Genomic DNA, 288,358 nt, shown 5'->3' with positions numbered 1-288,358 from the left:
GAGATCAGCCTGGACAACATAAGGAGACTCCATCTCTAAAAATGTAATAATACATTTCTTATTTTGTGTGTTTTATCATATATGCAATATATTAGTACATGGAATACATGTATGTACCTTATTACATGAGCACACGCATGGCTTGTCCTCAGCTTTGTTTCAGTGATAAGCAAACAGGATTGAAATAGTTTGGAGACTGTTTGCTCTAGTAATTTCCCTGGGTTCAACGTCAATGTGAGGAGTTTGACAGGGAGTTATGAGAAGCCTTGGAGGCTGGTCCATGGCTAGCCACACCCAGACCTACGGGCGCGATGTCTTCAAGATCTGATGAAGTCTGACTCTGCCTCCTGAAAGAGGCACCCTCAATCCTGGTCATCTTCCCCTCAGCTATTTTTTGGGTGGAGCAGAAAAGAGGTTTAACTGTCTGGCGGGTGAAATTAAACATACTTCACAGGTGTTGTCTCTCTTCTTTGGCTGGCAGTAAGGGAAGGAAGGCCCTCTGCAGCATAAAGCACGCTCATCATGCCGAATCAGCGTAAGCAGGCGGGAAACAAGTGGAACCTATCAGAAGGCGGAGTTGGACAGTCCTAGCATGAAAAAAACCATTCAAAATATTTATTCATTTATTTTATTAGAGACAGGGTCTCAATCTGTTGCCCAGGCTGGAGTGCAGGGGCATGATCATAGCTCACTGCAGTCTCAACTCCTGGGCTCAAGTGATCTCCCTGCCTCAGCCTCCTTAGTAGTCGGGACTATTGGCACCCACCACCGCTCCCTGTTAATTTTGAAAAAAATTTAGAGATGGGATCTTGCTATGTTGCCCAGGCTAGTCTCAAACTCCTGGCCTCAAACACTCCTCCTGCCTCAGCCTGCCAAGGAGCTGGGATTATGGGCTCAAGTCATCATGCCCAGCCAAAATACTTATATTTAATGTAAGATTTCAATCAGTTCTATCCGAGGACCTAATTGGAGAGGGCCCTGGGACTTAGGAAATCCAGTTCTATAAAAATTGAAGCTGCAAACTCCAGTCAGGATCCAAGCTTCCATGATCCTGCTCACCAGATTTCTACCATGGGAAGCACATTCTGAAATTTGCCTCACTGCTTATTCTAGTGGCCAGTCTGAGAACTTCCACAAAGCTTCACTCTAGAGATTTAAAAGGTTATAAATACAGTCAAAATAAGCCAAACCATGAGCTCAGATGTGCACATTTAAGTTCCTTTAACTCAATTTAATTCTTTCCTGCAAGCTCCCATTCTGCCCAATGCAGAACCCATAATTTAGGCAATACCAGGTAAATGCTACATATTCAGGGCTATTTCCCTTTGGTCTCCACCCTCCTTCCTACCCTAAGACAGAGGCTAAGCTCTAAGAGGCAGATGCAAAGAGCATAAGATGGGGGGAGAGGGGTGGGAGGTCAGTTTGGACTTCTCTCTGTCCTGATTCTAAGCCAGCAGCCTTTGGGGTGTGACTTACCTGGGTGGCCTTCATGTGCTCCCACCTGTATGTGGGCTGGGAGGCAGGGGCTTCCTCTGTGATCTCTGTGGGGATGGGTCCCCCAATCTCTGCCATAGGCTGCCCTTATCTCAGCTGAAAGGCCCCCAAAGATGCTTCGGGTCCCTCATATTATCTCTCTTTCTCTTCCCCTTCTTCCCACTGCTGCCTCCCCCACTCCCCACCATTTCCTGTGGCAGGTGGAAGGCCTGGCTGGCTTCCTCCACACCCCTACAGCTCACTCTGGATACCTCTTGCAGCCTCTCTGTGAATGTCACATGAGGGTCCTGGTGACGCTGCCATGTCCACTACCTGAGTTCTAGAAAGACCAACCAGGTGACAGGTACACTCTGCATGAGGATCTATTAAGAAAAAATTATCCAAAATGTGGATGTCAGGCAAAAACAAACCACATGACTTCTTTTTTTTTTTTTTTTTTTTTTTTGAGACAGGTTCTTGCTCTGTTACCCAGACTGAAATGCAGTGGGGCACAATTGTAGCTCACTGCAGCATCAAACTTTTAGGATCAAGCAATCCTCCCATCTCAGCCTCCCAAGTAGCTGGGACTACAGGTGTGCACTACAATGCACATCTAATTTTTTAGGTGTTTGTTTGTTTGTAGAGAAGAGGTCTATGTTGCCCAGGCTGTCCTTGAACCCCTGGACTCAAACTCCTGGCCTCAAGCCATCCTCGCACTTCAGCCTCCCAAAGTGCTAGGATTGCAGGTGTGAGCCACTGCGCCCAACCCACATGACTTTCATTGTCATACTGTATCATTGTCTAACAAGCTCACCTGGAATCATTTTATTTTAAGCCAATATAGCTTTGATTGGCTTATTAGTTTCTACCGATTAGAGGCCAAACATTTTACAATTCTGTAAAGTTAGATGTTCACTTTTTGAAAACTGATAAGATGCAAATAATTGTTGTCCAATAACAATGAAAATAGCTCTTGCTCGTAGGAGAGGATAACCCCAAAGCCTGTGATTTTATTGTCCTATAGGACACTAACCAGCCTATATGTAGCTTTGCAATTTCCTTCTAGCATTCTCTTTGTTGTTTTTGTTCACTTACCAATCCACACTTCAGTCTCTCACCTCCCCTTTAAACTGGTTCCCATCGTTATTCTGAGGCCTGGAGGTGCCTATCTTCATTCTCACTCCTTCCCTGCCCAATGCCAGGGATCCAGCAACAGACAAAAACTTAAGTTTTCCTAACTCTTTCCTGGCTCCTTTTTCCTCCACCTGAAGTGGAGGCGCTGCAGGTGCTGCCTGAGAAGCCAAGAGGCCAGGAGGAGAGGAGGAGGGAAAGCAGTTTTGTTGAACAGGACAACCTTGCAAATCTTTCCTGTTTTGTTTTTAACTTAAAAGCCAATAACTGATTTCTTTGTTTCTCTAGTCGTCCATTGCCCACCACGTCTAAACGAGAAAGTACATATCGAGGCCACCATACAATTGTCCAAAAAAGGCCTTTGATATGGAGTAATCCTATTTATTATCCCGTGGCTGCCCTCCTGCCTGGCTACCCAGATGGGGTAGGCGGAGCCTACAGTAAACAGCACATGAGAGAAGGAATATATCAATGGATCCTCACATAACACTAATACATGAGATTTGTATCTGAGAAGGCCCCAGGCGAACTGTTTTCTTCTCAATTTCATTGCCATTGGCCAGGAATTTTCTTGAATGCCCAACTGTCTTTATCAAGACAGGAATTGGGATACAATTTACTCAAACATTAAAGAAAATTGTTGATTTGCCAGTAAGTTGGCAAGAGAAGAAAAACTTTTCTCTATTTCTTTATTTGTAAAATGGCAATAATAAGGTAACAGGATACATTTTAGAGATTTTAAAGCTGAGGTTCCTGCTCCTCCTACCACAGCTCTTTATCCGCCGTAATCAGGAATATTAACTGTCCCAGGGGATGGTAGGCTATAGCCTCTACCAGAAAGTCAAATTCTTGGCTTCTGAGCCTAATCTATGCAGGATTTTGGAAGACAGAGCAGAGGCAGCTGTATGAAAGCCAAGGTGCTTTTGATTTGCAAAAGCTGACTCTTGAGAGAGGTTTTAGTTTATGTTTTTCACAATTCTGAAAACTTGGAATGGCATATCCCCAGCAGAGCCTCCTGGATGCTGCCCAGTTTGTGAGGGAAATCATGGGTAGAAAAATGCACGATGATAAAGGAACCATTTTCCATCCAAGAAGAGAGACGTGCTCAAGCAGCCAGGCTGGTGGGAGGCCAGGGCTGGAAGGCCCAGGGTCTCCAAGGAGCTGTAGAAAAGAAGCCTGGAGGGACGGACCCCGGAGCAGAAAGGCTACTGGGGGCTTCCCAGGGAGTGATTGGGACCCCACAACAAACAGGAAGGGGGAGGCATGGCGTGGGGCAGGGGCCGGGGGAGTGCGAGGGCAGGAGCGGCCAAGTGTCCTGCGACTTTCTATCAGGCAGCTTCGCATCAGGAAAACCGAATCCACATGAGGCAATTGGATGCGCTGTTTCAGTTCTACAGATGATGGAAGAGCCAAAAGGCTGCACAGGGAACGAGATGGGCCCCAGAGCTTAGTAATACCCGAAATCCCGATGGCCCCCTTGGGAGGGCTGGGAGGGAGGAGGGTGCTGCGGGGGCTGTGGAGGTCCTGCAGGTGTTGCCTGAGAAGCCAAGAGACCGGGTGAGAATGGATGACATCATCTGGCTCCCCCATTCCTCCTGCCCCCACCTTCCCGCAGGGCGTCCCACTGACTGAACCCAGCTGAGGGTAGCTGGCAAGTCACCCAGGGCGGGCGGCCTGGAGGCAGAGCATGGGAAAAGTGAGGTGTGGCTCTCAGGGCGCAGAACTAGCTCACCCCAAGGGAACCATATCAGCTCTGGGGAACCAACGATGCAGGAGGGGAACGCCCCGCAAGCAGGAGCCCACGCCAGGACGTAGGATCTCATCAAGGAGCCAGTGCATGACTGTGAGGACCAGCAAGAAACAGATTTCAATAAAAGCCAGCAGAGGAAGCCAGAGGACCGGGTGCTCCTTCCCTGTGGCAGGAGTAGAAACCACCCGCCCTCCCCAGGGGACTGCCATCACCTCCAGGGAGACGGGGAAGCGTCGGAGGAAGGGACTTCTGAGAAACTGAGTTCTGAATGGGTAGGACTGAATATTTTCCACCTCACCACCTGGGAAATGGAGTTATTTTTAATTCTGGAGAAATTATGAAGGGACATTTCTTCACATCCCAGTCTGTGGTTGTATAAGTAGTGCCAGTAGTGTTAATATGAACCTTGTCGTTTTCGTGTTTGGTGAGATGGTGTAGCTAAGATGCTTATAGTGGCCGGGTGCAGTGGCTCACCTTGGAAGGCCGAGGCAGGGGGATTGCTTGAGCCAGGGAGTCTGAGACCAGCCGGCACAACACAATGAGACCTCCATCTCCACAGAAAATGTTAAAAGTTAGATGGGTGTGGTGGTGCACGCCTGTAGTCCTAGCTACTTGGGATGCTGAGGTGGGAGGATCTCTTGAGTCCAGGAGTTGGAGCAGGCTGCAGTGAACTATGTACCACTGCACTCCAGCCTGGGCTACAGCGCGCGATCCTGTCTCTAAAAAAACAAACATGCTTAGCACAGTTGCATAGAGTGGTAGTTAGCATCCCTTTCTAATCACCTAAAAATACATTTCATGTGTGAGTTTGTTACTAAACACCAGGGGTTCAGTCTACGTCCCACTGCTTACTGCCCAGAAAGCTAATACTGAGGCAAAAAGTGTTGCCAGGGAAGAAGGCTCTAATGTATTATGGATGATACCAGCTGTAGAATCCAGAGCCAAACCTCAAATCCATCCCTCCCTCCCAACAAACGTCAGGGTTTATACAGCCAGGAAGAAAAACAGGCAGGGCGAGGAGGATAAGTTGGTTAACAGGCAGGAGGTGGTTGAATGAGGTGGGGGTCTAGCCTCTCATTGTAGCTACTTGTAGGAAAACAGGAACTAGGGAGTAGTAAGGAAGAGGAGTTGGTCAATAGGCAGCAGGTGTGTCTTGTGCAAATGTAAGTTTCTCAAACTTCAGTTCTATGGGCATCCAGATTGTTTGGAAAATTGGACCTGTTTCAATTTCAAATACAGCCTATGATGCTTTTCTCTCCAGGCAGAGTCAGTGCATGCAAAGCCCCATTCAACCTCCAGGTCTCAGCCTAAGTGTCGTCTCCCCAGAAGGGCTTGCCCTCCTCCCCAGGTCTGCATTACTCTCATTACCCTACTCTGTGTGACAGCACCTTGTGCTTTTCTTTCACCGAGTTTGTCACAGTTGGAAATGACTTGTGTGTTAATCTGTTTGACGTTTATCTTCCATCCTCCTGTCCTGCCACTGTAAGCCCCATGAGAGTGGCAACCTGGCTGATTTTGTTGTTCATGTTATTCCTAGTGCTAGCCCAGGCCTGACACAATGTGGGTGCCTAATATTTGCTGAATGGAAGAAATGAATGAGTGGAGGAATAGGGGTACTGTGAAGATGGAGTGAAACAATCCCACAAGGCACCACACAGCACACGCAAGTACTTACTAATAGTAGCCATGATTATTAGATCTGTTGTGTGCTCAGATGAAAATTCTCAGGATCCTTGGATAACATAAAGCTCTTAAAAGAAATTAAGAGATCCTCGAAGTATCTTATTCTTCTGAATCACCCTATGTCATCAGTTCAACTCTTCGGTAGGGATGACTCATAGTTAGGACTTCTGTGATAAGAGTTAAGGTGGTAAGACAACAGTCTCTTCTCTAAAGTCTGGAGTACCCCTCTAAAGAAAGATCATAGAAAGGGTCTAAGTGTATTATAATCTAGACAAGGTCCCCAAATTCCCATTTTGCTTTTTTGTTTCTTTTGAGATGGAGTCTTGCTCTTTTGCCCAGGCTGGAGTGCAGTGGCACAAACTCAGCTCACTGCAACCTCCACCTCCCGGGTTCAAGCAATTCTCCTGACTCAGCCTCCCCAGTAACTGGGACTACAGGTGCTTGCCACCACGCCCAGCTAATTTTTTGTATTTTTAGTAGAGACGGGGTTTCACCGTGTTACGTGTTAGCCAGAATGGTCTCGATCTCCTGACCTCGTGATCTACCCGCCTCGGCCTCCCAAAGTGATGGGATTACAGGAGTGAGCTGGCCCCATTTTGCTTTGAATAGCTTTCTCGGCTTATTGTGGCAGGTAATTTCCCAGATTTAATTAGTCCACATCCAGTAAGTAAACTAATGTATTCACTGAGAGGTTCATTTGCAACCTATTCATATTAATGGGTTGATCTGGAAGTTACATTCTCAAATTCCAGCTTTTCATGGGTGCGTTAATGTTTTTCTATGATAATGGTAGGCAACTGCTAACTGCTGCTCTGAAAGTCTTCAAGATCAAAGTCATCTGAGCGGGGCTTTAAGCCGTGCAAATTTATTTTTCATTCACAAGCCGTGGAAGACTCAGAACAGTTTGTTTGTGTGTATGTGTGTGGGGGGGGGGTTTTGTTTTGTTTTTTGTTTTTTTGTTTTTGTTTTTTTTTTGAGACAGAGTCTCACTCTGTCACCCAGGCTGGAGCACAGTGGCATGATCTCTGCTCCCTGCAACCTCTGCCTCCTGGGTTCAAGCGATTCTCCTGTTTCAACCTCCCGAGTAGCTGGGACTACAGGCGCGCACCACCATGCCTGGCTAATTTTTTGTATTTTTAGTAGAGACAGGGTATCACCATGTTGGTAAGACTGGTCTTGAACTCTTGACCTCGTGATCCGCCTGCCTCCACCTCCCAAAGCGCTGGGATTACAGGCATGAGCCACCACGCGCAGTCCTCAGAACAGTTTTCTAAGTAAATCCCTGTCTCAACCTGCCAGGGCTCCCATGACCTACCTTCATGCACAGATGGAATGGTTGTCTTTCTAAGTATACATCTTCATTAGGGTCCTTAATTTTCACAAAAGGTTCTTTCTTCATCTCATCTGATCAGTTAATTTTTGACATTTGTGAGTCAACCTTCAGTCTGGCTAAGCATGTGTCTTGCTTGTCCAAGTCTTTTTAGTCAGTATACTCTTGGGCTGTTCTCCATTCAATTTTGATTGACTATTCCCCTGGAAAAGTTTAGGAACATAATTGAAGAATTTGTTGTACATCTCATCTCTTAGATATTCTGTTAACTCCATGGGACCCAGCTGGATTACCAGAAAGTCTGCCCACCCCGACCACCCTAGAATTACATTCTCTGTGTAACTTTATAAGAGACATAAGACAATCCATATGGTAGAATATTATTTGGCAATTAAAAGAATTGAAGTATACACATGGTAAAACATGGATGGAAAACACTGTGCTAAGTGAAAGCCAGTGACAAAATACCACATATGGTATGATTCCATTTATATGAAATTTCCAGAATGAACAAATCTATAGAGACAGAAGTGTGTGGTTGTCAGGGAGTAGGGAATGACCGCTAATGGGTACGTGCTTTTTCCTAGTGGTGATGAAATGTTCTAAAGTTAGGTTGTGGTAATGGTTACACAATTCTGTGAATATGCTAAAAGCCACTGAATTATACATGTTAAATGGGTGAATTTCATGATATGTGAATTATATTCCAATCAAAATTGTTTAAAAGAGTCATAAGAGGCTGGGCGTGGTGGCTCACACCTGTAATCCCAGCACTTTGGGAGGTGGAGGCAGGTGGATCACCTGAGGTCAGGAGTTCGAGACCAGCCTGGTCAACATAGTGAAACCCTGTCTCTACTGAAAATACAAAAATTAGCCAGACATGGTGGCACACACCTGTAATCCCAGCTACCTGGGAACTTGAGGCAGGAAAATCACGGAGGTTGCAGTGAGCTGAGATCATACCAATGCACCCCAGCCTAGGTGACAGAGTGAGACTCCATCTCAAAAAAAACAAAAACAAAAACAAAAAACTATCTGGGTACAATGGCTCATGCCTGTAATCCCAAATCCTAGCACTTTGGGAGGTCAAGCCTGGTGGATCCTCTGAGGTTGGGAGTTCTAGACCAGCTTGGCTAACATCATGAAACCCTGTCTCTACTAAAAATACAAAATTAGCTGGGCATGGTGCTGTGCGTAATCCCAGTTACTTGGGAGGCTGATGCAGTAGAATTGCTTGAACCCAGGAGATGGAAGATGCAGTGAGCTGGGATCGCGCCACCGCACTACAGCCTCAGCAACAGAGTGAGACTCCATCTCCAAAAAAAAAAAAAAAGTCATAAGAAACACCATCTCAGGCAACCCACTTGGGTCCTCTTCCACGCTGTGAAAGCTTTGTTCTTTCGCTCTTCACAATAAATCTTGCTGCTGCTCAAAAAAAAAAAAAAAAAAAAAAAAAAAGAAAGAAAAGAAAAGAAAAGAAAAAGAAATACTATCTGATGACTCCAGAGTCGCACTTACGGTAAAGTTGATTTTGAAGCCTTCGTTCACTACATCCCTAGGCAGATCCATCGTAGAAATTCTATTCTGACTGAAGTTGTGTGTGTCTCCTTCCTGTTCCTACTATGTCCCCTGGTCAGGAATGACTGGGCTCAAAGAGATGCAGGTCACCAGCACTGCTGTGGTTTTCACTTTGCTTTGACTCTAGGAAGCTTAGAGCCCAGAGACTGGTGCAATGGTCTGCGTATTTACTCCTATATTTCCCCCGCGGCCTTCATCTCCCGTTCTACCTAAGCTTTTCTCCTTTTCACTTTTATAGCTATCCACATTTTCATTTATTTGTATTAGCCACTTCACATCCTTTGCCAAATAAAGGCAAGTAAAAGAATCAAACACACACCTATGGACATTCCTTAGAGATGCCTACAGACCATGTCCTCCTTCAACCTTCCCCATTATCTTACAATGTGCCTGGCAGGTGAAACACTTACTCCTCTTCAACAGTTGGACAGAAAAGAACCACTCTCACCATTTGGTTTTGGAGTGACCACTAGATGACCTATTTTAACTAGCCACCAGGTGGCCTATTTGCATGAAGTTTCCAGAACCTTCTGGACACAAAGAAAGGGAGATTAGATGACACTCCACATTGAATGGTCAGGTAGGTCTGGCTTGGAATCACCACTCTGGGGTTCGCACTTTTGACCAAGAAACAAATAATGAAATGCCATTTAAAAAATCTAGTAGGTTGACAACTTTGTATAATGTATACCAAATATTTTCGTTAAACATCTGACAACTCTACTCCTAAAATAAATAGCTACCTCCTAGAAAAATTCTGTACTTTTAAGAAGATCAAAATTCAGGAAGGGGTAATTTCATTAACTTCCAGAAGGAGTAGAAAGGTAACAATAAATACAGTAATGAATATAATCATTAGGACCATTTATTAAAAACAAAAAAGACACATAATAGCACCAAAAATAAGGAACTAAAAGCAAGTTTCCACTGATCAATGTTGCAGTTGCTGTAAACACAATTATTTTCTCTTTTGTGTGTCTATAGGACTTTTTTCTTTGTCTCTCTCTCTCTTTTTTGAGATGGAGTCTCGCTTTGTCGCCCAGGCTAGAGTGCAGTGGCGTGATATTGACTCACGGCAAGCTCTGCCTCCCGGGTTCGTGTCATTCTCCTGCCTCAGCCTCCCGAGTAGCTGGGATTACAGACTCGCACCACCACACCCAGCTAAATTTTTGTATTTTTAGTAGAGACGGGGTTTCACTGTGTTGGCCAGATTGGTCTTGATCTCCTGACTTCGTGATCCGCCCACCTTGGCCTCCCAAAGTGCTGGGATTATAAGCGTGAGCCACCACGCCCAGCCTTTTTTTTTTTTTTTTTTTTGAGGCGGAGCCTCACTCTGTCAGCAGGCTGGAGGGCAGTGGTGCAATCTCGGCTCACTGCAACCTCTGACTCCCTGGTTCAAGTGATTCTCCTGCCTCAGCCTCCCAAGTAGCTGGAATTACCGGCACATGCCACCACACCCAGCTAATTTTTGCATTTTTAGTAGAGATGGGGTTTTACCATGTTGGCCAGGCTGGTCTCAATATCCTGACCTCGTGATCCGCCCATCTGAGCCTCCCAAAGTGCTGGGATTACAGGCTGTGAGCCACAGTGCCCAGCCTTTTTCTTTTTCTTTTTTTTCTTTTTTTTGAGATAGGGTCTTGCTCTGTCACCCGGGCTGGAATGCGGTTGTATGACCCTGGCTCACTGCAGCCTCTACCTCCCAGATTTAAGCAATTCTTGTGCCTCAGTCTCCCAAGTAGCTGGAATTACAGATGTGCACCACCATGCCTGGCTAATTTTTGTATTTTTAGTAGAGATGGGGTTTCGCCATGTTGGCCAGGCTGGTCTCGAACTCCTGACCTCAAGTGATCCACCCATCTCAGCCTCCAAAAGTTCTGGGATTACAGGTGTGAGCCACCACTCCTGGCCTCTATAGACCTTTTCTGTAGCAGTATCCTCTTAAAAACATTCAGTGAGTATATTAATATCCCAAAGTTTCATTTTTCCTGCCTGGTTTCTTTCCAGATTATCTTCAAGAAAGATAACAGAACAGGATTCTTTTCTTTCCTTCTCCTCAATCATTTTCATTTGACTTTTCTTTGCATTTTATTTTCTTTTTATTTTCTTTTATTTTTTTTGAGATGGGATCTCACTCTGTCACCCAGGCTAGAGTGCAGTGGTGCAACCATAGCTCACTGTAACCTTGATCTCCCCAGGCTCAAGTGATCCTCCTGCCTTGGCCCCCCAGCGTAACTGAGGCTACAGGTATGTACCACCATGCCTGGCTAACCTTAATTTTTTTATGCACAGTCTTTCTATGTTGCCCAGGCTGATCTCGTCCTCCTGAGCTCAAGCAAGCCTCCCACCTTGGCCTCCCCAAGTGCTGGGATTACAGGTGTGAGCCACTGCACTTGGCACATTTGATTTCCATTAACACTGTCCCTTCCTTCATTACTACCCATGCAGAATGCTTCTGCTACTACTGAAATGGTTTTGCTTTCTGTTGAGTACAAAGCCAAGGCCTGGAGTGGTGCTAGAAGGGCCCTGGGTGGACAGTGAGTGATGCTCTGGCACCCAACTCTTGCCACTGCACTCCAGCCTGGGTGACAGAGTGAGACTCCATCTCAAAACAAAACAAAGCAAAACAAAACAAAAAAAACCAACCACCACTGGTGATTCTTATAAGGCTCTTAGATTAAAACTTTTAAAATTGTTAACAACAGTGGCTCTCTTTGCTGACAGTGGCTGTGATAAGGCCTTCCTGGGACTGACATGTGATCCCTGTGCTGGGGTTGGGGGGCAGGGGGAAGGCAGGGGCTGTCGGTGTCCCCTTCTACCAAAGAGGGACTGAAATGTTACACACTCGCGTGAGTTTCTCAGGGCCACAGAGCCAGTGAGTCTGGAGCTGGGAAGGATCTGAACCCAGGACCTGCTGCCCTGGTGCGTGGGGACAGGGCGTGGTGGCATTTTCCTCTCTGCGTGGTGATCCTGAGGGGTCTTGGGCAGACTGAGGGCATGAGGGGCTCTTTGCTTCCTCTGCCTGCCCTCCCCAGGCTGAGAGGTGGGGTGTGGCCATGGGACAGATTTGAGACTGGGCTCACCAGCGGGCAGTCCGTGGTGTCTCAGTCCCACAGCCGTATGTGACTGGATCATGTGGACAGCAAGCTTTCAGGCTAGATTTTCAGTGCAGCTGTTTGTGACTAGGTCGCGGGGACAGCAGGCTTCAGGCTAGATTTGAAGTGTCACAGTGTTACCAGTTCAGCCTGCGGTCGGTCTGTAAAGGGTGGCACAGCCATTTCCAACACCTGCCACCTCATGAGTTCAGAATCACTATCTACCTGCCCTCACCCGCTCAGCCCTACCCAGAGCTGGCCATCAAAAGTTGTTCTGTGTCAGGCAGTCACTGACTCTGGTAGCTTTGTCTCTCTAGGGCCTTGGATGGAGACATACTGGTCCTCTGTGTCACTCTGATTAAGGGAGGGGGATGGTTGGGCTCTTGGCTTCTCCCTCTTATGAGGCCGTGGGATCCTTAGGAGTTTGCTTCACCCTTTCCCCACCCCACCTTCCTCTTGAGCCCTCCATCCTGTCCCCTAGGCTGTTCTGGTGCCATCCAAGGGGCAGAGGCCCATTGCCAACTCTCCTGGGAGGCACAAGGCCTGCAGTGGCGCCACTCTCAGCCCTGGGCTTATGGCCTGGCCCTGCCCGCAGCCTCCTGGCTCCAGCTCAGCTGCCCTTGGAGGCGCCCTTCTATGCTGGGGTGAGAGGAAGGGCAGCATTCTTTACAGCAAGCTGGGGGTGCTGTGCCCTGCTTGGTTCAGTCCTCCTCCCCCTCCCCGGTGGGTGCCCCTGCCTGGGCTACTCGGGAAGGGAAATTGCGGCCTGCATTCCTGGCAGATGTGCTCCCTCTTAGGAGCTGAACTGTGTCCCCTAAAAGATATGTTCAAGTCCTGATCGCCACCACCCCCCCGGTGAATGTGACCTTACTTGGAAATAGGGTCTTTGCAGATGTAATTGGTTAAGATGAGGTCACTAGGGTGGTCCCTTGGTCTGGGCAGTGAGTTTGCAGGTTAGGTTTTAAGTGTCCTGGTGTTCCCAGCTCACGCCACCTCCTTCTCGCTCCGGAAGCTCAGGAGCGCTCTGGCTGCTCGGAGACTGCACCTCCGTCTCTGCACCCCCGCACCCCTAATGCACATCCTTGCTTTTTCTCTTTAGCTTTTCCCCATAGCCCAACACTGCCTACGTTATCTAATTATTTCTTTTTTTTTTTTTTTTGTTATATCTTCCTCCATAGATTTTTTTCCCCCAATTCAACAAAAATTTATTGAGCACCGACTGTGTCCACAGGAACTCCCTAGGCTTTCAGTTGGGGCACTACAATGAATCGGTCATGATTCCCCAGGTGTCCCCTGAAACATCCTTTTTTTGTTTGTTTAATTGTCTTTCCACTGGAGTTTAATCGTTCTGCAAGCAGGGATTTCTGCTTTGTCTATCGTTGTGTCTCAAGGGTTTAGGGCAGCATGTGTCATCAGTCAGTCCTCAGTGCGTACCTGTGGCTGAGTGGACGAATGGCTGTGGGAGAGGTGCTTATGGGGGCTTCCCGCTTCCTCTGGGCACTCGGGAGCCCACCTTGCAGCTTAGTCCCAAACCTCCTCGATCTCAGGACTCTATGTTTTTAGGGCCTCTGCTGGGAGAAGCAGCCCTCTCCCGGAACAGCCAGTGTCTCCTGACTCAGGGACTGGGACCTGAGGAGTACCCACACAGGCCCAGGCCAGCTCTTCCCTTTCCTGTGCCGGTTGGGGGCAGGAGGGCACATCTGAAAAGTGCTGAACACTCTAAACAGTTGGTCAGTAGTTCAACCTCTCCGCCAGCATATTCTCATAAAGGGAAAAGCAAGAGAGGTGGGGTTGATGCCACGTTTTCTGTCTAATCTACCATGTATCCACTGGGGCAAAGGATTGTGGAAGTGAAGAAAAAGATGGGAGGAGGGGCAGGGACTGGTTAGGCAGTTGGAATAAGTGAGTTTATCCAGAAAGACAGTGATTCAGGCTGGTACAAAATCACAATGCTGACTTAACGTGCTGTGCTTTGTTTGCACTGTGGTATCTGACAGTATTTTTATCTCCTATGGTATTTTGTTAAACTTATGTATGTATGTATTCATTTTTAGAGACAGGGTCTTCTATGTTGCCCAGGCTGGCCTTGAACTCCTGGGCTCAAGGGATCCTCTTGCCTTAGTTTCCTGAGTAGCTGGGGCTACAGGTGCGTACCACCACACACAGCCATGCAATTATTTTAATCCTTATCTGTATGGGAGCTCTTACATGGCTATAGTTTCCAGAAATTTTGGAATTGAGAACGTGTATCCAATTCTTGGCCATCGATTCTCAGTGTAGCTCCTAACTGCGCTGTGTGAACATTGGTCTCTACTGAGCTCTGCAGTTGGTGTGTGATTTTTGGGTGCTATAGCTGGGTATTTTTCAGACACCAGAAGCAAGGCTAGTTAGAAACACCTTTACCTTTGTAACCTGCTGCCAAAATCATTTATTAAGTGCACACTGGGAGGAGAAAGGAAAGTTAAATGGTCCTGGCCCTCTGCAGCTACTACATAAGACAAGCAATAATGACAGAGACTTCCAGGGAATAAAATGCAGAACATTACGACTGCTTCATTATATGTGAGCAGAGAAGTGTTACGAGCTAATGACCATCAGTAGTGACAAACTGGATGCAGAAATTAATTTATTCATGGAGTCTAATAAGTTTATTAATAATTCTGAGTTAGATATTTACAAAGCACTCAGTAACATTTTGCGGTGCCCCTGCTAGCACAGTGATAGATATATAGGTAGGCAGGTAGGTAGACAGATACTAGCACTGGACAGCTGGATAGAAACATAGATATCTAGGTAGATGTAATATGATTCCTGTCCTCAAATAGCTTATTGTCTACCCAGGAGGCTGTGCTAACACTCATAAAACAACAAGCAAACAATAAACGAATATATGGCACTAACTAAATCAATCAGCAATGTAATGGGAGATGCCAGAAGGCATGATATGTTTGGCTCTGTGTCCCCACCCAAATCTCATCTTGAATTGTACTCCCATAATTCCCATGTGTTGTGGGAGAGACCCCATCGGAGATAATTGAATCATGGGGGTGGTTCCCCCCATACTGTTCTCATGGTAGGGAATAAGTCTCACAAAATCTCGTGGTTTTAACAGGGGTTTCTGCTTTTGTATCTTCCTCATTCTTTCTTTGCCTCCTGCCATCCATGTAAGACGGGACTTGATCCTCCTTGCTTTCCACCATGATTGTGAGGCTTCCCCAGTCACATGGAACTGTAAGTCCAATTAAACCCCTTTCTTTTTTAAATTACCGAGTCTCGGGTATGACTTTATCAGCAGCATGAAAATGGACTAATACAGTGAACTGGTACCAGTAGAGTGGGGTGTTGCTGAAAAGATACCTGAAAACGTGGAAGAGACTTTGGAACTGGGTAACAGGCAGAGTTTGGAACAGTTTGGAGGGCTCAGAAGAAGACAGGAAAATGTGGGAAAGTTTGGAACTTCCTAGAGAATTGTTAAATGGCTTTAACAAAAATGCTGATGGTGATATGAACAATTAAGGTCCAGGCTGAGGTGGTCTCAGATGGAGATGTGGAACTTGTTGGGAACTGGAGCAAAGGTGACTCGTGTTATGTTTTAGCAAAGAGACTTGCAGCATTTTGCCCCTGCCCTAGAGATTTGTGGAACTTTGAACTTGAGAGAGATGCTTTAGGGTATCTGGCAGAAAAAACTTCTAAGCAGCCAAGCATTCAAGAGGTGACTCGGGTGCTGTTAAAGGCATTCAGTTTTAAAAGGGAAACAGTATAAAAGTTTGGAAAATTTACAGCCTGACTATGTGATAGAAAAGCAAATCCTATTTTCTGAGGAGAAATTCAAGCCAGCTGCAGAAATTTGCATAAGTAACAAGGAGCTTAACGTTAATCCCCAAGACAATGGGGAAAATGTCTTGAGGGCGTGTCAGAGGTCTTCACAGCAGCCCCTCCCATCACAGGCCCAAAGGTCTAGGAGGAAAAAGTGGTTTTGTGGGCCAGGCCCAGGGTCCCGAAGCCGTGTGCAGCCTAGGGACTTTGTGTCCCGCATCCCAGCCACTCCAGCTGTGGCTTTAAAAAGCCAGTGTAGTCTGGGTGTGGTGACTCATGCCTGTAATCCCAGCACTTTGGGAGGCTGAGGTGGGTGGATCACAAGGTCAGGAGTTCGAGACCAGCCTGACCAACATGGTGAAACCTCATCTCTACTAAAAACACAAAAATTAGCCGGGCGCAGTGGCATGCGCCTGTAATCCCAGCTACTCAGGAGGCTGAGGCGGTAGAATCACTTGAACCCAGGAGGCAGAGGTTACAGTGAGCCAAGATTGTACCATTGCACTCCAGCCTGGATGACAGAGTGAGACTCTGTCTCAAAAAAACAAACAAAAAAAGTCAACGTAGAGCTTGGGCCATGGCTTCAGAGGGTGCAAGCCCCAAGCCTTGGCAACTTCCATGTGATGTTGAGCCTGCGGGTGCACAGGGGTCAAGAATTGGGAATTTGAGAATCTCCACCTAGATTTCAGAAGATGTATGGAAACATCTGGATGCCCAGGCAGAAGTTTGCTGCAGGGGTGGGGCTCTCAGGGAAAACCTCTGCTAGGGCAGTGTGCAAAGAAAATGTGGGGTCAGAGTCCCCACACAGAGTCCCTACTGGGGCACTGCTTAGTGGAGCTGTGAGAAGAGGGCTACCGTACTCTAGACCCCAGAATGGTAGATCCGCTGACAGATTGCACTGTGTGCCTGGAAAAGCCACAGACACTCAACACCAGCCTGTGAAAGCAGCTGGGAGGGAGGCTGTACCCTGTAAAGACACAGGGGCAGAGCTGCCCAAGACCATAGTAACCTACCTTTTGCATCAGTGTGACCTAGATATGAGACATGGAGTCAAAGGAGGTCATTTTGGAGCTTTAAGATTTGACTGCTGGCCGGGTGCGGTGGGTCACGCCTGTAATCCCAGCACTTTGGGAAGCTGAGGTGGGCGGATCACAAGGTCAAGAGATCGAGACCATCCTGACTAACACGGTGAAACCCTGTCTCTACTAAAAAAAAATACAAAAAAATTTAGCCGGGCGTGGTGGCAGGCGCCTGTAGTCCCAGCTACTCGGGAGGCTGAGGCAGGAGAATGGGGTGAACCTGGGAGGCGGAGCGTGCAGTGAGCCAAGATTGCACCACTGCACTCCAGCCTGGGGAACAGAGCGAGACTCTATCTCAAAAAAAAAAAAAAAAAAAAATTTGACTGCCCTGTTGGACTTCCAACTTGCATGAGACCTGTGGTCCCTTCATTTTGGCCAATTTCTCCCGTTTGGAACAGTTGTATTTACCCAATGTCTGTACCCCTGTTGTATCTAGGAAATAACTAGCTTGCTTTTGATTTTACAGGCCCATAGGCAGAAGGGACTTGCCTTGTCTCAGATGAGACTTTGGACTATGGACTTTTGGGTTAATGTTGAAATGAGTTAAGACTTTGGGGGACTGTTGGGAAGGCATGGTTGGTTTTGAAATGTGAGGACATGAGATTTGGCAGAGGCCAGGGGTGAAATGATATGGTTTGGCTCTGTGTCCCCACCCAAATCTCATCTTGAATTGTACTCTCATAATCCCCATGTGTTGTGGGAGGGACCTGGTGGGAGACAATTGAATCATGGGGGCAGTTTCCCCCAAACTGTTCTCATGGTAGTGAATAAGTCTCATGAGATCTGATGGTTTTATCAGGGGTTTCCACTTTCTCATCTTCCTCATTCTCTCTTTGCCTGCTGCCATCCATGTAAGACAGAACTTGCTCCTCCTTGACTTCTTGCCATGATTGTGAGGCTTTCCCAGTCACGTGGAGCTGTAAGTCCAATTAAACCTGTTTCTTTTGTAAATTGCCTAGTCTCGGGTATGTCTTTATCAGCAGTGTGAAAACGGACTAATGCAAGGCAGGAATCACAAAATTATTATATGTGGAATCTAATAATGCCAAACTTACAGAAGCTGAGAGTAGAATGATAATTTCCAGGGGCTGGATAGGGGCTGGGGGGATTGGGGAGATGTTGGTCAAACAGTACAAAGTTTCAGTTAGACAGGAGGAATAAGTTTTCAAAGTCTGTTGCACAGCATGGTGACCAGTTAATAACAATGTATTATGTACGTCAAAATTGTTAATAGAGTAGATTTTAAACATTCTCACTATAAAAAATTATAAGTAGGTAAGGTGATGGATATGTTAATTAGCTTGACATAATCATTTCACAGCATATACATGTATGAAAACATCACATCATACCCCACAAATGTATATGATTTTTTAATCATTTATTTATTTACTTATTTTTGAGACAGGGTCTCACTCTGTCACCCAGGCTAGAGTTCAGTGGCACCATCATGGCTCACTGCGGCCTGAACCTCCCAGACTCACTCAACCTTCCACCTCAGCCTCCCAAGTAGCTGGGACTACATGCCAGTGCTACCACGCCCAGATAATTTTTGTATTTTTAGTAGAGACAGGGTTTTACCATGTAGCCCAGGCTGGTCACAAACTCCTGGGCTCAAGTGATCCACCTGCCTCAGCCTCTCAAAGCACTTGGGATTACAGGCATGGCCACTGTACCTAGCCTATAATTATTATTTGTCAATTAAAAATAAAAATTTTAGAAAAGAAGGCAAGAGTTATAAGATAACATTTATTGAAGGCCTCTGAACTGCCCAAAACTGCTTGGTGCCGGAAATACAAAGGTGAGTAAGACATAGCCTTAGCCTGAAGGGTCACTAGCCTGCAGGGCCAAAGGGACCCAGACTCCTGCAAAGCTATTAGACATCTTCCCAGAGTCTTGAGCCACTGTCACAGTAGGTGCTTGAGATAAATTTGTTGAATAAGTACAAACATAAATGTAACAATAATACAGTGTTTGCTATCATTATTTTCTAGAAGGAATAGAGGTATTTTATGGATGGAAGCTGCTACTTAAATAGGCAATTACTAAACAGAAATTAAAATATACATTTAGAGATGCCTTAGGTTTTTTTGTTTTTGTTTTTTGTTTTTGTTTTTGGTTTTGGTTTTTCAGATGGAGTCTCATTCTGTGACCCAAGCTGTAGTGCAGTGGTGTGATCTTGGCTCACCGCAACCTCAGCCTCCCAGGTTCAAGTGATTCTCCTGCCTCAGCCTCCTGAGTAGCTGGGACCACAGGCCACGCCACCATGCCCAGCTAATATTTTTGTATTTTTAATAGAGACAGAGTTTCGCCATGTTGACCAGGCTGGTGTCGAACTCCTGACCTCAAGTGATCCTCCCCCTCAGCCTCCCAAAGTGCTGGGATTACAGGCGTGAGCCACTGCGCCCAGCCAGATGCCCTAAGTTTTTTATATCCCCCAAAAGTACTGAACATGACATAAAGTATTTGCCCTAAAAATGACACAGAATGTCAGAAAAAGAACAGTCTCAGTTAAGAGCTTCCAGATATGATCTGGGATTTCCAAACTTTTTAAAAAATTCATTTCCAAACTTTCAAAAAGCCTCCTTTGACATCCAATTGGAGCTTATGAGTTTCTTTTGATAGTTTTAATGAACGTACATTTACTTATACCCCTTCCATCATTGCTGTGGTTCACCAAAATAGGGTGAATACTGAAGGCTGAAATAAATAACTGCAGACTGCAAGCTTAACTATAGCAAGGAATTAAAACCCATATTAGCAAACAACAAAATTACTATATGGTCACATAAAGTCACTTGAGGTAATTCATAAATTTGTTTCTGAGCTTCCTGGCAGTCAAAGCAAAAAGAGAAAAATGCTTAGCTTTAAGGGTCATACTTACCGGTTCATAGGTATTCAGAAGAAGCATAATTTTCCTGATCCTGAGGTTTCTTTTTTTTTTTTTTTTGAGATGGCGTCTCGCTCTGTTGCCCAGGCTGGAGTGCAATGGCATGATCTCAGCTCACTGCAACTTCCACCTCCCGGGTTCAAGCAATTCTCCCGCCTCAGCCTCCCGAGTAGCTGGGACTATAGGCGCCCACCACCACGTCCAGCTAATTTTTATATTTTTAATAGAGACAGTTTCACCATGTTGGCCAGGATGGTGTCAATCTCTTGACCTCATGATCCACCCGCCTCGGCCTCCCAAAGTGCTGGGATTACAGGCGTGAGCCACCGCACCCGGCCGATCCTGAGATCTCTTAGAGAGGACACGCCACATGATGTGATGAATGACATTCTCAACTCCATCTCACTAACAAATAGAGCAGGAAAGTTACTAGGGCAATTTCGTACCATGTTTCTCAGGGCAAGCCAAATATACCCCGTCAAAGGGCCATTTTGTAAAGGCAGACTTCAAGAGAATGAAATGGTGCTTTCTGACTACTCAGCTCTGAAGTGGCCTGGTTTCCCTTCAGAGTAAAATCTCCAGTGTCTGGAGACACAGAGAGATGAAGGCTTTGTTCTTCTGTCAGGGATTTATGTTTATGATTTCTCCCGTTGCCTTACTGATGAGGACGGGATTCCAAGAGTGCAAGGTAGTATTCGCAGTTGGGAGTTTGGAGGGGACATACTCTGTGTTGCTGTGAAGACATCCTCTTCACTCTGTCAGATGGGCAAAAGTCAGGTTAAAGTTCTCTTCTCAACACAGAGGAACTAGCCCAAGTAGCTGTTTATTCTCCTATCAGCAGTTTTTGTCAAGGCCATTCTTGCCACCCTCTGGCTAGCTACAAAATCACAATTTTGTTTATTTTAGGCTTTGCTGTTTGTATAGGTTAAAATTGTGTTCTGTTACTCTAATTTTACATTTTTGATTACTAGTGAGTTACAACTTTTTTTTGTGTTTACAGACCATTTGTTTTGCTTGTGTGTTTGTGTGGTACGTTTGGGTTATAAATTACCAGGCCCGGTGCGGTGGCTCACGCCTGTAATACCAGCACTTTGGGAGGCCAAGGCAGGTGGATTACAAGGTCAGGAGTTCCAGACCAGCCTGGTCAACATGGTGAAACCCCGTCTCTACCAAAAATCTAAACACTTAGCTGGTTTTGGTGGCACACACTTGTAATCCCAGCTACTCAGGATGCTGAGGCAGGAGAAACACTTGAACCTGGGAGGCAGAAGTTGCAGTGAGCCAAGATTGCACCACTGCACTCCAGCCTGGGTGACAGAGTGAGACTCCAACTCAAAGAAAAAATCAATGAATGAATGAATCAATCAATAATCTACCATGCCATTTACCTATTTAATCTGTTGGTGTCCCAATGTTTTTCTTCTTAATTTAATTGAGCATTCTATATTTTAAGGGATATTAACCTATTGTCATATTTATTAAAAATGCATTTTCTAATTTATGTCTTACAATGCACATTCTCATCTTATGTTAGAACTGTCCAAACACCACCAAATCATAGAACATTCAGTAAAATTCCTGGTTGAGTAAATTAATTTTTTTTTTTGAGATGGAGTCTCACTGTGTCATCCAGGCTGGAGTGCAGTAGCACAGTCTTGGCTCACTGCAACCTCTGCCTCCTGGGTCAAACGATTCTCGTGCCTCAGCCTCCCAAGTAGCTGGGATTATAGGCGCACACCATCACACCCAGCTAATTTTTTAATTTTTATTTTTGTGATTTCAGTACAGACATGGTTTCACTATATTGGCCAGGCTGGTCTTGAACTCCTGATCTCAGGTGATCCGCCTGCCTTGACCTCCCAAAGTTCTGGGATTACAGGCATGAGCCACTGCACTCAGCCAAATAGAATTAAATTGAAGAAGGCTTTATTATGTGACAATCAGGTTGGACCACAAGATTATCTCAGTAGGAAAATGAAAGGATGAGCAAAATCTATAAATAGTCCTGGAAAGTGCCATGGACTCAGCTGGCTTAAAATAGTGAAGTCCATCAGTAGTGCCTTGGGACTGTGGCAGAATGTTTTCTTTGTGATTAAAAAAAAAAAAAAAAAAATCAAGAGCTCATTCCAAAAAGAATTGGCAGCATTCAAAATCTGCTACTCAGTAATAAATTGAGGAATGATAGATGGTGGGCTAGAGAGATTGTGTAATAGCTGTTTGCCAAAATACTCTAGAAAAATACATGACTTTGTTTTTTATACACTTTGCAAAGAAAATGTTTATTAGTGCTGTATATTTTATGCATGGATGTATACATATTCCATATTAAGAACACCAAACAGAAAGAAAAGAAGTGAAAATTTCCATGTTCAAGTCAAACTACAATAATTCTTTTTGAAGCTCCTTGTCATTCTGATGGGAGGAATTTTTTTTTTTTTTTTTTTTAAGATGGGGTCTTCCTCTGTCACCCAAGCTGAAGTGTAGTAGCGCCATCATGGCTCATGCAGCCTCGACCTCCCAGGCTCAAGTGATCCTTCCACCTCAAAGGATGACATTCTTAAAGGACTTTGGGACATCTCATCTATTTCCCACTCCATCCCAGGATGAGTTCTTAACAAGTGCACAATAAGGACATCTCTGGAGGATGTTCCTATAGTCCTTCCACAAGTATTAATGTGCACTCTTGTGCTCCAACAATAGTTCCTATTCCTAAGGGGAAAAAAATGGTTTCCCTCTGATGAATAGTGCAAGATTTAAAAAAGAGACATGAGTGAAAGAAAGTGGGGAGTGGTGTCAAAGGCAGCATGAAAAATAGTTTACAATGCTACCTCTCATGGACTGTCCTGGGCATTATGGTTGTAAGCATGGGTTTGGGGGTTGGACTCCTTGGGTCCCAGCTTGGCTCTGTCACATCCATGCTCTGCAACTTTACTAAACCTTTCTAAGCCTCACTCCTTCATGTCATGGTAGAACAACAATATTGGCTCATAAGATTGTCAAGAAGATTAAACGAGACAATATAGGTAACACATAGCTCAGTGCCTGCAGTAGAGTAAGTGTTCAAAAATGTCAGCTCTTGCAAAACCAGCAATGGCAAAGTAGAACACATGAGCATCATAGGGTATTGTTAGTATTAATTCCTAGGAGGAACTGAGGAATTTCTTTTTTAATCTTAGATGAGCCACCAGGAAGGAAAATAGAGAAGTGACATCAGAACCGTGTTATCTTTTCCCACACTGAGATGACATAGAATAGTCTTCTCCCAAGGACATCCTAGCTGAAGGCCGTTGAGGGTGAAGAAGGCTGTGCAACGTTCTCACCCAAGTCTGCCACTGGTTTTTCTTCCAAGACCTTTTGCAGTGCTTCTCTTAGGGACTTTCTACTTTCTTTCTCCTGATATGACCTACCACAAAATAGACAATTGGATTGACACTGCAATTGATAGTGGACAAAATATTCAAATAAGGATATAATTTCCACACCAAGTTGTTACTAGGATTAAAAAAAGGCTATGATGCGCAGGACCTTTATGGGCATGGCAAAGACAAGAAACAAGACCACAGTAGCTATGATGATTATGTAGAGCTTGGCAGGTTGGCGTGGCTTCAGGTTACAGCAGACTTGGATGAAGAGCCTCAAACTGGTGAAGATCATGAGAGGAACAAAGACAAGGAATGCCAAGATACCTAAAAATTTATAAACGTATGGACGTTTTGGGAATCTAAACTCATCTACCTGGATGCAGAAGAAGTTTTCTAATCCAAATACAAGAAGAGAAAGTGCCCACAGCAGAGTGCAGGCTACAGCAGATTGGTGCTTTGGGAGTTGGCACTGGTACCAGATTGGGTAAAGCAGAGAGACACTGCTCCACACTGATGATGGTGAGAAGGTGCAGACCTGCGTTGTAGCCAAAAAGTATCAGGAAGATGATGTATTTCAGTAAGGTGTCATCGTTGAGGCAATCACAAAGCAGGATTATCAGCGGGAGGACAGATGTGCAGAGGACCATGAAGTCAGCGATGACGAGGTGTAGGTTGTAGACAGTGAATGGCTTCCTCTTTACATAGAAGATGAGAAACAACATCAAAAGTCCATTCCCAATTACTCCCAGTATGCAAATGAGCAGGGAAATGTAGATATAACGGTACTGTTCTCATGATTCTACTGGGGGCTGAGTCGCTTGCTCTGAGGACCAGGTTGTGTGATTCAGGGATTCATTTCTGGTACAGAGTGCAGATTCCAGAGGGCTCACGGTCACTGCCGATAGCGCCATTCTTGGGGAATCACCGGTTTTCTCCTGTAGACCTGTTGTCAGAAACGGAAGGTGGAGTTTATGGGTGTCATTTGCTCTGCATCTCAAGATGAGCACAGTTTTATGAAGGACGCTCCTCCACACAGTGGCGTAGGAGGGAGGATGTAAGACCAGAGAGGCTCTTGCTATATTTCATCTCCTTCCCTCTGTTCTCTCCTTCCATCATTTTCCCGCACGGGCAGATTCCATTATGATCTCCATGTTTCCTCCCCTGAACCCAAGGGTTGGCTCCTAATTCCAGCCTCGGCTACTGTCTCAGACCAGGGTCCCCTTCCTCCTGGCCCTGTAGGAAAGCCCACTATGTCCCCAGCTTGTCCTCTGCCTTCCAGAAAGAGATTTCTTTTCTTACCAGAACTAGGTGACAGATTCAAGAAAAGGATCAAAGATAAACTTATTTAAAAGGCACCAATGAGCAAAAACCAACACACAAAAGAAGTAAAGAAAATAAAGATAGTGCATTTAGAAATCCACCAATCATGTCTGTCTTATCTCTCATCACTATTCTCGTTTTGCCTTTGTAACATCCCCCGGAAGTTTATCCATCCTAGATGAAGGTCATTCCCTTGGGCTTAGTTGATAAGAGAATCCAGCCATTGATGGGAGGATGGAAAGGAACAGGAGAGAGGAAGACAAAGAGGGTCTCTTGGAGTTGGGGTCCAAGGAGCAAAAGGCTACTCAGAGTTGGGGACAGGCAGAATTGTAATGTCCAGGCCCAGGCCAGTGCGTGGTCCCCAGGTGACCCTAGTGTTGTGATGCCTTGATTGTCCCACCACTTTTTCATCCTTATCCCATGTTCTCTGCTGCCTTAGTGATGGCCTGACCCCAACCAACTGAGGTGGGAGGGAGCTAGGTTCCGGGAAGGGCTTCTAGAGCAAGACCTTCCTAGGTTTTCTTTGGGGATGCTTAGGCAGCACAGGACGGGCCTCTCCTATGTACAGATGAGCACAGTGTTAAAAGTCACTTGTCAGGCCCCCTTAGAGCTCAGAACACATTTTCTAGAGGATTGGCTGGGTTTCCCAGGATGGCCGATGAACTCTGACATAACCTTAGTTGTCACTGGTGTGCACAGTGGAATCATTCCTGTTGCAGTGGCTGCTAGAGAAATTAAAAAACAGCCTCAACCAGGCCCTTTCTTTCCCTTGCTCTCTCCTCCTTCCCGTCCTGGGCAGACTCCGCTCTTGCCCCATTTTTGTCCTCCTTACTTGGGCCCAGGCCATAGCTCTCTGGTTTCCCTCTCCTTAGCCACCGGCCAGAGGCTGATGGGACTGTCTCTTCACCCCCAGCCCCTGCGAAGAGGGATAGCCCTCCCTGGGCTCCTCGCCTCTCTGGAGCAGGTGCAGGAGCCTTGGGGCAATTCCTTTGGTTTACATTGTAGAGTTTCATGGGGTATGAGAACAAGCAAGAGAGTCACTGTTTCTGGAAGTCTCAGGCTCCCAGGCACAGTACATGGCACAGGCCCTTCTCTCAGTCATCCTTGCCCCATTCCCAGCATCACTCTGACGGCCCAAATCCTCTGTAGTACAGGGGCCTCTGCTCAGACTTCTTTTGCGTTTTTTAAAATAAAATACATGGCTTTTCTTGCTGATAAAAGTAACAAACTAATTTCAAAAACTTTGGAAAATGCAGAAGGATGAAAAAATCCACCTGTTTTCCTATTTTACCGTCCAGATAATTTCTATTAATGTGTTGATATATTTCCTAGAAATGATAGTGTATATGGTTTTACACCTATCCTTTTTTCTCTTTCTTCCTTCCTTCCTTTCTTCCTTCCTTCCTTCCTTTCTTTCTTTCTTTCTTTCTTTCTTTCTTTCTTTCTTTCTTTCTTTCTTTCTTTCTTTCTTTCTTTCTTTCTCTTTCTTTCTTTCTTTCTTTCTTTCCTTCTTTCCTTCTTTCCTTCTTTCCTTCCTTCCTTCCTTCCTTCCTTCCTTCCTTCCTTCCTTCCTTCCTTCCTTCCTTCCTTCCTTCCTTCTTTCTTTCTCTCTTTTCTCTCTTTTCTCTCTTTTCTCTCTTTCTTGAGACGGAGTCTTGATCTGTCATCCAGGCTGGAGTATAGTGGGACAATCTTGGCTCACTGCAACCTCTGCCTCTCGGGTTCCAGTGATTCTCCTGCCTCAGCCTCCCAAGTGTCTGGGATTACAGGCATGCACCACCATGCCCTGCTAATTTTTGTATTTTTAGTAGAGACAGAGTTTCATCATGTTGGCGAGGCTCGTCTCTAACTGCTGACCTCAAGTGATCCGCCCCACTTGGCCTCCCAAAGTGCTGGGATTACAGGTGTGAGCCACCGTGCCCAGCCCAATACCTACCCTTTAAACTTAATAGTATGCCACCAATATTTTACAGTCTTTAAGTTTTTTCAAAAATATGATCGATGACTACATAATATGATGTTTTGTTTTATCTTTTGTTCATTCTTTTTTTTTTTTTTTTTTTTGAGACAGAGTTTCGCTCTTGTTGTCCAGGCTGGAGTGCAATGACATGATCTTGGCTCACTGCAACCTCTGCCTTCAGAAGTGATTCTCCTTCTTCAGTCTCCCAAGTAGCTGAGATTACAGGCATGTGCCATGATGCCCAGCTAATTTTGTATTTTTAGTAGAGATGGGGTATCCATGTTGGTCAGGCTGGTTTTGAACTCCTGACCTCAGGTGATCCACCTACCTCAGCCTCCCAAAGTGCTGGGATTACAGGCATGAGCCACTGCACCTGGCCTTGTTCATTCTTTATTTTACAATTTCTCTATTACTAAATATCTAGGGTGTTAATAATTTTCCATAAATGGCAATACAGAGGACATCCTTGTGTATATAACTTTCCTGTATCTCTGATTATTTCCTTAGGATAGATTATTTCAAGAACAGTTACAAGGATTTTAAGGCTTTGAGACAGAAAAACACTGTGGTCCAGAATATGAGCTTTGGGGTCAGAGATGTGGGTTTGAATTTTGGTTTCAGGTTTCTAAGTATCTGACCTTGAGCAAGTTATTTATCTTTTTCTTTCTTTTGAGACAAGATCTCGCTCTGTCACCCAGGCTGGAGTACAATAGTGCAATTATAGCTCCCTGCACCCTCGACCTCCTGGGCTCAAGCAATCCTCCTACCTCAACCTCCCAAATATCTAGGACTATAGGTAGGCACCACCACACCCAGATAATTTTTAATTTTTTTATACAGACAGTGACTTGCTGTGTTGTACAGGCTGGTCTTGAACTCCTAGCCTCAAGCCATCCTCCCACCTTGGCCTCCCAAAGTGCTGAGATTACAGGCATGAGACACTGTGTCTGGCCCACATTATTTATCTTTAAACCTCAGTTTCTCTGCCTGTAAAATGGAGATCATGGTAGTGTACTTCCAATGATTATTAGAAATCAAAATGACTTCATCCTTTGAAGGGCTTTAACCATAAGTGCCTGACACAGAGTGAATGTTTAATGAACGTCAATTACTAGTACAACTGTCTTCAGAAAGGTTTGTTCTGGAAGCAGCATAGGAGAGTGCTTTTACAGTTGAACCTATTTCAGTATTGAGCATGTGTGTGTGCCAGCTTGATAACTTTGCCTCCTTGTTGATGAAATCATGGTATTTAAAAGTTTTGGTTTGCATGTGTAATCATTAGTGAGGTCGTATATTTTTCATGAGTCTATTAACGTTTTATATTCCTTGTTGTGTAAATTGTTCTGTGTTCTTTGCTCATCTTATTCTAGTGGGAATCAATGTCCTTGCTGACTTGTAAAAGACTTCGTTGATCTTGTTTGCATTCTTCTTGCCTCTCCAGGGCAAGCCCCAGGCCCCTGGGTCAGCCAATTTGGCCTCAGAAGGGTGGGCCAGCAAGGAGATGAATGCAGATTCTTTTCTCACTCAAACTCCCATTCTCTTTCCCTTTCTTGTCCTTCCTCTTCCCCTCCACTAAGTCACCTTCCACTGCCCTTCCCAGGGACCTGGGGTAAGCTGAGAAGCAGGATGGTGAGAAAGCACTCACAGGGGTGTCTTTTTTCCGCCAGGCCAGACCCATGGGGGGCCTCCCTGCAGCACCCTGTGCCACGGTGGGTCTGACAGCAGCCTGTCTACATCATGGCTACAGATCCAACCACAGGAGCCTATAGATGGGTGTGGAAAGCCAGCTCATGTTCACAGCTGCAGTTCCAAAGCAGAATGAACAAATAAGGGAACTGTGCTCTCTTTCCATGGTATTTCCCAAACTGACCTTTCTGCAGAATTCAAGTGCATTTGTGAACAAAAGTGTGCTGGCTCGAATTTTATGTCTTATTACTCCTGGCTGTGGGAAGCCTTGTTTTAAAAGAAACACAGGTTGGAGAGTATAAATAAACTGATAGGTAAAATGTGGCTCAACGTGTGCTAGGCATTCCATATAATTCTCAGAGGAGGGCTGTGAGGTAGGGGTCATCCCCATTCCACTCGGGGCTTTGGGGACCTGCCTTGGTCCCACAACTTGTCACACCCTTTCTGGATGCAGGTGTTTTCCAACCTCATGTCTCCCTCCAGATGGTTCCCGTGTACCCCATTCTCCCATAAACATAGCCTTTTCCTGTCCATAGAGATTCTCCTTGCGAAGAGGCAGGAACCTGTGGTGGGGAAGGGTACTTCCAAGGAGAGGTGGGGTAGAGTTTACAAAACCTTCGATGAGGCCGGGCGCGGTGGCTCAAGCCTGTAATCCCAGCACTTTGGGAGGCCGAGGCGGGCGGATCACAAGGTCAGGAGATCGAGACCACAGTGAAACCCCGTCTCTACTAAAAATACAAAAAATTAGCCGGGCGCAGTGGCGGGCGCCTGTAGTCCTAGCTACTCAGGAGGCTGAGGCAGGAGAATGGCGTGAACCCAGGAGGCGGAGCTTGCAGTGAGCCGAGATCGCGCCACTGCACTCCAGCCTGGGCAACAGCGTGAGACTCCGTCTCAAAAAAAAAAAAAAAAAAAAAAAAAAAAAAAACCTTCGATGAGATTCTGGTATGTTCCTGTTGTTGGAGTTGGGGTAGTCACCCTTTTTCCAGAGGTATCCTCTGTTTCTGCTTTATATCATGTTGTGTGAAACATGTTAATTATTAGCTTTTCCAAAGATTACTTTTAGCTTCTCATCATGGCCACAGATCCAATCACAGGAGCTCAGCAGGGGTTAAATGTGTTAATATTTTTTATGACAATATTATAGTAGATAACATTAAATAAAGTCATACCACATTTTATTACTGATGCTGTGTCATTTCTCTAAAGCACACTGACACTGTGTGTGTAGCCCAAGTACCAGGCACACACACCATGGGCACACACACATACACGAGAATAGGAGGGGACACACATGGAAGGGGAAGTGCATTAAGGGGAACCTTCAGCTTTTAAAGCTGTTCTTGGGAGAGGGTCCATGCTCCCCATTGAAACAGAATGCCTCTGCTCTAGCACACAGATGGCAGAAGGTGTAGGTCCCCCAAGGTGGCTTCTGGAATTCGGGATCCCCTTGAAGGAGGCTGTTTCTTCCCACCCAGTGCAGCCCTTTGCAGAGGGATGGGGAAGAGGAGAGCTCGCTGCAAACCCAAGTCACAGTGGTCTTCCAGGAAGGAGTGCTTGGGAATACTCACTGTCAAGTGATTTGGTCCTGGTTGAGTGGAGCCTTCTTAGTGATTCTTAGTGCTCCCCTTCAGGTGTGTTGTTTCTGCAGATCGTGACCTCTTATCTAGCAGATCAGGGGAGCCAGGAAAAGATTCTTGCAAGCTGAAAGAGCTCGTGTCAGTCTGGCAACAGTCTGTTCTCAGGGTCTTATTTTGGCCTCATCTGGCCAGTGAGATCTGAGTCTTGTTGGCAGCACTGGAGGCCAGAGGGTGGGACTGGCTCCCCTCTGAGACTGTCGATCAAATGGATAAAGAATCACTCACCTCCCAGGGCAGTCTGCTTCAAGTTTCAGCTCATCAGAAAACACCTTGTTCAGCCTCTAACAGTGAGCTTACAACATTTCATCATTTGAGACTGTTATTAGACTAAAGCAAATGTGGGTCATTCCAAGTACTTGGTGTTGATACTGCTGCCTCTGGAAGACTTTGCATTTCCTAGCATCTATACACAGATGGATTTGCCAACCTTCAGGCCTGAGGCTACTTAGCTGTGGTTGGTGCCATGGGTTGGCCAGACCCACCGCATTCCAGGCCCTTTCCCAGCCACTTCCAGACAGATACTCACTTCCCCACCTCCCTATGGCTGGCAACGGCCAAAGGACTTGGCTGTGACAGGAAGCACGGGGAGGCAGGTTGCAGAATGGGAGGTGGTATTTCTAGAAAGATCTTTGCTGGAGACTGGCAAAAAGGGGTTCCCAGCACTGTCCTTTCCCATGTGTCTTCTTTTGGGGCCACGCCAGCTGTCTTGTGGTCCTGAGATGCCAATAAGAATGATGAGAAGAGGCATTACGGAAAGATTGATGGAGACTAAGTCCTGCAGGTGTTGGTGGACAGCTTGAGCAATGCTGGCACCTCCAATGCTGTTGGTGCAATGCAAGAAAACTCCTCTCATTCAAGCCACTGAAGTCAGACAAACCATTACTTCCTGCTGAAATCATACATAGCAGTTGATTTTGAGGGATTTATTTATTTATTTATTTATTATTTTTTAAAAATTATACTTTAAGTTCTGGGGTACATGTGCAGACTGTGCAGTTTTGTTACATACATGTGCCATGATGGTTTGCTACACCCATCAACCTGTCATCTACATTAGGTATTTCTCCTAATGCTATCCCTCCCCTAGCCCCCCACCCCCTGACAGGCCCCAGCGTGTGATGTTCCCCTCTCTGTGTCCATGTGTTCTCATTGTTCAACTCCCACCTATGAGTGAAAACAGGCAGGGTTTGGTTTTCTTTTCTTGTGTTAGTTTGCTGAGAATGATGGTTTCCAACTTCATCCAAGTCCCTGCAAAGGACATGAACTCATCTTTTTATGGCTGCATAGTATTCCATGGGGGATTATTTTTTAAAAAATCAAAAAGCACATGTAGAAGACATCCCCCCCGCCGCAAGAATTGCTGCCTTTGTAATTCCCTCCCCTTGAGTGGAGGGAGAACCTGTGACTTGCTTCTAATGAATAGCATGTGTTTATTCTAGGTGATGGGATGTCACTCCCTTAGGTTACATTATGGCAAAGCCGATGGAATGCTGTTTTAAGGGTTTGTTTTAATCAAGTATGTAAGACACACAGACATGGACATGACTGTCATAAAGCAAGAAGTTCATGCTCACAGTCCGCTGGAAGAAGGAGGCAGGGCATGCCATATAGGGCCACAAGGGGAAGCACTAGGGTGGGTTGGGAGGCAGAGCTGCGGGGACTGTGGCAAGAATCTTTATTGTGGTTTCTGTGGGAAGAAGTGGGCACAGCAGGGACAGCAGACTGAGGACTGGCTAGCTGAAATAATTTCAGCAGGCCTTGAGCACAGGGGCTGTCCCAGGTTGTCTAGTACCTGGCTCCAGCGTGACTTGGAAAGGTGGATAGTTGCCTAGGGTGTGAAAGCCTGATAAAGAAGGAGGTCGTAGGTATGCGCTCTGGATGAGTTAGTTTGCATTGGAAAGGTGCACTCTGGGGTGAGTGTGTTTATTCTGTCTTGAATTTGGTCACCCTGGGAAGGACAGTCACTCATGGTGAGCAAGATCTCAAATGTCAAAGCATCAGAAGACAGAAAATAAAGACATGGTTAATACAGATGCCACTCACATGACTCCACTATGCTATGTGAGACTGTCATGGCAGGCTGGAGCGAGAGGCTCCTGCTGGCCTTGGAGAAGCAAGCTGCTCACTGGGAACTGTCCATGGCAAGGGCTGGGGATCTGCAATGTGGCCTCTAGGACCAAGGACCTCAGTCCTACAGTTGCCAGGAACTGAATTCTGGCAGCAGCCATGTGAGCTCAAAAGACGTCCCTCAGCCTTTAATGAGACCCCAAACGCAGTTGACTTCTTGTCCCACCTTGTGACACCGGGAGCAGAGGGCCTAGTTACGCCATGCTCAGATTCCTGACCCAAAGAAACTGTGAGATAAATAAATGCATGCTGCTTTAGGCTGCTAAATTTGTGTGGCAACTTGTTATATAACAATAGAAAACTAATATGCTGTGTGCATATAGTTAGAAATTAAATAGTACTTACAACACTTCATTAAAAAGCCCTTTCCCTTGTCATTTTCCGGTTCCACTGCTTAATAACAGCTACTGTAAATTCTTCTAGAGATTTCTTCCGGGCTCATCCCCCAATCTAAAAATAATTGGTAGATATTTCTGTTCTTTACAATAAATGTCCAACATTATCTACTTCCAGTTTGGATGAGCATTTTGCTGTCTACCCCACTGTCCCCTCCAGCTACCATCTTCTCAATATACATGGACCTGATTTTTAATTAGGTTCATTTTTCTTCATTTTTCCCTTGTATTTTTAGTTGACACAATATAATTATACATATGTATGGGATACAGAGTGATATTTTGATACATGTATATGTGTAGAGAGATCAAAACAGGGTAATTAACATATCTATTACCTCAAACATTTGTCATTTGTGTTGTGAAATTCAAAATATTATCTTCTAGCTTTTTAAAAATATTGAACAAATTGGTTATCTATATTTACCCTATAGTGCTGTAGAACACCAGAACTCATTCCTCCCATCTAGCTGAAATTTTGTATTCCTTAACCAACCTCTCCCTATCCTCCTCGCCCCCTACCCTTCCTAGCCTCTATGGTACCCACAATTCTACCCTCTACTTTTATGAGCTCCCACATATAAGTGAGGACATGTGGTGTTGTGGTATTCTTGTGCCACAAGAATTTTGCTTGAATATAATGTCTTCTTGTTGTGCTCTAATTTAATGTCTCCAGGCTCATCCATGTTTCTGTGAATGACAAGATTTCATTCTTTTTATGGCTGAATAGTATCCCATTACACACACAAACACACACACACATACACACACACACACACACACACACACACCCTATTTATCTATCTTAGATACATAATCTTTCTTAACTCATTCATCTGTTAATGGATATTTATGCATTTATGTTGATTCCATATCTTAGTATTGGGAATAGTGCTGTAGTAAATGTGGGAATGCAGTTATTCCTTTAATATACCAATATTCTTTCTTTTGGATAAATACTCAGTAGTGGGATTGCTGGATCATATGGTGGCTCTATTTTTGGTTTTCTGAAAAATTCCACACTGTTTTCTATAATGTCTATAATAATTTGCCTTCCCACTAATAGTCTGCTAAAAGTTCTCTTTTCTTCACATCCTTGACAGCATTTGTTATTTTTTGTCTTTTCGATGTAGCCATTCATTTTTTGTTTGTTTGTTTGTTTTTCTCAAGACCAAGTCTCACTCTATCACCGAGGCTGGAGTGCAGTGGTGCAATCTTGGCTCACTGCAACCTCTATGTCTCAGGTTCCAGCGATTCTCCTACTTTAGCCTCCCAAGTGGCTGGGATTACAGGTGTGTGCCACCACACCCAGCTAATTTTTTGTATTTTTAGTAGATACAGGATTTCATCATGTTGGCCAGGCTGGCCTCGAACTCCTGACCTCAGGTGATCCACCCATCTCGGCCTCCCAAAGTGCTGGGATTACAGGCATGAGCCACCGTGCCCAGCCAATGTAACCTTTCTAACTGGGGTAAGATGATATCTCATTGTGGTATTAGTTTGCAATTCTCTGATGATTAGTGATATTGTGTATTTTTTCATACACCTGTTGGCCATTTGTATGTTTTTGTTTGAGAAATGTCTGTTCAGCTCACTTGCCCATTTTTCATTGGATTATTTGTGGTTTTTTGTTTGTTTTGCTGTTGAGTTCCTTGTATATTCTAGATATTAATTACTTGTTGGATGAACCGTTAGCAAATATTTTCTGTCATTGTATAAGTAGTCTCTTCACCCTGTTGATTGTTCCTTTGCTGTACAGAAGCTTTTTAGTTTAATATAGTCTTATTTATCTATTTTTATTTTTGTTATCTGTGCTTTTAAAGTCTCAGCCATAAAATCTTTGCCTAGACTAATGCCCTGAAGCATTTCACCTGCTTTCATCAAGTAGTTTTATAGTTTTAGGTTTATGTTTAAATCTTTAATCCATTTTGAGTTGATTTTTGTATATTTCTCATTTGTGTATCCCCACCAGTGAGTTTTATACTTTTGTGTATTTTCATTATGGTAGATATTGTCTTTTCTCTTCTAGATGTTATTCCTTAGGCATTTTTTATAGGGCTGGTCTAGTGGTGATGAATTTCCTGTTTTTGTTTGTCTAAGAAAGACTGTTTCTCCTTCATATCTAATGGATAGATTTAGTGGGTGTGGAGAAGTTTTTCCTTTTTTCCTTTTTTTTCTCCTTTTAGCACCTTGAATATATCACCCCATTCTTTCCTGTAAGCTTTCTGCTAGCCTGTAAGGTTTCTGCTAAGAAATCTGCTGCTAGTCTGATGGAAATTCCCTTAAATATGTCTTGACTGTTTTCTCATGCTGTTCTGTCTTTTACTTTTGACAGTTTGACTATAATGTGCCTCCAGTAAACCTTTTTGGATTAAATCTATTTGGGAATCCTTGAGTTGGCTGTCTGGATATCTTTATCTCTTCTGAGACTTGTGAAGTTTTTAGTGATTATTTCCTTAAATAGGTTTTCTATGCTGTTTCCCATCCCTTTTCCTGTGGAACAAATTTTATGAAAATGTGTTTAGTTTACAGTATCCCAAATGTCACATAGGCTTTCTTCATTCTTTTTTTTTCCTTTTTTTCTTTTTTCTTTCTTTTGTTTGACTGAATTATTTCAAAAGACCTATCTTCAAGTTCAAAAATTCTTTTTTCTGCTCAATTTATTGTTGAAGCACTTCAGATCCAGGATTTCTGTTTGGTTCTTTTTTATATCTATCTGTTTGTTCAATTGCTCATTCAAATTATGAATTATTTTTCTGATTTTCTTGTATTGTCTATCTGTGTTCTCTTGTGACAACTGGACACTATTTTAAATTCCTTTTCAGGCATTTCATGTATTTCCTTTTCTTTGGAATCTGTTACTGGAGAATTATTTTGTTCCTTTGTCAGTGTCATGTTTCCTTGCTTTTTTTCTGTTTCCTTTGTCCTTATGTTAATACGTGTGCATCTGGTGTAATACTTGCTTCTTTAAATTTTATGGAATGGATTTCATAGGGAAATAATCTTTCCTGTAAATGTATCTACAGTGTTGGTTGGGTAGGGTGCTTTGGCTTTGATTCTGGGTGGGCACAATAATGTAGTCTCTGTATGATTTATTCAGCTTTAATCAATGTCAGTGGGGTCTGTGAGTTCTTCAGTGACTTGGGCTGTGGTTATTAATGGAGGCTGTGGCAAGACTTTTCTGGGGACAAGGACATCAGGTAAGTTGATCCTTGGTCCCCTGGGTAACATAAGCAGCCATCAGTGGTAGTAGGAGGGGGCCTGGGTATACTAGTTATTGGGCCCCTAGGCAGTGCTTACAGCACTTGTGGTGGCAGTGCTAATGGCAAGCTGGCCCTCAGGTCTGGGCCTCAGGGCCTGGACAGTGCTCGTGGCACTGGCAATGGCAGTAGTGATGGCAGGCTGGCCCTTGGGCCCTGGGTGGCACACACTGGTGCTGGTGGTTAGTTAGGTTTTTATTTTTATGATAACAATGTAAACATTTTCATCTAAGAGGCAATTGGTTTATCGTGATTATTTTACTTTTTCTTGGGCAAATTCTTGTTTTCCCTAGTTACATATTGCCTTGTATTTTTCACTTTCACAGTTTCCCATGTATTTATTCTTATTTTTGCTTATACTATGCTCGTTTTTTCCATTTAGTATGTCATGCGCCTGGCAATACATATTTTTTAAATACTCAAACATATAGAGTAATCTGTTTTGACTTTTCCTGGCATGGAGAACCTTGTCAGACTTCCTCCCTCTCAGCTAGCCCTCTGTGGGCCCACGTCCCTTCCATTACTCAGGCTTTTCTTGGCTGCTTTTCGTGTTGAGGATTCCATGGGTTCTTTCCTGTAGCCAATCTATGAAGGACTTTAAAGGTATGAGGGAGGTGACTTTTTTAAAACTTTATATTATGATAAATTTTCAACAAAACCAGAGTAGAGAAAAGAACATCAGAAGCTCCTATCTGTCCTTTTCCAAGTTTCCGCAATCATCAACATAAGGCCAATATTGTTTCAGCTAAACTCCTTCCCACTACCTTTAACCCACGGATATTTTAATGCAAATCTCAGATACTATATGTTTCATCTGTAAATATTTTATTATGCATTTCTATTTAAAGACCTCTGGGCATGGTGGCTCATGCCTATAATCCCAGTACTTTGGGAGGCCAAGGTGGATCACTTGAGCTGAGAAATTCAAGACCAGCCTGGGCAGCATGACGAGACCCCCACCTCTACAAAAACTTAAAAATTTAGCCAGATATGGTGGTGGGTGTCTGTAGTCCCAGCCAGAGGCTCAAGTGGGAGGATCACTTGAGCCTGGGAGGTTGAGGCTGCAGTGAGCTGTGATCACGCCATCACACTCTAGCCTGGGTGACAGAACGAGACCTTGTCTCAAAAAATTAAAATAAATAAATAAAACTTACTAAAAAACACCTAACCACAATGCCGTTATCACACCTGAAAAAATTAGCAGTATTCTCTAAAGTCATCAGATATTCACTTGATATCATACATGTGTTGGCTTTTTAAAATTACAACTAGTTTGTTTGAATCAGCATTCAGATAAGGTTTGATTGTGATTAGTTATGTCTCCTAAGCCTCTTTTAACTGATAGGTTTTTCTGCCTTCCTTTTTTCTGGCAATATTTTTGTTGAAGAAACTTGGTCATTTTTGGCTGTGTCTCTACATGCATTTAACCTGTTCCTCTGTCTTGGTGTTCTAGAGCCTCCATCTATTTCAGGTCTGATTTTATTTTGGCAAGATTATTTCACAGGGATGTACTTCCCGCCATCAGATTGTCTCCTCTCTTTCTGTGGCACTATCAGCCATTGATGATTACCTGAATCAACCAAAAGCAGTTTTACCCCAACCCCCACCCCACCTAGGGACATTTGATAATGTCTGAAGACATTTTTGATTGTCATGATTAGGGAGGAAGGATGCTACTGGCATCTGGTGGGTAGAAGACAGGGATGCTGCTATATATCCTACAACAGTCAGGACAGCCCCCCAGCCCCCAATAAATACAATCATGTGTTGATTAACAACAGGGATACATTCAGAGAAATGTGTCATTAGGAGACTTCATCATTGTGCAAACACCATAGAAGGCATTTAGATAAACCTAGGTGTCATAGCCTAGTATACACGTAGGCTATATGGCATAGCCTACAAATCTCCTAGGCTACAAATCTGTATAGCATGTTACTATACTAAATACTGTATGCAACTGTAATACAATGATAAGTATTTGTGTATCTAGACATAGAAAAGGCACAGCAAAAATACAATATTAAAACATTATGGGACCACTGTCACATATGCAGTCCATCATTCACTGACATGTCATTTTGCAGTGCATAAATGTAATTATCTAAATTGTCAATAGTGCTGAGATTCAAAAAGTTCTATAAGATCTGTTTATTCCTTAGAGTTTCAAAGGGGGTTATGTTCTGCTTCTATTATGTCTTCTTTACTTATTAGCTGGAACAGGGCCAACATATATTAGGATTTTGACACATTTACTTCATCTATACCCTCCCCCTTTTATGTTGTGGTTGAAGCATTTAAAAGCAAATCCCATACATCATCTTATTAATCCCACACATACGAAAAAATATGGACATTTTCTTACATAGACATAATGCTTTTATCACACCTAACAAAATTAACAATAATCTTGGTATCCATATTCAGATTTACCTCAGTAGATCTGAACTACAAATGTACAAATTTACGAATGCTGAACCACAGCGTTTTCCCTTTTCATTTTATTTTTCAAAATTAGGATTCAAAAAATTCCACATGTTGTATTTGGTGGTTCTGTCTTAAGAACTTTCTAACCTAAAGCAGTGGAGGTGTCTGTGTAAGCACTTATGTGTCTGTAATATTTTTCTTCTACCCTCTTATTTGACTCATAGTGTACACTGTGGCTGCCTCCCTAGGATTCATTTAAACTTCCCCCTTCCTGATGAAATCCTGATCTTACTTGGATGTCTACTCCTCCCTCTTCAGCCACATGCCTCAAGACAGGCTCATTCTCAAGGAGAGCATGGGTAGTATATGCGTATTTCACCCATCTGGACAGATTGGTTTAACCATGAGCATGCGATTCTTGGCTCTAAAACCTGAGGGGATACATATATATATATATATATTTTTTTTATTTTTTTTATTTTTTTTTTTTTTGTTTTGAGACAGTCTCTTTCTGTCGCCCACGCTGGAGTGCAGTGGTGTGATCATGGCTCACTGCAACCTCTGCCTCCCGGGTTCAAGCAATTCTCCTGCCTCAGCCTCCCAAGTAGCTGGGATTACAGGCGTCAGTCAAAACGCCTGGCTAATTTTTGTATTTTTAGTAGAGATGGAGTTTCACCATGTTGGCCAGGCTGGTCTCGAACTCTTGACCTCAAGTGATCTGCCCGCCTCAGCCTCCCAAAGTCCTGGGATTACAGGCGTGAGCCACTGCACCCGGCCCAAAATGTCCTTTATTCTAAAAGAGAGACACTCAGAGATGTTTCTCTTCTGGGCATCATCAGGTCTGGATGAGACGCTGGAACTGCACCTCTCACCTCAGGACCCATCTCAGGGTTAGCCTGACCCTGAAGATGCCAAAGCAGAAACAAGGAGAGAACCTGGCTTAGCCACTCCTAGACCTGGTCTGTCTTTGTGCTTATTGGTGTAGCAAGACAATATAACTGTCATTTTAAAAAACCTGTTCAAATGGTGGCTGCTGTTATCTGCAGTGGAAACATCCTCATGGATAGACGTGGGTATAGAATTTTAGGTTGAAAATATATTTTTCCTTAAAATTCTGGTACCACTGGTCCAATGCTTGCTTTAAAAAATACTTCTATTTCAAAATAGATTAACAGTAAGTTGTAAAATTAGTACAGAGAGGTTCCATGTACCCTCCCCAGTTTCCCCCAGTGGTTACATCCTACATAACTATAGTTAAATATCATACCAGGAAGGTGACGTGGGTTCCAATGCTTTATGTTCAGTATCATTGTTGGAAAGTCAATGCCATGGTGAGTCCTTTTCTCTTTGTAATGTAACCTGATTTTTCTCTGTGGAAGTCTCCAGCATCTTCTCCTTAGTCCTGATGTTCTGAAGTGTAATAATGGCATCCCTTGATGTGGTCTTTTTTCATTCATTGCTCTGAACATTCTGAGTCTGGAGGCTTGTGGCTTTGGGGTCCTGGAAAATTTATGGTATTATGTATTTGACAATTTCCTGCCCTCTGTCTTCTCTATTTCTTCTTTGAACCGTGTTTTGGTGCTGAGCTCCCTGGATTGCTCCTCTGATGACTTTATCTTCTGTTTTCTGGTTCCCATCTTTGCCACTTTGTTCTTTCCTGTGTCTGACATCGCCTCCACCTCTGTTCTGTCCCTCCTCATCCTGGTTCCTTATTTTCTTCCTAGAGGGGTCTCAGGATGAACTGGCCCATGTATGAGTTTTCTGTTGTTGGCCTAATAAATCCCCCTAAAGTCAACAGTTGAAAACAGCACATGTTTATTATCTCAGTTTCCACCAGTTGGAGTCCAGTTACGGGGTCTCTGGGCTGTCTACTCAAGTCTCCCCAGGCTGACGTCAAGGCATTGGCTGAGGCTGGGGTCTCCTCTGAGGCCCAGGATCCATTCAGGTTGTTGGCAGAACTTGGGTTTTGCAGTTATAGGGCTGAGATTCCCACCTCCTAAGGGGTGCCCCCCATTTCCTGGCAGGTGGCCCTGTCTACCTGGGTAATTTATTTCTTCAAGGCCAGCAGGAGAAGGAGAGTATCTGCTGTGTTTCCTGTGTCTTACCTCTAGACACACCAGGACAACATCCCTTTTCATCAACTCAAAGTCAACTGATGAGGGGCCACACTCCAGGGGAGGGAATGCTATAAGGTGTGTACACCAGGGGGCGGGAATCGGAGGCTACCTTAGGATCCTTCAGCCTACAGCACTCTCATGTGCTCTTCTCATGCATCTCTGATTATAGACTTTTGTTATCACTCCCCAAATTTTGTTCCTAGTTCTTGTCTGCCAACTTTATCTCTCCTATCCTTTCTGTCTTTCACTTCATCTTAGTGGGGTTTTTGTTTTTTATTTTTTTTTTGCATGGGGTGGGAGGAGGGGACATGAATGTGGTCTGTTTACAATGTTTAACTCAAAGGCCTTGAGCAGTTAAACTTTTAAAGGTGTGATTTTTTCTTAATGAGTAATGCAGAGTGTTTCAATGCAACACACTCTTGTCTGAGAATTTATCGCTGAACAGCCTACTTTTAGAAAAAAACCTACCCGAGGAAAAAAAATTCAAGTCACCACTTGATGGCACCAAAAAACAAGGAATTTAAAGGGGCTTCTCTGCCTGCTGGCGAGTCACATAGAACTTTGTTTTCCCAAATGTGAGGGAGAAATGCTATTTATTTATTTATTTATTTATTTATTTAGAGACAGGGTCTGGCTCTGTTGCCTTGGCTGGAGTGCAGTGGTGCAATCACAGCCCACTGCAGCCTCAACTTCCTGGGCTCAAGCAATCCTCCCACGTCAGCCTCCTGAGTAGTTGGGACTATAGGCACGCACAACCATGTCTGCCTAATTTTTTCTATTTTTTTGTAGAGACACAGCCTCACTATAATGCTGGTGTCTAACTCGTGGGCTCAAGTGAACCTCCCATTTCAGCCTCCGAAAATGCTGGGATTACAGGCCTGAGCACGGTCCCTGGCTGGGGATGCTATTCCTTGAGATAATGTGTTGATGCGCTTCTGTTAGAAGAGCTTGTTACTGTGCTCTTTACCCTGAGGCTGAGGCTCCCTCCCCTGAGAAGCAGAGCTCACCACCTGGGACAGACATAATTGCTGGGCTGGAGTCTCACACAGGGTTTTTAAAAAGTTCATTGCAGCTGGGTGCAGTGGCTCACACCTGTAATTCCAGCACTTTGGGAGGCCGAGAAGGGCGGATCACGAGGTCAGGAGATCAAGACCATCCTGGCTAACACGGTGAAACCTCATCTCTACTAAAAAACACAAAAAACTAGCCAGGCGAGGTGGCGGGCGCCTGTAGTCCCAGCTAATGTAGTCCCAGCTACCCGGGAGGCTGAGGCAGGAGAATGGCGTGAACCCGGAAGGCGGAGCTTGCAGTGAGCTGAGATCGGGCCACTGCACTCCAGCCTGGGTGACAGAGCGAGACTCCGTCTCAAAAAATAAATAAATAAATAAATAAATAAAATAATAAACAGAGATCAAGACCATCATGGCCAACATGGGGAAACCCCATCTCTACTAAAAACACAAAAATTAGCTGAGCGTGGTGGTGCGCGCCTGTAGTCCCAGTTACTCAGGAAGCTGAGGCAGGAGAATTGCTTGAACCAGGGAGGAGAAGGTTGCAGTGAGGTCATGCCACTGCGCTCCAGCCTGGCAACAGAGTGAGACACCATCTCAAAAAAAAAAAAAAAATGTCGTTGCAGAGACCATTGAAGGACAGGAGTTCTGGGAACTTCTGAGGCCGGGCTGTAAATATCAGACTATCTGGCCTGAAGGACTAAAGCATGGAGTGTTAATTTTCAGACAGACTGTGGGGATGCGGGGTGAGGAGGGGACGAGGTCCTAGAAAAGGAAAACCATCTGTGCTTCGTTCTACTGTCACACATGCCACATCAGACGCCAAATGGGTAGGGTTTTCCAACACCAACCAATTCTCCATTTTTCTGTGGATGCCAGCTGGATGTCCTACGATTTAATCCAGTTCTGACACCATCTGCCTGGAGTCAGCATCAGATCCCACAGGTGGAGGGCTCAGCCCCACCAGGCTGCCCCGCTTCAGATGCCAACCGCAGGTCCGGGCCTCCCTTCTGACTCCTGACTGGCCGGCTATGAACTGTGGATTCCCATGGCCCTCTCCTTGAATTCGATCATTTACTAGAATGGCTCACAGAACTCAGGGAAACACTTTACTTTTGTTTGCCCATTTATTATGGAGAATACAACTTAGGAACAGCCAAACTGCACCGGGCAAGAGGAGGAAAGGGGCACGAAGGCCCAGCACCTCCACGTGTTCATCAGCCCAGAAGCTCTGAGAACTACGTCCTTTTGGGTTTTTACAGAGGCCTCATTACATAAACATGATTGACTCCATCATTGCCCCCTCAGAGGCTGGGGAGTGGGGCTGAAAGTTCCAGTCTCCTCCTCACCTGGTTGGCTTCTCAGGTAATCAGCCTCAACCTTAGGCCTTTCTAAAAGTCACTTCACTCACACAAACTCATGAAGCAGGAATGGGCTCCTTGTGAGCAACAAGAGATGCTCCTTTTTCACCTTTGTAGCTCCAGAGCTGTTCAGGAACTGGAGACAAAACCCAAGTATTGTAACAAAAGCTGCACCTGTCATTCTTATCACTCAGAAAAGTACAAGAGTTTTAGGAGCTGTGACTGGGAGCCAGGGACATTACCACAGTGCCTGGCCAACATGGTGAAACCCCATTTCTACTAAAAATACAAAAATTAGCTGAGCATGGTGGTGCGCGCCTGTAGTCCCAGCTACTCAGGAGGCTGAGGCAGGAGAATTGCTTGAACCAGCAATTTTTTTTTTTTTTTCAAGACAGGGTCTTGCTCTGTCACCCAGACTAGAGTGCAGTGGTGCGATCTTGGCTCACTGCAACCTCTGTCTCCTGGGTTCAAGCAATTCTCCTGCCTCAGCCTCCTGAATAGCTGGGATTACAGGTGCCCAACACCATGCCTGGCTAATTTTTGTATTTTTAGTAGAGACGGGGTTTCACCATGTTGGCCAGCCTGATCTTGAACTCCTGATCTCGTATTTGTTATGATCCCACAGTATCACCAGTGCTGCCAGTAGGCCCTGGAGAAAGGAGGCCGTGGCCGAGGGGGACTGGGTGCAGACCCTCCCCATGCTCAGATACCAGGCAGTCGGCCTGGAAACTTCTAGAGTCTGGAAGTGACGCAGCAGTGTTCTGCTTCCTGCCTGGAAGGCCAGTGGAGGGCCTGAGGAGCCTTGAGTCCCTGGGGGCCGCAGGGTGAGGCTGTTGGAGTGTGTGTTGGCAGGAGCCTGCAACAGTGTCCTGGGAGGCTGGATCTGCCACAGTTCACAGAGAAGATTCACATGAGGTCCCCTGTGTCACTGTGCAGGGGCTCCGGAGGTGGCCGGGATTGAAGTGCTTGTATGACTGTCTTGGAGAGATGTCGGGTGGGGCAGGGGTGGGCTCAAAGCCAGGAGGACAGCGGAGGGAAAGCAAGCTCTGGAAACGGGGGCGCCTTAGCCCTGCCTGTTACCTCAACTGCAGGGGCCACGCTGCCCAGGGCCTGGCTGTGCCTGGGGTCCACCTCTGCCCACCTTCCTGGGGGCTCCCTCCAGGGGAGGGTTCCTGGGATGCCGCTGACGGCCAGCCCGGGCTCAGGGACACCTTGTGGCCTCTCGGAGCCTTCTGTGGCCTCTCAGAGCCTTCCATGGCCCACAGGCAAGCCAGACCCCCATCACCAACCCTAACGCTTCCTGCCCCTGCCCCTGGCCGGCCTCCCCGGCTCTCTGGGTCCTGCGCGTTCAGCCGCCTCTGTGTAAGCACCCCAAGGACCAGGTCCCCACTGCCCCTGATGCCACAAGCCCCCCAGCTGCCGGCATGCAGACCGCTGCTCTGCAAAGGGGAAAGGAGAGGAAAGACTTCAGAGAGAACAGCCCTGCATGGAGTCGGAACCTTGGAATGACTGAATTTAGAACCAGAGTTGCTGGCTTACCAGAAAGGAGCTGCTCAAACAGAAGAGACAGAGTGATATTGAGGTGCCAAGATGAAGTATGTTTCCCCAACAAAGTGGGTATGGGAATTTGAGCGCAAATAGCTACACTCTAGAAAATTAAAGACGGGCATATTTCTGCATATTGGGGCCAGAGCGAAGGAACCTCCGCCGGCTTCACTGCACATTAAAGACCCCCTGGGCTGCTCTTGCCTCATGAATCTGATGCCCCGTGAGCGACCTCTCACCCTTCAGCACTGCTCAGGTGGGCTCTGTGCTGCTGTGCAGTGGAGCAGGTGGGAAAGGAATCCGCTGTCCCTCCAAAATTCACATCCACCCAGAACCTCAGAATGTGAGTTTGTTTGGAAATAAGTTCCTTGCAGATGTGATTAAGGCTCCAAATGAGGTTATCCTGGATGAGGGCAGACAATAAATCCAAGGAGAGAGCCCAAAAAAGGACACACAGTGACAAGAGGAAAGAGACCAGGGAGATAAGGCAGAGACTGGAGTGATGCTGCCACAAGCCAAGGAATGCTGGAAGCCACCAGAAGTGGGAAGGGTGAGGAAGGACCCTTCCCTAGAGACTTCAGTGGGACCATGGCACTGCTGATAGCTTAGTGTTGGGCTGCTGGCCTCCAGAACTATGAAAATAAATTTATGTTATTTTGAGCCACCCATTTTGAGGTAATTCTTATGGCAGCCCTACAGAGCAAATACACAATTATGGTTATAAGAATTGACCCAACCCTAACAATGTGGGGTCTGGTATAAGAGTACACATCCCCCATGTCTAAATATTTAAAAATTATAAAACACACTGCTCTTCATACCCATTAGGAGGGCTATTATTTAAAAGAACCCCCACAAACACAAAATAACAGGTGTTGGTGAGTATGTGGAGAAACTGGAAATCTTCTGAATTGCTGGTGGGATTGTAAAATGGTACAACCACTGTAGAAAACAGTTCCCCAAATAGTTAAGCATAGATTACCATTGGATTCCCTAGTTACACTTTGGGTATGTACCCAAAAGAACTGAAGGCAGGAACTTGAACAGATACTTGTACACCAAGGATCACAGCAGCCCTGATTCATACTAGCTGATAGGTGGAAATAACCCAATTGCCCATGATGGAGGAATGGATACACAAAACGTGGTGTATAGCTACAGTGGGACATTATTCAGCCGTAGAAAGGAAGGAAATTCTGACAAATTGATACATGCTATAATATGGATGAACCTTGAAACCGTTATGCTGAGTGAAATAAGCCAGATAGAAAAGGAAAAATAAATATGATTCCACTTACATGAGGTACCTAGAATAGGCAAATTCACAGAGAGAGAAAATACAATGGTGGTTATCAGGGGCTGGGGAGAGAAGAATGGGGAGTTATTGTTTAATGGGCACTGAGTTTCTGTTTGGAATGACGAAAAGTTCTGGAAATGGATAGTGGTGATGGTTGTACAACATTGTGATTGTACTTAATGCCCCTGAATTGTACTCTTAAAAATGGTTAAAATGGTATATTGCATTTTATGTATATTTTACCACAATAAAAAAATTAAAACAAGCTACTCAACTGTTAAATAAAATGTTCTATTCTTTACCTTGACAAATATACATTTTTCCTTTATAATTATTTTTATTTATTTATTTACTTATTTTGAGACAGAGCCTTGCATTGTTGCCCAGGCTGGAGGGCAGTGGCACAATCTCTGCTCACTGCAACCTCTGAATCCCGAGTTCAAGCAATTCTCGTGCCTCAGCCACCCAAGTAGCTGAGATTGCAAGCATATGCCACCATACCCAACTAATTTTTTTGTATTTTCAATAGAAACGGGATTTCGTCATGTTGCTCTTGCTGGTCTCAAACTCTTGGCCTCAAGTGATCCACCTGCCTCAGCCTCCCAAAGTGATGGGATTATAGGTGTGAGCCACCGCACCTGGCCCCGTTTATTATTATTTTTAATTGACACATAATAATTGTAGATATATATGGGGTACATTGTGATTTTCCATACACATATACAATATGTAATAAATCTGTGTAGTTAGCGTATCTATTACCCCAAACATATTTTGTTTCTTTGTGTTGGGAATATTCAAAATTTCCTCTTCTAGCTATTTGAAAATATACAATGAATTATTAATTATAGTTGCCCCATAATCCTATAGAACACTAGCACTTATTCCTCCTGTCTAGCTGTGTGGTTGTATCCCTTCATTAACCTCTGGCTTTGCCTCCTCACCCTTCCCCGTGTCTAGTAACCACTCTTCTATGCTCTACTTCTGTGAGATTAACTTTTTTAGCTTTCACATATGAGAACATGTTTTATCTTTCTGTGCCTGTCTTATTTCACTTAACATAATGTCCTCCAAACTCATTCATGTTGTTGCAAATGACACAGATTTTTGTCCTTTTTTATGGCCAAATAGTATTCCGTTGTGTATATATAGATATATATACCACATTTTCTTTTTTCAAATTTTCTTGGATGCGTAATATATGTACATAGCATATCACATTAAAAAATCTATTCATCCATTGATGGACACTTAGATTGATTCCACATATTCACTAGTATGAATAGTGCTGCAATACACATGGGAATGAAGCCATCTCTTCAACATACTTACTTCCTTTCCTTCGGATATATACCCAGTAGTGGGATTGCTGGGTCATATGGTGGTTCTGGTTTTAGTTTCTTGAGAAAACTCAATACTGTTTTCCATAATGACTGTACTAATTTGCATTCCTACCAACAATGTATAAGAGGTCCTTTTTCTCTTCATCCTCACCGACATTTGTTATTTTGAAAATCTTTTCATGCCAGCCATTCTAACTGGAATAAGATGAATAGTTCATTGTGGTTTTGCTTTGGATTTCCCTGATGATCAGTGATATTGAGCAATTTTTCATATACTTTTTGATCATTTGTATGTCTTTTAAGAGACATTAATTCAGCTCATTTGCTCATTTTTAATGTTTTAATTTGTTTTAATGAGCAAAACAAATACATTCTGTTTGTTTTGCTTTGCTGTTGAGTTGTTTTTGAGTTCCTTGTATATTCTGGATATTAATCCCTTATCAGATGAATAGTTTGCAAATGTTTTCTCCCATTCTGCACGTTGTCTCTTCACTGTGTTGACTATTTTCTTTGCTATGCAGAAGATTTTTGGTTTGATGTAATCTCATTTGTCTATTTTTGCTTTTGTTGCCTATGCTTCTGAGGTATTCTCCATAAAGTCCTTTTCCAGACCAATGTTCTGAAGTGTTTTCCATATATTTTCTTCTAGTAAAGAAAATATTTTGGGGTCTTACATTTAAGTCTTCAATCCACCCACTTTGAGTTGGTTTTTGGATATGGTGAGAGATAAGAGGTCTAGTTTTATTTTTCTGCACTTATTTATTGAAGTAACTGTTGAAGAGACTGTTCTTTTTCCAACGAATGTTTTTGATGTTCTTCTTGAATATTGGTTGGCTGTAAACACGTGGACATATTTCCGGTTTCTCTATTCTGTTCTATTGGTTCATGTGTCTGTTTTTATGCCAATACCAGGCTGTTTTGGTTACTGTAGTATATTTTGAAGTCCAGTAGTGTGATACCTCCAGCTTTGTTATTTATTTATTTATTTTTTTGTAATTTTTAGTAGAGATGGGGTTTCACCATGTTAGCCAGGATCTCAGGATTGCTTTGGCTACTCAAGGATTTTTGTGATTCCATACAAATTTTAGGATTACTTTTTCTGTTTCTGTGAAGAATGTCATTGGTATTTTGATAGCAATTGTATTAAATCTTTGATTATTTGCGGTAGTGTGGTCATTTTTACAATATTAAATCCAATCCATGAACATGATCTGTTTTTTGTGTCCTCTTCAATTTTATTTTTTTAGCAGTGTTTCATAATTTTCCTTTGAGAAATCTTTCACCTCCTTGGTTAAATTTATTCCTAGGTATTTCATTTTTTGACAAATATGCATTTGAAACAATTGGAAGGCCAGGTTCAAGTTTAGAATTCTTAGACTCCTTGGAGTTCCTTGACAGAACATAGCCACAGAGTATGCCCCGGCCTATAGCCCAGCCGTCTTCTCTTCCTGAGTTTGGCTCCGTTCCTCACTGTGAGGAGTGTTACTTGCAAATGAGTGGCTACCCCTGGGAACATATCCAAGTTCCAGGCACATCTTTTGAAAACAGCCCCAACTTGGCCATCCCTTGGCCCAGGAGAATACCCACTGGCAGCATGCATTGCCTTCAGGAGAACAGACCCAGGGACAAGGCCTGCGAAGGCCCTGGAAGCAGGCTCAGAGCTGTTTGGCCCCAAATACCAGAGTCCTGGATATGTAGAGTGCAACCAAGACGGGAGGGCCATAGGCTGCAGGCAGGCACATGGCCTGGGTCCCACAGACTTTGACCCTATGATCGAGGAGGCCACTGTGGGCCCATAAAGTGTGGGCTCAGAAGGGGCCCCACGTCATCAGGCCTAAGGCAGGATTAAATAGTTTGGGATGCTTACTACCTGGGATGGACTGAAATGGGGCTGGAGAGGTCATTAACGCCTGAAGCGAATCCTTTTGGCCACCCAGAGTCTGACATCCTTTCCATGTTGGGGGAATTCTCCACCTCTTGGAATCTTACTTTCCCAGCTTCCCTTCCTGTGGGCCATGGGCTTTGACCTTGGTGCAGCCAATCAGATGTTTCTGGTCCTGACTTTGCCTTATCTGCTGCTGCCAAAAAGGGGCAGGCCACAGAGAATGCTTTCCGTGGTGGGGGTGATGGTGGCAGGAAGATAGGCTGCAGGATAGCAGGAGCAGCACTAACAGCGTGTCGGTGAAGGGTATCAGTGGTAATAGGAGGTGCATCTGAGTCATCGTGGCTTGCGGGAGGTAGCAGCAGTGTCTTGATGGAGCTAATTATGCTGCATGATTTTAGCTCATGCAGTTGTTTTTGGAATTCTAACTTAGCCTGGATTTTTTTTGTCTTCCTGGAGATTCTGTGAGCTAGATAATATCCTTTTAATAAATCCTCTTTCTACTCAGCTTAGTTGGTGTCTGTTTCTGTTGCTTGCACTTAAGAGCCCTGACTGATACAGGTTCCTTGTCACATGTGTAGTTTGGGGTCAGAAGTACCTGCAAAGTACCTTCCATTTAGCTTTAGGTGAAGCATACCAGCCTATTGATTGCAAGAGGGCTCCTGAGAGCTAGATAGAACAAAGGGTATTTGGGAAGTGATCTAGAAGCATGTCCTCCAATGCAACACTCTTTAAAAAGATGCCCTCTAGCAACCCAAGTGCCCATTTACACATGAATGGATAAACAAAATGCAGTTATGCATACAGCAGAATATTATTCAACTTTAAAAAGGAAGGAAATTCTGACACATGCTATGACATGAATAAACATTGATATCATGGATAAACCATGATAAATCATGCTAAATAAAATAAGCCAGACCCAAAAAGACACATACTGTGTGATTCCACTTACATGAGGTCCCTAGAGTGGTCAGATTCTTCAAGAGAATATAGAATGGGGATTGCCAGGGGCTGGGTGGAGGGGGAATAGGGAGGTATTGTTTAATGGGTCCGGAGTTTCAGTTTAGGAGGATGAAACAGTTGTGGAGATGGATGGTGGTAATGGCTGCACAACATACTTAATGCCACTGAACTGTACATTTAAATGTGCTTAAACTGGTACATTTTATGTTATGTATATTTTACCACAGTAAAATCAATTACAGGCCGGGCATGGTGGCTCACACCTGTAGTCCTAGCACTTTGGGAGGCCGAGGTGGGTAGATCGCTTGAGCCTAGGAGTTCAAGACCAGCCTGGGCAACATGGTGAAACCCTGTCTCTATAAAAAATACAAAAATTAGCCAGGCATGGTGTGCACCTGTAGTCCCAGCTACTTGGAAGGCTGAGGTGGGAGGTCACTTGAGCCTGGGAGGTCAAGCCCGCAGTGAGTGGAGATGGTGTCACTGTGCTCCAGCCTGGGCAACAGAATGAGACCCTGTCTCAAAAAATTAAATCAATTATGAGAGAGAGAGAGAGAGAGAGAGAGAGAGAGAGAGAGAGAGAGAGAGAGAGATCCTCCACAGAGAAGGTTTTGTGTGTCAGAGTCTGCAAGTGAGACTTGAGCCCCACATCAAATTAGATTTCCTAGCCCTCAGATTGGCCCTTATAAACTGGCTTCAGGCATATGGTATGGAGTCACCTTTGTGGTGAGGTCTGACAATGTTCTCTTTAGGTAACCCCTCATTGGAGCCAACACAGGTGCTGAGGTCCCAGGTAGGTGTCCATAACTATGATCTCAGGGTTCATCATGGACCAAGCTGCAGCAGCGAAGATGTGGATGCCCATTCCTGCAGATCCCATACATGGATCACTGAAAGTCTTCCCCAGGAAGGGCTTGAGGAAATCTGGACTTAAGGAGGTCAGGAGATATTCCTGGTGGAGGTCTGCCTAGAGATTCACAGCCTCCACTATCCAAAGTGGCAAACTCCATGGCACCAGGCAGGCAGCTCTGTGCCACTGCAGTTGAGGGAGGGAATGGAGGAAGAGGCAGTAGGGTGGCCCAGAGCTGAGTGAGTTATAAACAGGAACAAATCTTTCATTCCCAAGGGCCTCATACTTTTACTGTGGAACTAAAATAAAATGAGGTGTTGTCCTGAGTATTTCAAAGTCATGTCCCAGACTAGTGGCAAACAACGGATCTTTCCTCTTGAGACGTGTTCACTGGTTCTAAAGGCATTAAACAATGATTCCAGTGAACAATGGACTTCTGGGGAGGGCACATTTAGGGTCCCAGTTGGCAGAATATGGCAATTCTATTTGAGAGCCTTGGGCCTGCTGTATCCAGATGAAGGTGACTGATGTCAGGGACAGCTTAGCTGTGGACTCTTCAAAAGCAGCAAGCCATGGGTGTTAATGTCTCTCAACAGCATGTCCTTGGACCTTGAGAGTGTGAGTCTTGGGAGCACACTGGTGTGCCTGCCAGACCACCCTCAGCACACCCCGGAACAGAAGGCACAGCCCACCTCTGGAATTCCAACATGGAATTTCAGCATGTGGGCTGCCTGCTAGGACCGTCCCATGTTGAGTCATATACACAGGACATACCTCAGCTCTGAGAAGGACAGAAATCCAGAACTGTCTATCAGTCACTCTCTCAACTGGAGGCCTGAGCTGGAGAGATGTCACTGAGCTGTCTAAAGATGCTGGGCCTTAGGATGTCCATATGTCTCTAGGAGTGAGGCCGGAAGACTTCCTCCTTTTGCTGGGGAACTTGAGAGGAGACCTAGACTGCCCATCCGCCTCTGGAAGGAGTTGAGTGCAACTAATTTCAGGAACAAAACACAGGAACTGTAACAAGCAGCCACCAACACATCTTGGAACAACTCAGACTGGATCAAGCAGTGGCTGGTTGCCAGCCTAAGGATGTGGGAGCTTTTGGCAGACAAGAGTGTTGCTGGGAACCAGGGGCTGCAGGACAGGAAGCAAAATGATCAACCGCTGAAGCCTCTCAGTGTCTTGTGCTACAACTGTTTAGGACCTTACCCGCTGTTATGACTGAATAGTGTCTGACTGCACCCCAATTCCTATGCCGAAGTCCTAACATCTGGCACCTCAGAATGTGACTGTATTTGGAGATACAGCCTTTAAAGAGGTCATTAAGTTAAAATGAGGTGATTAGGGTGGGCCCTAATCCAGTATGGCTGAGGGTCTTTATAAGAAGAGGAAATTAGGACAGAGTCATACACATATGGAGAAAAGATCATGTGAGGATACAGGGAGAAAATGGCCATCTGCAAGCCAAGGAGAGAGGCTGCTCTCCCAGCACCTTGATCTTGGACTTCCAGCCTCTGGAATTATCAGAAAATACATTTCTACTATTTCAGCCTCCCAATCTGTGGCACTTTGTTCTGACGGCCCTATAGCATGTGAATACACCCAGGCATAAAGTAGGGGAGGAGAACGAGATAGGACAAGATAGAGTAACCCAGAGGAAACATCTGCCCAGTGGGGAGCTTTCCCTGTGTACACAGGGTTGGCCAGACAGAAGGTCCTGCCAGTTCTCTAGGAAGGTCAGAACCACTGCCCCTCTGCTATTGATTGGATGTGGTTTATTTGTTTCCACCAAAACTGGTGTTGAAACTTAATCTCTTAGATGGCAGTGTTGGGCGGTGGGGCCTAGTGAGAGGTGTTTGGTTATTGGTGCGGATCCTTCATGCATAGGTTCGTGCTATTCTCAAGGAAATCAGTAAGTGCTCGCCCTGGGGAGACTCGATGAGTTCTCTTGGGAATAGATTAGCTCCTTTGAGAGAGGGTTGTTAATAGAGCCAGGATTCCTCTGGGACTTTCTCCTCTTCCAATGTGTTCACTTGCCCTTTGATATTCTCCACCATGTTATGATGCAGTTGTGATAACCCTCTCTGGAAGCCAGGGCCATGCCCTTGAACTTCTCACCCTGAAAGTTGTGAGCTAAACATATTTTCTTTATACATCACCCAGTCTCAAGTGTTCTTTTATAGCAACACAAAATAAACTAAAATACCCCCTTAGAGGATCTAAGCTGGGGATGGGGCAGTGGCCTGTCTTGGTGGAGAAAGCTCGGCTAGGTGGGTCTAACCCTTGCATCAGAGCATGTGTGGCTGAGTGGCAGGGCTGAGGCCTTCAGCACAGGGGCAGGCACAGGGGCAGGAGAAGCAACTCCACGTTGGGCAAAGCAAGAAATCCCTTCTGCTCTGTGGCTTTGCTGTGTGTCACAGTGGGAGACAAGTGGACAGTGTCACACACACAGCCCATTGCTGACTGGTAAGGGGAGTGGGGAACAAACCGTTCTGGAGGAACAGATTGAGGACAGAGTCCTAGCACCTCTCCAGTTGAGGGAAACCTGGAAGAAAGAAAGTCTTTGTGAGGACGCAAAGATGTTCCAAGTTCTTCCATATTCTCACCATTGGACCCCGAAGGCTCCCCGCTGCCCCAGCCTGCATTGCTCAATACAATCATCCACTGCAGTTACAGGGGAAAATGAGGCTGCAATTCACCCAGAATGGAAAGATCAGCCGCATATTCCCAGAGCAATTTTTTCCACTGACAGTGACTCGATAAATAACCACAGGCTGGGAGAAGGAGAAGACCGTGTGGATGGGAACTGGGTGGGGCATGTACTCTGGTCATCCTTCTACCCTTCAAAGAATTAGAGGCTGCCCAGCAAGACTCAGCCTCAAGCTGTCCCTCATGCTTCTGACTGTCCCTAAGGTCAGCTTGTTGTCCACAGTGCAGTGAGGCAGTCCTCTGTGCCGCAGACCCCACCCAGCTCTACCGCCCACCTTGTGGAGTGGACACCTCTCTACTGCACGATCCTCTAGAATACAGCAGGAAACTTGCACATCTTTGGACTAATGAGGCACACAGGGAAACCCTGATTCCTGCTGGAAGGGCACAAAATAGAGCAACTCTGTTATTACTCAATGTATATGCTTTAAAAATTATTAATTTTTTAAAATCGTAGATTCAGGGGATACATGTGCAGGTTGGTTACATACATATATTGCATAATGGTGAGGTTTGGGCTTGCAGTATACCTATCGCCCAATCAGTGAACATTGTACCCAATAGGTAATTTTCCAATGCTCATCCCCTCCCACCCTCCATTTATATACTGATTACATGTTTTTGATCTAGCAAAGCCATCCACTAAAAACACCCAGTGGCTAATAATGTTATGCCTATGTTTTCCACTCTCATACTCTTTTCTGGACATTTTTTTATGGACATAAAATTTTTATACAGAAATATTAACAAACTTCAAGTGTACAGGTCAATGACTGCTGATATAAGTATATACCTGTATAACTACCACCTTACTCAAGATAACAGGAGCAGACATTTTTAAAAGGATGACAACAGAGAACTGTTTCTTTTCTTTCTTTGCAAATCGTTTCTTCCCCCTAGTCACCATCCCTCAACATACATGAGAGATTTTTGAATAATGTTGGAATGCTTCTGGTTGCCTTGGACACACGCCAGCAGTGGGCTGGTTTGGGGTCTGGAAGGGTACTGGTGGTCAGGGAGACCACTCAGGGTTCACAGGACACCCATTATTGCCTGGAGCTCCTTCCCCAGAGCTGCCTGAGCACGGTCTGAAGAACAGGTTCCAATGCCATCCCAGTGTGCAGCAAGGCAACACAATTCAACTTCATAAAGTACCTGTTACAGGTTGAACTGTGTCCTCCCAAAAAGGTACGCTGAAGTCCCAAACCCCTGTACCTCAGAATATGGCTTTATTTGGAAGTTGTTGCAGGTGTAATTAGTTAAGATGAGGTTATATTGGAGTAGAATGAACTCATATTGAATGAATCCAGTGTGACTGATGTCCTTATAAGAAGACAGTCATGTGAGGACAATGACATGACCACAAAGGCAGAGACTGTGCAAACTGAAGAGTGCCAAGGATGGACCGCCAGCCACCCCAGAAACTGGGAAGAAGCAAGGAAGGGCTCCACCTAGTCTCAGAAGGACCTAGGTTCTGGTGACACCTGGATTTGGGACTTCCAGCCTCTGCAACAATGAGAGAATACATTTCTGTTGTTTAAACCACCCAGGGTGTGGGGCCCTGTTGCCGCATCCCTAGGTGATCTGGTACAGCAGCATGCTGTGCACTGAGCACCACACAGCTACAATGTCTCACACTCCATTTTCTCCATCCCATGCCGCCAAGGTGACTTTATTGAGTCCTACTCTTTAAAGTTTGTATTATGAAAACAACTGACTGACTTATCAAATATTTAGATAGAATTTCAAATTACATATCCTATGGGCCACACTGGTATGTCCCACGATAGCTGTAGAAACAACAATGCAATGATGGCTAAGATTTATCAGCGCTTACTAGGAGTCCTTCTTGCATCATCCCCTTTAATGATCCCAACAGCCTTTATTAGGTGGATACGTCATCGTCTCCATTTTACAGAGAAGCTGAGGCTTTGGGAAGTGAAGTAACTTGCTCAAGGTCAACGGCGGTGAAGTGGTTTTGCCGTACGGACACACAGTGCCACATGTGGTGTGAGGTGAGCTGATTTCCCCCCAGCTCCACCAAGAATCACTGTGCAAGTGTGGATGAGCCTCCTTCACAGCAACTCAAGGTGCGAAGGTCCTGTCGGAGGTGGATATGGGGAACGGGCAACCTTGCTGCATCTTGGGGTAGAACAAGAATGAGCAAGTCCATTTCCTGAGTGTGGTGCTTAAAGCCCTACCTCCTGGTAAAGGCAGGCAGTAGGTCCTTCTGGCTCCAAGGCTCCTTGTTGTGGCAAGGAAGAGAAAACCTCAAGTCTGGCCTCTGGTAAAGCAGCTCCCAGGGAGGGCCCACCTGCCCCGGGAAGCAGAGAGTGTGGTGGCATGGTATCGTGTTGAGACTGCACACCCAAGGCAGAAGCACACTGTGTTGCAGGGTTTATCCCTGTAGAATCGCTTGGGAAAGGTCTCCAATCTTAGAACTTTCCTATTCTAGAGTTTTCTCGAATATTCAGCTCAGCTTATGCCTTTTACAATCTCAGGGTATCAGAACTATTTAAGGGATTTGAATGTAACTTGGATGAATTGTGCTGTGAACCTTGGTTAGCGTGACTTCACCTATATCAACAGGTCTATGCCCTCTGACCCTGACCTCTCCCCAGGGATTCCCTGATTGGGGAGGTGTACTTCCCAGGAGCCACTCATTTTTTGCCCTGTGCATGGGAGCCTTCTGCTTTCCCCATTATCCCCATTATCCATTCCCTTCCCGTCAGCACTTAGGAACCCAATCCTCACCTCCACTTCACTATGGAAGAGATGCCATGTATTAGTCTGTTCTCACACTGCTATAAAGAAATATCTGAGAATGGGTAATTTACAAGAAAAGAGGTTTAATTGGCTCATGGTTCTGCAGGCTGTACAGGAAGCTGGCAGCATCAGCTTCTGGGGAGGCCTCAGGAAACTTACAGTCATGGCAGAAGGCAAAGGGGGAGCAGGTGTCTCACACAGCCAGAGCAGGAGGAAAAGAGTGGCGGGGAAGGTGCCACACATGTTTAAACAACGGGATCTCACAAGAACTCACTATTGTGACGACAGAACCAAGGGGGATGGTGTGAAAGCATGAGAAACCATCCCTATGAGCTAATCGCCTCCCACCAGGCCCCACTTCCAACATTGGGGATTATAATTAGCCAGGAGATTAGGGCAGGGACACAGATCCAGACCATAGAAGGCCATATAAGGGCTGGTGTCTTCTGGCTCAGGGTTAGTGGCCTGAAGTGGCTACCAGATGCCCATAGTCAACTGTTAATTTTCCTTGTCAGCAGAGCACAGTGGAGAACACTGAAAATCCCTTAGTCTCATTTTGGCCAGTGGTACAGGCTCCTTCTCCAGCACATTCTCATAAGAACACGAGTATGGTGAGCTTGCCCCATGCTGGTCCTCTCGTTCCCTCTCCGTGGCGGTAGGTCTGCGGAAATGAAGAAAGAGAAGCATGGGAGGAACAGGTCTTCCGTGCGGAGAGCCGCACACTGTGTGGGTGAGCCTGAGCCGTGGGAAGGTGACTGTATTTTCTTCTTTCCCCTGAACAATGTTTAAAGTTGGGACAAAATTAAGAAGGTCTATTTTATTTATTTTGCTGTATTGTGTGGGCTGGACACATTTTTATTTTTGTCTACTATAATTTTATTTTATTTTAGAAACAGCATCTCCCTCTGTCTCCCAGGCTAGAGTGCAGTGGTACAATCATGGCTCACTGCGACATTGACCTCCTGGGCTTAAGAAAGCTTCCCATCTCAGCTTCCTGAGTCCCCGGGAGTACAAGCATAAGTCCCTATACGTGGCTCCTATAATTTTTATTATTAAACATTGGGTAGCTGAATAGCTCTTAAGCAGCTAACAGTTGCCAGAAATCATTAAGCTATGATTTTCCTCATTGCAGATGCCGAGTGCACCTCATTAGAGCAATGTATGGACACTGACTTACCAATAATGAGTCCAGCAGATGGTGTGGAATTTGGGTGATGTGCAGGCTGTTTTCAGATAAATGAAGCAAGGCTAGTTAGATACATTTTTACCTTTGTAATCTGCCACCAAAATCATTTAGTAAGTACATTTTATGATGCACAGAATACCATAATAAGGTATTCTGGCTTTACAAAAGAATTAGCAAGTTCTTACCCTCTAAAATATGACAAGCAGTAATGACAAAGATGTCCCAAGCATCCCCTAAACATATGTAAGTTATTAGTATCATACCATGCTATATTCAGGGAGAGGGTTTGCTAAATGCTAGTTATGATCAACAGAGACAGATCGGTTCAGCAAAATACCAGCGAAGGACTCTAGTCAGTTTACTGACAGTTACAGATGTTTGTCAAACCACTTAGCAGTGGCAGGCGTGGTGGCTCACATGTGTAATCCCACCACTTTGGGAGGTTGAGGCAGGAAGATTGCTTGAGACCATCCTGAGCAACATAGTGAGACCCCCATCTCTCTCTCTCTCTCTCTCTCTCTCTCTATATATATATATATATATATATATGTATATGTATATTATATATATATGTATATTAACCAGGCATGGTGGCAGGCTTGTAGTCCCAGCTACTCAGGAGGCTGAGGTGGGAGGATCACTTGAACCCAGGAAATCGAGGCTTTGGTGAGCCATGTTCATTCCACTGCACTCCAGCTTGGGCGACAGAGTTAGACCTGTCTCCAAACAACAGCAACAATGCAGAACAGTGTTCAGCCCCTACTGTGTTCTCGGGCACACAAGGAAGGACTGATGTCGTTCATTTCCCATATGACTTACATACAGTCTAACTGAAGGAATTAGACTAACATTCAAGAAATAATGATAACCAGTATTTAAAAGTGTGGTAACAACTCTAAACATAATTGATTTTTTCAACTTATTGTTAGGCTCAGCCAATACTAGATGAGTTAGGCATGACTCTTGCCTCAAAGAGCTAATTTTAATCAGGTAAACAGACACATAATGAAGTAACTCTAATAGAATTTAGCGAGTACTATTGAGAATTTGGAGGGCTCCTTTCTTCAGGAATTCAGAGTCACCGCTATTTTGTCAGCTATTTGTAGTATTCCCAATATACAAGTTATTATCATTTGGAGGTGACTTATTTTTTTTTCAGCATCTTTAAGTATATTACAGGTGAAAAACCATTGCCAAAATCTATAGTTACTGACAGAAAAAGGATGATACAAATTTACGGTGCCCAGATTTGACCTCTGACTAAATAATTTCAAGTATTTTTATTTTAGGTAGCCATATGGTACATTTGCAAAGACAGGTCAAATATGTATCTTCAGGTTTCTTAGCAGGAAAAGAGAACAAACATTCCACCTACCCAATTTATAGTTTTCTGTCAATACAAACAGATTGGCTACCGCTCAGAAGAAACTCAGCTACTCCAGATGTAGAAATCTCAAAAAGGAAACTTCGTAGGTACTGTGGGAAGGGTGTTAGCCAACCTTTATGAACACAATTTTGATCTTTTTGTGTCTCTCTTTTGTAGAGCCCTGAAATGCTAGCTGATGAGTATCTCCAAAGGAGAATTAAGACGGTACAGTTCCATGAAGGGCCAGGTATGCAGGGCTGAACCCGGGGTAATATTTAGAACAGCTAGAGGAATGGATAGATTCCATGACCCAAGGCAATACTCCAAAAATTCTCTTTCTCACAATTGGATTTTTTTTTTTTTCAAGATGTTTGGGTAAGAAAGAGCACGTCATTATAATCTAGGTAAGGAATTAGAAGACAAAGTGTCTGTAGAGCAGATTAGGTGCCGATTCAGGGGACAAGAAAACGTTTCATTTATTTTAAAAATCGCATCACCATCACAGTGCTCATGTCTGCCTGGATGGTCACCTGACTGTGGCCCAGGAAGGCTCCAGGGAATTCTGCCACCTTGCATACCAGCTAGTGTTAGTAATATCTGTAGTAGCAATATGAATGCCTGCCTCTTAGCACCTTTACCAGCACTGAGTGTTTTAATTTGTAAATGTTTGCCATCCCAGTGGGTGAAAAAGGGAAATATGTTTTTTAAGTGTGCGTTTCTTTAGCTAATAAGAAGGTTGGATATTTTCCATGTGCTTTGACCATTTTTCTATTTGGAGTCTTACTGTTTTTTTCTTATCAATTTGCATGAGCTCTCTATATATTAAGCCTGTTCATTCCTATTAACCTGGATCTTGAATCACTCCTTAGTGGAAATATAAAGCAGCCAGCAGTATCCAGGACCAGTTTTGGAAAGTGTGGTGGGTCTAGTTGGTTTAAAGTACCGTAATGTGGCCAGGCGCAGTGGCTCACACCTGTAATCCCAGCACTTTGGAAGGCTGAGGTTGGCAGATCACCTGAGGCCAGGAGTTCGAGACCAGCTTGGCCAGTATGGTGAAACCCTGTCTCTACTAAAAATACAAAAATTAGCTGGGTTTGGTGGTACATGCTTGTAGTCCCAGCTACTCAGGAGGCTAAGGCTGAGGCAGGAGAATCGCTTGAACCTGGGAGGCGGAGGTTGCAGTGAGCTGAGGTCATGCCACTGCTCTCCAGCCTGGGCAACAGAGCAAGATTCTGTATTTAAAAAAAAAAAAAAAAAAAGTAAGAAGTACCATAATGCTATGATGCTTTAGGCTAGTATCAAAACCTTTTACTTGTAATTCATTTTTAAACCTATCCTTACTCCCCAAAAAACTAGCAGCAGACAATATAAGCTGCTTTAGTAATAATTTTGGTGTGAGGCAGTAGGGGAGAAGAAATGGGGGCCACAAAACAACATGTAACTTTAGCACATAATTTGAAATTGTTGAAAAAATGAATTCAGAATTCCATTTCCTATCATAGTTTGCAAAGAAGACATTTCAGTTTGACATTATGTAAGTATATGCTTCTGTATGCGTGTGTCTATGTGTATTTTGTAGTTTTGTAACAAATCACTTTCCTTAGCCACTAGGGGAAAAAAAAGTGTGAAGATTTCAATGACTAAGCTCAGCTATAATACTTTTCTTAAATTAAGAAATAGTGAGGTATAAAATTTACATATAGTGAAATGCACAAATCTTTGTTATTGAGTTTGGCGAGTTTTGATAAATGCATACATCTACATTGGCTATACCTCCAAGATATAGGACGTTATCTTCACCTCAGAAAGTTCCCTGGTGCCCTTTCCTAGTCAATCTTCCACTTCTAGTAAAAAATGATCAGATTTCCATCGCCATAGACAAGTTTGCCTCTTTCAGAACTTCATATACGCATATGGATTCAGATAATATATATGTACTCTTTAGTGTCTGGCTCCTGTCACTCAGCCTTATGCTTCTGAGACTTACCCATGTTGTTGTATGCAACCGTATCTGTGGGTTGTTCCCTTCTGTTGGCAAATAATATTCCATCATTCCATTGTATGAATGATCTTCACTTTGTTGATCCAGCTTCCAGCTGATGGACATCTGAGCTGCGTCTAATTTTTATTTATTTTTATTTTTTATTTTATTTTATTATTATTATTTTTTGAGATGGAGTCTCGGTCTGTCGCCCAGGCTTGAGTGCAGTGGTGCGATCTCAGCTCACTGCAACCTCTCCCTCCCTGGTTCAAGTGATTCTCATGTCTCAGCCTCCTGAGTAGCTGGGATTACAGGCACGCACCACCATGACTGGCCAGCTTTTGTATTTTTAGTAGAGACAACGTTTTGCCATTTTGGCCAGGCTAGTCTCCAACTCCTGACCTCAGATGATCTACCCACCTTGGCCTCCTAAAGTGCTGAAATTATGGGCGTGAGCCACTGCGCTCAGCCCTAATTTTTATTTTTGTAAATAAAATGGTCAGGAGCATTCTTACACAAGGCATTTTGTGGCTATAGGCTTTAATTTCTGATGGATAAATACCTAAGAGTGAAATTTCTGGGTTGTAGGATAGACATGTGTTTAATGTTGAGGAAACTTCCACGGTTTCCCTAAGTGGCTGTGCTATTTATACTCCCTCCAGAGCTAAGTTAGAGTTCTAATTAGTCTACATTTTCACCAACATTTGGTGTGAACAACCTTCGTACCCACATTTTGGTAGGTATGAAATGGTATCTCATTACAGTTTTAATTGACCTTCCTCTGATGATTAATGATATTGAATACTTATTATTATTATTTTTTTTTGAGATGGAGTCTTGCTCTGTCACCCAGGCTGGAGTACAGTGGCGCTATCTCAGCTCTCTGCAACCTCTGCCTCCCAGGTTCAAGCGATTCTCCTGCCTCAGCCACCCGAGTAGCTGGGATTACAGGTGCCTGCCACCACACCCAGCTAATTTTTGTAATTTTTAGTGGACAGGGAGTTTCACCGTGTTAGCCAGGATGGTCTTGATCTCCTGACCTGGTGATCTGCCTGCCTTGGCCTCCCACAGTGCTGGGATTACAGGCGTGAGCCACTGCGCCTGGCCGATATTGAATACTTCTTCATGAGCTTCTTGGCCATTTGCGTATCTTCACTTATAAAGTATTTGTTTAAGACTTTTGTCCATTTCACACACACACAAAAAACTGTATTGTCTTTTCTAAGTTGTAGGAAGTCTTTATATATTCTCGATACAAGTCCTTTGTCTGATACACGTTTTGGAAGAATTTTCCCCAAGATTGTGGCTTGCCTAGAAATTTTGTGCCTTTGATGAACAGGCATTTTTACTTTTAATAAAGCCCATTTAATCAGATTTTTTTTTTTTTAACAGTTAATGCTTTCTGTGTCCTAAGAAATCTTTGTCTCAGTATCGGGAAGATGTTCTCTTGCTCACTCTAGAAACTTTGTAATTTAGCTTTTACACTCACATCTGTGATCCCTGGCAAAGTCACTCTTGTGTACGGTGTGAGGTAGCAGCTGAGGTTCACTTATTTCACTGTGAATATCCCTCTGCTCTATAAAGACTTGCCTTTCCTCGTTGAATTGTTTTGTCACCCTTTTTGAAAGTCATCTTGTCAAATGTGTGTGTCATAACTGTGCTCATTATTCTATTTCATTAATCTATCTGCCTATTCTTTTGCCAACACCAGCCTGCCTCGGCCTCCCAAAATGCTGGGATTACAGGCATGAGCCACTGCGCCCTGCCTACACTGTCTTAATTACTGTAGTTTTGTAATACATCTTGAAGTCAAGTGGAGTATCATACTTTAACTTGAAATCTTCCTTTAATAAACTATAAAGCTTCAGACATCTATCCTACTTCCCAAATCAGAGATACCATTAAAGTATCTATGGGTGTGCACCACCAGCCATTTATTCTCATATTGAGCTGTGAGCGCCGTGAACGTCATGAAGTCCCTTTTGCTGTGAATTTAGTACGAGCACATACTTTTGAACATCTCCCACTCCACAATTATCTCCAAACTTGTTTCAAGAAAAAACTTTCTAGTATGGTGTTCTGGATTTAGAAAAAGGAGAAAAATGAGATTAAAAAAAGAAGAGGAGAATGAAAATGAGTTTATACTTTACAGTTTTTACGCCCTAGGTATAGGTGGGGATTGCGCACTCTGGAGTCAGTCTCTCCTTGCTCTGATAAGAGTTAGGGCAAGTTACTTAAACTCTGCAAGCCTCACTTTCCTTATCTGTAAAATGGGGATAAAATATTGAGCACTTAAGAAATGTCCTTGTGACTCCCGGGGACAAAAAAAAAAAAAAAAAAACACACAAAGGAATTTTGAGGCTTTCCTCTATAGCTATATTAATCCAGATGGTGCTGGACGGGAGGAGGGACAGACGGGAATACACACACCCGAAGCGCAGATGAGCTCTCAGATCATTTCGAGCGAGTCATCCACAAAGTGCTCGTACATTTTCACCTGTGACTCAATGCGAACTTTCTCTAGGGATGTCCCTATGAGCAAGATCATCTGTTCTGGGCAAAGGGTTCTGGCACTGGTTTTCCTCAGGGGCCCTTTTTACAAAGATTCCCAGGGAAATAGAGGAGAGGAAGGGAGGAAAATTAGTTGGGGTAAAGGTATTTTCCCAAACCGTCAGAGCGTGTGAGCCTCTTCAGGCAGACCCGATCTCCCCCTGGGGGTGGAGTGTGCTCCTCTCCTCTTCCCTCCTTCCCCACCCTGCCCAGGCACCCGGTGCCACCCCTGCCTCCTCCCCATCTTTATTATGTTGCCCCAGGCTGCCTCACACCATGCTCGGTTTATTTTCTAATTATTTTCTCCTGCTGCAAACTTTAGCCAGCCCTGTAGATGTGATATCTGGTGATTCTGGGGGACTTAGAGAGGCATTCATTTATTTTCTTATTTATATGAGCTATATTAGTTGGGAGTTCTCCTTTTGGAACTAGTGAGGTCTAGTTTGTCCACTGTGATGATCACTGGGGCGGTGGGCACCATCCCAGGCTCTCCTGCAGGAGGGAAGCAGCTCTCTGAGCCTCACCCCGCCCCTCAGTGGAAGGGCTGTCCTGGATTAGGGATGCCCGACTCTTTCTGGGCCACTTCACATCCTCCTCATTGTTCCGCAAAGGCACTTGTGCCAGATGAGAAGTCTCCTTTTGGGCAGATTCCTGTGATTGAGGGGAGGTTGGGGGTGGGGCGGCTGGGGGCTGGAAGCAAAGCCTCCCACATGATGAGTTCTTGTCTGCAGCCATGCTCTGGGCCCTTCCCAGGGTGCGTCTTGGAGGGCTACTTGCACTGTGTCCGGCGGGTTTGCTTCCCCGTCTTCATACCTGTATAGTTTCTGCCCTTTGTAGTGCTCTCACTGTGCTCCCCGTTGTGGACCTGACTAGTTGGAAGAAACCAAGCACACGGGGGAGAAGATGTCTTTTCTCTTTCAGATCTGATGTTTAAGAAATGTATGCTGAGTGTAAAGAATATTACTGGGAACAGACCCAACCAATTCAGGTCAGAGTTGGCTAGCAGAAGCCTGGAGAAGATTCCCTAAGACTGATGGGGATCCGATCAGCCTGGGAGAGTTCTGTTGTCAGGGTTTTATCTTGGACTTTCATCTGGCCAATGAGATCTGAAGCCTCTTTTGCAGCTCCAGGGGACAGAGGGCAGACCAGTTCTACGCTGAGACTCTGTCAATCAAACGGATGGGATAATCACTCGTCCCTCCCGTCAAGTTTGCAAGTCTAACTTTCTAGCTTACCTGAAGTTGTTCTGCTCCTGCATAGTGAACTGAGACCATGTGTCCTAAGCTAGTTGCCTGCCATCTGTGGACCTTCCATGTGTTTCCACTTCTTACTCGAGCCCTCTTCTGTGAAAGCCCTCTTCTCAGGCACTGACCGTTCCCTCTGTTGGTGCAGCCCAGCCCCCTGCCCTCCTGACTCTCCATCTTTCTAACACGCAGGGGAGTGCTGGGATTTTGTGAGGCACTTAATGGTTATCTCCCCAGAATATAGGCTTGGCATTGAGGGCGTAGAAGAGTTCCGTACAGATGAGGAACACATCTTAGGATGTGACTTGAATTCTCTCGACTTCCCTGGATTTAGTGCTGAGTGAAGACCCCATGGCAGGGAGAGGGTTTGGAGCTTTAGGGTAAAGCACTGATGGAAGAAAGGAATTCTACCACGTACTGGTGTGTCTATGAGCTCTCCCACTTATGGTCTACTTAGGGATTCTACCACTGTATCCTACTTAGTGGTTCTACTACTTAGGGACCTGCCACTTGTGTGTACTGCCACTTATGGGTCCACTGCGTGGCCGTGGGTAAATAAGCTTCCTTCTTCCCTGCTCCCATAAGGCCCTTCGCCAGGCACCCTTCATTATGGTTCTCGGTTGTTTGATGGGAGAAGGAGAGATGTTGTTTCTCTAGGGAACTTTGGAAGGTGTGACTTGGAGGTGGATGCTAGAACTTCCGCCGGAAGTTGGAGCTCCAGACCCTCCACTTCCCCAGGTTCAGTTGCTTTGTTACTCGCTCTTCCCCTCAAACTCTGCCCACCTCTCAAGAAGAGAATGATTACTCACAAAGACAAACCAAGCACAGAAATAGCCAACCTATTTGTGGCTTAAATGCAAGCAGTTTTATTTTTACAGTGAGTTGCTGTATTTTCTCTAAGGATAAATCATTATCTACCACAAATGCGACTCCAGCTCCATCTGCGATAGTTCCTGCTTTGTTAGTGGTGCCAATTAGTCACCAAACAACTGGGGCCTTCCGCCACCCACTCAAGCTGGGGGCAAAGAGAGCCACCTCTTTCAGACTCCCCTGGCCGGCCACCAACCCCTTTGGAGACTCTCCCCCTACCTAGAAGCCATCAGGCCACCGTGGCTTCCTGGTGGCTTGCTCTTCAGTCACCTTGTGACCATTATCAATTTCCAAATTGTGCAGCTTGTTGTCCTCTGCCCATGTGGACAGACTTCTGTTAGGCACTGGAAAAAGCAAATTGGTGAGGCCCTCTGTTCTGTTGACTTACATAATGACGTTGGAGTCCTCCTTCTAGTTGGTCACTCTGAGCAAGGTTTCACAGCACCCATAGGGACAGGGTGAAATGTTCATAACAGCTGGACAGCCCCTGATCCGAGAAGCAACGAATGTGGAGCAGAGAGGATCCCTCTGTCCCATCCCATCTCCTTCATCTCTCGTTTCCTTCGGGATCAATTCCTCCCCTGCTGGGACTGGAACCTTCCTGGGCAGCCTGTTATTTTTCCCTAATCACATTTTCTTCTGTGGGTCTGATCCTTTCCCACCAGGTGCTCCTTCTTTTCTGCCTTGCAGTTTGCTTTAGATGGTGCCTGTTTCCTTTCTAGTTTCTGACCGTCCTCTGGGAAACTAAAGTTCTCCAGGAAGCTGAACAACTTCTTCCTTGGAACATCAGAACCAGGTAATGAGAACACCTTTCCAACTTCAGGACTGAGTTCCCCTGGTCTGTTGATTTGCTGCTCAGCACTACCTACCTAGTAGATGCCCGCTGGCTTCAGGGAAGCTCTCTTCTCTCCCCTTTCTTCTTCCCACTGGGAGGACTGAGCTGCTGGTCAGGCTTCCCACAAGAGTAGTTTGGCTCTGCCCTGGGACTATGGTCTTACTGCTTATGAAAACAGTTGGAGGGAAACTTCATCTGTGGGTTCCTATGTCCGCTTTCCCACAGAGTCTGAAATTGCCTTCTTATCCCTTTTGATATAGTTGGTCCCTGGGGTCTCTTAATACTTTGGCACAGTAACTGTGAAGGATCCCTTTGAACAAGAGAAAATGCTACCATGAGTGAGGGGCGGGTCTTCAGGCTTGGGATCTCAAGCTTGGCTACCTGAGGTCCAAGAGATCCAAAATTCTCAGCCTTTGGGGCTTCACATTGGGTTCTTTGAAAAATGGGTAACATATTGAACATTTTTGGTTTTTAAAAGATAGAAAAACAAAAAACCTAACCAAACAAAAAAAACTGCAGAACAGGGATCGGGGAAGCTTTCATGTTCCCGACTGCACGGGTGAAAGTCTGCATCTAACAGAAACAGCTACTCCCAGGAGGAGTCCCCGGACCAGGCTGGGAAGCAGTCTGGGCATGGCCAATGGTGCAGACCCCTGCCTCCACCCCTGAACACACTCCTTGGTTTGCTTGCTTTTCATTGCACCCTATGAGTCTTATATACTACACTGAGCAGGATACTCTCTGAAACTGGGTTGTGAGAAGGGAACAGATCCTTAACTATCTAGCCATGTGTCTCTTGCATGTCTCTCTGGGTCTATACATAGACTCATCTCATCATTACAATGTTTTGAGTTAATATTATTAGCTCCATTTTACAGGTGGGAAAACCAAGTCTTAGAGAGCTTGGCAGAGGTCACATGACTTATTAGACGCTGAGCAGGGCACTTGAGCTGGTTCTATCTTTCTACTACACATGCGGTTTTGCCCTTCCATGTGGCATTTCTCCAGGTCATCTTTCTCTTTAGCCCTGCCTGGCCTTAGTGGTTCAAGGTGGTCCACCGCCTTGCATTGTCACCAGCTCACACCCTGCTCTGGATTGGCGTGAAGATTTTCACTCGAGTGTGTCACTGAATGATGCCATTGGAAGCTTCTGCTGATAAGCGTGGGACCATCTGCTTGGCACATCTCAAATATTTTCAGCAGTGGGAGAGCAGCTCTAATTCCTTCAGAGATGAGAGGCTGCAGCCATCCTTCGAGATGTTGGGACCGGAGACCCTGCAGGCTGGCTGGGCATTGATGCCCCAGATGCGAAGAGAGAGCCAACCTGTGGCCACCTCTGACCCTTCCTGAGCAAATGACACCAGCGAGTCTGCTTCCCAGTTTTTCATTGCTTAGCTGTCCTTGACAACCAGAGTAAGATTTTCTCTCTTTCAAAAGCTATTTCTTGGGTAACTCTTTTCTGTGCTGGTTTTTCTTTCTTTCTTTCCTTTTTTTTTTTTTTTTTTTCCAGTGTGTTGGATGTTTGCCGTTGGTGTGTGTTGGCAAAACTTCTCTTTCCTCCTGCCTTTGTTTTGGAAAATTTACTTCTTTGCTGCGTTAACTATTCCCAGACATTGTTTTTCAACTTCAGGGTTGAAACTTCTGCAGTAGCGTTTTCTTTTTTAACTCACTGCAGGGGAAAGAATCTTAGGATCAATTCACGGTTTGAATGGTGGACTTGGAGGTTTTCACGGTTGCTTAATGAAAGCTTATAAAAGAAGTTGAGGTTTGAAAGGGTTGTTACTGAATTTGATTTCTCTGGAGAAATCTCTTGGCTATCGGCTCTTGGGCATCACAGGGGCAAGCTGTATTGATGTTTCTTTGTTTTTCCTTAGTGGGCCCTGGCATCAGTATTAGCTTCTGTTGCTTTCGAAGTCATGTGCAGTCCTTTGGTGACAAGGTGTTTATTAAAAGGAATCTCCTGCTCAGTCTTGATCTTTGGTATGAGCATCTTAGCAACACTTCCCAGCAAGGATACTTAGGAGTAATTTGGTGAGAGAATGTATAGTGTGTTGTTAGAGTGCTGTGGGTGCAGCAGTAAAAGGGTGGTAACAAGCTGGCCTCTAGCAGAGTGCCACGGCCTTGGCACCATTGACATTTTGGGCTGGGTAATTATTTACCATGTGGGCTGTCCCGTATATTGTAGGATGTTTAGCAGCATCTCTGGCCTCTACCAACTAGATACCAGTAGCACACTCCTCTCCGTTGTGACAACCAAAAATATCTCCAGGCATGACAAACATCCCTTAGGGGACAAAATCACCTTCCCCGCTTTTAGACCAAGGCTCTAAATTGATCCAGTGGTATGTTTGGAAAGGGAGCAAGAAGTGTCTGCTTCTGCATGCAGATGGCCCCAGTGTGGGGAAGACGGGAATGATGCATTTAATACCAGGACAGATGTTCCTGCCCTGCACATTCCCATCAGAGCCCTTGCCTGCCATGGAAATTCCATCTCACAAATGGGTTTCTGTTTGTCCAGGTGACTGCACACGCACACAGGGAAGAGTTTGCTCTTTTCTCTGGATCTGCACACCTAGAAAGTCCAGCCTAGGGTCAGGCTGTCTTTAAGTTGCCTGGGAACAACAGGCAGTTTCAGATGGCCCACTCCTCCAACCTGAGTTCTGCTGGCTTTTTTATCTTTCCTTTTTTCTCCCTGCCTTTCTCCCCAGCCCCCTTTCTTTCTTCTAAGAGTGATGTGCTAGGCTGGGAATCTGGGGCCCTGGGAGGACTGTGCTCAACTGAATGGGAATGTGGAAGGGGTTGTTTGTTTCTGAGGTCTCTAGAGAACACTTGAGCAGCATAAATGTATGGCATTTAGAACTCTCTGCCGACTCTGAGTCTCCTTGTTTTTTCTATCAGCTCCGCCACCCATCTGCTGCTCTCACTTTCATTGAGAGGTAAATGCAGCCAGCAATCTCAAGTGGACCTGCCAGGACACAGGCTCTGCAAAGCCCACATCCTTACCCATCTATGGAAACCACCATGCTTGTTTTCCCTGCTTGTTGATTCATTATCTCAGTTTGGCATTTCCATGAGATTCATACTGGCAAAGTGCTTTCAATCTCTAGCATTTCTTATACCCCAGCCTTTCAGAACTACATTAAAATGCCAGTATGTCAAGCAGTTAAGGCCCAGTGGGGTTAATCTGCTTGATGGAGGACTTGCTTCTCATGGTCAGTTTGACTGAAAGTGCAGCTCCCAGGCCAAGCAGCCGTAGGCACAAGCAGAATAGGCAGTGATCTCTGCACTGTACTTTGATCAATGTCAAAACCCCTCTTCTCAAAAGTCTCTTCAGGATTCAGATGCGATACTGCCTACAATTCTTTGAGTTTTGCAGGAAGGTGGTGGGTATTAAGTCCTACTTTCCACCATGGTCAGCCTGGCTTGTGGTGGCTTGCGTGAAGTGCTGGAGCCTGAATAGGCAAGGATCATCCCCATGGGGGCAGCCATGCCAGGGTGAGGGCAGTGGCAGTGGTGACATGGCAGGGGATGTCAGTGCTTGGCAGAGCAGGATATCTGCGTGGCAGGTACAGGGAACTGGTGCTGGGTGTTGGCGCTCCTGCTGCGTGAGGTCTGTGTCTCAGGGTGGGGGGCAGGGGCAGCACTGTTCCAACAGGAAGTAAAAGAGTCCAGCAAAGTGAGGAGGGCATCTGTGCAGGGCAGGGGAGGAGCTGTGCCAGACATAGGCAACCGTTCATAGGTGGGTTGATCAAATGAGTAAATGCATAGAGGGCCATGGAAGCCAGGTTTCTTAGAGAAGGGAGTTACAAATGTGGAGAGGGAGAAAACTCAAATGAATTCACTGGCGGTGGGTCAAAATTGGAGATATTGGGGTCAATTCATGATTATATGTGTATATTTTATAAAGATATACAAAGATACCAAAATACAGCTGTAGGTGTGTGTATGTATGACTATACATAAATGTATCTATGTACATATATTCCTTAGCCCTACCCCTGAGAGGCCCTGGGAGCAGTGACAGCCTTCTAGCAATGAGCACATTTTACACCCAGATCTTGGCTTCTAAATATAATTATTTACTGAAAGGAACCAGGGCTCCTTGGAGAAATGGCTGATTCTAGGCACTGGTGCAGGGGACATACAAGGTTATGGTAAAGTGTCCAGCTTTTTGTGTTGGAAGGCTATTAGGCATATTGGAGGAAGTGTGGACCAGTGGGGAAGGTTGGATTGCTGTTTTGGCCCACTGAGGCTGCTGTGCCACCATGAGACACAGTTGGAGAGACCCAGGGCTGTTGGTTATATGGGTCTGACATGCTGGGGAGATGTGTGAGCTAAAGCTGTGCATTTGAATTTCATCAGCAAGTGGGGATGGTTGAAACGGTGGGAATGAGCAAGACCACCCAAGGAGAATCTGTAGAGTAGGAAGCGAAAAGGGTCGAGAATGGAGCCTGCAGACTGGCCAACATGGCAAAACCCTGTCTCTACTGAAAATACAAAAACATTTGTCAGGCGTGGTGGCGGGTGCCTGTAGTCCCAGCTACTCGGGAGGCTAAGGCAAGAGAATCACTTGAACCTGGGAGGCGGAGGCTGCAGTGAGCAGAGATGGCGCCACTGCACTCCAGCCTGGTGATAGAGTGAGATCTTGTCTCAAAAAAAAAAAAAAAAAAAAAAGAGAATGGAGGCCGGTGGAACTCCAACGTGCAAAGGGCAGTGTAAGAAGGGATCCACCAAAGGAGACAGAAGAAGAACTGCAGGCAGGCAAGAGGAGAGCCAGAGGGAAGAAATATGCTAGGCTCTAGCATCATCTCAGAGACAGAGGCAAGGAGACGTAAAGTGGGGTTCCATAGCAACACTCACGCATTGGGGAGGGGCTCGAGCCCCAGATCTTGTCTCATCCCCCTTCTGGAGGACTTGGCTGAGAGCACTGTGCTGTTGAATGGATTGGCTCCTTTCTCTTATTTGTTCTGATGAAAGGACGTGCCTGAATTTCCCCCTCTGACATCAATTATTTTTACACATCATGGTGAAGCATGGTGTCCTTCATCAATAGATGTGTTTATTGATAATGATGATAGCTAGGAGTCACTCTGTTTCACAGAAGAAAGTGACAACAGAGACAGTATTTCTGAAAACAACTCATTCCTGTGTGTTTGTGTTGTTTTGGTTATGGGTTTGGTATTGGCTAGATGGTGCTTTAATAAATAAAAATCCATTCTTTGATAAATAGATCCATCCTTTGATAAATAAAAAAATCCATCTTTTAAGGATTTTAATTACTGACAACCCAGTTGATAGTGTGGTTGCTTCTGGTGACATAAAAGCCATTAATAAATGTTCCAAAAGTCTTAAGAGCCCCATGAATGGGTGTGTGAACTTCACACACAGATGGACTATTGACAATGAGCTGGTGTGTGTGTATGTTGGGTGGGGCAGGGGAGAGCTAGATATAGCGCCAATTTGGACCTGGGGCAATCCAGGCTCTGCTGCTGCCTGTGTTACTAAGTAGGCAACCTTGGACTAGTCCTGAGTTAATTTCCTCACCTGGAAAAACAAGGGGGCGGTCTGCAGTATCTGCATGATTTTTTCAAGCTCTAAATCTTAATGATCAGCACAGGATGGTCTTTACCAATAAGGAAGTGTTTTTAAGAAAACTCCAAGCAGCATCCTTTCATGTCTTTTATAAAATACTCCAGTTTCTGGGGAAAAATAATTGTAACATATAACATATAACAAATTGCCATATTTACAAATGTTTCTTGCAATTCAATAAAAGAAATGAACATAGAGTTTGAAAAAACAATCCATCGAAAAATACAAGTAACTGTTAACCTAAAAGAATGTCCAACCTCATTAGGAATCAGATAAATGCAAATTAAAACAAGGTATCTTTTATCACCTATCAAATTTGGGAATTTAAGAGACTGAAGATGTTGTAGAAAAAGAAACATATATGCTGTTAAAAAATTTATATACTGTTGATGTTGGTATTAATGTAATTGGCATGGTTATTTTGGATGACGGTTTGTTAATGCACATTTAAATCTTGAAGAATGTTTATACCCTTTGGTCTAGCAATTCCACTTTTAGAAATATGTCCTAGGGGAATAATTAGAGATGTGCACAAAATTTGCATCCATGTAAATTCATGACAGTGCTTTGTTTTTAAAAATAGCGGTGAAAAATCAGAAGCAAATGGTATGTCCAAGGCTAGGGGATTACTAAAAATAAATAATGAAAGCTGGGCACAGTGGCTCACGCCTGTAATCCCAGCACTGTGGGAGGCCAAGGCAGGAGAATCAGTTGAGTCCAAGAGTTCGAGACCATCCTGGGCAACATGGCAAAACCCTGTCTCTACAAAAAATACATAAAAATTAGCTGGCATGGTGGCATGTCCCTCTAGTCCTAGCTACCTGGGAGGCTCACTTAAGCCCAGGAGATTGAGGCTGCAATGAGCTGTGATCTCGCCACTGCGCTCCAGCCTGGGTGACAGAGTGAGACCTTGTCTCAAAATTATAAATAAATAAATAAATCATGATACCTTCAGTTAGTGATATTAAAGTCATACTTTAAGAGTGTATACTGACATGAGAAAATGTTTACAATATGATATTGAGTGAAGAAAAGGTAGAAAGGATACCAAAAGATTATAAAAATGCAATCTCAATTTTAAAAAAGAGTGTGTATAAAACACTGAACAAAGACTAATGGAATATCCTAAATGTTGAATCAGGTTAATTTTTTAATAGTAGTTGTATGTGTGGACTTTCTAAATTGTCTTCAATGAGCACATACTGTTTTAAAATTAGAAGAAAGGTGATAAACGTTTAAAAGAAAATACCCCCATTTTGTGTTAAGATTAAAGAAGCTATAAAATGAGCCCTGTTGGGACTGTAACTGCTTAAACTTCTCTTTGCCCCCTGCCCAGACAGAGCCGATTTATCAAGACAGAGGAATTGCAATAGAGAAACAGTTTAATTCATGCAGAGCCAGCTAAACGAGAGACCAGAGTTTTACTACTCAAATCAGTCTCCCTGAAAATCCAGAGACTGGGTTTTGTTTGTTTGTTTGTTTGTTTGTTTGAGACGGAGTCTGGCTCTGCCGCCCAGGCTGGAGTGCAGGGGCGCGATCTCGGCTCACTGCAAGCTCCGCCTCCCGGGTTCCCGCCATTCTCCTGCCTCAGCCTCCCGAGTAGCTGGGACTACAGGCGCCCGCCACCTCGCCCGGCTAATTTTTTGTATTTTTTAGTAGAGACGGGGTTTCACCATGTTGGCCAGGATGGTCTCGATCTCCTGACCTCGTGATCCGCCCGCCTCTGCCTCCCACGGTGCTGGGATTACAGGTGTGAGCCACTGCACCCGGCCCGAGACTGGTGTTTTTTTAAGGATAATTTGGTGTGTAGAGGACCAGGGAATGGGGTGTGCTGATTGGTCAGGATGAAGGATGAAGTCACAGGAAGTTGAAGCAAGTTGTCTTGAGGTCTGGGTGGGATCACAGAACTGGTTGAGCCGGATTACCTGTCGAGTGGCACCAGCTGGTGCATCAGAACGCAGTGTCTGAAAAAATATCTTGAGCCCTAATGTTAGGTTTTACAATAGTGATGTTATCCCTAGGAGCAATCGGGGAGGTACAGAATCTTGTGGCCTCTAGCTGCATGACTCCTAAACCATAATTTTGAATCTTGTGCCTAACTTGTTAGTCTCACAAAGGCATTCTGGTCCCCAGGCAAGAAGTGTGCTTGTTTTGGGAAAGGGCTGTTACTGTCTTTGTTTCAAAGTTAAACTATAAACTAAGTTCCTCCCAAAGTTAGTTCAGCCTATGCTCAGGAATGAACAAGGACAGCTTAGAGTTTAGAAGCAAGATGGAATCAGTTAGGTGAGATCTCACACTGTCAAAATTTTCTCATTGTTATAATTTTTGCAAAGGTGGTTTCAGGGTAATCATTTATTTAGTGGCAGAGGTCTCTGAACAGGCAGGAGTGGTTTGATCAGTCCCTGTGGACTACTTCACATGCAGAGACCACATAGTGGCAAAGTCACAACTAGAAATTAAACAAGCCTTTTTTTTTTTTTTTTCTTTTTGAGATGGAGTCTCACTCTGTTGGCTAGGCTAGAGTGCAGTGGTGCAATCTGGGCTCACTGCATCCTCCGTCTCCAGAGTTCAAGTGATTCTCCTGCCTCTGCTTCTGAGGAGCTGGGATTACAGGCATGCACCACCATGCCCAGCTAATTTTTGTGTTTTTAGTAGAGACAGAGTTTTACCATGTTGGCCAGGCTGGTCTCGAACTCCTGACCTCAGGTGATCTGCCTGCTTCGGTCTCCCAAAGTGCTGGGATTACCAGCGTGAGCCACTCTGCCCAGCCTAAACAAGTCTTAATAAAAAATATTCCCTACAATATGATGACTTTAATTCCTTAAATAGGAAAGGTTAGAGGCAGACTAGATTGGAAAACTTAAGTATAGAGATGCTATAAAAGGTAAAGTCTTAAAAATAGGATTGGGCCCCAGAGTGTAGTGGAGAGAGCTCCGGACTAAGATCAGGCACGCTGGGCTACAGGGCTTCTCAAACCAGTTGTGAAGGTTGGCTTGCCTCACAGGCTCTCCAGCAACCACTTACTAATCTGCAAAGTTGAGGTGTTTGATAGAACAGTGATTTCCAGACTATGACTACTCCTCCTCCTCCCTCTTCCTCCTCCCTCTTCCTGTTCCTCCCTCCTCCTCCTCCTCACTCCTCTTCCTCCTTCTCCCTCCTCCTCCCTATTCCTCCTCCTCCCTCCTCCCCCTCCTCTTCCTCCCTCTTCCTCGTGCTCCCTCCTCTTCCTTTGTCCTTCTTCCTCCTCCTCCCTCCTCCCCTTTCCTCCTCCCTCCTCCCCCTCCTCCCTCCTCCCCTTCCTCCTCCCTCTTTCTGCTTCCTCTTCCTCCTCCTCCCTCCTCCCTCCTCCTCCCTTCTCCTCCCTCCTCCTGCCTCCTCCTCCGTCCTCCTTCTCTCTCCTTCTCCCTTTTCTATTTCCTCCTTCTCCCTCTTCCTCCTCCTCCCTCTTTCTTCTCCTCTCTCTTCATCGTCCTCCGTTCTCCCTCTTCCTCTTCCTCCTCCCTCCTCCTCCTCCCTCTTCCTCCTTCTCCTTCTTCCTTCTCTTTCTCCCTTCTTCCCCTTCCCCTTCTCCTTTCTTCTCGTTCTCCTCCCTTCTCCCTTCTTTTTTCTTCTTACTATCTCAGCTTATGGTCAGAAGTCAAGTGACCTGAATTTCTGCCTGGCCAACACTGTGATTAAGATCCGCATAAGTTTCTGAGCACTACAGCCCTGCAGGACCCAGAGAGCACTGGACACACTGGAGCAAATGCAGATGGTAGGTCCTTTGGGGCTGTGCAACACGGTGGCTCTGAGCCTGGCGTGGTTATTAATCCTTAGGTTTTTCCCTCTAAAAAGGGGGCAATGACATCATCCTTATCAGCCTCCCAAGCTGATTTCAAGGCTCCAAAGCTAGGATGGAAGGAAAGGTGCTTTGGCCTCAAGAGCCCCACACCACGATATTCTCACAGACTAACTTATTTCTTTCGCCCTAGACGTCTCTTTTGTGAGAAGAAAGAGAGGAGGGAAGATGCTCTGTGATGCTTCCAGTAATGCTGACCAGTCACGGTGCTGTCACCTCCTCGTCTGTCTTTGCAATCTGTTCCCAACTGAGGTTTCCGTTGCAGTGTAACTGACACTCCAGGGGCCACTGAGGGCTGTCAGGATGAACTATCCTTCCACCCCAGGCTGTCACTGCCAGGTAAACATGCATCCCTGCAAATGCAAGTGCTGTGTAAGAAAAATGATTGCTGGCCGGGCGTGGTGGCTGATGCCTGTAATCCCAGAACTTTGGGAGCCTGAGGCAGGAGGATCGCTTGAGTCCAGGAGTTTGAGACCAGCCTGGGTAACATGGTGAGACCCCATCTCTGTAAGAAATAACAATGACAACAAAAATTAGCTAGCATGGTCATGAGTGCCTGTAGTCCCAGCTCCTCAGGAGGCTGAGGTGGGAGGATCACTTGAGCCCAGGAAGTCAAGGCTGCAGTGAGCTATGATTGCACCACTGCACTCCAGTTTGGGCAACAGAGCAAGACCCTGTTTCAAACAAAAAAAAGATAATGAAAAATGTTTGGCATGTCTGGGCAGAGAGCCTCTGGTCCTAGAACTGGGTTGACACAGAGAGAAGTTACCTACTGATTCACCCTGCAGTGCAAGTGCCTACCTGTCTGCATGGTTTTCTGAGATCTCAACTGTGTGGTCTTCTCTCTGCTGTTGGGGAGACTCACTGAGCCAACACAAAATTATTCTGAGCTAGACTGTTTTGTCAGCTAGCAGCAATTACCGTTCTATTCTCCTCACACTTCCCAACTTCAGATATCCCCGTCAGTCAACCACCGGCAGAGATGAAGAATACACAAAATGACCAAGGAGCTGGGGGAGGAAAGGGTTGGGGTGGCGAGCACGTAGGGCCGGCTGTTGTCAAGGCACTTCTCGCCATCTGCTATTTCGCTTCAGAGACCGAAACTCAGTTGGTTGGGTAAGACTGGGAATGTGATTTTTAGCAATGTGTTCGTTTAAATAGAACCCCGCTATAAAAACAATTTGGAGGATTATGATTCGTTTTTAAATGAGAACTAGTTTCAATGGAATTTTTATATGCATTCCAATCATGACTAAAATCCACATCATGATCAAAGTCTGCCTGAATGCTGTATGTGCTTCATGAGTTGTGCTCTAACGATTCGAAACCCGTGTTTATTAAGTGTGATGCCCTGCATGGAAAGTGGTGGTTTTCTCTCGTGGGGAAGCGGAGTATATTCTTAGAACTGTTATAATGGGCTTTATTTGTTGAAACAGTTTGATAAGTATTTATTAAATGCTTACTGTGTGCAAGTGTTGGAGATTCAGACACAAAAAAGATGAAGTCCTGGTTTCAAGGAGTTTGCAGTTTAGTGGGTGTATTAGGCTGCTCTGACTGCCATAACAAAATACCATGGACTGGGTGACTTACAAACAGAAATTTATTTTCTGACAGTTCTGGAGACCAGAAGTCCAAGATCGAGGCATCGTCAGGGCTGGTCTGGTGAGGGCTCTCTTTTGGTTTGCAGACGGCTGCCTTCTCCCTCTGTCCTTACCTGGCTTTTCCTCTGTGCCCTCACAGAGAGAGATCTCTCATGTCTCTTTCCCTTCTTACAAGGACACCACTTCTATTGGATTAGGGCCCCACTCTTAGGACCTTATTTAGCCATAATTACCTCCCTAAAGGCCCTATCACCGAATATAGTCACATTGAGGATTAGGACTTCAACACATGAATTTTGGAAGGGAACACAATTCCATCCACAACAGTCAATAAGATAGAATTTTAACTCTGACGCCAGGCACAGTGGCTCTCACCTGTAATCCCAGCACTTTGGGAGGCTGAAGCAGGAGGATTGCTTGAGGTCAGGAGTTTGAGACAAGCCTGGCAACACTACAAAAAATTAAAAACAAAATTAACCAGGTGCGATGGTGCATGTCTGTTGTCCTAGCTACTCAGAAGGCTGAGAGGGGAGGATTGTTTGGGCCCAGGCGTTGGAAGCTGCAGTGAGCTATGGTTGCACCATTGTACTCTAGCCTGGTCAACAGAGTGAGACTATCTCTAAAAATTTTTTATTAATTAAAAAATTTTACCTCTGCTCTGTTACAAGGAGAGATGTATTGGCTATGAACATAACGAGACCCCATCTCTACAAAAAAAAAAAAAAAAAAATTGAGCCAGGTGTAATGCCATGTACCTGTAGTCCCAGTGATTTGGGAGGCTGAGGCAGGAGTGTCACCTGAGCCCAGGAGTTCAACCTCCAATGAGTTATAACCACACAACTGCACTCTAGCCTGGGCAACAGAGCAAGACCCTATCTCTAAGAAAGAAAGAAAGAAAGAAAGAAAGAAAGAAAGAAAGAAAGAAAGAAAGAAAGAGAGAGAGAGAGAGAGAGAGAGAGAGAGAGAGAGAGAGAGAGAGAGAGAGAGAGAGAGAGAGAGAGAGAAAGAAAGAAAGAAAGAAAGAAAGAAAGAAAGAAAGAAAGAAAGAAAGAAAGAAAGAAAGAAGATATAATTTGAAACACCTTTCCCAGTTGACTTTTGTGAATTTATTTGGAAACTTTTGGGGAAAAGGAGAAAAGTTGAATACAGAAATAGAAACTGGTATTGTAAAAGGAAAGGGTAGGACAGGCCGCCTCGAAGGATGGGTCAGTGGTGAAAATAGAGCATGCCTTGAATCTAGGATGAGCAAGCAGGGTGACAGAGAAGGGGAGGTGACCTGGGATAACTGAGAGCTCTCTCCACATAGCAAGAAGCTGCAGCTGAAGGACGTGGTCCATGAGAGATCCCAGGGAATGGACCGGAGGCAGAAAGACGATCTTGTCAATGTTCTCGAAAACTTGGATTAGGTCCTGAATTTATATTTCTGGTCTTTGGTTTAGGTTAGTAATTAAAAGATGAAAGCACTTGGCTTCCTTGCATAAGTGACTTTGGTTTTGCCATGGCTGTTGACCTGTGATGGCCAACACGGGAGCCCCAAGTCGCATGAGGCTCCTGAGCATAGGGAACCAGGCTCATTGGAAGCGAGAGGCCCTGCAAGAGTGAAATACCCGCTGCATCTGGGGCACTTAATGCATAGAAAATAATATTAATACCTCATCCATATTTTTTGTATTGATGATGTGTTGAAATAATATTTTAAACACATTAGGCTAAATAAAGTACATTATTAAAATGGATTTTGTTGGTTTCTTTTTACTTTCTTTAACGTGGCTACTAGAACTTCCCTTACACAGGTGGCCCACGTTGTGTTTCTGTTGGACGGCACTGGTCCAGGCCCTTGTTACCCCTACCTTTTGTGTACTATGAGTTACTTTTCTTCCCTCTCTCCTCTCTCTCCAATACCACCAGCAGCAGGAGCAACAAAACACCAGGCTCCAAAGTGCATGCTGGCCACTGTATGGCCTCCCACCCTCCTTGCTGTGGTCGCTTCGGACCTCTGGGCTGCTGTCCCAAATTCCTTGATGATTTTAGCACCTGGATTACAGCCAACGATATTCCTGGTCTCCAACACTATTTCTCAGCAATTTCAGCATCTGTGGATAATTCTTCCAGCCCTGAGGCTCCAGGTTCTGCTCTCAACTCAAATGATCTTGTCCTCCACTCTCCCTCAGCCCTTCTTTTCCATGGTCATGCTCTGCACTTAATACTGATAACCCCAAAACTACACTGCCCCAAGCTCAGTTTTAAGCATCACGTTCTCCAACCCCCACCTCCTCCTTCCCCTTCAGTGCGTTTAGTATGGGGACTTCAATGATTTCTTGACACCGCTGGGACCTCCAATATGTAGCTCCTATTTCCTGTTCACGTCTGTTACCTCCCTCGTGCCCTCACTTTTCTCCTAACCCTGTTGAGCTCTAGAGTCCATTATCGTAGGCCTTCCCTTCTACATGCTTTGCTTCCTTTGGCCCCCACTCTGTGTCGTACCCGCCTGGTAAAACTCAGCCCTGGTTAAATCCAACTCTCCCCTTTCTCCATACCAGCACCTGGACAGCTGAACCGAGCTGGAGAGAAGCACGGGTGAGGCTGAGTGGTCTCTCCCAGGTTCCCGAGCACTAGCCTGGGCGGGCTCTAGGTTAGCCTGGCTGGAGATCCTGCACTTTGTGTATGTCCCTAGCCCTCTCTTTCCCTCATTTATTTCATGTCTTGCCCTCTCTTCTTAAACCCTTAACATCGGCTGGGCGCGGTGGCTCAAGCCTGTAATCCCAGCACTTTGGGAAGCCGAGACGGGCGGATCACGAGGTCAGGAGATCGAGACCATCCTGGCTAACACAGTGAAACCCTGTCTCTACTAAAAAATACAAAAGACTAGCCGGGCGAGGTGGCGGGCGCCTGTAGTCCCAGCTACTCGGGAGGCTGAGGCAGGAGAATGGTGTGAACCCAGGAGGCGGAGCTTGCAGTGAGCTGAGATCCGGCCACTGCACTCCAGCCTGGGCAAGAGAGCCAGACTCTGCCTCAAAAAAAAAACAAAAAACAAAAAAAAAAACAAACAAAAAAAACCCTTAACATCTCCTCACTCTTAGCTGATGACCTTGCTTCTTACTTTGCTGAAAAAGAGATACTGTGCATTCAGAAGACAACTTCTCGCCTTGGGCACTCCCACAACCACGTCTACCCACCTCACCGTATCTGCAGCCACACACCCAGCCTTCCCCTTCACCGGGTATAAATCATGCTCTGGCAAGGCCGCCACTCCACCCAGCTCTAGACCCCTACTTCCTGACTCCTCAATTGTTTGCTTTCTACTGGATAATTCTTATCCGTTTATCACCTCTCAACCCCACAGCCCCCAAGAGGGTTGTCTACACTCACTGTCTCCACCTATTCTCCTCCTGTTCTCTCTAAACCACTTGCATCAGGCATTCGTTTTGTCCAGTCTACTGAAAATACTCCTACCAAGGTCAGCAATGACTCCACCCCCATGGTCAATATCAAGTTCCAGGTCTCAGCCCACTTGAACTTGCAGTAGAATTTAGCCCAGTTGATCACACTTTCTTCTCCTCCAACTCATTCTTACTTGGCCTCCCGGGAGCCCTTCTTCCCCAGTTGTCCTCCTGCCTCTCTGTCAGTTCATCCTCAGTTTCCTCTCCTTCTTCCTCCTCATCTCCCCAGCCTCTAACTTCCAAATGCCTCGAGGCCCAGTACTTGAACCTCTTCTTTTTAATTGTATTTCACAGATACTGTCATCTCACTCATGGCTTCAAATTCCCCCTGTTTGCATACAACACCCACATTTATATCCCCAGGCTACAACTGTCCCCCCGGCTCCTGACCTCCCCTGGACATGGCCTGGCTGCCTCACAGGCTTCTCAAACTCCATAGGCCCTGCTAATCCACTTCACCTGCACCTGTCCATTCAGCAAATGGCTAAACACGTATTCTCTCTTTCTACCACAACACATATCTCTTCCGTCGGTGAATCAAATCAAAGACCTCCCACCAGATATTACTACCTCTGCCACAACCTAGTTTATGCTAACATCCTCCCTGTGTCTAGGCCAGTGCCTTCACCTCCCACATGGCCTCCTCCTTCTTGCCGTGGCCCCTAGAGTGTCACCTGAACACAGAGGCCATACCGAGGCTGTTCACGCCTCAGTCCCCCAAGTTAACCACATTCCTCCTCTAAGAACCTCCTGTGGTTTATTGGCTCATTGGGAGTAAAAGCCCCAGCCCGCAAAGCCCGTTTGGACCTGGCCACCAAAGACCCCTGCCTTCAGCACCTGACCATTCTCCTTGCCAGGCCGTTCCTGCCTCACTGGCCTTTTTTGTGGTTCTTCACTCTTGGCTGCCTCCTGCTTCTGGAACTTTGAACTTGCTGTTCCCTTTGCCTGGAATACTTTTCCCCCAAGAACCTGCAGGCCTCGGTCACCTACTTCCTTCATGTCTTTGGCCAAGTGTGACCTCATGAGTGAGATTTTTCCCATCACTCTATGGATGATGGAACCCCCAGGTCCCTGCCACGCCTTTCCTTTAATGCTGCTTTACTTTTTTCCATAGCACTGTTTATGCACTGACGTCAGTTTGGTGGTTGTTGCTGTTATTGTTTTTTGTTTACCGACTGCCTCCCCACTGGAATATAGACTCCAGCAGGCCGGCACTTTGTCTGTTTTATTTACTGCTGTGTCCCAGTGCCTACAACAGTGCCTGGCATGGGATAAATGTGTGGGGGGAGAATTGGGGGAACATGGTGGTCTTACTTGCAAACTTCTAACAAGGTCCGGTCTCTACAGCAGGCCTTTGGTTAGCCATGACAGGGCATGTGAGCTCTCGTCCTGTGTGGGTTCCTATCGGGGTCTCTGTCTTCTAATTATGAAGTAAAAGGAAGCTCTCCTCCAGTGAAAGTGATTTCCTGCATCCCATTAGAACAGCTGAGGGAAGTGTCAGTGGGAGAGGTGTGATCGGGCCCACTGAGGCAGAGGCCTCCTTGGAGCCTGGATCACATTGCTGGAAGGAAACACCTGTTTCGCCAACCCAAAGGCTACCTGCTGGCCCAGGATCCAGGCCCGGCTGTACTGAGATCACAGCTCAGGGCCCTGCACATGCTGGGGTTCTGCTGACTCGATTCTGGAAATGTCTAATATCACCAGAGCCATTCGAGTGCCACGAAATAACACATTTATGTATTATTCTGCTTCCGGTGAGCTCATGAGAAAAGGCAGATATCTACTAATTAAAAATATTCTTTTGATCAGCCAGCATGGTGGCTTATGCCTGTAATCCTGGCACTTTGGGAGGCCGAGGCAAGCGGATCACCTGAGATTGCGAGTTCAAGACCAGCCTCACCAACATGGTGAAACCCTGTCTCTGCTAAAATACAAAAAATTAGCCGGGCATTGTGTCGCACACCTGTAGTCCCAGCTACTCGGGAAGCTGAGGCAGGAGAATTGCTTGAACCCGGGAGGTGGAGGTTGCAGTGAGCCAACATCTTGCCACTGCACTCCAGCCTGGTGACAGAGCAAGACTCTGTCTCAAAAAAAAAAAATTATTTTGATCAGCTTCCTACCGACAAAGTTCAGAAAACAAAGAACAATGTTTTACTACATACATATGCATATGCATGCACACGAACTAGAAAAAAAAATTTTTTTGAGACAGGGTCTGCTCTGTCACCCAGGCTGGAGTGCAGTGACATGATCACAACTCACTACAGCCTCAACCTCCCGCGCTCAAGCAATCCTCCGACCTCAGCCTCTCAAGCAGCTGGGACTACAGGCATGCACCACCATGCCTTGCTAATTTTTGTATTTTTTTGTAGAGACGGGGTTTGCCACGTTGCCCAGGCTGGTTCTCAAACTCCTGGGCTCAAGCAATCTTCCTGCCCTGGCCTTCCAAACTGCTGGGACTGCAGGAGTAAGCCACTGTGTCCAGCCTAAAAAAACTTTTTAAAAGCCAAGGACAAGTTAGTTTTGGAACAAGGGAAATGATCTCTGTTGACAGCCTCCTTTTCCTTCTCAGTGGTAGGGTATTTTTGTTTTAGCAAGAGGGCAGAGCTGTGCATATATTCATTTTGTAATTGGTAAAATGTGAGGGAAAGTTTCTGAGAATCTTTCCTTTGCAGCCTCAAATGCTGAGCATTTTTCCTGGTTCGGGAGAGTGCTTTGTCTGGCATCTGGCGATGGTGTTTCCTGCACCGTCTGGCCTGTGGTCTGTGGGGACGTACATACGTCTTGTTAGGGCTCTCCATCTACTCCACACATGGCTTGCCTGGCTTATGTAGTCTGAGCAGGTGCCCAGCTTTGTCCCAGATATTGAAGCCGTGTAAAATAAATGCCTTTTGATTGTTCACACTGTAAGCAATATTGGTACAGTATTGTCCAATTGTCCCAGGCGCTCCCTCTCCTTCCTGCTTATGGCACTTCATGTATTAAAAAATGACAATGGCAGCATTGCCCAAACATGCATTTTGCCATCAAGTCTTAATGCAGTCAACCTGGTCCCTCAGGAAAATGAATGGAGGCCCAGAAGATGAAATGATTTTCAAAATGCCATTAGGAAAGCTCGGGCCAGAACTGGAAATGGGTCCTGCACAGGGCACTCGGCCACTCTTGCCTGGCCATCTCCTTTTTGGCGCTAAGCCACAAGCACACAGTGATATAGAATGAATGGCTATCACTGGGGATCCAAAAGGGTCATTCAATCGCTTCTCTCTTTTATCAGGTCTAAGTTCTCTTTCTTATCAGATCCTAAAGGCCTAATCTTATCATTGGGAAAAAGATAACTGTACAGTCTGTTAAACTTTTTTTAATAACATGAAGATTGTGATTTATAGCTGAATTTCTCCCTTTTATTCCAATCCAACAATTTTCATGGATTTTTGTGTTTGTTTTTGTTTTGGATATATTTACAGAAAATTACCTGAAGAGTTCCAGCCTGAGACCTCCTCATGGATGGGTTAAATGTGACATCATCTGTTGTTGAGGAACCCACGAACATCTCAACTGGCAGGAACGCCTCGGTTGGGAATGCACATCGGCAAATCCCCATCGTGCACTGGGTCATTATGAGCATCTCCCCAGTGGGGTTTGTTGAGAATGGGATTCTCCTCTGGTTCCTGTGCTTCCGGATGAGAAGAAATCCCTTTACTGTCTACATCACCCACTTGTCTATTGCAGACATCTCACTGCTCTTCTGTATTTTCATCTTGTCTATCGACTATGCTTTAGATTACGAGCTTTCTTCTGGCCATTACTACACAATTGTCACATTATCAGTGACTTTTCTGTTTGGCTACAACACGGGCCTCTATCTGCTGACGGCCATTAGTGTGGAGAGGTGCCTGTCAGTCCTTTACCCCATCTGGTACCGATGCCATCGCCCCAAGTACCAGTCGGCATTGGTCTGTGCCCTTCTGTGGGCTCTTTCTTGCTTGGTGACCACCATGGAGTATGTCATGTGCATCGACAGAGAAGAAGAGAGTCACTCTCGAAGTGACTGCCGGGCAGTCATCATCTTTATAGCCGTCCTGAGCTTCCTGGTCTTCACACCTCTCATGCTGGTGTCCAGCACGATCTTGGTCGTGAAGATCCGGAAGAACACGTGGGCTTCCCATTCCTCCAAGCTGTACATCGTCATCATGGTCACCATCATTATATTCCTCATCTTCGCCATGCCCATGAGACTCCTTTACCTGCTGTACTATGAGTATTGGTCAACCTTTGGGAACCTACACCACATTTCCCTGCTCTTTTCCACAATCAACAGTAGCGCCAACCCTTTCATTTACTTCTTTGTGGGAAGCAGTAAGAAGAAACGATTCAAGGAGTCCTTAAAAGTTGTTCTGACCAGGGCTTTCAAAGATGAAATGCAACCTCGGCGCCAGGAAGACAATTGTAATACGGTCACAGTTGAGACTGTTGTCTAAGAACTGAGAGGGAAGTTGTGGATAACAATGGTGGAACACAGGTCATTTTTAGCTTGTGCTTGGAATATAACTTAAGTATCTCCTAAATGTGATACAGAGGGACATCTCATCTAATATGCATGAGATACTAATTAATGATGAAATTGAACTCTTGTACTGTATCTTCTGGAAATGACCTGTCATTTCTGTACTTGATAAAGACTCTTTCTATTTCTTTCAGCTCTTTTGGCAGCATCTTACCATGAACCATAAAAATGACTCTAGCAGGAAGATTTACAGATATGTACGGGACAAGGTAACAAAAGTATTTGTTGGAACTTGAGGAGGCAGCTTGATGTAGCAGGAAGAACAAGGGTCACTTCCTGTGTGACCTCAGGCAAGTTGTTAAACCTCTCAGAGCCTCATTTTCTCACTCATATAATGGTCATGGCAACAGTCTATACCTCCTTGGTCTGCTATGAGGATGAAATGAGAAGATGAGGCTTGCAAAGCACCTGGCACATTGTGGATGCTCAACAAACATCAGTCTCTCCTCACTCCCTTCAATGGTAGACAAAATATAAATTTTTGTTTCGTAAAGCGCACACACACACATACACACAGCTCTATCATGTACAGAAGTTATTATGTGTTTTTACACATTGAATGTAAATTTACGAAGGTCTTCTTTTTGCTTGCAGCATGAAAGCTTTTCATGGCATTACCCCTCTATTGAAAAACATCGCGGATGTTATGATCTAAGCAGCTATGTGCTCGTGCATCATTTCAGGTTAAGAAGAAAAACATTTGGCCACCAGTAGAGGAGTTTCTCATGGCTTCCCTTCCCTCTGTGGGTATACTAGATGAAATGAAAGTCTGTGTTTTGAAATCCTTTGATTGCATATGAATTTTTATGAATGGAGTTGAATTTATGACTTCCTGGTGGTGACTGGGATCCTCCTCCCCCATGAAACGGTGGGTTATTTATAGCCAGAGTTCTCACCTGCAGCCAAGTGCAGGTATCTGCACCTGTTTGCCTCCTCGCCTCCTGAGGCTTTTTTTTTTTTCTCATCATACCTGGAAGGAGGCTCAGTGTAAGGGCTAATGAGAATGTGGACACATCCTGGAGGACTCTGATATTTTTGCTCATGGCAGATCCTTGCATGACATCCTCAGCATCTTTATTCAGCACTCCAGGGCAGGCTCTGCCTCTTGCCTGCCACAAGTTGCCCTCCAGACACCACATGTCCTGGGTTTTAGCTGTGAAGCCCGTCTCAGCCTATAGACTGCATAGCGATGTTTATTTCCTTCTGTCCCTTCTAGGAGTTCCACAAAATGCCAATATGTCACATGATTCTACAGGTTGTAAAATGTTCAAGTCCATAGAAATGAGCCCGATAGTATTTATTTTAACCATTTGCTCTTTAAAAGGTCAGAGAGGCAGTGATGAAACGGTTCTCTGTTGCTGCTGGTCCTTCCCCATTCTCTTCCTTTCTCAAAAGAAACGATGGGGGGCAGCTTCGCTGAGGGAGCTGAGTCTCTCCCATCGAGCCAGGACCCCACTACCAGCCAAGCTTGGATGCCGGAGGCTTTTCAGTGGGTGACAACATCTGATTCAGAAACAAGGCAGCTTTGCTGTCAGGAGCCCAGATGGGGTGTGGAGCAGTGACATTTAGAATGATCTTGGTTTTGGTTGAAAACAGAGCATCTTCCCTGGGAAAGAACAGAATACGGAGATCAGAGCGACTCCCCTCTGTTTCCTGTCCTCTCCTGTGTGTGCTGCGTGCTGGCCTCTGGGGTAGGGAAAGGGGGCCAACCTCATCTCATTTCAAAGGGGATCTTAGTCTCAAAGAGGACCCTAAAGACTATCAGATACAAGGAATTTCTACCTAAGGAAAATATGGTGAACTAATAGGAAGCCCCCATTTATTGTTTTTCTGCAGATAAAGTTGGGAAATCAAATGTGATAATGAATATAAAAGTTATTCTAACCTTTTAAAATGATGCCTTACCAAGAGGTAGGATTCAGAGTTTGGCAGGGTTATAAAGACTAATTTCTTTCTCTCTTCCCCCAAATCCATTCCTAAAATGAACTGTAAGGTTAAAACGAAAACAAGAAGATCTGAGTAGATTTGCAAATGTGTAGAGAATACTAAAAAATTTGTACCCTTTAGGCATTCAGACAATTTGCCTAAGTCACTGTAGGTTACTAGGTGCCGCTTCCAAGAATTCCCTGGGGATGGGGAGGAGATTGTTTGGATAATGCCTGTCCTAACTGAAGAGGAAGGGTTTGTAGCGTTCCTACTACAAAGATTCATGGACAGCCTTCTCTGCAGAACGCCATGATGTGGACAAGGCAAAGATGGGGAAGTGGAAGCCGCTGTCCTGTGTTGTAGGAGAGAGAGACACCGCATAACTAAGACGCCAGGCTGCACACAAGTTTGTTTGACAAGTGTTAGGAACAAAATTGTGTGGCAGAGGTCACCGCAGCAGGGGGCTCTTCCTGCCACCCCCACACTGCACACAGCCTCTTCTGTTCCCTCCCCTGCCCACTGGCGTTTCTCCTCAGCAGTCGTCATGCTGTGTATTGATTTGCTTATTTGCTTGTTCTCTGTCTCTTCACGCTAGACTATAAGCTCCTTGAGGGCAGGGATATAACTTTGCTCACTGCTATAGCCCCAGCTTATCTGCTGTGGTGGTCTAATCCACTGCACCCCTCTCTGGGATGTTTCCCTTGCACATATAAATAGGCTCAAATTGCTTCCACCTAACCACAAGCCATTCCTTGCCCCATAGTCCTTTCCTTTCCAGTTTCTATCTCTCCTCCCTCCCTTCCATCCAAACCACCTTCTGGAAAGGCTCTTCCACACTCACTGTCCTGACTCTTGCCACAATTCACCCCTCAACATCCTACCAGTTGTCTTGCAGTCTGACCATCACAGAGAGATTGGTCCAGATAGGAAGGTGAGTAACTTCCACAGTGCCAAATCTGATGGGTTGTTTTCTGCCTATGCCTTTTGTGGCATTTAATACCCACAGTCTTCCTGAAATTATCTCTTTTCTTGGATTCTAGTTTGCTACATTTTTCTCCAGGTCTCTTTTTTAATCCTGTCTTCCCGATTGGAATCTTCTCACTTCTTTCCTCCCTCTTCTACTGCTCCTCCCTTAAATGGACACATTTTCCATAATTCAGTGGCTGGGCCTCCACTCTCCTCTTTCTGAGAACTCTCCCTGGATCCTGATCCATAATCATCTGCTTATTAATGAACCTCAAATAGACATTTGCTGAGCAGAACCCTTTGCTGGCCTCCAGTCCTGTGTGTGCAACCATCTAATGGACTTTTTGACCCAACGTCCTACAGGTGCTTGTAACCCATTCATTTCTCCACCATTTCTTTTTTCTTTTTTTTCTTTTTCTTTTCTTTTTTTTCTTTTTTTTTTTGAGACAGAGTCTTGCTCTGTTGCCCCACCTGGAGTGCAGTGGCGTGATCTCGGCTCACTGCAACCTCCACCTCCCAGGTTCAAACAATTCTCCTGCCTCAGCCTCCCAAGTAGCTGGGATTACAGATGTGAGCCACTGCACCGGACCCACCCCTATTCATTTTTCAGTGAAGGACACCGCTGGTCACCCTGTCCCCCTTGCTATGCTATTCCCTTTGCACAGATTGCTCTACCTTTTCTTAATCTAGCAAACTCCGTTTATCCATCTACATCCAGCTCAAGCGTTAGAGTCTCAGGAGAGCCTCTGGAAGCTGAGTTCCTGGATAACAGTGTCATACCTTTTCATTCACAGACTTTCCACATCTTTCCCTTCCTCACTTTCGGCAAATGATGGCTGGTTCCCCTTTACACAAGGGGAATAGAAGCAACTGGAAGAACTCTTCCAGACATCCCTGCCATCCCCTCTGCTGACCTAGCTACATCTCCTGCATAGTGGCCTCTCCCCTCTGTGCTCGGGGGAACTTGCTATGCCCCTCCCTGGCTAAGGTGACACCCTGGCTGAGATGCTCCAGCCCCTTCCGCTGTTGCCTGCCCAATGGCATTTCTCCAGCAATTCTCCCTCTCTGTCCTGCACCATCAGTTTCAGTCCAGGATAAGGGAGGATAGAATTTTCAGGAAGCAGGATGGAGGAGGGTTGGTGAACAGCACCACTGGCCTTGACTAGCCTGCTCCCGGCCACACATACTGGTTGTTTCTCTGGAGAGAGCACTGTATTCACTGAGATGAGCAACTGGAGAACTACCAGCAGCCATCCCCTCCCTTTGTGCCTCACAGCCCCAGTGACTGATGGAGATGGAGACGGGATCCTTGGCTGCCTTCATGGAGTTGTTTAAGGAGCACTTAGAAGATGCTTTATGGGGCTGGGCGCAGTGGCTCAGGCCTGTAATCTCAGCACTTTGGGAGGCCGAGGTGGGCGGATCACAAGCTCAGGAGATGAGAGCATCCTGGCTAACACGGTGAAACCCCGTCTCTACTAAAAATACAAAAAATTAACCGGGCGTGATGGCGGGCGCCTGTAGTCCCAGCTACTCGGGAGACTGAGGCAGGAGAAGGGCGTGAACCCGGGAGGCGGAGCTTGCAGTGAGCCGAGATCGTGCCACTGCACTCCAGCCTGCAGCCTGGGCGACAGAGCCAAACTCCATCTCAAAAAAAAAAAAAAAAAAAAAAAAGAAGAAGAAGAAGAAGATGCTTTATGGGTGTCCCTACAATTTCACCATCAGAAGAGTAGTTCCGTTAGGTTGAAATTTGTCTTTTTACTCAACCTCTTCTAAAATTACAAATCATCCCTGGAAAGGATAACACATCAAGTCATACATACTTTATCCTGTGCTTTTTCTCATGGAGTGCAGTGCAAGACAAGACATCCAGGTGTCCAGGCTGCTGAATGAGATGGTGTGGAGTGGGTGGTAGAAGTGAAGAAAGGAGTAGGTGGGAGCAATCAAGTATTTGCTTGCTTGATTCCACAAACAGGAGGCTTCTTTTCTCTTTACCTAACCTTTGGCTGTTTAACTTTGCAAGGTTATGTGGGAAACAAAAATCCTTAATATGGAAACATTAGCAAATGTATCACTTATAAAATGCGTACCATCAGGCCTTCCCCTGCTTAGCACTACAGTCTCTCTCCCTGCCTCATCTAGTTTTGTGGATCAGTCTTGTGATGCCTGAGAGTCAATGTAAACACTATGCAAACTGTCCTCAAACTTTAATTGATGATCTTGACAAACATTCAGGATTCCATGAAGTTGGTAAGAGAGGTGTCACAGAACTGCTAAAATAACATTTCAATTATTGATAAAAGAGCATGGAGCAGAGTGAGACCGGTTAGCAGCTGAATCAGAGGAAAATAAACAAGGATGATGATGAGATGGGAGCTTCCAAAAAGAAGCGTTTTAATATCAAATGTTGAAGAGAGGCTCTTGGGAAAACTGTTGAAGTCTTTAGATATTTTTGCAAAAATTACCCACTTTTTGATATGCAGCAAAAGTAACCATTAAGTAAAGACAGAAAAATTGGCCGGGTACAGTGGCTCATGCCTGTAATCCCAGCCTGTAAACCTCAGGCCGAGGTGAGCAGATCACCTGAGGTCAGGAGTTTGAGACCAGCCTGGCCAACATGGTGAAACCCCATCTCTACTAAAAATACAAAAATTAGCTGGGTGTGGTGGCGGGTGCCTTATAATCCCAGCTACTTGGGAGGCTGAGGCAGGAGAATTGCTTGAACCTGGGAGGCAGAGGTTGCAGTAAGCTGAAATCGGGCCAGTACTCTCCAGCCTGGGTGACAGAGTGAGACTCCATCACAAAAAAAAAAAAAAAAGAAAGAAAAGAAAAGAAAAAGAAAAAGAAAAATTATGCCAAAAAATTAAGTATTTTTGTGGCTTAAAAGAACAATGTATTATCATTTCTCAAGGCTCCATGGGTTGATTGAGCTCAGTTTCTCATTGGTGTCTCTTGTAGTTGCAGTGAGTTGTTGGCTGAGGCAGAAGCCACTTGAAGGCTTGACTGGGCAGGGCAGTCGAGGTGGTGCACTCACAAGGCTAGTCATTGCCTGAGGCTCAGCTGGAAAGGTGGACCTGGGTTCCTATACAAGGCCCTTTGATGTGGTTTGGGTTTCTTGCAACATAGTGATTGTGTTCTGGAAGGAAGTCTCCTGAGAATTAGCTTTTCCTGAAGGCCAAAAATCAACTATTGGGGTCTTATTAGCTTAAAATTATTGGCATGTTGTTGAAATTATAATGAGTTTTAGTAAAGCAAAATTAAAACAATTTTCCTGATTTTAATTTGACTTTTTCCACAATTTTCTATGAAATTTTGGCCCTCATTTTAACAAGATTCCTTTTTAACAATCTTTTACTAAAACTGATCATTCATGGATAAGAAGATCCTCTTACACTAATTATTTAAATGTGTACATATACATGTTAATACAAAGGGTCGAATGGTTAAAGCAGATTCAGAGTGACTTACAGATCTTACTCAACATGAAATTAATGATTCAAATGATAAGAGCCCAGTGCCAGGCACAAATGAAACACCCTTTTCTTGAGGAGACCAACAATTTTAATTGTTTCTGGGTTTTATTTTATTTTTTTTTTTTTTGGTCAAATTTCTCATTTTGTTTCTGGATTGTTTTCCAAATGTCATTTAGTTTTCTATGTGTGCTTTTTGTGATTCCCTGAACTTCTTTAGTAGGATTATTCTGAATTCTCTGCCAGATGTTTCATAGATCTTCAGTTCTTCTGGGTCCATTGCTACAGCTTTGTTATCTCTTTTGATGGTGTCGTTTTCCCGTGAGTTTTTGCAGTCCTTGCACTTCACGTCGATCCCTGTGCGATTGAGAAGACAGTCACCTCTGCCAGTTTTTCAAGTGTTCTTCGGTGGTGTCAGAGCTTTGCTACTTAGTATTGGAACTTAAACTCTGGTCTGTTGTTTCTTCCTGTTCTGAGTGAGACTTGCGCTGAGCACTGGAATTTAAACATTGCCCTGGAACTATCGTGCTGCTCTGTCAACATTTCCCAGTCCGGGGAAGATGTAAGTGGGTATCAGAACTTAATCTTGAGCTTTTTGTTGTTTCCAGGCCAGGGGAGGGCTCTCGAGTATACCTGGGCTCTGTGGAAAATGCAGCCAGGATTTGGACCTCCCTGTGGATTGTGCCAGCGAGTCCCTTCACCATGGTGTCCCCACTGATCAGAGCTCAGAGTACACCAGTGCACCTGTTGCTGCAATCAGCACTTGGCTTTGTGTCCCCAGTTCACCCCAGGTCATTCAGCCATCCTGGCATTCCCAGTGGTTCCTGTGGGACGGGGCCAGAGTGGGCGTCCCATGAAGATTACCAGATCAGTGGGGAGATAAAATGTTTACCTCTAATTCCCTGCTGTCACCTTGGAAAACATGGATCTAGAGACATTCTCTGAGTGGCATTATACCCACTGGGGGTGGTGGCACAGTCCAAATTGATTGTTTCTCTTACCAGTTCTGGCCTCTTTCAATTCTGTGGACCCAGGGTTTTTCAGCTTCTCCCCAAAGTTCTGGTGAATTTAGGCTGGCGTTCTTGTCTTTGAATAGCTGGAATATATTTCTGTGGGGGAAATGGTTCCGGAGAATCTTCTATTCTGTCATCTTGTTGAGCTCCCCCAAAATGTCCCCTCCTCCTACACTGGCACACACTTTAGTTTCATGTTGACTGATGAGTTTTGAGCAACGTATATAAAGAAACATTGTTCTCAAAGGAAACTGGTGAAAGTTTGGGGGTGCCTCCATTTTGCACGTTGTTCATTACACAGGTAGAATACACTTACGTGACTACCCGTATCCCTTCTCCAGCCTCCCTGCCCCATAAATCTATAAATCCCAAATTTATTTATAATAAACAATTTTGACAGATTAGGTATATCCTGCTGGAAATAGGACTAGTTCACTGAGTGTAACGTTTCTACAGAGCAGTCTGATTGAGGTCCTCAGCGTCTTTGCAAGGTGCCCTGGTTGAGAATATTGTTTGTGCAGGCATTCCTGTGGGGAAAGAGTGATTTGCAGGCTTGGTGCTAACATTCCCTGTATGGTGCCTTTTGACCAACACCAGCCTGTCAACGCCTGAGGCAGAGGCCTCAGGAATGAGAAAACAGCACTAGAAGCCTGACTGTCTACTTAGTAGCTTGGCAAGTGTCAACAAGTTAATCTCCGTGACTGGTGACTTAGTTGGAGTTCCACCCAAAGCAGATCCCAAGACAAGGATTTAGTGCAAGTAATTCATGTAGGCGCCATCCGGAGGAACATGAGAGAAAGTGGGGAATTTAGACAGGGAAAGGAGGAAGTTAGCAAAGGGTGAGTGAAGGAGAACAAGGGCCTAGGATAGTGAGGCCCCGCCTCAGAACTGCCCTCCTGGAAGGGCGAAGGAGCCGTGGTGCTGACCTCCACTTCCTGCCCCTCAATAGGGAGCATCACTCACTGACGTCAACTCCCATCTCTTCCTGGCCTGCCCTGTGCTCAGGCCTAGCATGACCCAAAGCAGGGAATATGTCTAGGCAGAGCGACACAGGGAGCCATGGGTAGGTACAGGATCTACCTGCAAGTGACCACAGGGGTGGCTGCAGGGCTGACCAATGGCATCTGCTCTCATGGAATGGAATTAAAGTAACCTACCCCACAAAGTAGCTGTGCCACGTAAGTGAAGTAATGCACAAGGAAATTCTGTGTAAACTTTCAAGCATCAAACAAATGTTAGTTATTTCTTGAGGACATTATGCAAAGTGAAATAAGCCAGGCCCAGAAGGACAAAGACTGTATGACTCCACTCATATGAAGGGCTTAGATTTGTCAGATTCATAGAGACAGAAAGTAGAATGGTGGTGACCAGGGGCTGGAGGGAGGAGGGAGTGGGGAGTTAGTGTTTAATAGGGACTGAATTTCAGTTTGGGGAGATGAAAATGTTCTGGAGATCTGTCGCACAACAATGGGCATGTAGCTAACCCCACTGTACTGTATTCTTTAAAATGTTTCAGATGGTAAATTTTATGTTATGTATATTTTACCACAATAAAAAAAGTTAGTTATTGTACTTTCAAGGCACTCAGTGTGTTTCTTAGGATGCTGGGCAGCACATGGCCCCGAGACAGGCACCAAGTCAATACTTGGGTGATGAAGGATGAAAACAAACCTCCTCTTCATCTTCGCTCCAGTGAGGGGAGCACTGGCACTGTCGCCAGCCAGGGGCAAAGACATGAGGCCAATTCAACAACCCATCTCAAACCTGTATTCCCAAGTGAGTGCAGACTCCCCTGATTCCAATGAAGCCGCTATCGAGGGCCGGATAGCAGCCACTCTCGGCTTTGCGGGCCGCACAGTCTGTGCTGCAATGACAACTCTGTGGGTGTGTGAAAGCAGACAGTGCTTAGATGAACGAGGATGGCTGCACGCCAACAAATTCATTATAGACACTAAAAATTGAATTTCATGTAATTTTCATGTCATAGAAATTCTTTCTTTTCCCCTTCAACCATTTAAAAATGTAAAAAACTATTCTCAGCTTGTGGGTTTTATAAAAACAGGTGGCAGCCAGATTTGGTAGTGGCCGGACTTTGCCACTGCCAGCCTACAGTGTTTTGGTAATTCCCCTTCCTGAAATATTCTTCAATGTGGCTGCAGCACGTCCATTTGACAATCCTGACCTCAGTAGTGGCAAATCTTGCTTGTTTCCTGGTGGATTTAACTTTGCAGAAGGACCAGCAGACATCCTGACCCAAACCTGATGGATGAGATCGGTGTAAAGTTGAGAAATTCTGTTTTGGGTTAATCACAAGGCGATTTTTAAAAATGAGAGATTTCTGTAGTGAGTACCTTGGCTGTAAATAGAATTTCAATTCTACGTGCTCAGGGACCATTTTGTTCACTTGTATCAAACTATATTCTCTGGATTAAGAGGGAATTATTGGAACTTTTCAGAGATCAGGGATAAAATGTTCATGCACAAGAATTTTGTGTTGGGTTTTTAGAAGGATAGGATCTCACATATGGCTTCTGGGTACAGCATGAGTAAAATGTAGTTGCTAACAAATTAAAAACCAGAACATTCCTCACATTGGGTTGATTAGCACTTGCAGGGTCTGTACCATCACTATCCTCATCAAGGAACATAAGCCTTGCCCCAGGTTGCAGGATAAATATTTCAGGAACTCAGTTGCAAAGGTCATTATTACATTGATTTATTGATGTATGCTTTTAATCAAAGTGTACCCTTTAGAATTAGTTGCTCTTAGGCAAATGTCAAAAGCTCAAAACATTCCTTAAAACACTTAAAACAAAATAATGACACAATAAAACATCATTACAAATCCTTCAGGCTCATTAGCTCTAGTTGAAGATGATTGAATGTTTACGAGAATTGAATTGAGCTACAGAGAACTTCCTGTCTTTCTTCTTCCAAGACAGAAAATAGATGAGGGTTGAGAAGCAGTTTTCCTTCTGCATCTGACTAAGCTAGGAACTTGCTAACCCAGCGAGTGCATGACAATGCTGATTGTATTTTGGGAGGGTTTAGCATCCCCAAATCTTTTATTTCTACAGACCAAAAACAAGGGTATTTCCCTGTTGAATTTTAGGTGTAGACATATGGAAAAGAATAATCTCTATTATCTTTACATGGATAAAGCTTGCCTATCAGCCTGTGGCCTGTATCAGTCCTTGACGTCCAGCCATTTTCTCCTCCAGGACAGCGGCTCAACACCCTCTCCCACAAGGCTTCGAGCACTATCATGCTAGACTGTTTCTGCTTGCTTTGACTTCTCCTGGCAGACCTTCTGCCCAACTAGTATGGCCTGAATGCTCATGTACTCCCAGATTGATATGTTGAGATCCAACCCTTCATGTGATGGTATTTGGAGGTGGAGTTCTTGAGAGGTAAATGGGTCCTGAAGGTGAGTCTCTCATGAATGAGATTAGTGCCCTTAAAAAAGAGGCCTCCCATTATCTCCCTCACCCCTTCCACCATATGAGGACGGGGTGAGGGAGATGGGTGAGAAGGTGCTGTCCATGAACCAGGAAGCAGCCCTCACCAGGCACTGAATCTGCCAGTGCCTTGATCTTAGACTTTCCAGCCTCCAAAAGTGTGAGAAACAAATTTCTGTTGTTTACGAGCCACCCAGTTTATGGGATTTTGTTATAGCATCCTGAACAGACTAAGACACCAACTTTTGATCATTTTCCTTACTTTTCATAAAGTTGGTGAACAGAAGTGAGTGAAGACGATGCCAGTCACAGCAGAACATTGCTGAAGGCTGCAGAAATATGACAGCCCCTGGGCCCCTGCACTTCCCCTCCCTGCACACACAACAGCATGGTGAATAATAGAATGAAGTTATAATGCTTGGGAAGTGGCCTGTGAGGCCTGATGCGCCCATGCCCTCTCTCTCACATGGTAAGAGATGACCCCAAGTGACCAGAGGAGCTCATCAGAGCTGATCTGAGTTCAGTAAAAGGGCTGATGCGGAAGATGAGGCAGAAAGTGGATCTTAGATCTCAGAAGAGTCTGTTGGATGATGGAGATCTTCACAGGGAAAACTTTCTCAGGAAGCGTTCCCAGCAGAGGCCTCAGCCCCTGGCTGATTCACCGTCTGGGATTAGAACAGAGATTGAGTTGGAGGAGATTCCACCTCTCCATGCATTCCCACTGTCCTGAAACTAGTCAATGTTAGAACCAGAATTCAAACTGACAGTCTGAGCCCAGAACTCTGCTCTTCATCTTATCCAGTATTAGATTCATTCCCATGTTGACCGAAGATTCGCTTTCACTGTTATCCTGAAAAGTAAGTTGAGAAATTGACACGTCATGTAGATGCTGCGAGGAATCACTGCGGAGAGATGAAGATGTTCCTTCAAGCTTCATATCTTTCAGAGAGATAAGTGGTGTGGAGTTGCGCTGTTGGGAAACAAGTCTTGGTGTTCTAGCTCTTCACTCGTTCGCCTGCCTTCCTCCTCCAGCCCAGCTGCTGCAGTGTGGTATGTTACACTTACACTTCATGGAGGAAATGGAACTGGGGTTGCTCCAGTGTTCTCTTTTCAGGTTTTAATGGAAGGTTCTGCATTCAGCTGCACCAACACTGCTTGCAAACAAGAAAAGAACCCAGATAGTGGAGAACGTTGTGTGGGGACTTGGGTATGGATTTCAGGGAGTACCTGGAAATTCACACCTCACAGGTCCATCTCACCTGGTGGTTGTTCCTACTGAAAAGGGATATGGTCCTGTGTCCTGAGGGCCACAAACAGCATAAATGTTCTGGAGCAGAGCCTGGAAGTGGGAAGGTACAGAGGGAAGACATAAGAAGATGGAGGTGGAAGCATGAAGGGCAGTTCTAAAGTGTCTTGGGGAGAATAGGAGATAAATTAGATGATAATGCACAAGGACAAGGGCGTGGAAAAATAAGGAACCAAGAATAATGAAACTGATTTGATAAAGATAACAATTAACAGTACACACAGTTATGAATAAGAGATATGTTACATAATAATTAGCAGGTATCTATAGGTTGGTGCAAAAGTTATTGCGGTTTTTGCCATGGAAAGTAAAGGCAAAAACTCGCAATTACTTTTGCACCAACCTAATACATCTTCTTTCACCAAGGATCGTAAATGTTTTAAAATAAACAGAATGTCTTTATGCACCCTACCTCCCTCCGCAGTTTGGAGCCCTTCCTTTTCCAGAATGATCCAGCCCAGGTCCCCTCACCCTCTGTCCTCAACAGCAAGTCTCCGGAAAGGCCTCATCTTTATATATATATAGTTATTAACAAATAAATGATTTACCTTTTTGCCTTCCCGTGTACCACACTCAGATTTTGCTTTTGAAAATTCCATCAAGGCAGCTATGATATCCATGTTTAATCTACTTATGCCTGCATCAGCGGCTACCCTTTTTTCTCTTTATCATTCTCTTGCAATTAACATTTTGTTATACTTGTGTGCTATGTAATATATAGTTTTTGTGTTTTCTTGAAGTCTATAAAAATCATAACGTGTTCTATGTAGTTTTCTTCATATTGTTTTTTCCACTCAGCATTATGCAGAGTGGTTCAATGTCTTTGTGTGTAGTGTAGTTCATTTATTTCGACTGCTCAAATATATTCCACTGAGTAAATATACTAAATTTTATTTATCCTCTTGTCAGTGGACTGTTTCCAGGTTTTTTCAGAAATGTGGAAACATTACTATTTAAAAAACTTTTCTATATATGTCTCCTTGTACACTTCCGCGAGAATTTCTCTTGGGTGTGTACCTAGGAGTAAGATTACTAGGTCAGATTTATAAAACAATATCAAAGTGCTTTCAAGGTGGGTCAGTCAGATCAAGTGAACCAATTTACACTCTCATCCACGATATATGAGTCTACTGGATCCACATTCTCTCTGTACTTCTCAATGTTTGCCAATCTGCAGGGTGTAAAATGGTATAACGTTGTGGGCTTGATTTACATTTACCAGATTACAAAAGTGGTTGAGCATCTTTTTATGACTCTTAGCCATATGGTATACTGAGTTGAATAGTGTCCCTGCCTTCCCCAGAATTCCTGTCCACCTGGACCTCAGAATGTGATCTGATTTGGAAATAGGGTATTATAGCTGTAATTAGTTAAATTATATTGATGATATACTGGATTAGGGTTGACCCTAAATACAATGACATATGTCCTTATAAGAGAACCATTTGAAGACAGAAGTGATATGGTTTGGCTGTGTCCCCACCCGAATATCATCTTGAATTGTAACTCCCACAATTCCCACATGTTGTGGGAAGAAACCTCTTTCTTTTGTAAATTGCTCAGTCTTAGGTATGTCTTTATCAGCAGCGTGAAAATGGACTAAGTTGGTACCAGTAGAGTGGGGTGTTGCTGAAAAGATACCCAAAAATGTGGAAGTGACTTTGGAACTGGGTAACAGGCAGAGTTTGGAACAGTTTGGAGGGCTCAGAAGAAGACAGGAAGATGTGGGAAAGTTTGGAACTTCCTAGAGACTTGTTGAATGGCTTTGACAAAAATGCTGATGGTGATAGGAACAATAAGGTCCAGGCTGAGGTGGTCTCAGATGGAGATGAGGAACTTCTTGGGAACTGGGGCAAAGGTGAGTCTTGTTATGTTTTAGCAAAGAGACTAATGGCATTTTGCCTTGCCCTAGAGATTTGTGGAAATTTGAACTTGAGAGAGATGTTTTAGGGTATCTGGTGGAAGAAATTTCTAAGCAGCAAAGCATTCAAGAGGTGACTTGGGTGCTGTTAAAGCCATTCAGTTTTAAAAGGGAAATAGAGCATAAACGTTTGGAAGATTTGCAGCCTGACAATGAGATGGAAAATAAAATACTATTTTCTGAGGTGAAATTCAAGCAGGCTGCAGAAATTTGCATAAGTAACGAGGAGCTGAATGTTAATCCCCAAGACAATGGGGAAAATGTCTCGAGGGCATGTCAGAGGTCTTCACAGCAGTACCTCCCATCACAGGCCTGAAGTTTTAGGAGGAAAAAGTGGTTTCCCAGGTTGGCCCCAGGGTCCCCATGCTGTTTGCAGCCTAGGGACTTGGTGCCCTGCATCTCAGCTGCTACAGCCATGGCTGAAAGGGGCCAACACAGAGCTTGGGCCATGGCTTCAGAGGGTGCAAGCCCCAAGCCTTGGCAGCTTCCATGTGGTGTTGAGCCTGTGAGTGCACAGGAGTCAAGAATTGGGGATTTGGGAACCTCCACCTAGATTTCAGATGTGTAGAAACACCTGGATGCCCAGGCAGAAGTTTGCTGCTGGGGCGAGGCTCTCATGGAGAATCTCTGCAAGAGCAGTGCAGAAGGGAATGTTGGTTGGACCCCCCACACAGAGTCCCTACTGGGGTACCACCTAGTGGAGCTGTGAGAAGAAGGCCAGTGTCCTCCAGACCCCAGCATGGTAGATCCACTGACAGCTTGCACCATGTGCCTGGAAAACCCGCAGACACTCAACACCAGCCTGTGAAAGCAGCTGGAAGGGAGGCTGTACCCTGCATAGCTACAAGGGCAGAGCTGCCCAAGACCATGGGAACCCACCTTTTGCATCAGCATGACCCAGATGTGAGACATGGAGTCAAAGAAGATAATTTTGGAGCTTTAAGATTTAATATGCCCTGCTGGATTTTGAACTTGCATGGGGCCTGTAGCCCCTTTGTTTTGGCCAATTTCTCCCATCTGGAATAGCTGTATTTACCCAATACCTGTACCCCCATTGTATCTAGGAAGTAACTAGCTTGCTTTTGATTTTACAGGCTCATAGGTGGAAGGGATTGCCTTGCTTCAGATGAGATGTTGGACTGTGGACTTTTGAGTTAATGCTGAAATCAATGAAGAATTTGGGGGTCTGGTGGGAAGGCATGATTGGTTTTGAAATGTGAGGACATGAGATTTGGCAGGGGCCAGGGGTGGAATGATATGGTTTAGCTGTGTCCCTACCCCGATATCATCTTGAATTGTAACTCCCATGATTCCCACGTGTCATGGGAGAAACCTGGTGAGAGGTGATTTAATTATGGGGATGAATCTTTTCTGCACCGTTCTGATGATAGTGAATGAGTTTTATGAGATCTGATGGTTTTAAAAAGGGGAGCTTCCCTGCACAAGCTCTCGTTTCTTGTCTCCTTCCATGTAAGATGTGCCTTTCACCTTTGCCATGATTGTGAGGCCTCCCCAGGCCTCCTCCCTTCTTTTGTACATTGCCCAGTCTTGTGAAAACTGACTAATACAAGAAGGATAAGTTGGAGTGAGGCATCTACAAGCCAGGGAACACCAAAGATTGCCAGCAACCTCCAAGAGCTGGGAAGAGACAAGGCAAGATTCTTCTCTAGCGCTTTCAGAATAAGCATGGCTCTGCCAGCACTCTTTTTTCCCCTGGTCAATGTTAAAAAATTTCTCTGGCAAGTCCATAATGCTGTAATTGCCATAGCCTTATGTAAGTCTTGATATCTGGAGGGCAATTTCCTCTGCTGTTCATTTTGTTTAGGGATAATAGAGCAACTGTTGCCAGGGCTCTCCCCAAATCCTTTTGGATTCATTTGCATTGTCCGTTGTACTACCAGTTTTTTCTGGGAGTACTTCCTGATAAATTACTTCCACATGTATCCCTGTCTCAGAGTTTTCTTTGGGACTAACCTATTTTAAAACTTTGACATCTCATATACATTTTGGAATATCTTTTCAGGTTACATGAAAATGCTGTTGAGATTTTGTTTTGGAATTATATAGAATGTATACATCAGTTTTAGAGGACAATTGTTCCCTGATAATATTAAGTATTTTTACTGTGAATATGAAATACTTTTCCATTTAGATAATTTTAAAATAACTTTCAATAGTTTTAATAATTTTCTGAGTAATGGTCTTGCACATATTTTATTAGATTTATTTCTAGGCACCCTATAGTTTTTATTGCTATTGTAGATGGTGGGGGGGGAGTTGTTATAATTATGTTTCCTGTTGCTAGTATATAGACATGAAATTGATTTTTATTCTTGGTTCTATTTTTTGTGTGTGTGCCTGGAAACTTTTGGTGAATTCTGGACGTTGCATATAAGAAACGTGTCTCAGGAATCCTTTGTTAATCTAGAGAAGCCTAAGGACTCCTTCTTGAAGAATATTTTGAAATGCAGAAAATAAAATCTATGAGATTACAAAGAAACCAATGATATGAAAATGTAACTATATTAGTCTGTTTTCATGCTGCTGATAAAGACATACCCAAGACTGGGCAATTTACAAAAGAGAGGGGTTTAATTGTACTTACAGTTCCACGTGGCTGGGAAAGCCTCACAATCGTGGTGGAAGACAAGGAGGAGCAGATCACATCTTACATGGATGGCAGCAGGCAAAGAGAGAGCTTGTGCAGAGAAACTTGCATTTCTAAAACCATCAGATCTCATGAGACCCATTCACTATCATGAGAATGGCATGGGAAAGACCCACCCCCATGATTCAATCATCTGCCACCAGGTCCCTCCTACAACACGTGGGAATTATCGGAGCTATAAGATGAGATTTGGGTGGGGACACAGAGCCAAACCATATCAGGAACCCTAGCCACAGATCCTTTTTGAGTCCTTAGACCCCCAGTTAAGAATGCTGCAGTTATGGGTGATATTATTATCTTCTTCCAGAGGTGAGTGCTGCAAGCTTTGGTTAGGAAGATAGAGTGAGTTTGATCATCTTAATCTAACCATGAACTGAGCTAACTTGAGGCTGATCTGCAGTTTTGGAAGATGTTGGCTCTCTCCGGTTTGCACTCCCCTGCTGGGGTGTATCACTCCAGGAGTTGCAAATAGGTGCTCATTTTAATGTTAGATAACTTTTAACCAAGAGAAGATCCCAGCCACCCAGCACTGTAGGGAATAATACATTTGGCAGAAGCAAATACATTTCCACAGATAATAGCCTCAGACAGATTGTAGATATCAAGACATTTAATCACAGGGTTCTGACATTTAAGAACCTGGGAGTTTGGAGGTTTGTTGGCTTCCAGAGATAGGCAGAATTTAATAAGCCAAATCAATTATTCTTTAGTTTTCTGCTGAAAAGGCTATAAATAACATTTTACAAGTTCTGTCTGACATCTTTTTATGAGGAACATTATTTCCAATATTTTTGTGACAGAAAGAACATTTCTAAATATATTTATTAATTACCAAATAACAAGGCAAATGAAAGATCAGAGGTCGGTTGCCTTCCACCCTTTCTTTCCATGATTCAAACAAATGTTTAAGATATTTTTAAAGGTACAGTTTTAACCTTTTGGTTCATTTACATTGTATTTTGGCAACAGAAAGGGTTATATAATAGTGCAGCCTCCATCTACCAAAAAGAGATCTAAGGGGGGAAAGAAACCTCACTATTTAAATTTAGAAATCTTGAATGTTTGGTTAAGAAGGAACTGTTTTCCCTTTTGACATTTTTTACAGGCTTTATTGAAACTGGAGCTTTATATTCTTTCTAAAAAAGAAACAACAATAAATACAGTACAATACTTTCCAAAACACATTATTTCAGTGGCTTGAGGTCAGCTGGAGGAAAAATACAGTTCTCCACAGTGTGTAGCTTTAAAGTGGTCATTATAATTCTCTACTTTATTTTCCAAATTAGTATAAACATTTATTGAGCACCTTCTGCATGCCATGCACCATGCTAAGCATAAATAACATGATCCTGGTTCAGAGATTTTTGATTTCTTAACACGCTTGAGTGTAAGCCATACAGGATTGCTTTGTGCTAAGCATGCCAGCAAGTCAGGGGCTCAAAAACAAAGCAGAATAAGAAAAATTTGAATAAAACATTCATTTTCAATAAACTCATTTAGCATTTCGCATCCAGAAGGATCTAGAAATTATTTTTACTTTCAGCATACATATAAGTTTGAGTTTTATGGTTCAGTATTGTTCTTATTTGAAGTTCATAGTGGGTGTCATAATCTTTTCAGTATTTGGACCACTAAAGGTCTCAAAGTAGTTTGCGTTTTAAGCTCTGACTTCACCAAGTTGATTGAGAGAAGCTTCAGCGGAAGAAAGGATATTTAATTCACCCTGCCTGCTTCTCCCTTCCCAGTGCACCCTCTATCCAGAATTCCTGAGCTAGGGATAAGAAATTCAAGAATCTTGGAGACAGATTTTTTTGTTTGTTTGTTTTTGAGACAGAGTCTTGCTCTGTGCAGTGGTGCAATCTTGGCTCACTGCAACTTCTGCCTCCTGGGTTCAAGCGATTCTCATGCCTCAGCCTCCCAAGTAGCTGGGACTACAGGCGCCCGCCACTGTGCCTGGCTAATTTTAGTATTTTTAGTAGAGATGAGGTTTTGCTATGTTGGCCAGGCTAGTCTCAAACTCTTGACCTCAAGTGATCCGCCCACCTCAGCCTCCCACAGTGCTGGGATTATAGGCATGAGCCACCGCGCCCAGCTCCTTGGGGAGAGATTTGATGCAGAGGACATGGTGATTTGAAAGTGATCATTTTTTCCCCAAGAATTCAGACAGCGACAGAAAGGATCAAAAGAAAGTTCTTTAATGATACAATGAGGACTGCTGTGGTCAGCTTGAGGGTTTCAAGGCAAATCAGGAAGAGGCAGCACTGCACAATAAGCTTTACTGAGTGATGCTTGAGTGGGGCTGCCTGAGAAGAGGGGGGCTCCCTCACAGCAGGAGACCCTCCCAGAAGGAGAAAAGGGCAAGGAAACTCCAGGGCCAGAGAGAGTCGAAGAGGGGGCTTATGTGTCTAGGTGACGTCACTCAGCAACAAGGTGGGGAGTCTCTGGGTCAGAGACTTCCAAAGGGCCAAAGCAGTTTGAGATCTGTGATGGTTAATTTCACATCAGCTTGACTAGGTACTGAGATGCTCAGAAATGTGGTTAAATGTTATTCTGTTTTATCTGTGAAGGCATTTCTGGATGAGATCAATATTTGAATTGTAAGACCAAGTCAAGCAAACTGCTTTCCCCAGCATGGATGGACCTCATCCAATCTGCTGGAGACCTGAGCAGAACAAAAAAGGCTGAGTTGGGGGAATTCACTGGCTCGGCCTGACCGTCATTGCACCAGGACAGGGGTCTTCTCTTGCCTTAAGACCAGGACCGAAACTTACACCATAGGCTCTCCTGGATCTCCAGCTTGCCAACTACAGGTCCTGGGACCTCTCGGCCTCTGTAATTGCATGAGGCAATTCCTTATAAATCTCTCTCCCTCTGTGTGTGTGTGTGTATACACAGAGAAAGAATATATTTGCCGGGCATGGTGGTTCATGCCTGTAATCCCAGCACTTTGGGAGGCCAAGGTGGGTGGATCATTTGAGGTCAGGAGTTCAAGACCAGCCTGGCCAACACGGTGAAATGCCATCTCTACTAAAAATACAAAAATTAGCCTGGCATGGTGGCAGGTGCCTGTAATCCCAGCTACTTGGGAGGCTGAGGCAGGAGAATTGCTTGAACCTAGGAGGTGGAGGTTGCAGTGAGCCGAAATCATGCCACTGCACACTAGCGTGGGTGACACAGCGAGACTCTGTCTCTAAAATATATATATATAATATATAAATATATGTTATATATTTATATATTGTGTGTGTACACATACAGAATATATATAGTGTGTGTTTATATGTATAGATACTTATGTATATAACATATTAGAATGTGTGTAGTTATCCACTGCCTAATGACATTTTGGTCAATGATGGACCTCCTATATGGTGGTGATTTCTTAAGATTATAATGGAGCTGAAAAATCCCTATTGCCTGGTGACATTATTGCTTCTGTAATGTTGTAATGCAGCACTTTATTCATGTGTTTGTGGTGCTGCTGGTGTGGACACGCCTACTGAGCTGTAATCATATAATAGTATAGCACATACAGTTATGTATAGTACATGATGCTTGATAGTGATAATAAGCAACTATGTTACTGGTTTATGTATTTACCATACTATACTTTTTATTGTTATTTTAGAGTGTACACCTATTTATTAAAAAATTAACTGTAACACAGCCTCAGGTAGGTCCTTCAGGAGGCATCCAGAAGAAGACATTGTGATCATAGGAGATGACAGTTCCATGTATATTATTGCCCCTGAACACCTCCCAGTGGGACAAGATATGGAGTTGGAAGACAGTGATATGGATGATCCTGACCCTATGTGGGCTGAGGCTAATGTGTGTGTCTGTGTCTTAGTCTTTAACAAAAAGTGTGAAAAAAATTTTAATAGAAAAAAGCTTATAGAATAGAGATATAAAGAAAGTATTTGTATAGCTGTACAGTATGTTTGTGTTTTAGGCTAAATATTATTACAGAAGAGCCAAAAAGTTACAAAAAAATTAAAAAGTTTGTAAAGTGAATACGTTACAGTAAAGTAAGGTTAATTTATTATTGAAGAAATAAATATAGTGTTCCCTAAGTGTACAGTGCTTACAAAGTCTATCGTAGTGTGCAATATTGTCCTAGGCCTTCACATTCACTCACCATGCACTCGCTGACATCAGAGCAACTTCTACTCCTCCAGGCTTCATTCGTGGTAAGTGCCCGATACAGGTGTTGCTTTTAAATAACTTTTAAAATACCCTTCACTCTGATGTTTGCATAATGACAAAATCGCCTAATGACATATCCCCGTAGTTAAGTGACACATGGCTATATATACATTGTATCATGTATGTACATACACATTATGTTAATATACAGACTAATACAGGGTCATTGATAGCAGCAGCGTTCGTCTTATCTGTGGCTTAGCAGATGTTGGGCACAGTTTCGTGGGCTATGTAAAGTAGGTAGGATCCAAATTGCCAAAAATAGATTTCTCTGGACTATATTTAAAGCAATCAATGTGGAAGAATTTGAGTTTGGTGTCAGTGGGCTTTGAGCTAGTGGTCTTAGCCTGCTGTGGAGGCCTAAATAACATGGAACCATTGTAGGCCAACACACGAGGCCACCTCTGGCTCATTTATATAACAACTATGGAGGAAAAAGAGGAGAGCGTTTCATCAGCAAACATCTCAGTAGCTAATGGTGCTTTCCCTAATTCTGGGGTTCTTTCTATTACGAGGTGGCAATGAGCTTGGGGTTGTATGTTTGCTGTAAACTCTTTGTCACCCTTGCTTGTCTACGCCACACCAGGCTGGAGAGGGAAGCGAGGGGCTCAGGTAACAGTGGCGGCAGTTATAAAAATAGCTGAATCCTCTCAGCCACCATCCCCGTTCTGGATTTTCCCTGGCAGAGTTCCAGGTGGTTCCATGTGCTTTCCCTGCCTGGCAGTCAGTTTAGTGCACCCACTATGGCCACTGGTGTGTTTGCTTAAAAATGTTTTTCTTTTTTTCTGATTAAAATATGTTAAATGCTTATTATAAAGCATCTGGGAATAGGAAAACAGAGACTTAAAAGTGACCTATACCATAGGTAAGTACTAACATTTTGATGTACTTTTTCTTAGTCTTTTAAAAGGCAGGTTTATAGTATTTAACATCATTACTGCTTTGTATTCAGGTTTTTGCACTGAATTAAATCATGTGCCTTTCCTGTGTCATTAACTATGTTTTTGAAGCATAATATTTCATGCTGGTGTGAAATTACACTCTATGGTCATAGCATGTTTGTCTAATTATTGGACATTCAGGTTGGTACCCAACTGGCCCACTGGTAGCCAATGCTGCAGCTGCTGCTGGAGCGCAGGCCGCCCCTGCTGCTGTGCCTCCAGATGAGACTGCAAAGGGCTCCTGCCCCATCAGTGTTCACACTCCTAGGCTTCAAAGTAGAAAGTTCTTTCTTGGTTTCTTTCCGCATCTTTGACCTTACAACATTTCATTAAGATCATTCTATCAAAAGAATACAAATCTTCTCTCTGAGAAATGGTGAAGCTTCCAAAAGCCAATTAAAAACAAACTGATTTGGAGAAGGAGAGGAAGCCTGGGCTGACTGAAAGGCTGCAAGGGTGACAACTGAGGCACAGTCTCAATAAGGACACTGTGCAGAAACGTGATGTGTTCAGGCTGAATGTATGTGAGAGCCCACAGTGGGCCACTCCACACCTGTGGCTGTTATTAAAAAAAGAAAAATAACAAGTGTTGGCATGGATAGGGAGAAATTGGAACCCTCATAGATACCAGTTGCCGGTAGGAATGTAAAATGGTATGGTTGCTGTGAACACATGGAGTGGTTTCTCAAAAAGTTAAACATAGAATTACCATATGAACAAGCAGTTTTACTCATAGGCATATACCCAAAGGAGCTGAAAGCACAGACTTGTACAGATACTTATACATCAATGTTCATAGCAGCATTATTCATAGTAGCCAAAAGGTGCAAACAAACCAAACACGTGTCATCGAGTGAATGGATCAGCACAATGTGAAATATACAATGGAATATTATTCAGTCTTAGAAAGGAAGTTCTGACACATGCTATGACATGGATGAACCTTGAGGACAATATGCGAAGTGAAATATGCCAGTCATAACAGGACAAATGCGGTATGCCTCCACCTACATGAGGTCCCTGGAGTGCTCAAATTCATAGAGACAGAAGGTAGAATGGTGGTTGCCAGGGGCTGGAGGGAGGAGGGAGTGGGGAGTGAGTGTTTAATCATTACAGAGTTTCAGTTTTTCAAGATGAAAAAGAGTTCTGGAGATGGATGATGAAGACGGTTTCACAACAACGTGAATGTACTTAATGCCACCGAATGGTACATTAAAAATAGTCAAGATGGTACATTTTATGTTATGTATACTTTATGTTGTGTATATTTTATATATAATAAAAAGACAAGAACAGCACATTACAGTGGGGTGCACAGCAGCAGGGGTGGAGCCAGAGGCTGGAATCTATTAGAAAAGTGAAAGACAGAAAAAGAAGTCAAGGTTGACTGAAGTCCCAGGACGGTGATTATGCCTGTCTCGTTAGTATCATATCCGCCAATCTAGAACAGCACCTGACATCTAGCGGGTGCTCAAGGTTTATTGAATGAACGAACTAAGCTGGAAAAGATAAGCACAACCACAGGGGGCAAAGTGAGTCCACTGTGTCAGTTATTAAGCTGTCCCTCAATAACCAGCTGTCTATGCTCAGCTATGTGATGCTCGAGCTAAGGCTCTGCAAACATGTCTGCTATGCCACTGGCTCTCTCTTAGTTTTGCTAACTGGGGGCTCAAGAGAGAAGGCTGGAGGAGGAGGAAAGGGAACACACTCCTTTCTGCTTGCTCCCTGTGGGTTCCACGTCTGCTGTGATCCTATGTTCTCATCTTAACCATCTTCCTCCAGCCATGCTGCTTCACCCTGGCAGCTGGAAGTCCTTCCGTTGCAGCAGCTGAGGCCACTTTGCAGTTGTTCCAGCACATGCAGCACCAGCACCATCAGACCTCACTTCAGATATCCCAGCACTTGCTTGCTGTCAGGAAGGTGCCCCCTTCTTCAGAAGCCTGGATCCCAGCACCGTGGTGTCTCCTCTAGATTTACTAGTTTGAATAATGCAGATCCTTCCCTCTGTGCCCTCAGTCCTAGGATATCTGTTCCTGTGATGCTACCTTGGGGTGCTTTAGTTTTCCTCTTGGCCTTTCAATTTAGTTAACAAAATACATAAATACATAAATAAAATGACTCAGGCTCAACAGTTGTCAACATTCCATAGTTCCTTTTTATTTAACTCCACTCCTGTCTTCTTGTTGTTATTCATAGTTATTGTTGCTGAAGAATTTTAAAGCCAATCCCAGATGGTGTGTCTCCCATAAATATCTTTGTATGTGTCTTTGGAGGTTATTCTTGAGCTAAGAAGGGATTTTCTCTTAAATCAAGTGAATATTGAAGGTCATGCCCTTAAATCAAGCGAATATCTTTGCAGGTAAAGATATTTCACATGGACATGCAGGAGAAAGGGATGCTCCCAGGCCTGCCATATCAGAAGCCAGTCGGAACTACTCAATGGAGTGGCAGCTCCTATGACCAGATGGCCCAGGCAGCTAAGTCTGGAGTTCAAGAACCCCAGACTCCCCATCACTTGATAGAGGGTGAGTAATTATTTTACTTGCTAGGGCAGATCACATATGTATTTTTGGCACCACTTCATCAGATACAACCAGTGTTTCATTGGTTAGATATGACAAATGTTTGAGTGTCAACCAACGAAGACTAGTCCTGTGCAATATTGACAGGTTGGATACTGGTAGTAACTGCTACTGTAACATCAGATATGAGCTTCCGAGCACCACTACAAGGAATAGAGGGACTCTCATTTGTCAAATATATTGACCAGTAATCCAAAAGCACACTAAACCTTTCTGAGATTGAAAACTGAAGAAAAAGAGATTGTCATGAACTCAAAAGACCTTTTTGATAAAATGAAAAGTGTTAGCATAACTTTGACTTGGAGGAAGAGCATTGTGGCTCTATGAAGCAGCCCACAGCTTGGCCTCATGCCCAAGATCCTTGTTTAGCAGATGCTAGAGAGGAGATACACAATTCCCCAGCTCCCCCCCAACTATGATCTTTTCAGAACCTTTAAAAAATCTGTGTGGCAGCAGATGGGAACTTAAGGGTGATCTCTTTTCTTGGTGCTGTGTCTTCGCTCTCTGGGAGCTTACCTGAACTGGAACTCCCCACCAGGGTTTTGAATCTCCTGGTAAGTTCCACCTGATGGTTGACTAGCATCATTACTACCTTAGCATGGTCAGGTTCTTGCTGTCTCATCATTCAATATTGGTTTCAAAGGGTCACCTAAGCAGCCTTCTTTGCCAAATGACCAACAACTGTAATTTTCCTAATTCCACAGCTAGACAAGCCCTGGGCCCAGTGGAACCCCCAGCCTCCAGGCTGCAGAGCAAGAGCTAAGGGTGGTTTGGAGAAAGCCACAGGTGCTTAAAAGAAGTCAAAGAGGCAAGTTCAATAGAGGGAGCAATGCACAGGGCCCAAGGAGGAGTCAGAATCCAGAAACGTGGAGCAGGACAGAGGTGTTACAGACCAGAAGTGGGTTTAGAAGGCCGGGGGCAGCTGATGGGAAATGGGAGAGAGGAGGTGGGAGACGGGGAGACGGATGGTTTCTTGGGCTATTTGGTCCCTGTTTTGGGTGATACTGCATTTATCCGCAAGGCATAGAATGTGCCGATGAATAACACAGACATTGGAGCCCCACAGCCGGAGCCTATATTCTGGCTGTACCAGCACACTAGCTATATACTCCAAACAAGTACTGGAACCCTCTGTAACTCAGTTTCCTGATCTATATATGGGGGATCATTATAATAACGTTTCTCTCATAGGCGGCTGTGAAGGTGGACTGAGTTGCCATGTGTAAAGTGCATAGTGTAGCATGTAGTACACAGTAAGCACTGCCACCAGTGTCAGTTACGATCACCTCTAAGCCCTCGGGGCCTCAGTCATGGGTGAGAAGTGGTTATGGAAACAGAATTGGCTCAGACTGGTACCCATAATGCTTATTAAACATGTTATGGGCAGCTTTCACATGCCCAACCTGCTGAGGTTGCAGAGCAGCCATTATTATCTTTATTCTACACAGGAGAGGCTGAGACTAAGAGAAGTTAACTTGTTCTGACTCACACAGCAAGCTGGTGGCAGAATTCCTAAGATGTAGCACTATACTTACTTTTTGTTCTACTTGCATCCTCCCTCCTCCTCTGCCCCCTTAAGCTTCATGAAATTGTGGCCATCCCTAAGAGCATGCCTGGAGAAATTGGCATCAACTTAATAAAAAGTAGAATGCAACACAAGAGGCAAATGCCTGACTGGCTTCCAAGGGGCTGAGCAGTGACATGCTACTTAGAAGACCTTGCTACACAGCTGCTCTGTGGTCCCAGGGCCCCTGTGGGGTTCTAAGCAGCTGTAATCCAAACTCAGGAGCTGTTGCTACTCTTGGAAGCTTTGGTGCTCCTGGGCCACAGATGTGCTGGACAGAAATCACAAGGTCAAGGAAGGAGACCCAAGCCCAGAGTCACCTCTACTGTGCCCAGCACAGTGCTCAGCACACAACTGGCTCCTTTAGCCACTCATTTATTTATGTATAAAGGGGAGCATTTGAGTATATAATCTCAATGCAAGAACCTACATTTCTCTTTATACGAAAAGACCCTTGAGAGTTTATATGTGAAAGGAGAAAAAGAGGAGGTGGGGGGAAGTAGAAACCAAAGACTCAATTCTTTTCTTTTCTTTCTTTAACAGGTTCATATTTGCTGTTCTGTTGTTCTTGGTCGTGGCAGTAATTCAAAGTCTCAAGTATGCAAAAACCAGTTGGAAATGTTTTAAAAGGGCAGCCAAGTAGGCATTTCTCTTCCAAATAACAGGCTTGATTCCACTGTTGGATTTTTAAAAAAACTTTTATTTATCTTCACTAATTATTTAACTTTGATTTTCATGCTTTCTCACTGAATAAATATTCCTAAATAGGTTAAAATAACAGAGAAATGAAATCATCTAAAGACGTTAGTCACACAGTGTGCTCTGGTGATAAGACTCCTGGACTGCATGAGGAAACTGTGCGGCTTCTGGCTCTGCCACGAAGTTGTTGTGTGATTGTGGAAGCCGTTCACCATCTCTGGACCTGTTTCTTCCCCAGTCAAATTAAATGGGGAGGGCTCTCAGGTGGGCAATTACTATTTTGTAGATGTTCACTTTCTATCTCCTTTTTCTTTTGGTAATGAGACCCTGTATTTCCTTTGGGAAACCACCCCTCTTCTACAGTCAGTCATTTATTTCAGCTAGGGGACCACCATGAGCTTGAGATGTAGGATGCCCTCTGTGACCGTGGGACTTGGAAAGGATGCTTCTCATAGCATGAAAGGATAACTAGAAACAACATTTTTTATGAAAGTAAAAATGGCTAGCAAGTCAAACTATTTCTTTTTTTTTTTTTTTTGATACGGAGTCTGGCTCTGTCACTCAGGCTGGAGTGCAGTGGCGCAATCTCGGCTCACTGCAAGCTCTGCCTCCTGGGTTCACACCATTCTCCTGCCTCAGCCTCCCAAGTAACTGGGACTACAGGGGCCTGCTACCACGCCCGGCTAATTATTTTTGTTTTTAGTAGAGACGAGGTTTCACCATGTTAGCCAGGATGGTCTCAATCTCCTGACCTTGTGATCCACCCACCTTGGCCTCCCAAAGTGCTGGGATTACAGGCGTGAGCCACTGCGCCTGACCAAACTATTTCTTATCTCCTGTATTAGTCAGCTACTGCTGTGTAACAAATTACTATGAACTTAGCAGCCAGAACAACACACACTTATTATCTCCCTGTTTCTGTAGGTCAGAAGCCTGGGCATGGCTCATCTGGGTTCTCAGCTTCAGCATCTCACTAGGCTGCAGTCAATGTGTTGACTCGGCTGCAGTGTCATCAGAGGCTCACCCAGGGAAGGATCCACTCCCAAGCTCCCTCAGCTTGTTGGCAGAATTCATTTCCTACTTCTTGGAGGGTTGAGGCTTTGGATTCTTGCTGAAGCTGTTCTCAGCAATGACAGGTTGCTTGCAGTTCCTTGCCATATGGGCTTCTTCACCACGGCCCCTTACTTCATGACAGATTCTTCAAGGCCAGTAAGGGAGAGTACAGCATGTCTGCTCCAAAGAGGGAGTCTTATATATATAGTAACTTAATCATAAAGGGACATCCTGTTATCTCTGCCATATCCTGTTAGTTATAAGTAAGTCCCAGGTCCTGCCCACACTCAAGGGGAGGAGAGTACCCAGAGGCATGATCTCAGAAGGTGGGTGTCTTTGGGGGTCACTTTGGATCTTTCCACCACATTCTCCATTGGACCTTCTAAGTGGAAAGACTGACTTGACATGTAAATGAATATTTAATGCCTTCTCCATTCCATTTGGTAAGTGTTTCCAAGTCTTGGACTGACACTGCCCTTATTGTACATACTGTTCAATGGTTTTATCTTGAGTTCCTTGTGATTTTATTGTCGTAAAAAGCCATTTATGGAATTCCACTCTGTAGTATGCATTGTTGTGTTCAGGTTCCAATATATTTGCTTTCATTTTAACACTTGCGTTTACTGGGTGGACTTTCTCCTGGGCAAATCTGTGACCCAGGAAACACAGTAACCTGGTTGGTGCTAGTGTGTGACAGAGCTCTGTGTCTTTGTGTTTATCCATCTGTGAGATTATCCCATTAGTGGGACACTCCTCAGTAGAAGACCTTTCTCAGCAGGGTGCTCTGATTCCCAGGACACAGAATGGATATTTTCATATCCTCCGTTTGTGTTATGCCAGAACAGCAGTGATAGATGATGAGAGCCTGAAATCCTCTTCTTTAACTTCCCATGCTTTCATACCTTCCATCAGCACTGAGAATTTTAGATTCTCTTGTGAAAAGACTTTCAAGATCCATTTTTCTTATCTCTGATTAAACCAGAAAAAAAAAAAAAATGACATGACCAGGGTTGAGGAGAAGGAGGAACAGATGGAAGGGTGTTTGAACCAGGAAGGGTTGGGGGTGAAACCAAAACATGTTTGCTTCTGCTGCATGGAGCCATCTATGGCCATTTCACAGCTCAGAGAAATGCATACCCAATCAAATAGGAGTCTCCAGAAGAGTGAAGATTTATGGTCATTTTTCAGTTGGGAAGATAATAAAAAAAGAGAATGGTTACTTTTTATAATGGCTAGGTTGTTTTTCATTAGTTTTAATAAACCTTTCCTTTCCCTAACTTTTCTTCTAAACAGTTACTTGGACCTTTAACAAAAAACAACTTTTTATTTTAGAATAGTTTTAGATTTACAGGCAAATCACACAGATCATATAGAAGGTTCCACGTTCCCTGCTTCCCTAACTTTCTGTCCAGCCCTGCCCATTGCCCAGTGCCAGGCTCATGCAGGTCATCAATATCATGCTCCTAGAGAGAGAGCTAGAGACAGCCTCTTTTCCTACTTCCTTCACAGCATATAACTGTCTCACAATTTCTGAAGATCGAGAGTGATGTTGCAAGAGGGAAATGAGGGACAGGAAGGAGGTACAATAAATTCTTTAATATTCCCAAATCTGATTTTAATGTCTCATTTCAGCCCCTGTGTCTGCAAATCTTTACAGAAACTGCTAGCCAGTTGGATGGCCCAGAGCTAGGAACACCAGTAGTCCTTGTTCCTACAGGAGCAGGCACTCTTCCTTGCCATTGAGAGTGGCTACATGAGGCCTTTTGTTTGCTGTCAGCTTGGCTCTCAGGCTGGTTTAGGGAGCCAATGATGGATGAATTTTCTGCAGAGCTTCCCATCATCCACAGAGGCCCAGGAAATTCTCTGTTGCAACCTGTTGGCAGCAGTTCTAAGACCCTTTGAGCAAAAGACGGGCCATGCTCACCTCTAAGAAGAGGTTGTAGGCTTTCCCCCTTGACTTGGAAGGAAAAAGGAATTCCAAATCTCCAGGATAAAATGAACCTCAGAGCCATTTTTAAACTTCTCATCATGCTCAAATTCCTCTACTGCAGTCAAAACAGCATGCCATTGGTATAAAGATAGACAAATAGATTAATGGAACAGAGTAGAGAGTCCAGAAATAAACTCACACGTATATGGACAACTGATTTTTGACAAAAGATGCTGGAATAGGTGCAAAAAAAAAAAAAAAAAAAAAAAAGAAGAAGAAGAAGAAACTTAGTTCCTTGAACCCATAATTTAAAGTGTGTTCAGAAACTAACAAATGCTGGGCACAGTGGTTCATGCCTATAATCCCAGCACTTTGAGAGGTCAAAGCAGGTGGATCACTTGGGCCCGGGAGTTTGAGACTAGCCTGGGCAACATGGGGAGACTCCATCTCTACTAAAAGAAATACAAAAAATTAGCCAGGTGGGGTGATGTGCACCTGTAGTCCCAGCTACTTGAGAGGCTGAGGTGGGAGAATCACCTGAGCTCAAGAAGTTGAGGCTGCAGTGAGCTGAGATCATGTCACTGCACTCCAGCCTGAGCAATGGGAGTAAGACCCTAAAAAAACAAAAACCAAAAGCTAACAAATGAGATTATAGACTTAAATGTAAAATCTAAAACTATAGCATTTCTACAAATTATAGGAGAAAACCTTTGTTACCTTGGGTTGGGCAAAGAAAGATTTCTTACATGTGATGTCAAAAGCACCATCCGTAAAGTAACAAAGTGATAAACTGTACTTTATGAAAATTAAAAACTTGGCCATTCAAAAGTTTCTGTTAAGACAATGAAAAGATAAGCAATAAATGGGCAGAAAATCTTTGCCAAGCATGTATGTGGAAAGGACTTTGTCTAAAATATATAAAGAACTCTCAGAACTCAACAATGAAGAAACAAACAAGCCCATTTAAAAATGGGTAAAAACTTTGAACAGACGCTTCACAAAGAAGATACATGGATGGCAAATAAGCACATGAAAAGCTGTTCCACATCGTTAGACATTATTAATAAAACCACAATGAGATACCACTACATACCCATTAAGATGGATGAAATTTAAAAGTCTGATGATACCAAGTGTTGGCAAAGATGTAGAAAAACAAACTCTCAGGCACTACTGATGGGAATATAAAATGGTACAACCATCTTTGCAAGTAGTAGACCCACCATCCATTCCATCCATTCCACTCCTAGGTACTTACCCCCCAAAAAAGGATAAATGTCCAATGATAGGTGAATGGATACACCGGTATACCCATACAGTGGGATATTACTCAGCAATAAAAATGAGTGAACCATTGATACACACAACACAAATGTCAAAATTACGCTGAGCAAAAGAATCTACATAAAAAGGGGTACATACTATATGGTTCCATTTATATTAAATTAGAAAATTCCTTCTAATCTATGGGGACAGAAGGCAGATCAGTGGTTGCTTGCAGGAGGCAGAAAGGTATAAAAAGGAGGGACAAAGGACAGTTTTGTGGGGGATGGATGCGTTCACTATCTTGATGGTGCTGATGGTTTTATGGGTGTATGCATATGTCAAAACGTACCAAGGTGTTCAGTTTAAATGGACAATTTATTGTATGTCAATAAGCAAGTCATTGCATGTTAATGATACCCCAATAAAGCTTTTAAAATTAAAAAAAATCCCTTACTGAATCACCGCCAAGAGCTTTTCAGCAAAGCTCCCTTTATCAAAATCAGAGATAAGGCAGTGCCAAAACTGCAAATAAAATGAAGTCATTTGTACTGAATAAGAGGAAGTTTTCCAGTCACGAGAGTTTTCTCCAGAGGGATTTAGTCAGCGGGATTGGGTCAGGGTGAACAGCAGGGCTGGCAGGTCAGCAAATCCAAGAGGCTTCACTCCATCTTCAAGCTGAGTGTTCTCATCGCTAAGATGGCAGCCTTGGATAAGGTGATCTTTAATACCCAAGACATCATGGCAGTGGAAACACTGAGCATTTTCTATTGGTCTGGGTTGGGTTTCATTCTCCACCAGGCGCTGGTACTAGTGTTGGCCTTGCGGCCCTCAATGCCTTGGCTTGTGTGTTAGCCCCTTGCACCTGTGGGGAGGATTCATGGAGTGGTGTTAAAGAGTGTCTAGCTTGTTTTCTTCCTTTTCCTTATTCTAGTGGGAATGAAGTTCAGTCCAAGTCAGACATGCCAGAAATTGATTTTCTTCTTGACTTTTTTGGTACTGAATTTAATTTCTACTTTGAGCCATTGACCCACTGTTGAGTAGAAATCAATTAATGTGGTTGGTGCCCTTCCTCAGAGTAACTTCTAAGTTGAGGAAGGTTTATGTGGGGGCCTCTGGGCATGACGCTTGCTGGGGTCTTGTCCTCGTCAGGAGCTACTCAGCAGTCAGTGCCCTCCACCTTCCTCTGGCTGAGCACCCACGGCTCATGATTCAATCTTCCCGGTGCAGCCTCAAGCCTCTTCAGGCCCAGCTCTCCTTGGCGTCTTCCACACACAGAAGTCAGAGGCGTGTGACATGGTGGCTCATGCCTGTAATCCCAGCACTTTGGCAGACTGAGGCGGGTGGGTTGCTTAGGGCCAGGAGTTTGAGACTAGCCTAGGAAATACGAGGAGACCCTATCTCTACAAAAAATAAAAATTAAAAAAAAAAAAGAAGTTAGAGGCATGGGCTTCAGAGACTGTTTGGATGGGGGGAAGGTCCCACATTTCCCAGCAAAGGCAGGACTTGGTTTTTGCATCTGAAAACAACAGTGGGCATTAATTAAAAATAGTTTGACTCAGATCCGGCATGGTGGCTCACGCCTGTAATCCCAGCACTTTGGGAGGCTGAGGCGGGAGGATTACCTGAGGTCAGGAGTTCAAGACCAGCTTGGCCAACATGGTGAAAACCCATCTCTACTAAAAATACAAAAATTAGCTGGGTGTGGTGGTACCTGCCTGTAATCCCAGCTCCTCAGGAGGCTGAGGCAGCAGAATCGCTTGAACCCGGGAGGTGGAGATTTCAGTGAGCCTAGATCATGCCACTGCACTCCAGCCTGGGCAACAGAGCAAGACTCAGTCTTAAAAAATAAATAAGTAAAATAAAAATAAAAGTAGTTTGTCTCACAGGGTTGTTGTGAAAATTAAAAGAGTCAGTACTTAGAGCAGTGCCTGGAATATGGTGAGTCTTCTGTAAGTGATATTTATTTTGTCACACTGGAGTCAGGGGAGCTTGTCTGCCCTTCTTCCTGGGCTCCTGGTTCCTTCAGCTTCTACCCAGGAAAGGTGGCTCTTGTGCCTCTGATCCTTTCTCTTCAAAATGATCCAGGGATTCTAGGGATGGAGAGGGCAGGGCCCAGGGCCTTATCACAATCTATTTGCTTACGGCTTCCATCTTTAGAGAGGTGTAGCCCCAGAAATCTTCATCCAGACGTGGGGAGAAGGTGCAAGAGCAGAAAGCCTTGCTACTCCTCATCGTGCATTCTCCGAAAAAAATACATTCAAAAATATCTCCACCAGTCTCTCAAAATGCAATGCCAATTACTCTCCTTTTCTGTCTGCATTCTGCTCTGCCATCCCTTGAATGAACCACAGGCGGGGGTGCCCTGGGTGACTGCATGCGGGTGACTCAAGGACACAGGGAAATGGAGGAGGAAGCCCTGAACAACAGGTCCAAATGTTAACTTCCACCTGGTTCTCTGTGGGTTAAGAGGAGGCACCCAGTGCTAAGAAGCTGCCAGCAGAAGACGCCTTGGCACCCTGACCACCCATAAGTCCTGACACTCGGATGGCTGCAGTCCGCTCCTCCTGCAGGAGACAGGACCTACTGTGTTAGAATCTCTTGTGGTCGGTGCTTGGGAGATTGGCATTACCTGTTGTCTAATGCCCTTTGCAAAGACCGGGGGACACGGGTGAGGATGGCCTGGAAGTCAAATCAACTTCTGTTCCATTTTCTCCTGAGGACATGCGATGTGCTCTAAGGGCGGCTTAGTGGGTAGGCTACCAATATTTTGGAAGATAATTCAAACCGAAAATGTTATATTGAAGCACAATGTCATTCTGCCATCTTGTGGCAGTATCATTCTCCGGATTCTTGGGTGATTGTGGTCTGTGGCTGTTAGAGACGTGGACTTATCCTGATGAGGACAAGTGCTTAACCCTGCATGATGTCTTACTAACTACCATTATGCTTTCTATGAAGAATGAATTATTTAAATAGGAAATCTATCATTAAGATGAATCTTTGAGGTGTATACAACTTCAAATATTCATTCAGCAAATATTTATCTTTCTATATGCATGGAAAAATCCTAGACTCTGGTAAACAATATATAATTATAGTCTCTGTCTTCAATGAGCTTCAATGAGCTAGAGAATAAGGACAGTTTACACACATACCTGTATTACAAGGCAAAAAAAAAAAAAAAAAGAATAAGTGTGTGTTATATGAGGAGCTCTAAATAAATGGAAAGAAGTTAACAGCATTGGACACTGGGAAGGGTAATGAAGAAAGTGGTGTTTGAGTCCAGGGGGTCACCGAAGGGTGATGAAGAAAGTGGTGTTTGAGTCCAGGGGATCACCGAATATCTTCGAGTAAAGGAGGGACATAAGAAAGGCAGGAAGGAAAGAAGTGTGGCAGGAAAGAAGGAAGTGTGGCACTGGGCTACTAGCACAGAGCAGTGATCCACAAACTTTTTTATCATGCACCTCTAACAAACCTACCAACCAAACAAAACCGAGTGAGCATGCAACCAAACCGAAGCATTTTACTTATAAAATATAAGCATTTATGGATCTAGCATATACAATTTAAGACGTATATTAAAAGAAAGAAATTAAAGTGATAAAAAAAAATAGTAGCCCAAGTATTTTCTTCTTGCATCCTATTGGATGTCAGGTTCCCCTGACTTTGAAGATTGCTGTTGTAGACCAGTGTGGGCAGGAAAATGGGGAAAAGAGAATCAGAAAGACCCTTGCAGGTCATGATGATAGTGATAGTGCAGACAAGAGATCACCTGGACCCAGGTAAGGTGGAGATGCAGGGAATGTAAGGTAATGGACAGACACTCAGAGACAGAAGTAGAAAATTGCCAGGAGCTTAGGGAGAGGGAACTGTTCAAGATCATTCTGGGTTTGAGGTTTTGTTTTGTTTTGTTTTAAAGTCTTACGCTGTTGGAAAGATGAGGATTCATTTTAGAGAGAGTACAGGGGGAAAAGGCAAGTTTGTGAAGAAGATGGTGAGTTTGTTTTGTATAAGGTGAGTTTTTTGTACCAGTGAAATCTGTTTATCTGTCCTCAGAAATCTGGAGATTTAGGATTGGACTCAGAAAAGGAGTCCCGAGTGGAGCAGTGTCATCTGATTCAGACGTGATGTCAAACTTCAGGAATGTGTGAGGACGCCCAGTGCAAGAGTACAGAGTGAGAAGAAAACAGAGCCAAGGACAAACCCACAAGGACACCGGCATCTAAGTGTGTTGTAGCTCAGGTTCCTTGAGAAGTAGCCTATGAGATGGAAACTTATGAGCAGGAAGTGTATTGGGGAGTGTTCCAGAATCAATACCTGTAAGGAAGGAGGAATGCTGGATTGGGTGGAGAAAGAAGTGGAAGTCTGATATGGTTTCAACAGAGGCCTCAGCTGATCCCGTGAGCAGCTCTGAAACCAGGATGGCCCTTCGAGGGATGGCTGGGGAGTGCTGAACTGGGTTCCCTGGTTCCCACCAGCTGGATTCCTGAGTCAGCTGTGTGGATCTCCTCCCAACTCCTCATTCAGTGATGTCAGGTTGATCTTGACATTGGCACAGTGGGAATATTTACACCGTGGAAATTGCCCAATATTACAAACCAGGGCTTTCCCGCTCCACCAGGAACAACTTGTTAAATATGTACCAGTATTCACATGTATGTTCCTAATGAAGAGGGGAACTAAGTCTCTGGATCTTTTCATAAACTGATCATTGGATGCAGGCTGTCCCTGGGGAGAAGATGTTGTTTCTCACACTCACTCACCCTCCCACTTTCTGCCATGGGGTGACACAGAAGGCCCTCACCAAATGTGGGCCACTTAACCTTGGACTTCCCAGCTTCCAGAACTGTGAGAAATACATCTCTGTTCATTATAAATTACCTAGTCTGTGGTATTTCATTATATCAGCAGAAAACAAAACATGGATGGGGTAGCCCCTTTCAGTCGAGGACTGTACCTAGAGAAGAACACAGCTGTGAAGCAGAAAACATTTCCTAAATCTGGAGAAATTAGTGCCTTTGAATGTGAAACGTGGATATGAACAGCATACCACAGCATCCTCTACAGCCCACCTTTTGCCCAACTGCTTCATATAGTAATTTCATCTCATCTAGAAACAGCTACTTCAGGATCTTAGTTACTCTCTTTTCCTGGGTAAATTTATGACAGTAATATTGGTTGCTATGGTTTGAATGTCCTTCTCCAAACTCATGTTAAAATTTAATTGCCATTATGACAGTATTAAGAGGTGGGATCCTGAAGAAGCTATTAGGTCACGAGGGCTCTGCCCTCATGAGTGGATTAATGCTGTTATTGCAGAAGTGGTTTTTCTATTGCAGGCATTCGGCCCTTTTCCTCTCTTTTTTCGCACTCACCCTCCCCCTTTCTGCCATGGGGTGACACAGAAGGCCCTCACCAAATGTGGGTCACTTGGACTTCCCAGTTTCCAGAACTGTGAGAAATAAATCTCTGTTCATTATAAATTACCCAGTCTGTGTATTTATTCCATTATATCAGCAGAAAACAAAACTAAAAGAAAATTGGTACTAGGAGTGAGGTTGTTGCTGTAACAAATACCTGAAAATGTGGAAGTAGCTTTGGAACTGGTTAATGGGTAGAGGCTGGAAGAATTGGGAGAAGAAGGCTAGAAAAAGCCTAGACTGCCATGAATGTAGCATTAAGGGCAAATCTGGTAAGGGCTCAGAAGACCCCAGAACTAGAGAGAGCCTAAATCTTAGAAATTACTTAAGTGGTTGTGATCAGAATGTTGGTAGAAACAAGGATGGTAAAGGCCATTCTGATGTCTCAGATGGTACTGGGAACTGGAGTAAAGGTCATCCCTGTCATATGGTTGCAAAGAACTTAGCAGGATTATGTTCTTGTCCTAGGACTTTATGGAATACAGAATGTGAGAGTGATGAACTAAGATATTTGGTAGAGGAAACTTCTAAGCAACTGAAAATCAGGCTGCTGTGTAGCTACTTTTAAATACATATAGTGAGATGTGAGAGGCAAGAAATGACTTAAAGACAGGCTTTCGTAATGAAAAGAAAAGAAGAATGGAAAGATTTCGAAAATGTGCAACCTGGCTATGTGAAGAGTAAAAAGGTGTGTTTGGGAGAGCAAATCAAGGGTATGGTCAAGCAATTATTTGCTTAAGAGATTAGTATGACGGGAAAGAAGCCAGGTGTTATTCATCAAGTCAATGGGCGCAATACCTCAAAGGCATTTCAAAGATCTTCGAAATCTGCCCCTCCCACCACAGGCCTAGGGCATCTAGGAGGGCAGAATGGTTTCAGAGGACAGGCCCAGGGCACCATCCGTGAGCTCACTGGCCAGGGCCACTTCAGCACTCTGCTCTCTGCATTTCAATATAATACCCCTCAACTGTCCCAGCTATGGCTCAAGCAGGCTCAGGTGTGGCTCAGACTCCACAAAGTGCGAACAGTAAACCTTAGTGACATTCACATGGTGTTAAGTCTGTAGGCTTACAGAAGAAAGAGATGTGGGAGCATAGCAACCTTCACTTAGGTCTCAAAGAATGTTCAGACAACATGGGGGCCCAGGCAGAAACTTGTTTCAGGGGTAGAGCTACCCTAGAGAGTTCCTACTAAGGCAATGCCTAGTGAAGCCATTGGAACAAGGCCAGCACAGAGAGTCCTCACAAAGGTAATGCCTGATGGGAGTGGGATCACCATTGAGACCCCGGAACTGTAGCTACCAGTGTGCAACATCAGCCTGGGAAAGCTGCAGGCAGGAGACTCCAACCTGAGAGAGCTGAAGTGCAGACTGAGCCCAGCAAAGCCATGTGGGTGAGGCTGCCTGAGGCCTTGGGGGCTCAATCTCCCACCCAGTGTGCTCTCTGTCTTGCAGGCTCATTCACGTTTTCATCCGCTGCTATTAGTTGATACAGCAAGAAGGCTCTCACCAGATGCTGACACCTTGATTTTGGATTGCCCTAATGTAGCTTTCCCAGCTTCAAGAACTGTGAGAAATGAATTTATTTTCTTTACAAATTACCCAATCTGTGGTATTCTGTGATAGCAGCACAAAACACTGCAAGACATTAGTCTCCTTTGCTGCAGGTGAGGCCACAATCACTATTCATCATCTCTCTTCTTTATTAGCTATTCTAGATCTCCCTCCACCTCAGCCAGCACCTGTGCTGGTCTGGTTACCTTACTGACCCTGGTAGGATGATCTAAACCCTCATCTCTGGGGGTTGGAAATCTTGGTCATCATGCCCTTCTCAGGCTATGGCTGCTGCATGATGTCTAATGATGCTATTAGAATTAGGCAAAGAAATACCAAGAGACACCCTCATGAACTGCCAGTATGCAAATATATTCTTCCATGACCCCGCCATGTAAGGGCAGACCCTCCTGCTGGTCTGATGAATCCCTTTTTTGTAGCTGCTCTCTTGGCACCAAGAGGCCTGATGGCAGCTGCGGCCCCAGTGAAAGCATTCCTTCTCTGGGAGCCAGGGCCTCTCACCCCACAAACACAGGATCCTCCTGGAGTTCATTCATCCAAACTTTAGGAGGTGTGTTCCATACACGGTGCTCTTCAGCCTATTAGAAAATGAGCCTGGGTTCTGTCTGGTGGGAGGTGAACCATTAGGATGTGGTTTGGACTCAGAACAGAACACATTGAAGAAGGCCCAAAGTGTTGCCTGTGGTGAGTGGAGATTCTCCTCTCTCACTAAGAAGACTAAGAGAGGAGGAGCCTGAAAAATGTGATTTCTTCTGTCTCAGCAGGGCCTGGTAGGGAGTCATTGGGCCCCCTCTAGAATTAACATCACTGCATGTAAACATTAGGGACGGTTTTTTTTTTTTTTTTTTTTTTAATCCTGTCTAGGTATAATGTTTTCTTTTCCATTAGTAAGTAAAGTATATTCTCTTAAGTAAGCTATGCCATGGATAATATGGAATTTTTGTCATAAGCCTTCCCCATTCATCATACTCCCCAACACTGTTTTAGATCTTCCAGTCCTGGTTTTCAGATAATTCCAGGTGCACTATCTCAGAGGTATAAAAATCCCCAAAATGAAATTGATTTTAATTCATTTAAAATGCCACACCACACAGCTATTAAGAATGGAGAAGATTAGAGAGGAAAGAGGAAAATTATCTGCACAAACCAGAGAAAGATGCCATCATTCCCAAAATACTGGGAATGATAACACACTGCTTTGTAGTCCCTAACTGCAATTTCCCAGGGGGTGCTATGTTTAACTCTGTGGCTGTGTTGTTGATTCTTTAATGCTTCTCCTGACTTTCCATGGTGTTTACCACAACTAAGGAATGGTAAGGGGCTGGCGAATAACAAATGATGAATGGAATCACTTGATTGTTACCAGAGAAAAGGTCACAGAGAACTTCCTATATGAACTTGATTTTCATCTCTATGATGAATAGGCCACAATAGATTATCCTACGGTATGGCGCAATCTTGATGTTAGGCCATGTAACAAAATGTCTAATCTAAAAATTTCCTCCTGGCATTTATCTCTCATTTCTCTCTCTGTGCTTAGGAAAAGTGGAAAATAATCACTCATTGGAAATTATCTTCTCATTTATTGATTTATTAACCATTTCAATGAATTCCTCATACATGTATTCCACTAGGCATTTGTGTATTATCTCGTGAATCAAACATATAATAAATAAACAAGTAACTATAAAGTGTGAAATGCTATAAAGTTTAAAAAACAAAAAAGAAAGAAAAGAACGTTGAGATAAAGAATGAGATGGGGCCAGAACAACTATTTAAGCCAATTGCAACTGACCCCACCAAATCTGAGAAGGAGCTGGTATGGGAAATATCATTTTTGCCAGAAGAAACTGTACACACATAAGCCCCAAAGTAGGAAAGAGCTTGGCAAGTGTGCCCATCAAAAAGGAGACCCAGTAGGACAAAAGCTTGGTTAGAGATGGAGAGGTGGAACTAGAGTCTTAAAGGCCTGAGGCCGGAGTTTGGATTAATTTACAAGTGCAAAGGAAATAATTACAATATTTTTAGCAGGAGATTGCCAAGAACCCACAAAAGGCATAAATTTCTCCATCCACAAACTCAGGTGTGCAGAAATGTGACTTCTCTAAAATTGAACTCAACTTAGCCAACAACTTTTTTTTCTTCTCACGGAGGAGACCTATGGCTTGTCATGCTTCAATTGTCTCCAGTTTACTACAGTTTCTTCTGAGAAACCACTCAGCTAACCCAAGATTCTTTCAAGCCTCTCCCCTTTTTCCTTTCATCCCAGGTGGTGCCTGGGTTCAGGTGAGGTGACTACAAAGGGACCTGAAATGAGCCTCCAGAGATACCCCTGTTTTGCCAACAATGAGAGCCTTGGTGCCAACATGAGCACCACTGTGTTAACTCAACCTCACCAGGTGAGCAGGAGTCTCTGTGGAGTCTCCTCTCAGATTTTGAATCTCCCTAATTTTCGGTTTGAGATTCAAACTTTATTCAACTGACCTGACTTCACACTTGACAGGGTTGGAAATGAAGCTCTATTTTAAAGCTTTGAGGTGGGAGCTTTGCTTGTTAATCTCTAGAAATTCTGCCCAGTGCGGGTTTGTGATTTTCACTTTTCTCTGAGGTTCAGGTTTTGTGTGTCTTACTCATTAAAATTTACAACCTTTTCTCTTATTCTAAATTTGGTCAAAGAGAAAACAGTTTTCTCTGAAAAGAGAAAGTGATATCCTTGTAGCTTAAGTGAAAAATGTGTGATCTGTAAACTGGCGGGATTCTGCAACTTGGTGCAATTGACAGATCTAAAATTTCTTCTTGAGTGACTGAAATTCCTCCCACTAGGTCTTTTTGGTCTTTCAAAGGAAAGTCTAAATTATGGACAATTCTACTACTAAAGGAGAAATCTGCCTTAGAAATACTGCCTGAATGCATGTATGATACTAATGATACCTTTTCATTCATATATTCAGAAAAATGGTCTCACATAACTTAGGAAGACGCCAAGTTACAATGGCCAAAATGGGGTATCTTTAAAATACCTAAAGTAGTTTATCTGTGCACTCAATCAGAAAATGCTGGCCGAAATAAAACAAAGTAACGGATAGAGCTACCTTCAAAGTACTTAGAAGCTTCTAGGCCAGGAGTGATAGCTCACACCTGTAATCCCAGGATTTTGGAAGGCTGAGGTGGGAGAATCACTTAAGCCTAGGAGTTCGAGACCAGCCTGGGCAACATAGTGAGACTCCATCTCTATTTTACAAAGCTTCTAATAAAGTCATTTATTTGCAAGAGGAAAACAATTGTCTACAACAATTTCTGAATTGAAAAAAAGACTGCCAAAATTGATTTTCAGTTGGGTTCTCTTTAGGGAACATGTTTTCCTCTTGGTTCCCTCAGCTCCCATCCACATGATACGCAAAGACTTTTAAAAATTATATAGGCCGGGCGCGGTGGCTCACGCCTGTAATCCCAGCACTTTGGGAGGCCAAGACGGGCGGATCACGAGGTCAGGAGATCGAGACCATCCTGGCTAACACGGTGAAACCCCGTCTCTACTAAAAAAAATACAAAAAACTAGCCGGGCGAGGTGGCGGGTGCCTGTAGTCCCAGCTACTCCGGAGGCTGAGGCAGGAGAATGGCGTAAACCCGGGAGGCGGAGCTTGCAGTGAGCTGAGATCCGGCCACTGCACTGCAGCCTGGGCGACAGAGCGAGACTCCGTCTCAAAAAATAAATAAATAAATAAATAAAAAATAAATAAAAATTATACAATACACCTATCTCTTTCTCTCCAAAGGGGAATAGTTATCACCTGTGTGGATGTTAATAAATTGCATGCCATTTCCCCCATTAATCTCTTTTTGTGAGTTCAGTTTTTTCAGCGAACTTTCAGAGGGTGAGGGGAAAGCTTTCCCATGGCCCCTAGAGCTTTAGCACTGTGAGCAGAGTACCCAACCTGCTCTGCTCTAAGCCCCAGTGAAGGGAACTGAGGAACTGACAGGCCAGCAGAAGGGTAAGAACTTCTTACCAGCCAGCCTCCCCATCTTTCATTTTGTGGAATCTGGTTGAGCAGACAGTCAAAACCATGTTTGTCTCTTTTTCCTCTGCAAAATTTTGGCTAATGGGAGAAAAGGATTTGTATGACTAGTCTTGGGTATAGCAACCTTGGTGTACTTCTTGGTACACATATGGGATCGAGTTGCTCTTAGAATAAGTACACCATTAAAAATTCTAATCATCACTGGCCATGAGATGGATCCTTTGAATTATAATAACTTCTAGATTTATATATACATATGATCTCTCATTCTAAACAAATTGCCTTATTTGTATTTATGGGAAGATCAGATTTTTTTTTTCTTTTGAGACTGAGTCTTGCTCTGTCACCCAGGCTGCTGGAGGGCAATGGCATGATCTTGGCTCACTGCAACCCCTGCCTCCCAGGTTCAAGCAATCCTCCTGCCTCAGCCCCCCAAGTAGCTGGGATTACAGCCACCTGCCACCATGCCCGGCTAATTTTTGTATTTTTAGCGAGACGGGGTTTCACCATGTTGGCCAGGCTGGTCTCAAACTCCTGACCTCAGGTGGTCCACCGGCCTTGACCTCCCACAGTGTTGGGATTACAGGTGTGAGCCACCGTGTCCGGCCAAGATCAGATTTTCTAAAAGACACATAATGGTACCATGGCCAGCCTTAGAAATTCTCTTGACAAAAGTAAAGGGCAAAAATTTGACCAAAAACAAAGTTAAAATCCTGTGTAAGCTCAAGTGACTGCTTCAGATGCCCTATGGGATTTGCAGTGAAAGTTGCTCCGCCTGGAATTCTGGACAGTGAAATCCTGTACCTTCACTGCCATGGCCTGGGTTCGATCCCTGGTTAGAGAACCATCCCTTTGGTTTGGTATTTGGGTGACTTTTGGCTTTGGGGATACCTGTTTGTTACTGACCCTGTTCCCTTTCATGGACAGCTTTTGGTTTCTATCTTTCCATTCGTGGGACACATGGGGGCCTTCAGGTCTTCATGTGTAGGTGCTCAGCTGCCCACAAAGCTGGACAGAATGTGAGTTGTCCTCCATTTGTGGTTAGTGAAACTATCCTTTCATTGAGCTATCTTCAGAGTGGTTCTGGATCTTGTGAGGACTGCTTTGCACCTCTTCAGAGACACCTCATGCGTTCTTGATTAAATTACAACCTTGGTTAAGCCTTATTGGTTTTGGTAATTCACTTGGGAGGGTACTTGGGTGAAAAAAAAAAAAAAAAAAAAGCTCAAAAGCCAGGAATCTCATCTGTTTGTCTCAGTAATAATCTGATAATAAGAGATTTAAAGGAGTTTTTAAAAACGAGCTCTGGCCAGGTGCAGTGGCTCACACCTGTAGTCCCAGCACTCTGGGAGGTGGAGGTGAGAGGATTGCTTGAACCCAAGAGTTTGAGACCAGCCTGGGTAACATAGTGAGATCTGTCTCAGAAATTTTTTTTTTTTTTGAGACGGAGTCTTGCTCTGTCGCCCAGGCTGGAGTGCAATGGCACAATCTCGGCTCACTGCAAGCTCCGCCTCCCAGTTTCACGCCATTCTCCTGCCTCAGCCTCCCAAGTAGCTAGGACTACAGTCGCCCGCCACCATGCCTGGCTAATTTTTTTGTATTTTTGGTAGAGACAGGGTTTCACCGTGTTAACCAGGATGGTCTTGATCTCCTGACCTCGTGATCCGCCCGCCTCGGCCTGCCAAAGTGCTGCGATTACAGGCGTGAGCCACCGAGCCCGGCCTCAGAAAAAAAATTTTTTAATTAGCCTCACTTGGTGGTACATGCTAGCGGTCCCATCTACTCAGGAGGCTGAGTGGGAGGGATTGCCTGAGACCGGGAGATTGAAGCTGCAGTGAGCTGTGATTGTGTCACTGCACTCCAGCCTGGGTGACAGAGTGAGACCCTGTCAAACAAAACAAAACAAAACAAAACAAAACAAACAAAGAACTCGATGGTCAAAGTTGGCTGAATTAAAAGCTGATTTTCAAGCTCCTGCTTCCTCTTGCTGTCTTTAGTAGCATATGAAGGAATGTAGAGAGGAATTCTAGTGACTCAGGCTCCTAAAAAACACAGAAAAAAGTGCCATTCACCCCCTTTCTGGGATCTTCTGTCTTCCTGTGGAGTCTGAGGTGTCATAGACAGGTAGGTTCCTCTCAGGCCTAAAGCTCGGCTTTCTTTTGCATTATATGACCTGATCTCTTTGGCTTTTGGGGTACCAGGGATCACTTTGTACTGTGAGAGAACCACCTTTGCGTGTTCGTATTCAGGGCAACTTGAAGTTATGCTTCTGGGTGTCCATTCTCAACCATGGTGCTTGAATAAACTTTTTAAACCAGATTCTGACCTTTTTGATTATTTTAGGTTGATACCTCAGAAGACGTGCACTGCCCTGCAAGACATACATTATTATTGGGGTAACTTTGTTAGTCCTCTTTATCCCAGTTGGGAGAGCCCCTTCGGGACCACCGGCCCCCAACTACTGTAGCCATGTCCTTGCCGCCCTGATCCCCCCATGCTGCGAAGCTTCTCTCAAGCCCATCTACCAGAGCATGGACCTCAGGACTGGTGCTACCCAACCACTCAGGTGCCCTGCGGGCATGGGAATTCTCTTTGGGGTTTGCAGCTTCCAGGGCCAAGTGCTCTTGAGTTTTCCCGAAGTTTCTATCTGGTGTTTCTGCTCCTCACTCAGCCCTGGAAGGTAGGGGGCTGGACTCCTTCCCTGGGATCTTCCTGCATCTACATTCCGAATGACCCTCAGGTTCCCTTATCACAGTACAGGGCGCACGCTGCCTTTCGGGTGGAACACGGCTCTGATCTTTGTACACATTTCCCACTCTGAAGGTGGAGTTTCCCCATTCCCCAGGGGGATGTGTAAACTCTCTGCACTTTCCTGCTGGGAGTTAAACACTGCTTCCAACATTTCCCCTCCTCCTGCCCAACCTTCTTCCTCAGGAAGTTCACTTCCATAAGCACCTCCCTCTTCTGCTCTAGGGGGATTTTGGAGCACTTGGGGCCCTTGGGTGATGGATTGGAAAATCTTGAGGCACAGGTTGAGTCAACTAAAACCAGCAGATTGTCAGACAACGGGCCGGGCATCCTTCCCAATAGTGGCTAGAAGCGAATCTCTGCCAGTGGGTTCCTTCACTTCTTTCAAACACGGGGCTGCCTGACCCTGGCTCTGTGCTCTCTCAATGTTTCACTTTTCTCTAGAACAGACCTCTTCCTCCCATCCTCCTCCTGTACCAGCGCTAGGAGCAGCAAACCTGCTCTGTGACTCTGCTTCTGAATTTTCTTATCTGGCCTTGAGGCTTGTGACTTCTGGGCCGAATTGCCAAGTGTTGGAATTGCCAAGTATTCGCCAACACTCAGGGGCCCTCTGGTTACAAGTGAAGGACTTGGGGCAGGGGGTGCGGTTGCAGAGCTGAGTGGGGAAATTCACTGATGAAAGCTTTGCAAACTTGATTCTAAAGCATTCAAACACTATAAATAATGTGCCCGGAGGCTGCAGTGTAGGTGTGACATAGAGAAAGGTAGAAGGTCATCAGGAGGCTGAGGCTGATGGGGACCTGGCCTGGGGGCGGCTTTGGAGTCTGGAAAGATCAGAACCATAATGACTTGTTTTGTATGCAGAGACTCTGGTGTCCTGTGTGTGCTCTAAGTTAAGGACCTTGCTCATCATTTCAAGGACCCTGAGAGACTAGTTCTGCATATTTGTGTGATTTATAAATCCTGTTTCAGTCCATACACCTTTTTCGACCTTGCAGGGTCATCGGCTTTTGTTTTTGTTCTGCCAGGGACCAGCCATAGCACAGAAATCTTGAGGAATGGCAACAGCAAGCCAAAGAAAGCAGATGTCTTCTATCAACACACCCAGGATCCACCTTGTCTCTTGAACGGTCACCCCCGGGGGAAGACCCCCAGAAGGGGTTCCATTTATAAATGATTAAACAGTGAATGACACCTGTGCCGTTAAAGGGGACTGTACATTTGCTGTTCATTTGTAAAACGCGTCTGATTCTCCTAGCCTAAAGCTGGCAAGTTCCAGATGGGAACCCCTGAGCCCAATTCACCTTGGCAGAGGCCACACAAGCTGCCTTCCTCATTCACCAAAACAGAGAGATTTGCTGGAGGGAGGCCAACCAAGGTCAGTCAGGGGACACACTCCTGGTGCCCATGTGCCTCCTGCCAAGATTTCCTATCCCTTTGATGGCATATCTGCCCCTGCAGTGTGAACAATCACACCATTTGCACGGAGTCTGTGGGACAGAAAAAACAGCAAAAATCCATATATAATTAGTCCCCCTTCACCGCCCCCAGCCCTTTGCAACTTCTGTGGCCACAACTCCTATAGCACACTCTTGGGAAACAGGAAATCCTTGTAAGAGCTGCTCAGTAATCACGCTGGGGTTATTTCACAAACTCAAGAACTGAATTGCTTAACAGCAAAGCACAGCTTTAAGGTGCAAAAATCAAACGCAGGGCACAGGGGCGGTTAGAAACAGCTGCCTGTCAGGAACCATTTTCTGGAGTAGCAGCCTGTAACCAAAGACTTTTTTGTTTTTCACCGAAAGCGATGGATACTTCCATGACAGTGTCTGTAGGCCTGGCATGGTGGGAAGACCTCGCTCCTGCTTGTTTGGCAACAGTTATTTTTTAGGACTGTTGGCAGGATTGACTTAAACAGACACGTCAGAAGAACGTGTCATGAAATCAAAGGGCACCCGCCTTGCTGCTCAAATGGTTTTCTCACAAAGATAATGAGGGCGGTGGCGTGACTTACGGATATGGTGAGCTGATGTCAAGCGATGCTAAGCGCAGGTAGCCACAGAAGCATCCAGGTCCGAGGTTCCCAAACCTTTTGGTTTCAGCACCACTTTGCACTCTTAAAATCAAAGAGATTTTTTAAAATGTGAGTTGTATCTATTGATATTTACCGCAGTCAAGATTATAATGGAGAAAATATAAACACACAGGAATAGTGAAGCCTGCGTGCCGTTAGCGGAGAGGTGACATCATGATACATCAGATTGCCTCTGGGAAACAACACTGCCCGCATACGTGCAAGTGAGAGTGAAGAAAGCAAGAGATGTCGTGCAGTATTATAAAAATAGCTTTGACCTCACAGATGCTTTGAAAGGGTCCTATGGCCCCTGAGGGTCCCCAGAGCACACTTTCCTATGTCGGTCAACATCCAGCACTCCAGCCTGGGCAACATAGTGAAATGCCATCTCTGAAAAAAAAATTAGCTGGGTGTGGTGGCACACAACTGTAATTTCAGCTGCTTGGGAGGCTGAGGTGAGAGGATACCTTGAGCCAAGGAGTTTGAGGCTGCGGTGAGCTATGACTGCACCACGGCCTTCCAGCCTGGGTGACAGACTGAGACTCTCTCTAAAAAATAACAATAATAACTTTTAAAAATATATTTTAAAAACTCAAACATCTGGCACATGAATGTTTTTACATGCTTGGCCTTGTACTAGGTCCTGGGGAAGACACAGAATAATAGGATGTAGGGACCAAAAAGGATATAAAATGTAGCCCTGCCTTTGAGCATACCGAAATAAATGCTCAAAAATGGAAAATTGCCTAGTGATACAAGGCGGTATACAGTAAGTGCCAAACGACAGTCAGAGCTAAGGAGTGTCCCTGGCATTTGGAACAGCAGTCACTAGGGCCTAAGTGGGGCAAGCAAGGTGTCTTGGAGAAGGAGAGTTTTGTGCTGGGCTTAAAGGAAAGATAGTTGGATTATGGGAAAGGATGGAATTGGCATCAGAAACTTGGATTCCTTTGGGTTCCAGTTCTGTCATTAATCAAACGTGTGAACTGGAAGCCCATTATGACTTCCCTGGGTGCAAAAGCAGTTGTGACATTTCCAGGTAGCTGATCCCAGCTTGAATTCACCCCTCTCCCTGGCAGACGTCTCGCTGTCCCTTTGCTCGCTCATGGTCCAACGTGCACCTCCCCAGGGCCTGGCATACCTCCCCCCGTGTGGCATGTCCCATCCTCGAACTCAGTGTCACAGCCAGAAGCACTGGATAAGCACAAACTCCTGACAGATACACTCTTCCCACTGTTTCCACACTGAGTGATTCTATGTAAATGCCTTTGATGTCTTGCGGACCTGGATCTAAGTCCAGGCCCCTCTACTTCCTTTTTCTATAACCTTAGGCAAGTTGCTTAGCTGCTTGGAACCTCAATTTGTTTATGTGTGAAATTAAGGGAATAATACCTTGCAGGGTTGTGGGGAGAGTTGATTGTCAATCTCTCAGTCCAAGACATAGTCCAATGTGGGGACTTCCAAGTTAGAGCTGCAATTCATCATCCATCTCTGGTAGGCTGCACATACAACATAGTTGCAAGCAACAGAAGTTATGAAATATGATATTGGATTAATTGATTTCTTTGTTTCAAATTTTAAATCACCACAGAACTGGGTCATCATGGAAAGATAAAAAAGAAATAGAAAAACAAATATTACTGATCCTACTAAACCTCCCTAGGAAGAGAACATAAGAGAGAGAAAAAGACTATGAGTGTTGTAACTTTATAAGGTTTTCAGCACTTTTTGATTTTAATAAGTAATCACAAATCCTTATTTATACCCTTCTTGATACTATGAAATATTACTTATGAGGACTAGTGATACCCAGTATGCAATGATTTACTCAGAAGCAGAAGTTGGAAAGTCACAGAAGATCTGTTTTTGATTCCAGGCCCACATTCCTCAAACCGAACTTTACTAATTGCTATTTTCCAAAAAAGAAACATAAAAAGGAAGGAAGGAAGGGAGAATGGAAGCAAGGAAGGAAGGAGGAAGGAAGGAAGGAAAAAGAAAAAAGGAAGGAAGAGAAAGAAAAGGAGAAAGTTAGGAAGGGAGAAAGGAAGGAAGGGAGAAAGGAAGGAAAGAAGGAAGGAAGGAAAGAAGGATGGAAAAGAAAGGAAGGAAGGGAGAAAGGAAGGAAAGAAGGGAGAAAGGAAGGAAGGAAAGAAGAAAAGAGAGAAGGAAGGAGGGAAGGAGGGAGGGAGGGAGAGACGAAGGGAGGGAAGGAAAGAAAGAAGGAAGGAAGGAAAGAAGGAAGGAAGGAAAGGAAGGAAGGAAGGAAAGGAAGGAAGGAAGGAAGGAAAGAAGGAAGGAAGGAAGGAAGGAAAGAAGAGAAACTGCCTTGTATGGCCCTTCACCTACCCCTGCAGGGGTCATTAGCATACTGCTGCTTCATCACTTTCACAGGTTAATAATTACTGCTGTTTTCTTTCCCCTGAGTTTTATCTTAGGTGGGTTGGGAAACTCTAGCTAAGAGAAGTGATAGTTTGTGATCTTTTTTAATTATGGAGGAGGATGAAGGGTTTTCACTTTCAATGGAATATGTGTATCAAAGGCATGTGCATACATACAGTTAATGTGACTGAGACCCAGGGACGACTTGGGAGGTAGTTGGTGATTATTTCACTATTACTGAGTTGTAATGGTAGAGTTTTACAACTTGCATGCCATGATCACACATGTTTTTCCATTTAGATCTCATAACTACCCTTGGAATAAGGTTTTCACTTAGGATGCCTTTAGCCAAGATAACAAATGACCCAATTCAGAGTTAATAAAGAGAAGCTGGAAAATTTTTTAGCTTACATAAGAAGTCCAGAGGAAGATTCCTCTCTGCTATTCTGGCCATCAGATTTTTCCTAAGGCTGGTAGTACAGTGCTAGTCCTAGCTGGGCCTGTCTGCTTCCTTGTCCATGCCCAGCGTAGAGAGAGGCCAGCTTTGTGAAGCAGCATTTTCTTAAGAGCGAGGATGCTGATTTCCCAGAAGCCACAGGTAGTTCTCTGCTCGTGTCTCATGGGCACAGAATGGCTTAGGCAGGCCTGTTTCTATACTAATATGGCCCCGGGGCTAGACATCTTGATTGGCTTAGACTCATTAGTTGGGATAAATAGATGTTGAGCAGTCAACTACAATGTCCTCTACATATATCATTTTCTAGATCAGAGGTTGGCAAATTATAGCCTTTGCACCAAATCTGGCCAGCTGCCTGTTTTATAAATAAAATTTTATTGGAACACAGCATGTTCATATGATTGTGTATTGTTTATACCTGTTTTCGTGCTAGGATCACAGATTGAGTGGTTGTGACAGAGACCAGATGGTCCACAGAGCCTAACATATGTATTATCTGTCCCTTTACGGAAAGTTTGTTGACCCTTGTTCAAGATGAAGAAAGTGGAGTTGAGGTTAAACAACGTGTTCAACATCAAAGAGCTGGTAGACAGAGGCTAGAGTCTAAGCCAGAAGCCCAAAGCTCTCTCTGCTACCAGCTCCACTGGGAGAATTTCTTAGGATAGGCTTGCATGTTTTGTGATGTGTGCCAATGCTGCCTTTTACACAGAGCAACACTGACATAGGCCTGCTGAAATTAATATGTCCATAGTGATGAATTCAGTTCTTAGGAACTGAAATTCTACATGTTAATGTGAATAGAGGGATAAGGAAGGGCATGAGAAAATGAAAAGGATATTTTATAATTTATCATAAAACATTGGACACTCCATTTTTAAAAGACACACAAACACCAACTGGAATAAGATTTAAAAATTTTAATAAAGGCCGGGTTGAAATTACAGAATTACAGATTTTCTTTCTTTTCTTTTTTTCTGAGGCGGAGTCTCACTCTGTCACCCAGGCTGGAGTGCAGTGGTGCAATCTTGGCTCAATGCAACCTCTGCCTCCTGGGTTCAAGCGATTCTCCTGCCTCAGCCTCCCAGTAGCTGGATTACAGGCACACACCACCACGCCTGGCTAATTTTTGTCTTTTAGTAGGGGTTTCACTATGTTGGCCAGGCTGGTCTTGAACTCCTGAACTCAGGTGATCTGCCCACCTTGGCCTCCCAAAGTGCTGGGATTATAGGCATAAGCCACCATGCCCTGCTGAAATTACAGATTTTCAACAGATAACTTCACATAGATTGAAATTTTGATTCATGTTTACCTTGATGAGTTTAATTCACAGAAAGTTTTAAAAATGAAGTTAAAAACATGAAATGAATATAGTATTCACAAAAAGGACACGTGTAATATCTGTTTTTTCTTTTATTATGCAGTCAATCCCTGCTCCCCAACTGTACTTCTTCAGCCCCTCACCTACCCCCCATCTTTCTATAGTAGTTCGTCTCCAAGGTGGCCCAAGCCCCTCTGGCCTTCTGGAATTCATACCCCCATAGAGTTTCCTTCCACATCATCTAAGAGTTGCTCTATGACCAATAGAATATGGCTGGCATGATGGCGTGCAATATCTTAAAAGGCATCACAGAGTCTACCTTGGTTTCCCGGCTTGCTTGCTCTGGGGAAATTCAGTCGCCATGCTGTGAGGATGCTCAGGCAGCCCTGTGGAGAGCCCCCTTAGAGAGGCACCAAGGCCTCCCACCAGCAGATGCACTAACTTGCCAGCCATGTGAGTGAGTTCATGGGAAGCAGTCCCTTCAACCTTATCAAGCCTTCAGATGACGGCAACTTTGGCTCGCCAAAGAGGGTGTGAGAGATAACAAGTGCTTATTGTTCTTTTTAGTCGTCATGTTTTGGGGGTAATTTGTTATGCTGCCATAGGTAACCAATATTGACATGCTTGCCTCATCACATGATACTCTTTTTCTTTCATTTTTGGTCAAAAGTGATGGTGGAAGAAAGAGGCAGGCAGGTCAGAAGGAAGAGTTAGGGATGAAATGAAGGACAAAAAAGGAGGCTAGAAAGATGTCAAATGAAGGGAAAAAAAGAGTCCCAGATTTTTCAGAATAGCACACGTTCAATTTTTCTGATAACAATAACAATAGGTAGCTTTTATTGAGCACTTACTAGGTGCTCGGCACTGTGGTGGTATCTACAAGCATATTTTCTTTAAGGGATCAGGGGTTCTATTTTTTTTTTTACTAAAAATATGCACCTTAAAGGGAGGAAGTAATAAATATGAGGGGTAAAAGCTGGACAATGGAGAACATTGTAAATAAGGCTATACAGAAAAAAAAATAGTATGGAACTTTAACATTTGGTAAAGAAAGGGGAAACTTGAAAAGATCTATGTGTGTATTATGGATATGAAAAAGATATTCTTCCTCTTTTCCTTCTTTTAGCCATTTTTCATTTGTTCAATAAATATTTGTTCTAGGTACTAGGATCCAGCATTAAGCAAAATGCAGTAACCCTGGGGCCATTTCCTCTTTTTCAGAGGATGGCATCACCAAATAGTCATGGTGCCAGAAACCTGAGAGTCATCCTAATTCCTCTTTCTCCCTACCTCTACCACCAATCAATGCTGGGGTCCTGGCAAGCGCCTCTTGCTGTTCTCTGTCCCGTTGCTGCTACCTCTCCTTCACTGGGCATTCATCATTTCTCATCAGCTGCAACCATTTCCCATGGCTGCTGCAACAATGTGCCACGAACTGGGTGGCTTTGAACAACTAACATATATTGTCTCACAGGTCTAGAGGCGGAAGTCCAAAATCAAGGTCTGAGTAGGGCCATGCCTCCTCTGAAGGGGAAGAATTTGCTCCAGGCCCTCTCCTGGATCCCCGGAGTTCCTTGGCTTGTGCAAGCCCAACTCCAGTCTTCACATGGTGCGTTCCCTGTGCACGTGCCTGCCTCATTACGTGATGCTCTTTTTATAGGGACACCTGTCATGTGGGATTAGGGACCCTCTCTAGAATCATCTCATCTGAACTATTACATCTGCAACAACCCTATTTCCAAATAAGGTCACATTCTGGGTTACTAGAGATTAAGACCTCAACATCTTGGAGGGAGTGGTCACAACTGAACCCATACCACCTACGTTATGGCACAGTCCATCAGCCCACAAATCTTGAGTCCCTATCTCCAGTAATCCCCTCACTGCTCCCCACACCTGTCCTGCATATGGTGGGCAGTGTGATCTGCCTAAAACGAAAACTGGATTATGTGATTACTCAGCTAAAAAGCCTCTCAAGTTTCATTTATCTTTAGCAAAGCACAAAGTTCCTTAAAACCTGCCCTGTGCTTCCCTCACTAGCTCCATCTCCCCAACTCTTTCACTTTTACTTGTATTTCAGTCACAAAGAACCAGACACATTTCCCAGAATCTGTCACAGGCCCCATTCCAAGGCAAGCTTTCATGCTGTTTTTTGCTTTTTTTTTTTTTTAAACTAAGTTCTCTCCCCCTACCCCCCCCCACCTTTGCCAAACATTGCCCCTTACAAGACTCAGCTTAGATCATTTGCTTTGGGAATTCCTCTCAGATTCCTCCAGACTGAGTTAGAATTAGAGGTGTTCTCTGTTTCCCTTAATTATCAACCTACTCATCAAGTTGAGTTGTAAATAATCTATTTGTCTCTCTTTTTAAACCTGTCAGTCCCTCCGGGGAGGGGCTGTGCATCCCCTGTCTTTGTATTCCTGTGCCTTCTTGTCTTTGCATCCCTAGTGCCAGGTATGTTATTGTCTTAGTCTGTTTGTGCAGCTATAACAGAATACCCGAGACTGGGTCATTTATAAAGAACAGAAATGTATTGGCTCACAGTCTTGGAGGCTGTGAAGTCCAAGAGCATGGTGACAGCATTGGGTGAGGGCCCTCTTACTGCATAATCCCATGGCTTAAGGCAGAAGAGAGCAAGAGACAGTGAGAGCAAAGGATTAAGAGGCCAAACTTGCAGCCTCTAGGCCTTTTATAACGCATGAAGGTGATGGCCTCATGACCTAAACACCTCTCATTAAGCCCCATCTCCCAACACTGTTGCATTGCGGTTTAAGTTTCCCACACACGAACTTTGGGAGAGTTCATATGTTAGAAACTTAACATATGAACATAGCAAGTATCAATTAAAAATAAGTATTCAGTATATGTTTGTTGAACTAACTTTACTGCCTTCTCTTTGAACTGTGCTTTTGCAGAGTGCAAGTAGAATAGAGAAAGGTGGTGGTTTGATAAGCCACCTCGTTCTTGTTGCAGTTTCATGAGAGAACTTAGACTATATCTTGCAAATACAGATCTAATGGGTTTTATTTATTCTGAGCTCTTTGACTCTGCTGGTATGAAACTTTAAAAATAAGGAAACTGAAGCACATATCTTGAGTTAGATAATGGCTTGTTTAAAAGGACACTGTACATTTCCATATCTTTTCACTTACATTTCCCTATCTTTTCACTTACACAAGCTGATCTTGGCTCCCCAGCTGGAGAACTTAAGTAACGAATGTCTCTAATTAATCTGTAGACTTTTCTTGTAAACACCAACCTAAAAGTGCTATTTTTGCTAGTATCCTTCACATCACGGCCACCACCATCATTTCCACATGTGCTTCTCATAACTGAGCTCCACATAGTCCCCAAATGGTAATTCACCGAAACTTTCTCTTTCCGCTTGGCTCCTGTAAATCCCCTTGGTTCTCTTTCTATGTCTCTGCTTGTTTTCTAGTGAATTTTCTCTTACTCATAACTGTGGTCTTCAAGTGTGGCAAGTTATGCTTTCCAAAGATGGCCACACCTGGATATTTATTCCATTTCACTTTTTCTTCTTGTGATGTGAGTAGCCCTCCCCCACTGAGAGCTAGAGTCTAGGTTTCCTCTTCTTGAAGCTGGGTAAGGCTTGGTGACTGTCCTGATCATAATGGCAAAACTGGTGTCCTGTGATCCAAGGCTGAGTCATAAGAAGCATATAGCTTCCACCTCGCTTACTCTTCCTTCTCTCTCTTTCTGCTTGACTTGGAACTCAGCTACTACAGTTGAAGAAACTCAGGCCACATGTGGAGGCTATATGTAGGCATTCCAGCTAAGGTCTCAGCTGACAGCCAGCACCAACCACCAAATGTGCAAGTGAAAAGCTTTCAGATGATACCAGTTTCCAGCCTTCAAGTCTTAAAGCTGAAGGCCCAGAAGTCATAAAACAGAAATGAGTCATTCCTACTGGGCCCTGTCTAAATTTCTCATCCCATTAATTCTCAGTAGTGAGAATTAATAAATGGTGGTTGTGTTACACCACTGGATTTGGGGGTAATTTATTACATGCTGATAGACAGTTAATACCAAGAGTCTATTTTCTCTTTTGTTCTCTCCCTGGCAATTTCTTTCACTATGCCAATGTCTAGTTATCCTTCTCTTCACCTTCCTCCCAATGTCAACTCTCCCATCTTTGCGAGCGCCTCCCCATAATTACGTCAAACGCAGGCTTCCTGCCTGTGTTCAGTGTTGCATTACCAGTTGTCTAGTGGTCACCTGTGAATACCCAGACTTGCTATTGCGCAAAAAGATACTTAGCATCTTGCTCCTCAGATTCATTTCTCTTCTGTTCTCTCTGTTCTCTGGACTCAACCTACCTATCTAGAAGCACTGATCATCATTGACTCTTTCTTTCCTGTCTGTCCTACCCAACAGGTTGCTAAATGCTGCACTGGGTCAGCTGGTATGCTTTTGGCTGCAAGAAATACAAAGCCAGCTAATTACGGTGTGGCAGTTTGGGAGTTTGGTGTGGCAGGAGGTAGAAACAGGGGAGTTTTAATATAAATAATTACTAACTATGAGAGAGGAGTAACTATAAGATATAAGAAAACACTACATAGTCCCTCGGGCTGACGGAGAGGACTCAGGGAAGGACAAGCATTCAGATCTGAAGGCATTCAGATCTCATGGGAAAGAGTTTAGTTCCATTTATTGGATAGCAGACTGGCCAGGCTGGAGCTGGTCTGCACTACTATGCAGGTTGGGGAGGAGATGGTCAGCACCTCATGGTATGGATGTCCTGGGAACAGCAGGAGAATCTCTTCTGCAGTTTCCCTCCAGTGTCCTCTGCTCAGAAAGCTTAATGTCATTTAGTTGAAAGGAGAACTGCTTAAAAGAATTCCTTTGTTTATCACAGAGCATATACTAGAATGTGCATTCAAAGCAGAGAGGCAATACATTAATAACACACACACATGGCTTAGGAATATTTATTTATTCTGTCACAAAACAAAAGATCAGACACAAGAGTTTTGGTGAAGTGGCCCAGTGTCATTCAGGATGCTGACGTCTTCCGTGTTGTGCCCACTGTGTTGGCCACATTTTCCCTCACAATTACGAGAGGACAGCAGTTTCATCTAGAAATTACTGCATCCAGAAAACACAAAAGGGAAAGGGATTTCTCTTTTGCATCTCTTTTTATTGGAGAGAAAACATTTTTGCAGAAGATCTCAGGAGACTGCCCATCGAGTTCCACCATCAGGACTGGGTCATATGCCCTTGCTCTGACTGTAAGGATGTCTGGGAAGTGAGAATCTCGCACCCGCAGCCTCTGGTGGAGGTGGGCTTTGCCAGCAATCAAGGGCATGAGATGCCTGCAGGAAGGCAGCCAACCACACCTGCCTCATGCTCTAGACCCATTCCCCTCTAAATTTCCATGCCAAAGCCTTAGGGCATTACCTTTGATAGTTACGTGGCCAGGTGTTAACTAATTGGGAACTGGGTGTTTTTGAAGGACACAAGGCTTCCTACTGTCGATTCTGTCACCTTAATTCTGATACTTTTAATTAATTAGCTTCCAGTCTATCTTAAAACCGGATGGATTTTCCTGACGTGTCACCGTAAACATCTCTTTCTCATTCTCCAAATCTCTCAATGAGGAGGCAGTTTATGAGTTAACAGCATGGGCTTTGGTCCCAGATCACACAGCTCACATCCAAGCGCTGTCACTTACCAACTGCATGACCTTGGGCAAGGTATATAATTTCTTTATGACTGAATTGCTCATCTTTTCAATGAGGGTAATAAAATTACCTATTTGGTGGGATTGGTATTAAAAGTAAATGATATAACACAGGAATGGCATTGACAGAGTAAGCCTTCAGTATGTATTATTGTATCTGCTGTTATTGTTCCCTACTTCATATCCAGCCAAATCTAAGCTTATTAGATGACCATTTAAGATCCTCTAGGAGCTGGGCACAATAAAAATTTCAAACTTATATATGAATTGACTATGTCCTAAACTGTGAGCTCCTTGAGGGAGGGATTATATTTTATAAGCCCAGGATCTAGCACAGTTTTTGGCCAAAAATAGTTTTTCTTTATTCCCATGTGACTTTTGCTCAAGCAAAAGGCCTTGTACAGAAAATACAGCTTCTGTATTTTACCATGGCCTTGCACTTGCTGTTCTTTTTGCCTGCAACGTCCTTTCCCTAAATTTCCTCCTATTCTTCCAGATTCACTCGAAAGCAATCTCTTTCATGATGAGATCTCTTTCCCAATTCTCATTCTGAAAAATGTCAAACCTACAGAAAAGTCAAAAGAATAGTACAAGAGCACTGATACACTCTTCATCTCCATTTGTGATTGCTAATATTTTTAACATCTGCCTGCTATCCATACATATATTCCTTTTTTCCCCTCAAATCATTTGAAAGTTGCCAACATCATGACACTTCACTTTCAGCATGTATCACATAAGAACAAGCACATCATCTATATAATCACAGTAGCTTTATCTTACTCACGAAATTTAACATTGATTCAATATTATCTACTGTACATTTTTTCTTGGCAGTTTATGATCTTAGGAATCAAGAAAAGCCTACAATGAATCGCAATGTGTTTTGAGGGTCTTTTGGTAGAATCATGCTCCTTTCTGGGTGTTCTAAAAAGTCCCTGGGTCTTTGGGGTGAGATTCTGTTTGGGTTTCAGAACAATACGTGCATGCCATCAGTTTGACAGCTCATGGTTTATGTTCCAAAGGGGCAGCTATTAGTGTTACCTGCCCCTGCTATTGCTCTTGACACCATGCAGGGACATCCTCAGTAGCTGCTATTTCTGTCCTTGGTCTGTCATTTGAGCTTGTGCTTCCAAAGTCAGGCCAAATGTCAGGTGCAGGAAGATTGGGTCATCACAACAGGGCGGCGGTTGGAGCACCTGGATGCCAAGCCTGGATCTGTCCTATCAGTTGAGGGACATTTGTATTCTTGGCTATTTGTGTTCATAGGCTGCCATAACAAAGTACCTCTGGGTGGCTTAAAATGACAGAAATTGTCTCACACAGTTCTGGAGGCTGGAAGTCCAAAACCAAGGCGTTGGCAGGGTCACACTCCCTCTGAAGGCTCTAGGGGAGAATCTGTTCCATGCCTTTGTCCCAGCTTCTGGTGTTGCTGGCAATCCTTGGCGTTCCTTGGCTTGTAGATGCATGGCAGCCCCATTCTCATACGGCTGCCTTCTCCTTGTGTGTCTCTCGTCCACTTCTTGTAAGTACGCCAGTCATACTGGATTCAGAACCCACCCTACTCTAGTGAAACCTCATCATAATTTATCTATAAAGAATGACCCTATTTTCAAATAAGGTCACACTTGAAGTACTGGGGGTTATGAGTTCAACATATCCTTTTAGGGGAAACAATTCAGCCTATAACAGGGGGTCTTAGGCTGACATCTGCGAGTCTCTACTTCCTCAAAGGTTTTTCGGAAAATTTAAATGAAATAAAGGAGAATTATGCCCTATAGTATTTGACTTTAGAACAGGAGTCCCCCAACCCTCTGGGCCTTGGACTGGCACTGGTCCGTGGCATGTTAGGAACCTGGCCGCACAGCAGGAGAATGAGGGCATTACCGCTGAGCTCCGCCTCCTGTCAGATAAGTGGTGGTGTTCGATTCTTATAGGAGTGCAAACCCTACTATGCATGCAAGGGGTCTGGGGTGCACCATCCTTGTGACGCCTGATGAAACCATCCCCTACAACCCCCCTCCGCCATCCGTGGAAAAATTGTCTTCCATGAAACCAGTGCCTGGTGCCAAAAGGTTGGGGACTACTGCTTTAAAGTGTCTTATATATGATTTACATAAATATTTTCCAGTGGTCTCCAAATGTCCTTTATACCTTCCTATTTTTGAGTCTAGGCTCCAATTAAGAACCATGCATTGCATTTCGTCATGCCTTTTTAGTCTCCTTTAATTTAGGACGATGGTTCTCAAACTTCCATGTGTATGAGAATCTCCTGGAGAGCTTGGTAGAGCAATATCCTGGGGCCCATCTCCAGAGATTTTGATTCAGTAGGTTGGGGCAGGACCCACGAATTGGCATTTCTAACAATCTGGCAGGTGACACAAAAGTTGCTTGTCTAAGGACCACACTTTTGAAAACCACTGATCTAGAAGAGAGGTTGGCAAACTTTTTCTGCAAGCTTTTTCTGCGGAGAGTCATATGGCAAAATACATTAGGATTTTCAGGTCATACAGTCTCTGTTGCAACTACTCAACTGTGTCATTGCAGGCAAAAGCAACCATAGATAATACATAAACACATGGGTGTGGCCGTATTCCCACAAAACTTTATTTATCAAACAGCTGCCTTACCACATTTGACCCACAGGTTATTGCTTGCTACGAGGATCTACAATAGCACTTCCACTTTTTTTTTGTTTTTTGGAGGAGAGTTTTTTTCAGAGTATTAATATTTTGCAATAGTCCAGTTCAGTTTTCTTGTCATATGTTTCACAATTTGAAGTTGATTGTTTTGTCTTAATTAAAGTTAAACTTGGCAAGACTACTTGTGATAGTGTGTACGGTAGGGAATAACTGTGAAAGACTTTGAAATGGACCCAAAATATTAGTGGTCAACTGTAATGGAATGCTAGTTGTTGTCTAGTACACTCCTTCGTGTTATCTGATTCTATGGGGTCTTGTGCCTGCCATTGTCTTTGAGGTATTTTACAACTCTGTAACTTGTAGAATAGTGATGGTAATATATATGATTTTTGTCTTTAGAAATGCAAATTGTGTCCATTGGGTATGCAGCTGTTTTTTGACCTATGGCTACTGACCAATTTTCCAACTATAGGCAATCTTTCAGCATTCCTAACTGCCTGAATATTTGTTGGATTCTCTTTGGCTTTTCCTTTGAACCAGCTGTGACATGTCACTGGTTCTCACATTAATGAATGAACTAAGGAATACCTTTGATACATGTTCATTCCACATCTGAGTTATGATTATACCATCTTTTAAATATTACCCTTTTGCATTTTTTATTGCATCACTTTAGAAAGCAGAAAATGGTAGTTTTTAAAAAATTGGTGATACTAGCTTTAATCATTTGATTAAGGTGGTTCTAACAGATCTTTCCATTGTGAAGATGTATTTTGTCTTTTTTAAGGAAATATACTTTGAAGGTGATACTTTGAGACAAAGAGAATATTCTGTTTCACAATAATTTTTCACCAGATGGTTTTAGTACTTACTGATGGTCCTTGCCTGTATCCATTATAACACTGGAGTTGCAAAACGCAAACCTTTTTCGTTTTCTTTTTTTTTTTTTGAGACGGAGTCTCGCTCTGTTTCCCAGGCTGGAGTGCAGTGGCACTATCTCGGCTCACTACAACCTCTGCCTCCTGGGTTCAAGCAATTCTCCTGCCTCCCGTGTAGCTGGGACTACAGGCGCGTGCCACCACGCCCGGCTAATTTTTTGTATTTTTAGTAGAGATGGGATTTCACCAGGTTAGCCACGATGGTCTCGATCTCCTGACCTTGTGATCCTCCCGCCTCGGCCTCCCAAAAGTGCTGGGATTACAGGCATGAGCCACTGCGCCCGACCACCACAAACCCTTTTTCGACGTCCACAGTTCACACCTGAGCTCTCCCTTTGAATCACTACAACACTTCCCTTTCTTGGGCAATATATGAATAGCACGGCGGTTAGGTCACAGGCCTGTGACCGGCTTGGGTTCAAACCCCGGCTTTTTCACTTACTACCTGCAAGACTTACTAGTTATTTAATTTCTCCATTCCTCACTTTCCCTATCGGCAAAACGGGTGCAATAAAGGCACCCCTCTCAGAAGACTGTTAGGATTAAATGAGCTAAATTACAGTGTCAGAACACTTCAGTACTGGGTACATAATTACTTGCTCAAGAAATGTTAGCTATTATTGGGTCATGATTATTTATATGTGTTTGAATTCCAGCTTTACCACATCCCAGAGTGTCTTTGAGTGAGTTACTCAATATCCTTGTGCCTCAATTCCTTATCTATTAGAAGGTTCCCATCTCATAGGTTTTTAAAGATTCACGCTTACATGCTTAGCAATGTCTGGTATGGAATAAGCACTAAAAAAGATGAGCTTTTATGATGATGATGATTACTCTTTTCAATCATGATTATTTTGTATCTTTGCTCTGAAAGAAAGTGAATTTTTTAAATTCAAGACTTTTAGATTCATCGTACTACTTTCATTGTGGCTAGCTCATGGCCATCCACATAGTGAATTAATAAAGCTTTGTTGAGTGGCACTTGCTTGACAGCCACACTTTTGTCCACTCTTTCACCTTGCTGTATTTGTGCTGCCTTCCTTGCTGTAGGAAGCCCATGCTTGGGCAGTAACATTCCCACAGAAGGTCTGAGAGGCTCTGATGGGCCAAGGTTGTAAACCCCCATGATGTGACTCGATGGGCAGTTAAAGTGTGTTCCCACCCCCCACGGATCCGCTGCCACGAGAGTGTGCGAAGGCATTTACCTCCATGCCACTTTGATCCAAGTTCTCTATTTTCCCCTACCCGTCGGTCGAGGTTGGGAACAGTTGCTGTAAGCTGGGAAGCACCCGCCACAATCCAGCAGGGCGCGGTGGGAGGGGAAACTGAGGCCCGGCCAGGCACCCGCGCCTCACCCATCCCGCCGAGAAGCTCAGGCCCCGGGAGGCACCTGGCGCCTGCGCCCCGCCCGCGTCGCTTCCTGTCCCGCGCGTGCTGCGCTCACGTGACCCGGGCCTGGGCGGAGCCGGGGCGGGCGGGGGTCACCTGAACAAGGGAGTCACGTGAGCGGGGGGCGGGGGTGGGGGGCGGTGCCGGGCGGCTGTCACGTGACGCGATTCCGGGGCCGCCGCTGCCGCTGTCGCTGTCGCCGAGCCCAGTCGAGCCGCGCTCACCTCGGGCTCCAGCTCCGGCTCCGTCTCCACCTCTGCCTTTGCCCTGGCGGCGCGACCCCGTCCCGGGCGCGGCCCCCAGCAGTCGCGCGCCATCAACCTGGCGCCCGCCGTGCAGCCTGTGCCCGGCGCGATGGGGGCCGCCGCCGGCCGGAGCTCCCACCTGGGGCCCGCGCCCGCCGGCCGCCCGCAGCGCTCTCTGCTCCTGCTGCAGCTGCTGCTGCTCGTCGCGGCACCGGGGGCCACGCAGGCCGAGGCCGCCCCGTTCCCCGAGCTGTGCAGGTGGGTGGCCCACCCGGACGCAGGCTCCGCTCGCGGTGCCCGGGGCGAACGGCCAGCGTGGGGGGCGGGGAGCGCTCGAGGAGCTCCTGGGGTCTCCAAGTCGCCTCCGGTCCGCGCCGGGTCCGCCCCGTTCCCAAGGGAAAGTTGCCTGCGTGGTGTCCGGGAGCCCCACCGGGTCCCGTGCGCGGGCGGGGGGCGCGGGGGGCGCGGGGGCACACGCGGTCCTGGCGTTCCTGGAGTCCCGCGGCCGGCCACTTGTGGCTGTCACTGAGTCGGGGGCGGCTTTGTGCGGAGTGGCCGCCCCCGGCCCTCGGGGTCGGCGGCTGCCCTCGCGCGGCCGGGTGTCCGGGAAAGTTGGAGGCAGGAACTCCACTTCGCTTTGTTCCCGCTGCGCGTTTGCATCAGAGTTTCGCCAGCGGGGCACCGTGAGGCCCCTTGGTGTGGAGAGGCTCACCGGGGCGTCGGAGCCCGCAGGAATGGTCCTGGAGTTGAGTGTTTGTGGTTTCATTTGCTGATTGATTTCCCCCCGTGGGCTCATTTTCTCTTTAAAGTAGTTTTTTTTGTTTGTTTGTTTAGCAGGCGGTGACTTTTGTCTTCTTTAGATTGGGGGCAGGGGGGTGTCCTCCAGTGTGAGCTCTCAAGACTTGACCCTTCACTTTTCTGAGCCCAACTTCCTGCCTCGTTGCTCACATGATGTCATTGTCTCCGGGGCGGATTATTCTAGTGGATCTTGCTCTGGGAACCATGATTGTATAACCCATCAGTCCCCTCGAGGGCTGTGCATGTCCCGCAGCTGCCAGCAGTCCAGGACCTGGGGAACTTCGAATTTCAGGAATTTTCTGACCATTCTTTTCTGGAATGTTTAGGGTGATGGAAAATTCAGCTTTTATTTACTTTTTTTAAACTTTGGTAAAAAGGAAACAAGATGAAAAGTTCTGAACAGACAAGTTTCTCCCTTGGCAATAACAAGTTGCTTTTCAGAATGAAACAAAGTTGAGCCTACTTTGGGCTGAACGTGGAGTTTGTGGTAGGGTTTATGGGGGTTCTTATTTTTCCTTTGCATCAGAGAGAGTTTTATTAGCACCCCTGTGTTCAGAACATGCAGAAATTATTCTAAGGAGGGTGAGGCTGATCTCACAATAGAAACTCTTTGGAAAGGCCCGTATTTTTTATTCTCGCTTTTTTGGAAGGGGAAGGGTGGATGGAGGGAGAGTTTGTGACAGTGTAGTTTATAGACCAGTTAGCTACCCTAAGATACATAGTTACTCCAGTAACTAGCACGATACAGAGAAATGGTGGCAACTTAAACCAGCTCAGGCTGAGACCAACATTTGGAGGAAGGCATTTTGGAATACTGGCTTCTGTGACCAAAAATAAGTTAACTCGCCTGGGCGTGGTGGCTCATGCCTGGAATCCAGCACTTTGGAAGGCCGAGGTGGGCGGGTCACTTGAGTCTAGGAGTTGGAGGCCAACCTGGGCAACATGGCGAAACCCCGTCTCTACAAAAAATATGAAAATGAGGGCCGGGCGCGGTGGCACACTCCTGTACTCCCAGCTAAGGGAGGCTGAGGTGGTAGGATAGCGTTAGCCTCGGAGGTCGAGGCTGCAGTGAGTTGTGATCGAGTCGAGTTGCGCTCTAGTCTGGGCGACAGCGCAAGGCCCTGTATTAAAAATAAAGAAATAAATACAATGAGAAATTAACCCAGCTGACTTAGTGAAGTTGAAGTCTTGGTCCTGTTAACAAATTGAAATTTGTTTCTTCACAGTTAAGATTAAGGTTGGCTTCAAGGTCAGACTGATGATACTTTGGCGGATTAATGGGGCCCTTACTTTTGCATTAGTTTAGTCATGGCAGTGTCTTGAACCTGTGTTCACGAACCTCGTCTCCAGGTGGAACACGACCTCTTGGTCCAGTAGGAATGGACTTTGTATCTTAACGTTTTTCTGGCCACTGTCACATGTGGGCATACTTAGCAAATGCCGAAGAGGTTTCTGAGGTTGATGTGCATTGTGAATATAATAAGATGTGCCCTTTGTAGTCTTAGAATACCTTCAAAGTTGTGTGTAATTTTTCTGCCAGATTTTCTTAGGACAGCAAACCTGCCAGTCATTTCAGAGATGGATTTTCACCCACCTCTTTCCCTGTTACTTCCCTGTAGTTGCACATGCAGACTTCTTCATAGCCACTTGCAGTCTCTACTTTAAACCCAACGTGTGCAAAGTGAACTTCCTGTCTGTGCCTGTTTTATAATTTTTTGAAGCAGGGTCTCACGGCGTTGACCGGGCGTGAGTGCAGTGGTGCAGTCATAGCTCACTGCAGTTGTGAATTCCTGGGCTCAGGCAGTCCTTCCGCCTCAGCCTTCTGTGTAGCTGGGATTACAGGTGCATGCCACCCCGCTTGGCTTATTATTATTATTTTTTAAATTTTTAATAGAGATGAAGTCTTGCTGTGTTGCTCAGGCTGGCCTCGAACTCTTGTCCTCAAGCAATCTTCCTGTCTCAGCCTCCCAAAGTGTTGGGATTACAGGCGTGAGCCACCATGTCTGGTTTATATTCCTGTTTTAAATTGATACCTCTCCTTAAATACTTTTTGAAAACTTTTTTTTCTTGGGACAGGGGAGGTGTCAGTCATCTGTACTTTTATGAGATAAAATTGGCTAAAATTTCCTTAAATGTAGCATGTAGTTGAGGAATAGGAAAGTAAGTCGATTTTCTTTTTTAATTTGATACAAAAAATTCTACGAAGTGTCACCAAAGTGTGATGTGTTAAGCTACATTTTAATTTTGTTCCTGGGCATCAGTTTGCTGAAGTGTGAATAATTCTGCCAGGTCTCCAGTGTGAGCATGAAAAGTTGAGTCCTACAAATGTCCCCATTTGTTTTTGCTGCTTGGTCACATGGAGGCAGTCCCAAATGTACAGAAGGATCACATTCCAAATGTTTGTATATTGATCGTTTCAAACGTGGAATGCGTTTTTCCATTGATAGTATTCTTGTTCATTGTTGTATGGTCCCCAGAAAGTCATTATCCTTGCAAAGGTTTTGGAGCGCCCAGACACCATATGGCTTTAACAGAATTCTAGCCGTAAATTCTCATTGTCTCTAAAAGATGGAGTTGGATTTCCAGGAAAACAACCTCTCCTCCCAAGCCCAGCTCTCTAGAATCTAGAGAGAATATTTTTCTTCTGCAGTCGCTTAGACCAACAAGAGGTACATCCGGGCCTGCCTCAGGGGTGCCTGCCAGGCACCTTGTGGGGGCAAAGCGTCAAGGTGACCTTTGGCTCTAAGCACTCCTGGGATGGGGTGCAGTTCCTGGTGCAGTTAGTAATTGGGAGGGATGAAGGAGACAGCACCGTTTCAGCAGCAGCTTTCACTGTGTCCACGCATGTGGAGGGGCCTGCCCTCTGTGAGTTGTGCATTGAACAGTCAGGCACAACAAAGGCAAGTTTCCCCAAGTGTATCTGGCTTGAAGCAGTGCTTTAAATAAGTGCTTGGTTTTTGGAGAGACTCAGCAAAGTGTTAACTGTCAAGTGGATTACTGTGCCAGGTGATCCCTGTGCTGAGTTAGAAGTTAATGATTCTTATGTAGGTATTTCTTGGGAGGTGATATGCTAGTACAAAGTTAGTAGAAAATGTGTTTCCTGAGGCTAGTGTGATAGGCTGTGGGACTGGCCTGTGGAGAAGACTTGGGGCAGGAAGGAGTGTCTGAAGGTCAGTGGGGGCAGGAACAATAGAGCAAGAAGAGAGGGCATTCAGGAGGAGAGGAGCAGAGGCCAGGCCATGCAAAACCAGCAACAGTGTCTAAAGTGACCTCAGCTTGTCAGTAGCTTTACTTATTACCATATGCTTTAAACTTTGTAAAATGTCATATTACATACGTAATACGCACGTTTCCAGCCTTCAGTTAGGCATTAAGATGCTTAATGGGTGAGGTCTTAACAGTGTGCATTAATGATAAAATAATGCATTGGGATGGCTAGATTTAGGTAGTTAAGAACTTTAAAATTTATACAGAACAAGTTTTCCCCAAATTGTTTAGGTATAAATGCTAGAAAGTTTTTACTATGTTGAGGACAAGAGAATAACGAAGCCAGCTGGGAGTTGAGGTTGGTTTAGTTACTGTCTCTAAGGAGATTTTTTTTTTCCCCTGTAATTTTTCCAAAGGAATAATGCTTATATGTCTAATTTGGGCCACATGTTAAACCTGGATCACATCCATTTGTGTGTGTGCATTTCTTTCAACGATAAGTGTATGTGGATGCCTAAGGTTGTTAATTATGGTTACATTAGATCTCATGGATTAATTCTCAGAATGGCATCCTGGCAGATTCCCAGGAAATGAGTGCCTGAGTTGGGCCTCGTATCTTTTATCAGCATTTTATATATAGAGAGATTTTTAAAAGATGGGGCTGAGAGAAATAATTGAGATGTTCCCTTCTCTATTTTGATCTTGGTATATGAACTATTGTATTGGGGAGAGAGTTGAGCAGGCTCTAGAACTGAGCCTAGTGGCAGAGAGCAGCTCATCACTTTGAGGTGCTGTTCTTTTTCTTCTTCCTTTTCTTCTTTTGATTGTCCTAGCCATGGAGAGTTCTTGCTAATGCCCTAGCTGGTCGTGAATGGTGTGTGAGGAGGTGGACGTGGCTGTTTGACTTTATGGGAACCGCCAAACTGTAATGCCGAATTACCATTTTGCAATTCCACCAGTGATGTATGAGAGTTCCAGTTCTACATCCTTGTCAACACCTGCCAGTCTTAATTTTAGCCTTTCAAGTGGAGTTGTAGTGGTATCTCAGCGTGGCTTCCGTTTTCACCTCTCTGCTGACTCATCACCGTTTTCACCTCTCTGCTGACTCATCACCGTTTTCACCTCTCTGCTGACTCATCAAGTTGAGCAAGAAAGGAACATCCTTTCTTGTATTTATTGGAGTCCTGGGTGATGTTCACCATCATCACGTGCTTACTGTTGGGTATTTTTTGCAGCGTCCTTTAAAAATCATATTTTGCCCGTTTTACCCCTTAAAAATTGTTTTTGGGGTCTTCTCCCTATTGAGTTGTAAGAGTTCCTCATGTCTTCTGGGTACAAGTTCTTTCTTAGATATGAGTAAGGTGTGAGTAGTATGAGTATTTTCTCTTAGTCTTTGCTTTGCCTTTAAATTTTCACAGTGCTATCCTTTGAAGAACAGATTTTTAAAAAATTTGATGGACTGTAACTCTTTGTGGTTTGTGCTTTTGGTAGCTTAAGAAATCAACCCTAGAACTAGTAACATTTGACCTGGGGAATTTTTTGAGGACTGTCCTGGGCATTGTAGGATGTCAGCCAGCATTCCTGGCCTCTACCCACTAGATACCAAGACTACACTCCACCACTCCCTCTCCCCCAGTGGTGACAAATAAAAATGTCTCCAGATATATCAAAGGCCCTGGAGGGGATGGGGCAAAATCACACCCAATTCAGAACCACTGGCCTACCCCAAGGTCTCAAAGATTTTTTCCTATGACTGCCCCTAGAAGTTTTATAGTTTTAACTGTGATTCCTTAACTCTAGGATCAATTTTTTAAATTTAATTTTTATATATGATGTTTCCAGAAAACTCAAACCATATTTTTCCTTTGCTCTCATTCCATGACAACAGTCATTAACACAGAAGACTTCTGTGATCAAATGTGTGGTGGTTTTCCCCGGGCACCAAGCAGTGACCCCTGGCCGATTCAATTCCCGACCCTGTCTACCTGGAGATAGTGTCAGATGCCACAGGTTTGGGGCTCAGTTCCCAAGACTGCTCCCCAACCCACACCAGTCGCAAGTCCAGGCCTCGGGAACTTCTGACCAACTGGCTTCAATTTGGGATTCCCACAGTGCCTCTTTGGGTCTGATTAATTTGCTAGAGTGACTCACAGAACTTAGGAAACACTAAACATAAGCTGATGATTGGCAGTTTGTAAGGATATTACAATGGATACGGATGAAGAGATGTGTAGGGTGAGGTATGGGGGAAGGGGTGCGGAGCCTCCGTGACCTCCCTGGCTCACTACCCTCTAGGAACTGCCGTGCATTCAACGATTTGGAAGCTCCCCCAACCCAGTTTTTATGGAAACTTTAGGAGGTCAGCATTTCTTCTCCCAGGGTATAGGGTTGGGACCCTCACTGGGGAGGATCTTAAGACCCACAGTCTGAAAGTGGGGAAGATGAGAGTCCTGCCTTGGGGCAGGTGGAAGGAGGGGCAGGTGGAGAGATTGTTTCCTGAGGCCTGACATGCCCGACATTATAGCAAAAGACCGACACAAGGACTGCGGGAGTTAGGAGCCAGGAACCAGATTGGGAAAAAATACATACATACATACATATATGTATATACACGCACACATACATATATAAATAACGCCACAAAAAGGGTGAAAGTTTATTTTTTTTTTGCATGAATATATCCAGTTCTGTTTACTAATACTTTATGAAATGTGCTTACAGCTCTGTTTTTAAGTGAGATTGGGCTACAGTTTTTTTGCTCTGCCGTTCTTGACAGATTTTGTTATCAATAATATGTTTGCTTTGTGGAAGGAGCTAGTTAGCTTTTAGTATTTTCGTATGTGGTGAAACAGTTTGTATATAAGATGGACATTTTCTGTTTCTTAAAGTGTGGTAGAACTCACCAGTAAAACTATCTGGGCCTGGTGCTCTTAGGTGGAATATCATTGGGGAGGACTTTTGATTATGGTTTCAGTTTTATCTAGTTTATTTTTCTATTCAGATTTTCTACTTTTTCTTGGGCCAATTTTGGTAATCTCTGTTTTCCTAGAAAATTGTCATTGTAATTATGTATTCATATATAAATAAGTAGCATGCTACTGTCATATTTTTGATACTCTATAGCTCTAGGTAAATTTTAAAAATTCCTAATGTTTACTTATGTACTTTTTTTTCTTAATTATATTTACTAAAGACTTATTTACCTTTTTAAAGTCTTTGCAAAAGAACTAGTGTTTTGTTTTTTCATCATCTTTTCACCATTTATTTGCAATTTTATTAATTTATCCACTCAGTAACTTCTACATCATTTTCCTGTTTCTAGTTTGAATTGAATGCTTAGCTCTTTTATTTTAAATCATTTTGCATAATTAAGAAATATATTTAAAGCTTCATGTTTCTTTCTGTGGAGTACCATACCGCTCTCATGGATTCTGATACTTTTTTTTTTTTTTTTTTCCCATATTTCAATTCTGTGTATTTCCTTTTTGGACTCAAAAGTTCTATCTGTTTCAACTTCTGGACCCACTAAATTTTTAGATTTTTATTTTTTTCAGGTCAATAAACTTTGGGGGTTTTTAATTTAGGTTTTCCATTGTGCTGGTAAATGTGGTGGCACTTACTGACATTTCCCTTGTGGCCTAACACCTAGTCAAGTTGGGAGTGTATTATGTGTTTGGAAAAAATGTTCTCTGTTTGGGTCAAAGTTACTCATGGTGCTGTTCAGCTTTTCTTTGCCCTAACTCTTCTTTGGTTTGTCTGTTGCTTTTATTATTTGTATCTGGCTGCCGCTGTGGACAGGCACGTAGACAGATATCGTTTGCTGCTGTCGCCCAGCTTACCGGTTCTCCTGTGGTTCAGATGCTCTTCTGCTTCCCTGTTGTCTTTTGTTGCAGGATCTCAGTTGATCTGTAGTCACAGCTGCCTGTTCTTTCTACATGGACGCTGTAGCTTCTGTCAACCCTCTGAAGATCTCTCTTAAAGTTCTGTTCTGATTGCCCTATTCATTCTTTTTCCTTGGGTCCAGTTTCTTTGGTTTGAGTTTGTCACCATGATTGCGTGGTGCTGGTGACCTTGCAGTGATAAGTGCCTCCTGACTGTGCTCTCTGCAGTGGGTCTCCACCCGGCCTTGGCTGCCTCTTTGCGCAGCTGCATAGGGTAGGGCTGGGAGCAGTTGTTGGAATTTGGCTGCAAATTGTTTTTGGGGAGACTGGGGGATGGGCAGGATGTGCCTCTGTGGCTGGTCTTGGCGCCTTAGGTCCTTTCCACCCTCTTGATGTCACCCCTAAGCGCCATTCCTGCCAAGAGACAGCTGCTAAACCCCTGTTGATTGCTGCTGGCAGCGTGTGGCCTGAGATGGGGGATCTGGATTGTTGAGTCGGCTGTGTCCAATCACTTCTTTTTTCTGGATCTCATTTTCCTCCTCAAGAGAGGTGGGACTTAGTTTTCTTTCCCTCTTTCCTGCTTGAAAGCCTCTCATTAGGGAGTTAGTTTTGGAAGTCACTTTCCTGGGTTTGAATCCAGACTTCTCCCCTCACAGGCCTTGGGCAAGTCACCGAACCTTCAAGGTCTTCCTTTCCGTGTGTGTCCCGTCAGGATGCTAACTGTGTTTGTAGGCTAGGTGTGGGATGCTAACCATGTTGTAGGCTAGGTGTGGGAATTGGGAGACATTTGAATGCCTGGCACGTCTTCGGTGTTCATCGGTGCTGTAGTGGTAGCAGTTGCTTTATCTGTAAGTTACAGATGCTGCCTTACATCAGGGATTTATTTTTATAACCTGTTTCTTGACCTGCCGGCACTCTCCATTAGTGTCTTGGGGTTTCTGCCTCAACCAGACAGCATTTCTTCATCGTCAGTTTCATGATCGGCATTCCATATAAGCTTCCTCATGAGAAAGAAAGATTTCCACTGTTTAAAATTTAAAGTTTTAAAACCACGGGATTCCATGATTTCCAGGTCCATTTTGCATCCCAAATTCTGCAGTTCTGAGGTTTGCAGCCTTGAGGAGTCCTTACCGACTCGGATTCCCCTGAACAATGATAACTCGAGGTGTGGAGTTTGGGTGGAGGCCGGGGGTCACCCTCCTTCCTGTGGCGGTTTGGTCCCAGGCTGGGCTGGGAGCAAGGGGGCTGTTGTGGTTCCAGGGCATGAAGAGCCGTCCTCCCTGTTTCCCTGTGGTCGGATCAGGAAGTCCCAGCTAACTTCTGCACATGGGTGCTGTTGTAAGTGGGAACGGAAGTGTCCAGACCAGCGGCTTGGATGTGAAGTGCTTCATAAATTCTACCTTGCTGTGCAACTTAAAAAAAAAGTATGGTGGCTTAGGTTTTCGAGGTGCCCAAAGCAATGCGTCATAAGCCTATTTTTGTCTCCATGTTAGCCAGGGCAGGGGGGCACTTCCCTGTGAATCCTCCAGGGTGGGGAAAATCCCAGGCGCTCTGTGAACCTGGCTCTTCAGCCAGCTGCAGACCTGTGGTGGGAGTTTTCTTTTTCCTTTTGTGTGCTTTTCGATCCCCTGGGCTGCAACCATTGTTCAGTACATCTGGAGGGTAAGTTGTCCAGGATGAAGCAGCAGATCCCAGGAGTGTCATCCTTCACAGGGAGGGGTGTGGGAAGTGAGGGAGGTGGTGGAAGCACTGGCCCAAGCTCTGTTTTCAGGAATGTGTGACAGCGAAAACTGGCCTTTGTTTTGCAGTTTGAGTTGCCTGTGGGCTGTGGCCTAGAGGGAAGGTCAGGAGGGTCTTGCAGTCAGGGCTGCCACCTTCTTCATGCCTGCTCTGTCCTGGGAGGAGGTCAGAGCTCCTTCAGAGCGGACCCACCACTGGATTTTGAGTGTGTGTAAAATTACCTCGTTGCCATCTGCACGGTTATCTCGACTCCAGAATCAGTTATACATTTTAAAACAGCTGTTTAGTACTTAAAAAACTCCCCCAACACTCCCTGCACCCCACTGTGGCCTGCAAATAGAGTGCCAAGCCACCAGAATAGAAGCGCTAAAGAAGTGGGTTTCCTAGAAGTGGCAAGTCTGAGACTCCAGTGAGTCAACCTCATTGTTCCCCTGAGGCACCCTCCCTCCACCTGGTCTCTGCTCTTGAAGTGCGTCAGTTATGCCAGCACTTCTCTCTTTTCTTTTCTGTCTTTTTAGAGTCACCCCTTTAGAGTGACAGGCAGCGTGAGCTCATGGCCTTGACTTTGCTGGACCTGCAGAGGGAGAGGAGAGCTGGTGGCAGAGTCAGGGGTGGGGCCCCGAGGATGGGGCCATTTTATAGGAGAGTCCACTGTCCCCAGGCCTTTCTGTAAGAGGCTGGAAGTGAGGGAGTGAACCAGGCACGCGGATTAGGGGCCTACGTGTCAGACCCGGAGGGAAGCATGTCTGACTTGGTTGAGAGGCAGCCAAGGGTGCAGCGTGGCTGAGTGGGCTGAGTCACTGGGAGATTGGAGGGAGGGGCCAGAGAGTGTGGGGGACTAGCTGTGGCCAGGTCACAGGGGCTGTGGGACTTTGGGCTCCCTCTGGGTAAAAACCAGAGCCCTTGCGGATTTCAGTAGATGGGTCGATTGAAAGGCACATGGAAGGTTCCATTGCTTGGATTGCCTCAGGGAGCTGCGAGATCCCTAGATAAGGGTTGCAGTTTAGCAAGGCAGCTGCCTTTCCTCTTCAGGTTGCCTTTAGGCTGCGATGGAGATAGCCTGAGCTCTGGAGGAGGACTAGCCTCTTTCTAACATGGACTTGGCCACTTTGTGAATTTGTGACCTGAGGCAAGGTCACGTACCTCTCACTAGGACCTCACTAGGCTGTCAGTTCTGTGTCTCCAAGAAGGTGGAGAGGGAGCCTAGCTGGGTGTTAAGCAGCTGGGTGTTAAGCAGCCCCAGCTGGGTGTTAGGCTTTGCGGAGCCTCTGCCGTCTGATGTTTGGCCCCAGCATCTTCAAAGCAGGGGCCTTTCTCCTGTGTCCCCCTGATTGGCGTTTGTGAGGAACCACCGCCTGGCAGTGGCCTCACTGGCATTGTGGGCCACCCAGCTGAGCGGACAGCCGGCGAGTTTTCTAGAAAGGCCCACCTTCCCTTGTAGTTCGCACACTCCAGGAAAGACCCTGGGTCTGGGAGGGTTTTTTGGGACCTTGGTGACAGGGAGAGTAGGGGGCTGAATATTAAGGTCTGAATTCTGCGGTGGGGGCTGGGTTGTTCTTAAAGGCGGTTGAACTCAGACATCCACATGGTGAAGCAGGGGGTTTAGCCCATCTACAACTCTTCTTTATATATGAGGAGGGAAGTATGAGACCGCCCAGGTAATTGCTCTTATTGGAAGAAAATCATCACGGAGCAGGGCTTAGAGTTGAAATACTGGCCTGCATCCTCTACCGTTGAGTTGATCTGAGCCAAGGCTAGCAGAGAGAGGGCGGCCATTTTTCTGGTAGCTTTCTGTTGTGGAGGGCACTTGCCCACCTCCTGGGAATGCCACGCCCTGGCGTGTTTGCACGGGTCCTGTTTCCCCTGCTGCTCTCCTGCTGGAAGCTCTGAACTCACCTGTCTCTGCTGTGGATGGTGCAGGGCGGGCAGGCCCAGAGTGCCATGCCTGTCCTGAGAAGTCCCAGGAGGCAGTTGAGTGTGTGCGTGTGTGAGTACACAAGTGTGTGAGTGCAAGCGTGTGTGTGTGAGTGTGTGTGTGAGTGTTTGTCTGAGTGCGTGTGTCTCTGTCTTCATTAGCTCCGCGGAGATTCCTCCGGACAGGGGCCTGCCCGGCTCTCCCTCCCGTTCTTTGCCAGTGTCATGTGACAGTCCTTTCAGAGGGCACCGCCCCCAGCCAACTCACCTTTTTTTGTAAACTTAGTTTTTAAGCCGTCCAGATCTCTCTCTGGATTCAAATGAAAGCTTTAGATCATAGTCTGTCTCAAAAACTCTCTGTTTCTGGTGGTGGTTTTTCCCTCACAGCGTCCTTGAGGGCTAGCTGAGTTTTGTCGAGGAAGTTGAGCTGGGAGAGACTGTGGCTCACGCAGCCTGTTGGTCAGCTGGGGCAGGAATCTGGCCCAGTCTGTGCATGGCACGTTTCTTAGGGTAGCCAGGAGAATTCTCCCCTGTCTATTCTAGGTGACCTCTGTTACGCAGTCCCCATTGCCTGCCCCCGTTCTGTGGGCTCTGACGTTGACTTAGATGCCATGTTTGACTTAGAGCTTCTAACCGGATCCCTCTCTAGGCACCGGGCTTCCTTCCAGACCCTGCATACCTCTCAGGGAAAACCAAAGGCTGACGTCTGGCACTTCCCTGCTTCTCTTTATTTGTATTTGTCAGCCCTGTATCTTTGTCCACAGCTTTGTGGGTTTGATAGAATAGGAAGTGAAGTACTTCCTATATAAGCCCTGGCCATGCTGTGTCAAACTCATGTGCTTCCCCAGCCTTTATTTTGGGGTACGAGTCTTCGTGCAAATCAGATTGTTTCTGTTTTAGTGTAGGCAATAGAAAGTTGTTGACGACAGTGTTTACCTCACATTCTTGACATTCTGCTGCCAGGGTCTGGTGTGGGAACCTGGCCTCCTTGCTCCTCTTCCCTGCTGTTTTTTCCCTTCCTCCTTAGTTTAGGAGACTGGTCTGGATTTCTGAAGGTGATGGTGCTAGATATGTATGATCTGAAACACTGTCTGATACTGATAAGGGGCAGTAGTGAGCCAGGTGATTTCTTGAATATTCTGTGAGAGGACTTGCATGCATGTCAAAAGTAGGAAAATGTTTTTTGGATGTTCAGGTTGGAAACACTTCACATTCTCTTTGTCTCCAAGGTGTTAGATTTGTTCCTTGCTGTAGCCTCAGAGAAATATTTCTCTAGCTAGTGACCACTATCTTGTTACGTGAATTTCACTTATGTGTCACCAACTGGGTTTTTGTCTTCTAAGGAAACCAAATTACAGATTCACACATGCCTACTTATATTATTACTGATCCCATCCTGCCTTGATCTTGCTTTATGTGTTGATTATTAATTGCAGGCCAGTAATAAAATGTTTAATAGTTACATGACAATTAGCATAACCCCAAGATTGACAGGAACTGAGGAAACTAAGATATATTTTAAAAGAGTTTGGCTTTATGGCAATAAATGAGGAAGGGACAGAGTGATACTTCATGGAGATGTTTTGTGTTGAAAGGAAACCCAGTTTTCTAAGATTTGTTTTCTTTTAAGAAATTGAGGATACCATATATTTTGATCATAGAATTTTACATACTTTAGACGCTAGCTATTTTTAAAAGGAAAGAACTCCAAATTACATCTCGCAAGCTATTGTGGTTTTGTAAGCATTCGGTGATGGCATATATGAAAACTCGGAGAGCTGTCATGTTAAGACACCAATGTCAGTTTAAAGATATTCTATATCTGTATCCCTATGACATAGTATTTTGAATTTTTTATTTTTCATTTTTGGACAGACGTTTAGAACTCACTCAGTGAAGCTGGCGCTCCATCTCTCTGTTTTAAGCTTTTTGAACTCCAGGCAACTGTGTCGGCCTGGAGTTAGATTCACTTCTTCATTGCTGCCCCTCGATTGGTTTCGTCTTGACCAGGGTGGGTTTTGAATGCGGCCCTTGCTGGAACAGTAGCAGGAAAGTAGAAACACCTTCCTGTCTCTGGGTTGGCTGACAGTCTGTTACTTGTGTGCTTCCTTCTAATTGGTAATCTGCCAGCACCTTTCAGGATATTATGAAATTCCAAGCAAATGAGGTTAAAATGGGACCTCTGTGCTTCTGAACAGGCGTGAACTGACTGCAGTTCTCCAGGATGGTTTCAGCAGAAGCAGTGAGATTCCAGTCAGGAGCAGAACTGTATCTGAGCTTTCTTTATGGGAAAGATTCCGACGGTGTACTTGGTTTATATGGTTAAATTAATTGTCCTTGTTAAATTTAAAAAATAGGGTATGTTTCAACCACAGACTTTGCTTTAAAAGCAGACATCTTCTAAAGTCATTTGCCTTGTGTGTGACTTCTGCTGCTCCCTGTTTCCTGCTGGGCCTGATGGGTTGATTGTAGAATGTTTCTGAGTTGTGGATAACACTCACTGTTGGACTCTGCTGAGCCGAGTAGTCTGATTAAAGGAGAGTGTGCATCTGAGTTGAGGAAGACAATATAGATGTGGTCCCTGTTTGTGGAGTTCACAAGCTTCTTGTATAGAAATAGCAAGGACAGTGCAGCCAGTGGGAAGGAGCCGACTGAAGGAATTGGTATTATTTCCATGGAAACCAGTTGGGTATGGGAAGAGAGGTTGTGGAAGGCAATGCTCTGGTGTTTGGCAATTCACACTGTGCAGAAGAGAAAGCAGAAGTGGACTGGGAGTATAGAGTAGCAGAAGTTTAAGCTTGGGGAAGAAGTTGAGCAAGAAAGCATATGATCTGTTGATAGCGTGATGTCATGATGGGGTCTGAATCTTTGGACAGTTCACAGCTTTTTCATAGAGGCTGTCCTCAGATGGGTTCAACCACTCTTAGAATTCTGCCTTTATTATTCAAGTAGTGTCCATGACATGCAAAATGAGAAGAGAAGCGTTTTGGCCAATGACGGACTGCCTAAACTACTGTCTGCATAAATGACCTTGGTCCTAGAAGATTATGATGAAGCTGAACAATTCCTATCACCTAGTGATGCTGTAGCCGTTGTAACGCCATAGCACAACGCATTAGTCACATGTTTGTGGTAATACTGCTGTACACGAACCCACTGCGCTACCAGTCTTATAAAAGCGTCCAGTCAGGTCCTAGGCCTTTACATCCACTCACTCACTGGCTCACCCAGAGCCACTTCCAGTCCTGCAGGCTCCGTTCATCCTAAGTGCCCTAGGCAAGCGTGCCATTTCAATCTTTCATACCGTATTTTTCTGCGCCTCTTCTGTGTTTAAGTATGTATCATGTAGTGCAGTTGCCTGCGGTATTCAATGCAGCATCATGCTGTGCGGGTTTGTAGCCTGGGAACAATAGGACATACCCTATAGCCTAGGTTTGTAGGAGGTGACACCATCTATGTGTGTGCAGATACACTCAGTGATGTTTGTGCAGTGACAGAATTGCCTCATGACACATTTCTGACAGTGTATCCCCATCATTAAGTGAGTGACTGTAAACCAGTCCCCCCATCAGCAGTTACACTTCCTAAGGTTTCAGTTACCTATGGTCACCTGTAGTCTGAAAACATTAAGATATTTTGAGACAGAGGGAGAGACGCCATATTCACATACCATTTATTACAGTTATAATTGTACTATTATTAGTTATTACTCTTTTACAACAACTAATTTATAAATTAAACTTAATCATGGGTATGTATGTAAAGGAAAAACCACATCTGAAACCATATTCCTGGTTTCAGGCCTGTACTGGGGGTCTTGTATCTGTGATTACAAGGTGCCGTGAAGGGAGGACTTTAATTTTTCTGTATGACTAGCATTTTATTGAATCAAATTGTGTGGGTGGTTGGCAATATAATAGGAACTCAGAGATCTTTATGCTATACAGAGTCTGTCATTTTAATGGCATTTATTGTGACAAGATTTAAACTAAAGTTTTGTGGAATGTTTTGCCAGTTTTCGTGTTGTAACTGAAACTGAATGTTTTCTGAAAAGTTAAAACCGTTTTTTAAAATGGAAAATAAATGCAGCCGTTTACGTAAGTGGTTAAGGACTCACCCTTGGGCCTCACACTGCCTGGGTTTATTCTTCACTTTGTAATTCTGTGATGCTGGGCAAGTTCCTCCTTCTGAGCCTTGAGCCTTGGGATCTTTGGCCTCAAAGCTGAGGAACTTGGAATGGTTGGATAATGGCGTCCAGTTCTGTGGGGAGATTTGGCTCACATGTTAGCCGTGTGGGTGAGAGCTGTGCTGTCGTGGGTTCTTAGCCAAACTGGCCAGTTTCCTTCTCAAGCCATCAGTAGATGCTGATCCTGCATCTGCCAGTCATTGCTCCAGGAGGGAGGACATTACTGTCCCAGAGTGATGGTGTCGTTGGGGATAACAGGCACCTCAGAAGATGCCACCACTAAGCTGTATAAAGTGCCATTGCAGCTAGTGCCAGAGCTGTGGATTCGGCCGGGGAGCACTGTCTGGAGGAGCTGCTGCAGCACATGTGTGTATCTCCAGCTGTCGGGCTGGCTTTGGAATGCATTTGGATTTTTTGAGAATGAGAGAGGGACCATTGGCTGTTTTATGCTCTGAAAAATGATATAGAATAGCAAAGATTTTGCTTACTTTTGCTGATTCTCTAGAACATTTTCTGTCCCAGAGTGATGGTTTTGAAGAACCAAGGTTCTTGGACAGATGGTTTTGCATCCAAAAGAGTGATTCTAACTGAAATCAGGCTGCCTCCCTTGAGGATGGTCACTGGATTTTGCAAGGCTGGGACAATGGGCAGGGATCCTGGGTTGTTTCCAGTGGACAAGCTGCTTCTGTGGGCCTTTGCAGTTCTCCCCGCTCCTCCTCCTGTGTCCTGCTGGTTTCCTTCAGTCGAGATGGAATACAGCATAGCATCAATGACTTTTAGAAGACTTGACAGAGTTTCAAGAAAATGCTCACTGGGCTTTTTTACCTATCCTGCTGCAGAGGTTGTTTTTTTTCGACGGAGGGAGTCTCACTCTGTTACCCAGTCTGGAGTGCAGTGGTGCGATCTTGGCTCACTGCAACCTCCACCTCCTGGATTCAAGCTATTCTCGTGCCTCAGCCTCCCGAGTAGCTGGGACTATCGGTGTGCGCGACCATGCCTGGCTAATTTTTGTATTTTTTTTTTTCTAATAGAGTCAGGGTTTCACCATGTTGGCCGGAATGGTCTCGAAGTCCTGACCTCAAGTGATCCTCCCACCTTGTCCTCCCAAAGTGCTGGGATTACAGGCATAAGTCACCCGCACATGGCCTGAAGTTCTTTCTTTCAGAAAATGTATTCAACACATTCCTTCGTGTGTGTGTGTGTTTGAGTGAAGACTGTGTTTCCACACAGCTTGCAGATACTTTCTTCCAGAAGCTTGTTTGTTGCTAACATTTAACATCTTAGTATTACAGCTTAGTTTTCTCTGATTGAATATGTTGATCTCTCTTTTTTTTTTTTTCTGTCAGTTTTTTTCTTAAGTCTTTACTTGTGTAAGCTCAGATAACTTAGTCTAGAATGTAGGCTTTTTCTGGGAATCTCAGCTGAATGGTTCCATTTGCTTGGCTGTTAAATGAACCATACTGTTGTGGAATAGTTTCCTAATTCTGGCTGTACATGTGCACTTCGGGTAGAGAATTTTCTAATAGACAAACTTTCAGACAAAAAATTTATTATTCCTCAAATATATCATTAAATTTTATTTAGTCTGTAATAATTTTATTGCTTCTGAAACCATTTTCTAGTTCTATCATGTGATCATGGTGCTTTTAAACTTTAATACCAATTTAAGAATGATTTTAGCTTAGGCCATTCTGGGGGCTTAGCCTTTAATGTGGAAAGAAATTTAGAATCCTTTAGTTTCAAACATGTGATTTCTTAAAACTTGTTATCAGTTATTTATATGATTTTACATTTATTATGAAATAGTCTTTAAAAAATATTTACTTTAGTGGAAGCATGTCTAGTGATAGTTTAACCAGAGTGCATACCAGAGTACATAATAGTTTTTGGAATATTCTTCATAAATTTTCAGATAGATTATTTAAACCACATGACTGTTTCTGAGCTCCTGTTGATACTAGGGGCTAGGCGTATTAGTTTAGTTTTTTCTTTTTTTTTTTTTTTTTTTTGAGACAGAGTCTCGCTCTGTTGCCCAGGCTGGAGTGCAGTGGTACAATCTCAGCTCACGGCAACCTCCACCTCCCGGGGTCAAGCGATTCTCCTGCCTCAGCCTCCCAAGTAGCTGGGACTACAGGTGCGCACCACCACACCCGGCTAATTTTTGTATTTTTAGTAGAGACAGAGTTTTACCATATTGATCAGGCTGATCTTGAACTCCTGACCTCGTGATCTGCCTGCCTCAGCCTCTCAAAGTGCTGGAATTACAGGCGTGAGCCACCGCGCCCTGCCACTAGTTTGTTTTAAAGGAGACATAATGTCCGTTGAAACATCAGAATGTTTTAAGTACTGACAGCTTGCAGGTGTCTTTGGAGTGAAGTTTAGAAACCTATTGTGACCATTTTTCGTTTTAAAGCTGTGACTAAGAACTCTGAGATATCGGTACCTTTGCCTCAAGTGCTGCTGAGGGCTTTGAAGGGCATTGAGGTTGCCAGGCCTGGAGGAGGGCTGCCTTGTGCTGAGTAGTTAAATCAACCCCCTGAAAAAAGTCAGTGTTCAAGTATTTTAATAGGCTCCTCCTTTCCTACTCCCATAACCACTTATATTTGATGAATCTTGACAAAACAAGTATGAAATGCAAATAGAGAAAATAATATAATTGAATAGAGCAACACTTTTCTCTCTAGCCCTGATTTCCAGATTATCAGGACAATATCCATTATTTCATTCTTTTTAAAATCTTGATTCTGCTCCCCAAGCACACACACTCTTTACCTTATTTAAATATCCCCTTTGCAAAAATGGTGGATTTCTTTTAAGGAAAGCATAGCCGGCCAGGCGCGGTGGCTCATGCCTGTAATCCCAGCACTTTGGGAGGCTGAGGTGGGCGGGTTCACGAGGTCAGGAGCTCAAGACCATCCTGGCTAACATGGTGAAACCCCGTCTCTACTAAAAATACAAAAAACTAGCCGGGCGAGGTGGCGGGCGCCTGTAGTCCCAGCTACTCGGGAGGCTGAGGCAGGAGAATGGCGTGAACCTAGGAGGCGGAGCTTGCAGTGAGCCGAGATCCAGCCACTGCACTCCAGCCTGGGTGACAGAGCCAGACTCAGTCTTAAAAAAAAAAAAGAAAAGCATAGCATTTTAGGTACTTGTGGATCTCTTTAGCGTTGATTCCTACCAGTTAACTTATTTTAAATGACACCCTCATGCACCAATATCATATACTTAGGATTGTGAAATAGCTTAATGATGCCACTGCTGCTGCTTGAGGTTTGTCTCTGGTATCCTGGAGAAACTAGTTATGGCTCCTGATAAGAGATTAGCATTTTTCCTGAGTAGTAGCCAAGTCTTTGTTTACCTGTTTATCTCATATCCTGCAACCTGGAATATACCCTCCGAGAGGGCAGGGCCTCTTTGTTTTGTTCATTGCTGTACTCTCCTGTGCCTCCCGCGGTAAGTACTTAAGAAATACCTGTGAAACACATGAATAAAGGTTAATGAAGGGCAAAGGAAACAAGCCTTTATGGATGATTTTTCTCTGTGCCTGATAATACTTGGGTTATTTTCTCATGTCCTTGACTCATCCCGAGTCTAGGAGATAACTCTTAACATGTTCCTGATGAAGAAGCTGAGTTGAGGAGTAACACCCCAAGGGTGTCACCCTAAGACTGGGCACCTAAGTACCCCAGCCTGCTCTTCAGGTTTGTAGCCACTTAGTGGCCATCAGACCTTCCATCTCCCTGCTTTTAAAGGCCTGTGTATGTGGTTTGGTTTCTTGGCAGGTGGGTTCGATGGGTTTCCAGACCTAGGAGTTCTTGGCGCCTTGTCTTCCAGTACCCCAACAGGGCTACTATGGCTCCTCCATTGCTGAAACTAGTTCAGAGTGGGGGAAGGGGGACATGTTGTGGGGGACCTGGTGGTTGGTTTTGTGCTGAGTCATTGCCTTGGTGCACTGTGGAAGGGAGCTCTGGGAAGTGGACGGCTCCTTCTGTGAGGGAGTGCTTCTGTCGTCAATGGGGTACTGCATAGGCTGCATAACACTGCTAGGTAGATAAATATGGTGGTCTTACCCCAGGGCCTCCACAACTCCTGGATGGGCCTAGCCTAAGCAATTCTGATTTAACTTATTGCCCCTTCTTTTAGCAATACTGTTGAGTTAAATAACAGCTTTTGTATTTAAAATGATAAAAAATATTTTTGTAGATATGGGATCTTGCTATGTTGCCCAGGCTGGCCTGAAACTCTTGGCTTCAGGTGATCCTCTGGCCTTCGCCTCCCAAAGTACTGGGATTACAGGCATGAGACCCTGGCCTGGCCTTTCCTTTTTACATTTTGCAAGGACATTTTAAGACACTTTCTTCCTTTTCTGTTTTTACTCCTGCTGAGGAGTTGATCCCCATTTTACAAAATGGACAAAACATTCTCCCCAGGGCAGCGTAGACATTTGAGAATAATTGTTTTCGCAGAACCGGGAAACCGCCTATTTTGTCCCAAGTATACTGGTTGATGCATTAGCAGTTACTATCTGCTTTTCCAGAGGTTTGAACGATGAGTGTGAATGCTTGGTGTAGTGAATTTTGTGTGATTTCGAATGTGATAGTTGACTCATTGCACAGCTCTGTCTTGCAAGTTCAGATCTGAACTGTAGCTCTAAGAGGTAAAAGCAGAAGTGGAGCTGCCTTTCGTGCCATAGCTAGCTTTTTAATAAAATAGAGTTAAAAAATCCTTTGGCTTTTCAGCATTTCGGTGTGATTGGAAAGGCTATTACTATCTTATATTCAGCATGAGTCTTGAGCAAGTACTGATTAATATGGTTTGGCCGTGTCTCCACCCAAATCTCAGCTTGTAGTTCCCATAATCCCCATGTGTCGTGGGAGGGACCTGGTGGGAGGTAATTGAATCATGACGGGGGTTACCCTCATGCTGTTCTCGTGATCATGAGTGAGTTCTCACGAGATCTGCTGGTTTTATAAGGGATTTTTTCCCCCTCTTGCTCCGCACTTCTCCTTGCTGAAAAAGGATGTGTCTACTTCCCCGTCTGCCATGATTGTAAGTTTCTTGAGGCCTTCCTAGCCATGCTTAACTATGAGTCAATTAAACCTCTTTCTTTTATAAATTACCCAGTCTTGAGTATGTCTTTATTAGCAGTGTGAGAACAGACCAATACACTGATCTGAGTTGATATTCTTAAATTAATGGTAATATTTCTTTCTTTCTTTTTTTTTTTTTTTTGAGACAAGTGTCTTGCACTGTTGACCAAGCCGGAGTGCAGTGGCGCAATCTCGGCTCACTGCAACCTCCACCTCCCAGGTTGAAGCAATTCTCCTGCCTCAGCCTCCCAGGTAGCTGGGATTACAGGCATGTGCCACCACGCCCAGCTAATTTTTGCAATTTTAGTAGAGACGGGGTTTCATTATATTGGCCAGACTGGTCTCGAACGCCTGACCTTGTGATCCACCCTCCTCGGCCTCCCAAAGTGTTGAGATTACAGGCCTGAGCCACCTCGCCCAGCCAGATATTTCTATTTTGATGATCTTTGAGTCCTGAGGTAGCTTCAGAGTGGATTGAACCAGAGACAGATGGTGTTAGTAGTTTCTGCCCTGGCTTCTTTGCAACTTAACATACTTGACTTTTTAGTGTTTTTGGCTAAGGAAAGTGTATTTTCTAGTTTGTGGCAGTTTTAAGCAAATGTGGCTTGAATAAAACTAGAGAGAAGTTTAATTTTTGATAAATCAGTGACAGTGACAAGTTGTTTTTCTTCCTTTCCAGTTATACATGGGAAGCTGTTGATACCAAAAATAATGTACTTTATAAAATCAACATCTGTGGAAGTGTGGATGTTGTCCAGTGCGGGCCATCAAGTGCTGTTTGTATGCATGACTTGAAGACACACACTTACCATTCAGTGGGTAAGTAAAACTACCTTAAATTACTGGATTGGCAATATGATTCCTCAGTTTTGCAAAAATGACTGTGTATAGCTATATGTATATAGCTATACAAAAATTATGAATGTTTAGAAATTATAAATGTTTATAATACATAATACACATTTGTTAGTAGTTAAAAATGATAACGGTTTGAATGTCTAGTATGAGCTGAAACTAGGTTAGTCCTGTCTAGTGGATACTATGCAGACAACCGTTATGAAGAATTATGTGGATGTGTATTTGATATTGAAAGATGTCTCCTAGATGGCTCTCCCTTCTCACCCACGTTTTTCTTAAACCCTGTTTTTACATTCTCCCCCAGCCCCCATTTCCTTTAGTGCTCCCCGCACTCCCACTCCTTTGTGCCTTCCAGTTTTGGCTGTGGTTCCCAGACAATGTGTGTGCCATCAAAGATGGTCACCAGAGTTAGGCTTACATTAAAGGTTAAATAGTCCTGAGGATTGGCAGTCTCAGAGAAAAAGGTGCGGCCCCTTCTTTCCTAGGGTTCATTTCATTTCCCCAAATGTATGCCTTTTGGATCAGGATCGCTATCCTGTGAAGAATATGAATCCAAGTGGATTGATAGCACCAGGTTACATGGAATGGGGTCAGGGCAGATACCTGAAGGAGGGGATGCAGGGCGGACAGAAAAGCAGGACACATTGCCCTTGGATTTGGCAACATGGATGTCTGTGGTGACCTTTCAGTAAGGCAGTTAGAATAATGAGGTTTGACCACAATGGATGGTCGTGACATAGTGATGGTATGTGACTAGGGATCGTCTGATAACTAGAAGAGGATGCTAGCTAGGCTTTTGGATTTGGGAGAGAAGCTTACTGTGGTAGCTCTGTCATTTTGTTTTGTGTTTTAAACATTTTTACATTTTTACAGATTTGGGGGTTCAAGTGCAGTTCGTTACGTGGATATATTGCATAGTCGTAAATCTGGGTTTTTAATACCTGTCACCTGAGTAGTGTTTTTTAATACCTGTCACCTGAATAGTGTACATTGTACCCAGTAGATAATTTCTAATTCCTCACCCCCCAACTTTTCTGAGTCTCCAGTGTCTGTTATTCCACTGTCCATGTCCATGTGTACATATTGTTTAGTTCCTACTTATAAGTGAGAACATGTGGTATTTGATGTTCTCTTTCTGAGTTATTTTACTTAGGATAATGGACTGTTGTTTGATTCATGTTGCTGCAAAACATGTGATTTCATTCTTTTTTATGGCCAAGGTGTGGAATTTGACCATAAAAAAGAATGAAATCACACACACACCCCCCACATTTTTTGTTATCCAGTCATCCATTGATGGACACTTGGGTTGATTCCACATCTTTGCGATTGTGAATAGTGCTGTGATAAACATTGAGTGCAGGTATCTTTCTGATATGATGATTTTTTTCCTTCAGGTGTATAGTCAATAGTGGGATTGCTGGATGGAATGGTAGTTCTATTTTTAGTTCCTTGGTAGATCTCTATACTGTTTTCCATAGAGGATATCCTAATTTACATTCCCACCAACAGTATGTAAGCGTTCCCGTTTTTCTACATTCTTCCCAACATCTTTTGCTTTTTGACTTTTTAATAATTGCCATTCCGGTGGGTGTAAGATGATGTCTCATTGTGGTTTTAATTTGCCTTTCTCTGATGATTCGGGATGTGGAACATTTTTACATATGCTTGCTGGCCATTTGTATATCTTCAGAGAAATGTCTGTGTATGTCTTTAGAGAAATGTCTGTGCATGTCCTTTGCCCTGTTTTTAAAGGGGTTCTTTTTTCTTTTTAAATTGCTTTGAGTTCCTTGTAGATTCTGGATGTCAGTACTTTGTCAGACGAACAGTTTGCAAATATTTTCACCCGTTCTGTAGGTTTTCTGTTTACTCTGCTGTGCAGAAGCTTTTTAGTTTAATTAAATCTTGTCTATTTTTGTTTTGTTGCATTTGCTTTTGAGGTTTTAGTTACGAAATCTTTGTCTAGGCCAATGTCCAGGATAGTGTTTCCTGGGTTTTCTTCTAGAATATTCATAGTTTCAGATCTTACATTTAAGTCTCCATCTTTTGTGTATGGTGAGAGATAGGGATGTAGTTTCATTCTTCTGCATATGGCTGTCCAGTTTTCCCAGCACCATTTATCGAATACGGTATCCCTTCCCCAGTGTTATGTTTTTGTCCGCTTTGTCAAAGATCAGTTGGTTGTAAGTATGTGGCTTTGACTCTGGGTTCTCTATTCTGTTCCACTGATCTGTTTGCCTATTTTTACATCAGTACCATGCTGTTTGATTACTATAGCCTTCAGGTATGATTTGAAGTCAAGTAACATGATGCCTCTGGCTTTGTTATTTGCTTTTGCTATTCAGGCTTTGGCTACTCATATTGTTCCATATGAATTTTAGGATTGTTTTTCTAATTCTGTGAAAAATGACTTTGGTACTTTGATAAAAATTACATTGAATCTGCAGATTGCTTTGGTCATTATGGTCGTGTTAACAATACTAATTCTTCTAGGCCATGATTTTTGCATGTATTCATTAGGAATATTGGCCTGTAGTTTTCCTTTTTTGTTGTGTCCTTGCCTTGCTTTGGTATTAGGGTGTTACTGGCTTCATAGAACAAGTTAGGGAGGATTCCCTCCAACTTGATTTTATTTTATTTTTTTTGCAGCGAGCAGTTTCAGTGGGATTGGTACCAGTTCTTTGTACTTTTGGTAGAATTTGGCTCTCAATCTGTCTGGTTCTGTGCTTTTTCTTGAGAGATTTTTAAAGTACTGATTCAGTCTCACTACTTGTTACTGGTCTTTTCAGGATTTCTGTTTCTTCCGATTCAATATTGGGAGGTTGTATGTTTCCAGGATTGTATCCATTTCCTCTAGGTTTTCTAGTTTTTGAGTGTAGAGATGTTTATAGTAGCCTCTGATGATCTTTTGTCTCTCTGTAGTATCCGTTTTAATGTCTACTTTTTCATTTCTGATTGTGCTTGTTTGAATTGCATCTCTTCTTTTTTTGGTTGAGTAGTGGTCCATTGATTTTGTTTATCTTTTCAAAGAACCAACTTTGTTTTGTTGATACTTTGCATTTTTTTGGGGGGGGTCTCAGTTTCATTTAGTTCTGCTCTGATTTTTGTTATTTCTTCTGTTAGGCTTCAACTTGGTTTGTTCTTTTTTTTTTCAAGTGCCATGAGGGTTATATTAGGTCATTAATTTGTGATCTTTTTGATGTAGACATTTAGTGCTATAAACTTCGTCTTACCGCTGCTTTGCTGTATCCCAGAGGTTTTGGTCTATTATGTCTCTATTTATATTCATTTCAAAAAATTTTCACATTTCATCCTAACTTTGTCATTGACCCAAAGGTTATTCAGGAGCAGGTTGTTTAATGTCCATGGATTTGTGTAGTTTTGAGAGTTCTCCTCTTGGAATTGATTTCTAGTTTTATTCCACTGTGATCTGGGAAGATAGTTGATATGATTTCAGTTTTTAAAATGTATTGAGACTTGTTTTGTGGCCTAACATATGGTCTATCCTGGAGAGTGTTCCATGTGCTAAGAGGAATGTATGTCCTGTGGTTGTTGGGTAGCATGTTCTTTAAATGTCTTTTAGGTCCATTTAATCCTGAGTCCGATTTAAGTTCAGTGTTTTATTGTTGATTTTCTGTCTCGATTATCTTTCTAGTGCTATTAGTGAGGTGTTGAAGTCTCTCATTATTATTACATTGCTGTCTGTCTCTTAGGTCTAGTGGTAATTATTTTATGAATCTGAGTGCTTTGGTGTGGGGTGCATTTGTAGTTAGGATGGTTATATCTTGTTGAATTGATCCCTTTATCATTATTTAATGGTCTTCTTTTTGTTTTCTCTTTTAACTGTTGTTGACTTAAAAGGCTGTTTTGTCCAAGTATTTCTTCTCCTGCTCACTTTTGGTTTCTATTTGCATGGAATATCTTTTCCTACCTCTTTACCTTGAGTCTTTGTTTTTACCAGTTAGGTGGTTTTCTGTAAGCAACATATGGTTGGATTGGTTTTTTTTTTTTGTAGATATGTGAGTTTTATACCTTTTGTCTGGGTTAATTCAAACCTGTCTTTAAGCTGTCAGATTCTCTTTTCTGCTGGTCTAGTCTGCTGTTCAAGCTTTCAATTGTATTTTGTAATTCCTACAATGAATTTTTTATTTCTGGAATTTCTGTCTGGTTTTCTAAAAAATAGCTATCTCTAGTAAAATTTTAATTTAGATCCTGTATTGTTTTTCTGGTTTCTGTTGGTTTTTTGACTTTCTCTTGGACCTTATTGTGCTTCTTTAAAATCAATATTTTGAATTCCTTATCTGGTATTTCAAGGATTTCATTTTCATTAGGGTCCACTGCTGGAGAGTTAGTGTGAGTCTTGGGGATGTTGCAGCACTCTTTTTTTTTTTTTTTTAAATACTTCTAGAGTTGTTACTCTGCTTCATTCTCATCTGGATAAACTGTCTCTTCTTTATTTTTAAATTTACTTTGGCAGAATTTTTTTTCCCTTGAGAATGTGAATATAATGTATGTTGTATATAGTTGTTTGACTTCAGTTCTGGTTGCTTTCAATGACAAAGACTCTGAGTTTCTTGGTTATAGATGGCCTTTTTGTGGTAGCTTTCTCAAATGCTAGTGATAGTAGTGATGTGCTGGGTGTGTGAGCAGGGTCCTCACCCATCTCCCGCTGGGCCTGGAAGGCAGAGTTCTCAGGAAGTTATCTTGTTCTCCTTTGCTTTGCACTTGTGGCAGCAGAATTTATATTGAGTTGTGCAGGCCAGCAGGTGGTATTTACTGGTAAAAGCCAGCTGCAGTGGAATCCGATGGGTTTATGCGTGACCTTTGTTTATGGGGGAAGCTCTGTTGCTTCAGGCAGTGATGTGGTCTGTGGAATGCACAGTGGCCTGAGCTCCCTGCTCAACCCCCTGAGTGGGGGATAAAGCTAAACTGAACTGCCAGTTCTCTTGGATACTCCAGTGGTTCAAGCACCAGCCCTAACACGGGTAGCAGGGGGAGCTCTGTAGAAGTTGCCAAGGTGTCTGTGGGGAGGTGTGGGGACTGCCCCAGCTCTATGGCCTGGGCAGATAGGAGTACAATCTGCCTCCCTGTCACACCCCGTCCTGGTGCTGGGGACATTCAGAACATGAGAATATCGCTGTCTGTCTCAGGCTGCAGTGTAGTGAGTGCCATGAGAGACACCCATGGCTTACTACCAACTTGTCTTCTGCAGTGAGCCTCCTCCCTCAACCCAAAGCACACAGATTTGTAGCTCCCCTGCTCTTTGCCACAGGGATGCTGTGGGTCCATGTAGAGAGGGTGGGGCCGCACCTTTCATACAAGTCCTGGCCCAGTGTGCACATTGCCGGTGGAAACAGCTGCCCCTAACAGCCACAGAATGGCCACTGTCCCGTGTGCCTGTGCCAACCTGTGGGAGCAGCCACGACTGTGCCCACAGCAGTGGGTGGAGGGTGGGGGAGGAGAAGTCCCACTCCCCACATCCGTGCCCAAGCACTGAGACCACCTGGCTCCTGGGCTGGAAGCATACGCCTCCCTTGCAGAGCTGAGTACAGCACCCCTGTGTCTGCTGCAGGTGGCACAGTCTCTCAGCCCACAAGCCATGCACCCCTGTCTCCACTGCAGGTGGCACAGTCTCTCAGCCCGCAAGCCATGCTCCTGGGCACAGGAAAGTGCATGCTCTGGTCTCCTTTGTCCCAAGGGGTGCCCCCTTGGCATACTGGACTCTTTCTTCCCTTAGGAGCAGCACTCCCTGAGGGTAGGCCTCTGGGAACCCTGCAACTCCCCTGGGTCCAGCCAGCCCTGTGTGGCTGCTGCAGTCTCAGCAGGTGCCAAGAAAGGTCTGTGGGGCCTCTGGTGATATAGAGACATCAGTGCTGAGCTTCCCCAGGCAGTCCTCCAAGGACTTTGCCCTTAGTATGATGCCCGCTACCACTGCCGCCGCCACCCAGGTCCACTGGAGGGTGAGTAACCTGACACAAGCGGTAGTCTGATGTAATGCCCTCAGGACATCCCCAAATTGCTGCCCGCACCAGTGTTTGGGTTTGCGAGGGCAGAAAAGCTCTCCCACAGTTTGGGTACCAGCAGTTGGCCACAGAGGCGAGGGGCAGCAGTGGCATTCCCACCACCCCTTTCAAGGGAATACCAAGTTCCTCAGGGCTCCTAGCCGCTCTCTGCCCCTCTCTTGTTTCTTTTCTGTTTTTTTTGACCTGGCTTCATCCCAGGGGTTCTCCACTAGGCTCCAGTACTCTCCACTTGATAGTCCATTCTGGTGATGGTTGCTCGCCTGTAACTCTGGTTCTTCTGAGAACTGGCCTCTGACGACTGTGTTCAGCTGTCTCGAAACAAACCCCCACTTGTCGTTTTGTGTAGAAATTCCTAAACACAGTTACAAGAGCTTTGTAGAAAGCAGTGTTTACAGTAAGAAGATAAGGGAGTGCAAGGTCTGCTGGTTGAGGCCCAGCTCCTGTTTGATTTCCCTCTCTGTCTACAAAGAGACCATCCAGACTGAAAAACCTGGTGGGAGGGATTTGAGGCCTGGGATTGAGATCTGAGAAAGCACTGGATTGTCGTGAATTCTTGGGTCTGACAAATGTTGCCCTTTGGTGATATACTTGGGAAACTTACAGATGAGATGGCCAATTTCCTCATCGTGCTCTTTTGAGAACTCACAGAGAAAGGCCACAAGTAAGCCTGTTGGCCAGTGTGACGTAGGTGTTCAGAAAGAAGGAAAAGTAGCTTTTTTTCTTGATTTTATTATAATACTTCAATATTTTTGGCTAATGAAAGTGTGTCTTGAGTTTATGGTAGGATAGGATAGGATAGGATAGGATAGGATAGGACAGGACAGGACCACGTAGACTGATGCCAGATGGAGACAACTTACTTGAAGGATAATTTGTGAGCTTGGCCTCACTGGACAGAGTTTGAGTTTGACCAAGTTCTGTGGGCCTTGAAAGCCAGGGAGGAGGAGGAGAGTGGTTATTTTCTGGTGGGGAGTGGATCCATTACAGATCTTTTGTGATGGTAACGGGGAGGTGATGTGATAGAAGGTGTTTTTAGGAAGCTGGCCACGTGGAATAGGAAAGGATGCTTACGGGGGAGATACCAAAGATAACTAGATGACTAAAAAGTAACTTACAGGTTAAGTTGATGATGATACTATTATAAACCAGCAGTTTCCAATCTCATTTTTTCCCCGAAATACATGTGACCGATCCCTTTCCCAGAGCTTGAAACTTCCAGAGGGAGTCATCATATATACTTTCAGGACTGTCAATAACGGCTCCCTTTCTTCAACTGGAGAGAGCAGTTTGTATGAGTGAATGAGAGTGACATTGACAGTAGCGTAGGGATAATCCTGAATCAAATCTAATTTGCATATACAATAAAAATACCTAAATTTATTGCGCATTCATGTGCTAGGCCTAATGTTTTAAAGTAAAATATCTCATTTAATTCATTCAACAACCCTTTAAAAGTAGGTGATTTCATTTCCCTCATGTTATAAATGAAGAAACTGAAGTGCAAAATGGATCTGTGTTCCACAGTGGGCGGGTCTATGCACATCTGCCCCTGGAGTCCCAGGAAGTTGAGAGGCTGAAGAAAGAGGCTGACACCCAGTTTCTCAGAAAGGAACATTTAATAGGGACTTATGAATAGAAGCCACATCTCCAGAAGTCACGAGATGAGATGGATCCCTCCGCCATTACCCACCCGGGACCCAGGGCTCATACATCATAGGGAAGGGGTGGTTCAGAAGGGATGTGTAGGACAATTGAAGTAGGTTTTTTGACCTAAGGGGAGGATTCATGATAAGTACCTGCTCTTACACAAGGAACAGTAGATAAACCGGAAATCTTGAGTTACTGTAGCCTCCACAATGAGCACCTTGCTGGAGGTGGTGTGGTTATGGATTTGAATGTGGACAGCCAGCTCCAGAGCCTGTGTATTCACTCAGGGCTGTGTTTTTATGTGAGTCATTTGGTCACATCAGACAGATTGGAGCTGAAATGGAGACCAGGATGGGAGATGTGAATGTGTGGCTCTGAGAGGACATCTGAGAACAAACTTCTTTTGATCTTGCTAGAAAGGAAAAAATGTGAATCTTCAAAATGACCACAAGCACTGGAGCTCCCAGCAGATCAGAGGAACAGAAGAGGTAGTATAGAAATAGATCCAAATATATATGATAACTTAAGATAACTTACAACCAAAAAATTGGGTGTAAGTAGCTATTGTCTCTTAGGAAACAACGTTCAATCCCTCCTTTAGATCACATACCGAAATTGCAGCTCAGTTAAGATTTGAAAGTAAAAAGACAATAGAACATTGGGAAAAAAATTAGTAACTTGTAGATATAATCTAGAAGAGCCTTCCTTGAGGAAACCTGGAAGCCATACTGGAGAAGAGGAACATTTCTTATTACATATCTTTTAATGACTAACAGGTGTTCTAAAGACAAAAGACATATGCTAGACTGGGAAAAACATTCCCAGCATGTTTGTCAATGTACTAATAGGATGAGAGCTTTTCTTAAAAATTGGTAAGAAAAACAACCCAGGAGAAAAATGGCAAAGTCAAAGAACAGGTAATTTGCAAAAGAAGAAATCCAGACGGTCGATACAACTTCACTAGTAAGCCAGGTGTATTAGGCCTTTCTCACATTGCTATAAAGAACTACCTGATACTTGGTAATTTATGAAAGAGAGAGGTTGGATTCACAGTTCCGAAGGCTGTATAGGAAGCATGGCTGGGGAGGCCTCAGGAAACTTAAAATCATGGCAGCAGGTGAAGGGGAAGCAGGCAGCTTCTTCGCATAGTGACAGGAGAGGAGTGGGGAGGTGCTACACCCTTTTAAACAAGCAGATCTCGTGAGAACGCTATCACGAGACAGCACTTGGGGATGGTGCTAAACCATTAGAAACCAGCTCTGTGATCCAATTACCTCCCACCAGGCCCCACCTCCAACACTCGAGATCACAATTCATCATGAGATTTGGGTGGCGAGACAGCTAAGCCGCATCACCAGGTATAAATGTAAATCAGAGCAATTATGAGATCTCATTTTTCTTTGAGAAGTTGGCAGAAATTTAAGTGGTTGAATCATAGAGTGCTGGCAGGGAGCCTGGAAATGGGCAAATTTATTTATATGTTGCTGTAGGAAGATGGTTGTCTCTTAATCCTTTTGGGAAGATAATAGTTGGTGTGAGTTTTTTTTTTTTTTTTTTTTTGGAGATAGAATCTCACTCTGTTGCCCAGGCTGGAGTGCAGTGGCGCGATCTTGGCTCACTGCAACCTCTGCCCCCTGGGTTTAAGTGATTCTCCTGCCTCAGCCTCCTGAGTAGCTTGGATCACAGGCACCACCATGTCCGGCTAATCTTTTTTTTTTTTTTTTGTATTTTTAGTAGAGATGGGGTTTCACCATTTGACCAGGCTGGTCTTGAATTCCTGACCTCAAGTGATCCGCCCGCCTTGGTGCCCCAAAGTGCTGGGATTACAGGCGTGAGCCACCTCGCCTGGCCTGGTGTGAGTTTTAAAGTGCTCTAAGGTGGGGGTCCTCAACCCCCGGGCCACAGACTGATACCGGTTTGTAGCCTGTTAGGAACTGGGCTGCACAGCAGGAGGTGAGCGGCGGGTGAGAGAGTAAAGCTTCATCTGTACGTACAGCCGCTCCCCACTGCTTGCACTACTGCCTGCGCTCTGCATCCTATTAGATAAGTGGCAGCATTAGATGCTCATAGGAGCGCGAACCCTATTGTGAACTGCGCATGCAAGGGACCTAGGTTGTGGCCTCTTATGAGAATCTAATGCCCGATGATCTGTCACTGTCTCCCATCACCCCCACCTGGGACCATCTAGTTGCTCAGGCTGATATTGATTCTACACTATGGTGTATTGTATAATTATTTCATTATGTATTGCAATGTAATAATAATAGAAATAAAGGGTACAATAAATGTAATATGCTTGAATCATCCTGAAACCATCCCTCCCCCAACCCAAGTCCGTGGAAAAATTGTCTTTCATGAAACCAGTCACTGGTGCCAAAAAGGTTAGGGACTGCTGCCCTAAAATTTTTTATAGTGAGAAACAAAGACCTAACTGCTGGTTTAAACAATATTACATTATTTTAAATTGAGGAATCATACATTATCCACACATCCAAGGAGCTCAGAAGAAATTTTAAAAATCCTACATTAGTGTTTCCTTAGGCAAATGATATTACATATGTGAATCTTAGCAAATGTTAGCCATCATTTTTATAGGGCCTGTGAACAATATTTGGTCCCATTTGCAACCTAATTATCTTCACATTTTAAAGTGGTTTATACGTTTTATATACATTTGACCCTTGAACAGCACTAGATTTAGGGGCACCAACCCCCTGCACAGTTGAAAATCCACGTTTAACCTCACTCTCTCTAACCAGAGCTGCTAATAGCCTGCTGTTGATGGGAAGCTTTACCAGTAACATAAAGTCGATTAACACATATTTTGCATGTTATATGTATTAAATACTGTATTCCTACAATAAAGTAAGGTAAAGGAAAGAAACTATTAAGAAAATCAGGCCGGGTGTGGTGGCTCCCACCTCTAATCACAGCACTTTGGGAGGCTGAGGTGGGAGGATCAGTGGAGCCCAGAAGTTTGAGACCAGCTTGGACAACATAGTGGAACCCCATCTCTGCAAAAAGTAAAAGAATTAGCCAGGCATGGTGGTGCATGCCTGTAGTCCCAGCTACTTGGGAGGCTGAGGCAGGAGGATTGCTTGAGCCCAGGACTAGGTAAGAGAGAGACTGTGTCTCAGGAAAAAACAAATCATAAGGAAGAGAAAATATGTTTATTATTCAGTAAGTGGAAGTAGATCATCATATAAAGATCTTCATCCTCATTGTCTTCATGTAGGCTGAGTAGGAGGAGGAAGAGAAGGGACTGGTCTTGCTGTTCTGGGGTTCCAGAGGGGAAAGAAAATCAGTGTATAAGTGGACCTGGGAAGTTCAGACCTGCACAGTTCAAGGGTCAACTGTATTTGATTTCCTTTTTAAGTACCTCAGATGTCTGACTTAACAGTTAAAAATTCAGTGTAACAATAATTATAAATTTATGAGTATTACATATTTAATAATTCTTGTATATTTACTAGTTATGATAAACCTAAAATTCTCTTAAGTATTCTAACACTGTGGCATAAGTCTGAATTAACTGCTGAGTTATAAACTTTGGATTGGAGTTATATTAAATATCGCAGTAAAAATACCAAGTACGTTCACATTTTTTCTATCACATCAAATATTAATATTATGATTTTAATTAACCTTCTGAGGATTAAAGCTCTATATCCATTTCAGGAAGCCTGTTACCAGCCCATTTAACTTAAGGTAATGTACTCACTAGGGAACAGTGTTAATTGAGGTTACCACTAGAGCCTGGAATTCTGTTTGGCTTCTTGCTGGTGACCTGGTAGGACACAGTGAGTCCTACTGTAGTCGCCGTCCCAGGTGATTCATTTACTCTAAAGAGCCTGGCCCCTAACTTCCAGTGATTTGGTAGTGTCTGATTCTTGTATGCATTCACAGAAATCTAGAGCAGGCATTTGGATTGATCATTGGATTGTATCTTTCATCTCTTTGTCTTATAAGATGTGAAAATGCCTTTTCCTCTTAAGTCTTTTATTTTCTTAAAACCTAGAATTCTGTTGGATATTTAAGATGCTACCTGGTTGAGTTTTGGATACAACTCATGTTTTTATCTGATTTATGGTCTCTCCTGATAGTCTGGCAATACCTGTTACGTTTTAAAACGTATATTCACATAATCTTTTGTGACTCAGACGGATAGAAGTAGTAGTACTATATGTAGATATTTCTACAAAAGGTTTTTGGTAGCATTGTTTATTGTGGCACATATGCTGGAACAATCTGTATGGGTATGGCTCAGTAATTTATAGTGTATTTTCTTCTTATTTACTTGGTTAAATCATCTAAAATTGTATGTATGCATTATATTAAAACAGCCAACAGTTAATGTTTATTTATAATAAATATTTGACTGTCAGTGACATGTAGGCCCTGGTTTAGGTACTGGAATTGAATCGGTCACTACAAAAGACAAGAATCTCTTTTTTTCATGGAGCTTACATTTTAATAGGGTGGGAGACAGATGAAAAAAGCAATGGCTAAGTAGTATGTTAAACTATGATGACTGCTATAAAAAAAGAAAGGAAGGGCAATCAGGAGTACTGAGGGCTCAGGGGTGTGTGTGCAAGGATATTAAATAGGGTAAGTGTCACTGAGAACGTGACATGTAAGTAAAGACCTCAAGTTGAGGGAGTGAGCTGTGTGTCTCTCTGGGGGAACAGCCAGTTCAGGGGACAAGAGGGGTAGCCAAGGAGTGTGTTGGTGATAGCAAGAAAAATATCTTTTTAAAAGAGTATCCATATAAATAGAGAAGCTGGAGGTAAAAAAACACTGGATGAGTTTTTTTTTTTTTTTTTTTTTTTTTTTTTTAATTTGGCAAAATACCATGAATAGTGTATGTTGAAGGAAACGCTAAGTGGGTGTGCAGGGGAGAGAGGAAAGACTTGCTTGAGCAAATCAGGAAGTAGGACAGGAAGGGTTCTCCGCCTTGTAGGTTCTAATTGCCATGGCAATAATATAATTTTGCTGTAGCCCTGCGGCAGGCAGGGGGGCTGCTTGTGAAGTCAGGATCACCAGGCTTTGTGGCTTCAAGGAGGCCTAATCACTGTGGGCTTGCTTGGGCTTGGAAGTGCGGCCTCGTGGGCCCGCAGAGTGCGACTTGGTGGTCTGACTGAGCTGCACGTGAGGGCCCGGTGCAGCCTGGCATGGTGGTACCCTTGAGAGCATGGCCTGGAGGGCTCCGAGGTGCAGCCTGGCCAGTGTGGTCTGGAAGGGCCTGGCAAGCGCTATCTGGAGCACTCGGAGGTGTGGCCTGGTGGTCCGGGTGGGTCTAGTGAGCGTGGCTTGGAGTGCTGGGTTGTGTGGCCTGGCTGGCACTGAGGTCCCTGCGGATTCTGGAGAACCTGAAGGTGCGGCTCCGGGGGTGCGGCCAAGTGTGGTGTGATGTGTGGTGTGGAGGGCCTGTGTGTGCAGCCTGGTGGTTACTGTAAGCATGGTTTGGAGGGCCTGGTGAATGTGTCCTGGTAGGCCTGGTGAGTGTGTAAGCATGGCCTAGAGTGTCACCAGACCAAACCGAACCCGTCTGCCAGTGCACCAGGGAAAGCCAAACACCGAAGTGCAGGGTTTTTGCTGGAGAGTGTGGACTGCACTGCGACGAGACAGGAAGAAAGCTCAAACCTGTAGCCCCAAGCTGGGGGCTGGGTGGGGTTTTATAAGCTTATGGTAATAAGGTGTGATCTGATTGGATCTTGCAATTAGATGACACCAGGGCTCTATCTGATTGGATCCTGGATCTTGCCTTGCGGTGTGCGCTTCTTCAGTCCCGCTCCTCAGTCCTAGCGCTTAGATTCCCCCCGTGTTGCAAGCTTGGTTCATCTGGGCAGGCTCCGGTGACGTGATCTCAAACTGGGAGCCCTGGCGGCTGAAAAACAACGAACAACTCTGTACATAAAAGATACAGCTTGGTCTAATGTGGTTCTAAAGAGGCTCTGCCAGCGAGTCCTAGGGGTTCCGCCGCTCAGCCCTGCGAACCTGGAGCTTAGGGTCCGCAGTCTGGGAGGCCGAGGCCTGGCATGTTGGGGACAGGCTGGGGGCCTGGCGTGGTGGCGGCAGCCCGCAGTCCTTGCCTGGCGCTTCTCTGGGAGGCCGCGGTTCTCCGCGGCTCTCGCCGGTGTCTGCCCTTGGCCACTGGGCTGCGAGGAAGCCGGTGAGGGGTGGGTGTGCGCCCCGCCCGGGTCTACCGCCAAGGGATGCAGTGGCCGCCAGCGTGGCCGTGCGGCTGAGTCACTCCCTTCCCGCTTCCAGGGCTTTTTTTCTGCCTCCTTTTCAGGACGTGACCCGCACATTATTAGGGACTCTCAGGGGCTCTTGGCACAGAGGGGTCACCCTGTGTGCGAACAGGACACGAGGTTGGGGGCTTGCCTTCTGAAGCTGCCAGGAGACGCTGCATTCCTTTGCCTGTAGCGGCCGCCCCCCATCCTCCACCCACCCCATTCCCCTCCTCCCCCAACTGCAGTCTTTCGCGCCTCTTGGGCTCCTCGAGCCTCCCTGGGTCCCTTGCACCTCCCGATGTCCCCCACGGCTCTCGCGCTTCTCCAGGACCCCTTGCCTCCTGGGCCTCTTGCGCCTCCCCGGTCCTCCGCGGCTCCTCGGCCCCCGTGCATCCCCGCCCTTTGCGCCTCCTGGGGTTCCGTGCCTCCGGAGGCTTCCTTGCCTTCCGCCCCGCGCCTCGCCACACCCCTCGCCTCCTCATGCTCCTCCGGCCCCCACACCTCCCCACCCTTGTGCCTCTCTGCCTATCCCCTGTACCACCCGGCACCCTCCACGCCCCATGCGCCTCCCCCTTCGCGCCTCCCCCTTCGCGCCTCCCCCTTTGCGCCTTCCCCTTCGTGCCTCCCCCTTCGCGCCTCCCCCTTTCGCGCCTCCCTGTACTCTTCATGCCCCGCGTGTCTGCTGCACCCCACGCGCCTTCCGCTTCTCCAGCCCTCACGCACTTCCAGCTGCGCGTCTCCCTAGGCGGGTACTTCGACACCGCTGAGCCCGCCCCGGCCCCTGCTGAGTGCCTCCCAGACACGCCCACTGCAGGCGGGACTCGGGGAGCTGTCCAGGCGCGGGGAGCTGTCCAGGCGCGGAAGCTGTCCAGGCGCAGGAGCTGTCCAGGCGCGGAAGCTGTTCAGGCGCGGGGAGCTGTCCAGTCGCGGAAGCTGTTCAGGCGCGGGGAGCTGTCCAGTCGCGGGGAGCTGTCCAGGCGCAGAAGCTGTCCAGGCGCAGGAGCTGTCCAGGCGCGGAATCTGTTCAGGCGTGGGGAGTGGTCCAGTCGCGGGGAGCTCTCCAGGCGCGGGAGCTGTCCAGGCGCGGAAGCTGTTCAGGCGCGGGGAGCTGTCCAGGCGCGGGGAGCTGTCCAGGCGCAGGAGCTGTCCAGGCGCGGAAGCTGTTCAGGCGCGGGGAGCTGTCCAGTCGCGGAAGTTGTCCAGGCGCGGGGAACTGTCCAGTCGCGGGGAGCTGTCCAGGCGCGGGGAGCTGTCCAGGCGCGGGGAGCTGTCCGGGCGCGGAAGGTGTCCAGGCGCGGGGAGTGGTCCAGTCGCGGGGAGCTGTCCAGGTGCGGGGAGCGGTCCAGTCGCGGGGAGCTGTCCAGGCGTGGAAGCTGTCCAGGCGCGGGGAGCTGTTCAGGCGTGGGGGAGCTGTCCAGGCGCAGGAGCTGTCCAGGCGCGGAAGCTGTTCAGGCGCGGGGAGCTGTCCAGGCGAGGGAGCTGTCCACGGGGCACTGTCCTTGGTTTCAGAGCCTCTGCAGGACTTCTGTGTCCTTTTGGCTGAGCCGACCGGGCAAAGGTTTTAGAAAAGACCCTGGGTGTTGCAGATGGGGAAGGATGATCCTGGCCGACTTTTGCACGCAGGCAGAAGAACCACCGGGCCATCAGTCTGGTGCTGTGGGGCAGCGCTGACTTTTGGTTCGCCCCTGCCCCAAGACTTCAGGTGTATATGGGATTGGATCAGCTGTCATCCCGAGCTCATGACACATACAGTGATCCATGTGGTAATCCGTGGACTAACCTTTTTCCTTTTAAAAAATTAGTTGTTTTGTGTAACGTAGTGAGCCCTGTTACCAACAAAAATCTAGGATCTTGACAGTAACCACTGTCTGTTTTGCTTTTCCCTCTTTGACTTTCCACTAGAAGTAATCGTTAGCTCCCATCTTGTATTAAATTTTTTTTTACTGTATCTAATTTCCAAAAAAAAATCTGTGTGTGTATGCAACTAACTTTATTAAAGTGTGTATCTTCCTATGTGTAACTCTTTGGGACTTAAATGATAACAGTAATATTACTACAAATCAACCATATTGTTGTTTTTCACTGTGTTTTATTCCTTCTGGATGCTGTAATATTTTATTGCGTGGATCTGCCAAAGTTAATTTATCCACTCTTCTGTTGATGGGCCTTTGGTTATTTCCAGGTTTTTGCTCTTCAGAAGAGTGGAATAACTGAGTGGAATAACTAGGCCATAGGGCACACAAATGTTCAATTTTAGGACATAATGTCCTGCTGACTTACATAGTTGTTGAACCAGTTAACATTTCACTAGCAATACTGGAGAGCTCTGAGCCATCTCACGTCTGACACTTGGTATTTAATTTTTGCCAGAGGGATGGCTGTAAACGGTATACCATTTTGGTCTTGATTTGAAATTCCTTGATCACCAGTAACATTGAACATCTCTTAACATATTTATTGATGTACGTTTTTCTTCGGTTTGCTTGATCATGTCTTGTTCATTTTATATTGGGTTTCTATTGCGTGTGACCTAGATTAGAATTTTTTCTTTTCATTGGATATTAAAATCCACCACTGTGTGGCTAGGTGTGGATTTTTCCTTCTCTCTCCTTTCTGGCGTGGTGTGTGCTTTCTCAGTCAGAGGTAATTCATCGTCCTTTATTTCCTGGAATTATACATAAAAAATTCTTTTTCTTATTTGTTTGCATGTGAATGTATGTAGAAATTCTTGATGCTGGTTCTTTGCCAGTTCTGTGTTTTTCCCAGTTTATAACTTCTGTTTTCTTTAAACTATTTTTTGATGAGTATAAACTCTTAAATTGAATAGGTCAACCTTATTAATCATTTTGAGTCATAAGAAATCTTTCTCTATCTTAAGATTTCTGCCAAGTTTTGAAGTTTGTATTTTGATGTTTACATCTTTAATCCATTTAGACAGGGGTGTCCAATCTTTTGGCTTCCCTAGGCCACATTGGAAGAATAATTATCTTTGGCCACACCTAAAATACACTAATACTCATAATACTTAATGATCTAAAAAAAAAATCACAAAAAATATCATAATGTTTTAAGAAAGTTTACAAGTTTGTGTTGGGCTGCATTCAAAGCCCTTCTGGGCTGTATGTGGCCCACGGGCCACGGGTTGTACAAGCTTGTGTTTAGAGTTGGTTTTTGTACCCAGTACTGGACAGAGATCCAATTTTGTCTTTTTCCATATGGATAACCATTTTGTTTCCAGTTCTGTTTTTATTTCCAGTTCTGCTTATTGAACAGCCTCCTCTTTTCCCTGATCTATTACTTCTGTCATAATCAAAGTTTAATTCACATTTGTGTCTCTGTGCTCTCTCTTCTAGTCAATTGCTCTCTATTCTAGTCTTCTGATCAGTTTATTCCTATGCCAACCCCCATCATGTTGATTTTTACATAGACTTTTTATTCTGGACTGTTATAGTTATGTCCCAGACAAACAGAGATGTGGTCACTGTACTTGTAGGCCTTTCTAGAGAATGTTGATTTTTTAGCATATGTGATGGGAAGTATTGAAAAATTTCAGTGGCTGAGTTATATATTCTGATTTATATTTTTGAAGATCACACTGGTGCAAGATGGATGAGGAAGTGAGGCTGGTGAGGGATGAGACTAGTCTGGAGGCATGGGGAGCAGTTAGGTGGCCAGTGCTGGAGCGCAGGTAGTGGTTTTAGCGGGAGTAGAGGTGGAGAAATGTGGACAGATTTGAGATGGGCATATAGCTGTGGACCTTTCTGATGTATGGAAAGCAGCAGACAAGGTAAAGATAATGTAATGGGGATGCCACTCCTGAGATGGAAAATTCTGGGAAAGGAAAGTTTTATAAATTTATAAGCTGTCAGATAAATTATAATGCTACTTTTAATTTGCTTTTTCTTGGAAATAGCTGTTTGGTTATGTATATTTTATAGCTTGTTCACTCTCTTTTCTCTCCAAATAGGTGACTCTGTTTTGAGAAGTGCAACCAGATCTCTCCTGGAATTCAACACAACAGTGAGCTGTGACCGGCCAGGCACAAATCACAGAGTCCAGAGCAGCATTGCCTTCCTGTGTGGGAAAACCCTGGTGAGTCCACACAGACACTTGATGTATTTCTTTAAAAAAAAAAAAAAAAAAAAATGTCTGCCCCTTGGTATTCTGGCTGTAGAGGTATTCCAGGAAGAATCAGTAAGCAAACTTAGAAACACAAATAAGAAAAACCCTACCAAATCACCATCACCATCAAGAACCAATAAGTAAACAAATTCTAAACTTGTTACAACTTTTAAGTAAAACATGGACCACGTCTTTTGTAAAACTACAATTAAGTGTGATTAGTGTGGTAAAAATCAGTGCACTGTTTAATGTTTATGTTATAGGCATAATTTTTTTTTTCTAAAACCTCTTCTCCTAGCATTTCATTTTGATGGGTTTTAGAGCAGCGTATTTAGTTTTTTTGAAAATACTTTTCTTTCCTCATTTATATTAAATTAGAGATAGCCACATCTGTTTAGGAGAAGCCTTGGCCCGTGGGTATGGGGTTCTCAAGTTTTTTGGCTATTACCTGGTGTTTAAAGAGGACATCATTGTGTAAATTATTATGATTGTTCTTATGGGCATATTGTATGTAATTTGTTATTTTTAATCTTTAGTTTTTGGAAAGGAACTTGCAGTAAATAATTGTTTTAGCTCTTGGGAGAAGGAATTGTTATACAAATTCTATGAATGTTCTTGAATCAGAGTAAGAACCCAATCCTTAGGAAAGTCAGGTCGAGTGAAACTCTGTGGCTACTAAATTGCTTTAAAATATCATTTTAGAGTTTGGGACTGTGACTGTTGCATCTTCAGGTCCACAGTGTCTCATCTGAAGAACTTTGCAAATAAAACTAACATTGTTAATTTTGGATCCGCGTATGAAGTGCATCGTTGTGCATATTGAGACCTTAAAAAATAAAAGAATCTGTGTGCAGCGGCATTAAATGAGAAGATTCATATTACAGAATAAAATATATAGCTGCTGTTTTAACTTTAACTAATTTCCTTTATGAATTCTGTGTTCACCATACCAGAAGTAGAACTGTGAAGGATAACTCCCTAGACTTGCCCGTGGGAGCGTAGAGGCAGTTTCTGCTGTGCCTGTGTCACCCTGCTATGCTGTGATCGGCCTGTTTGTAGTCCACTCTGGTCGAGGTTAACAGGAGGGGCTGCCTTGGAGGGTGGGCGTCTGGTGGATGTACTAACTTGATCAGATGCAGATGGGCTTCTCATGGGAGCCTTTTCACGGGAAGCATGAGGTCATGTTTCCTGGCTTTGGTTTGCTGGCATTTGCTTAAGAGAACATTTGGAGTTTGAGAGGAGAGTGACCGAGGATTTCTTCCCATGAACTCACTCACTGTACTTGCATAGCTGGGGCGGTAGAATGCTTTTGGATTAGTTACACAAAATCCCAACATGATTTTATGAAGCTTTGGTCTCAGCATTTTCAGATTTGGGAACGTCTTGATGACCCTGTTTAACTAAAGCGGTTGCATCCCCTGCCCTTCTTGCTGCTGCTTTCTTTATTTTAGTAGCCTTTACTGCATTCTAATTTTAAAGAAGAATCTTTACAATGTGTGGCATGGTAACTTATTATAATTGTTATTATTTTTTAATAGGGAACTCCTGAATTTGTAACCGCAACAGAATGTGTGCACTACTTTGAGTGGAGGACCACTGCAGCCTGCAAGAAAGACATATTTAAAGCAAAAAAGGAGGTAACACGGAACTTCAAACTTACATGCTTATGAAGTATACTCCGGGAAGCTTTACCTTTCAAATACTCATTCTAACCTTTCGGGGTGAAAATCTTTTTTAGCTTCGAAATTGCATTTGAGCAGAGATACCATGTGATTTAATTTTTTAAAACTTGTCTGAGTGATTCTTATTTTTAGGACAGGGCATTTAAAATATCACAGGATGTGATTTTTGGTCCAGATTGGAAATAGAATGGCTCATCCATATAGGGCAAGTTAGTTCTTGGTTTCTGGTGCTGTGCAACTCAGTAAACCAAGTGGCGTGGTTGGGCTTGGGCTTAGAGTATTCACTCTCCCCGCAGGGGCCATCTGTTTCTGACGCTGACTGCTTCATCTTCCTTTGCACCTGGTGTTCCACCTGTGTTGCACCCCGCTCTGATAAGTCTCCTTTACCTGTTTGCATTGTTAAATCTGTCTGTCCCTCTCCTCAGCCTTGGGATGACTTCTGGCTGCAATGTGAGTCCAGGCCACGTGCCCCTTAAATTCTTTTCCAGCTGGCCTCAGAGACTAGGTCTCTAGGTTACTGTTATTGTTACGTCCACTCTTTGTTATTTGAACACAGCATTCCTTGGTCAAGACATTCTTCTTGGGTGGGTGTATGTATATATATCTGTATGTGTACACACCGACCTATATGTGTTTATTATGTGCAACATGATGTTTTGAAATTGAGAAATGGCTACATTGAGCTAATTACATATGCATTACCTCACATACCTCCTTTTTTTGTTGTGAGGACACTTAAAATCTACTTTCTTAGTGATATGCAAGAATACATTACGTTGTTATTAACTGTGGTTGTGGTGGTGTGTAATGGATCTCTCGGGCAGGCCACTCTTGTTGACTAATGAAATGTCCTCTTCCCCAGCCTGGACTCCCTGATGTTGCACTGCTACTTGATCCTCCCTGGTCCTGGGGAAGAGCAGACCGTGTTCCTTCTGCTGCTTCTCCATGCCCACCACCCGAGATCCTAAAGGGAGTTTTCTTTTCTCACCTGGATCACAATCTTAATTAATTATCTCACTTTTCTCTATTACTTTCTGTTTTTAAGAATTTTCAAAGGTTGTAAGGATTCAGGAACTAATGAATGGTCATAATAATTTTTACTGGTGGCCTAATACCATGCAGTTTAATAAGGCAAAAAGAAATGTTTATTTAAAAGCATTAATTCAGATTAAATTATGAATAATAAATCACTGATTTTTTCAGATACGGTCATCTATGAAGGGAAAGATAGTTTCATATGGAAGTGGAAGTGGTAAAATACTGCCTCCCAGAAAAACCATAAAGCATTCAATGAAAAAAACCAAAAGTTTAAAGTGGAAAGAATTAAGGCTGATATTTAGGAGGTAGTGTCAAAGGTAAACTTCATTTAAAAACTCAGGTGCAGCTGTTAGATGACATACTGTTAGTGGTAGGAAAAGCATCTCAAAACAGACATCTGCTTGGGGGTTAGGGGCGAGGATGGGAGCAGTGTGTTCATTCTCGCAGTGCTATAAGGAAACACCTGAGACTGGGTAATTTATAAAGAAAAGAGGTATAATTGACTCACAGTTCTGCGGGCTGTACAGGAAGCACAATGGCAGCATCTGCTTCTGGAGAGGCGTCAGGAAACTTACAGTCACGGCAGAAGGCAAAGGAGTATCGAGCACCTCACATGGCCAGAGCCTGAGGAAGAGAGTGGGAGCGGGAGGTGCCACCCACTTTTAAATGACCAGATCTCACAAGAACTCACTCACTATCATGAGAACAGCAAGGAGGGGGAGATGGAATCTGCCCCTATGATCCAGTCACCTCACCAGGCCCCACCTCCAATGTTGAGGATTACAGTTTGACACGAGATTTGGGCAGGGACACACAGTTATCCTGGGATTACAGGCATGAGCCGCCACACCACCATGCCTGGCTAATTTTATTTATATGTGTGTGTGTGTGTGTGTGTGTGTGTGTGTATTTTTTTTTTTAGTAGATACAGGGTTTCTCCTTGTTGGTCAGGCTGGTCTTGAACTCCTGACCTCAGGTGATCTGCCTGCCTCAGCCTCCCAAAGTGCTGAGATTACAGGAGTGAGCCACCACGCCCAGCCCCACACACAGTCATCCTCAAGTGTCCAGTTGGTTGGATCTGAGTTGCTTCCTGTGGGAGGTGGAGGCTGCGGCAACAGCAGTGCCCTCTGCTCTCTTGCTAGACCTCAACTTCTCAGTCCCACAGATACTCTCCTGGGCTCTGATTTTCCAACCTGATCATGATACCCTTTGTTTTGTTTTATTTTTTGTTTTATGTGAGTGTACCTCTTACCTCATGTTGCTGAATTGGCAGTTGTGTCTTCTACCACCTAGGAAAAAATTGCTTTCCAAAATGAATAGCAATTTGTTTTCTATGGGTCAGAAATCACCAACTAACAGCCCATGGTTCAAAGCCTGCCCTGGCTCTTTTTTTTTGTACAAGCCCAGGACTAAGAATGGTTTTCACATTTTTACAGGATTGTTACAAAACAAAGAGGAATATGCCACAGAGACCTATGTGGCCTACAAAACCCAAAATGTAGATAGCACGTGGCCCTTTGTAAAAGAAAGTGTCCTGATCTGTGTTCTCAATAGTTTTTGGGGTGGGAGTGGGGAGGTATAGTCTGTGTTTTTCTCAAAACAATGACTTGTAATTTCTCTTAGAAGCAGATTGAAGATGCATGAGAAACGTTTGTAATTTGTACTTCTTATCTCTTCAGGTGTAGTTGGCATCTGGGGCTTTATTCATTGAGTTTTCATTTATTGAGAGCCTATTGTGAGCTAAGCAGTAGGAATTTTGTTAAATTTTGGAATGCTTTCAGGGAGCCTATAGACTAATGATGTGGAGGACATACTCATATTCACTAACTCGTTTTTTTTGTCTTAAGATAGATTAAATGGAAAGAACTGAAAAGCATAATGATTGCTAAAAATGTAATGCTGTCACTGTTAGCAAATCTTAATAAAGCGTATGCCCTTTTTTCTGTTTTCAGTTTGATTTGATTACACCTTACAGGCTATGATATGATAACTTTAAAACATATTGAAGGTTTATGTACTTATAAAACACTTATCATTCCCTAAAGAAGAAAAAACCTCAGTTTGGTTTAGCGTCAGTATAGTCTTGCTTTCTACACCTTACTAGTATGTCATTTATTTATTCGTTTTGCTCTGTCACTTTTAGAATGATTTCGATGGACAAAAATCTTGGTAGTTCCAAACAACACCTTTAAAACTACTGTTATAGTTTGTTCAGTGGATTCTGGTAGGGGCTTTAAGATAATTATTTCTTTAAAGCATTGTGTAAATATACCTCCCACCTTAGTGCCCTTGGGAACAGGCAAAATTCAGAACTGGCCTGCTAGCAGTCTTACCAGGGTTATAAAAGTAAAATTATTATATACGAAACAGCATTAACTCAATGTGTGGTGTGTTGCAGCTGGCAAGCAACCTCGCTCCCCAGGCTGCTAAATTCATGGTCTTATGAATGTCTCCATTGCTGTGTTTGCTGTAGCAGGAAGTGGGAGGACGTTCCCCAGTAGCCTTGACTGTTTTTCCGATGCACATTCCAATTTTGTGGAGTGCTGTGTGAGGCATGTCTTTTCTTCCCTCCCGGAGTGGGGAGATAGCCAGAAGCTGCTACCTGCCCCGTGGAGGGTGCTTGCAGATCTTGCTGACTTGGAATCCTCTAAGTGTCTTGATGAAATGGAGCTATTTTCAGAACGAAGAGTTCTTTCATTTTCCCGTCGTGCCATATGCCATCTTGCTCCCTTTTCTATCGTAGGCTTTTATTTTGCTGGTTAGAGAGTTGCATCTTGTCTTGAATCCTACCCAGTCCACTGACTCACTCCCCTCTTGGGTTAATGTTTTCGTATAATCTTGCTGTGGGATGACAAGCTTTAGATTTTGCAGGATAATAGGCACTTGTGGCTTTTTGCTGTAACCCAATTATAGTCTGTGGCAATAATTTTCTTTTATTTTCATTGCCTTTCTGCGTGAATGTGGTGGTAGGCTTAAGCTCCATGTGCTGGTACCCTGTGAGCTCTAGAGGTTCTAACGTCCTCCATTATTAGTAGAAACACATAGGTGTCTGGGAAGTATTTTAGGCGACAGGCGACTTTGCTTTGAGGATATGGTCGAAATGAGCTCGAGTGCCTTTGAGGCTGTGAGTAGGTGTAGGTCGTTTGATTCACTCTATTAGCTGTCCATGAATCTCTGACAGCAGGACTGGGGAAAAAGGTTAGTGGGTTAGAGCGTTCCTGCAGATTTGATAGCCTACTTCTAAGAGAAATTTGAAAGCTAAATATTAAGCAGTTAACTTAATAAATAGACCCGTCTGTGAATAGCTTCAGTCTAAAAAAATAAAATTTTGGGAAATTTATCCACAGAAAATAATAAAACTATCTACTTTGAAATGATGGCAGAGAACACGAATTTTTAGAATATTCTTTGGAAGAGGTAATTGAAATGATGCCAGTGTGTTATTTTGGAAATAAAACTTACAGGAATGTTTCACATAGTCGTGGTTCACTTGGTGACCGGGGCCTTTTTTACCCTGGGTGGGGGTTCGTCTTTGGCTTGAGTTCTTGCTGTGATGTGGAAGTTGGGCGCCCCTACTTCATGAAACTGTACCGCAGAGGTGTGGCCTCAGAGCCATGGTTTCTGTCCTGGGCAGGGAGTCTTGCAGCCTGGGGCCGTTTCACTATCTGAGCACAGACCCTGATGTAGTTTGGATTTTGTCCCTGCCCAAATCTCACGTTGAATTTTAATCCCTAGTGTTGGAGGTGGGGCCTGGTGGAAGGTGATTAAATCATGGGGGTCCCTCATAAATGGTTTAGCACCATCCGCTCGGTGCTGTCCTCATGATAGTGAGTGAATTCTCATGAGATCTGGTGGTTTGAAACTTTCTGGTTGTTTCACTCTCACTCTCTTGTTCCTGCTTTTGCCGTGTGATATGCTTGCTCCTACTTCACCTTCTGCTGTGAGTAAAAGCTTTTTGAGGCTTCTCCAGAAGCTGAGCTTTGCTTCCTGTACCACCTGCAGAACTGTGAGCCAGTTAAACCTCTTTTCTTTATATATTACCCAGTCTCAGGCATTTATAGCAGTGCAAAAACAACCTAATACAGACTGCTTGGGACTGGGCTGGCTTTTTTGGCCTGCAGCCAGCGATGGGATACAGGTGGGAGACTCACTGAGTTAAGGGCAATAGAACTTGGTGGGTCCTGCTATTGCCTGTTACGCTGTGGAGCTCAGGCTACACCTCTTCGTACCATGTGGGCTCTTTGATATAGTAGAGGTGCCTCTGTCCCTCCCTAGAATGTTGCCCTGGAGGCCCGGTGATCACCCCTGGGGCCAGTGCTTGTCTCGGCTGTTGGAGAGCCTGAATATGTGCTTGCCTGACCCAGCTCCACCCAGCTTTCCTTCCTCAACCTGCCTTGCTGGCAGAACACAAGATAGCGACGACGCTTAGGTGTCCAATGGCCCCACCCATTGTCTGGGACATGGGAGTAGTCTCCTCGTTAACAAAGGCCAAGCATAAATCCTGTTGGCACGACTGCAACTGTCTCTTTCCTGCAAGTACCACTCCTGGCCAGGAGGTGAACTTGCATAGCCCATCTGCTGACACAGCTGTGTATACAATTGCACAGTGCTACGGCAGGAGACAAGCTTTGCATGGCCTCAGTTACCATCATCCCTCACCATACCCTGGCTACTCAGAAGGCCTTGAGCCTGCTCACCGGCCTGGTATATTACTACTACAACTGATATATGAGAAAGTCACCACACAAAACCTATCTATAACCAAGGAATTCATCCAGAGTCTTTGCCGCTGAAAGCGTCCAGAAGCAAAGCCAAATAAAACTATGCAGCATACATTATAGTCACATTCTCAAGGCAGGGGGGAACCCTCTAGTCAAAGCAAAAGAAAATTCAAACCAAAAAGTGACAGTTTCTCTAGATGAGAAGGAACCAGGGTAACAATTCTGGAAATATGGAAAAGCATGGTGTTGCAACACCCTGAAGGATCATATTAATCCTCCAGAAACAGATCCTAACCAAAGTGAAATGCTTGAAATACTAGATAAAGAATTCAAAATATTAATTTTAAAGAAGCTTAATGAGATACATGAGAAAGTTGAAAACCAATACAAAGAAATCAGAATATCAACCCAGGGTATAAATGAGAAATTTACCAAAGAGATATTTTTTAAAAATCAAATAGAATTTCTAGAAATGAAAAATGTATTATGGGAATTATAAAATACAGTTGAAATCTTCCACCGTAGACTAGACGAAGCAGAAGGAAGAATCTCAGAACTTGAAGACAGGTCTTTTGAATTAATCCAATCAGACAAAAACAAAGATTCAGAGGAAGTGAACAAAGCGTTTGAGAAGTATGGGACTACATGAAACATCCAAACCTATGAAGCACAGATATTACTAAGGGAGAATAACAAAGTCTGGAAAACGTATTTGAGGAAGTAATTGATGTAAACTTTTTTAGTCTAGCAGGAGATCCAGACCTCCAAATATAAGAAGCTCAACAAATTCTAAGGAAATATGTTGCAAGAAGGACTTCACCACAACATATAGCCATCGACTGTATGAGGTCAACGCGAAGGAAAAAATCCTATCCACAAGAAAAGTATCTAATCACCTACAAAGGAAACCCCATCAAACTAAATAGGGGACTTCTCAGGAGAAACTTATAAGCCAGAGAGATTAGGTTTTTGTTTTCAAGGTGCTTAAGGAAAAAAAAAAACCTGTCAACCCTGAATTTTGTATCCTGCCAGAATAAGTTTCATGTATGAAGGAAAAATAAAGTCTTTCCCAGACATGCAAATGCTGAGGGAATTTGTCATTACTAGATGGGCCATACAAGAAATGCCCAAAGGAGGTCTATACAGGGAAACAAAAGTTTGATGCTTGTTATCATAAAAACACACAAAAGTATAAACACTCTTATAAAACAATTATGCAAACAAGACCACAAAACAACTAGGAAACAGCATTATGACAGGAATAAAACCTCATATTAATATTAACTTTGAATGTACATGGATTAAATGCTCCACATAAACGATACAGATTGGCAGAATGGATTAAAAAAAAACAAACACCAAAAAACGGAATCCACCCATATGCTGCTTACAAGAAAGCCAACTAATTGGTAAGACATAGACTGAAGCTAAAGGGATGGAAAAAGATATTCCAGGCAAATGGAAATCAAAAGCAAGCAGGGAGACCTATACTTAGATAAAACTGACTTTAAATCAACAATAGTAAAAAAAAAGAAAAAGATGGTCATTATATGATAAAGAGATTATTCAACAAGATGTAACAATCTTAAATATATATGCACCTAACTCTAGAGCACCAAGAATCATAAAACAACTACTAGTAGACTTAAGGAAAGAAATGAACAGCAATACCATAATAGAATTCAATCATTGAGAAAGAAAATCAACAGACACTGGACTTAAATTGGTTCAGGACCACGTAGACCTAACAGACATTTATAGAACATTCTACTCACAACCGCAGAACATATATATTCTCATCCATGCATGGACTGTTTTTCGAGATGGACCATATGTCATACCAAAAAACAAGTCTCAATAAATTGAAAAAAAAACCAAAATGATACCAAGTATCTTCTCAGACCACAGTGGAATAAAACTAGAAATCAATTCCCAGAGGAACTCTCATAACTATGCAAATAATTGGAAATTAAATAGCCTGCTTCTGAATGAATTTTGCGTCAACAATGCAATTAAGATGGAAATTAAAATTGAAACAAGTGAAAATGGATACGTAACATAAAACTTCTGGGATATAGCAAAAGCAGGGCTAAGTGGGAAATTTATGGTGTTAAATGCCTACATAAAAAATATAGATCACAAATTAACAACCTAATACCACACTTCAAGGAACTAGAAAAAAAAAAGAAAAAACCAAATTGAAACCTAGCAGAACAGAAGTAACAAATATCAAAGCAGAACTAAATGAAATAGAGAACAAAACATGCAGTACGAAGGATCAACAAAATGAGAAATTGGTTCTTTGGAAAGATAATGTTCATAGAATGCTGGTCAGATTAACCAAGAAGAGAGAGGATTCAATCAGAAATGAGAAAGTAGACGTTACAGCTGATACCACAAAAAAATCATCAGAGACTACTATGAGCATCTGTGTACTCACAACCGAGAATTTAGAGGAAATGTATACATTCCTGGAAACATTCAACTTCTTGAGATTCAACCAGGAAGAAATAGAAATTCCAAAAAGATCAATAATAAGTATTGGAACTGAATCAGTAATTTTTTTAAAAAAATCCTCCCAACAAAAAAAGCTCAGTACCAGACAGATTGACAGCTGAATTCTACCAGAGGCACAGGGGAGAACTGGTACAAATCCTACTGAAACTGTTCCCAAAAATCAGAGGCAACAATCCTCCCTAACTCATTCTTTGAAGCCAGTATTATCCTGAAAACCAAAGCCAAACAAGCACACAAGGAAAAAAGAAAACTATAGACCAATATCTATGATAAACCTAGATTCAAAAGTCTCAACAAAATACTAGCAAACTGAATATAACAGCACTTCAGAAAAATAATACATCACGATCAAGTGGGTTTTATTCCAGGGTTGCAAGGATGGTTCAGTGTATGCAAATCAATAAATGCGATTCACAATTTAAACAATTAAAAACAAAAAATGTATGACCATCTCAGGAGATACAGAAAAAGCATTTGATGAAATTCAACATCCCTTAATGAAAAAAACACTCAAAAAATTATTAGAAGTGACATACCCCAGAATAATAAAAGGCATATATGACACAACCACAGCCAGCATCATACCTAACAGGGAAAAGTTGAAAGCATTTCCCCTAAGAAGTGGAACAAGACAATGATGCCCACTTTTTCATCTCTCCTATTCAACATAGTACTGGAAGTTCTAGCTAGAACAGTCAGGCAAGAGAAAGAAAAGGCATCCAGATCAGAAAAGAGAAAGTCAACGTGTCTGTGTGTGCTGATGATATGATCTTACACTTAGAAAACTCTGAAGATTCCTCCAAAAGTCTCTTAGATATGATACATGAATTCAGTAGTTTCAGGATACAGAGTCATTGTACAAGAATCAATAACATTTCTACACATCAATAATGATCAAGCTGAGAATCAAATCAAGAACTCAATCCCATTTATAATTGCTAAAAAAAAACCCCACTAGAAATACATTTAACTAAGGAGGTGAAAAATCTCTACAAGGAAAACTATAAAACACTGAAGAAAGAAATTGTAGATGGCACAAACAAATGGGAAAACATCTCATGCTCATGGATTGGAAAAATCAATATCATTAAAATGATTATGTTGCCGAAAACAATCCACAGATTCAATGCAATTCCTATCAAAAGCCAACATCATTTTTTACGGAATTAGAAAAAAGTCCTAAACTTCAAGTGGTTCCCCCAAAAAAGTCTTAATAGCCAAACCAATCTTAAGGAAAATGAACAAAGCTAGAGGCATCACATTACCTGACTTCAGATTATAGTGGAGGGCTATAGTAATCAAAACAGCTAGTGCTGATATAAAAATAGTCACACAGATCAATGGAACAGAATAAAAAACTCAGAGTCAAAGCTACATACTTAAAACCAACTGATCTTTGACACAGTTGACAAAAACATACACTGGGGAAAGGACAGTCTGTTTAGTAAATGGTTCTGGGAAAACTGGACAGCCATGTGCAAAAGAATGAACCTGGACCCGTCTCTCACCACATTTTAAAAATAACTCAGGTTGGATTAACGACTTGAATGTAAGGCCGCCTGAAACTATAAAATTCCCAGAAGAAAACCCAGGAAAAACTCTCTCGGATCTTCGCCTAGGCAAAGAATTCATGACTAAGACTTCAAAAGCAAATGCAACAAAAATAAAAATAGACAAATGGACTTTACTAAACTTAAAAACTTCTGCACAGCAAAATATATAGTCAGCAAAGTGAACAGACAACATACAAAATGGCCACAAGTGTTTTTAAACTATACATCCAACAAAGGATTGATACCCAGAATCTACAAAGAACGCAGACAACTCAACAAGAAAAACCACAATCCCATTAAAAAGTGAGCAAAGGACATGAACAAACATTTCTCTAAAGAAGACACAAATGGCCAAGAATCTCCTAAACATGCTACACATCACTAATCATCAGAGAAATACAAATCATTATAAAACCACAATGAGATACCGTCTTATACCAGTCAAAAATGGCAATTATTAAAAAGTCAAAAAACAACAGATGTTGGCAAAGTTGCAGACAAAAAGAGAACACTTATACACTGTTGGTGGGAATGTAAATTAGAATGACCTTTATGGAAAATAGTATGGAAATTAATCAAAGAACTAAAAGTAGAACTACCATTTGACCCAGCAATTCTCACTACTGGGTGTCTACACAAAGTAAAAGAAATCTCTGTATCAAAAAGATAACTGCACTTATTTGTTTATTGTGGCACTATTCACAGTAGCAAAGATATGGAATAAACATAACTGTCCACCAACGGATGACTAGGTAAAGAACACACACACACACACACACACACACACGTATATCATGGAATACCACTCAGCCATAAGACAGAATGAAATCCTGTGTTTTGGAGTAATATTGATGGAACTTGAGGACATTATCTTGAGTGAAATAACTTAGTCAAACACCACATATTCTCACTTATGAGTGGGAACTAAATAATACATACACATGGACACAGAGACTGGAATAATAAATATTGGAGCTTCAGAAAGGTGAGAGGGTGGGAGGGCAGTGAGGGATGAGAAATGAGAAATTCCCTAATGGGTACAATGTACAGTATTCCAGTGCTGGTTACACTAAAAGCACAGACCTCACCACTGTGCATTATCCATGTAATACAACTGCACTTGTTCCTCCTGAGTCTGTATAAAACAAACAAAGAAAGAGGCACCCTCTTAAAGCACAGGGTCTTGCCAACTCTAACAATGGGGTTTCTTGATGTTTTTTAAAATAAAAAGACCATTAGTTCATAGGTATGAGAGACTGGTCATAAATTAGAACCAAGTAAGGATGGATTGAAATACCCAGAGGAGGAACTCATCTTCACAGTTTATGGAACAAATATGGAACAAATATTTACTGAGCTCCCGCTATGTTCGAGGCATCATTGTTAGCCTGCAGTGACAAACCCTTGACCTCAAGGAGCCTCTATTCTAGTGGGAGGAAAATGATAAAACTCAACAGATGACAGTACCTAGTATCATACATCACAGCGCTGTGAACAAAAGTGAGGCTGAGTGTGGGAGACAGAGAGAGGCGGGGAGTGCTGTTTTAGGTAAAGGTGTCAGAAGAGGCCTCACTAAGGGTGGTGTTTCATCAGAGATGTGAATGAAGTGAGGGAAGGAGCCATGTGTGTATTGGGGGAAGCACATCTCAGGCAGAGAGGACTTGTAGTTTCAGGAGGGCAGAGTTGCATCACGAGGTGAGTGTGGCTGTGTGGAGTGAGGAGAGTGGTAGGTGAGGGCGGTGTCATGAGGGAGTTTGAGTCTCCTTCTCAGTGTAGTGGGAAGCTGCTTTGAACAGGAGGGGTGTGGCCTGATTTAATTCTGAAGTGCTAATTCTGTGCTTGTGGAGACTTGGGCTGAGGTCGTAGGGCATTGAAGCTGGAATTGGGGGGCCAGTTGAGATACTATTGCAGGCAAGAGATTGCAGTGGCTTGGACAGAGTGGCAATGGTGGAGGTGATAAGGGAGTGGATCCAGGATTTAATCTGAAGGGACAACTAGCAGGACTTGCCGATGGTTGGATGTGAGAGAACTTGGTGGTGGGACGGGGTCCTCAAGGTTTTGGCCAAGCAGCTGGTTGAATGATGGTGCCATTTGTTGAGATGAGCAACAGTGGGGGCAACAGTAGGTTTTGGGGGAGAAATCAAAGGCTCATTTTAAATACGTGAAATTTCGGATGGTTTTGTGTATGCAAGTGATGATGATAAACAACAGCAATAAATAACACTGATGCCAACCTGCCAGGAGCTGTACCCCAAGCTTCACATACCTTAGCTCACTCAGGCCTTACAGCAGCCCTGTGAAGGAATAACTGTCATTATTCCAGCATGGCACGTGGGGAAACTGAGGCATGGAGGTTAACTTCATTCATGGTTATGCAAAGTGTTCATGCCAGAGTTTGAACCCCAAGCATTCTGCTTCGAGTCTGTGCTTATAAACATAGCTTCTGCTATTGTTGGCTGTGGAAGCCTGCAGTTCTGCGGAAAGGTGAAGGCTAGAGACATGAAATTGGGAGTCATTGGCAGACATTTGTAACCATGCACGAGGTCACCAAGGGACTGGGCGTAGACAGGAAAGAGGGCTGCTCAGTAAGCTGTGGCACACCTCTGCATTGAGAGTCAGTTAGAGGGAAGGTGAGAGGTGTTTCCAGGAGGCTGAAAAAGCAGGAAGTGGTACAGAAGAAAACCAGGAGCCTGTGGATGCAAGCCACAGGGAGAAGGGGTTTCAGGAGGTGGGGAATGATCAGGAGCATCCAATGCCATGAGAGACCATGTAACGGGAAGGCAGGACACCAGTGCTGGGTGTGTCAGCAGAGATGTGGGTGACCTGGCAAGCGGGGTTTTGATGGAGTGGGAGACAGCAAGCTGATGTGACTGTGTTCAAGAGAGAATGGAAGATAGGAAGAGGAGGAGATGTGTAGGGACAATTGAAGGAATTTTGCTCTAAGTTGCAGAGACATGAGATGATAGCTGAGGGAATGTAGGTACCAGGAAGGACATTTGTGAGGTGGTAGATCTCATGGCATGCTGAGAAAAACGATCTAGTGGAGGGAAAACCTGGCGATGCAAGTGAGAGATGATTGCAGAACAGTCCTCATGTAGCAAAGAAGAGATACTGAAAAGAACGCAGAGGAGCCAAGATGCTTATTGACCTTTGCCCGAGTTCCTTTGTTATTAGGGGACACCATAGCGTGATAGTCCCTAAAGAACGAAGAGCAGTGTTGTGTGACGTTGGCCATAAGCTTTCCTGATTGAGCCAGATGTGTATTGAAGACTCGCTTTTCTCTTCCTCCCTTCCAGGTGCCGTGCTATGTGTTTGATGAAGAGTTGAGGAAGCATGATCTCAATCCTCTGATCAAGCTTAGTGGTGCCTACTTGGTGGATGACTCCGATCCGGACACTTCTCTATTCATCAATGTTTGTAGAGACATAGGTATGAATCTTTGTGGAGCTGAGGGGGTGGTGGTGAGGGATTTCTTCTGTGGCTTCGATATCTTTGCACTTCTACCTTTATTTCTGTTTGCACATCCATGTTTCTGAGTAGGCCCTCTAAGAAAGCTTTTGTCCCAAAAAATGTTGTCTTTGCACAACCCACCTCTTCTCCCCTAGTAGATTCCATGCCTCCTCCCCAACCCCTGCAGATTCCATCCTAACTGTTGGTCCATTCCATGTGGGTGTTCTCTCGGCCAGACACCTTGGGTTTCAGGATTCTACAGTAGTGAGGGTCGGTCTTGTTCTCTGTGTGCCTGAATCCCTTGGCTCTGAGTTATGGGCCGGGTGAAAAAGAAAAAAGGATGATCAAGGACTTGGGTACTTGGCTGGGATGCGTATTTTGACCCAAACTGACTTGTTCCTAACTTTCTCTGTACTTGCCAGAACTGGTGTGAGAAGCTTTAGCTTTAGAATCTTTGATAAATTAACTAAAGGCCATAAATAAATGGTCTTTATTTAAAAAGGGCCATGAAGAGTTTTACTAAGACTTTGACTAGCCTTCAGCTAGTTTTACTAAGCCAGGTTTCTAAAACCCAGCTTGATGTTTCTCTCAAGGGCTATGAATTGTTAGTCTTGTAGGCCAGGTCTTGTCTTTCTACAGTGCTAGCCATGAGTAAATTCTGCTGGTGACTAATGAAAAGGTCATTTTTAGTGTTTTTCTTTGTTTTTTATTTCTCAAATAGTACATAATGCTTTACCCTTAGAAAAGTTTAGAGAAAATTTTTAAAAACTCAATACATGGTATTGCGGGATAATAGATGAGTATTAATTTATAATTATTCTTTAAATTGTACATATACATTATGACTATCTTGTTTGTGTATTGTTTCTAAACAGTTAAAAACAGTAAATATACCGCATTCAGGGCTCACCAAAAGTATCCAGTGATAACTAGATTTTTTTTTTGTGTTAGAGTATTACATCTTTCTTTTGTTCTCCAAGGATAACCTTTATTGGTTTTTTGGAAAAAGACTAATACAGTCTTTGTCTTAAATGGGTCTGTAACTCAAATTTGGTTATAAAGTTGATGAGTTGTAGATTATTGAATTCTGAAATAATATGCTGTTTTGATTTGAAAAGCATTTAGGTTTCTGGTCTTTTAACATGTTACAGATCATCTGAATTTGCTGGGTATTTTCTTACAAAAGTTTTTTCTTTCCAATTTACTGGCAATTTGAGTTGAGCTTGAATGACTTTGATTCATAGTAGAGGTTCCCTGGTTTTTACTCAGACATTCTCCATTCCCAGGAAATTGCTCCAAGTCTCAAACCAAGATCAAATGTGACCTTCAAACCCTTGTGGATAGTGTTGGACTTGCTACCACGTGCTTACCTCCTTGCATCCTCAGGGCGCTTGCCGTATATTCTGCCTTTGGTATACCAAGTGGATTGTCTTACATTGAGTCCCCATGAGGGCAAGGAGCCTGTGGCACAGCAGATACTATAAGTGGAACAAAGCAGTCCATTTGTGACATTTCATAATTCCACATAATTTCATAATTGTTTGGAAGGCTTGAGAGTTAAAGGTTTGCTTACCTTTTCGCTAGCTGGTGCCTCCTTATTGCAGAAGGTAGGCGCTGATCTAGGTACTGGATTATAGCATTGAACACACCACAGTTCCTGTTTTCCTGGAGCTTTAGTTAGATGGGAGAAAAGATACATAGTCAACAAATAAATCCCAAAGTATACTGTGTAAGGTCTTGGGTCATGATCATAGAAACGAATGGTAAAGAGCAACCCAGCTGTAATCATAGCTATTGCTACTGGCAATCTATTAAGCCTGCATGATGTTCTGGACATATTCTGGGTATGTTCTCATCTTTAATCCTCCCCGAAACCTGTGCATTAGCACACTGGCAATTGGATAGTTTCGTAGTTAGACCAACGTTATAGAGATAGTAAGTGGTTAATTTAGGATTTGAACCCAGAGCTGTGGGTTCTTTCCACTAATCTCCTAATTTTTCCAGTCATCTGTGGAGTGCCTGCATTTTCTAGTCTCTGTAGCTTGAAAGGAGATAATGCTAACGTTGTTGTACCTCAAGCAGAGGATGGGTACATTTGTTAATTACAAATAACATCATAGCCCGTTTCCTGGGCACCTCTTATATACCAGTGCAGAGCCAGTACTTTACGTTCCTTCGTCCTGAGCTTTGTTTGCAGAGGGTTAATGGCTTGCCCAAGGTTTCAGAATAGTTACTTAGGGAAACTTTTAGGAATTCAGTAATTTGTTTAAAGGGACCCTGGATCTAAGGGTATGTGTGGTTATCACTCCTGACACATAATCTGATTTAATGTAATACGTGATTTTCAGACACACTTCGAGACCCAGGTTCACAGCTGCGGGCCTGTCCCCCTGGCACTGCCGCCTGCCTGGTAAGAGGAGACCAGGCGTTCAATGTTGGCCAGCCCCAGGAAGGACTGAAGCTGGTGCGCAAGGACAGGTCAGCCGAGGCCTCCGATGTTGTTGGTGTTTTTAATTTCCAGCAAGAACTTGGCTTTCAGGGAGCTGCAGGAACATCCTTTTTCAGCAGGGCTTGGGATAGTCCCTGCAGAGTTACTATCGTAAGATTGTTAGTCATTGCTGTGAGTCAGATAGTCTGGTATGCTTGTCTGCTTTCTAATCATTTGTCTCTTACAGCAGTAAAAATATATCTCATGATCCAATCCATAGTACATACCTTTATTTGCCTCATGAAATATTGCCTATCTTAAGGTGCCATCTGATATTTTTCATTCTGTGGCACCCGTGAAATTGATTTTGTGTCCATTGTTTTCTCGTCTTGGGAGGGCAAGAGACAGGAGGGACAATTTGCTGGTGACCTTCACTGGGACGTGACAGGCACCCTGGTTCCTGGCGGGGAATGGCGTTCCTTATAACAGGCTGTGCTGTGTACACATGCTCTGGTACTGCCTTTGTACCTTACCTTGGCAGACATATGCATTTCTCCAGTGTGTTGCTCATGACCATATCCTGAACTTAGATCAAGGATTCACATTTTCTCCCCGTTTAGGGGCCTTTAGTAGACACTTTGTTGTGCTTGCTCTAGTCTGGAGCTTGTGGCATGTCTGGGTAGGGAGCATGTGCAATTATAGATGGCACTCTGTCCAAAGAAAAGACTTGAGCATAACCTAAGGGGAGAAATGTTTGGAATTTTCTATATGTGTGTCTGTATTAGTTTACTCAGGCTGCCATAAGAAAATATGACAGGCTGGGTAACTTAAACCACAGAAATGTATATCCTGCACAGTCTAGAGGCTGCACGTCTGAAGAAGGTGTCACCAGGGCTGGTTTGTTCTGAGGCCTCTCTCCTTGGCTCGTTAGATGGCCATTTTCTTTCTGTGTTTTCACATGGCCTTCCCTCTGCGGGGGGGTGTGTCCGAATGTCCTCTTCTAATAAGGACACCAGTGATTTTGGGATTAAGGCTCACCCATATGACCTCCTTTTCCCTTGTTCACCTTTTTAAAGGCCCTGTCTCCAAATACAGTCACTTGCTGAGCTGTGGCTTAGGCCTTCAACATAAAAATTTTGAGGGGAAACAGTTCAGTCCCTAACAGAGTCTTCAAGGTGACACATCGGTAATTCTTAATATGAATGAGTGTGAGTGACGATGTAGTAACATGTGGGACACTGAGCAAAACTGTGAACTTCTCTGGTGGGAAAAAGCAGATCATCTCTGATCAGCTATTCTCTAGGAGGCAGCCAGGGGCACTGGGCCCATTCCACACTGAATGAGTGAACTCTGGTGGTGGGGCCATGTTGGATGGTGGTTTGGGTAGTGGAAGAGAACCCCACCCAGTTCAGTCCCTGCTGGGCAGGTGCTCTGGGGTTAAGACAAAACAAAACTTTGGCTGGCACTTAGAATTTATTGTGTAAAGAGGAAATGATTGACTAGCCTTGTGGGCAAAAATGCAATTGGCCTACTTGTCTGCTTTTTTTTTTTTTTTTTAATTTTGTTATCTCATTTACAACATTTTTTTATTTGTTTGCTTTAGTCAAATGGTGTTTCTTCCTTTTTTTAAAAAAGTACTTTTTTTTGTTCCTTTTTTCTTTCCTTATTCTAGGACATGAAGCAGATCAAACAGGTTTTTTTTTCTTTTTTTTGTTTTTGTTTTTGAGATGGGGTCTCGCTCTGTCATGCAGGCTGGAGTGCAGCGGTGTGATCTCGGTTCACTGCAGCCTCCGCCTCCCTGTTCAAGTGATTCTCCTGCCTCAGGCTCCTCAGTAGCTGGGACCAGAGGTGTGCTACCATGCCCAGCTAATTGTAGTTTTGGTAGAGATGGGGTTTCGCTCTGTTGGCTAGGGTGGTCTCGAATTCCTGACCTCAGGTGGTCCACCATCTTGGCCTTCCAAAATGCTGGGATTACAGGCGTGAGCCACCGCGCCCAGCCAGGTTTTCTTAATATATCAAATTTATGTGTTGGTCACTTTATTTATTTGATTTTTAACAAAATAACACTCACTGGGGTTTACTTAGAACTTTTTTTTTTCCCAAATGGAAATGAAATGAAGTCATTTTATACCATAGCTTCTTTTATATTTTGATATTTCTTCTGCTACCCTCTCCCCACAAGTGAATGTGCTGAATGCTCAGGGCGGCATGTGAATTTGGATGCACTTTATACTTTCGTAATATTCTTTTCTCAATGTGGCTCTCCCAGGCTTGTCCTGAGTTACGTGAGGGAAGAGGCAGGAGAGCTAGACTTTTGTGACGGTCACAGCCCCGCAGTGACTATTACGTTTGTTTGCCCGTCGGAACGGAGAGAGGTAAGTGACTTGTCTCCTGGTAACTGTAATGTGGCGCAGGTTAGCCTGGGTTGCCCACGCGAACGCGTGTCTGGGCTTGGGGCAGGGTGGGTCTCCCAGCAGGAAGCTGGGAGCCATGACAGAGGCACTGGTGGGCTCTCAGGAGGAGATGAGCTACCTGGGATAGCTTCTGTCACATGAAGCTCACTCGGGGAGAGCTGTTTGCATTTTGCCTTTTGCTTTTTTACAGCAACCCGGAGGGGCCTCCACATATAATGGGATGGTTTTTTGTTCTAGTCTCTGTGAGACGATTTTAAGTAGTTTATGGGCAGATATTTTTGTTTTTGTAGTTGGATTGTTTTAGTGAGTAGTGGAAAAATGCAGTATAATTTCAAGCCTGTGATTTCTGATGAGAAGCGTTTCCCTCCCTCTCTTTTCCCAGTCGGCCCCTAAACCCCCACCCATGCCTTCCCCCCTCCTTCTCATCACAGGCCAATTTATTGCTGTGCACTCTGCTGTGGATGAAATCTCCAGTGCAGTTGTAAACTCTTTGAGTGTAACTGCTGAGACTTACTTGTCCTTGAGTCCTCAGTGCCTGTTTAAGTGTTTTAACGGGGGGCAGGTGCTGATGGAAAGGAGGCATCCCCCAGGGAGGAAGGGATAGGGCAGGGCTTTCCTTTAGTTTCTTTCTGCCTTCTTAGTAATAGGGTGAAGTAGGGAGGGGCTGAATTCTTTTGCAGAGAACCACACTCCCCTTCCCCCAAGCAAATGTGGAATTTGCTCTGACGTCAGGCTGGCAGCTGGCCTGGTGTGTGTGGGATATGGAGACAGTGCTGGGCTCAGCTTTCCACTTTCTGTCCCCAGACTTCCACGTCCATGTACTGTCAACTGAATGAAGGCCTGAGTGTCTGATGTTTGTTCTGAGTATGAATGGGGAGGAATATTTATTCACACTTTTCATTTGTACCTACACATGTGAGTTGAAATCTCTTAAGCCCAGTTAGATGTTCTCAGGCGGTGGTGGTTTTAGTGTTTTCCCTTTTTATTTGCTCTACATTTGGTAAGAATCATTATACTCTATGAGAATCAAGAGAATTGGGAGTTTTCCTCCTTTTTCCTCGAAGGGGTATGAGGCATTTCTTGGTGTTAGAAGAAGAGGCTGATTTGGTATTACTGGGGCAAGAGGTTCCTTTTTTTTTTTTTTTTTTTTTTTTTAAAGACAGGGTCTCGCTCTGTCACCCAGGCTGGAGTGCAGTGCCACGATCTCAGCTCACTACAATCTCTGCCTCCTCAGTTTAAGCAGTCCTCCCACTTCAGCCTCCTGAGTAGCTGGGACTACAGGTGTGCACCACCACGCCTGGCTAATTTTTGTGTTTTTAATAGAGACGGGGCTTTGCCATGTTGCCCAGGCTGGTCTTGAACTCCCGGGCTCAAGTGATCCACCCACCTCGGCCTCCCAAAGTGCTGGGATTACAGGTGTGAGCCACTGCGCACGGCCAGGTTTCTTTTCAAGCTTGACTATTCACTGGGCAGACCTTGTGTGACATGTGCTTGGACACTGTAATACTTGGGAGGTTTGTTTAAGCATTTACGGTTTGCTCATTGAATCATTTTAGGAACTGGTATTTAGTAAACACTCACTTTGTCATATAGATCTTTTAAAAAATGCTTGATTTATTTACTGGATTTACATACTGTAAAATTCACTGTTTTTTTTTTTTTTTCCAGTACAAGTCAGTGGTTATTAGTATTTTTTTTAGAAGTGTGCAACCATCATCACAGTCTAAATTTTACATTTCCATCACCCCAAAAAAGAAACCTCCTTCCCATTAGCAGTCTCTTCCCATTCACACCCCAAGCCCTGGTAACTGTGCACCTTCTTCCTGTCTCTGTGGATTGGCCTTTTTTGGATGTTTTATGTCAGGAGAATCCTGCACTGTGTGGCTTTCTGTGCCTGGCTTCTCTTATGGAGCCCTGGGGTCTGCATCACCGTGTGTCAGACTGCACTGAGCCACGTGGGCAGAAGCATTGATTTTGAGTCAGACAGAAGAGGGTTGGGCCTGCAACTCTGCAACTTACTAATTGTGTGCGACCTGTTTGTAAACCTGTCACCTAGTGCCTGGCGTGTTGCAGGTGCTCAGTGCGTATTTATGGAACGAATGGTGCTGGGAAGCAGCACTGCTGTGCCCGGTGCTAAGCCCAATAAGATGTGTCTCCCAAGGATGGTTAAAAAGATGGCAGTGACATTCCTGGTGAGCAGGGACCCCATCAGCCCCCTTCATGGCTCTCATCAAAGATGAATGGTGGAGCTCCCACTCTGTAGAAGCAATACAGTGGCAGAATCGGGTTTGTGTCTGGGTGGTGCCCTGGCTTCACCCGGGAGCAGGTGTGGGTACAGATGTGGTGCCCAGGATCCCACAGGGGTTGTGGACCGTGCCCTTGGATGTGCACGCGTGTGATGACGTTCACTCAGTGTCGGGCTTGCACCACTCCAGCAGCACCTTGTGGAAAGCGGTGAATGGACCATGCACCCTGCACGGCCTGTTAGCGCTTGCCGACGTCCTAGTGATTGCCACATGCCACTGAGTCCAGGTGCTCACTGGCCAAAACTTGAGTGTCTCTCTGAAGGTGACTAGACTAGAAAGGGAATAGAGTGTACAAAGTTAATGGAGGTGTTACAAATCAAATGGAAAAAAAAAATGACAGTTTAGAAAAAAAGTAACTTTACTGAGTTGTTATAAGTCAAATAATCTTAATGTGTTAGAGGCAATTCATGATTCAAAAAACAGAAACAGCAAAATGTAGAAACCTAACAACCTGTCTTTGAGCTTTTCATAAGTGTGGAAAATCTGCACTTAAGCCACATGAAACATTTTTTATTTTGCCTTTTTCACATTGTTCCCAATAGGGCACCATTCCCAAACTCACTGCTAAATCCAACTGCCGCTATGAAGTTGAGTGGATTACTGAGTATGCCTGCCACAGAGATTACCTGGAAAGCAAAACTTGTTCTCTGAGCGGTGAGCAGCAGGACGTCTCCATAGACCTCACACCACTTGCCCAGAGCGGAGGTAAGCAGGCGCCTTCTGCTTCCTGGCGCTGCTTAGGAAGAAGGGGACTGAGAGAGGGTACGAGACAATAGGGGGCCAAGTCAGTCCATGCCTGCTCCTGCGTTGGAGAGAGCTGTAGTTTGGGCTGGTGTTTCAGAAATACGATTCAGGTTTGACTAAGTAATCCTGTAACCTTCTAATACCCGTTCACGTAAAACAAGCCTCTTGTTAATTTCCCTCTTTTTAGGTTCGCCCTATATTTCAGATGGAAAAGAATATTTGTTTTATTTGAATGTCTGTGGAGAAACTGAAACACAGTTCTGTAATAAAAAGCAAGCTGCGGTTTGCCAAGTGAAAAGGAACAATACGTCTCAAGTCAAAGCAGCAGGAAGATACCAGAATCAGACCCTCCGGTACATCAACAACCTCTGTGTGCTTTTCCTTTTCCTTTGTATTTCTTGAGACAGGGTTACACTCTGGCGCCCAGGCTAGAGTACAGTGGCGCGATCTCGGTGCATTGCAGCCTTGACTTCCCTGCCTCAAGTAATTCACCCACCTCAGCCTCCCGAATAGCTGGGACTACAGGCATGCACCACCATGCCTGGCTAATTTCTGTAGTTTGTGTAGAGATGAAGTTTTGCCATGTTGCCCACGCTGATCTTGAATTCCTTGCCTCAGTGATCCTCCCACATTGGCCTCCCAAAGTGCATGGATTAGAGGCATGTGCCTGGGACCCGGCCTGCATAATTTTCAAGGGCATTGTGTGTATTCTTGTGAAACATAACTCCCTCTCCTTTTCTTCCTCTTTCCATTTTCCATAAGGTACAGGGAAGTCAGTTACGCCAGCATTCCTTCCTATTAGACTTTGGCAAGTTGCCGTTTGTCACTAAACAATCAAATGTTTTTCCTGGCTTTAGAGTAAGAATGCTTCTGTTAGAACTGTTCACTTTATAAACTTGCTGTTTGTACGGAACCTACTGTAGGAAAATTATTTAATGAGTTGACAGTTGATAGGGCTTTTTTATTTTAAAATTTGTTTTTAAGGAGTTTTGATTTTTCTCTGGCAGTTTGAGAATCTCAAGCACCATCGACATTATAGAAAATTTTAAACAACTAAAACAGTGCATTCAGCCATTTCTTTTGACCCTTAACTTGGTAGTTAACCTTCAGAAAAGCAGGATGAAAATGCAGTTTTCTGAAAACGTGTTAGGGGCAATTACGATTCAAAAATTAGGAATAGAAAACTGCAAAAAACCCCAGAACTGGTCTTTGAGCTTTTTAAAAGCATGGAATATCTGCCGAGAAGCTGCATTTTAAACATTTTATTTTTGCTTCTTTCAAATTGTTCAGGATCAGTATTGTCCAAGGCCCCTCAGGCACGGCTGTGTTCATGGCGGCTGTTAGGAAGCCTGTCTAATTCTTGGGCGTTATTTATTTTGTACAAAATCTAAAAGTGAGAACAAGAGAAGTCTTCATGCTCACAGCAAAACCTTCAGCACTTTCTTCCAGCCAGTTACTACTTTGAAGCGAGAGGATGTCAAGCCCATACATTTGGAACTCATTTCCTGTAGATATTTTTCCCTAGCTGGCTAGAGAGCTTGCTGTTTTAGATCAGTAGTGATTTGTTGATGCTATGCAAAAGGCTTAGTGTAGACATTTAAAAAGAGTCAGGTTTCTTTCTTGGTTCTCCCAAACACATTTGTCTTTATATTCACAAAAATCTAGATATTCGGATGGAGACCTCACCTTGATATATTTTGGAGGCGATGAATGCAGCTCAGGGTTTCAGCGGATGAGCGTCATAAACTTTGAGTGCAATAAAACCGCAGGTAAGTGTGCGCTGGAGTTCAGCCCCTCCTCTTTCCATTCGTGGGCATGTGCTTGTGTGTGTGCACAGGCGTGTTCTTGGAAGTGAACATTGAATGGAGGAGTCAGATGCCGTCCTTTGGACTGGCCAGCTCTAGCCCCCAGACTGGGTTTTTTTCTATTGGAGTAACACTTTCCCACCCCCACTGCCCCAGTGGACACACACATCCTGTTTGCATTTTCCTCGGTTCTCTCTGTTTGTTTTGGGAGTGGGCCCAGCGCTGAGCTTGTTGGGAAAGTTTTCGTCTTGCATTTTGGTGCACACTAAACTACAGCAAGGACAGATTCGGCAGGGGCGAGATGGCTTGCCAGTTTTGTTTGAGTGACCTCTTCCTTTATGTAATGAGTGTCAAGGTAATCCTTTTTGCAAAGTGGTGAGCCTGTGGTAGAGTTTGGATCTGGGGATTGCACAATGTCATTGGGTACGTTGAAGCCGAAGGCGTGCATTTCTCCGAGTGATGAGAAGCACCCTTGAGTCACCAAGACACTGGCATTTCAAAAAGCGGTGCCACTGTCCATATCTTGACGATTGTAGACACCGTTGTAGCTGCCTCTGGGTTGGCAGCTGCGCCCAGGAGGTGAAGGTAGAAGTCATTCCTTAAAGAGAGTGGCTTAGTGTACTTACTAAAAACCACACCATCAGAAACTTGTGCCATCTGTTGACCCCCAGGCTGTGACTCCAGGCACCCTGCAGGGCACCCTACCACTGCTCAGAGCAGTTCTAGAGCCCATTCTGGGTTTCTGTAGTTTGCCCCAAGTGCTGCCACACCCAGAGGGTCTTTCTGGCCCTTGCTTCCGTGTGTTCTTCTATGGCAGAGCTTTGTGTGGCTTGGTGATAGGGTGGGTTGCTACAGGATTCACTGTGGGATGAGGGAGAGGCAGCTGGACATGATGAGAACCTTGCTCTCGAGGCCTCCGGAGATGAGGTGTGCGTTGGGAGAGACACTTAGGCACCCCTGCCCTGGTAGCTCCGCAGCGCTGCGAGTGTCCTAGCAAGCAGGCCAAAATCCAGCCCGGGGTCTTCCGCTGGGAAGGCCTTCCAAAATGCCCCAGTAACTGCTGTTGTGGCACCTGCCCCTGGGGTGCCCTCGTTCACAGGTCTGCCATTGCTGTCGTTGTTCTCTGCGTGGCCGCTTTTGTTACTTTCCCAATACACACATTTTTTTAGTGCCTATTTGCTTAGGCCCTATGAGGCTGGAGGGTGTTGTAAGGATAGATGGCTCTCTAGGTGTTCACAGACTAGGAGCAGAGAGAGATAAGGAGCATGAGGATGGAGGTTCAGGGCAGTGCTGCCGGAGTACAGCTAGTGCTTAGTGTCGTCACTCCGCTCCTTTACCAGGAGGGAGGCACGAAGGTCAACTGGCTGGAGTCTGGGCTGGGTGCAGGGGCCAGGCAGTTAAGAGAGAAGGAAGTGCTGCTTGAGCCACGCTACGTTTAGGAACGTGCCAGTCCCGTGTTGGGGTGGCTGTAGGGCCTGGACCTCCAGACATTCAAAGGCATGGACCAGGGTAGCTGCAAGCGGGTTAGAGGCCGTGTATGGGGAATGTGGCTGAAGATGACCTGGAACGGTGAGTGTGCAGTATTGTAAGAAACTTGTATGTCCTGCAGAGGAGCTGGATTATATCTGGAAATCTATGAAGTCCCAAGGATTTTCAGCAGGGGTGTGACAGACATCTGACTCGTGAATGATAAAATGCACCTCCCATCTGGTCTAAGCACTCCCTGCACCCCTCAGCTTCTCCATCATTCTCTCATCGCCCTCACCTCTTAGCCTACCTACGCTACTAGCCTACTTAGCCGTGTCTGCACCCTGAATCACATCTCTCCTACTCGGTGTCCCCAGTCCCTAGGGATACAGCCTGTATCTTCCGCATGTGCCCAGCCCCTCTGATGCCCAACCTTGGTTCTGGCTCCCAGGTCACCCCAACTGGCTCCCCTAGACTTCCTGCTAGCTTGGGCTGCTCTGCTGTGGTCTGAGTCTCCCTCCAACTTTGTGATGACCTCCTTTGGCCCTGTTCTGTTCAGGGCTTTTTATTAATGACTTGGCCGAGATCTTTGAGAGTGTGCTGATCTCATTTGGGGATGCTGGGAAGACGGAATCATTATCCAGAAAGATTGAAAAGGATGAGCAGCATATGAGAAGGGCATTATGTCGTCTCAGACTTACAGGGAAGAGGTATGGGCATTGAGGAGCTGCCAGCCAAGCAAACAAAAAACACAGGAGAGAAAAACCAAAGAACAGAAAGAAAGAAAAATAGAAAAAAATTAAAAAGACCCGCAGTGGAGTGGGGAGATCTTGCCTTGTGGTTATGAGCATGGATGAGGCCACACCCTCTGGATTTGGTTCCCAGCCGCCCTAGTTTTTAGTTACGAAACCATGGGGCCCAGAGAGCTAAAGCCCAGATGAGGTGAGGCTTGACAAAATGCTCCGTTTTTCCTTTCCGTTATAAAAATTTTCAAACACAGAAAGAACATTGAAACAAAAATTTACATGCCTGCCACTCTTAAGAGCCCTTGATGTTTTGGCAGATTTTTCTTGTAAGCCATGCGTCATTGATGGCCCATATCACCCCACCCTGATGCCAAGAAAGAACATTCCTTTATATAAATTCAGTACCATTGTTGTACTTAACAAAATTAACGGTGACATCCTGATATTAAAAACCCATGTTTTCCTAAGCTGTGATCTTTATGATTGTAACAAGGAGCCTGGACAGAGAGATGTTAGGTGTTTTGTGGGAGGGTTTTGAGCTGGTTCTCAGGCAGGAGTTGTATTAAAAAATACTTTCAATTCCTTCCAGCTCTGTAATTCAGCACTCCAAACTTTGAGAGCAAACTATGTACTGCAAAATTAGTTCATTGTTACTTTGCTCGAATTTAAACTTAGAGTTTTTGAAGAAAATCCCTTGGTGGACTCTGTGTATTAGATAGATGTAGTAATGTATTTTTGAAGGTGAACGGGTGATAATTGGCTGTGTAGTAGAAGTGTAGTTTAAGTTGGATCTCTAGGAATTATGCATGTGAATCTAAGGTTCATGCGTTTTTCAGGATGTAAGTGTACCTTTTGGTCATAATGTTTTTTACCATTTGTTTAAATCTAGTTGTAAAGTGATGCTTTATTATTGGTGTTTCCTTTAAATAAGAATGTTAGATAATTTTTTGGAAGAGCAGAATTCATTAGGATAGGCTAATAAAAAACCACTCACAAATTTAAGTAGCTCAGCCCATTAAAGGTTTCTTGTCTTAGTTCAGTGCTAGTCCTTGGGGATAGGGTTGGGGTAGGGGGTGCAGGCTCTGCTCCATGTGGTCATTTGGGGACCTGCACTCTTTCCATCCTGTGTTTCTGCCATCTGTAGGTGTGACTTCCAAGGACTCTGTAGGATGGTAACATCAATTTCCTTTGTTTTGTTTTTTTCCAGGCCAGCAATAAGTCACTTGGCCCAGCCTGAATAGCAGGGGAGGCTGGGAAATGGAGTTTAGCTATGTGTCTAGAGGAAAAATTAAACAAGTTGGGTAAGAGGTAGCATTGTTTTTGCCACAGAGAAATGGGTGCTGCTGCCTGCTCCTTAGGCAGAGAGCTCCTTGGTTCCATTTGAAAACCTTCCTTCCGCTTTTGCTGGAGTCGAGAGACTGAGGACACAAAGTGGTGTGCTGGAGAATAAACTCGAGCCTGTGGAGCCAGACTGGCAACTTGGGGATTGTGTGAGTGAGGGAGAGATTGTGCAGAGCTAATCCTAACATTGCTGATGAGCGGACAGAAACCATAGGCCTCATGAATAGTGATTTCTGAAGTCAAAGCCCAGTATGCTTAAAAATGAACCGAAGTGGTTTGGGAGAGGGGAGCACAACTTACTGTTCTGCTAACATTCTTTGAGGAATGAAGTAAGAATACGTGTAAGGTACATAGCAATGGTTATTTACAGTGGACTCTGCCTGCAGATTATTAGTACGTCTCAGATGCAAAACCAGCTCAAAAGTACGGACGAGTACTAGGACGATTTGTAGTGGTATTTAATTGTTTGTAAACTTACCTGGTAAAAGAGAAACGCAGTGAATGCTTCACGTTTGCAGAACACAAATCTTTTTCAATAGTGAAATGTGAATCCAGTAGGATTAAACTGTGTGTAAACCTTGTGGGCGGGATGAAGAGAAGCAGAGGCGCGTCATTATTGCTAAGTTAGTTCGCCGACAACCTCAGGGGCCAAACCAAACAAACAAAAAACACAGGAGAGAAAACCAAAGAAAAAAAGAAAAGTAGAAAAAAACCCCACAGTAGAGTGGGGAGATCTTGCCTTGTGGTTATGAGCATGGATGAGGCCAGACCCTCGGTCTGATTCACACTGCCCTAGTTTTTAGTTATGAAACCATAAGCAAATTATTTAGGCATCCTAAATCTGCAAAATGGTGCTAAAATTGCACCTTTGCCATAGGGTTTTGAGGATCAAATAGATTAATATAGTCATGTGTTGCTTAACAATGAGAGTATGTTCTGAGAAATGTGTCTTTAGGTGATTTTGTCATTGTATGAACATCATAGAGTGTACTTAACACACACCTAGATGGTATATCTTGCTGCACACCTAAGCTATATGGTGTAGCCTATTGCTCCTGGGCTACAAGTGTGTACAGCACATGAGTGTACTGAGTACTGCCGGCAGTTGTAACACAATGGTAAGTATTTGAGTATCTAAATATATCTAAACATAGAAAAGGTCCAGTAAAAATACGGTATTACAATCTTTTGAGACCACTGTTGTATATGCAGTCTGCTGTTGACCAAATGTTATGCAGCACGTAACTGCATAAAGAAAGTACTTAAACAGAGCCTGTTTTTCTGCAGCTCGCTCTTATGTAGCTGAGATGCTGAGCTCAGTGGCTGGCTGCGACTGTGCTCAGTACAGGTTCACTGCTGTGGCTGGTAGTATAATTATAGTGATGACACTGTTAAAGATTTGGTAGAAATTACAATTGAAGTATCGTTTGCTCTTGATACAGAATCTTTCTTCCCATTTTCTTAGATCATTGCATAGCTTATGATACCAAACCGCAAGGAGGCAGATCACATGGTGGGAGGCTCAGACAAGGATTATGAAACCATCAGGGTTGGGAAAAGGAGGGTTGTGCCCACAGCCCCCTAGTCTGGAAAGGTGCAGGCGTAGGATTTCCAGCAAGGAGCAAGTCAGCAAAGCCTCCGAATCTCCGCGTCCATGGGATGGGGACGTGACCTGTGAAGAGCTGGTTTTCAGACTTAGACCTGAACTATTCCTGCTGAGGAATGGGAAGTCTGGGGGGCTCACTCTTGGTGGAAGAAGAGGCTCAATTTGAGGAAGGTGTTACAGACAGGTGCACTGACGGAGCCACAGAATGCCAGCACTGTTTGAAGATGTGCCGCTAACATTGTTGGGCTGGCATAGGACCTTGGCGTGCTTTCACTGGGAGCAACTGACTGTAGGTGGTTTCCACCCATGTTTTACTTTAGGGATGAGTCCCAGAGAACTTGTCTTGTTCACAGTCGCATCACGAAGTCAGTGGTGCTCAGGGAACTAGAGCTCCATTTCTGTCTTCTTTTCTGCGAGTCCCCAGTGTCACCCAGAGATGTTCAGAAGCCTCTGGGAGCTGATCATAGCCCGGGAGCAGAGGATCCCACTCACTGCCCTTGCGTTCCTCCTGCCTGCCCTTTTAATCTTATCTTTGAAGGCGCTGTACACGGCCTCTGTCAATGTCTCCCAAGGTGAAAGGCACGCTGGCCTGCCAGCCTGCCATCGAGGACTTAGGGTTAAGCATCTGAAGCTCAATAGAAGCCTCTGCCATCTCAGACCCCCAAGGTCTCTAAGAAAGTCTGGACCTGAATTTTTTCACTGGTCAGTTGGCATTGGTCCTGTTCAGTTTCTTCCTTGCTCCTTAGCTGTTCCTCAGTTTTGGTCACGTATGGAGTTTAAATTTCTCCTCTTGAATCGTACAGGTAAAGATGGGAAAGGAAATCCTGTATTCACAGGAGAGGTTGACTGCACCTACTTCTTCACATGGGACACGAAATACGCCTGTGTTAAGGAGAAGGAAGACCTTCTCTGCGGTGCCGTCGACGGGAAGAAGCGCTACGACCTGTCCGCGCTGGTCCGCCACGCAGGTACTGCCCTCCTTGCCGTGTGGGTCTCAGTCCATGTGTTCGTGGAACAATTTCCCTGAGTACTTTTGGAAATGCTGTTACTATTTTCTTTGTCAGTGGGCTGGGTCACAGCCCACCGCCCGCTTTTTTCATGTGGCTGTATGAATTATTAGAAGGAGCATTGGATTGGGAGGTGGAGTATCTGAATCTGAGACCAGCATTATTGTTTTCTGGTCGGGTTACCTTGGGCTTATCATAGTTGAGCAGAAACTGCCCTGCACCTGCAGGGTGTCAGGCCTGTGCTCTGTTGTTTAGAAGCTTACTTGCTTGCTTTTTTTTCCTTTAAAGTTTTTTTTTTCTCTCTTATAACAGCCTTCCCATAGGCCATATTCCCACTTAACACAGGAACTCTCAGGCCCACAGAGTGGAGCTGCGGCTCAGTTGCTGTCTTTTGACCTTGTGTTTTTACCCTTTTACACGCTGCCTCTGTTCCGTCTCTGAGGTGGGATCTGCAGCCTCTGCCCCCTGGGGTTCTTCTGTTTGGATCCTCTAGGCAGATGGATGTGTGCCTTGGGTCGCTGTTCACTGGTGCCTCAGTGGTGTGCAGTGGGCTTTTCCTCGAGGCTGAGCTTGCTGTTGCACAGCAGGCACCGGACGAGGTGCCGAGGAGGCAGCAGTGCCCCCCACAGCACAGTCCCTGTCCTCGGGGGCTTGGAATTTAGCAGGAAACAGAGCAGATCGAGTAAGAAGAATGGGAGTCTCAAGCAGGGATAATCTGATGGGGGAGATTTCTGGTTTTACCCTTTTGGCAGCTCAAATTAGTTGTGCAGAAGCCAGTTGCCTCTGTAAGGGGGAGATGACCTGAAGCAGAGAGAATGACTTGCCTCATGTAATTACCAACCAGAACAGTCACAGAACTGCTGGCGGTATGTTCTCGCTCGTAAGTGGGAGTTGAACATTGAGAACACGTGGACACAGAGGGGAACAGCACACACCAGGGCCTGTTTAGGGTTGGGGGCGAAGGGAGGGAACTCAGAGGGTGGGTCAGTAGGTGCAGCAAACCACCATGGCACATGTATACCTATATAACACACCTGCATGTTCTGCACATGTATGTCTTTTTTTTTTTTTTTTTTTTTTTAGAAAAATAAAACTGCAGCGGTGACAGGACTGCTGCTCCTGTCCTCTGAGCCCCAACTGGTTTGGAAAATACCAGGTTAGAAAGAGGAATGAATCCCTCTTGTGGACTGTTTGAGAACCTGCCTCACTGTGAACCGCCTGGGCAGTGAGTGCTGGCAGTGCTGTCGTGGTTAAACACCCTGTGCGCTGCAGGGAACTGTGCCGTAATTAATTCTGCCACATGTGTGCTAGTGAAGACACTGGTTTTCTGTGAAGTGGAAAGAGTTCTAGCTGCAGAGTTGGAGACCTGGCTGAGGACTGATGTTGCCACACCCAATTGCGTTTGCTTGAGCGAGCTGCTCTCCCAGCCCGAGTTTCTTCCAGTAAAGTGGGTGGTCCTGTGAGATCCCTTAAGTCAACCTTTTTTTTTAAAAAAAAAAAAATCACTGTGTATAAGAGACAACCTAGGACCTGTGAGATAAGGAGAGAGACATTTTTCAATCTGTAGACTTCCTGACACAGCTCTGGTCTCTTGGAATCTGGAGTATTTCGTGGCATTTGCACGGAGATAGCCCTAAGGAAGTTACGAGGGGAGAGCTAAAACTGCTCCTTACTGCTTGAAGAAGTCCCTTAAGACTTTGCAGCCCACCTGGCTCCACCCCAGACTTCCAGTATTTAGGGCAGGTCCTTGTTCACATGCACAGTCTTGTATGGTTTCTTTTAGGCTGTTGACATTGGAAAGTACTTCTCCAAATGTACTGTATCACCACTGAGGAGTCATGGGGTTTTTGCCTTCCAAACCCCAGTACCCAACCTGCAAAGGGAGCGTTTTCAAATGAGAAGATGTATTTTTATATCTTTACCTCCTTCTTTACACACTTTCTAAGTTACTTCTTCAGCGACTGTTCACCGTGTGGTTTGCTTTTTGTGGACGCCCTTGCCCTCGCGTGCTGCGCTGGTGACACTCAGCTGGTGTCCCCTCACCTCCTGCAGGCGCCTAATCAGTGTCTGCTCACACTCACCAGCTCATGAGTCTTGTGAGTTCAGCGGCCACCTGTGGTACCTTGCTTGTCTTCTGTGGTAGCATGCATTGTGTCCTGCACCGAGTCTGCAGTTGTGTAAGAGGTTGCTGGCTTTTTTTAGCTGCACAGGCCTTCACAGGGGCTGAGCTGAGCTGAGCTGGTGTATTATCAATGGTGTACCACTCTACTACGGCCCAAGACACAGGATGGCTTCTTGATTTGGGTTTTCAGTTTCTAATTTCATACTGTGGGGCTTGGGAGAATTTTGCTATTTAATTCTCTATCACCCAGTTGGGCCTACTCTTCTGAAGAAGTATTGGGGTGTAGTTTGTTTCTGTCACATTAAATGAGAAACCTGAGAATCTCGGTGAATTTTTGTGCCTTCAGTCTGCCCGGGTTCCAGAAACGTGAGCGCTGGGGATTGAGGGACGAAGTGCTTTGGGAGCTCTGGTCCCTTGACCTTTGGTTTCATCACCATTTATTCTGTGACTCACAGAAATCAGCATTGCTTTTGGCTAAAATACACTTTTGTTACAGAACCAGAGCAGAATTGGGAAGCCGTGGATGGCAGCCAGACGGAAACAGAGAAGAAGCATTTTTTCATTAATATCTGCCACAGAGTGCTGCAGGCAGGCGAGGCGCGAGGGTGCCCCGAGGATGCGGCAGTGTGCGCAGTGGGTGAGTTGTGTCCGGAGGGAAGATCTAGGTGATGGTTTTCTAGGGCATCCAGTTGGGAGTGAGTTAGAAGATCTTCCTGTGGTTCATCTAAGCCTCCTCTTTCTATATTCACATAAAGGATGGTAAAACATTTTTATTCATGAATCAAATGTCGCTGACTGCTTGATGCGCTCTGGAATCCTGAAGTTGGCTGTAGCTTCCTGATATGGGCTAAAGCCATAACTGGGAACAGAAGGAACCATGTGGAAAATACTACGTCATCTTTTGAGTTTGTAACCTGAAGAATATCATTGCCAGTATTTGTGTACAAGTAATTTTATTTTTTTAAACAACTTCATTGCCTAGAATTGTTCAAAAGTTGTGGCTTAAGGAAAGTGTAATCTCAGCTGTAGCCCTAGTGTAGGAGGGGCCTGCATGCTTCGCTTCCTTTTGCTGTCATTGTTTTGGTCCCGTAACTGTCATGTAGAGACTCCTCAATTATTTGATACAGGTATTTAGCACATTCATTTTTGTCTTTTATGACTCACTTTGAAAATGCCAGGCTATGAGAATCTGTTAAAAGCATTCAGTAAGAAATTGTGAGCCTCGGTTGGATTTTAGGAATGACCCTGGTATTCAGAATTGCTGGTGTGTCTTCAAAAGCAGGTTCAGGCATGTCCATGTCTTTACTAAGAAGGACTTCGGAGCAGACTTTTAATCCTTTATAATAAAAAGCAAGTGAACCAAGAAGTAAGTGGCCTCCCGCTTGGGTTGCTAAACAGGTTTCGTTAGTTTCTGCTTTGGATATGAGACACATTCTCACCCTTTGGCTGTGTGGCTGTGCTTTCAAAAGACTTTGTGTCTTGGGATAGCTGAAGCCCCGACAGTGGCGGACAGTGTCAGTTTACAGTTGGCGCTGATGCATGTTGCAAAAGCCATTTGGTTTTTCATTTTGCGTCATTCATGGCACTTTCCTGCTGAGCCTATGGATGACCTTGGAGGACCCTGACGTGGCTGGTAACATCTAGTCAAACGTGGCACTCTAGGGAAACCCATCGGCTGCCCTGGGGGGTTCGGTGGGCTGGAGAAGGGGCTGCACTGGCTGGGTTTGGGCTGATTTCTTCTTTCTTTTTTTTTAATCACTTCTTTGTCCACATGATGATGAATATTTTTAACCATATCTTTTTCTTTTTTTCCTCCCCTTTCTCTTCCAGATAAGAATGGAAGTAAAAATCTGGGAAAATTTATTTCTTCTCCCACAAAAGAGAAAGGCAACATTCAACTCTCTTATTCAGATGGTGATGATTGTGGTCATGGCAAGAAAATAAGAACTAATATCACACTTGTATGCAAGCCAGGTAAAAATTTTAAAAACGATGAAATCTTTTGTTGGGTCCTGCCAGAGGTCCTGCATTCTTCATATCTCTGTTCCTCATCAGTCACTGCAAAGGTGATCAGACAGATTGGCATGGTGTTAAGCATTTTGAGTTCCAGAATCTTTGGTGATGGGAACTAGGTCATTTGGATTTTTCCCCTCATCCCCTCCCCAAAACCAAATGAGAAATGGAGAAACCAGATGGCGTCAGAAGGAAGTGTTGTGGGTCTCGGCACTGCATCCTCTTCCTCGGGACTGATGCGGGGCCAGTCATGCGGTTACTTAACTTCCTCCAAAGGGGAAAAAAATCATAAATGGTTTAAAACATTGCCCATGATCTCACCACTTAAACACAATGCTAATTTTCATTACCTTTATTTATAGGTGTATGTTTTTACGAAGTCAAAACTTTTATGTTAACAAATCTTAATGTTTCTCAAAGTGTAGTATTTTGTAAATACTCTTCTGTGTTTCACAGTTCTATTAATAATTTTTAGGAACTTCCTTGTTGACATGGCGTGGTTTTACTATTTTTAAACATTTTTCTGATTGTTGGATTAATAACACGTTTCCAGTATTGCTAATCGTGCCATTATGTATCCTCTCTCTACCTCCCATCGAAATATTTCCTTTGGATAAGTTCCCAGCTGTGGGATAAAGTCAGAAGCTAGGATCATTTTGTTTGTTTGTTTGTTTTACGGTAAAATATACAACATAACATACAGTTTACCATCTTAACCACTTAAGTGTGTAGGTTGGTGACATTGTTGTGTAATACCGTCATCATCCATCTCCAGAACTTTGTCATCCTCCCAGACTGAAACTCAGTTCCCATTAAACACAGCTCTCCATTCCCTCTCTTTTACTTTTTGTCTCTATGGATTTGACCGTTCTAGATACCTCATATAGATGGAATGCTACAGTATTTGTAGGGCTGTTTTTTGACCCTTCCATGCATTCTACCTCATTTCCTGCTGTCCCTTCCAAGTCTACTTCTAACAGAGAAGAATGAGGGAAGATTTTTTAGGAATGAATGGATTAGTGATCCCCATCTCTTTTCCCCATTGACAGGTGATCTGGAAAGTGCACCAGTGTTGAGAACTTCTGGGGAAGGCGGTTGCTTTTATGAGTTTGAGTGGCACACAGCTGCGGCCTGTGTGCTGTCGAAGACAGAAGGGGAGAACTGCACGGTCTTTGACTCCCAGGCAGGTCTGTGTCCGAGCAGGACCTCTGTGTTAATGTGACTTGGAACCACTTAAGGTTTTTTCCTAAACATTCTCTGTGAGGTTTTCAAGGTAACCTGCCTTAGAATTTTATTCATGCTGTTTGAACACAATTCTGAACAGCCAATGTTTGGGACTTATTTGAGATATTGAAAATACTATCTTAAATTCATTATTGAGGTGGGCTTGCTGAATGTAAAACTTTTGGAACTCAAGGGAGTAAATTAGGTTTGAAAAGGCTTTCACGTGAATTCTAAGGCAAGAAACCTCTGAGGGAGACCTTACAAGAAGGCCATAATATTGTGCTCATCCTACTTTGAATGTGCTGGTTGTTTATTAGCCAGCAGTTATGGGCTTTTTTGAATAGGGCTTCAGGCTAACCCAGTAGAAGGGAATGGTGGAGTTGGATCCATCTCGAAGGAAAATGTTAGTAATCGCGGTTCTGGTGGCCTCAATGGGCAGTGTCTCTTCTGCCTCCTCCACTTCTTCCTGCCATTGGGAGCCTCCTGGGAAGGACCTCTCCCTTTCAAACTGTGGGGTGAGACCACTCTGTTAACTGTTCGGACTGACCTTCCATAATTTTACTGTTTTTCTTCTTTTTTAGGGTTTTCTTTTGACTTGTCACCTCTCACAAAGAAAAATGGTGCCTATAAAGTTGAGACAAAGAAGTATGACTTTTATATAAATGTGTGTGGCCCAGTGTCTGTGAGCCCCTGTCAGCCAGACTCAGGAGCCTGCCAGGTGGCAAAAAGGCAAGTAACTAGCTTCTCAGTTCTGTTTCATTCTTAGGTATTACGTGCTAACAAATATTTTTTTCAGGAATAGGTGTGTTCTCACTTAATGTCATCGCTTTATGACAAGCATTTAAATAGTGATGAGACCTGGTCTGAAAACTGAAGGACGTTAGGAGTTTAATTTCCCAGAGGAAGGAGCAGGCCCGTCCTTGGGAAAGAAGGGTGGATGGAGGTCATGCCTCACTTGTGTGCATTTTGCGCTTCTCATTTCCTAGATATTTCTGTGTGTATTTCTGCATTCTGTGTAGCTTTAGTTCGAATGAAGTGAGTTGTCTAAACCAGTGGTACCAAGAGGAGATTTGGGTCCCGGTGTCCCTGCTGCAGTTAGAGACCTTCTGTGGGTTCCTGTGGTCTGCAGCCCTGGCCTGGTTCTGGTGACTCCCCACGTCGCTCACGGGCCCTCCCTTCAGTGTGGCAGCTTTGCACTGCTTCTGCCCTCAGGCCTTTGCTGAGAGAAATGTGTGTTTATTTCAGTGACGAGAAGACTTGGAACTTGGGACTGAGTAATGCGAAGCTTTCGTATTATGATGGGATGATCCAACTGAACTACAGAGGCGGCACGCCTTATAACAATGAAAGACACACACCGAGAGCTACGCTCATCACCTTTCTCTGTGATCGAGACGCCGGGGTGGGCTTCCCTGAATATCAGGTAGGAATGTTTGTCCCTCATCGCGCTCCCTGAGGGTACTCGCGCCTGTGCTGGGCCTTTCATTGAGAGGCAGAGCTTGTGTCAGTCTGGGTTTCTGGCCAAATCATCACCATAATTAGATTTGACAGGGTACCTAGGCAGTATTAGTTTCTTAAGCTGTTTATTTAGTGGGTTGTGCACCTTAATAACAGCCCACAAGCCTGTCAGTTTTGGGTACAAAACATGCAAAAGCATTAAAAAAATCCTGAATTAACCCCCACTTAGCAGAGGCTAAGTTTTCATCCTGATATATTACTGAACAATCTTCCTTTAATAAAATGAAGGGAGATGGGCAGAGTAGGCTTTTTTTCACAGTTTCTCATTGGGAACACTGGTCTTATCCTTTTTTGAATCCTGGCTTTATGTCATGGGTCTTTCTCTTTTTGCCATCCCTCACTGCATTTCTCTGCTGCCGTGGATTAGGAAGAGGATAACTCCACCTACAACTTCCGGTGGTACACCAGCTATGCCTGCCCGGAGGAGCCCCTGGAGTGCGTGGTGACCGACCCCTCCACACTGGAGCAGTACGACCTCTCCAGGTGAGGCAGAGTCAGCTGCTCTGTTTTTGGCCTGGTGCAGATGCTGAGGTTGCGGGTGTTGCTGGCGAGCCTGTGACTGAGCTGATGATGGGGAGTGATGCTGGCTCTGGGGCTGCAGGACCAAGGCGGGGCATTTTCAGCAGAGCGAATTCTAATAACAGTCTGGTCGCCTTTGGGATAGCAGCCAGTCTTGGCCACAGCAGAGCCTCAGCCTTTAGCTTCATCATTTAAACCAATGACTGTCAGTTCAGAGGCGTGGGGGACAGTTAAGGTCCACTGCATACTGAGTTTAGCGAAGGTTGAGTGTAATCCTGGTGCGTCATGAGTCCAGACAGGCCAACTTCTGGTTGTGTGATTGGTGGAGCATGCTTTATTTGGTAGCTTTACTTCCCCAACTACATAGAAATAAATTAGACTGAAACGTGTAAGCTCTTAAAGAGCGTATAATTTTGCTTTGAAATTTTAGTCTGGCAAAATCTGAAGGTGGCCCTGGAGGAAACTGGTACGCCATGGACAACTCAGGGGAACATGTCACGTGGAGGAAGTACTACATTAACGTGTGTCGGCCTCTGAATCCAGTGCCGGGCTGCAACCGGTATGCATCGGCTTGCCAGATGAAGTATGAAAAAGATCAGGTGAGTCTGTTTTCACTGCTTGTCTCCTTTGCCCTCCTAATTCCGTGACTTAGTGGGAGGAGGTGGTTATTTTGGGACATCCAGATCAAAGGCGGCACAGCTGCTCGAGAGAAATCCTCTGAGTAGGAGTGGGGCCTCCATGTGAACTCGTCTGCCCCCTGTAGGAGCACAAGTGTGTCACACAGGAATCATCGTTCACGTGGAGAATGCTGTGTTGGAGACCTTTGATCACACAAAGGGCAGAGGAAGCACCGAATGGTTATGTCTATCCTGAATTCAAAAGCGTCTTTAGGTGCTTTCAGCAGACACCTGTGAAAAAGAGAGTTTTGCTTCCAAAAGCTCTTGCTTCTGGATTGATTAGGGGGAGAAAGCGGTTTGGGAGAGTTGCTGTGGATGAAATAGATTCCAGCACGCGCTCCCAGTCGCTGCAGTTCGTCACTGGGTTGAGTGCAGTCACTGAAAGAACATTTGCCTGTCTCCTGTGGTCGCTGTGCGTGATGAATCCTAGAATAGAGATGTCTCTGGAAGTTGGCTTCTGTAAAAATAGCATGTTGGGGATGTACTTTTCTTAGTGTATGCTAATGGCAGCTTGGAGGTTTTTGAAAGGAAGGTGGCAAGTGTGCTCTGGTGATTAGGAATCGAGTTCCTGGTTGTGTTTACCTGTGTACATGTGTGTTCTTTACTGGAGCAGTGACTTCAGTGTACAGTCAGTCCTCATTATTCACAGATTCTGCATCTGTGAACTTGCCTATTTGAGAACACTTGTAACTCCAAAATCACCGTGCGGAGCACCCCCTCAGTCATTGCTGGAACGAGTGTAGTGGCCCAGTGTGCATAGTGCCCGACAAGCGTGTTCCTGGTTGATGCTGAACAGGGGGATGCTCTGGGCTCATTTCTGCCTCACCCTGAGATGAGCAGAGGATGGAGAGGGCGAGGCAGTGCAGTGCAAAAGCTCCAGCCCTGGGGCCAGTTGGACGGGGTCTGAATTCCAACTCTGGCATCTCAACTCAGAGATGCTCCAGAGCTGGAACTTCCGCACTGCACTGCCTTGTAAGGTCTCCCTAAGAGAAGTTTCTTGCCTAGAATTCACACTAAAGCCTTTTCAAACGTGATTTATTCCCTTGTGTTCTGAAAGTTTCGTGGGGCAGCCTCAGGTGAGCCACTTAATACTCCTGAGCCTCGTTTTTCCTTTTGTAAAATAAAGAGAATAGAATCCGTCAGCATGAGTTGTCTTGGGATTTCAGATTATAATCTGTGTGTAATAGGTTTGTTTGCCTGGTATACAGCCAGTCAGCACACTGCGACATTGGGGATTACAGCTGAGAGAGAGTTTAATTGTAGGGCAGGCGAATGAGGAGATGAGAAGAAACCTCAAATTCACCTCCCCAAGGAATTTGGGTTTAGGGACTTAAGGGATTTGGAGCGGGCCAAGGTGTGGGGATTGTTTATTGGTAGAAGAGTGCCAGGTGAAGTCATGGGATGGGGAGATGAAGAAACTGCATTTGGCTCCCTGTAGGAAGGTGTCAGTCGTTCCACCGGAATTCAGGATCCGAAGAACATCTTACGCAATTCTTGAACGAAAGCCTTATGATTCTAACACCAGTGATTCTTTCTGTAGCAATAATGGGGATGCGAGTAGTATCTAGTGCTACGTGACTTTCAGTTACAGCCAGCATGCAGCCTGATTGCTGCTTAATTGTGTGCCCGGAACCCAGCATGCAGTTGTTGTTAACTCTTTGAGGATGGTTTCCTATTCCATATGTAATAAGGGGATTTCCCCAGGAGCAGTGGTTCTGTATTCGATAATTCATTGTTTGCTGCAACTTTATAGAATGTAACCACCACCAATAACAAATTGACCGTATCTTCCGAGGGAAAAGCCTGACAAGACTGGTTTCCTTGCAGGGCTCCTTCACTGAAGTGGTTTCCATCAGTAACTTGGGAATGGCAAAGACTGGCCCGACGATTGAGGACAGCGGCAGCCTCCTCCTGGAATACGTGAATGGATCGACCTGCACCACCAGCGACGGCAGACAGACCACATACACCACGAGGATCCATCTCGTCTGCTCCAGGGGCAGGCTGGTAAGGCACTGCCGCTGGCCGGTGACCTTCACTGCTGCGTTTTTTGACTGAGCGTTGCCTTGTGTGTCTCTTGACAGAAGCGGTCTTGGAGTGGGTGGTGGAGTTAGGCCAGTCTTAGTTCTGCTCAAGGTCAGCCTGCAGTATATATGTGCACAGGCAGGGAGTGATTTGTGGTACCTTCATGGCTGCGATTTCTGAAGTGTAAGCCACAGCTTTTGCTGCGGAGTTGGAGGCTGTGGTGACAGACACTGTTTCATGGATTTTCTTTCTGAGTCATACAGACATTATCTTGCCTCTTAGTTCTTGCGAGTTGAGGATCGTGGCAGTGGAACGGGGCTTAGAGATAGTTTGGTCCTGTAGGAGCCGAGGGAAAGCCTCCCTTTCACCCTTTGAAGTTTCCCTGAAAATCAGCTGTCAACAGGAGAAAAGACATTAAAATTGTAACGTGCGTAGCACCGGGGAATAAATAGCAGGAGAAAGATGACCCAGTAGCCTAATGCAACACAGAAGATTATGTACCCTATTTCACAGGGGAGAGGGAGATGGGGGATGCAGACAGTTCTTTTGAGGGGGCAGCAAATGATTATTTGGGAGAAAGAATGGACAGAATGGACAGAAATTAACTTGCAAATGATTCTCTTTGGAGCCTGAATGAGGAAGGCATTATCTTGTGAACAAGTCTGTCCAGGTGTGGTTGCTGTCCTCAGTCTTCTTTTGTGGAATAGATAATGAGAGTTTCTTTTGGAAAGAAGCCTTCTTGGTCAGGTAAGGAAATCCCAGGGAAAGGCCCTCGCTGTGCTTGGGGGTGGAGGTAACAAGGCACAGTTAAAAGGACGACCTTGATTCTCAGGCAGCTTCTCAGCATGTCAAAGCACCAGTCCTTGAGGTATTGCGTTCTGAGCCCCAGCAGCCCAAACCACAAAGTCCACAGATAGGAATCTGAGGCTTGATATATCTCAGGCCTATGGGTGAACAATGAGGGTTGTACGTGTAATACAAAACAGGAATAAGAAATTAAGGCTGAAGGCTGGGCACACTGGTTCAGATCTAATCCAGCACTGTGGAAGGCCAACGTGGGAAGATCACTTGAGGACAGGAATTGGTGACCAGCCTGGACAACATAGTGAGACCCCCATCTCCAAAAAATAAAACAAAATTCAGCCAAGTGTGGTGGCTCATGCCTGTAGTCCCAGCTACTCTGGAGGCAGAGGCCAGAGCACTCCTTGAGCCCAGGAGGTTCAGGATTCAGTGAGCCATGATTGCACTGCAGCCTGGGAGGCAAAGCGAGCCCCTGTCCAAAAAAAAAAATGGGAGGCAGAGATGGAAGGATTGTTTGAGCCCAGGAGTCTGAGACTAGCCTGGGCAACCTAGTGAGACCCCATCTCTTCAAAAAAAATTTAAAAATTAGCCAAGTGTGGTGGTGTGCACCTGTAGTCCCAGCTACTGGGGAGGCTGAGGTGGGAGGATCACTTGAGCCCAGGAGGCAGAGGTTGCAGTGAGCTGAGGATGTGCTACTACACTGCAGCCCCTTGGCAACAGAGCAAGATCTTGTTTCAAAATAATAATCAGATCAGCAACTTCAGCAAAGTCTCAGGTTACAAAGTCAATGTGCAAAATCACAAGCATTCCTGTACACCAGTAACAGACAAACAGAGAGCCAAATCATATACCCAAAGGATTATGAATCATGCTACTGTAAAGACACATGCACATGTATGTTTTTTGCGGCAGTATTCACAATAGCAAATACGTGGAAAGAGCCCAAATGTCCATCAACGATAGACTGGATTAAGAAAATGTGGCACATATACACCATGGAATACTATGCAGCCATAAAAAAGGATGAGTTCATGTTCTTTGCAGGGACATGGATGAAGCTGGAAACCATCATTCTCAGCAAACTATCATAAGGACAGAAAACCAAATACTGCATGTTCTTACTCATAGGTGGGGATTGAACAATGAGAGCACTTGGACATAGGGCGGGAAACATCACACACTGGGGCCTCTCAGGGAGTGGGGGGTTGGGGAGGGGTGGCATTAGGAGAAATACCTAATGTAAATGATGAGTCAATGGTTGCAGCAAACCAACATGGCATATGTATACCTGTGTATCAAACCTGCGTGTTGTGCACATGTACCCTAGAACTTAAAGTATAATAATAATAAAAAGACATTTTAAAATCGTGATAATAAAATGAATTAAGGCTAGGAGGTATAGGAGGTGAGTGGGATTGCTGTTGGCCCTGAGTTCCTTAGCCAGAGGAGGACAGCAGACCGTGTGGAGTTCGCTTTGCTCTTCTCTCCATGGAAATGCTTTGGGGCCATTTCATACAGTCCCAATTGCTTCTATTTTTTAATTGGGGTAAAATACATATAATATTAAACTGACCATTCTGACTGTCTTTGGGTTACATATATTATACACATCTCTAGTGTCCTGTGTTTATCACCAGTATCCATGTCCAGGACTTTTTTTCTTTTTTTGGGACAGGGTCTTGCTCTGTCGCCCAGGCTAGCGTGCATTGGGTGCCATCATTGCTCACTGAATCACTGCAGCCTGAACTTCCTGGGCTCAAGTGACCCTCTCACCTCAGCCTCCTGAGGAGCTGGAACTACACGTGGAGTTACCTGTAGTTACCAAAATGGTTTTTAAAGCTTTTGTAGAGATGAGGTCTCTCTATGTGGCCCAAGCTGGTCTTAGAACTCCTAGGTTCAAGCAGTCCTCCTGCCTCAGCTTCCTCAAGTGCTGGGATTATAGGTATGAGCCACCACACACAGCCTAGAAATTTTTTGATAGTCTCAAATCTGATTTGGAAAGGAGAGCTTTATTTCTCATAAAGGTTTGCAGCCTGCAGGGTGGCCATTTCTGACAGGCTGGGAAGCATAGCCTCAGGCCAAAAGCCAGAAACAAGCACTGGGAGGGAGGAAGACTAAGACACGAATGGATGCTGAACACGTTAGTCAAGTATAGATATTCAGCAGGTTACAGGAGCAGCTATGCATATTCATGAAGGGATGGCATGCACACGCGTGGTAGGCAACATGTATGCAGCATGTGTCCCCACATTCATTTTGGGTTGGAGACGTAACATTTAAGTATATTACAGTTAGGCCGTGTATGTCAAAAGGTGAAGCAGAGGGCATGAAGGCCCTCTGTGTGCAGCCTCCGTAGACGGCCAGGACCACCTGGGAGTTGTGGTCTCTTATCAGGAGAGAATGCTGATCGATACTGTGTTGTCAGAACTGCAGAAAAGGAGGGACATTGTCAGGCGGTGGATTGATACCAGCAGTGGAGTCTTTGAAAAGGGCCGGCTTCTGTTTGGCACTCAGGGAAGAGAGCCTAGCAGTTAATGAGGAGAGGGGTGTAATGAGGTGTGTCTCACGTCCCACCTGTTATGGACAGGAATGCAGTTTTTAAAGTTTCTCTGGGGTCCCCTTGGCCAAGAGTGGGGTGTGTTCAGTCAATTGTGGGGCTTAGGATTTTATTTTTATTTCTTATTACCTGTAGTTTTAGGTTTATAGCAGGGTCATGTGTTTTTGAGAAATTATCAAATGGTTAGGAGAGTGGAGAGACCGGAAGCCATGTTCATTATCAACTAAATTATTAACAGTCCGTTGTTAAGGGTGTGTGGCAGCTTCCTCAAGCCCCACTGAAACGAGCCAGCAGGATGCGTTCCGCCCTGCAGTGGCCCAGTGGGTGCCGCCTCACTCGCCTGCCTGGTCCGCTTTGTCGCTGGCTAACGCTCTTTTTCCTGAGCGACACTTCTTTAGAGTTGGAGATCTCTGTGATCAGGGAATGAATGACGGGCAGGCTGAGCTTGGCCCATGCTCTCTGCAAGAGGTGTTCTGTCCGGGTTGTACACACTCTCCTTAGGTTCACCTGAGCTTGGGCCGCCCACTTCTTTCAATCTCAGGAGGGATCCAGGTTCCGTGTTGCACAGGGAGATGCCCAGGTTGCCCAGTTCAGCCTGGTGGTCTCTGTCTTGGGCATGTCTGTGCATTCCCTACCTGTGGACCGCCCCCTCCCTCTCTGGTTTCTGGTTGCCGTTGAGACACTCGGTAGTTCCGGAAAATTGTTGAATCCTTGGTTTTCCAGCTTTTCTATGATACCTTGTTTAGTTTACAGAGTAACTTCATGTTGTCGTGTCTGTCAGCACTCACATGGGGCCTGCTGCACAGCAGCGGCACGGGAAATACACTCACTGAGGGATTCAGGGCCACTGTCCCAGGGGTTTGCAGTCACAGAACTTTCACAGGCTAAAGCTCAGTCCCTTTCACAAGCACATTGTGAGGTGGAAGGAGCAGGTGTGTTTTTGTTCTGCTGTTAGTGTTGCTGAGGCCTGCAGTGGGTGGGGGCTTTCCAGGGCAGAGAGCGCTTGATGGGCAAGCCACTCAGTGTCAGTGGCTGTTGTTCCTGAACCCGTGGCCCTGGGCAAGTGTCTTAACTTCGTTGTGCCTCGGTTTTCTCATTTGTAGGCTGTGTCTGTGGGTCATTGTGAGGTGCAGTTGAGAAATGCTAACAAAACTCAGTGCAGTCCTGGTGTGTGATAAACACTCCCTGATTGGCAGCTCTACCATGGCCCGTGTGGTGGTGGTGCTGTCACCAACCCAGTAGCTCTCTGGGGTAGCTTTTCATGGACACATACGCACCAAAGGGCACACAGATGATAACGTGACACAGCTGGATGAGTGTCCACAAACTATACATCTAGAAAGGACATGCTACCCGCTAGGAGCCGTCCTGTGCCTTCCTGACCTCTGACAGCACAGACCAGTGTTGCCTAATCCTGAGCTGATGTCAGTGAACCCTGTGTACTATTGCCTTTGTATATGGCTTCTTGCATTCAACTTTTTGTGTAAGGTGCTTCTCAGAACCTTGGACTCAGACCTAGGTTTGGATCCAAATTCTACCATTTACTGCTGGTGTGATTTTATATTTCTGAATATCCAAGCGTAAGAGATTATTTTGCCTTCATAGGGAGAATGAGAACATTAAATTCTAATTAGGTAATGCACATTAAGTGTCTAGCTGTATTGGCTGACTCATAATAAACATCCAGAAGATTTTGGCTATTTTTATGTCTCAGGCTAGTATTCTTATGGTTAGATCAAGTTCCATGTTACTGTATTAACTTTTACCCTGGATTTGCCCTTTCAGAACAGCCACCCCATCTTTTCTCTCAACTGGGAGTGTGTGGTCACTTTCCTGTGGAACACAGAGGCTGCCTGTCCCATCCAGACAGCAACGGATACAGACCAGGTACGTGTGCTTTCGCCTGGCCCTCGTGCTGAGCTGCCTGATAGACATCATCAACTCACCCCAGTGTTCCAGCTCTGAACTGACCCCTGCCCCTTCTTTCTGAATCAGTTACTGCGTTGCATTGACAGTGGGTGTCTGCAGGTCACCCTGAGTTCCTCTCCACCCCCAGCTCCCAGCTCCTAGCTCCTGGGATAAGAACCAGGTCCCTCAGTCTTACTCTGCCCACTGTAGTTTCCTTCCTTTTGTTTCCATTCCTTTGTTTCTCCCATGTGGCAGTGGCATCTTGGTGGGCTCTGGGGCTTCTGCACCACTGGCAGATGTCTGACTATTCGATACGTCACTCCACACCTAAATCATCTCAGCGCCTGTCCCCTAGAGGGTAGAGCCCATATGTTTTAATGTGACCCTATCCATAGAGCACAGCCTGCAGGTGTTAATGGGATCCTGTCTATAAGGCCTGTGTGTCTCGTCTGTGCATAGGCCAGAGCCCACAGGTTACTGTGGTCTTGTCTATAGGGTGAGGCCTGTGTGTCTCACCGTGGCCCTGTGTGTAGGCCAGAGGCCACAGGTGTTACTGTGCCACTCGAGGCTCTCAGTGCCTACTGTGTCCTCTGGCTCTTCCCGCCCTCTGCCCGGGTCCATGCTCTCCCCTTGTTGAGTGCACCCTGCAGGGCATAGCAGTAAGCTGCTCAGCAACGTTCTCTCTGACCTCCCCAGGGTAGTGAGTTGTTTTCACAGCACCGTGTATATTTCTTTATGGTGGGACCTGTTTGCCACTTCCTGTTCTAAGCTACACCGCAGACTCTGGCAGCAGAGACCAGGGCTTTTCCGAACCAACAGCCCCGGCACAGGGCCCTGGCTTTGTAAGTGCTCAGTGAGGGCAGGATGTCGGGCGCCCTGTTCATGGACAGTGTTTCTGCGTCTGTGGCCACCGCCCCCTTCCCTGCATGCAGTGGACAGAGGGAGGCCCAGGGCAAAGTTAAATACGGAGAGGAGAGGATATCATTTGACAGTCACCTGACCATACGTCCCATGATTACCTTAAGGGAGTAATTGAGACAGAAAACAGAACATGAGTTTTCTTAAGATGTTTATTTTCTTTAAGAAGCTAATTTATGGGCTGGGCGCAGTGGCTCACGCCTGTAATCCCAGCACTTTGGGAGGCCGAGGTGGGCAGGTCATGAGGTCAGGAGATGGAGACCATCCTGGCTAACATGGTGAAACCTTGTGTCTACTAAAAATACAAAAAATCAGCCGGGCGCTGTGGCGGGCGCCTGTAGTCCCAGCTACTCAGGAGGCTGAGGCAGGAGAATAGCGTGAACCCGGGAGGCGGAGCTTGCAGTGAGCCGAGATCGCGCCACTGCACTCCAGCCTGGGCGACAGAGCGAGACTCCATCTCCCAAAAAAAAAGAAAAAAGAAAAAAAGAAACTAATTTATGAGTCTTATGTTTCCTCTCCAACTTTAGGGAGTAACAGTAGTCTTCTTAGAGAAATACGGTAGCCTTAACAGCTTCCAGGTGAGTGTCATCTCTGAGTCTGGGCTCACACTTAGTATACTTTGGTGTATTTGAAGAGGCTCCATGTAGGGCTACATTTTTGATAGGGATTTTGAAAGTAAATGGAGAAACAGCTTTGTCAGGTGCGTACTTGCAGGTTTCTGGAGGTGCTGTATGTTTGTTTTGTTCCTGTGGAATTGGTTTAAATGCGCCCCTTTTCCCCCATTTTGTTTCCTGTAGGCTTGCTCTATAAAGGATCCCAACAGTGGATTTGTGTTTAATCTTAACCCACTAAACAGTTCGCAAGGATATGTGTTCTTCAACATTGGGAAGACTTTTGTGGTAAGAGCTATACCATGCATTTCCAGTTTGCTTTGAAACAAGGGCAGAGTGCATAATTGAAGTCACCTGCACCTGGTGATTCAGGAGACAGAATTGCCCAGGCCACTGTGGTGGCAGGTCTTACTCAGAAGGAGATGGGAAAATCCGGATTTAAGGGAAAGATGAAGTAAAACCATTTACCACCATTCTGGCACAGTTCAGACGTGAAGACTGTTATTCTTCAAATCATAAGTTGTTCTCTTTAAAGAAATACTTCTATCTGTAGTGCTGACGGTCTCTCCTTACTGTATCTGCACACCAGAGAGCGTTATTTTCATTGTTACAACTATAATAATTTTTAATGGAATGATATCAAAATTTTTAAGAAATGTAGGGTACCACTTTACTTCTAATTAACATGATTTCAACAATATGTACTTTCTCATAATTGAAAATACTGTAACATTATGACTTCTATGTCTTCCCTCTCTTATATATGGTACATTATTACATGCACCAGATCTTATGCATTTATAGATACAGGGATGTATAAGTTTAAATGATGTATATATACTAAACCTTAGAGGCAGGTTATAGATATTGCCCTTTGAACTTAGGTACTAACTGTACTAACATGCTGGAAAGTGGAAAGTTGGTAAGTTGACTAACAGATAAGAAACGTTTAACCTAGTGGGATTTGGAGTTGCTAGGGTTCTTGTCTATGGAGATACGTGGCATCAATTTGTTTGCATGGCTCTTACCGTCTGATCTGCAGTTTAATGTCTGCGGCACAATGCCTGTCTGTGGGACCATCCAGGGAAAACCTGCTTCTGGCTGTGAGGCAGAAACCCAAACTGAAGATCTCCAGAATCTGAAGCCAGAAAGGGCAGTCGGAATTGAGAAAAGCCTCCAGCTGTCTACAGAGGGCTTCATCACTCTGACCTACAAAGGGCCTGTCTCTGCCAAAGGTGAGCTCAGAGCCGTGTTGTTTTGTAGCTACAAAGGGCCCTGGTGGCTCTGTGGCTGGCCATGCAGCTTCCTGAGTGTAGGATGTGCACGCTCCCCTGTCGCCATGGGCTGTGCTGTCCACCTTGCTGCAGGAGCCACCACGTTGGTCTTCCAGCGTTTGACCTCGCATACAGGAGTCCCATTATCCGCGGGTTCACCTTCTGTGATCTCACATGGTCCGAAAACAGTAAGGTATTTTGAGAGAAAGAATGAGAGAGACCACATTCACGTAACTTTCATTACAAGTATTGTTACAGTTGTTCTGTTTTATTGTTAATCTCTTGCTGTGCCTAACTTACAAATTGAACTTCATCCTCGGTATGTGTGTATAGGAAACAGCATAGTATATACAGGGTTCTCAATTTCAGGCATTCACTGGGGGTCTCGGAACATATCCCCCCACAGATAAGGGGGGCTGCTCTAGCCCGTATTCAACACAGCGGTCAGAGTGATGTTTCTGAAATGTCTCATCATATCACTTCCCAGCTCAGAACCCTCGGAGGCCCTGCACTGCACCTAGAGTAGAAGCCAGCGTCCATAGTACGGCCATGGGACACCCATGGGGGCTCTCTGAGATGATCACCCCCTGCTCTTCCCGCTCAACCTGCTGGCCTCACTGTTGCTGATATGAACGAAGTGCAGTTTCCCCCACCCTCCCCTCCTGAGTCTTTGTACTTGCCGCTCGCTCTGCAACCAGCACAGCTGCGGGCACGCGTTCTCGTCTGCTTCATTCGTTCCTACACGTGGTGGGAACTTAGTACTTGTTCAGTAAGCCAACAGGTTAGAGTTACATTGTCTTCTGTTGCTTGGGTTGATAAACTCGTGGGATTTAAATATTTTCTAGAAGAGTAGGAATGCTAGGATGTTAGGCTCATGGTAGAAATCTGTCATAACGTAGGCCACCGTTGCAGTGTGTGAACCTGTCATCACATAGGCCACTGTTGCAGTGAGTGTGTAAACCTGTCCTAACATAGGCCACCGTTGCAGTGTGTAAACCTGTCCTAACATAGGCCACCGTTGCAGTGTGTAAACCTGTCCTAACATAGGCCACCGTTGCAGTCAGTGTTTAAGCCTGTCGTAATATAGGCCACCGTTGCAGCGAGTGTGGCCACTCTGTTCATGTCGAGTCCCTCGATACAGACTTGCTGCCCTGGTGTCATTGTTCCCACGAACGGCTGTGAAGCTTGTTGTCAGTGGTGGCCTTGTCCTGTTGCTGCACTGTGCTTGTGGGCTGCGTCATGAATACTGTTCTGTTTCTTAAAACCTGGGCCTTCTTGCTTTACAGGTTCTGCTGATGCTTTTATCATCCGCTTTGTTTGCAATGATGGTGTTTACCCAGCGATCTCCAGATTCCTGCATCAAGACATCGACTCTGGGCAAGGGATCCGAAACACTTACTTTGAGATTGAAACTGCATTGGCCTGTGTTCCTTCTCCAGTGGACTGCCAAGTCACTGGTAAGGCGGTGCAGCCTAAGAACTGAGAGGCCAGTCAAGAGTCAGTGTGTGTGTGAGTGGATATGAAGGTGTGTTTATATTTGTGTGTGTGTGGTGTGTATGCTTGGTTTTGCAGGCAGCGTGCCATTTCTGTTATATATTTTCTTTGAATGATGCCTAGAGTTGTAATGTTTTTCTTGAAGAGACTCTGACTGCATAGTTAAGTTTTAAGCTGTCTTTTGGGATCAGATGCATCTTAAGAACACAGAAGAAAACGCAGAGGAAACACATTTCACATACACTGTCAGAGCTGCTTATTTGGGGATGAAAAGAAAAGAAAAAAATGTTAAAACTCCCTAAGCTGTGCCCTGGAAGCTGACAGTGTATGCAGGAGACCGTGACCTCTGGGGTTGGCCCTGCCCCCTCTGCAGCAGTGGTACTTCCTTGTCAATGGAAGTGGGGGTTTGGTTTTTTCTTTAAAGAGTCTTTAGGGTCTCACTGTGTTGCCCAGGCTGGCCTTGAACTCCTGGTCCTAAGTGATCCTCCTGCCTCAGCCTCCGAAGTAGCTGGGACTACAGGTGCATGCCACCAGACCCGGCTGTGAAGGGCAGTTTTGAGGGACAGAGCGGGCGTGTTTTGTAGGCAAAGCCTCTCAGCCTCCTGTGGATTTCCTTATTCTCATAGTTAGGAATGCCAGCTTCACGCCTCCTCAGTGCTTCTTTAGGGTGAAAGGCCGTTCTTGAGAGCTCACAAGGAGGCAGAGTTCTCCAGCGTGGTTTTTTGTTGTTTCAGACCTGGCTGGAAATGAGTATGACCTGAGTGGCTTAAGCATAGTCAGGAAGCCTTGGACGGCTGTTGACACCTCTGTCGATGGGAGGAAGAGGACTTTCTATTTGAGCGTGTGCAGTCCTCTCCCTGACATTCCTGGATGCCATGGTGAGTTCTACTTGGTCTCTTGATTGGCATCTGTTCATATTGTTAGAGCATTTGACTCAAGGTCGTTGCCTTCCTCATGCCTAAACCGCTAATTCTGTTCTTCCAGGCAGCGCAATGGGGTCTTGCTTAGTGTCAGACGTCAATAACTGGAACCTGGGTGTGGTGCAGATGAGTCCCCAAGCTGCGGCAAATGGATCTTTGAGCATCATGTATGTCAACGGTGACAAGTGTGGGAACCAGCGCTTCTCCACCAGGATCACGTTTGAGTGTGCTCAGATATCGGTGTGTGTTCAGACCAGCGATGACATGTTTTCCCTCGGTCACTCCATTTCCCATTTCCCTTGAACCTCTGAATCTTCCAGCTTGTTTAAAACTTGCCTGCGTTTTCATGGAGTTTCGGCCATTGCTGGGGTTTGACGAGAATGCACTCATTTCTTCAGGTCTTAAATGTTTAATAAATGCTATGTAGTTTGCACATGGAGGTCAAAGATTGGGTACTAACTGTGGCTATCATGTATTTAATTTTTTTTTTTTGAGATGGAGTCTCACTCTGTCACCCAGGCTGGAGTGCAGTGGTGCAATCTTGACTCACTGCAAGCTCCGCCCCCCAGGTTCAAGTGATTCTCCTGCCTCAGCCTCCTGAGTAGCTGGGATTACAGGCACCTGCCACTGCGCCCAGCTAATTTTTGTATTTTTAGTAGAGACGGGGTTTCACCATCTTGGCCAGGCTGGTCTTGAACTCCTGAACTTGTGATCCACCCACCTCGGCCTCCCAAAGTGCTAAGATTACAGGCGTAAGCCCCCATGCCCGGCCCCATTTGATTAATTTTTAAAATAAACAGGGAACAAATCAGGCTGTTGATTTATATTACAGGGCTCACCAACGTTTCAGCTTCAGGATGGCTGTGAGTACGTGTTTATCTGGAGAACTGTGGAAGCCTGTCCCATTGTCAGAGTGGAAGGTAGGACTGGGCCTGTCCCTATGAGTCATTTTAAATGTATAGGGTAGCAGACGTTCTAAACGATGCCTTAGATATGAGACCGTGTGGTAACGGCCATAGCTGGGGTCATGAGACACACGCTGGGGGTAGATAATTTCTCATCCTTGAGCTTTTCTTTTTACTGAAGCACATTGCTAATTTCACCAGTGACATTTTTCTTGTATGCTTGGATCGATGGGTTTTTGGCATCTGATGCTTGAAGACACTAATGTGGGGTTTGGTTTTGTGTTTGATGAAGCAAGTCTTTTTTCAGGGACCTAGACTTTCCTAGAAAGCTGTTTGCCTGGCGAGTTGTATTATATATTAACAAAATCATGTGAAAATGGCTTTTAATGCCCATTTATAGCTGGAATTTACCAAACCAAAATTGTAAAACTTTTTTTTTTTTTTTTTTTTTGAGACGGAGTTTTGCTCTGTTGCCAGGCTGGAGTGTAATGGCGCCATCTTGGCCCACTGCAACCTCTGCCTCTTGGGTTCAAGCTATTCTCCTGCCTCAGCCTCCTGAGTAGCTGGGACTACAGGGCACCCACCACCATGCCCAGCTAATTTTTATATTTTTAGTAGAGACGGGGTTTCACCCTGTTGGCCAGCATGGTCTAGATCTCTTGACCTCGTGATCCGCCTGTCTCAGCCTCCCAAAGTGCTGGGATTACAGGCGTGAGCCAGTGCGCCTGGTGGTTTGTAAAGCTTTTTGCTTGAAAATATGAATGCCTGTGTGGTTGCAGTGGCCCTTCACTTCTTCCATGTTCTTGAAGGAGACAACTGTGAGGTGAAAGACCCAAGGCATGGCAACCTGTATGACCTGAAGCCCCTGGGCCTCAACGACACCATCGTGAGTGCCGGCGAATACACCTATTACTTCCGGGTCTGCGGGAAGCTTTCCTCAGACGTCTGCCCAACAAGTGACAAGTCCAGGGTGGTCTCCTCATGTCAGGAAAAGCGGGAACCGCAGGGATTTCACAAAGTGGCAGGTACCATTGTTTGTCCTTTTCCTTTTGTTGCAAAGGAATGTAATTAAAGTATTTTGCTAAAGATGAATTTTCCTTTGAGTCAGAAACATGAGTGTTCTACTGTAAAAAAAAAAAAAAAAGCATATTAATGATATTTCAGATTTTGCTTGGTTTTTTTAATCAGAGTGCATACTGAAGGATGTTGGTAGAACATGTCTGTTTTATTCTTAGCCTTGCCAGTTACTGACTCTAAGGTCATACTTCTCTTCTTTCCGACAACATCGGGACACAGTGAGCTAGCCAGTGATGGATGTTCTGAGGTAGTACTTGATAGCATTGCGTCAGAGGGAATGCATTTAGTACGAGGTTTGGTTGTAAAAATTACAGGGCAGGCTGTTGGTCCTTCATGCTGTTTCAGCAGTTGGGCAAGATTTAAATACATTTAGGAAATTGTAAAAATGAAGTCAAAGTAGCTGGTGGTGAGTACATGGACAGCCCTCAGGCACAGTGGAGAAAGTGGCATTCCCTTAGGTGATGAGGCTAAGGAATGCCCCATGTCATCATACACAGTTCAGTCTGTGACGTTGCAGCAGCCTTGGACAAGGGGAAGCCTGATTTTATTCCCAAAGTGTAATGTGACAGGAGTGCACGGTACCGTACTGGGAGGCCAGGGATACTTTGTCCCACACTCTTCAGAGTGTGGTGTCACATGTCTTAGGCTAAGTGTGACAGCCTAGGGACCTGAACCAAACCTTGTTTAACATCCTCCTTCTTTACAGGTCTCCTGACTCAGAAGCTAACTTACGAAAATGGCTTGTTAAAAATGAACTTCACTGGGGGAGACACTTGCCATAAGGTTTATCAGCGCTCCACAGCCATCTTCTTCTACTGTGACCGCAGCACCCAGCAGGTGAGCTTGTACCGACAGCCCTCAGCGGGGTCTTCTCCCCACCCTCAGGCTGCTGGGATCATATTAGAAAGAATCTGTCCTCAGATCTAATCACATCTCCTGGTTAGCTGAGTTTAAAATACCATTTACAGAAAATATGTTGAAACTTTCATCAGTTAGTGTAGATTTTCATGAACATAACCATTCTTTACTATTTTCATTCTTAAAACTCAAAGCATAAACTAAAGTTTTGCATTCTCACTTTTATATATGTGCCTCTTAACTTTTTTAGCCAGTGTTTCTAAAGGAGACTTCAGATTGTTCCTACTTGTTTGAGTGGCGAACGCAGTATGCCTGCCCACCTTTCGATGTGACTGAATGTTCATTGAAGTAAGTCAATGGATACGTTGTCTCTTTTGGACAGACTAACTTGGTATGATTTTGCTTTAATAATTAGTGATCTTGGGTACAGGGGATTAGATTAGTCAGTTGATTTACCTAGGACTCGGTTTGCTCATATTAAAATGAGGAGTCGGGCTAGGTTAGCTCTCAGCTCCGTCACCACCTTGAGCTGCTGTGGTGACTGCATGGGGAAGGGATTGGAGCCGAAGCAAAGAGTGGACACCGGCACTCTTGTGTGATCCACATGTCAGTGAGCAAAGTGGGCCAGGAGCGGTGTGGTGACCCCTGCGATGAAGGGAGGTCTTCGTTGCATGTGATCGTCCACAGAGCTGCTCTCACAGCTTTGCCAGATCGCCCTCTGGACACCTGGGGTCCCATCCTTAGAGATTTTGGTTCTGTGGGTCTCCGGTTCTGTTTTTTGGAGGCATGCCCTGGCAGTTCCTCTCTGTGAAACACCCAGTACGAGCCCCTTGGTCACAGTTGACTTTCCTGGGGAAAAGTGCAGGCAATTCTGTTTCCTTCCAGCCTTTGTCCTGTTGTGTCATCTGTTATTTATGTAGGTGAAATAATCATTTGGTTTTAGGAATGTATGTAAATGCAGGCATTTAGTAATTTATGTTCAATGACTTTAAATCATAATTTTAGTAACCTTACCTTTTCCAGTTAACATTTTGTAAATATTTTCGTGTGAAACTAATTTGTTTCTCATTTCTACTGGATGGGATATGTTCTCAGTAGATATCCCCGGTTCACTTAGCAGTTCTCTTTCTGCCATTTGAGGCTGCCTTCAGTTTTCTGGTATTTATATTCAAGGAATAAAACTTTGATTTTCTTTGCACATAAAGCTTTTTTCCTAAAGATACATATATATCTTTCCTAAAGATATGTGTGTGTGTATATATATTTGTGTGTGTGTATGTATATATGTATGTATTTTTTTTTGAGATGGAGTCTTGCTCTGCCACCCAGGCTGGAGTGCAGTGGCGTGATCTTGGCTCACTGCACCCTCCACCTACCTGGTTCAAGCAGTTCTCCTGTTTTAGCATCCCTGGTAGCTGGGATTACGGACACCACCATGCCTGGCTAATTTTTATGTTTTTTTTTTTTTTTTTTTTTTTTTTTTGAGACAGAGTCTCACACTGTTGCCCAGGCTGGAGTGCAGTGGCACGATCTTGGCTCACTGCAATCTCTACCTCCCAGGTTCAAATGATTCTCCTGCCTCAACCTCCCAAGTAGCTGGGATTACAGGTGCCCGCCACCACACCCGGCTAATTTTTTTGTATTTTTAGTAGAGATGGGGTTTCACCATGTTGGCCAGGCCGGTCTTGAACTTCTGACCTCAGGTGATCCTCTGCCTGCCTTGGCCTCCCAAAGTGCTGGGATTATACATGTGAGCCACTGCGCCGGCCTATTTTTTGTATTTTTAGTAGAGACGGGGTTTCACCATGTTGGCCAGGCCGGTCTTGAACTTCTGACCTCAGGTGATCCTCTGCTTGCCTTGGCCTCCCAAAGTGCTGGGATTATAGGTGTGAGCCACTACGCCCAGACTTCCTAAAGATATTTTTATGCTAAGTTTTTAAAAGTAGAATTAAGTCAGAGGAGAATTTTATAATCTCTTATACTAAAAAATAATACATGTCTATTGTAATTGAGAGTCCAAAAATATTAATAGATGAAATTACTCTCCCCCACCTCTCCCTCCCCTACCCCTAGCTTCACTACACTTTTTACCATTTCCTCTTGTGGTTCTTTTTGAAACCTTCTATAACTCTAAACCTCTGTTTGTCAGCTTCTAATGGTGTCTGTTGACTCTCTTTTAAAAGGTGAAAGCTGTCCTCACCTGTACTGTTCTCCTCTCCTCTTTCCTCTGCCTTGACTTTGTTAGTTCTATTTTTATTTCTTCTACTGACTACTTTTAGAGCATTTGGTGATATTCACTAAGCTCTGTTCTTGCCCCATCACCTTCAGACAGCTTTTCCTTCCTGCCACCTGCCCCTGGTTTGGGCTCTCCTTCTCTTGTGCCAGCAGTACTGCAGCTGCCACTCCGAGGTCTCCCTGCCACGTGCCTTGTCACACGTTCGGTTAGTCCCACACAGTAATCAGAGTGATCCTCTTGAGATAGAAGTCCCACCATGTTGCTCTTGCTGGAACCTTCAACGCAGTGAGCGCCTATCTCACTGGGACCCACAGGCTGAAGTTCTTCCTCTGACGGACATGACCTCCGTGTTACCTCTAACCTCGCTTTCCCTCTGTTCCAGCCACTCGGGGCTTCTGCCTTTCTCAGGTCGCGCCAGGCTTATGTGCCTCGGGCCCTTTGCTCGTGCTGCTGTCTGCCCGGGATGCTCTTTACTGGGTGCCGGGATGGTAGTGATTCCATTTAACTCGGAGTCTATTCACAGGTCCTCTGCTCGGTCACGCCTTCTCTAAAATTTCAACAGCTGCTTTCCTCTGCCCCACAAATTTCATATCCCCCTCCTCTGCCTTTTCTTCTTCAGGTCCTAATTCCATCAAATACACTATGTATTTTTAAAAGTCTACCTTGTTCACGGTCATTTTCTTCCACAGGTAATTTTTGTAAATTTTGTAAGACTGATGATGTTTATCTGTTTTATTCAACACAGTACCCCCAGTTTAGCGCACAGCTTTTGAATGAATGGCCAGTTTTCATTCCCGTCTGAAGCACTGAGAGCTGCCGCTGAGGTGGCACCTGTAGCTGCTCCCGTCCCTGCTCCGTGTTGGCAGAGTGTGTGTCTCGCTCACTGTCAGTACTGCGCCTGGCATGGGCTTGGTTCCCAGTTAATGTCTGTATTTGGGATTTGTGTAGTTAGTGAACCTTTAGCCTGTGCAGACAGGTCAGCAAGCCCATTTTAATTTTAGGAACTGCCAGCGGCCTTGGTTTTAAACAACAAGTGGCTTGCGGCCGCCCCGGGCATGACCCCCGCTGTGTGTGCTCCGAGCATCTTGGCTGCTCGCCTTTGTCACCAGCGAGTTCCACTTCTCAGTGGCCTGAGCACAGACAACACGCACTTTGCAGACTTGGGTTTTTCTGTTAAAATAAAATTTTTTTTTTTAAGTGAGCCTAATAGTTTCCTGAACTAGTATGTTCAGGAAAGTTATGTTGTTGCTGATTCTGATGGGGTGTGTGTGTGTGTGTGTGTGAGAGAGAGAGAGAGAGAGAGAGAGAGAGAGAGAGAGAGAGAGAGAGAAGTCGGGTCTAAAGTTCTGTCAGGCTTAGACTATGCCTGAATACTTGAACCTTTCTAGACAGAGTGCCCGGTGTTTAACTAGAATACGACCAAGCCTCACTAACTGCAGGGTTGTCTTCTTTTCAGAGATGGAACTGGCAACTCCTTCGACCTCTCGTCCCTGTCAAGGTACAGTGAGAACTGGGAAGCCATCACTGCGACGGGAGACCCGGAGCACTACCTCATCAATGTCTGCAAGTCTCTGGCCCCGCATGGCGGCACTGGTGAGAGAGGGCCTCCTCGTGGGTGGTGCTTGTAGTGAGTGTATCGAAGGCCGGCACTGGTGAGAGAGGGCCTCCTCGTGGGTGGTGGTTGTAGTGAGTATATTGAAGGCCGGCACTGGTGAGAGAGGGCCTCCTCGTGGGTGGTGGTTGTAGTGAGTGTATCGAAGGCCGGCACTGGTGAGAGAGGGCCTCCTCGTGGATGGTGGTTGTAGTGAGTGTATCGAAGGCCGGCACTGGTGAGAGAGGGTCTCCTCGTGGGTGGTGCTTGTAGTGAGTATATTGAAGGCCGGCACTGGTGAGAGAGGGTCTCCTCGTGGGTGGTGGTTGTAGTGAGTGTATCGAAGGCCGGCACTGGTGAGAGAGGGCCTCCTTGTGGTGGTGCTTGTAGTGAGTATATTGAAGGCCGGCACTGGTGAGAGAGGGCCTCCTCGTGGGTGGTGGTTGTAGTGAGTGTATCGAAGGCCGGCACTGGTGAGAGAGGGCCTCCTCGTGGATGGTGGTTGTAGTGAGTGTATCGAAGGCCGGCACTGGTGAGAGAGGGCCTCCTCGTGGGTGGTGGTTGTAGTGAGTGTATCGAAGGCCGGCACTGGTGAGAGAGGGCCTCCTCGTGGGTGGTGATTACAGTGAGTGTATCGAAGGCTGGCACTGGTGAGAGAGGGCCTCCTCGTGGGTGGTGGTTGTAGTGAGTGTATCGAAGGCCGGCACTGGTGAGAGAGGGCCTCCTCGTGGATGGTGGTTGTAGTGAGTGTATCGAAGGCCGGCACTGGTGAGAGAGGGCCTCCTCGTGGATGGTGGTTGTAGTGAGTGTATCGAAGGCCGGCACTGGTGAGAGAGGGTCTCCTCATGGGTGGTGCTTGTAGTGAGTATATTGAAGGCCGGCACTGGTGAGAGAGGGTCTCCTCGTGGGTGGTGGTTGTAGTGAGTGTATCGAAGGCCGGCACTGGTGAGAGAGGGTCTCCTCGTGGGTGGTGGTTGTAGTGAGTGTATCGAAGGCCGGCACTGGTGAGAGAGGGCCTCCTTGTGGTGGTGCTTGTAGTGAGTATATTGAAGGCCGGCACTGGTGAGAGAGGGTCTCCTCGTGGATGGTGGTTGTAGTGAGTGTATCGAAGGCCGGCACTGGTGAGAGAGGGTCTCCTCGTGGGTGGTGGTTGTAGTGAGTGTATCGAAGGCCGGCACTGGTGAGAGAGGGCCTCCTCGTGGATGGTGGTTGTAGTGAGTGTATCGAAGGCCGGCACTGGTGAGAGAGGGCCTCCTCGTGGGTGGTGGTTGTAGTGAGTGTATCGAAGGCCGGCACTGGTGAGAGAGGGCCTCCTCGTGGGTGGTGATTACAGTGAGTGTATCGAAGGCCGGCACTGGTGAGAGAGGGCCTCCTCGTGGGTGGTGATTACAGTGAGTGTATCGAAGGCTGGCACTGGTGAGAGAGGGCCTCCTCGTGGGTGGTGGTTGTAGTGAGTGTATCGAAGGCCGGCACTGGTGAGAGAGGGCCTCCTCGTGGGTGGTGATTGCAGTGAGTGTATCGAAGGCCGGCACTGGTGAGAGAGGGCCTCCTCGTGGATGGTGGTTGTAGTGAGTGTATCGAAGGCCGGCACTGGTGAGAGAGGGCCTCCTCGTGGGTGGTGGTTGTAGTGAGTGTATCGAAGGCCGGCACTGGTGAGAGAGGGCCTCCTCGTGGGTGGTGATTGCAGTGAGTGTATCGAAGGCCGGCACTGGTGAGAGAGGGCCTCCTCGTGGGTGGTGGTTGTAGTGAGTGTATCGAAGGCCGGCACTGGTGAGAGAGGGCCTCCTCGTGGGTGGTGGTTGCAGTGAGTGTATCGAAGGCTGGCACTGGTGAGAGAGGGCCTCCTCGTGGGTGGTGGTTGTAGTGAGTGTATCACAGGCTGGCACTGGTGAGAGAGGGCCTCCTCGTGGGTGGTGGTTGTAGTGAGTGTATCGAAGGCCGGCACTGGTGAGAGAGGGCCTCCTCGTGGGTGGTGGTTGTAGTGAGTGTATTGAAGGCCGGCACTGGCGAGAGAGGGCCTCCTCGTGGATGGTGGTTGTAGTGAGTGTATCGAAGGCCGGCACTGGTGAGAGAGGGCCGCCTCGTGGGTGGTGGTTGTAGTGAGTGTATCGAAGGCTGTCACTGGCAAGAGAGGGCCTCTTCATGGGGTGGTGGCTTGTCATGAGTTTATCGGGGAAAATCAAGTAGGATGGGGATTCTTTGGAGGCACTTTACTCTCTGCAGCATGGACATGGTTTGGCCAAGAAGCAGCAGGACGAAGAATGATTTAAGGGTCTTAACAATTGATCCCTAGTATGGCCCAGCATAAATCAGTGCTGAGGACTGCTGGGAACATGATAACCCTTTCTGAACATGAGGAGACGGAGGTATAATAGATAGAAGTAATAACCATGGTGAGGAATCCTTCTTAGCAGGTAGGAGATGGGGGGTGTGATGTGGAGGTCCTGGTGTATGCCTGTGTTACGCTGAGAGTTGTATAGTCAGTCCTTTTGTGATGCAGGGACAGCTCACCCAAACCTGCAGTGCTTGGCTGAGACTGGATGTCAGCTGTACATGGGAAACCAAGGGCACCTCTAGGGATCTTGGTACCACTCATGGCCCCTTGGAATCCTGAAGATGAAAGTCATCCCATGTTCGTGGCATTTCATACAGCCCTGCCTGCATCTTGGGTGGCTCACCTCAAAGGGGGTGTGGTTATTTTTTTGGTTTTTTTTTTTGAGACAGAGTCTCACTCTGTCGCCCAGGCTGGAGTGCAGTGGCGCGATCCCGGCTCACTGAAAGCTCCGCCTCCCAGGTTCACGCCATTCTCCTGCCTCAGCCTCCTGAGTGGCTGGGACTACAGGCACCCGCCACTGCGCCCGGCTAATTTTTTGTATTTTTAGTAGAGACGGGGTTTCACCGTGGTAGCCAGGATGGTCTCGATCTCCTGACCTCGTGATCCGCCCGCCTCGGCCTCCCAAAGTGCTGGGATTACAGACGTGAGCCACTGCGCCCGGCCGGGTGTGGCTATTTTTAGCTGCAGCAGGTGGTTCCATCCTCTGCGTGGTTTGAGGCTGTGGTTCCGCTTCCCCTTGCTGTGTTGTGCCGTGCAGACTTCGACACAGGGGCTCTACCCCTGTGGCGTGGGACTAGTTCTTCACCCAGGGCACATGGCACAGGCATTTTAGGGACTGGGAAACAGGCAGAATTCTTGGTCTCTTCTTGAATAAAGAAGGTGCCTGGATGTAGGCCATTTAAAATGTTCCTCTGGCTTAATTTGGGAATTTGAGCTTCATCCTGTATGGGGTTCAGAAAGAATTTCGGCTGCTACAGCCTAGCTATCCCTCTATACCTCACGCCCACCTGCCCCAGTCCATCTGTGACAGAACAGCATGTAAGTGAGTGAGAAGTAACGTGATGTCATTGTCATCTGACTTATGTGAAAGAAATAGGTATTTTGGAGTGACTCTTAGAAAGTGTATGAAGTTCTGCAGCATGTGTGACATTTCTTGCCCGATGAAGTTCTGTTCTAGCCTGGGGAGTCACGAAAGGCAACCCTTTCTTGTGTCTGGTGTCGCAGAGCCATGCCCTCCAGAAGCAGCCGCGTGCCTGCTGGGTAGCTCCAAGCCCGTGAACCTCGGCAGGGTAAGGGACGGACCTCAGTGGAGAGATGGCGTAATTGTCCTGAAATACGTCGATGGCGACTTATGTCCAGACGGGATTCGGAAAAAGTCAACCACCATCCGATTCACCTGCAACGAGAACCAGGTGGTAAGGGACTGTTCCTGCGCCTTCTGCTGTTGCAGCTTTGGGATTTGGGCCCCTGTGCAGGGCGGTGAGCCCCACGTCCTCATCTGCCTTGGGACGTGAGTTCTAGAGCCTGGGATGATGCCCCCTTACCAGAGGCTGGGGAAACAGCGTGGCTGCGGCCTGCAGTCTGGGGAACCCTCATGCTGTCTGGCTCCTTAGAAGCTTGCCTGGCAGTTCCTGACTCAGAATTGGTTCTCTTCAGAGTTGGACTCAGACCCCGCGAAGGCTGTGGGGGAGACTGTTGTTTGACTACATGCCCTTTGTCTTCACGGCGGCAGGTTGGGAAGCACGAGAAGGTTGGTTGGGCCCAGGTCACAGGTAGCGCTGCCACTTCCCAGCCGCGTAACTTGGTTAATTACTCAGGTAGTGTGCACTGCTCCCTCATTCATAACATGAGGTATACTTGTCTTGCCCGTTGCGGGGTTTCGAGAGAAGAGGTAGGAAGTGCCAGGTGTCATTTCTGACACACGGGAGGTGCACAGTCAGTGAGCATGAGTGCCTGTGATCAGTTCTTCCCTTGTTTGGCATGCACGTCAGCAGGTGTCGACGGCACGCTGGTTTCTCTGTGTGATTGTGGTGAGCCCCAGTGCTAGCGTGCACGACAAGCTTGGTGGCCAAGTTGGGCATTAACTTGGGCAGGACCAGCCCGCTGGGTGTCAGGGTGGCTCGTCCCATGCTCTCCAGGGTGGGCAGCAGTAGTAGAGGAGCTTGGGATGGGAGTGCTCCAGGAGCTTCAGGCCTGCCCTCTTGCCTGGAGCGGCAGGGAAGTTTCCTCCTGGAAAGATTGTGCAGAGGCTTAGCCCAGACTCATGAGCTGCTGGGGTCCCTGAGCATTCTCCTCTCTGATCTGAGAGGCTCAAAGCCGAGGACAAAAGGGCTGCCCCACGTGTAGGGGACAAAGGTGAGAGGTTATATGGGGCCCCTGTGCCCAGGGCCCAGAAGGCTGGGAGGGAAGGGTGAGGGTGGTGTGTGAGGTTCCCCATGTCCAGATCCCAGGAGGCTGGGAGGGAAGGTTGGGGGGTGTGTGGGGGCCCTGTGCCCAGGACCTAGGAGGCTGGGAGGGAAGGTTGGGGGGTGTGTGGGGGCCCCTGTGCCCAGGACCCAGGAGGCTGGGAGGGAAGGATGAGGGTGGTGTGTCGTGTCCCCTGTGCCTAGGATCCAGGAGGCTGGGAGGGAAGGATGAGGGTGGTGTGTCGTGTCCCCTGTGCCTAGGATCCAGGAGGCTGGGAGGGAAGGATGAGGGTGGTGTGTCGTGTCCCCTGTGCCTAGGATCCAGGAGGCTGGGAGGGAAGGATGAGGGTGGTATGTGGGGGCCCTGTGCCCAGGACCCAGGAGGCTGGGAGGGAAGGTTGGGGGTTGTGTGGGGGCCCTGTGCCCAGGACCCAGGAGGCTGGGAGGGAAGGTTGGGGGGTGTGTGAGGGCCCTGTGCCCAGGACCCAGGAGGCTGGGAGGGAAGGTTGGGGGGTGTGTGGGGGCCCTGTGCCCAGGACCCAGGAGGCTGGGAGGGAAGGTTGGGGGGTGTGTGGGGGCCCTGTGCCCAGGACCCAGGAGGCTGAGAGGGAAGGATGAGGGTGGTATGTGGGGGCCCCTGTGCCCAGAACCCAGGAGGCTGGGAGGGTAGGGTGGGGGGTGTGTGGGGGCCCTGTGCCCAGGACCCAGGAGGCTGGGAGGGTAGGGTAGGGGGGTGGGGGTCCCTGTGTCCAGGATCCAGGAGGCTGGGAGGGAAGGGTTAGGGGTGTGTGGGCCCCCCGTGCCCAGGATCCAGGAGGCTGGGAGGGAAGGATGAGGGTGGTATGTGGGGGCCCCTGTGCCCAGGATCCAGGAGGCTGGGAGGGAAGGATGAGGGTGGTATGTGGGGGCCCCTGTGCCCAGGATCCAGGTGGCTGGGAGGGAAGGGTGAAGGGTATGTGGAGGCCCCTGTGCCAGGGCCTGGGAGGCTGGACTGCAGTGTGGCTTATCAGGGTGCCCAGCAGGAATCATGGGGTTTACCTGGGAAGGAAGGTGCTGCTGGACTCATCAGGCCAGCTCTGCAGTGGACATGAAGTGTTTTGGGATGAGCAGCGTAAGCCTTGGCTGGGGCCAGTGGGAGGATGCGTAGAATCGGCTAGTTCTCTTGGTGGATCTTTTTGTTTTGACTGTGATAATGGATTTTACCTGATTTGGTTTTTAGAATTTTATCAGTGATTGCCACATTTGTGTCTCCCGGTAGCCCTTCCAGCATTCTTTGCACGCCTGTCCCCAACCCCTGTCCTGTTCCTCAGCCTGAGGGACCTTCCTGGTCCCCTAAGTGGGTTGCTGTCTATGGGTGTTTCACTTACCTGCAGGGGAAGCCCATGATGGCAGCTCAGGACACATTCTGACCCTTTGCTTTTCCCAGTCTGCACCTCATCCCACAGGCACATGGAGACAGAAATGTCACATGCTGTGGAGTTTTTCAGAGAAGCTTCCACTTGTAAGTTGAAATCATGATAGACGTGGAATTTTTGCGTGATCCCTTCAGGACCTGTCTGTGCTTTGTTGTAGAACTCCAGGCCCATGTTCATCAGCGCCGTGGAGGACTGTGAGTACACCTTCGCCTGGCCCACGGCCACAGCCTGTCCTGTGCAGAACAACGAGCATGACGACTGCCAGGTCACCAACCCAAGCACAGGTGAGAGGTGCCAGTCGCTAACCCCAGCGCAGGTGAGAGACTGTGCCCTCACCAAACCCAGCTCATCAGGGGGGAGACCTAAGGAGAAGCTGTGGGCAGCAGGTGCCCTGGGCAGAGGTGTCGTGGTGTGTAGGTGTGTTTGGCCTTTCTCCGGATGGGCCGCTGTGTGTTCTCCTGGCTCTCCTTCAGTGGAGGAGAGAATGTTCCCTCAGAGAATCCATCTCCCCTGTCGCTCTCCTGGTGTGAGAGGTGCTCCTGGCTGGGGTTACTGACTGTGTCAGCCCAGCAGCTCTAGGCTCACCAGGGCAGGCTAGAGCTGGCCCCTGGCTGGCTTTCAGCGTCAGCGTAGTGGATTGCCGGGAGTCTCCCACCTGCCCTTGTGCTGGGCACCCAGAAAGGCATAGGCACAGTCCATTGGCAGCAAGAGGTGCGCTGGCAGCCTCTCCCCATGCCCACGGGAATCTTAGTGGCTGCTGTGGTATGGCCCAGCAGAGGGTGCTGTGAGCCACGATCTTTTCAGCTAAAGATGGGACATCTCATGGATCACGGGACTGACAGTCTCATGATACAGCCTGGCTGTTGGTGGAGGATTTAGGACAGGGGTCGTGGTGAGAAGTCAGAAGTCCCAATGCTGGCATAATCTGCACATGAGCTCGCCAGTGATGAGCCTCCCAAATCTAAGCTCCCTGAAGTCACTGTGTCCCCATCTTCTTCCACCCTTCAGGACACCTGTTTGATCTGACCTCCTTAAGTGGAAGGGCGGGATTCACAGCTGCTTACAGCGAGAAGGGGCTGGTCTACATGAGCATCTGTGGGGAGAATGAAAACTGCCCTCCTGGCGTGGGTGAGTGCTGTGTTCTCTCTCGTGTGCTGTCTGACTCTCCTGTCCTCCGGGGTTGTCCTCGGCCTCTTTGCATGCGGACGGCAAAAAGGATGAGCAGAGCCAGGAAGCTGAGACGCTTCCGTCTCCTGCAGCAGTCAGCCCATGTGGGGGACACATGGCCGTGTGACGGAATGAACATTCAATGTAAAACAATGGTTAAAGCCAGATTGGACACTTGAAGTTACAAGTGCTGGCTATGAAATTGATGGTCCTGATTTGCAGAAAGTTCTCATCAGAAAATTGGCCATTGAGTCTGTGATTGTATTTTCTCCGCCTTTCCCTCGTGGTGCAGGGGCCTGCTTTGGACAGACCAGGATCAGCGTGGGCAAGGCCAGCAAGAGGCTGAGATATGTGGACCAGGTCCTGCAGCTGGTGTACAAGGACGGGTCCCCTTGTCCCTCCAAATCCGGCCTGAGCTATAAGAGCGTGATCAGTTTCGTGTGCAGGCCTGAGGCCGGGCCAACCAATAGGCCCATGCTTATCTCCCTGGACAAGCAGACGTGCACTCTCTTCTTCTCCTGGCACACGCCACTGGCCTGCGAGCAAGCGGTGAGTTTTCAAATGGGCACGGGAGAAGTGCATGTCCAGTGCCCAGCTGCACCCAGGCCCTTTCATGAGCTTCATTTGCCCACTAATAGATGCCCAGCTGACCTGTGCACTCCTGATCGCCCCAGTAATAAAGTTGACTGGAAGTGCCCAGTGCTATGTAATGAAGCATTTTGATACCTTTCTTTTTTTGTCGTTGTTATTCAGCTTTTAAATTCGTATGGGTGACCTAGTGGTGGTTAGGAAAATTTTTTTGTAGACTCAAAGCAGTCTTTCCTACTTAACAGACGGAATGTTCCGTGAGGAATGGAAGCTCTATTGTTGACTTGTCTCCTCTCATTCATCGCACGGGTGGTTATGAGGCTTATGATGAGAGTGAGGATGACGCCTCCGATACCAACCCGGATTTCTACATCAATATTTGTCAGCCACTAAATCCCATGCACGGAGTGCCTTGTCCTGCTGGAGCCGCTGTGTGCAAAGTTCCTATTGATGGTCCCCCCATAGTAAGTACGACAAATCCAAGGGTGGAGATAATTTTTGCGAGAGTTTTAGTGATAACCTTTGCATTGTTTCTTGCCTTAAGTGGAGGGTTGCTCAAGCATAAAAAAATGGAGAAAGTAAGTGGAACTATGTGTGTTCTGGGTCCACTACAGGAAGATTAAAGGTTTGCACGTTGAACTATCAGCTGATGATGGTAGCCAGTCGTTGAGCATGGGAGATAACATGAATATGTGTATAGGGACTCTACCTGTCATGAGCGTCAGGGTTGACCCAAATCAAGAAGTTTTTAGGTAAAGTGACAGGAAAGCACATTGGCCTAGCCTGGTTTCTTTGTATGAAATGCCTTGTCTTCTGCAGTTAAAACGCGTGTGAAATGCAAACAGTTTCTTTGGCGAGGAGTTAATAATTAAGGGCAAGAGTACGTTTGCTAATAGCTAAATATTTTGCCTTGAAAGCTTTGGTTTTATGCATTAAAAAATTATTTTGTAGAGATGGGAGTATTGCTATGTCGCCCAGCGAGGCTGGCCTCAGGCTCCTGGCCTTAAGTGATCCTCCTAAAGTGCTGGGATTACAGGCATGAGCCATAGTGCCCAGCTTGCTAGCATGTTTTAATGGAAATTTGGGTCTTTAAAAATTGTCTCCATGAGTTACATTCATATTTTGTCAAATCCTTGGTATGTTTTCATACTTGAATGTGTCTCACAAGTCATCTGTATTTCTATCTGTATCATCTGTTATGCTTTAAGGATGTAAAATATATTGTAAAATACCTGGATGCCCTTTAAAAGATGGACATTATATGTGGCAGTGATACGGGGAGATGTCAGGAGTGTGTAAGGAGATCGGCCACAGTGTGAATTAGCACAGCTCCAGCTCTGTGTGAGACAGAGGCCTGGACAAGCTGAGTCTCCCCAGGAAGCTCTTTGGTAGTGTCCTTTCTGACAGTGCAGACCGGGGATCCTCGATCGGGAATCATTTCCTCAGGGGTCCGATCTGCCTGGCCACCGGCTGTCAAATGTTAAAAGGTGTAGAAAGTTCTTTGACTGGAGAAGGTGTGGTGCCACGTGGTCTGAACATGCCCCACAGTGGTGAATGAAGAGCATTGTAGCTGAGAACAAAATCATGGGGAGGCTGCTTACACACACACCCACGTGCGCACACGCGCACGGATACACACGTTCATCACATCCACCATTCCTGGCCATTCGCCTTTATTTACTTTTTAAAAATAAAAAAAAGGCTTTTTTTCTCATAATACTCAGACTGGTCTTTCGTTTATTTGCTTATTCACTCGAAAATATCTGTTGGGCAGCCACTGTGTTGCCAGGTGCTGTGCTAAGCAATGAAAATGAACAGTGAACACCACCTGTCCTCTCTCCCAAGGGCATAGCCAATGGGTACTGCTGGGCCACGTCAGTGGGCAGTCCCAGAGCAGCACTGGGCAGTGAGGGTGGCAGCTCAGCATGGAGGTTCTGGCCTTCCCCTGCCAGGCGGTGGGAGGACTGTGTAGCATCCTTGGAGGTTTTTCAGGTTCCGACCTTCCCTCAGCAGGTGATGGGAGGACTCTGTAGTATCCTTGATGTGACTGGAGAGAGAGATTCCTATTGCTTAGGATCTCTGAAAATTGAAGATACCTATCAATAGAACCAACTTTAGAACTAACCTTAGAATCAAAACGATAACCACTGACATAAGGAGGTTACATAGCATCTGTCAAACCTTCTAACTGGAGTTGGTATAAACCCAGTTTCTTTAGATGCTGCTCATTCTCAGAACCTGTGAGGCCTGGTTTTTGCAATTCTGTATCAGTTCTTAATTCCACTCTCCTAGGGAACGGCTAATTTCCTAAAATACTCTTTGCCCTTGCTCTTTGTTTAGGATATCGGCCGGGTCGCAGGACCACCAATACTCAATCCGGTAGCGAATGAGATTTACTTGAATTTTGAAAGCAGTACTCCTTGCTTAGCGGACAAGCATTTCAACTACACCTCGCTCATCGCGTTTCACTGTAAGAGAGGCGTGAGCATGGTAAGTGTGGGCCTGTGATGATCTAGATGCTTAACTGGATTAGTGAGCCAAGGCTAGACAACCAGAAAGTGCATATCAGGTCCAAGGATACTCTTATTCAAAATGACTGCCTTGGATAAGAAGGTACACTAGTAGTGTGTCTGAATAATTTAAACCACTAATTGAAGGCTGAGTGAGCTCCCTGCAGTTAATAGCATATGGAAGCTTGCTATAATTTAAAAACATAGAACACAAGTATAGAAATGACATTCAGCTTTGACTGCTGATGCATAAAAGTGTCGTAACTTTTGTTTTTATTTTAACAATTACTGATTTTATTCTAACTGGGAAGTCAGAAAGACATTTGGGCAGCTGTAGTCTTTCAGGACATAGCCCAGAAGTTCACAAGTAACAAAAGACCCCTGGAATTAGAATAACTACAACAAAGTGGCACCTTTTACTTATAAGGAGGTATTGACTTCCATTTTATGTGCATTAAAAAAAGAATACCAGCTTCCATTATAATGAGTTGCACAGGGGAACAGCTCTTTGCCCCAGGAACAGAGCGCCGCAGCCTCTCATCCGCGCTTCTGAAATCTGTGAAGCTCTGAAAACTTGGGGCTCCTTTGACATGAATGGACTGAGGCTATTTGTGGTGTGGGTTTGTCCCACCTAATGTGGATATTGATACGTCTAGCTACAGAAGTATTAATATGCTTGATCACAGGCTCTGGGGGTGTGAGAATTGCCTCTTAAAATCCTAATAAAGATGATGGATTCCAAGGCTCATATGACCCCTAGGAGTTCAGTTGATGGATTAGGATCTGTTGGGTGTCTTGTAATTCTGATAAAGATATCCTAATGATGTTTGGGCCTGGAGCAGGTTTGTAAAGGGACTGTTAGACATGGGTGTGCTGACAGTGACAGAAAGTGACCTGGCAGCCGTCTGGCCAGTAGGAGAGACAGTATTTGAGAAGGAGAAGAAAACAGTCCTGCTGTTTGGGTCTACTCAGAACACCTCAGAGCCCTTGGATGTGTCCCTGTTCATGAATCTTAGAGTGTAATGACAGTCCTAGTTAGTAAGGAAAGGCAGAGCTGTATTCAGTCCACTCATTTCATCTGTTTATAAGCGTATCTGCATATTTGTATAGGGGTGTCTGTATGCCTCTGCAGATGCACACAGCATGGGGCAACGTGGACTTTGCCTTGAGGGGGGCTTTAAGTTCTTCATTCTTTAAAGGACAGTCTTCACTTCTAAGACCCACCTCATCATGAGTGATGCTCTGTTATCTCACACCACCAGCTAAAGAGTGTGGAACTATGCCTTGCTTTGACACTGCTGCCAACTTGACAAATCAAATTAGCTAATGTGATTTTAGTTAATTCTCAGCAGCCGCACATTGAGAGTGATTAGTGTTTAATTGATTTTAGAAATGAGGCATCTTATGCTGAATGTGTCTTCTGGTGTCCCAGAAAGATTTTTAGAAGATTTTTCCTCCCCAGCAGTTTTCATTTTCAATGGAAGTACTTTTACCACTGAATCATAGGGAAAAAGATGCTTAACATTAATTACAAACGGAATTCCTGAGAGCTGCCTCATCTTTTTTTTGTTGCTGTTGAATGAGGGAGGGAATAAATAAAGTGATTCAAGAATACTTGGCCTATGGAATATCTGGCCACGTGGCATCTTGCCCCTTGAATAAATGTCTCCCGTGTGTAGAGACAGTGGATTGGAGCACTTGCGAGGCAGAGTGTCAGTTTCACAGACCTCTCTCGTGACATTTAAGTCCTCCCCCTTTCTTCCTTTGAACCTGTAGCAGAGAACGTTGAGGCTTTCTCTCTTAAGTAGGAGATGAGACCTGGATTCAGCCAGGGAGCTCCCGGGATATGTGGGGGGCAGGGGCAAGGTGATGTCTGTGCCTTGAAGATGGCATTGGGTCTTTCAGCTGCTGTTGTCCAGCGTCCCTTCTCTCTGAGAGGCCGCTATGGGTTATGCGCAGCCCCTGTAGGGGCGTGGTGTGTCACTGCTATCTATCCCTGTGCCATGGGGTTTTTAAGACCCATGCTCTTCCTGGCGATAGGGAATGCCTAAGCTGTTAAGGACCAGCGAGTGTGACTTTGTGTTCGAATGGGAGACTCCGGTCGTCTGTCCTGATGAAGTGAGGACGGAAGGCTGTGCCCTGACGGATGAGCAGCTCCTCTACAGCTTCAACTTGTCCAGCCTCTCCACGAGCACCTTTAAGGTAATGTGTTCACCCTGGGCGTGCTGGCGCAGGTATACCAGCTGCTGTGAGGCTGCCCGGAGTGTTTTGGATAATGTGGTAGCTGTGAGCTGAGAGGGTGTGTGTGGCCACTGGGCAGCATCTGGGGGCTCTCGTAGGGCATGCCAAGTCTCAGGAAGGTTCCTGGATTGTGTGGCCAACTCAGCACAGCTGACACTTGCGTTGTACCTCATGACTCTGTACTTACGGCTTTTTGAGGATCAGGTAACCTCATGAGGTGGGTAGTGAGGCCCTTTGTATCAGACAGAGAGCAGGTGGGGCAGCCTGGAGACATGAATGTAAGGTATCCACGGGGGCAGGGCCAGCTCTCGGGTGGCTGAAATCTACGGGGATTTAATTCTTCCAACCTGGCTAAAGATGATCAAGGCAGTTGTTTGCTGATTGTGGCAGCTGTGGGTGGAGGGAGGTAGGAGGTGCCTTCGAATTGAGAGGCACTTGGGCATGTGCCTCCATGCCATCCCAGAGCGGCCTATGCTAGGTCTGTGGGCTGTTGGTCTTACTGATGTGGTGTCATAGTCGCTGGTGCCTGGGGGCCCCTAGCTCCCTAAGCCTCGATATCTAGGCGTTACCATGCCAGTGCCTGGACTGGGGTATGGAACCCCAGCACCTGCTGTGGCATAGCAGCTGGTGAGTGATGAGCTTGGAGTTTTGGGCCCAGGTGCCAACACCCTGGCTCCTGTGATGGAGCCCTCTGCCTAGGTACAGGTCCTCCCGACAGGTTTGCAGCAGGTGTGAGCCTTCTGGGCGCTGGGTGGGCCAGGAGAGTCAGGTCCACGCTTCAGCGTGCAGCGTCGGCTCTGCTCATTCACTCACTTGGCCTGCATAACGCCTTATTACACAGGTGAGGGAGGTGGGGTGAGCCTGAGGCTCCCCGCTGGGTCCCTTCCCACTGGGCTGTGACGAGACGACAGCCAGAGCAGTGGCTGGCTGAGGGGGTGGCCGAGGTCCCCGGCAGGAAGCAGGAGGAGCAAGCAAGCTGGGCCTAGGGGTTGGGGGAGGCCTCCCAGGGAAAACCGAGGGCCAAGGCGATTGCGTGGCTCTGATGCACACAGAGGAGTCTCTGCTCTTCTGCATGAACCTGCCTCTGGCACCAGCTGCAGTAATGGTTCTCTCTTCACCTTGAGACCTGGGTGCTGCCACCCTGCTGACGGCCACGCGTGGTGTTTGTCCAGGTGACTCGAGACTCACGCACCTACAGCGTTGGGGTGTGCACCGCTGCGGCCGGGCCAGAACAAGGAGGCTGTAAGGATGGAGGAGTCTGTCTGCTCTCGGGCACCAAGGGGGCATCCTTTGGACGGCTGCAGTCAATGAAACTGGATTACCGGCACCAGGATGAAGCTGTCGTGTTAAGTTATGTGAATGGTGATCGTTGCCCTCCAGGTAAATATTTGCAATGAGGTAAACTTCAAGCTCACAGTAAACTAGAAATTAGACATAGCAGCAGAAAGAAGCTGAGGAGTGGAGCTCCAGGGTCCTGTGAGTGCTGTAACCTTGGGCGTGAATGTGAGCTGTTCCTCTATACACCCCGGTGTGAACCCTGGTGCGTGAATCACACTGTGTTCTCTCAGTTGCCTGGTGAGGTTTGGTGGGTGAATGCCAGTTGTCACATAGGTGCTTTACGATGGGCAGCTTCCTTAGGGACTCCTGCTGCATTCTTAGGTGACGGTGCCTGGTGAGGCACAGCCGCCACACTGGTAATGTGGATTATTCAGATGTTCCTCTTCTTTCTAGAAACTGATGAAGGCATCCCCTGCGTCTTCCCCTTCACATTCAATGGGAAGAGCTACGAGGAGTGTGTCATAGAGAGCAGGGCAAAGCTGTGGTGCAGCACCACTGCGGACTACGACAGAGACCACGAGTGGGGCTTCTGCAGACACTGTGAGTAGGAAGGCTCTGCGTCCCCGCATGGCCTGGGGCCTTGATACTCTCAAGGCTCGATTCACACTGAGACCTTTGTGGATGCGCCAGTCAGTGGCAGGAATTCTCTTGCATAAAATATTTTCTTACTCCGGCCGTTTCCCACAGAGAAACATTTGAATCGCTCTGTGAGATTGCTGGGTAACCGTATCTACAGACCGCAGTAGAGCTGCCCTGAAATGCTGTGCTGGGTGGCTGGCTAGGCCCACGCACTAGCCAGAGGGCCTTGTGTCCGCATACCAGGTTTTAGCCCTGGTGGTTCAAATTATGCCTCAGCAAAATAAATGTCTGCCGTGGGTCTTCAGGATTCTGAAGCTAGTGAGAATTCCAGTAAACCAGGCGACTCATTGATTGACTTTCTGCCATGTGGCAGCCCACGTGTGGAGTGGGGTTTCTTGGTGAGCCACACTCAGCACCTTGCCCCTGTGGTGCTCAGGAAGTTTCATGAGAGGAGCCAACTGCTGTGACTTGTGTCTACGGACTGTGAGATGGAAGAAATGCATGAAAAATTACTAATTTTCATACATGTCCAGGGACCATAATGGGATGTATTAAGGAACCAAATGTGTTAAATTTACAAAGGATTACTATAGCTTTGTTTTGAGGCTTATTTTGACAAAACATTATTCCCTATTTTCTGAATCACGCTTGTGTTTTCAAGTACTTGTAGGTATTGTATTATTATCTTAATTTTTTTTTTTTTTTTGAGATGGAGTTTTGCTTTTGTTGCCCAGGTCAAGTGATTCTCCTGCCTCAGCCTCCCAAGTAGCTGGGATTACAGGCGCCCGCCACCTTGCCCAGCTAATTTTTTTGTATTTTTGGTAGAGATGGGATTTCACCATGTTGGTCAGGCTGGTCTCGAACTGCTGACCTCGTGATCCACCCACCTCAGCCTCCCAGAGTGCTGGGATTACAGGCATGAGCCATTGTGCCCAGCCGTCTTAATTTTTTTGGTGATTAGTAGACTAGTCAAATATTGAACACCCATCTGAGGAATTACCTAGGGCTGTGGGGTTATTAAGAAGTATGATGAAAGGCTGTGCCAAGGAGCTGGATCTGTTTGGAGTCAGGATACACATGAGTGAATCAACATGAGATGTGGCCAGGGCAGCACATGGGGCATTGCCAGATGGCGGATGGAGTCTGCAGGTGCTCCTGAGGCAGCTTGGGGAAGAGGTGCGGGAACGTGCCCTGGTGCAGGCCTTGGTCTGACGTTCTCCCGCCTCTGCTCCCCAGCAAACAGCCACCGGACATCCAGCATCATATTTAAGTGTGATGAAGACGAGGACATTGGGAGGCCACAAGTCTTCAGTGAAGTGCGTGGGTGTGATGTGACATTTGAATGGAAAACGAAAGTTGTTTGCCCTCCAGAGAAGATGGAGTGCAAATTCATCCAGAAACACAAAACCTACGACCTGCGGCTGCTCTCCTCTCTCACCGGGTCCTGGTCCCTGGTCCACGACGGAGTCTCGTGAGTGCCTTCCCATCTGCCCGCAGCACCACACCCTCAGCCGATGAATGTCAGACTGCTTGATGATGGTTGGCTCTTGGGGTTCTAAGGATGGGAATACCACGCCCATGTGAGGCTGATGGCGGTTGAGCTGTGGCTGCTCCTGGAAGCAGCCCGCAGTGTCAGACCTGGCACAGAGGGTGATTCTGAGGTCAGAGTGGGAGCGGGAGCTTTGGTGACCGGAAACGGAGCCTGCGGAACTGGAAGAACCTGGACTCACTGAGTTAGGCCGGGCTCAATTTGCATTTGTGTGTAGCTCAGGTTGTGGGAGGTGTGTCGGCTTTCTTGGGTCTTTGGCAGGAGCTCCTTAGGCTTTACTGGCTGGGGTCAGCCCATGGTCCTGACCACTCTGTGTGGGGAGCGCCCTCTTGCCAGGTGCTCCTGGCAAGGCATCACCGAGGAGCAAGGGCATGGACTCAGAGGGTTTAAGTGGCTCTAAGTAAGGTGGGAAACTTGCCAGGATCCCAGCCCCTGCCTCTCCCAGCCCCAGAGCCCTTCTTTCTGCCACGCCACGCTGTGTTCAGCGTGACCGCAGGTGTGGATATTCCACTCCGGGTGTGCCTGGTTGGGAAGCTCCCTTCTTCAGTGATGACTTCCTTTTGTCCTATTTTTTTAATTGGAAAAGCTACATTCAGTGATGGAATGGAGCCCTTCGTTACAGAACCTTTCTCTGAAAGTAAAGCGAAGAGCCCTCCTGTGTCAAGGGCAGAGACGTCACTTGCTTGCCTGTTTCTTGCCCCTTTGTGTCGTTTTTCTAGGTACTATATAAATCTGTGCCAGAGAATATATAAAGGACCCCTGGGCTGCTCTGAAAGGGCCAGCATTTGCAGAAGGAGCACAACTGGTGACGTCCAGGTCCTGGGACTCGTTCACACGCAGAAGCTGGATGTCATAGGTAAGGCCTGTGGGTCCTGGTCCTTGGTTCAAGGAGCCGCATCTGAACCGGGAAGGTGAGGGTGTTCTCAGGATAGCAAGGAGAGTGAGCATATGCTTTGGTGGAAACCTCCAGTTGTGATTGCCTGTCACTGTCTCACAGGCATTTTGGCTCTCCTGGAACATTAAAATGAGTGCCGTTTTGTATTATGTGAGATTGCAGGTCCCAGTCTGTGTGTTTAGAGGAGTTTGGCTATCTCGGGAAAGTGCGTCTATCCAGGGGGAGGTCTCAGAATGTTCAGCGTTCCTCTGAAGTTTATGTTCTAGCTGTAGATCAAGTGCCTAAACTGACATAGACACACGTGTTTGTTGAGGCAAGCCAGACGATTGCATGAGGACTTGGTGCAGGTAGTTCAGGGCTACATCTTGGTAAACTGTCTTAACAATTTTGAAGATAATAACGATGCTTTTTAATGGGGACTTGATCTTGTAGTTGGTTGGTGAGTGAAAGATGTTTTCTTTCATTATTTAAAGGCGGAAAATAGAGGTTTCTTAGCTTAAGAGCAATTAGGATTTGTTGGAGGGACCAGTAAAGGAAAATATTCACCGTTGCCTCTTAACACTGGAGTGGGGTTTCCTGAGTTGTCCTGATTCAACTATAGGACTACTTCAGATTAGCTTGAGATGTTGAGATGGAGAAAGAGAATTCCGAGAAAACTACTGTCACCCTTGATAAAAGTCATACGCAGACTCTGCAGGTTGGTAGTGGAGGGAGAGCTGCCGTATATACAGGAAGTGGCGCCCAGATCGCCAGCCTGAGACCCGCCTCCCCGGGAGGTTCCTAACCGCTTTGGAGGTCAGTGGTTGCTGTCACTCCCACACTGCCCCAGAGGGGGAAGGAGGGAAGGTAGTGGAGGGCGGCTCTCTCCCCTGTCATGTCGCAGTACATACGGGTATTCGACTAGTCTTTCCCCAATGTCAGCCAACTGCAATCACTAAAACACTTAAGGCTTCACTAAAAGCTTGAGGCAGAAGGAGCAAAAGAGAGTAGTGAGTGACATGGAACTAGATCGTCTGACTTCTCAGCGGTGACCTGCAGGCCACCTCCATTTGGGGAGCACCATTTTGCAAGTCAGGCCTCGCCAGGCGGGAAGAGCTCTTGCTTTCTCCTGGGGCTGGCATTTGGTATCCTGAGCACCTGCTGACTGGAACGAGAAGTAATCTGGTGTCTGACGCACCCAGTGAGCGCTTAGTCTTTGGCGCCAACAAGACAGCATCTGCGGACAGCCACGGTGCGTCCATTGTCCACTTAGGGAACGGACCCCACCCTGTGGGGGTGGGAGGTAGACTTTTTGTTTCCGGAACCAGCATGTCTCAAGCAGCTGCGCTTAATATATGTTTAATCCCCATGTGCTCCATGGGGCAGTGTCGTCATCCGTTCCACACACTGGGCCCCTGAGGCGGGGAGGTTGAGCCTCCTGCCCAATCGGTATGGGCTGTTTACACTCCTGAAGTCGTTGCTTGTTTGATCCCATATGCCGGAAGTTTTAAACATTTTCTGCAAAATAGTGGAATTCTTTTTTCCAAAATTTTACACAGAAGCCCAATATTTAAAACAAATTCAGCTGGAGCAGCTTTGAATTTGGGGCAGGGCTGAGAGCCTAGAGTCCCACCTCCTACCTCACCATCCGGCAGCCCCCAGCACCTCAGCCTGTGTCCTGTGGAAAACACTCGGGAAGTGGGCACTGTGCCCGTGTTACCTCCACTGCGTGCCCCTGCCTGGAAGAATCTGTGTGTGTGTGATCGGGGTGGAAGGCACATGCTTGCCCTGCACACCCCGCGCCATGCCCTGGAGACTTCGTCTGTCCATGCAGCCAGGCTGGGCCTGGACCATTTCCAGAACAGCCCCCTGGGCAGCCACGAGCAGCCTCTTGGCGGTGGCTTGAGAGTTGGAACCTGGCGGCCACGCTGCCGCAGTGATACTTGCAGCTTAAAGCATATACTCGCTTTTCTCTCAGACCCTGCAGGTTCGAGGGTTCAGGTTTTTCTTTTGAAGGGTCACTTTTAAAAGACAGTGCTTGACTTAAAGCTAGAAGACCCTAGAAAACCACAGTTGGTCTCTGTTTCTGGCTTTTCACTTTTTCTGTTCCCTGCTGTGTTATTGGGAGGCTCACATGAGGGTACCTGTCAGGAAAGCACCTAATAGGATACAGAAATTTTACACAGTTGGAGCAATAATGAAGGCTGCCATTACCCGGGGTCCCACTGTTCACATGAGTTTGTCGGGCGCTTTCTATACATGCCTGAGACTTGCCTGCTTTGGACAGTGTCCTGTTCTGCAGGGAAGGCCCTTGAGGCTCAGAAGCTTAGCAACCCAGGGCCACAAAGTGCGGGAGTGGGAGGGTTTGGGTTTGACCCCAGGACTTGGGCTGTGGCAATTGTGCAATGGGCCAGGTGGCCACCCCTGAGCATGAGAATGCAAGAACTGGTCGATAAACCTTTAGGGAGCCAAAACTTGATTTTTTCCTGGTCTTTAAACCAGATTTTTACTCCCAACTTTGAAGCTTCATTTGTTTGTTTTTTTTGTTTTTGCTTTTGAGATGGAGTTTTGCTCTTGTTGCCTGGGCTGGAGTGCAATGGCACTATCTCGATCTTGGCTCACTGTAACCTCTGCCTCCTGAGTTCAAGCGATTCTCCTGCCTCAGCCTGCCGAGTAACTGGGATTACAGGCCCCTGCCATCGTGCTCGAATAATTTTTGTATTTATGGGGTTTCACCATGTTGGTCAGGCTGGTCTCGAACTCCTGACCTCAAGTGATCTGCCCGCGTTGGCCTCCCAAAGTATTGGAATTGACAGGCGTGAGCCACCGCGCCTGCCTGAGGCTTTTTATAATGTGCTAGAAATAATGTCAGTTCAATCGTTTGTGTGTTTCAGGTGACAAGGTGGTTGTCACGTACTCCAGAGGTTATCCGTGTGGTGGAAATAAGACTGCATCCTCCGTGATAGAATTGACCTGTACAAAGACGGTGGGCAGACCTGCATTCAAGAGGTCAGGAGACTGGGGGCTCAGCGCGGGACTGTGCAGTGAGCACACTGGAGGAATTCCTCCTTGGGGTTTTCACGGGCGGGTTTTGGCTGAGTGTGAGGAGGTCAGGGCCAGAGCCATTGATTGTGCTGTATTGGGCAGGGCTGCTCCAGGCGGGGAAGACCCCCGGATACAGTGCTGAGACACTGTTGCAAGACCAGTGCAACTTCTCTGGGCTAGCTTGTCTCTTGAACTATGTTTAGCACTGGCTGAGCAGTATTTAACTGGCCTCCACCTTTGAATGTCATAGTAGGAACAAAGGGGCATTGATTTGTCCCACCCAACGTGTTCAAGCAGCCTGGCTGGTACCCTCAAGCAGCTGGGACCTGCATCTGGACCTGGGATGTGCTTGAATTATGTTCAAGTTTTCCAGGCCACATTGCATCTGGTGCGAGGGAGAGCTTGGCCAACAGAGGGTGCATGTGAGCTGCTGTTTGTGAACAGAACTGATTCCTTCCAGACGTTCAGTTTGGAAAAGGGGAGACTCAGAAATTGCCAAAGGATTTAGGAATGTATAAGTCCGAGAAGCCTAAAAATCTAAAAATCTAGGAGCAAATTTTTCCGGGTTTTCAATGTTGCGTGGCTTACAAATTTTAAAGAGTTTATATTGAATGCTCGCATGCTTTGTCACATTACTGATGTGTGCACCACAGTCATCTTCCCTATCCATTGTGGTGATGAAAAGAAGTGAGTGAAATAACCGTCCTTGCTCCGAGCTGCTGTCAGTGTTGAGTCAGGAAGTTCTGCGTAGACCTGCGCAGCCTGGGGGGTGGGGGCCTCGGGACGCAGCCCACGTCTTGCAGCACCTTGACTGAAAGCCAGTGAGCTGCTTCAGGGGCTGCGCGGTGTTCACTGTTTTGCAGTCTTCCCTCGTGTCTGGCTGGGGAGGTGACCGTAGTCTGTGCTTCCCTCCTCCTAGGTTTGATATCGACAGCTGCACTTACTACTTCAGCTGGGACTCCCGGGCTGCCTGCGCTGTGAAGCCTCAGGAGGTGCAGATGGTGAATGGGACCATCACCAACCCTATAAATGGCAAGAGCTTCAGCCTCGGAGATATTTATTTTAAGTAAGTAAAACGTTTTCCTTTTGAGCTGTGAAATGTGTTCAAAATTACACCAGCAATGCAGCTCTTTCCCTATCGGGGAGCGCTGCAGGATAAATAGGTCTGTGTTTTAGTTACTGTTGCTGGAGTCGTCGTCATCTTTTGCTTAAACTGAGGAAAAGCATTACTCAACCATTAAGTTTTAACACCAAAGATGGTGAATTCTCATGAGTGTAAAAATAAATCCCCCCTCCTCCTCCCTCACTTCATGATAAGCTCAGGGGTTGAGGCTGAAGCCTTCTGACATGTTTAAGCAGGAATCTTCTGGGCTTACCAGTGTTTGGAAAATAAGTTTCTCAGCGGTGGTACTGGGGCTGCTCTGGGGGGCCGGTGGCCGAGGTGCACAGACAGGGCGAGGGCCATGTGGTGCTGGACACAGCACCTGAGGAAGGTGGATTAGCACTCAGAGGGCAGAACTGGCTGGGGAGAGCCTCTTGAGATGGAAACTGGCATCCTCAGAATCTCTGTGGGGTCACAGACTTGCTGCCCTAGCGCAGGAAAGGAAGCATCGTGGGGTCCTGCAGCGATTCTGAGGACTGAGGGTTTATGCCGTGAATGCCTTCTTGAAGGACTTCCACGTCACTCTGGTCTTTTCTGTCTCTTCAGGCTGTTCAGAGCCTCTGGGGACATGAGGACCAATGGGGACAACTACCTGTATGAGATCCAGCTTTCCTCCATCACGAGCTCCAGAAACCCGGCGTGCTCTGGAGCCAACATCTGCCAGGTGAAGCCCGACGATCAGCACTTCAGCCGGAAAGTCGGCACCTCTGACAAGACCAAGTACTACCTGCAAGGTAATCCGCGGCTTCCCACACAGGGTCCCCGTTAACTTCCTCCGAGGAAGGGGATTAACGTTTTCAACTAACCCCCTTCGGTTGAAATCGCGGACCATTTTTAAAACAAAAACCATAGTCTAATTCTTTGCTTTGTTACGAATTTTGTCAAAATGGATCGAACGACACGTGTCAGACCTGAGCATTTCACTGTAGGTAAATTGTGTCTTAGTTAACAAATGAATGTACAAAAAAATGAAAACCTGGTCTGATCCAGTGGTTCTGAGGTCAGGTGGAGGCTGAGCTGGGCACAGTCAGAATTACCTTTGATTTGGTTTTAGCCATGACACTTCCTTATTTTGGAATGCCAAATAATATTTGAGAAGGTAAGAAATTTTATATTTGTAAGAAGGATGAAAGGAAGCTGCCCTAAGTGTTAGGATGTAGGTTAAAATCAACCAGGACGCACAGAGGGCAGAATCCAGGGTATGAAGGAAGGTTTTATACTGGCACTAATAAGGATGTTGCCCTTCGTTCCCTCAAATAATCCTGAAAGGCTGCTTTTGTTTTGAACAGATAGTCTTAACTATATACCTTTCATAATTTGATTTTTGAACTGTGTGTGGATGTAATAACTCTTAAAAAAAAAATCAAGGCCGGGCGCGGTGGCTCAAGCCTGTAATCCCAGCACTTTGGGAGGCCGAGACAGGCAGATCACGAGGTCAGGAGATCGAGACCATCCTGGCTAACATGGTGAAACCTCGTCTCTACTAAAAATACAAAAACTAGCTGGGTGAGGTGGCGGGCGCCTGTAGTCCCAGCTACTTGGGAGGCTGAGGCAGGAGAATGGCGTGAACCCGGGAGGCGGAGCTTGCAGTGAGCCGAGATCCGGCCACTGCACTCCAGCCTGGGCGACAGAGCGAGACTCCGTCTCAAAAAAAAAAAAAAAAATCAAGTGTGTTTAAAGAAAACCCCAGCCTGCTGTGATGTCAAAGAGCGGCCGATCGGGTCCCCCAGGAAGGGAGAGTAGTAATAGCCAAGAAAGAGCGGGTGCCGCGTGCCCTGGTGCTGAGCGCATCCCTGAGAAGGAGCGGGTGCCCTGTGCCCTGGTGCTGAGCGCATCTCCACGACGGCAGCACCTGATGGAGGGAAGCTGGGTCAGCATCGCTGCTCCTGGTCACAGATCATAGACAGCGCCCCGGTGCATCTCATAGCACCTGTGGCCCCTGAATAGAACTGGGAAAGTGAATGTTCTGCTTTCTGGGCGGGTTGATGGTAGGAAAGTTGATCAGCCTCATTCGCTTGCAGAATTCACAGCTCGGAGCAAGCACTCTGTGTTCCTCTGTTCTCTGCTTCCTCACGCTTCTGTGAATCCTCCAGTCATTCAGAATCAGATGTTGCATGTCACAGGTTGTGCCTTCTCTTGCTGTCCTCTTTCCCAGTGCTCGGTAAATGTTGATTAAAGGAAGGAAGGAAGAATTGTTTAAGGTTGTTTCAAAAGCCTTCAGGGGGTCCTATCATGCAGAGGAGGAAAGTCCAGGCTCTGTCTGACACAGCTGGAAGATGTCTGAGAGGCTTCGCATACCAGGGCAGCCTTGCAAGCTGCTGCTCCCACACATGCCTCAGCTATCAGTTTATTCACCAGCTCCCAAAGTCACCCTGTAACCTGGTGGGTTTACACGTGCTGCTCTTGGTGCTGGAATGCCTCGGTCCACCTTCCTCATCCATCCAAACCTACCTCCAGTGCCCCTCCTGGGAAGGCCCACCTTCTCATAGCAGGGTGACGCCGCCTGGTGTGTCTGCAGGATTCCAAACCTACCTCCCGTGCCCCTCCTGGGAAGGCCCACCTTCTCATAGCAGGGTGACGCCGCCTGGTGTGTCTGCAGGAGTCTTCAGGCTCCACTGCACAGCACTGGCCACTTGTCTGGTTCCACATAAGAACTTCCATGTTCACAAAGGGTATGTCTAGCAGACCTTTGAGGATCACCGACTTTCCAAGTGCTTGTGCATGTGCATTTAGTCATTCTTGGTAGATAAAATCCCTTTCAGACCTTTTCACTTTCTTCATTCACCAGCCCCAGAAAGTAGCTTTAGTTTTAAGACCTCTTTTCATCTTTCATGAAGAAATGAAATGTCTGCCTCTTCCTGAGGATTGCCATTCCTTCGGGAGGGCAGCAGCTGTCTCTCCTCAGGACGTGGAGCTGCTGGGCGGTTTGCTCCCCCACACCAGCCCTGCAGAGCAGTCCATTCGGCAGCCCCTGCTTCAGCTACTCCAAGGCGAGAGTGGGGGGCCCTCCCCTGCACCGCCTGTCTCTGGTCCCCATCTGTGTGTGGACACGTCTGTCTCATACCCTGCACTCTCGCCTCTACATTCCTGGCACCCAGCAGCGCCAGCCACAAAGATTTTGAGCCAGTGACAAAAGTTGGGAGCAGCAGAGTTCATGCAAGGAGTCCACACAAGGGTTCCTCACTTCTAACACCAACAGCACACTGAACGGTTCCCAAGCCAACTTCAGATTCGCCCTTTCACCGTGACTCACAGAGCTCCCTGGAAGCAGTTACGCTCATAGTTATGATTTACTGCAGCAAAAGGGTATAGGTTAAAATCAACCAAGATGCACACAGGGCAGAGTCCAGGAGGGAATCGAACGCAGAGTTCCCACCAGCTCTCCCACGGAATCAGATGTGTTGTGTTCCCAGCACCCACGTGTGGCAGTGCACATGGAGTATCGCCAGCTGGAGGTGCTCTCCCGAGCCTTGGTGTCCCAAGTTTTTCCCAGGGCTCTGACATGAGCAGGATTGGTCGGTTGATTGCTCAGGTACTGCATGGTCAGCCCCTGCTCCGTATCCTATCATTAGCCAAGGACCAAGGCCAGTCCTCTTTTTGGGCAAGGTTAAATTCTTGCCTTCCCTCCTATCACTGTTGCTTCTGGCACCATTGCTCCTGGAGGAGCTCCTGGCACAGTGATGGGGTCTCAGGCCTCCACCTTACTGCGCAATGAAGAGCTTGAGGAGATCGAGAAGGAGACTGGCCTTTCCCACTGTCAGATCACTCGCCTGTACAGGCGGTTCAGCAACCTGGACAAAGAAGAGAACAAGACGATTTCCAGGGGATTCCAGAACTTGCCATCAACCCAGTGGGGAACTGGATCATCAATGCCTTCTTTCCAGAGGGAGAGGACCAGGTAAACTTCCGTGGATTCCTGCAAACTTTGGCTCATTTCCGAACCATTAAGGATAATGAAAAGAGCAAAGATGTGAATGGACCTGAACCACTCAACAGCCGAAGCAACAAACTGCACTTTGCTTTTTGACTATATGATTTGGATAAAGATAACAAGATCTCTCATGATGAGCTGTTAAAGGTGCTGTGCATGATGGTCCGAGTACATATCTCCGATGAGCAGCTGGGCAGCATCGCAGACAGGACCATTCAGGAGGCTGATCAGCGTGGGGACAGTGCCATATCTTTATCACAGACTTTGCTAAGGTTTTGGACAAGGTGGATGTAGAACAGAAAATGAGCATCCGATTTCTTCACTAAAGGACAGACAGCAAACTATTCCTTGCGGTCTAGTATTTAAGAACTAGAACTTGACAGTCCTTCTGTCCACCAGCCCTACCTCTACCCCATCATTCCCCTTCTCCCAAAGTACCACTGCTGTTGCATGACAACCCCAAATATGTTCTGTCAACACAAACCTGCCTTTGGTCTATAAACAGGGTATTACAGAATGGTACACCCAGTCTGTTTCTGCTCAGTGTCTATTCACCAGTTCTTCACTTACAAATATTGTCTTCCTCTGTTCTGCTGCTGAAAGCCACACATCCATCCAGTCTGAGAAAGTAAGATAGGAAATCATGCCGAGGAACAGGCCAGCAAAGCTCTTCCACTGGGTGTAGGCTGCACCTGCTGCCTTCCCCCAGTGAGTCTGCCAGCATGCTTCTCCATCCTTTTTATATGTCCTTCGCTTCCCACTTATGTGTACATTCAGCTTACTATTCACCTAGTCTTGCAGTCTTGCTGCTTTTCGTGAAGCCTCAGAATCTCCTCTGTTCTACTTGGCACCCCAAGCTGTGCCTGGTATTGTATTTCTGACTTGGTACGATAGTTCAGTGGTCTGGCAGTTTTTATCTACTTCCGTTATTAAATGGGCCTCTGGAATGTTGCCTCCCCAGGAGCCTTTTGGTAACTAACACTTCTGTCAGGAGTATGAGATCATCCTCTGCACTGTGCTGTGTCATCAGAGGGCTGCTGGGTGGAGATATTCGTGAGAGGTGGCCTTGGAGAGAGGAGTGGAGTCAAGCCTTCTGGGTTGCTTGTCCACATCACTCTACTTCTGGCCTCTGATTCTCAACTTTGTACCCATGTGGCGTCTCTTGTTAGTGCAGTGTTGACTATTCAAAAAGTAGCAATATGCCTGCAGGTTTGCTTAGTCCTGGGGCACCATTACCACCAGAACAGCTGCTCTGACAATATGCTTGGGGACTTCCTTATGGCTTTTTGAACACGGAGGCTGCGCACCCTGTAAAGCCTCCTGCATTCACACCTCTGCTGCATGGCTTATGCCTCAGTGTTTTGTGCACTGGAATGCTTTTCACTTGACGTTTCCAAGTTAGAAAGATTAGTATTACGGAAGTGCCTAACTTATCCCAGTCCAAAATATTTAAAGATTGTTCTCTGTGTCTTGAAGTTTCGCACAAAATTATTTATGAATTTTACACTTGTCAAATGTTAATGCTGGAAGCCATAGTCTGCTCCTGATACAGGTCCAAAGCATTGTAGCTCCCTGGTTACATTGGTTTCCCAGCTCCTTGTGTAGACCACTGTTGATCCCTTAGAAACAAGAGGTCTGGCACTAGTAGCACAACCTAAGGTGGCATTCCAAGTCTTTGAGCAAGTCACAGCAGCTTTTCTTGCCAAAGTCAGCTTAGTTTAGACTTCAGTGGTTCAGGCTGTTCCATCCTAATGTATGTCTCTGTGAGTCTGTTCATTCACATATCTGCCGTTGGCTGACTTTCTTGACTCATTGCTTGCTTGCTTGTTTCCTTGCTTTGGAAAACTATTGGAGATGTGTACATCAGTCTTTAGGAAGGGGATTGTTTAAAAATACCACTGCAAAACGATGGAAAAGGGTGGAGAACAGGGGAGTAGCCAGGCTGGATGGCTCAAATATAAATGAATGAGGAATTCTTTATGAAGTGTCAGTTGGACTTTGTGATCGAGTGATGTAATATAGGAATTATATAGAAGGAGAAGAATGTCTGATACTGATCTGTTAGATACTTCAGAGGCTCCTTGATTTGCATATTTGCATAATTAAAATTACAGCCTTTCCCTTCTTTTGGCTGCACAGCAGACTGTTTTAATCCACGGTTGTGCCTTATTGTTCCATTAAAATTGCATCTTCAGTCCATCAATAAATAGTCATGGTCAAAACAAAGCAAAAATTCTTTACTGCACACTGAGTACGGGCAGGGCTCTATCAATGTGCGTCGAGTGGCCTCGTAAGCTGTGAACAGAGTGGATGTGGGACATGGGGGGAAGTCCCTTCTGCCTGATTTTAAGTCTTTGCAAACTTTTTAGACTGTAAGGAGCTAAGCTCAGTCTGTTTGTAAAAATTGATGGTGACATGCCACGTGTGCCCTTCCTGTTTGACAGACGGCGATCTTGATGTCGTGTTTGCCTCTTCTTCTAAATGCGGAAAGGATAAGACCAAGTCTGTTTCTTCCACCATCTTCTTCCACTGTGACCCTCTGGTGGAGGACGGGATCCCCGAGTTCAGTCACGAGACTGCCGACTGCCAGTACCTCTTCTCTTGGTACACCTCAGCAGTGTGTCCTCTGGGGTGAGTATGACATCCGGACGCTTAGCATTTGTACCCCACATCCTCCCTTGAGAATAAGTGTATGTGTGTTTTTTCCCCAATGTTTTCTTGTGAAATATTCAGAACATGCACCAAAAAATAGAGAAAATGGTAGAAGCAGACCCCACATAGTCAGTGCCCCGCTCCAGAGCTTGTCAGCATCCTGCCACTGATTTTTGGTCCATGGCTGCGTCACCTCCCACCACCCCCAGCAGCAGTGCCGTTGTTTCCTTCGTGCGTACCGTGCCCCGAATAGGGTCCAGTCAGGGCGCCCCAGCTCTGTCCCTCCACCCCTTTCCCATTGCTGCCTCCCTTTCCTTAGCTCCTGGGAGGCAGGTACTGGTGGTGTCTCCTCCTTGTAATCCTGGAACATCGTTTGTGTCCTAATACAAATGATTGCGTTGTAAAGTTTCACTTTGATTTGAGTGTCGTATTTTTATGTTTGAGTGAATGGAAAGCTTACTCTGCAGATTTGGAGAATCAGCATGGGTACAGAGGCAGCAGTTTCTGCTCTGAAGGAAGGTGGCACCTCCATTGGCTGTCTTGTGTCTCACTGCCGTTTTATACTTTGCCACGAATAACATGTTGTCAGTTGCTTTCCTCTTGGATTTATTATCTTATGTCACCCCGCCCACCATTTTATTTATTTTTATTTTTTATTTTTTTGAGACAGAGTCTTGCTCTGTCACCCAGGCTGGAGTGCAGTGGTGTGGTCTCAGCTCGCTGCAACCTCTGCCTCAGCCTCGTGAGTAGCTGGGATTACAGTCATGCGCCATTATGCCCTGCTAATTTTTGTATTTTTAGTAGAGATGGAGTTTCACCATGTTGGCCAGATAATCTGGTCTTGAACTCCTGACCTCAGATAATCTGCCTGCCTCGGCCTCCAAAAGTGCTGGCATTACAAGATAAGCCGCCATGCCCAGCCTGGCCCACCATTTTACATAAGCTTTTCATTCTCTGTCCTGAGACTTTAAGATCGGGGGAACATGAATTCTTTTCATGTAATTGTTTCCTTCATGCCCTGTAAAAGGGACCGTAGAGTCAGCAGACGACAGGGGTAGGGGTTATGGGGGAATGAAGATCAAACATTTTACATCTTAAATCAGCACTCCCCCCGCCCACCCTTAACAATGGACATGAGCTCAGCAAAACCAGCTTTGTCCTGCGCTGTTCAGGGCTGTGTACTTAGGGATCCTTAGCTGCATAGTCAAGGAAAGAGGCTTTTGGTTGAAATTTCACTTGTGGTATTTTCAGCTTTTGAATGTTTATGGTGTTCCGGTGAGATCATTACAAAATGAAAGGATTAAGACTGGAAGTTCTTCCTGAAAGAAGCGAAATGTGAATTTTCCTAAAAGATAAAACCCAGCAGTGAACTTTCCCTGCGTTCTCTGTCATTGAGAGGCTGCAACTGCCATGAGGTGAATCCTGCCTCCTGACATGGCAGCTGGTCTTCTGTGTGGGTTTGAGGGACCAGGCCAGGCTGGGATCCTGTCCGTGCTGAATGTTCAGAGTTGGGCTTCTGTGAGCGGGAAGAGCACCGTCTACAGGGCTCTGGTGTTTGACTCCAAAACCAGAGAGGAAGATTCTCCAGGAAACCTCAGTGTCACGATGTTCAGAACATCAGGAGTGGGAGTTATTTAAATCCCTTAGCACACTGACAAAGTATTAAGGACTTTCAAAAAAAGAAACAGAAGTTGAAACCAAGAGCAAAAACTGAGATGGTAGATTTGGAGGGATGCAGGTACCAGCGGGGGGTGAATGTGGAATAGTGCCTGAGATTTTTTTCTTCCCCAAATGTTATCAGTGTTGTACATTGTAAAATCATGTAAGTACGGCCAGATGTGGCTCACGCTTATAATCCCAACATTTTGGGAGGCCAAGGTGGGCAGATCACTTGAGGTCAGGGGTTCTAGACCAGCCTGGGCAACATGGTGAAACCCTGTCTCCACTAAAAATACAAAAATTAGCCAGGCGTGGTGGCACGCACACCACGAGATGGCGTCACTGCACTCCAGCCTGTGTGACAGAGCAAGACTAGATCTCAGGGAAAAAAAAAAAATCATGTAACTATAACAAACAGGTAGCAATGATCACCCTAATAGATGACCATTTTTAGTTCTTTTAGCTATTTCTTCTGGAATTTACCTCAATATTTTAAATTAACATCCTTTATCTCATCTATTGACTTCCTGCAATAGTAGATGAAGATAGAACTCTCTTACACCTTCCTCCTACTTTCCAAAAATGGTTCTTTCACAATATTTAATTAAAGTCAAAAAACTTACACAAAGTTAAAAGACAGGCATCTACAGATGGAAGGGGCATGCTATGTGCCCAGCACAGTTAATGATGACAAGACCCACCCACTTATGAAATACCAGGAGAGCAGATACAAAGAAAAGACTGTAAAAGCTTCAGGGGAAGCTAATTTGTTGTATTAGAAAATAATTCAAGAAAGATTAAAATACTTGAAATCCTCACTTTATATCATCGATAGGTTCTTGGAAACTACAACTTTACATGAAACGATGTATAGTGAAACCAATTTTTTTTTCTCATCAACTTTATAATGAGACAGTTTTGAAGGAAATGATGTTATTCAAGGACCTCCTATAGTCGCTTCACAGAAGGTTGCAGTTTCAAGGAACCTGTCAGCGACCCTATGAGGACACAGTGTACTGAACACAGTGGTGTCTGAGCTGAGAGGGGTGACAGAGTTCCCGGCTTTTAACATTTCTTACAGTGATAGCATTGTATGAAAGTAAAACCATTTTCTTGAAAGAAAGGAAGGAAGGGAGAAAGGTAGAGTCCCTAATTGTTTGGAAGACATACTGTTAGACTTCCTGTCTTAGTATGCATGCCAGTATTTCAAGAATAACCACTAAAATAATATAAATATAGTGTGTAACTTCCAAAGCAGTGGAGAAGAAAAGGAGAAGTAAAAATACTTATATCCCCAAAGAAGACAAGGAGAAAAACAAAACAGAAATCAGACAAGTAGAAAGTTCAGCCTAATATGGTAGAAATAAATCTAAATATATCTATAATCGTTAAGTATAGCTTGACTAAACTTGTCTGTTCAAACACAAGTTGTCAAATTGGATTTCAGAAACAACCCTGTTTACGGGGAACATGCCTAAAACAAGGATACAGAAAAGACCAAAGTCAAAGGATAAGAAAAGATACACCAGAAAATAATCTGAAAGAAAGCTGCAGTAGTTATGTTAATATAAGATAAAATAGGATATTAAAGAAAAATATTAGGGATAAAGAGAGTCATTATATTTTAAAAGGGCCCATTTCCTAGGAAGATACAAGAATCCTAAACTTCCGTCTACCTGATAAAAAAGTCCCGATCCGTACAGCAGAAATTGACAAAACCACACACAAGAAACAATGACAGGGCCGGGCGCGGTGGCTCACGCCTGTAATCCCAGCACTTTGGGAGGCCGAGGCGGGCGGATCACAAGGTCAGGAGATCGAGACCACGGTGAAACCCCGTCTCTACTAAAAATACAAAAAATTAGCCGGGCGCGGTTGTGGGCGCCTGTAGTCCCAGCTACTCGGGAGGCTGAGGCAGGAGAATGGCGTGAACCCGGGAGGCGGAGCTCGCAGTGAGCCGAGATCGCGCCACTGCACTCCAGCCTGGGCTGGGCGACAGAGCGAGACTCCATCTCAAAAAAAAAAAAAAAAAAAAAAAGAAACAATGACAAATCCCCCTCGCTTAGTGATTGCTGGGTTAAGCAGACAAAGAGTAAAGGTTTTTTGGAAGATTGAGACAGCACAGTGAAAAGCAGGATTTAATAGACGTGCATAGAACACTGTTCCCTGCAGCGGGAGAATGCCGTTTTCCCAAGCTCACATCAAACACTTAGAAAACTTTATCAAAAATTAACCACGAAGCAGGCAAATCAGCAATATTTTTTTTTCTTTTTTTTTTTTTTTTTTTTGAGACAGAGACTTGCTCTCTTGCCCAGGCTGGAGTGCAGTGGCGCGATCTTGGCGCACTGCAACTTCCACTTCCCAGGTTCAAGTGATTCTCATGCCTCAGCCTCCTGAGTAGCTGAGATTATGGGTCTGTGCCACTACCTGCTGGCTAATTTTTGTATTTTTAGTAGAGATGGGGTTTCACCATGTTGGCCAGGCTTGTCTCAAACTCCTGACATCAGGTGATCCACCTGCCTCAGCCTCCCAAAGTACTGGGATTACAGACCTGAGCCACTGTCCTTGACCTAAGTCAGCAAATTTCTGGCTGATGCAATTAGCTACATACATGATGCACTTAAGTTAGGAACCAAGAACAAACAACTGAAAACTAGAAATACATTTGAAGACTAAAACCCACTTCTGAATAATCCACGGTCCAAAGAAGAAATCAAAGGCAGAAAGTAAAATACGCTCAGAACCGAGTGATAATGTGTCTCTTGGATGCATTTCGAGGGGTCCTGAGTGGCGGGAGCTGCTTCTGGGTGAGTGGGTTTCTGGCTTGGAGGGAGATGTCTGCAGAGCTCTCAGACCTGTCTGTGGAGCGTGATGGTGCTTTTGCCTAGAACTGGACGCCAGGCCCTCCCTGTGGTTTCTTGTCTGGCTGATGTTTTGGATTGTTTGGCTTAAGCTGAACTTAGACTGAGAGCTGCAGCCCTTGCAGCCACGCCGGCAGGTTGGCCTGTTGCCCTCAAACTCAGTTTTTTGAGCAGCCGGCATCTTCAGCAGCGCCAGATGAGCCTCGCTGGGGTTGCCTGTTATCTCGAGCAGCACAAGAGGAATTGCTGTTTATGTGATCCTGTTCCTGTGTGTGTGGCCCCGAGTGACAGAGGGCCAGAGAGATTAGAAGTGTGAAGTTGTTATGCTCTTGAGTGTCATGTGGCTCTCTGAGCGCAAGCGCGAAGGGAAGTCCCCGTGGTTGTTTCTCATTTTCTGTTGTTATTGTCCTGACTCTGCTTGAGTGTTTGATGTCGTGGAAATGCACTGCTTTTTCCCACAAGTGTGCCTGTGGGTCTTGGGTGGGAATGGTGAACACCGTTGGTGAGGCAGCTGGTGTGCTCCGAGAGCCTTCTCCTGGGATGGAGCAGGCTTGGAGAGAGGAGACGTGTCGGGGGCTATGCTGGGCTGTGGCTGTTCCCTGGGCCCCACCCTGATCAGTGGCTACCGCTGGACCCTGTTCTGGCCTGTTTCTAAGGCCCCCGGGGCCCTTTACCTGTGGAGATGGTATCTCATGGTGGGCTGTGCTCACTGCTTCCAGAAGAAGTTCCAAGAGGACAGCTTTGACCCTGGAGAGAAGGGTGGTGCTTTGGGACAGCCTCTGCCCCAGCCTGGTCCTGCTGTGGGTTGGGCCACCTAGAGGGGCCGCGTCCCTCCCGCCTGTCTCCTCTGTGTTTGGGCGAATGACAGTTCATGGAGCTGGAAGCAGTGCTTTCTTGTCTGTTTTCTGACAACCCTGCCCCAAACTCATCATCAGGAACTTTTTGCAGCCCTTTTCCATGTGGAGTGGGCCTTGTGGCCTTGTTTTCTGGGCAGGAGTAAGAATCACATGGGGTTGGGAAAGTCAGAGCTGCTCTTGTCTTGGGGACTCAGGTCTCAGGTTGTGGCCGTGGCGGCAGGACCACCCTGTGACACGGCTCCTTTTCTGTGACATCCTTGCAGGGTGGGCTTTGACAGCGAGAATCCTGGGGACGACGAGCAGGTGCACAAGGGGCTGTCGGAGCGGAGCCAGGCGGTCGGCGCGGTGCTCAGCCTGCTGCTGGTGGCACTCACCGGCTGCCTGCTGGCCCTCCTGCTCTACAAGAAGGAGAGGAGGTGAGCGGGTGCAGGGCGAGGTGGGCTGGGTGGATGCACGCCTCCCATAGCTCATCTTGACTCAGTTTTGCGGGGTTTCATTTACTTATTTGCTTACTTGTTTTTGAGCCCTGCAACAGCAGAGGTCTCAAGTTCTTAGATCAAAACTCTCTGGAAGCAGCCCCCAGCGTTGTGGTTTTTAAACGCCGCCTTTTCCGTCTGACCATGCCTGAGGCCCTCGCACATCGACGTGCCTGTGTCTTCTAGGACCATGGTCCTCTGTGTCCAACGTTGGGTAGAACATTAAACGGCATCTTCCATGGGTGCCTTTTCCCACTGAGCAGCTGGCCCCGCTGCCCTCCCCACGTCATAAAAGCAAGAGTTGATTAGGCGCCTGCTGTGTACCAGCTATGATGCCATCCTTTTGCCCCACTTTGCTGGGTGAGAGGACTCGCCATGTGACTGTCAAGCAGATTTTCACATCAGGCATCAGTGTTAGTGGTTCTGGCCTGGGGGCAGGAGCTGGCCAGCGCAGGTGTTCCCTGCTGCCACTGTCATTTGCCAGCTGAGCCACAGGCCAGTGAGAGAGGTGGTCAGAAAGTACCAACTGTGGAGGTTGCAGTGAGCCAAGATCGCACCACTGTACTCCAGCCTGGACAGCAGAGTGAGACACGGTCTCAAAAAAAAAAAAAAAAAAAGGTACCGACTGTGGCCCTTCACACCCAAAATGCGGAATGGGACAGCAGAAGGTCTGGGCCGGGAAGGGCATGTGCTGTCCGTCCCCGTGAGCCACCATCGGGCAGGCTTCAGGGCGGCGGACCGGCGTGGTCCTGTTAGAGTCATATGTGAAAAAGTCCTTGCCCAAATGTTAAGTTGCTCTAGAGGGCCCTCTGCTGTTGGATTCCAAAGCCCATGTTCTTTCCACTCAGTCACAATGAATACATTAGGGTAGAACCTGTCACTGCGGCTGCTTATTTGTCATTCAGAATGTGGGAGAAATGCAGCCCCCACCAGCCCCCTGGTGGTGCAGATGGGGCGGGGCTGTGGGGGTGGGGCTCTTGCCCATGCCCTCTCTACCCTGGAGTAATAATTGTCTCCTTTTTATTGTATAGGGAAACAGTGATAAGTAAGCTGACCACTTGCTGCAGGAGAAGTTCCAACGTGTCCTACAAATACTCAAAGGTAATTTTCTGTGGCGAGTCTCTTGAGGGCCTGCGTCCCCGGCCCGCGCGTGCTGCGCTGTCCCTGCTGTTCTCACCAGGGATGCCGAGGACAGCAGTCACAGGCAGACTGGAATCCAGAAGGGAAACGGCACCCGTTGCCTCAGCCGCTTATCCCAGCACATTTTTTTTTTTTTAATTTTTTTCCCCTCAAGTTTCTCTCGTGGTTACAACTGATTTCTTTGAAGTATTTAATATTTAGGTTGTTTCCACTGTTTTTGGCTGTTCTTTAAAAACACACACACACACCGTGGTGAAGATAGTTGTGCATCTAGCATTTGGATGATGTCTTTCAGATAAATTTCCAGAAAAGAGGCATTGTCTGGATCAAAGGACATAATGTTTGTGGTCTCAATGGGTGATGATGAATCACTTTCTAAAACTAGGCTTTTGACTCGAGTCCCTCCTTTGACTTTCCTCTGCTGCCATTACGGGGATACCTTTCAGTCGATGAGTAACCCCGAAGAGCCCCTTCTCCTCCAGCGCAGCTGGTGGGTCACTGGTCTCCTTTTCGGGTCCAGGCCATCCTGAACGCCTTCTGCTTGGCCCCACCCTTGGCTGTGAGACTCCTGCCAAATGGCCCCACTGTCACCCTCCCAAACCCTCCTGCCTTGGTGCAGTCTCATTAGGAACAGGAAGGTGTTGCCAGCCCTGGTCTTCCTTTCCCTGCGAACTGGAGACGCAGTGACCGTGAGGACAGTGGGCCAGTTCTTCCCCAGCGCGTGCCAGCAGAGGGCGTCCCTGAGAGGGTGGATGGTGGAGCAGAATGGGGTCTCTGAGGGGGCTCACGTGGTCTCTGCTATTGATCCCTGGCAGGTGAACAAGGAAGAAGAGACAGATGAGAACGAAACAGAGTGGCTGATGGAAGAGATCCAGCTGCCTTCTCCACGGCAGGGAAAGGAAGGGCAGGAGAACGGCCATATTACCACCAAGTCTGTGAAAGCCCTCAGCTCCCTGCACGGGGATGACCAGGACAGTGAGGATGAGGTTCTGACCATCCCAGAGGTGAAAGTTCACTCGGGCAGGGGAGCTGGGGCAGAGAGCTCCCACCCGCTGAGAAACCCACAGAGCAGCGCCCTTCAGGAGCGTGAGGACGATAGGGCAGGGCTGGTCAGGGGTGAGAAGGCGAGGAAAGGGAAGTTCAGGTCTGCACAGCAGAAGCCAGTGAGCTCCACCAAGCTGGTGTCCTTCCATGACGACAGCGACGAGGACCTCTTACACATCTGACTCCGCAGTGCCTGCAGGGGAGCACGGAGCCGCGGGACACCAAGCACCTCCAACCAAATAAGACTTCCACTCAATGATGCTTCTATAATTTTGCCTTTAACAAAAACTTTCAAAAGGGAAGAGTTTTCGTGATGGGGGAGAGGGTGAAGGAGGTCAGGCCCCACTCCTTCCTCATTGTTTACAGTCATTGGAATAAGGCGTGGCTCAGATCCGCCACAGGGCGGTACCCTGTGCCCAGGGTTTTACCCCAAGTCCTCATTTAAAAAACGTAAGACCAGACGCATCTCAAAACAGAGGGCTGCATTCTAAGAAACCCTTGCTGCTTTAGGCCCGATAGGGTGTTTGACCCCAGTATATTTTAGCATTTTAATTCTCTCCCCCTATTTATTGACTTTGACAATTACTCAGGTTTGAGAAAAAGGAAAAAAAGAAAACAGCCACCGTTTCTTCCTGCCGGTAGGGGTGTAATGCACCGGTTCGTCCATCCTGAGACGGCGAGGCTGTTGGTGTGCGGGACAGTTTCCGGTGGGATTTTGAACTGGTCATTGGTGTGTCCCCTGAGTTGCAGCTCATTCTGTCTCTTTTCTCTTTTGCTTTCTGTTTCTTAAGGGCACACACGTGCGTGCGCGCGCGCACACACACACATACGTGCACAGGGTCCCTGAGTGCCTAGGTTTTGGAGAGTGCGCCCGTTCTATGCCTTTAGTCAGGAATGGCTGCAGCTTTTTGCATGACATCTTCAAGCCTGGGCGTACAGAGCACATTTGTCAGTATTTCTTTCACCGGCTGGTGAATTCAGACAACCTGCCCAAAGATTGATTTGTGTGTTTGTGTGTGTGTGTGTTTGAGTAGAGTTGAGGTGTCAGAGAAAATGAACTTTTCCAGATTTGGGGTGTAGGTCTCATCTCTTCAGGTTCTCATGATACCACCTTTACTGTGCTTATTTTTTTAAGAAAAAAGTGTTGATCAACCATTCGACCTATAAGAAGCCTTAATTTGCACAGTGTGTGACTTACAGAAACTGCATGAAAAATCACGGGCCAGAGCCTCGGGCCTAGCGTTGCACTTGGCCTCATGCTGGAGGGAGGCCGGGTGGGCACGGCTTGGAGGAGGAGGGATGCGCTGCTCGCGCTCTTATTCTGGCGGCAGCGCCTTTTCTGCCATATTTAGTGGATGACTTTTCTCGCATTGTAGAATTGTATATAGACTCTGGTGTTCTATTGCTGAGAAGCAAACCGCCCTGCAGCATCCCTCAGCCTGTGCCGGTTTGGCTGGCTTGTTTGATTTCAACATGAGTGTATTTTTTAAAATTGATTTTTCTCTTCATTTTTTCAATCAACTTTACTGTAATATAAAGTATTCAGCAATTTCAATAAAAGATAAATTATTAATTGGGTGTTACAGTTTTTTCCTTGATAGTGAGACGTTCCCGAGCGAGTTGCCAGTCCGCCTGCCTGTCTTTTCTTTCTGTTAAGTGACTGAATTTGGGTTTTGACTCTGGTGTTCTCGTTGACCCTTTATGAGGAGCACTTTCATTTTTCTCTGGAGTCTCCTGGTCATAGGTGTTAACTTTGGGTCCAATCTGCCTCCCCTCAGGTCTTTCTAGATCTGATTTCTTTGCCATCTCCAGGCCAACCTCGGGGTGTGGTCCTGTTCATCAAAACAATGAACATGGAGTTTAGAGTCCAGTGAGACAATAAAGCTTTTCTGTGTGCAACCTAATCTAACACAGGAATGTTTTCTCTTGAGTAAGCTCACTGAGTTTTCCATCTTAAATTACTCAGCAGTGACTGAGAGCTACCTGCATGTTAACCTGGAAGCAGAAAATTACTCCAGTGGTAAAAACAAACCTCTTAGACTCAACATCTTATCCTCCATCTCTTTATTTTCCCCGTAGAGTCCAAAAACCTCAACCATCTAATTTTTCAATTATCCAATTGGAGTTACCTTTTTAAAAAAGTTATTCTTAAGGACTTCACAATACCTTTCCTGAGGAAGACATGTCAGGGTCTTCTAAAAGTTTATGACCAAAGAAAGACGGTGGTCCTCAGGCATTCTACCCAGGGGGCTGTTCTCCAGGCCATTCCCACCTCCTGCTAAGACCATGGGGAGCCCTCTCTGTAAGGAGGGGCATATGCAGGGACCTGCCCATCCCCTTGGTAAGCTGGATGGCAAAGAGGTGTGTTGTCTGCACCGCTGGCTGCCTGCTAATGTCGCTGTCAGTGGGGAAGGAGAAGTGACAACATGTTTGAGTGCATTTGCTTTGACTCTTAAAAACCCAGGCCTCTGAAAAAAGAGTAACTACTTGCCAGCTGTTGTTACAGGTGATATTTTTAGGAAAAAATACCATGTGACAGCAAATCAGAATTGGACTCTTCAGAGAAATGATTTTATTGATGGAGTACAACCTGGGTATTTAGCTTCCTTTTAACAAAATTTTCTGTGCCCCTTTCTTGAGACCGTCCATGAATGAGAGAGACATAGAATAAGAACTGGCGTGCTAAAGATGGAACAGGCAAACCCCACACCAAGGAAATCCATAGTGAAGTGGAAATCTGGTTCTTATGAACATTTTAAGAGCATCTGAAGCCTGTACTTCACCAACCCTAAAGTAATACATGATACAAGATGATTCCTCAGGAAGGAACATATAGAGTGGAGACAACATACAGACATTAGAACTTACAGGACGACTCTTTCCCTGAGGCATTTGAGACTAAGTTCCCTCCCTTCACCAGGCATTCCTACAAACGAGGACCTTCACACCACTGAGATGCCACCTGGTGATTAGAGAACACTTTGGGCTGGTCCGATCCATTGTACAAGTTAAAGGACTGATGGGTACACAGATCTTACCCCTGTTGGCGATCGGGTCACAGGGGCCAGTGTGTGTGTCACCAGGAGGTCATATGGACGAGACTGGATTTCTGGAAATATCCTTTACCAACTCTGAAGAATCCCATGGCTCAGGGAGATGCACTCATGCCCTTTCTTTTTTTTTTTTTTTTTTTTGAGACGGAGTCTCACTCTGTTGCCCAGGCGGCTCACTGTAAGCTCCGCCTCCCAGGTTCACACCATTCTCCTGCCTCAGCCTCCCGAGTAGCTGGGACTACAGGCGCCCACCACGTCGCCTGGCTAGTTTTTTTGTATTTTTTTAGTAGAGATGGGGTTTCACCGTGTTAGCCAGGATGGTCTTGATCTCCTGACCTCGTGATCCACCTGCCTCGGCCTCCCAAAGTCCTGGGATTACAGGCTTGAGCCACCGCGCGCGGCCGCCCTTTCTTTCTTCTCTGGCTCCACTCTGTCGAGTCGTCGTTTGTTGGCCTCTTGTGTCTTTGAGTCATACTTTATGTCAGTTCTGGACATTGTTCTGTGAGAATGGGGTCAACGGGTAGGTGGTGCAGGTGAGCTGTGTGTGCAAGGCAGCAAGATTGCCATGTTGGGGACATTGTGGCCCGGGGGTGTTGGATAGGTAAGGCAGAAGCAAGCCCAGAACTTGGAGCCTGCTGTGACTGTCGCAGTAAGGATTTTGAACTTGTCCTGAAAGCAGTTGAGAGCTGTGGAAGGGCCAGATTGGGCTTTTGAGAAAGATAGTCTAGAAGAAAGTAAAGAGATGGAGACACTTCAGCATCCAGATGGGAGGTTGGGCATGGGAGCCGTGGCTGTGCTGAGCTGAGAAGCCTCAGACTGCCAGCAAGGCGCTCTCTCAGATGGGAGGAAGTCAGGTTTTTTTCTTTTTCTTTCTTTCTTTCTTTTTTGAGATGGAGTCTCACTCTGTCGCCAAGCTGGAGTGCAGTGGCGTGATCTCAGCTCACTGCAATCTCTGCCTCCTGGGTTCAAGGGATTCTCCTGCCTCAGCCTCCCCAGTAGCTGGGATTATAGGCGCGCACCACCATGCCCGACTAATGTTTGTATTTTTAGTAGAGATGGGTTTTCACCATGTTGGCCAGGATGGTCTCGATCTCCTGACCTCATGATCCACCTGCCTCGGCCTCCCAAAGTGCTGGGATTACAAGCGTGAGCCACCCCACCCGGCCAGATCTTTTTCTTAAAGAGGGACAGACTGAAGGTAGGCTGTGAATGGTCAGTTATTTGTATTTCTTTACCTTTTATGCTATTTTGTAGTTTGACCAGTTTGCAAATCAAATTGAATAAAAAGTAATTGATAATGTCATTTTGATGCCCAGTGTTTGAGGGAAACACAATCTAGTGAATGGGGTTATTGGTTGTCACTTGTCACACCTGGGAAAGTAAAAATAAAATGAGGGGACTCACAGCCCAGGTGAGGTCACCTGGCGCCACTCAGCACCAACCTGGAGAAAGCAGCCTTGGGATGCTGGCCTCGGTGGCAACTGAGAAGTGGTGGTCGGTTGCTCGAGGCAGGGTGGAGCACAGAGCCCTGGAAGGAAGCAGGAAGTCAGGTTCAAGAAAGGACTGGTGACCTTGCCTTTGGCTTCAGGGTTTTATTTTTCTTTAAGACATTTTGAGACAATGTGTAGACATGTGAACTTACAGGACAAAGAACTCTTTTACCCTGAATCATTTGAGACTAAGTCCCATCACCAGACATTCCTACAAATGAGGACCTTCACACGACTAAGATGCCACCATCAGAACCACAATGTGTGGGGATGGTACTGCCAGCTAAGCCTCAATGCTGTTTCAGTGTTGACCGCTGTCACAATGATGCCCTTTTCAGTAGAGGAGCCTGTGATGGTCACGTGTTGCATTTGATCATTGTGCCATTTGGTTTACTTCTGTCTGGAAAGTTTCTCCTTTCTGTAACCTCCATGACCTTGACACATGAGGTCACTGTTCTCACCCACCTCACCTCTGGGAGGGGTGCCTGCTTTGCTCTGCCCCACCCAGCGGCTTTAGGGCTCAGCTGTCCAGGAACAATTAGGGAGAGGGCCCTTGGGTCTAACTGCAAAATCATACTTGAACTAGAAAACCTTGGCATAGGCATGGGTTGTCATATAGCAACATTTTCCAAAGTGTGCCCCATGGAACACCTGTTCTGTATGTTGTTAACAGATGTTTTGCAAAAAAATGGAAAGGACCTGAGCTCTAAGTTTGGGAAATGCTGAGTTAAAGTGAAACAGCTTTGCTTGGTATGAGACCTCTCAGAGTCTTTAAAGGAGAGTTGCTGAATGAAATCACAATAGAAAATGGCCAGCAGGCCTCCAGCTATGCAACAAGTCCTGGACATTTGCCTGTGTTGCCTGGGGTAGCTGGTGGCCTGTGGACCATCCACTGGGAAATTCCCTTCTGTGGCGAGGTTCTGTTGTTTTCCAGAGGCTCCCACGGAGCACGCTGGGTGGGTGAACTGTATGAGACCACACCGTTGATGAGCAGTGAGGCCCAAACAGGTATATGAAAAAAATGCTCAGCACCACTGATCATCAGGGAAATGCACATCATAAACACAGTGAGACATTGCCTCACACCTGCCAGAATGGCTACTGTCAGAAAGACAAAAGACAGCAAGTGTGGGTGAGGATGTGGAGAAAAGCGAACACTTGTCCACCTTTGGTGGGAATGTAAATTGGTACAGCCATTATGGAAAGCAGGAAGTTCCTCAAAAACTTAAAAACAGCTACCAGCAGTCCCACATCTGGATGTATGTTCAAAAGAAATGAAGTCAGTATCTTGAAGAGATCTCTAAAAGATCTCTGCAGCCCCTGTTCATTGCAGCATTATTCACAATAGTCAAGATAGGGAAAAAACATCAGGGTCTACTGACAAATGAAGGAAGATGGATCAAGAAAATGTGTGTATGTATACACACACACAATGGAATACTAAGTCTTGAAGGAGATCCTGTCATTTGTGACAACATGGATGAGCTGGGAGAACATGCTAAGTGAAATAAGCCAGACACGGAAATAAAAATTCCGCATGATCTCACTTATATGTGGAATCTAAAAAGGTTGGACTCAGAGAGTGGAATATGGTGGTGACCAAAGGCCAGAGGGTGCGGGACGTGAGCAGATGTTGGTGAAAGGGTACAGAGGTTCAGCTATGCAGCATGAATGAGTTCTGGAGATCCACTGTGCAGCATGATAACTACGATACTGCTTTGTGTATTTAAAATTTTCAGAGAGAGTAGATCTTATGTTCTTTCCCCTCTCCAAATAAAAGGAAATTATTTGAGGTGATGGGTATGTTTAGCTTGATTGGGGCAGTGATTTTGTAATGATATGTATCTCAAAACATCATGTCGTACACCGTAAGTATACAGTCGACCCTTGAACAATACAGGTTTGAACTCTGTGGGTCCACTTACATGCGGATTTTTTTTTCAGTAAAAGTTACACGTGGTGTGTCTGCCCCTCCTTCCACCTCTTCCGCCTCTGGCACCCTTGACACAGCAAGACCAACCCCCTGCTTCCTCCTCCTCCTCCTCAGCCTACTCAGGGTGAAGACAAGGCTGAAGACCTTTATGATGATCCACCTCCACTTAATATATAATAAATATATTTTCTCCTCATGACTTTCTTAAAACGTTTTCTATATTTTTTTGTAAGAATATAGTATATAATACATACAACATCCAAACTATGTGCTAATTGACTGTTTTTTTATTGGTAAGCCTTCTGGTCAACAGTAGGCTATATTCGTTGTTAACTTTTAGGGGAGTCAAAGTCATATGGGGGTTTTCGATTGTGTGTGGGGTCCGTGCTCCTAATCCCTGGGTTATTCAAGGGTCAACTCTATATAATTTTTCTGTCCATTACACCTCAGTAAAACTGGATGAAAGCAAAAACCAAAATACTACGGAGGTTAAGAGAAAATCAGTACGTGCCACTCCAGCACCCGTTCTCCCCAGAGGCAGTCTCCACTTCCTCCCCTCAGCTTTGTCCCCTGTCAACTTAAGATGAGGTTCATAAATTTGAAAAGGAAAGCTTTATTTCTTGTAAAGGGTCATAACCTGCAAAATCGCCATCCTGGCAGGCTACGTGTACCTCTGGCAGAGACCAAAGGCAGGCACTTGGAGAGAGGGAAGGATGAGACAGGAATTTATGCTGAATGGGTTGGCCAAGCATACATATTCAACAGGTTATGGGGGGGAGCTATGAATATTCATGATGGGGACATGCACATGCATCGTAAAGAACCATTCCTGTTACATAACGCCCCATGATCACTTTGGGGTGGAGACTTAACATTTAAATGCATTACAGTTAGGCCCTATGTGTCACAAGGTGAAGCAGGGACATGAACGCTCTCAGTGCATGCCTCAGTAAACTGGACAGGACCAGTCCATGCTTTGTGGTCTCTTACCGGGAGAAAGTCCCTGAAATCAAGCTCTTGTTGAATCAAAGCTGTAGTTATGGCTGGTAGAGCAGGGGGTCAGTTAGTCTGAATCTGGCCATAGGTGGTGTGCTGAAATTGTTGCCGTATTGCTGATCTCCAGGCCCCTGCTTCTTTAGCTGCCAGAGAAAAAGGGAAAACAAACAAGAAACAAAAACAACAAAACTTCGTGGCAGTTAGAACCCAGTTTATTTTTTAAGTGCAGGAGTGCCTGACTTAACCCTTGCCTGGCATGGCCGTAGGTCGTTTTTAATTTGGCATCTTATTGCCACATAGAGTCTGTTCTGTCATCTTATGATCCGTATTTTAACACCACCAGCAGAGTTCTCTCTCCTTCGGGTCAAATTATCTTAAGTTAACCTTGGCATTGACGCTGCTGAAATACTGGGCCATTGAACTGACACTTCTGACCTGTTCCTACACTATCCTTCCACCTTTGGGTGCTGAGGTAGATTGCTATGGGTTGAAATATGTTCCCCAAAATTCA

The 288,358-nt window shown here is 45.4% G+C and overlaps 2 protein-coding genes, 1 long non-coding RNA gene and 1 pseudogene across 4 annotated transcripts; 3 read left to right on the top strand and 1 right to left on the bottom strand.

The window, feature by feature from the left end:
• The first annotated feature begins 67,085 nt into the window (after positions 1-67,085).
• LOC105492016 (MAS1 proto-oncogene, G protein-coupled receptor) lies at positions 67,086-93,853 on the top strand. Of its 2 annotated transcripts, XM_011758839.3 has the most exons (4): positions 67,086-67,287; positions 75,090-75,220; positions 75,438-75,643; positions 83,810-93,853. In XM_011758839.3, the coding sequence occupies exon 4, from the start codon at positions 83,846-83,848 to the stop codon at positions 84,821-84,823; it is 978 nt and encodes a 325-aa protein (XP_011757141.1). In that variant the 5' UTR covers positions 67,086-67,287; positions 75,090-75,220; positions 75,438-75,643; positions 83,810-83,845; the 3' UTR covers positions 84,824-93,853. The 2 variants fall into 2 exon arrangements, with proteins under 2 accessions (XP_011757141.1, XP_011757142.1); XM_011758840.3 differs by lacking the exons at positions 75,090-75,220; positions 75,438-75,643.
• Positions 93,854-131,584: 37,731 nt separating this feature from the next.
• On the bottom strand, positions 131,585-146,760 carry LOC105492013 (uncharacterized). The gene is made up of 3 exons (XR_011623275.1): positions 146,347-146,760; positions 133,099-133,205; positions 131,585-131,751 (listed from the first exon to the last, which is right to left on the bottom strand). It is a non-coding gene; the product is annotated as an uncharacterized lncRNA (long non-coding RNA).
• Positions 146,761-146,869: 109 nt separating this feature from the next.
• Positions 146,870-281,948, top strand: LOC105492011 (insulin like growth factor 2 receptor). Its single transcript, XM_071096247.1, has 48 exons — positions 146,870-147,033; positions 168,268-168,407; positions 186,320-186,444; positions 188,013-188,111; positions 201,282-201,414; positions 203,784-203,913; positions 206,133-206,238; positions 209,126-209,288; positions 209,515-209,680; positions 210,993-211,096; positions 217,096-217,260; positions 219,918-220,058; positions 221,252-221,395; positions 222,484-222,621; positions 223,240-223,387; positions 223,904-224,081; positions 224,544-224,659; positions 225,126-225,294; positions 227,200-227,379; positions 232,541-232,642; positions 234,379-234,480; positions 235,235-235,427; positions 236,753-236,923; positions 237,695-237,838; positions 237,945-238,120; positions 238,713-238,800; positions 239,595-239,810; positions 240,569-240,699; positions 240,971-241,068; positions 244,413-244,549; positions 248,107-248,297; positions 250,860-250,986; positions 251,711-251,830; positions 252,162-252,418; positions 252,703-252,921; positions 254,798-254,947; positions 257,008-257,169; positions 258,381-258,588; positions 258,940-259,086; positions 260,362-260,596; positions 261,394-261,530; positions 264,443-264,557; positions 265,513-265,659; positions 266,302-266,489; positions 272,131-272,317; positions 277,979-278,131; positions 279,223-279,292; positions 280,147-281,948. Exons 1-48 carry the CDS (start codon positions 146,885-146,887, stop codon positions 280,555-280,557), a joined length of 7,476 nt encoding a protein of 2,491 aa, XP_070952348.1. The 5' UTR covers positions 146,870-146,884; the 3' UTR covers positions 280,558-281,948.
• On the top strand, positions 266,496-272,124 carry LOC105492010 (calcineurin B homologous protein 1 pseudogene; annotated as a pseudogene).
• Positions 281,949-288,358: the final 6,410 nt, after the last annotated feature.

The sequence above is a fragment of the Macaca nemestrina genome, chromosome 5, assembly GCF_043159975.1.
Source record: "Macaca nemestrina isolate mMacNem1 chromosome 5, mMacNem.hap1, whole genome shotgun sequence".
NCBI lineage: Eukaryota > Metazoa > Chordata > Mammalia > Primates > Cercopithecidae > Macaca > Macaca nemestrina.
This window is presented reverse-complemented; position numbering and strand designations above follow the sequence as displayed.

What these genes read in the sequence shown, in the direction of transcription:
- LOC105492016 (XM_011758840.3), top strand. Translation starts at nt 83,846, where the DNA reads ATGGATGGGTTAAATGTGACATCATCTGTTGTTGAGGAACCCACGAAC.
- LOC105492011 (XM_071096247.1), top strand. Translation starts at nt 146,885, where the DNA reads ATGGGGGCCGCCGCCGGCCGGAGCTCCCACCTGGGGCCCGCGCCCGCC. An exon ending in ACCACTTGCCCAGAGCGGAG is followed by an intron (nt 209,289 to 209,514) that starts GTAAGCAGGCGC and finishes CCCTCTTTTTAG; the next exon opens with GTTCGCCCTATATTTCAGAT. An exon ending in TACCAGAATCAGACCCTCCG is followed by an intron (nt 209,681 to 210,992) that starts GTACATCAACAA and finishes ACAAAAATCTAG; the next exon opens with ATATTCGGATGGAGACCTCA.